Here is a 288,358-nt window from a genome sequence, read left to right on the forward strand (position 1 = left end):
TTCCGCATTAACTTCTATTGCGTTGCAATACCGCAATGTGGCCAGAGGTGGGGGGGGGGGCACCGGAGAGCCTCGGAAATACTCAGGGACAGCTCGGCTGAACTCTGAAACCCTCAGGAACTGAGTATTTGAGTGATTCTAAGTATTTCCGAACGGCTCAGAAACATTCCGAGAGTCACTGGCACCCCCGCACCTCTGGCCAAATGCGGTACTGCACACCCCATTAGCTTGAATTCTGCTCGTTTTGCGAGACAACACTCACAGTCAGGATTTTTTTCAAAAAAAAGTTGCTACTCTTTCAAAACGCTTGTTAACTGCGTTACTCGTTGACCATGGTTCCACTGTATCTAGAGAATTTTTAATACTTGGGGTACCTTGACTGAATAATAAAAGCACAATTAACCCAAGGCCAATAGGTTAAAATCACCACACGAAGTTTAATGCTAGGATTTATTTTTTTAAGCTTGCTAGGAGTGTAAGGTACAAGTGTATGTGTCGGCAGGGAAAAAAAAAATCTTTCCTGATGTTTGAATCTATTAGAAAGGCTAGTAGAGAAAAATACCCACTGATCTGCCAGAAATCCAATGTGTTCCAAAATTCCTGTTTGGTGCTCTAAAATCTAGAGCAGCATTGTCAGCACTGGCTGTTGAACAAAACTTCATCATCTTTCACCCCTCTGTCCCTCTCATGCATATATGGATTTCTTTCTCAACAAAACAAGGCTGTTGCTTTGACTCCCAAGAGCCTGTACACACTGTAGGAAATGGGTCCTTGGAAGATGTAGTTCTGGGGTGTGCCTGTTAATAAGAACCAATCTCCTAGAAAGCCTTGTGATGACATTACAGGGAGTAGTGAAGGAAGTTTCTTGCTCCAGATCAAAAAAAGGAAAAAAAAAAAAAAAAAAAAAAATCACACACACGTGTGTGTGTGTGTGTGGATATGCTTTTGTGAAAGGTTAGGTGAGCAAATATGGGTAATGCCTGAAACAATTTAAATACATGTGACTAAATAAGAGACACCATGACAAGGAGTAAACTCATGTCAAACTGCTTTATTACATCTTAAATAACAGTACATTTTAATATAGTATCTATCTTGCATCCAGCGTTCTTGTAGTACACTGACTTTAAAATTAAATACAAAAGGTGAAAGGGAGTAGGGGGTGCAGAGAGCTCTACGGAGTAATTTATGCAAGAAGTGGGCGGGGCATCTCGTTCTCTGCCAGTTCCCGGCCTAACGCACAATTACAGCACTTTTTGTACAGAAAAAAAAAAAAATTAAAAAAATTAAAAAAAAAAAAAAAAAAAAGCATCTACGTCTAAGGTTGAGTAACGTTCATATACAATTAGGAAGAAGCTAATAAAATTAATAGTCCGCTTCTCTCAAAACAAAGACCTGCGGAACAGAGGGGTCAGTTCCTGTGTATCATTGTACAGGTCTCTGCAGAAAAGTCAAGAGGCAATGCTTAATTCAAAGAGAAAAAAAACCTGGGGGAAAAAAAAAAAAAAAAAAAAAAAAATTAGCAAGGGGAAGCTATTCCTGGAAGAACAAAAATCAGATGCAAGATCCTCTTTCTACAAGAACAGGCTGAGAAGCATCAACTTAAACCAGGGTAAAAGTTTAATTTCACATTTCCCAACCCTTCCTGAAAAATCGATTTTTTAGTTTTTGTATGCAATCGTTTGAACAGGATGTTTTTTTTTGTTAAAAAAAGTGAAATTGAGCTACTCTTCAAAGTGCTCATTTTTTGCACTGAACTTTTTTTTTCGAAAACGTATACAGAGAGTAGCTGTGATTATAAAAAAAAATTGAGCACAACCGCAATTGTCATTTCATTTTTTTCTGTTTAAACAGGTTATTTTTCATTAAAAGGAAAAAAAAATAAACAAAAACATCTAATGACTCTCTATTTGCACATTATTAAGCAACTCTACAGCATGCAATCTTAAGAGGAAAACCCATCCCTATGGCAAACACCCCCCCCCCCCACCTCCCCGCCGCCAACATAAGAATAAAAGCTTTCATTAAGTTTTAACTTAGAAAGTTCAAGATCATTATTTTCAAAAACATTAATTTGTACATCATTTCATACACATCTGACCGTATATCCAAAGAGTACAGACATGTACTTCTGTCCACGGCTGCTCCTAATCTATCTATATGGGACCAGGGTAGTGTTCTTGCAAGATACCCTTTTTTGTTTTTCTTAAATTGTTAATAGTTTCCCAGTGTTAACTGAACTTACAAGGGGATTTGAGTTTGAATGGTTCAGGCCTACATGAATAAAGGATGACATGGGTTGAACAATGAAGGACAAAAAAAAAAAAAAAATTATATATATATATAAAATCTTAACTGGCAACAGTATACAGCACCAACAAGTAAACTAGATCCCTATCTAGCAGTACATAGCACTCAAATAGGAGCTTGCTGTACCAACCGGTATAGGTGTGTATAGGATAATTATGAATGTCGCCAGTTTTGCCCTGGAAAAAAAAACTGTCTCAGTCCCAACAAAGAAACAAGTTCTCTGGGTTACCCTCAATAGCAAATGCTGAACTGGACATTGCTCTACAATCTAGCATGCTCTTGATCCCTGAAGGAGTTCTAATATTGTGGTGTATATTTGTTGTGTGTGCAGGAAGAGAAGGTGGCGTGGTGTAGATGCATTCATAGAGATCAGAAGACAGTTCACTGGCATCGGTGGTATAAAGAACTGTACATGGTTTAACAAAGTCCTTCCAACGCTCCCAAGTGGCATCTGTTGCATTGCTTCCCCAACAGCCATAACTCTCAGATGACAGGTAACCGAAAGGCACTCCAGGCATTGGGTTACTACATTTCCCCCGAGCAGTTGGTGCTCAAAAGTAACTCAATCACTGGAGAAACCTGTGAGGCATTGACTTATTCCTCATACTATAGGATGGCCATTACATGGAGGGCTTGTGGATGGTGAATATGCTTCTTTAATGTTCATATGGTTCTGTATCTGCAACAGATTCACAAGACAAGGACAGTTTATAGCATTAAAAGGCCCTGAAACACAGGTCTATCACATCCCACCTTCATTTAATGGACCATAGAGGGGGGTAAAGGAAAAAAAAAAAAAAAAAAAAAAAAAAAAAAAAGTTAACTGTTCTGATTTTTTTTTTTTTACAATCTGTTCTGCTGCAGTTTTTACAGCAACTACCATCAACATCCAACTTAAAAAAAGAAAAAAAACCAGACACTGTTCTAGAACCTTCAGGCAACAATCATGAAATGGACTTTATCAATACAGCTATTTCTTGGTTATAACGTACTGCGCATAGTGTTTTGTATCATTACTTCAAGACAAATGAAGGTGACGAAAGGGTTGAAGAAACAGAACAAAAAAAAGAAAAAAAAAAACGAAATGGTCCCAAAAGGAATGCACAATTCTTGGTTTCAGAACCACAAATCAATTCTTCCTATAGCAAATAATTGTGCTCTTGGTTTCAGAAAAAAAAAATATGAGAGGAGAGGTTCTGCCCTTTGATGTATGGGAGTAGGGATAAGTGGGTGTCCACGTTAGTATGGTTGGATCGGATATGCTATGATTTAATTTCGAAGGTTGGAATGCTCTTCCAGTCATGGAGAAGTCCGCTGGGTATCTAGATGAAGGGAAAAAAAAACATTCTTAAAAAATGGAAGACAAAATAGCTTCTAGTTTTATTTACAAGTTTAAAAAAGTTTTATATCCAAGTACAATCTTTAACATTTGTGTACAAAAAGTCTGTTGGGAGTTCTAATCAAGCACTTTTTTTGGGCTTTTGCAGAACAAAGCCAGAAGGGAGAAGGACCGATCCTACCTCTTTACTTGTAAGACAACAGCTGTAAGAAAACCACATTTTATTTAATTATAATATATACTTTACTAAAAAAAAAAAAAAAAAAAAATTTAAATATTGTTAACAATCCTCTGTTACCAAAGTGCTGGGAATATGATTTCCTTCAATATACTGCTTATGTAGAGTTACTAAATTTATTTATTTTGTTTATTTCAGGTATTTATATAGCGCCATCAATTTACGCAGCGCTTTACATATACATTGTATATTCACATCAGTGCCTACCCTCAAGGAGCTTACACTCTAAGGTCTCCAACTCACATTCCTACATACAGATACTAGGGTCAATTTGGACAGGATCCAATTAACCTACCAGCATGTCTTTGGAGTGTGGGAGGAAACCGGAGAAAACCCACGCAGGCACAGGGAGAACATGCAAACTCCAGGAAGGTAGTGTCGTGGTTGGGATGGCTTGCTCTGCCAATGCCCTCTGGCAGAGACCAAGAAATGATTGGAAATGGTTTAATAAATGTTATGCAATTTTTATCCTTAGGTGAAATTTACAGGGTGTAACAAAATTGAACTCAACTTCATACTTTGGAAAAAAGCTTCATGGGATATAAACACGGGGGCTGCTACTACTAAACTTGTTTTGGAAGATGTTCCAGGGATATCCTACCCTTACTACATGGGGAATAAACAACCAGGAAAAGACAAAAAACCCCCCAAAAAACACATGGATAAGGTGTCAGAGTAATATATGTGAATGATACACGCCTTGACAAAGCATGACATATGAAATGCAAAGTGCGCATTGGCCAAAGATTTTAGTACCGTTGGATCTCTTCTGAACGGTTTCCAACGTCTACATCAGATTTGTATAATAAACTGCCCTAGCTCTGCGAATTACTAAGTATTGAAGCAAGAAGGACTGGAGCACCAGACCATGCTCTCTCAAAATACAAACATGCATTAGGCAGCTTGCAGGTTTCCATCATGGCTGCTTCTTTTTAGACGGAAACCACTAAGTATTTTAAAGGTAAGGATTTCCAAGTTGCAACCAAACCATAAACCTGCTAGTTCAGACCGTCAAAATAAGAAAAAAAATTGTTTTACTTAACTTCATTTGAGTCCCATTGAGGTCTTCTTTTACTTTCTGTCCTTAATACAACAGGAAGTCTCCCCAAAGTGAGCAGAGAACCCCCATTAGACAACTGCTACTAGAATAGGCATCCATTGTTAGGATTTCCCCCACCTCCTGTATCAGTGACAGATACACGTTGAGCAGTGCAATTTTACACCATAGGTCAGGGAACCTAAATAAAGAGCTTTTGGCAGAATAAGTGTTACAGAGCTGACCTGCAATCCATAAATTCCCTACGTTTTCTCCTCTTTCTTTTCTAATTGTATTAGCTTGCATATTTATGGATATCGTTGTACAATACAATATCCTGTTTATGATATATGACACTTAATATATACGTATAGATTACGGATTCTTTTTACTAAACGTGCAATAGGATTGTGTTCGTATAGAAACATTTTTGAACAATAAAGTGTCTATTAAAAAAAAATTCCCTTCCTACAAAGTGGGGTTAAAAAGTAATAGTGAAAAGGGATTGTCCTGGGTAGAAGGATACAGCTCAGGCACATACAGGCTTGTAATGGTCTCAACTCATTTGTGTTCTAGTGGAACTTAGGCCAGCAGTCATGGCTTCCGTCACTATGTTTGTGCTTTAAATATACTGTATGCATTGTGAAATCATAAGCAAATCTATTCTGGATTAACATTTGTTAAATGCTGGCACTTCTCCATAGCCTACACTATTTATAAAAGGCTGACAATGAAGGGTTTCATGATAAACTACATTTGCCAGGAATCAGAAGTTTAAAGAAATGTGTGCTGTTTACTAAACATTCAACTCCACTTGTTGGAAGGAAGTAAACATGTCATGGCAGATTAATACTACGAAGCAGTGGAAGGCCGTAGCAGATACTCACAGACTTTAGTTCCAGATCTTGAGGAAGCTGTCCCATGACCCTGTCGCCACAGCCATCCCATCATCTGTCACTCCCAAGCAACTTACACGGTTATCGTGACCAGCAAGGACACCTTGAAAGAAAACAAGATAGTAAATTAGCTTTGGTAAGGCCTGAAAAGGTTAAGACATTAACACACTCGTTATTTAAGAAAGGCAAATCCATTTTGCACTACAAGTGCAAACTACAAGTGCAAAGTGCGCTTGAAATTGCACTGAAAGTGCACTTGGAATTGCAGTCACTGTAAATCTGAGGGGTAAATCTGAAATAAGGGGAAGCTCTGCTGATTTTATCATCCAATCATGTGCAAGATAAAATGATGTTTTTTTTATTTTCCTTGCATGTCCCCCTCGGATCTACAGGGACTGCATTTCGAAGAGCACTTTCAGTGCAATTTCAAGTTAAGTTTGCACTTGTAGTACAAAGTGGATTTGCCTTTCGTAAATAACCCCCTGTGTCTGCTGAGCTCTACAGTAGATGGTATTAGAAATGCATGAGTAGTCTTGATGGACTAAATACCATATTTATCGGTGTATAACAAGCACAGGCGTATAATACGCACCTTAAACTTTAAGAGGGAAGTTTCAGCAAAAAAACTGTACACTGCCCCCCTGCACAACACAACTCCCTTCATTATAAAGACTCCCCCCCCCCCCTCTGCACTCCCAGCATACTCTAAGGTTGAGAAAACTTCACACGGTCAGCCCTTTTCATACACCACTCCTCCTGTGTCACTCATTGTAAATCAAAGCTTCTAAATACCTCCATAAACGCTGGACACGATCATGTGACTGCTCGCCTCTCTTTCATTGACTGTCACGTGACCGCTCTCATAGTTACATAGTTAGTAAGGTTGAATAAAGACATCAGTCCATCCTGTTCAACCTGAGTGATTGTGGGTGCGTATCTACAATTATCCCCATTTATTTAAGGTACCCATATAGCGCTGCCAATTCACGCAGCACTCCACACATACATCGCACACCCACAATGGTTTCTACTTTCAAGGAGCCCACAATCTAAGGTCCCCAACTCACATTCATATACTAGGGCTAATTTTTGAACAGAAGCCAATTAACCTACCAGCATGTCTTTGGAGTGTGGGAGGAAACCGGAGTACCCGGAGGAAACCCATGCAGGCACAGGGAGAACATGCAAACTCCAGGTAGTGTCGTGGTTGGGATTTGAACCAGCGACCCTTTTAACTGCTAGGTGGGGGTGCTACCCACTACACCACTGTGCTCCTCCAATCAAAAGCTACACACGAGGAGGCGGCTGAACGGAGGAGAGCAGCCACAACGAGCAGCATTAATTGAGGGATTCAGAGGCTTAGCTTTAGATTGAGAGTGACACAGGAGGAGCGGTATATGACAAAGGGCAGTAATGTTTTCTGAACTTCAAAGTTTACTGGCAGCGCTGTCCCAGGGCCAGGAGAGGCGGGGCGGCAGGTTTGACACCCTCCCAATGAGTGGCACCCGGGGTGGCCCGCCCGATCTCCGCCCCGTTGGTAAAAAAAAAACAAAAACAGATATTGGCGTATGTATAACATGCAGGCACGGTTTACCCTCTATTTTCAGGGTAAAAAAGTGCCTGTTATACGGCGATAAATATGGTAATTCACAATGCCATCACAAGGCTTACTGCACATACTGCTGGAAGTTATTCCAGACCACATTTAAGTAGACAAAAAGCCACACACTCCAGGCACCCTACCCCGTTTTATCACTTTGAGAACACACGCAAAACGCATCTACGCCTTCACTCCACTGACAGATTCTAATAAAACCTTCTAGAACTCTGAGAGGGACGCCCACCTTACTTACGTAAAAAGGAAAAATCTAAGTGACAAGGTGGCCATACATAGAAAGGTTGGCATATCCAAAAAGGACTGTGCAACAGCCCCACAATGTACAGTTTGCAATCACAACATGAAGTGGCTGGTGTCTCATAGGTGGATGAAATACTATCCAATCTATACATTTCTGTGATGAGAGCTATGATCGACCCCCCAATCAGTATTGGCCCTAAAGCAGAAATGGAAAGAATAAGATGCATTTCAGGTAAACATTACACTGCACAAGCTTACTGCCTGTGAACAATCCATTCCCTATGAGTATGCCATGCTTTAAGTGAACACGTCATTTAAAAAAAATAAATAAATCTCTCCCTACGGTATTAGAACATGTTGTCAGGTGTGTTAAAGTAAAATTCCTTTAAAATCTCTTAAAACAGTTTGCTGGGCAAAGCGCACCCAAATTAAGGTGGTTGTTAACCCACTTGTTGTTCCTACAAACCCCTCTGTTATAATAAATGCTGTGTCCCACTGTATGTTTTCTAAAAAAATCCGCCAATACCTTATTTTACAGCGCCAATCAGCAGTCAGGTGACCGGCCATCTCTCTCCTCTCCAGGTGTAACAGCAAAGTAGGCGGAGCCGAGAAACCCCTGCTGACGTCAGCTGGGAGGAGGAGAGAGACGACTGGCCACGTGGCCGCCGAGTGGCGCAATATAAGGTATTTAAATTGGCAGATTTTTTTCTTAGAACACACATACAGTGGGGCACAGCATTTATTATAACAGAGGGGATTGTAGTAACAATAAATTATACCAGCAAGAGGGAGGGGGGCACTGGTACGAGCTGACAGGCGGGGAGGGGGAGGAGGACACAGGAGCACAGAGGACAGCAGTGCACAGGGCTACGGATAACAGAGGCAAGTAAACTGACCACAGTGTCAGGGCTCAGCAGCCATGATAAACCGTGGTCAGTTTACAGAGGGGAAGGTAGGATCATCCAGGTATTTCAGGTGATACAGGGGGCCAAATGACAGCATAAGCACTGTGCTGTATAAAATGATTTCATTTTTATTCTTTTAGGGTAACACTATTTACATTACAGAACGATGCAGCCGCTGTAATATACTGTAGTAGCATTAATTACCGTTAGCGGCACGCTGTTCTGACAGCAGAATGGGCAACTTCCCATCTGCTTCAAGAATGAAAGAAAGCTTCTCCGCCATCAATACAAGATTTCCTCTGATTGGAGGAGGTGGAAATTGTGACATCTGCCCATTTCTCCACCTTGACCAACCAAGGTGTTTTGTGAAGCGATATTGAAGCCGCAATTCTACTATACTACTGGCACATCCTCAACAGTAAAGCTGGGAGACCTCAATTTTCTGTAGTTCCAGGACCAGCCATGGTTTCTTCTGTCTCTTGCCTGATGAAACGAAATGGCAAAAGTGCAGTTAACTTGTTGAGCAGAAAGCATGGGTCAGATTTTGTGGTCCTCGTTTTTGCTGCCTAAAGCGTGGTTCCCCTATTGCTGGGCTGCAGCTTTGTCTGCCGGAATGTGAAAAACGACAGCTGAAATGAATTGAAACAGCCACAGCCTCTAGAGTTTAGTGTTCAAACAACCTTTTACCAGACACTTTGAAGCTGCAGCCAATAGTTCCACAATTGTCACATGACAGTATCAGATCTTCCCGATTGGCTGCAGTTTCAGGTTATCTTGTAACAGGCTGTGAGTACATGTTACACTTTGTGAACTGCATGACTTTGTCCATTTCAGAAATGAATGAAACAGCCACAGTCCACCAAGTATTCACAAACTGTAATCAGACACTATAACTGAAGCCTATGAGCAAAGTAATGACATTATCACATGACAACATCATATCTTCCCACCTGTCTGCTGTGCTAGGGTGCCTGAAGTCAGTTAAGCTATAATTTCATATAGCAAGTGCTTAGTGTGAATGGACACAAGTATTTAACACAGACAACCATGACCCATAGAATGGAAACCCTATTTTCAACAAAAATAAAAGAAATTAATCAGCGCGAAGTGGTATATAACTTAGAACAGCAGCTGGACACTAGGGCCAATAATCAAATTCCTCAATAAACATCAACAGACAGACAGTGCAGCGCTAAATGAATGGAAAAAGGAAAATAAAATTGAGGTAGAGCACAATACAATCCACCACGGTGTATAGATAAAACAGTCCATATAATCAGGTCCAAACAGATCTTCAAGGTAGAAAGGACTGTGTGTTTGCAAATGGTGATTCCAGGAGCCCACCACCACGGAAACAAATGGCCTCTCACCTGGTGTTGTAGACCCTTTAATTATAGAGGGTCAGAAGCGGTTTTGGCATATAATATGCAAATATTGTGCGGCTAAGCAAATCTTCATCAAAGGACCCAATACAGGACACTCCAATAGGGACATGTAGGAAATAAAAGTGGCGAAAATAGTGCTCTCCGTATACGATGATCTTTATTTCAATATAAGAAATCATAAAACACTCACAAGTGAAGTACTTGGTAATAGCAGGCAAGCAGTAATGGCGATCTCCTGTTCCTCCGAACAGCAGAGCAGATGCACAGTGGCCGCGGGTGACGTCACGACGCTACCTCGTATTGGACGCGTTGCGTCCCAGTGGGCGGGGACTTCATCAGCAGATGAGGAACGTCGTGGGCACCCGCGCTAAATACCAGGTAAGTAACCATGGCTACAGTACACCAAACGAAATTGACCTGAGGATCACCCGGAAATCAATCCGGACATGACCCCTTATACAGAAATACAAAACAAACGAAAATGACTCTCCCAAAGGCAATAGGGAAAGACATGGCTATGACAATAAAAACGCATCACTCCTGAAAGGACAAGTGCATAATTCCTGAAATGGAATATTACCATACCAAGGGGAAAATAAGATATTAAAAATGTGTATAAAAAAACATATGTATATAAAAAATATTTTAATTGTAAAAATAAATTTTCAGAACACTGTAAAATTTAAAAAGCGAGTCATCCGCGGCCACTGTCATCAAATATAAATAAAATAAAATTCAGCGATCTGATATAAAGCAATTTGTGTCAAAATCCACGTTTAACCCCTCAGGGCAGAGAACCCTGGTTTTGAAGATCCAATAAGATTCTCTCTTACTCAGTTGCCTTATGAAATTGCCCCCCCTCCAGTGTCTCATGACCCTCTCTATACCCCAAAACCTCAAACTTTTGGGGTTCTGATGATGATGGAGTTTGACGTGTCTAGAGACATTGTGGGTTTTCAGGCCTTTCTTAATGTTGTTAACATGCTCAGCAAGTCTCACATGTAGGGGTCTGGATGTTCTCCCTATATACTGGAGCCCGCATCCGCACTCCAGCATATACACGACCCCTACCGTGTCGCAGGTAATTAACTGTTTAATGTCATACTCCTTACCAGTAGCTGAGGCTAGGAATTTTTTTCTTTTTTTCTTTATGTTCCCCTTTGCATGCTTACATGGAATGCATTTGCCGCATGCGTAGAAACCACTCAGAAAAAGAAAATAACCTATCGGAAGAGGGAACAGGAGGGTTCAGAACGCTAGGAGCCAGACGGTCCCTTAATGATGGAGCCTTCCTATAAATAAACTGAGGACGGTCAGGGAGCACAGGGCCTATTTTCTTTTCTGAGTGGTTTCTACGCATGCGGCAAATGCATTCCATGTAAGCATGCAAAGGGGAACATAAAGAAAAGGAAAAAATTCCTAGCCTCAGCTACTGGTAAGGAGTATGACATTAAACAGTTAATTACCTGCGACACGGTAGGGGTCGTGTATATGCTGGAGTGCGGATGCGGGCTCCAGTATATAGGGAGAACATCCAGACCCCTACATGTGAGACTTGCTGAGCATGTTAACAACATTAAGAAAGGCCTGAAAACCCACAATGTCTCTAGACACGTCAAACTCCATCATCATCAGAACCCCAAAAGTTTGAGGTATAGAGAGGGTCACGAGACACTGGAGGGGGGGCAATTTCATAAGGCAACTGAGTAAGAGAGAATCTTATTGGATCTTCAAAACCAGGGTTCTCTGCCCTGAGGGGTTAAACGTGGATTTTGACACAAATTGCTTTATATCAGATCGCTGAATTTTATTTTATTTATATTTGACAGTGGCCGCGGATGACTCGCTTTTTAAATTTTACAGTGTTCTGAAAATTTATTTTTACAATTAAAATATTTTTTATATACATATGTTTTTTTATACACATATTTTTAATATCTTATTTTCCCCTTGGTATGGTAATATTCCATTTCAGGAATTATGCACTTGTCCTTTCAGGATTGATGCGTTTTTATTGTCATAGCCATGTCTTTCCCTATTGCCTTTGGGAGAGTCATTTTCGTTTGTTTTGTATTTCTGTATAAGGGGTCATGTCCGGATTGATTTCCGGGTGATCCTCAGGTTAATTTCGTTTGGTGTACTGTAGCCATGGTTACTTACCTGGTATTTAGCGCGGGTGCCCACGACGTTCCTCATCTGCTGATGAAGTCCCCGCCCACTGGGACGCAACGCGTCCAGAACGAGGTAGCGTCGTGACGTCACCCACGGCCACTGCGCATCTGCTCTGCTGTTCGGAGGAACAGGAGATCGCCATTACTGCTTGCCTGCTATTACCAAGTACTTCACTTGTGAGTGTTTTATGATTTCTTATATTGAAATAAAGATCATCGTATACGGAGAGCACTATTTTCGCCACTTTTATTTCCTACATGTCCCTATTGGAGTGTCCTGTATTGGGTCCTTGATCAAGATTTGCTTAGCCGCACAATATTTGCATATTATATGCCAAAACCGCTTCTGACCCTCTATAATTAAAGGGTCTACAACACCAGGTGAGAGGCCATTTGTTTCCGTGGTGGTGGGCTCCTGGAATCACCATTTGCAAACACAGTCCTTTCTACCTTGAAGATCTGTTTGGACCTGATTATATGGACTGTTTTATCTATACACCGTGGTGGATTGTATTGTGCTCTACCTCAATTTTATTTTCCTTTTTCCATTCATTTAGCGCTGCACTGTCTGTTTGTTGATTCCTATTTTCAACAAACTTTTGTTTTAAACATTTCTATGGTTGAGAATCATTTGCGGTATTTTGTGCTATCACTAAAGCCCCGCAACACACAGTAAAACACCACTCTGCATTGTGGTGCACTGCACTGGCAAAATAAATGCTCCGTATCCAATTTTTAGGTCTGTTCTGTTGCACTGGCACCCAATTGAAACAAATGGGTTGCCTTAAAGGGGTTGTAAAGGTTCAGGGTTTAAAAAAAGAAAGAAAAAAAAAAAAAAAAGTCATACTTACCTCCTCTGTGCAGTTAGTTTTGCACAGTGTGGCCCTGATCCTCTTCTTCCGAGGTCCCTCTGCGGCGCTCCTCTCCTTCTTGAGTGCCCTGGAGAAGCGCTCTACTTTGAGACACCCATGCGGGGCGCACTCCCGTGTCCTGCTTCTGCATCTATGGACACAGAAAGCAGGACTCGCCCCCGGATCATTGGATTTGATTGACAGCAGAGGGCGCCAATGGTTGCTCTGCTATTAATCTATCCAATCAGGACATGAGACAGCGGCCGAAGCTGGTGTTCTCCTTCCCATCGTGGGAACCACAGGGCTCTGGTATGTATAACGGGGGCTCGGGGTGGCTGCTGAGTGACGAAAAGTTTTTCACCTTAATGCATAGAATGCATTAAGGTGAAAAACCTTGAGGGTTTATAACACGTTCCTCTTAACCACTTGCTGACCGCCCTATAGCAGTTTTACTGCTACAGGGTGTCAGCTGTGCACCGGATCACGTATACACACACACACGTGATCCTGCACTTCCGCCTGCAGGGGGCGCCGACGCATTGCTTCTGCTGTGATTATTCACAGCAGAAGGCGATCTACGGGTGCTGGGCACACGATGTCCACCGGCACCTGCCAATCATCAAGCAGACACTCAGAACGGAGCTCTGCCTATGTAAACGAGGCAGGGTTCCGTTCTGACGTGGGGGCACATGGATCCGGTCTTTAAATTCATTTCTTCGCCCAGTAAAAGCAGCACACATAGTAAACACAAACACCGGCTAGGTACACAGTTAACCCTTTGAATGCCCTAGATGTTTAACCACTTCCCAGCCAGTGTCATTAAGAAGTATGAGAATCCTGTTTTTTGCAGATTCATACTTACCTAGGTGGATGCAGCATTGGTCCGATGCCGCATCTGTCTCACGGCGCCTCTTCACTGAGAAACGAGCCACAGAACACAGTCGATGGCTCGATTCTCACTGCTTTCAGTCAATCAGCAACTCTCCTGCTCTGCTCCTCCATGCTCATTGGAGCGCTGAGCTGTGGAGGGGCGGGGAGCGGCCGTCTCAGTGGCTCGCTGAGAGGCTGAGACTGCAATTAGTCCAGGCCCCTTGCGGATCCAGACTTCCAGAGTCGGGATGACGCGGTGCCTGGACTGATCTTGGTGACGTCAGCAGAGAGCAGACTTCAGACCGTTCTCTGCTAAAAATGGGTCACAGGAGTGCAAAATGAATTGCACTCCTGTGACCTATAGGAGAAGCCCAGCCGAATGAACTCTCCTTTAGTACTGTGAATGCTTTTTTTTTTTTACTACCAAAAACATGTAGCAGAATACATATTGGCCTAAATTTATGAAGAATTGCAATATTTTTCAATTTTTTATTGGATGTGTTTTATAGCACAAAGTAAAAAAATCGTTTTTTTTTCAAAATTGTCAGTCTTTTTTGTTTTATAGCGCAAAAAAAAAAAAAGTGGTGATCAAATACCAAAAGAAAGCCATTTGTGGTGGAAGAAAATGGCATACATTTTATTTGGGTACAGCGGTGCAGGACTGCGCAGTTAAAGAAACCATGCTAAATCGCAAAAAGTGGCCTAGTCAGGAAAGGGGGTGTGCGTGTGTAAATCTTCCAAGGGTCAAGTGGTTAAAGACCAACTCAGGGCTGAGTAAATATCTTCTAAATACATTAGTCGTGTGTATGCTTACATGAATCTGTGTGCTTTGTGCATATCTTCCAGAGCTATACAGTAATTTAGTGTGAAAGTTTGCTTCCTGTAATAAAAAAACGGTTGTTGCTGCGCTCTCCTGTGCAGGGTGTTGGTCTCATCTCTGCCTCCTCCAGAAGTTTCCTGCAAGTGGCCTGTAGTGGGTGGAGCTCGCTCTCCAATAATAAAAATGTAAAATATATAGCAGCTTATTAGTCCTTCAAAGTGGCTGTGATAGTAATCCTGGGAACAACGCTTCCTGTTGTCGGGTGGCAACATTTAATCATCTTCAGGGCAGGAGACAGAACATGACAATGGCACATTTCTGACAAGAATGGGTATTTTCTATAGCTGTTGCAAATGTTTATAGCCTAAGGGAAAACAAATGCAGCCAACCACATCTAAAGAATTGGTGACCTATACTAGATTTGATTTTTGTTCCTGCGTTTAGGTATTCTTTTAAGTGTTTAAAAAGGCAGAAAAAAAGTGCATGCAGCGTTTTCAGCTGTACATGGCAACGCACATTAATAGCAACACAAGGTTGGTGTGCCATTCAGTATAAATGGCACCGTATAACAATGTGCGTTATCGCAGTGCAATACTGTGAATTGGCCCCCCTAATGAGATATGGCCTCCAGTGCAATACTCCCAACGCACACGTTCCTGCACAAACGGCTGTATTTCGAATTGGGTGCTGAAGTGACCATCGGCTGGAACCGAATAAAATCATAAAGAGGAAATGTCATCATCTCCAAAAATGGGTCCAAAAATTTTAATCACATAGTATCAAAAAGCGACGTTTTGGAGCCACGCAGGAACCCCTTCATCAAGCATGTGACCGAGAGATCCTGGTGTGCTGGTGACACTTCCTCTTTCTAATCAGATATGGGACACTAAAATATCAGCGTATACACTGACTGACTAATGTATATGTACAGACTTCAGAAATTTTAAGTGACCACGTCACCGGGGGCCTTTGTTATAAACAATTTTTAACTTACGATTCCTAATCCCTAGCACAGTGACAAGCCTGCTTTCTTCAAGCCCTCTTCCTCTACTGGAAGTGACCAATTACAGCATTTGCTGGCCAAGGTCCTTTGCCCCTCCCCTCATCACACAACATTTTATGTAGCTACTACTGGGGAGAGAGCGAAGAGGAATACTATAAAGTTTAGCGATTCTGCTAATCCATCCAAGATGGGGGTATCCAGCCTTTGGATGTTTAGCGCTGGCACTATGACAAGTATACAACATGCATAAACTGTGAATGCCCATAGAATTTTATGAAAGATTGTTGGTGAAATAAATGTTCAGGTGAATGGGTCTCTAAACCAGGCTTGTCCCCTTCTCTAATCGTTAAGTTTACCCATCACAGTGATGAATGTTAAGAGGCATGGTCAATTACATTTCTTAAAGCCTCTAATTTCATAATATAGCCTCTGGGTGTTCTTGCTCTACCTTACCCACACTTGTGTTTATCTTCCAGGTGACTATAAGGAGCAGCTTTAACCACTTTGCCTCCAGAAAATTTTCCCCCCTTCATGACTAGGCTGTTACTTTAACTGACAATTGCACAGTCGTGCGACACTGTACCCAAATAAAACCTATGTCCTTTTTTCCCCATAAATAAAGCCTTCGTTTGGTGGTATTTGATCACCTCTGCAGTTATTTTTTGCGCTATAAAATAAAAAAAGCCTGACAATTTTGAAAAAAAATATTTACTTTCCTATAAAACATATCTAATTAAAAAATTGAAAAAAAAAACCAAAAAACAAAAAAAGCAAAAAAAGAAATTTCTTCATAAATTTAGGCCAATATGTATTCTGCTACATATTTTTGGTAAAAAAAAAAAAATCCCAATAAGCGTTTATTAATTGGTTTGCACAAAAGTTATAACGCCTACAAACTATGGGATATATTTATTTTTTTATAGTAGTAATGGCAGAAAACAGCAACTTCTAGCTGGACTACGAGGTGGACATTCTGGCACAGACACTTTTGGGGACCAGTGACACTAAGTGTACAGTGCTAAAAAATATGCACGACTAATGTACTGACACTGGCTGTGAAGGGGTTAACAGGGGCAGTCAAAGGGTTAACTATTTTCTAAAAAAACTGCTGAAGATTGTCTTTTTGGCACATTGTCGAATGGAAAATATTGTCGATAATGGAGCCGAAAATGGGGCGGGGCCCCGCCCCTTGTGTCGCCCATTGCAGGGGTGTCATCCTGGCTCGCCCCAGTCCTCTCTCCTCTACTCCCTCCCACAGAGCAATAATCTCCGCGTGTCACGGAGCTGAATTGCCTAGGCCACAGTAACAGTGTCCCCCGCCTCCTGTGACAGACAGCACACCGATCCAATAGTGGGACATTGAATCAGCGTGACATTATCACAGGAGGCGGGACACTGTTACGGCAGCCTCTGACACACGGAGATTGCGGCTCCGATCTGGGCACAGGCAGGCTGCATCTGACGGGCACTGGTGAAGCTGCATTAATCTCCTGTACTATGTCCGCAGTCTCTGACCATCTCTTGTATCAGATGGCTAGAGACTGTGGACATGATACAAGAGACTGCATACTGCATTTTTCTTGAGCTTTTTTTGCAAAGGTGCCAATAATGGCCAACAATGAATTCATATTAATTTAAAATTGATATTAAATTAAAAAGTCGAATACAATTGTATATAAAGATTTTTAAAAAAAACTGTCGGTGAACCCCTACTTTAAACAGAGAGGAAGTGTATAGATCACGTACAGGAAGTGCATCATTGCACTTCTGGTCCAGCACCATCTTGGAACACCTCTGGGACAGATTGCACCCACAAGTGCTCTGTCCTACCTGCGCCATATTGGTACACCTGGCCTGCAGGAAACAGCACTGCCCCCCAATAGGAAATTATGTGGCCGCAGCAATCAGTCCACCCAACCATGCCCCCGATTCTTTTCTCCACAGCTGCTCAAGCCACAGGAGGCGCCTTACCTACAAGAGGCATGACCTGCACATACGGGGGGAAAAAAAAAAAAAAAAAAGGACGGGGCTACTTTGTGGCACAACAGCTCCTTGAACACAGGCACACCCATTCTTAAGCCACCAGAGGGGGACTATTTAATCTTTGTGGTTTGTGTTTCCTATTGAAGGCAGAGCGGATAATCTCTCAAATGAGCTGTCCTGGAAGAGGATTGGGGAAAAAAAAAAGCCTACAAGTAACCGTTAGCTTTCAAATGCTTGAGGGGCATTTAGTTTCCCAGGCACAGTCCTCTGACTACTCTACAAGTAGAGATGAAGTGGCATTAAACCTGAAAGCAAAAAGGTAATATATTGGAGTTTACCAATCATTAGATGTGGTGGCTGCATTAGTTTTATTTTTGGGGGGGTTGAGTGTTAGATGTACTAACAGATTTAGACACACTAACAATTTGAAGCCAAACTCCAGCTAACATAGGCAGTTACAGTAAACTCTTATTTTTCCTTATGGGATAAAGGTTTTACATAAATAGAAGCTAATCAGTAAGCGCCTGTCAGTAGTAAATGGTTTGTCTCAACCCTCTAACTCCTACATCTGCAAGAGAGCTTGCTCTGTTGATAGACTAACTGGCCAGATCACCGGGTGAAAAGAAAGCCTAAAAAAGAAGAACGAATGCAGCCATCGCATCCAAGAATAGGTAAGCTGCATAATAAAAGCTTGCTTTTGGGTTTAATGCCGCTTTAAGGTCTGGCCCATTCCATCTCGATCTCCCCCACACCATTAAGGCTCGGTTCACATAGGGGCGACTTGTCAGGCGACCTAGTCGCCTCCCGTTCTGTGCTACGGAACCGTTCTAATAGGAGCGACGCAAGTCGCTCCGACTTAGAAAAAGGTTCCTGTACTACTTTGGGGGCGACTTGGGGCGACTTGCATAGACTTCTATACAGAAGTCGTTTTGCAAGTCGCCTCGCTGAGGCGACCTGCAAGTCGTGCCGCCCCTGTGTGAACCGGCACTTACTCTACCATCAAATGCAAGAGCCTCTACTGCCCTCCAAAGTATCTGACAGCTGATTGTCAGAGGAAGTGGTTAAGTGCAAAAAGGGGCAGATCCTAAATTAAACCTGGAGAGATTTCAAGCCCCTACCAAAAGCCTGGGCTCCACTCAAAGAGACCTAAGGCCTTGGTCACATCATAAGTACATAAAAAACAAAAAATGGCCAAAACCATGCACATATCACTTGCAGACACACAAGTTTACATCCATTTTCATGCTCGTCTTTTATGTGCCCTAATCACACCACAATGTTGATGTCCCAACAGTTTTCCGCACAGAAAACTGCATACATACACATTCTGTGTAGAAAAAAATCTGGACGAGATACTGCTGTTGGGGTGTGAACAGGGTATATGGAGAACAATTGTTTTCTTTGAGCCCTTGCAGAACGCATGCAGAAAAACTGACGTCTCTGCACCATGGTGTGAATGAGGCCTAACTTATTCAGATACAATAAAATGCCTGAACTTCAGCACTGCAGATATTGTAGTTTTAGACACAGGGCATAATGGGCACTTTTTTACAAAATCAGTCAAGAATACTGTATACAATCACACGGTCCTGCCTCAATGTAAAAAGGTGTCAAACATGTCTAAAATCGGATAACAACCTACACAGTAAGGCCCGTGGGTCAGCTGTCACATTTATTATCTGCAAAAGTCTCATCTCGTCATGTACAGGAGATAACATTATGCTCTTTGTTCACTGAAAACACATTGTCATTAACCAATCTACACTTCCTGAGAGCAAACACCTTTCAGCTCCACTACATGAGTATACAAGTCATCTCTCGGCAACAGAGTTACGTCAGGATTACAGTCCAACTAACACCCAGCTCCAGATTAAAAAGCCCCAGTAACAGCCCAAGTAAACCAACAATCACATGCTAGTCATGCAAGCTGTGCTTACTCTCCTCCACTTCACCTCTGAGATATTGATTCCTCTAGCTTTTAGAAAAAGCTTTATTACAGTTTTGAGGAAAAACTGCTTATATTAATGGTTGTATGGTTTAAAAAAAACAAAAAAAAAACAAAACAAAAAAAAAAAAAAAACCACACACATGGGGATTACTCATTAAAAAGTAAAGAAGAGGAAACCTGATGATGCCTCAGTTTTATTTAATCTATAAAATAATCTGATTACTATGGGCAACAGGCTTACATCTTGGCCAGGGTTGGATACGTCCCAGACACCATTGCATCTGACATATACTTTAGAGCAGGGGTCTCAAACTGGCGGCCATCCAGCTGTTGCGAAACTACAAGTCCCACGAGGCACTGCAAGGATGACAGTTACAAGCATGACGGGACTTAGTTCCACAACAGCTGGAGGGCCACCAGTTTAAGACCCCCTGCTCTAGAGACTGGGTCAGTAGCGCTACTAGCCTGTGCCTTTCATTGATTTACATTCTACAGCGTGTCACTAGGTGCTGCAGTGACCTCCATTCGCTCCCAGTTAAGTTCCATTGCACATAACAATGACTCTTGCATGGGCCTGGGCCTCTTGTGTGGGGGCCAAGGTTTCATCTATCCAGCCTCTCTTTCCAGGGAAGTAGTGACAACTAAAGGTCTGCACCCAATGTACCAATCTGCAGGGGGCATCTCAGCACTCAGACAGTTCATCTACACCGCCCGACTCCCTCATCACACCTTCTGTGTGCCATTGAGGTGCACATCTGATAAATAACATAAGGAGGTGGTTAATCGCTTCACTGTTAGCAAAAGGCTGCATACAAAAATAAACCTTTATCATAGCTACCTGCTCTGTCAGCCTTAAGTGTGTCCCAGACGTTGCAGTTAAAATCATCGTATCCGGCTAAGAGGAGGCGTCCACTCTTGGAGAATGCTACTGAAGTGATGCCACAGATGATGTTGTCATGGGAATAGACCATCAGTTCTTGGTCTGCACGGAGGTCAAATAGCCTGCAAGTGGCATCATCTGAGCCAGTGGCAAAAGCATTACCATTGGGGAAGAACTGGATAGGAGGAAAGAAAAAAAAAAGTCACATTGCTGTTAATATATTTATAAAATAGGCAAAGATAGTGAACTCATAAGATTTGGGCAGATCTCTAGTAAATACTTAAAGTATGCAACCACCTCCAAAAATGCAGTGCCAGGCCTAGCAGTCAATCTCAACTGTCATTCACCAACCTTGAACATAACTGACAGCAAATTCCTCCAAAAGTTATCCTCCGATACCCATCAGTGTCTATATAGCGGGTGCTAAAAGATATTCCTATATCATTTCAACGGGACGTATTCTGAAAGGTTTGGAGGTACAAAACTTACACAGATAGCATTTATGTCAGACTCGTGTCCGGTGAAAGTCTGTCGGCACATTCCTTCTCGGATGTCCCAAAGTTTGGCTGAGGCATCACAAGCCCCAGACACAAAGCACCGGGAATCTGGAGCAAGGGACAAGCTCATGACATCCCCAGTGTGTCCAGTGAAGGTGGTTGTCTGCTGGCCAGTTTCAATGTCCCACAGAGCGCTGCAAGCAGAAAGAAAAAACACGTGTAACTAGAGTGCTAAACTACATGTACACTAAGTGCAGACACAGCGGGTGATCTTTTCAGTTTGGACATCGGTCTCTATATTAATCTACCTGCAATATATTTTATTCTTTGAAAACTTTGTTCTTGATCTATTCGAACTAGATAATTACGAGGGATACAAAAATTTCTCAGCATGCACTGCATCTCATGAGGTAGTCGTAAGCTGCACTGTGCATGAGTGCACGATAGTAAAGGTTAGGGGCGATTCCAGCAGCTATTATAACTGTGCACAAGAGCTACTTGTGTGAAGTAAGCCAAACATTTAAAAAAATAAGTGGGTCCAGGGGGATACAGCAGAGTGGCAAGTCATAAAAAGGAAAGGCCTGATCAAAAATAATGTTCTGGTGCATGTACAAGCAGCAGGTAGGCCCCTTTCACACTGATGTGCTTTTGCTGTGCTTTTCCAGGGTGACAAAAGAGCATGAAAACTATTCCCCATTAAATCCTATATTACTGTTCACACTACAGGTATGCTATTTCTTATGTGCAGTTTTAAAATGCGTGAAAGGGCCCCTAAAGAATATTTAGTGGAAATTAGCTAATATGCAGCCACGTATCTGATACATTAGAAACAAACGTTGGACCTACAAGGCAAAAGCCCTGAAAGCTTGCAAAGCAACCCTGGAGCTGGGTTCTTTCCAGCCATCATATGCTGTGGCAACACATAGAAAAACTCAGAAACCTTCTGTATTTTAGATCCAAACATGAATAGTGAAAAATTCCATAGCCCATTCAAAGAGAAAGAAAAAATCTACTTACCAAGTGGTGTCTCCAGAGCTGGTAATAATTTGATTATCATCCAAGAAGCGACAGCAGGACAGATAGCCTTGAAAAAGAGGAAAAAAAAAAAAAAAAAAAAGTCAAAATACAGCATAGACATTTTTCATTTAAACTCACATTTTGTAACACCCCCCCCCCCCCAATCCCACCCCGAATTTGGTAAAAACTGTTGTATTTAGAATGCAGGTCATAGCCTGACTGGTTGCAGAGCATTTATACCAGTGTTCTAGATATTCAAAATGAGCACAGGTAAACAGCCTGTAAACATTAACCAGATTTGACTGACGTGGAGAGCCGTCAGGTACAAAGGAGCAGCATCCCGGCTTTCTGCCAAGACATAAGACAGAGCAACAAATACACTTCCTGTCTGGGTTTCAAAGATTCCTGTGCTTTTAAAGCTGACCAGCTTTAATATGCTCAGGGATGTCAAGCAAAGTTGCTAATATAAGAAACTTAGGAGATGAAATGGTATAAGGTAGGTGCTGCCAATCAACAGTGTCACACCAGCGAAAAAAAAGTAGACGCTGACCACCAGCAGATTGACGGCCTCAACTCTGTTCCTAGGTGTTGTGGGGGGGGGGGGGGGGTTGTGTGGAAAAGGGGGGGGGGGGGGGTGTTGTGTGGAAAAGGGGGGGGGGTTGTGTGGAAAAGGAGGGGGGGTTGTGTGGAAAAGGAGGGGGGGTTGTGTGGAAAAGGAGGGGGGGTGTTGTGTGGAAAAGGGGGGGTTGTGTGTGGAAAGGGGGGGGGGTGTTGTGTGGAAAGGGGGGGGGGGGGGGGGTTGTGTGAAGGGGGGTGTCCCATTTACCCTCCCCCCATTAGTTCTCAGAGCTCTCCTTATTGAAGAAGAAAAGGCGGCAGAGAGCTGAACGCTCGGACAAGCTTTAAAAAATTCTGGACTTTGAACAGCTGTAGAGAATAGAAGACTGCAGGTACAACGTATGTAGGATTTGTTTCATTTCTGTATATCACCGGGAGGTCAGTCACATCACTCGGTACAGTGCCTTGAAAAAGTATTCACCCCCCCCCCCCCCCCCCCCCCCTTGGCTTTTTACCCATTTTGTTACATTACAGTCTTTAGTACAATGTTTTTTTTTAATCTGAATTATATGTGATGCATCAGAACACAATAGTCTAAGCTGGCTAAGTACAATTAGAAAAATATATAATAAAACTTTAGCAATAAAAACTGATAATTGGCATGTGCGTATCTAGTCACCCCATGTTATAAAGCCCATAAAAAGCTCTGGTGCAACCAATTACCTTCAGAATTCACAGATTAAGTGAAATGAGACGGCCACACACCAAAATTCACGGACTGGGCAAGGAGGGCATTAAATCAGAGAGGCAGTACAGAGACCTAAAGTAACCCTGGAGGAGCTGCAGAGTTCCATAGCAGAGACTGGAGTATCTGTACATAGAACGACAATAAGCCGCACGCTCCACAGAGTTGGGCTTTATGGCAGAGTGGCCAGAATAAAACTATTACTTCAGCAAAAAACAAAATGGCACGTTTTGCGTTTGCGAAAAGGCATGTGGGAGACTCCCAAAATGTATGGAGGAAGGTGCTCTGGACTGAGGAGACTATAATTGAACTTTTTGGCTATCAAAGAAAACGCTATATCTGGTGCAAACCCAACACATCACCCAAAGAACACCATCCCCACAGTGAAACATGGTGGTATGGTGGTGGCAGCATCATGCTGTGGGGATGTTTTTCCGCAGTCAGGACTGGGAAACTGGTCAAAGTTGAAGGAAAGATAGATGGTGCTAAATACAGGGACCCCAATCCAATAGAAAATCTGAGGTCAGACTTAAAGATTGCTGTTCACAAGTGCAAACCAGCCAACTTGAAGGCGCTGCAGCAGTTTTGCAAGGAGGAATGGGCAAAAATCCCCGTGGCAAGATGTGGCAAGCTCAGAGACTTATCCAAAGCGACTTGGAGCTGCGATAGCCACAAAAGGTGGCTCTACAAAGTATTGACTTTAGGGGGGTGAAGAGTTATGCACATTGACCTTTTATCCTATTTGTGGTTTGACAGAAAAACATTCCAAGGTGGTTAGCTGTTCCCTGTCATTTAAAACCTGCACCAGGAATATTTAAATGCAATTATTCAATGAATACATTTATGTATTACAGGTACTTGTATGTCGACTGTAATTTAAACAGCACTTTACATTAATCGCACATTCAATTAACCTAACGTGCTTCTACAGGCATTAAAGTGGAGTTCCACCCAAAAATGGATCTTCCACTTTTTGGATTCCTCCCCCCCCCCGGTGTCACATTTGGCACCTTTCAGGGAGGAGGAGGGAGCAGATACCTGTCTAACCAGCAGTTGGGTGTCAAGTAGGGTGTACGTTTTACTGCAATAGTCCTCAAATGTTGTCAGGTTGCGATTGAATTGCCCTGGGTCTGGTATTGAGTGAATTAAGTGATATAGTCTGACTGCTTTCCAAAACGAAAGCTGGAAGCCCCCGGTGTCGCTCAGCAACGATTGGATCGAGGTCCAGTGTTTTCAGTCTAGATAATGTAAAGCACATTCTTTACCTGCTGTTCGTAGTGTCTCGTATTCTGATCGGTCTAGTCCAGGTGTGAACGCCGGGTTGCCTAGAATTGGGAATAGTGGTGAGTGTCTTGATGTCAGGGATGTTGTCTGTATTATAACAGAGCCCACGTATAATGTGGGGCCTATTATAGGATGTCATGTCTGGAGGTAGTCGGTCATAGCACCAGATCGCTCCCTTCAGTGGGACACTCACCTGGTTACGTTCTACCTGTGTCCAGTTTAGTTTGGTCATGCCTGTTCCAGTCAATGATTCTCTCTAGATGAACCGCTTGGTAATAATTTTTTTATGTCTGGAAGGGCCAATCCTCCGTAGTTTTTCGGTAGTGTCAGATATCGTTTGTGTAGTCATGGTTTTGTATGTGACCATATAAATTTGGTAAACATCCAGAGTATGTTTAAAGTATAAGGGTGGAATTTTGATTGGCAGTGCTTGAAACAGGTACAGAAATTTCGGGAGAATGCACATTTTAATAAGATTGCATCTGCCGAACCAGGAGTGGAGTCCTTTGTTCCACTCCTCGAGCAGCTCTCTTGCTTTGGTTAACATTGGGGGGAAATGGAGTTCAAATGTGCGTGTCAGTTCGCTGGGGATACTTGTTCCTAGGTAACTAAGATGGCTGTCTGACCATTTAAAATTTAAAATTTGGATTTCAGGGGAGTCATATTAATGCCCATAGCTGTTTATTTGTCTAAATTTTTAGATTCAATATGTTCCCATATCTCTCAAATTCTTTAATTAGGTTTGGGAGGGACACAACCAGGTTAGTAAGAGAAAATAAAAGATATGCATAGGCTGAGATCTTATATTGGGCCTGATCTAAAGTGATTCCTGATATATCGGGGTTCCGACATATCGTACATAGAAAGGGCTCTAGCATTAGGGCGAAGAGAAAAGGTGACATAGGACATCCCTGTCTGGTACCATTGGATATGGTGAAGGGGTCAGAGAGGATTCCGTAAGCTTTGGCCTGGGCCGTCGGTGTAGAGTATATATTGGAGATCCAGTGTAACATATTCTTATCGAGTCCGATGTGTTTAAGTACGGAGGACATAAATTACCAACTCACTCGATCAAAAGCTTTCTCAGCATCCGTGCTGAGAAAGACACAAGGCGTTTTTGTCACTGAGGCCCTATGTACCAGATCAAGTACCTTGGTAGTGTTGTCCCTAGCTTCTCGAGGGGACCAAACCTACTTGGTCCAAGTGAATCAGGTCAGTCATATGCTGGGATAATCTGTTGGCCAGTATTTTGGTAAAGAGTTTAAGATTTATATTCAGGCGAGATATAGGCCTGTAACTGCTACATGCAGCTGGGTCTTTTCCCTCCTGAGGTATGAGAGATATGTGGGCTTTTAAGGTATCCCTTTGTAGGTGGCCTCCCTCCGTAAGATTGCTGAATAGTTTGATCATGTATGGGCCTAGAATTGGTAAGAAGGTTTGATAGTATTGGAGGGTGAACCCGTCTGGGCCTGGTGCTTTGCCTGGTTTCATGCCATTGATGGCGCATTGTAGTTCCATCAACATGATGGGTTCTTCCAATGCAGTCGCTGTTTCTTCGGAGAGTTTACAGATGCCTGACAAGGTGAGATAGTCCCCGATTTCAGTGTCACTAGTATGTTGTGCCAGGAGATTGTAAAGAGCGGAATAGTAGGTCTGGAATTCTCGGGCAATTTGGGTGGACAAGGCTTTTTTGTCCTGAGGGCGAGATGATTTGGGGTATGTATGCGTGCAGTCTGTTGTCTGTTTTGGCCAGTAGTTTCCCGCACTTGTTTCCTGATTCGTAGGAGAGTTTCCTACAGAATTGTAAGGCTGCTTTGGCTTCATATTGTAGTATATCTACCGTTTGTCTGCGGAGTTAACAATTCTGTTTCTATTGAGGGTATTGGGTTGGTCTTGTGTTTAGTTTCTAATTCCCGTATCTTATGAAGAAGTAGCAAGAGTTGTTTTTCCTGTTCTCGTTTGATACGCGCCCCGTGCTTGATCAGGACCGCCCTCAGTGCGGATTTGTGAGCTTCCGATAGTATCCCTGGGTCTCAACTGTCAATGTCGATGGTTTGAAAATATTGTTTTAGTTCTTTTGTAACGTCTGTCAGTACTATAGGAATTTGTAGCAAGCTTTCGTTTAGTCTCCAGAACTTAGCTCTAGTTACCGAGGTCCGTGAGAGTGTGTAGCACATGGTGATGGGTGCATGGTCCGACCAGGTTATGTTACCTATCGCTGGGTCTTGTGCTGCCTCTAATTGACCATGTGGTATCAGGAAATAATCAATCCGTGAGTATATTTTATGGGGGGACGAGAAGAACGTGTAGTCCCTTTCCCCTGTGTGAAGTCTCCATATGTCTATCAGCTGGGCATCATGGAGCTCTCGAGTGATGTGTTTGTGTACACTAGTTCGTAGGGATGAGGTGCCGGAGGATGTGTCCACTTTAAAGCTCAGGGGTACATTAAAATCTCCTCGTAAAATCAGATGGCCTTCAGTGAAGTCCATCAGGAGGGTCAGTGTACTGTGTATAAAGGCATCCTGTCTACCGTTTGGTGCATAGTCAGTGGCTAGTGTCACCAGCACTTCCCCCTATTAGCCCCTTAATGAACACAGACCACCCCTCTGGGTCTTTTAGTGTCACGGCATGTCCAAGGTACTTTTCCTGCCAGAAGTATAGACACTCCTTTAGATTTGGCCGTTGGATTTGTGGCATGGTAAGTACCTATTATTCAGGCATGGCGGTGTACCTGTTTTGAAGTGGGTTTCCTGTATGAACGCTATATCTGCTCTAGCTCTTTTAAGACCATTCAAGAGCATACAGCGTTTCTCAGGTACATTCAACCCTTTGGTGTTCAGTGAAAAGTTGTTAACGTGATCCATTACACCCGTGCTAATGAGGGGTTAGGAGTGGAGTAGGGGGGTGGGGTGTTAGAAAGGAAAGAGCTAGGATAGCTCAAGAGAGCTAAGCGGACAACAAGTGCAATAGATCCTTTTTTTTTTTTTAAAAACGGTAAATGGAACAACTGGTGCCTAACACGGGTTGTGCCCCTTTTTCCCTTGTCTGAGGTACCCTACTTGGTCAGGAGCTCCCCGAGTCTCTGGCCACTGCCTTCGGCATATTGCTGTGTGGTGGTCAGGCCCGGAATATGTCCACAGTCAGTGTGGACGTGCTCCCCTGTATAGGGGGAGCATGTCCAGCCCCACCAGGGCACACCCACGCCCCCTCCCAAGGAGGACTGGGGGGAGTGCATTAAAGATTGTGTCACTTTACAGTCTCCTGGATCCCACCCACCTCCTCGCTGAGGGAGTCACCCCTTTGCAGAATTCTGAACAAGATGATCTCCCGGAGCTGTCAGTGGCTGCTGACCTCCACTAACACAGTCTAGCAGTTCACCCCTAATCTACATAGTATAGTTACTGTTCTATCGACTGATAATAAAGATCACATTACAGATTCAGCAGGTTGGCACGCCGCGGGGAGGGGGGCTTGTGGGCGGACTAAGCGCACCACTGAACCGCAGATGAATGACAACAGCCGCCACCAAATAAAGGATTAATGCCTTACCACCTTCGCTGAACAAGTTTAGCAGTTTATAGTGCCCCATGTGAGACCATATTGCAGTTCCTTGGCAAAAGAGTGTCCCTCAACGCTGACCCACCTGTTAACCCCCATCTCCCCACAGGGTGCGTCTCTCATGAGCACATGCGGCTTCCGTATATATTTGGTAAGTGTGTAGTGTGGTCTCATGAGAGCGTTTAGTTCAGGAGTTCCATCGTGTGTCATTTAGCGTTCATGGGGGGGGTGAGATTATCCTTTGTGTCAAAGGGGCCGATGCCAGAAGTTCGTTGCACCAGGTGGAGGCACAGGTGGGGGGTGTTAATAACCGTTACCCCTTCTTGCCTCCATCACTATTCCCCAGAGGCCCACCACCTCCCATAGTCCATTACCCACCCCCATTGTCCAAGCAGTGACCCGAGTGTAAACTATGGGGTCAAGGTTACGATGGGGTTTTGTCTGGGGAGTGTTTCAATCTAACATATGTGACCTCAAGTTATGAGAGGGCGCCAGAAGGCACAATCAACAGGAGAATACAACCAGGGGATACAACAAAAAGCGCACTAATGATGAGGTATTAGTGACAGTATGTGGATGTATATAGTCTCACCGCTGCCACTAGGTTTCCCTCTTTTCGTCTGCCGAAGTGAAGCAGGATCTACGCCTGCTCCTCTGTGGTATCGGCGAGCGGGCTCTCCTCTGGTTTGTCCTACCCAAGCGGGGAGTGAAACGTGGGATCACCTGGAGCCAATCTGGTACTTCTACCGGGTCAGTTTCAAGAAAATCGAACAGTGCAGGGAGTTCTGAAGGTGAGCGTAAGGTGAAGGACTGAGACTGCTTTTTAAAAGTCACTGCTATGGGGAAACCCCATCTATAAGTAATGCCAGAGTGCTGGGCAATTTCCAGCATCGCCCTTCTTTGCAAGGTGGCTCTTGAAATATCCGGCAGGATCTGGATGACAGACCCATCAAATTCAGTGTCTCTTACCTCCCATGCCTTTCGCAGGAGGATTTCCTTATGTGCATATTGATGGACCCGGCAGTTCACATCCCTCGGGCGATTTGGGTCTACAGATCGTGGCCCCAGAGCTCTGTGGATGCGATCGAAAGACATGGTGGCTGGGAAGTTGTCTCCTGCTACATTCCTGAAGATGGCTAGTGTGGTGGCTGCCAGGTCCTCTGCCCCAGTGGCTTCAGGTAAGCCCCTGAGTCGCAGGTTGTTTCTCCTGCTGCGATCCTCAATTTCTTCCAGGTGCAGCTGCTGATTGAGCACAGATGCTGCTTGTGCGGCCTGAGTGTCTTCTACTTGTTTTAATCTCCTCCCCAGGGCCGTCACTGTGGCTTCTCCTGCACCCATTCGTTCCGTCAGAGAGGTAATGTCCGTGCGTACTGCTGCAATGTCTTTGCGATGGGAAACCTCTAATCGGCTGGCCAGCGATTCTATGTCTGCTCTTGTCGGCAGGGCTTGCAGTAGCGCCCTCAGCTCCGCATCTGCCCGTAGGGTGAGCGGCGTGGGATGCGGGTATACAGATCCCTGGGAATCCAGCTGATATACCGCCGGTGTATCGGGCTCTCCCTCCAGAGCGTGTGAAGCCATGAGCGGTGTCTGAGTTGCTTAGTAGTGAACTCACATGTCCGCCGTGCCTCGTGGTGTCCGCCATCTTAGGGCCCAGAGATGACTCCCTTGAGCTGGGGAAATATCTGTGGATTTCTCCGCTTACTTGAGTCCTTGGAAGTGGCTTCTTTTGTTTTTTTCCCTCTCCGCTTCCCAGCATGTACATGCCATTTTTTTCTCATAGAATTATATATAGCAGATGGTGCAGCGCTAAAAAAAAATATTAAAATGATGAAAGAAATAGTCCATAAACTTCAAGCATTCACTTCGTGGGTAAAAGTGATCCCTCCACCAACATATGAAATGGCCTCTCACCTCACCAACCGGACCCTTTTGTTATAGAGGGTCAGATGCGCTTTACCTTATGGGTCATATGAAGCAGGTAAGCAGCCGATCCAAATCAGTCAGCAGCGGTAATGGATAAGCAATATGCAGAGTCAATCAATCCCCAAACGTATATGCCATGTAAATATAAAAGGGTAGACCATAGTGCTCTCCGTAAAAAACTTTAATGAGGTAAGATACAAGATAAAAAAAAAAAAACTTACAAGGCACTCATCCAGTGCCAGATGTATGAGCATGGGTAGGGTAAACATACGAGATCATAACAAAAGGGTCCGGTTGGTGAGGTGAGAGGCCATTTCATATGTTGGTGGAGGGATCACTTTTACCCACGATGTTTTCAGCATGATGTCACAACACTTATGAATGCTTGAAGTTTATGGACTATTTCTTTAATCATTTAATATTTTTTAGCGCTGCACCATCTGCTATATATTACTCTCAGGGATTTGATTTTTGACCCGAGTGTTCAGCCGCTTCCAGCGATTTTTTACATATATTTGCACCGATTTGTTCCTCTTTTTTCCTATTCATTTTCTGATAGAATTGACTGAAATTAGGGCTGGAAAGGCCAGGACGGACCGGGAGCTCCACAGAATCACGTCCTTACTCGGCGATGTCCAGACCATGCCCCTCATAAGAGGTGGTTCGTACTCTCCATGTGTATGCAAGCCTAAGGGCTTGTTCACACTTTACTAAATTTCTATAGCTTAAGAAACGCTCCTATAGCGTTAGTATAGGCATTAGGACTCGCATCAACGAGCTTTAGAGTGGGCATTAGACTGGCAATTTACAAGCCTTAAAAAAAGCTCCCCAAATGCTCTATTTGCAGTTTTGAAGCATTTGATGAGCATTAAGGCACGTTAAAACCTCTCCGCAAATGTGACATTATAGCAAAAAAACTAATTTTAACGTCCTGAAACTGCCTGCCAGGGCATTTGCAAAGCGTTACCATAGACTTGAATAGGAGGCATTGAAAGGCTTCAAACGCCTCCTGACTTGACATAAGGCTTCAATTTTGAAGTGAAACGATGCCAAAGCTTCAGGTTTTGATAATGTGAACAGCACTATGTGCTGTCCATTGTATCATTTGCATAGGCGTTTGAGGGGCGTTTCTAATGCCAGTGTGAACTTAGCCTTAAACCAATGCCAATCACAAAACAAGCCCACTGTTCAGCTACACACACACCCCCTATCAAGCAAATTCAGAGTATGTTTGCAAATATTTTTAAAATGCCACATCTGTATAGAAAACATAGAATTATCTAGAGAAATATTAAGTCAGCTTTACTAGCATATCAAGGGACACAGGTCATACAATAAAAAGCACAATAATGGCAATCATAATACATAAAAGCACTAAGGTTTATATAGGTCATTAATACCAATTTGTGCTTATGATACAACTGTGGAACTGCAATATAAATTCGTGGATTATCTAAATACATGGCAAACAGCTTTATTGGTGTGTGAATTAGTCCTCATGGGTCAACATCTTTCACATTTCTGCTTCCTCAGGACACATGAAGAAAGCAGCAGTACCTAAGCAGATAAAATATGTAAATTACATATATTGTACCTATCTCACAGATGTTTTAAACCAATCATGTATTTGCACCTTGTATATCTGAACAGCAAATGCATATGAAACTCCCTGGGTTGCCACTGGGATATCAAGACAAGCAGAAGAAGGGCTCATGGGAGGTCTCTAACTGAAATGTGTATGTAGAAATAAGTACAGTTTATAACACATCTTATTACATCTGTATCAGTCGTTCTACCTCATTTGTTACTGGGCAAAATGGCAATATAGAATAAGGGCCATTAGGCACTCAATAAGGGGAAGTAGTAGCTTTGCAATTATTCCCAATTAGGGGTATTTGTACCAAAACCATCAAAATAAAATGATTTAGGCATAAAAAGAAAGATATGCCAACCTCTAGAGATTAGTGTACCAAATGTAGCTCAAAATTAGCCCAGATAAGATGAATCTCAAACGGGGACTTCATAACATAGCAATTAACATAGGGCCAGCTGTGTTCCTGTAAAAACATGCAACTATAAAGTCCTCCATCAGCTGTAGATAACATGCACTATAAAAAGGGAGCCTGCCCAGGGAGAAATATCCGCCACTCACCTCCTCCACAGCCCCTCTTAAATACCCCTACCGCCCGACGTCAAGTTGTGCCAAAACTGGCTGATTACATTATCAGGCCACCCAGCTGCTACCACTGGGCCTGAGCAAGGAGGAGGTGGTGACTGGCAGCAATTTCTCCCTGGGCAAGCTCCCCTTATAGTGTGTGACTGGGGAGAATTTTCAATGACCATTATCATGGGAACTGGCTTAGCTTTCTCTGTGGGTTTAGTTTTACATCTCCTTTGTTGTCATCTACAGCTGATGGAGGACGTATAAGCTGCACGAGTTTACTGGGACAGCACAGCTCCTTTGTGTTCCTCGATAGATGGCAGGTATGCTTAGATGTGTCATGTTACAGCCAGCACACCTAGCAGCATCTTGTGGTGAATCTTAATGATATCTTTAATTATATTTTATTTAGTGGCAGCTTATACCTATACCTCGGAATTGTAAAGCCCTCGTTTGAGATTCATCTTGTTACTTTGTGCTAATTTTGAGCTATACCTGCTAATCTAGAGGTTGGCTTATCTTTGATATCTGAATCATTTTATTTTGATGAATTTGGTACAGATCTTATGGGAATATATTTTCCTCCTCGGAAACCAATTCTGATGGAGAAAGTGGTGCAAGGCTCCCATTTCCCCTTATTGAGGCCTATTAGCCCTTATTCTATGTTCCCATTCTGCCCAGTAACAAATGAAGTAGAATGACAGTGACATGTAATAAGTACAGATACTCTTTAAAGGCAACTGCTATAAAAAAAAAAAAAAAAAAAAAAAAAAAAAGGTGAACAAATGTCAGAGGCTAGACATATTACAACACCAAATGGAATTTCTCAGTTTCCATGATGTATAGCAAGACATGAATCTCAGGATGGTTGTATTAGAGGAGCTGTTGAAAAATGCACATCTGTCCCCACAGTCAAATCACCATTCTCTGGCTATGCTTTATAATTCAAACTCACCTGTGTGCCCAGCCAACTCACGGCTCACTCGCACATTTCCTTCACGAGTTTTCAGGTTGTAAATTGAACAAATGTTATCAAGACCACCGCAAGCCACATAGTTTCCAGATGGGGCATATGCACAGGTCATCACCCAAGAAGAGCGCAGGGGAATTGCATGAACCTAAGAAAAGAAGAAATAGATTGTCACAGATAAGAGGCTTGACCGTTAGATGTGTCTTGTTTCCTATAGTGAACAAAACGGTGTGGTTCTTCAGATTTTTTTGGCAGCCATGCTTCAGGCCTCTCCTCCCCAAGAAATGGATTGGTTGCACACTGCACTAAAATCTACATACGCAAATCTTTAAAGGGGTTGTAAACCCTCGCTTTTTTCACCTTAATGCATCTTATGCATTAAGGTGAAAATACCTGGCAGTGGCTGGTCCCCCAGCCCCTGTTTTACTTACCTGAGCCCCGTATTTGTCGAAGACGCGCTCTCCCTCTCTCCACAGGGTCCCGGCTCTTGATTGGATTGATAGCAGTGCAGCCATTAGCTCCTGCTGCTGTCAATCAAATCCAATGACATGAGCACAGGGGGGGGGCAGAGTCGAGCATTCGTGTCTATAGACGCAAATGCTGGACTCGGGATTGTGTCCGCAAGATAACACCCCGGGAGAGTGCTTCTCCTAGGGGGTTATCTGGTGTGGGGAGGAGCCGCCAGGGGACCCCCGAAAACGAGGTTCGGGGCTACTCTGCAAAATGAGCTACACAGTGGAAGTATGCCATGTTTGTAATTTTAAAAAAACAAACCCTTACAATCACTTTAATTTCAGTTCCAATAAGATAAGAGTTAAGGTAGACTGGACTATCATCTTCCTAAGCTGGACTTTGGTTGGAGGAATATGGGGATGCCACTGTCAATCATTCGATCCTGGACAAGTATGCAGATTAGGAAAGTTACATTTTCATTAACATGCTTGTTTTGGCTTGTGACTGTTTTACGGCAAGAGGGTCACAGTATGACCACCAGGCACTTTAAGAAAATGGTAGGAGTAGCAGAGGTTTCTCCAATCGCAGGTTTACTTTTAAGTTGTATGGTTGATTCTATAGCATCAGGTATGATTTTGTAACTAGCTGGAATATTTTACAAAACTGGTCAAGGAGTTGGTGTCTTACAACCAAATTTCATTTTTCAAGAGGCTTGAAAATAAAGCACTTGTGACAATGCAATGACTCCATTTATCTTATGAAGGCTTGGATCACACTGTTGAAATGTCATTTTGACGCGATTTTCAGTGCAATTATGTAGTGTGACTTTGCAAATTTTATGTGGCCAAATCACACTGTAAAAAATGCACCAATGTAGCACAGGAACCTTTTGCAAATTTGCCCCATACTGAATCACATTGATATGAAAGGACACCATTGAATATAATGTGTTTTACGACTGTATGCACTAGTGTTAACCAGCACTTACAAAGCATGATTAAATTGTTTAAGTCAGTCTAATCTCAGTCTAAATGTTGTAGTTGAAACCTTTTACAGTGAAAATAGAGAAACATAACCTTTAAACCCATTTATGAAATGCAACACTTTGGACATGGTACATTGCCAAGGAAACCAACCTCTTACTGTAATGGGACAACTGCATGAAATTTTAGTAACTGAACTATTACTCTGTTACAGGTTTAAAATCAAAGCTGTAACAGAAGCTTTTTACAATACTAATTTGCAACATAGAAGTTTCAAAATGGGAAAAAAAAAAACAAAAACTGAATATATACTATACATACAAAAGAAGGGGTTGCAGCTGAGAGATCTTATTGCTCATTCAATAAATCAATCCACAGACACACAAAAATAACAAATATTGTGCATGTATGCATCAGTAGCTGATAAAAAGGCAGGGAAACGTTGCTGCGATCTGAATTAGCAATAAAGAAAGCTCTGCTTTTTTGATAATGGTAACCTGGCACACATCAGGCCGCATAAAAAAAAATATATTTTTTTTTCCTTCTCCAAAATAGCATGTATTTCCAGGAATATTCCGCTTTACAGTTTGATGTGAAACTTAACTGCATCTGGGGACAATTATCTGAAAACACTATTCCAATCATTTTTAATATTCAAAGCAAACTCACCCATTCATGTCTCCATGCTTTATTTTGTTGAGATCACTTTGAAAGACACCCCCTAGCATTTCTACCCCTCTTGCGTAAGGGCAGATGATTCATTTAGCATTTACTTCCTGGAATAAATCTGCACTTAGCTCAGGCATGCAGACAGGAGGGCGTGCTTAGCCGAGACAGCCCCTCCAGAATAAAAAAAAAAAAAAAAAATGTCCATGAAGACTCATGGGATGTATGACATTTTGACCCAAGCCAGAAACCAGTAATGTGAAAAAAAAAAAAAAATTAACGCAAGTATATTATACCTTCCTATCCATTTCTGAATTCTAGCAACTTAAGGAATAAAATAGTTACTGTTGACAGTGTCTAGTTGCTCTAACAATATCTTTACAGAATTAAAAGATTAAATGTACTTTAGTCTTATTTTTGCCGATTTATACATTATTCAAATGACTGTATACTCCCTGACACTGCCTTTCCTACGAGAAGGCCAATTCCATCTTTGCTCAGGTATCCAATGTCAAATCTAATGCCTGGACCAAGATGCTAGACCAATCATGTGAATAGCACTTCCTGTGTAGTAACCCATGTTCTTGGGGGTTTATTTTTTCCCTCAACTCAAACTCTTGCTGCAGCTTTGCATTCTGTTACAATGTACAATTATACTTCACGTACACTAGCAGCTAATAAACTTGAGTTTAGGAGCTTTTGGCTTTTTTTTGGCTAAAGCTCCTAAAATCAACTCCATAAAAGCCTGTGTGTCAATGTACACATAGGCTTTTAGCAGCATTTAGGAGCTAATGCATTTAAGTTCAGCCTCCCTCAACAACAGTCTCCCGAATGCAGAAGGATCGCGTTCAGGATAGGAATGTTTTGATCACCAGCCACAGGAAACTGCCTAACGTGGCAAAACCACGCCAAAATCGCCTTTTCCCATGGCTGCAGTAAATGATGGCCAAGTGTACATGTAGCCTTAGAAATTGCATCCTTCAGGCTACAGCAGCAATTTTTCCAATATGCTTCCCTAAGCACAGTTCTAGGATTGGAGCTTAAAAGCAGTTGTAAAAGGCTTTTACTTCCTAAAACAACAAACATGTTATAGTTACCTGTTCCGTGCAATGGTATTGCATAGAGCAGCCCTGAACCTCCTGTTCTGAGGTCCCCCCGCTGGCACTTTTGACTCTTCCTACTCCGAGTGCCCCCATAGTAAGCAGCTTGTTATGGGGGCACTTGTGCGGGTTCGCCCCAAGCCGCACCGTGTTTATCTACTGATACAGTGTGGCTTGTTTTGGGGTTTACCACCACTTTAAGGATTGCTTTTTAATGAAAAAAAGCTATGTGAAAAGCCATCATGCAGCCTTGTGAAATTACTGAGAAATAGGCCAAAGACTACACAGCAGATTCAGTTTATAAAAGGTACACAAATGGTCATTAGGAACAGCTCAAACCCTAAGGCTTCATGTACACGGGACGTTTTAAAACCTCCCTTGAACGATCTAACTTGACAGATAGTAAACATTTAAAAACGTCAATTTTGCCATGTTTACATGCAAAAAATTTTTTCTTCAAATAGTCAAAAACGTATCTCCATTAAAAACACCTGTAAACGAAAAGCAGCCAAACGCGAGTTACCACATTAACAAGCTGTTAGACCTCATGTACACGGAACGTTTTTACAACCTCTCCTGAACGATTTAACTTGACAGATAGTAACCCATGTTTAAAACGTCCTTTTTGCCACGTTTGCGTTTAGAAGAGTTTTAAAAAAAAATATATTTTTTTTTTTTTTTAAATGCCCAAAAACGAAAAACTCCTATAAACAAAAACGCGGCTAAACGCAGGTTACCACGTTTAGCATCAGAAACTTTGGCGTCTGGCCTATAAACTCAACTGCCTAAAAACGACAGTAAACGAACCTGTGTACATGTACACATAAGAAAACATTGGATGAGTTCAGGGGCAGCTGAAAAAAGCATCCAACAGCCTCTGAACGTCCGTTTAGCAGCAGCAGTGTACCTTACAGGCATTTGGCGTTTCAAATGCCTCTAAACATCCGTCCTAAAGGCATTTTTTTGCTTTCCAAAAAATGCTTCTAAACTCAAATGCCTAGAAACTACCCTGTGTACATGTAATAAGATATAAAAAGATAAAAAAAGAGCTCCACCCAAAAAGGAAAGATCTTCTGGGTAAGATCGCCAATCATATTTCCAGCCCTTCCTCCTTCCCCTGCTGTCTTCTGGGACACACACAGATCCTAGAAGACGGCAGGGCCTTTCAGAAAGCGCAGCGCAACTCGTGCATACACAGTAGGAAACCAGCTGTGAAGCCTGAAGGCTTTACTACCCATTTCCCTTACTTACAATGCGAGCACTCGCATCCCAAGCCAATTAAAGAATCGACTCAGGGTGACAACATCGCAGGATCCCTGGACAGGCAAGTGTCCTTATAATTATTATTACAGTATTTGCAGCTGTTGACATAATAAATACATTATTTTTATACAGCTCGAAGCTCCTCTAAGTACATACAGCCGAGATTTTGGCTGTTGGTGTTTCACCCACTTTTAGCATTTGGTTCATCAGGGTGGAGAGATATATATACACACACACATACACACACACACACACACACACACATAGAATCAGCTAATATTTATTGCATTTTTTTTTGTAAAACATGGTTTACATAATAGCGAGCAAAGGAAAAAAAACAAAAAAAACAAAAAGAAAAAACCAAAACACACAGCCAGGGCAGCGTTAGATGTATTGACTCTTGCACATATCAGAAGTGTGCATGATCATCGACACTCCCAAATAGCACACCTTATAGTAACCAGAGCAAGAATACACAATAGAGTAAAGCTTCGAGTGACATTACAAGATGGCCCCCTAGAGGGCACGTAAAGTGATAAATATTTACAATCAATATGGGTTGATATCCAGTGTCTGCAGAGACAAGTGTGGTAGCACATATGGCAGGTAAGCTGACTAATTATAGAAGGGATGGAGGAGGATAACCAGGGAGACCATACTTTGTGAACATTTTTTGCACAGCCCCTATGCTGATAAGTCAAATTTTCTCTCTAAAATACAGCGTTAACAGCAGCTCTATGGTAGAAGGGCTGGAAGACAACCACATCTGTGCTATAAGGTTATAGGCTTGGAAATATAGATGAGTCAGCAATAGCTTGGAGGACGGTGGTATAATGTCCTCAGATATGATGCTCAATATTGCCACTTTAGCATCTGAGGGTAATGACCAAATCTTGTGCCAGAGGAAAAATGCTAGACCACTATCAAAACAGTGCTGAAGCACCTAGGACAACATCCAGTTCTACTCCAGGAATATAATTTTTGGGTGGTACAGTAGACCCAGTGTAATATGTAAAACTGTCAATTTCTGAGAAGGAGAGATGGAGACGGCTTGTACTGCTTCCAATACAGCCGTCCATTGGTCTTCATCCATATTGCCAACATCTTGCCTCCAAGTCTACTCTTTATGGCTATAAGCATGTCCCACTGCCTGTGTTTTCAAAGGTTAAAGTATTACTGAACAAGGCAGACTCATATTTGGCTTCAATTAAAAGCTTTAATAGGCCCCTTTACTAGCTAGCAAAGCGGAGGCCTGGAACATATTTTATTAATACATTTGTCAAATTTGTTTAGATGCTCTTTAACCACTTGCCTACTGGGCACGTTTACATCCTTCCTGCCCAGACCAATTTTCAGCTTTCAGCGCTGTCACACTTTGTGAAAAGCTTGTTTGAAGCCCCACGCAAAAGCAGGTGTAAACAAGACTGTAAACTAACCATTTTATTTAATGTCAGGAGCTTTGACTGGCGTTCAGAGAGCTTTAACAAAGCATGCCCAAAGCCATGTTTTGAAGAGAGTGTAAACTAGCCCTTAGAGCTTTGGGGAGAGAAAAGAAAACACACAGGTATGTAATGCTTTGTTCAGATTTCATGACAGGTTTACAACCACTTTAAGCAAACATTTACCCCCTTCCCAACCAGTGTCATTAGTACCGTGACGGTGTTTAGTGTTGACACTTATCACGGTCAACGACAGTTAGGGCTCATTTACACTTGCTTCAGCTTCAACACACATTAACGGCTAATTTTCACTTGCTTCAAAACGAGGCTTCGGACAGGCTTTGTTAAAGCTCTCTGAACGATAGTCAAAGCTCATGTCACTAAAGAAAATGTTTGCTTATGGTCCTGTTTACACCTTGCTTTGCTTCAAAAATTACACCCCGTGTAGCTTTAGTGGTGCTTCAAAGCGTCTTGAAAGCCTCCATAGAAGTCTATGGGCAAAGCTCGCTTGAAGCCCCATTGAAGTCCCAAAGCCTCATCAAAGCTCCACCGAAGGACCAAGGCAAAAGCAAGGTGTAAACAGGACTGAATGCTAACCATTTTATTTAGTGATAGGAGCTTCGACTGGCGTTCAGAGAGCTTTAACAAAGTGTGTCCGAAGGCATGTTTTGAAGCAAGCGTAAACTAGCCCTTAGTGTCAGATTGCCGACTGCACAATCGTAGTCATATTATAAGTAGAGGTCGACCGATATATCGGCCGATTTTTGGAATTTAATTAATCGGCCGATTGTGCTGATAAAAAAGGCCGATTTAAAACTTCAGTGCAACTTGCAAATAACTTCTGTAACAGAAGTCAATGCAAGTTGCCTATCTGGGCAGCCTGCCAAGTCTGAGAAAAGAAGCAAAGAGATACAATGTTTATACTTATCAATGGACTGAACTCTGTGTGTAGAAGTTCTCAGTTTAACCATTTAAATCTTTTCTGACACTTATTGCTTACAAGTAAAAATCCTGTATTTTCTGCTACAAAATCACTTAGAAATCCTAAACATATATTTAGCAGAGACCCTAGGGAATAAAATAGCAGTCGTTGCAATATTTTATGTCACACAGTATTTGCGCAGCGGTCTTTCTAACGCAATGTTTTTGGAAAAAATACACTTTAATGAATTTAAAAAAAACTAAACAGTAAAGTTAGTCCAGTTTTTTTCATCCAAATTTCTGATTACCTGTTTTTGTGAATTTAATATTTAAAGTGGAGTTCCACCCAAAAGTGGAACTTCCACTCATCAGATTCCTCCCCCCCTCCGGTGACACAGTTGGCACCTTTCAGGGGGGAGGGGGGTACAGATACCTGTATATTACAGGTATCTGTACCCACTTCCGGCGTAGATAGCCACAGAATCTGCGGTTATTTACGCCACTTCCTGCTCCCTCCCCGCTGCCTGCTGGGAAACACACGGGTCCCAGAGGCAGCAGGGAGCATTCGTATTGCGCGGCGCGACTCGCGCATGTGCAGTAGGGAACCGGGAAGTGAAGCCGCACGGCTTCACTTCCTGATTCCCTTACCGAAGATGGAGGCGGCAGCACCCGAGGACGGAGAGACGCTTCGGCCTCGGGTGCCGACATCGCGGGCGCCCTGGACAGGTAAGTGTCCATGTTTTAAAAGTCAGCAGCTGCAGTATTTGTAGCTGCTGACTTTAAAAAAAAATTTTTTCGGCGGCGCTCCGCTTTAAGATAATTTTTTTAATCTAAAATTATACATGAACTGATTGGAGATTTGTTTTGTTTAATAAATGTTTAAATGTAAGACATTTTCTGTATCACTTATTACTTAAGGCTGCTCCCACACTGGAGCGGGCAGGCATTGACGGTAAACGCTGCTAGTTTTAGCGGCGCTTTACCGCTATTTTAGCGTCACTATTCGCCCGCTAGCAGGGCGCTTATAACCCAGCTATCGGCCGATGAAGGGGTCAAATGTGCCTGTGTAGCGCCGCTGCCAAAGTGCTTTGCAGGTGCTTCGGCAGCGGTGTCCATTCATTTCAATGGGCAGGAGTGGTGAAAGATCGGTATACACCACCCCAAAGATGCTGCTTGTAGGACTTTTTTTTTTTTTTTTTTTTTTTTTAACATCCTGCCAGCACATCGCCTCAGTGTGAAAGCACTCGGGCTTTCACACAGACTGCAGGGGAGGCGTTTTGCAGGCACTTTACAGGCGCTTTTTTTAGCCCAAAAGCCCCTGAAAAACACCCCATTGTGAAAGGGGTCTAACTGTTAGGTTGATTTTTTTTTCCCTTCATCTCATAAAATCTAACATATGGGCCACCCAAAAAAAAAAAAAAAAAAGAAAAAAAAATCGGCATCACATCGGCCGCCGTGATTTCTAAATATTGGCATCGGCCAGAGAAAAACCTATATCGGTCGACCTCTAATTATAAGTCGCTGATTACCGGCATTAGTAGTATTTAAAAAAAAAAAATTCCAGTATATACACCATAGTTGGTAGACGCTATAACGTTCATGCAAAGCAATTAATATACACAAATTGGGATTATGTTTTTCCAAAGACATGTAGTAGAATACATTTGATTTTTTTTAATGGATAGGTTTTAAAGCCCAAATTTTTTTTATTAAAACGAGAAATTAAAACCCAGTTGTGATCAAATACCAAAAAGAAAGCGATTTGTGTGAAAAAGATTATGAAATGAAATTTTGACCACGCAATTATAGCGCAGTGCTTAAATAGCAAACAATGCTTCCTGAGCTGAGGTGATTAAAATGAATAAATCCTTTTATGACTTGCAAAAACCTTCAGATTTTTTTTTTTCAAATCATTGCTGTTCAGCTTTTTCAGGAGGACTTTTTTTTGGGCCACCTCACGGTCCTCACCATAACCTTAATGGTCCTATAGAAGGACTGCAAACATGAAATTCGAGCCAAGTACTTCAAGCCCAAGACGGCTCTTAAAGGCTTGAATGTGTCGAATGATGCAGGAAGAAGCTGCAAACCACAAGTAAAGGAGGTCAGGAACTCTGTTACATCAAGTAACCCAATCACCGATGCCAGGAAGGAGAGAAAAGTTGCTCATCTAGAAATACCACATTAGAGCTGCTGTAGTACAGGCTTCAGATTACAGCAGGAACAATTTTCTGCAGCAAGCTCTTTATCAGTCTATAGATTGTGAACCAACACTGCTGAAAAGCACTTTACAGAACATTTAATCCACATCCTAATGAACAAGGATTTGTCTCAAAGATGGGCAGTCTAGTCCTTGCAGAACAGGCAATGCTTTTCTTAATCTGTGTAACTCAGGTATATGAACTTTGTTCCCACAGGAGACAAAGCATACTTTTAACCTTTAACACCAGAGTTTACATAATAAAAGGTTTACTTTACAGCGCCCTTTGCTTCCTGTATCCATCAGCCATTAATCACAGGAGCTGTGCTGCAGGAAGAACGGATTAAAGCCAGGCTGCCTTGAATCCTGTCAGAAAGCTACACATGACATCAGCATCCATTTCATAATTTCTCAAACAAAGTATGCAGATGTATGGACTTCACATTTAAAAACTCCACTGGAGGCATTTTCATTAGAGTGTCTGGTCCACCCACTGCCCCAGAGTAGTTTGCTCTGCGATTTTGACAGCTTCATCATTCAAGAGAACAGCGGGCAGTAGTATGATTGAGCAGAACTCTGCAGGTCTTTCCTAATCCCTGGCTAGCTCTGCCCACTCCTAAAGAGGCACGCCCTCTTTGCATAATATAATTCTGTCATTAGCACTTCATGTGGAGTATTCATTGTACAATAATCAATATAAAATATTAGTGCCAGGCCTAGATGTCGTGACTATTAATCTTTATCTGCATTCTGCAGGTGTGCCGAAACCAAACCCAGCCGACATTACTTCTGGGCTACAATATCCTTGGCACCCTTCACTACACTTGAGCTGTGGGAGATGCGCATGGGGGATAATGGTGACAGGAGTTATCCATAAGGCTTTAGAAACACTTTAATCCTGTCCCTATTATAAAAAGGAAAACTGTCCAAATTAGCAACCAAAAAAAAAAAAAAAAAAGTTAGGCACTTCCCGTCCTTAGGCTGTGCATAAACCGTCTCGGTTTAAAGTGGTTTTACCAGGATCATGACTGCAGTTACAGTCACATGATCTTTGGTATTGTTCTTTTTAGCTAGCGATTCTTTTAGGTAAAAGTGATCCGAGCAGGTATACAGGCAGTGGAAGGGAGTCCTCCCCTTTACCAGGTGCTTCCATCTCATCAGGGAGCCTGGCAAGGATGAAAGTGGTGGCATAAGTTTCCCCAGACACAGTGAGAAAAATTGAGGTTGTTCCTCCCACTGCTTGATGTCAGAAACCGGAAGTGAAAAGAATTTAGCCTTTTCTGGTTTCAGCCTGATTACCAACAACCCATTACCAGCAATCTCAGTTTGATTAGATGCTTTGGAGGCCAGAGGAGAGATATGGGGTCCAGCAGACCCTAGATTCCTCCGTAAAGAGGAACTGTCATGCCCCATGCCATCACAACTAAGGTTGTTTATCCCTTCTGATGGCAAAAAAAGTTGATAGAATAAAATTAAAGCCCTGTACACACAGGCCAAATGTCAGGAGACAACGTGACGTAAAAAAAAAAAAAAAAAAAAAAAAAAAAAAAAAAAAAAACACAGCTGACAGTCGGCCCGAGGAGCGACCGACTCCTGATCAGCACTCTCAGCCAATGGCAGATTGCGGTTATAGGAGCGTTCTGGTGGGGGGCGACCCCCCTGTCAGAACACAACAGCTCAGCTGGGGAGATCACTGGACTAACCTCACATGGTTAGTACAGCTGCTCCGACCAGAGCAGTCAGTTTTTTTGTGCAACCCAGCGGGCTGTGTGTACCCGGCTTAAAAGAACAGTTTAGGCTTGGTTCACGTTGCCACGACCTGAAAGTCACGCAACGTTTTTCAGACGCTTTTGGGCTAAAAATGGCGACTGTAAAACGGCTCCCCTGCATTCTCAGTGTGAAAGCCACACTGAGGCGATGCGCTGCAAGCAGCATTTTTGGAGCAGTGAAGGATCGCTGTATACACCGCTCCTCCCCACTGAAATGGATGGGCAGCACCACCAAATCGGCGGCAAAGCACTGCTGCAGCAGTGCTTTGTGGGTCGTTTTAACCCTTTTTCGCCCGCTAGCGGGGGTTAAACGCGCCCCGCTAGCGGCCGAAAACCTCTGCAAAAACTCCGCTAAAAATAGCAGCATTTTACCGTCAACGCCCACTCCAGTGTGAAGGCAGCCTTACGGTGAGACTTCCTGGCAATTTGCTAGCGATACGAGTGCAACTTTCAGGGAATGCCAGGTAATCTCCCAGTAATGTCGGCTCAAAATCACATCAATATAGAGGGGGATCTGACTTGGAGGCGACTTCCATTAAAGTCTATGGTCGGATAGAAGTCGCCTTGATGTAGTACAAGAACCATTCCAGTAGTGCCAATTAAGACAGCTCTCATTGATTAACATGGGGTGTCACGTGACTCAAGTTGGAGCTCAAGTTTCGGCAGTGTAAACTGTGCCTTAAAGTTTAAAAAACAAACGTTAAAGTGACCTGCCCCCTGTGATCGCAACACACACAAGGTATTTCTGCTAATGTCAGAGCAAGAGAAATAATTCTATATCTCAATGCTTAAGGAGATTTTCAGGTACCGCAGTTTGTCACCTTTCCACAGGCATTTGGAATTTTAAAGCGAGACATGTTATCCATTTACTCAGCCAACTGTTTTAGGCACTGTGGCCAACTTGGCACCACGTGCCACATTTGGTGGCAATGCCCCAAAGTACTCAGGTTTTGGATCAGAATTTTCACTCATCCGTTCAGTAACAGGGGGTACATATCTCCTGAATTAGCTTTATTCCAAAAATTAACCACTGAGGTCCCAAAGAACTCGCGGTTGATTTTGTATATGACTTTAGCAACCAGGATAAAGATAGCGAAACATTGAAAGCAGCCTATGGTACATCTTGAATACGTCAAACGCAAGCTTAACTGGATTATGGTTAATAAGCTCACCTGTACCCTCCATAGACACGTGAAATATGGCAAGACATGGGTATTAATAGGTCAGCTATATATCTATTGACGAGAGTCCTGAGGCCCTCCTCACCAGTTAACAATATGGGCAATTTCTTTTCTAATTTCCCACCTTTTACCTGCGCTATGCTTTTTTATCCCGCATGGCCTGATAAAAGTTCCCCCCTTCTTTGTTTTTTACTTTTACTTCTTCAATGGGTACTTTTTTTTTTTAAGTCTTTATTATATTGGTAAAAAAAAAAATAAATATACAAAAGTTACAGACATCGACTTTATAAACCGTTAACATTCCAAAACCCCCAAAACCCACCCCCATATTCCCCCCTCCCATGCCTCAGGTACACTCCATCTAATAATCTTATAACTTAACACATCATTATTTCGGTGAATCTCTGATTTTTTTTTTAAAGGCTTCCCACTTGACCCATTTAGATTCGTTAACCTCACCTTCCCCTAATGATGAGTCTGCTGCTTCAGTCTTGTCTAAGCTAAAAGTTTAATTAACTCTTGTTATCCATTCCTGGATCCTAGGTCCTTCTACCTCCTGCCATTTTTTTGGAATTAGGCTTTTCGCTGAATTCCAAAGCACAGGAATTATAGAGCATTTGTACCCTCTGTTTAAGCCCTCTGACCCCCAAGGAACAAACAGACCCATGGGTCTTCCAGGATAGCTTTGCCCGCAATCTCCTCAATCAGCTGAATTACTCCCTGCCAGTATCTTTTAATGATTGGGCAATCCCAGAGATGTGCCATCGTTCCCAGTGCCCTACATCCTCTCCAACAGTTTGAGGATTTGTCCGGTTGGAATCTACTGATTTTATCAGGTGTAGCATACCACCTAGCCAGACACTTATAATTAGCCTCTATCATTTTCATATCTACTGCCGAGCTATGTGTTGCCCCTAATATGTTTTCTACCGAGCTTTTGCTACAGACTGATCCCAATTCAATTTACCACTTTTTAATGAATGGCGGTGCTTCCAGCCCTACTCCACTCAACAAAATTTTATACAGTGCTGAAATATTCCTCCTTGGCATTGCTCTTAAAAATAGCTTCTCTATCAGCCTAGAGTTTTTTCGTCCCTTATAGGCCCAGGAAGACTTGACAAAATGTGAGAGCTGACCGTACCGCCACCCATTTACTTTCAATAAGTCCGTGTGTGAAGCTAGTTCCTGAAAAGTGATAATTTTGCCTCTCTTTGTGATGTCTTAATTGTGCTTCCCTATTTTTTATCCAGTTTCCACCCAATGCCTCCATCCCAGGGGGAAAAAAACTCATTGTCTTTTAAATAAATGAATGGTGAATTGTACTCCCATTTATTTTTAGAGGGAATCTGGTCTCAAATTTTAAATGTGTGATGTGTAGGACCAAGGTTCCTATAATGAGGAGGATTCCAAATCAAGTGATTTAAACATGCATTACTTAAACCCATTTCCAAATTAACCCATCTTTTAATACCCCCCCTTTACCCAATCTATTGCCCGTGACAAAACTATTGCATTATAGTATTTTTTTTAAGTCTGGGGATAGCCAACCCGTGTGCTTTCTCCCTGCTCAACACCGTGTAAGCTATCCGTGGTTTCTTATTATTCCATACAAATTTACTTATTAATCCCATTAGTGTTCTAAAGTAGGTTGGTGCCAGTGGGATTGGGAGCATCTGCATTTTGTAAAAAATTTTTGGTGCTAAAACCATTTTTTACTGTGTTTCTTCTCCCAATCCAAGAGATCGGGCGAAACGACATTCTTTTTATTTCAAGTTTAATTTTATCAAGTAATGGAATAAAATTTAACAAAAAGATCTTCTTGAGTGAATTGGCTAATTTTACCCCTAAATATTTGATATTTTCCCTCCAAGGGAAATGGAACGCCTTCCTAAGTCTAGCGACTTCCTGTCTATGTTAATATTTAGGGCTTTCGATTTACTGATGTTGATTTTGTAGTTTGAAAGCTCTCCATACTTCTTCAGGGTGGACAGTAAGTTCGGGATCCTTGGTTTAGTGATAAAGAACAGCACATCATCGGCGAATGCCAATTTGTGCTCCTCTTTACCCACCATACAGCCACTAATATCAGATTTCTTACGGATCTAGGCCAATAACGGCTCTAATGTCAAGACAAATAGAGGAGACAACGGGCAGCCCTGTCTAGTCCCGTTCTCCATTGTGAACTGAGCTGAGGGTATACTGTTTAGTTTAACCAAAGCTGCGGGATGATTGTACAAAACTTTAATCCATTTCAGCATAATAGGGCCGACTCCCATGACTTCCAGCATTTTAATCATAAATCCCCAGTCTACTCTGTCAAATGCCTTCTCAGCAGTTATTGACAGAAATAGACCTGGGGATTCGCCAATTTTAATAGCCTCCGAAATAAGGAGAGACCGCACCCCATTATCCCTCCCCTCTCTCCCTGGAATAAAGCCCACCTGGTCCGGATGGACCAAGTAGGACATTTTTTTTCCTTTAGCCGTGACGCCAATACCATGGCATAAAGTTTAGTATCTGCGTTTAAGAGGGCAATCGGCCTATACCTGAAACATAGCGTGCGGTCTTTGCCTTCTTTTAGTATTAAAGTCACCGATGCTGTTAATGTTCCCTCGCAAAATTCCCCATGCGTCCCCAGCCCATTCCACACCTGACAGAGCCCCGGGACCAATGAGTCTTTACATTTTTTGTAAAAATAAGATGTAAAACCATCTGGTCCGGGACTTTTACCCGGAGATGATTTCAAAGCTAGGCAGAGTAGTTCTTCGGTTATAGGTCTATCTAATTCTAAAGTATCTAATTCTGATAGACTAGGTAGCTCCTTGTTTTTTTAGAAAATCACTCATCTTTTCCTCACTTTCCCAGCAGCTATTTTCGCTCTGACAGAATAAAGGGCTGAGAAGTACTGCCGGAATTCTTCACCCATTTCATTGGATGTGTGCCTGCATTCACCTTTTTTATTTTGAATTTTATCAATGAGATTTATATCCCTTTTTTCTTCAGAATTGATGCCAAATGTTTGCCCACTTTATTTCCCCACCGAAATCTCTCTTTTAAATATTTATTCGTAGTCCTATTTGATTCGGTCTCCATTAAATCTTTGAGTTCTTCTCTTTTAATTATTAATTGCTGCAAAAGGGGTTTATGATTCCCTTTACTGGCTTTATGGGCTTGTTGAAGTTTATAGATTTGACGTAAGATTCTCCTTCCTTTTTACGCTTTTTCACACCGGCCCCAATAGAAATCAAACCCCCCCTTATATATGCCTTAAAGGTCTCCCACAGGACTGTTCCTGAAGTCTCTCCAGTATCATTGGTCTTGGTCTTGAAGAACGAGTCAATTTCCTGTTTTTCGGCAACCTTGTCATCACTAATTAAGTTTTCATTGAGGCGCCATGTGTACGGGGGCTTTTGGAGCCCCTTTATGCTCACTTTCATCATGACAGGGGCATGATCTGATAGCGTTATTCCAATCTTTGTATCCCTCACTGACTCCAACAGACTGTGATCCACCATCAAATAATCCAATCTTGAATAAGTCCCGTGCACAGGAGAGAAGAAGGTGTAATCCCTAGACTTCGCATGTTGCGCCCTCCATGCGTCTATCATTTGACAATTGTGTAGTTTACGCCTTGTATTGTTTAAGAGGTTTTTACTTACTCCCTGTGCATTAGACGTATTATCCAAGACTGGATTTAAACAGAAATTAAAATCGCCCGCTAATATCACTTCCCCCTCAAACTCCATCAACTTATTAAGGATCTGAGAGAGAAATTTGATTGGGTTTCTATTCGGACAATAAAACATGGCCAAGGTCAAAATCCTTTCACCCAGCCTTACCTTCAAAAAAAGGAAACGGCCCTCAGGATCTGTTTTCCTTTCTATCAAAACATAATTGATCCGTTTAGAAAACCCGATTGCCACTTCCTTCGCCCGTTTAATAGGTGAATCACAGTAGCTCCAGCTCGGAAAATTTCTAGCGTACAATTTAGTGCCCAATTCGATGGCCAGATGGGTCTCCTGCAAGAAAACCACATCTGCACTGTACTCCTGTACTTCTGAGCACTTTGTGCCTCTTACTAGGAGAATTGAGCCCTTTTACATTATAAGTCAAACAGTTAAATTCCATCACACTAGGTATTCCAAAAACAGGCCTCGTTCTCAACGCATGGTCAAACCATTTTCATTCCCCTTGAAGTACCTCTGCGGGATGGGGTCACCCCCCCTCCTCCCTCTCCCCCAACCATTGCCTCCCCTTTCCCCTCCCCCATCCTCCCACCCCCCCCCCCCACACCCACCAGCCAATACCTGACCTCCGGAACGCAGTCTCGAGATCGTCCTCATCTCAACCTGCGTTCTTTCATAGAGTGGGGTGAGACTGCAGCGGCAGCTGCCGAGGTCCACCCCCCCCTTAATGGGGGGGGGGGGAGGGCGGAAATGAACACGGAGGTCCTAATTCTTTTCCCCCTCCACAGTCCCCCCCAACCCCTTCCCTCCTCCCCAGCCCACAGACTCTCTCTTCCAACATCGCCAAGACGCCCCTCAAAGCCCCAGTCTCGGCACTCCTGGTGACCTCTATAACCCCTCTCAAAAACGAATCTAATTAACCCTTTTTAGGCATTTTTATACTTCTCCCAAGCTCCTAATCCAACCTTTATTTAAATAAACGCCCCACTTGAGATAATTGGAACTGTAATGTCTAAATTCCTACAAAAGTCCTGTAAGTCCTCTAGATGTTTCAGTCTATAGTTTCTACCCTCCTTCATAACGTTTAAGGATCCTGGGAAACCCCAACTACACTTTAAATTTGCCCCCCTCAGTGTCTCCAATAGGGGTTTCAGTTGGCCTCTCCTAGACAAAGTCCCAGCTGAAAGATCGGAGAATATTTGAATTTCCATATTGCTAAATTTCTCCGGTTGAGTTCCTCCCAGTTTGCTCCAGATCCTCGCCTTGTCCTCGTATTGATGAAACTTAATAATATCCCTGGGGATGTCTTCTCTCACACTTGGGGGTTTTCTTATCCTATGAACCCGATCAATTTCTCCTCAAGACTTCTGCCCAAGAGGGGGTTAAAAATTTCTTTCATCTTGGTGTTCAGGTAAAGATCTGATCCTTAAATTTTGCCGCCAATTTTGATTCTCCTGTTCTTCCAGCTTGTACAGCATCTCACGTTGGTCTAACTGAAGCTTTTTTATTTGGGTTTTTAAGACTAATTTCTTGCGCTCCCTCCATCACTTCCACCCGTTTCAACAGGTGACCCATGTCAGACCTTACATTGAGGATCTCAGATTTTATTGAGTTTTCTAATTTACCCAACATATCCTGCATCTCTATTTTAGCTGAGAGTCCATGACCAGCTCTTCCTCCGTACTAGGGTCCGGATCCCCATCAGGGGGTGACCCCCCCCCCTCTGGGGCCCCCCCCTTGAGCCCCTTTATTCTTGGCTAGCTCTTCTTCTCCTTTGCCCCTTGTTGTCTGTTATCCATTACCGGGCTTTTCAAGTGTGCTTCTTTAAGGTATTTTTGAATCGAGCTTGAATTTAGACTCTCTGGGTTTTTTGGGTTCCGCCGCTTTGAGCGACCTCTCATGATCCACTCCTCCCGGCTCTGCGTCTGGCTCTCAGTTGCTCCTAGCACCTGTTGCCCCTCTTTGCGTCCCCCACGCTAGACTTTTCCAGCTAAACGCTAGATTTTTCTTTGCGTGTATAGTTGCTTTTTGGTTATATTCTCAGGGCACCTCTTAAGTAAATTATAATAACCAACAGGCTATAAGCTGTTTAGTCCCTCTGTTAACTATTTAATGCCAAGCCTTCAAGAAACATTAAAAGCCAGAAATGGGGAAATGCTCTCCACAGCGAACACTTAATAAACTTTTCGCCCCGAGATTCAGGCACAGTTTGATGCTGCACCCCTGCACTCAATGTCCTCCTTGGCAAATATTCCTTAATTCAAACCCTTCACTTTCGGCCAACCGAGTCTTATCAGCATCCAATCGGCAGATTTGGGTAGGTAATAATACGGGACCGCACCACAATATATTATTTGCTCAGAAATTGTACACAGGCTATACAGCTATACCATCCGTATAATAGGTATCAGCGTCCGCTGATCCTACCTTGAGCCTGCCGCTGCTTTCAAAGGGGACTTCCGAGGGAGGCGCAGATCCCGATCACCAGGGAGCTCTTGATACACATTTCCAAGAGTCACTTTAGGGCTTCAATCGCTTCGGGGCTTAGGATGCCTTAGAGCGTCTCAAATGGTGGGGATCTATGGTAATGGTGCTTCTGTGAGTCCTCCAAGAAAGAATGCAGGCTGTCGTGGGGAGTTCCCGAGCTGAGAGCAGGACCAGGGCGCCGGGTGCATGGAAGGCTCGGCGGTGGGCTGGACGCTCCACAGGACGCTCCAAGTGCGCTCACTTCGCACCAATCCGATGTTGCAGCCACTATCCTCGAACTCCGGCCGCCTCTTCCTGAGCGTCTCCTCCCGCAGATCAGAGGTGGACATTTACTGGGTCAGCCACAGGCTCTCACCCCGTGCTGCACCCGCCGCCATCGTGGTTCAAACCTCTGTCCAACTCCGCAGCGCCGCCGTCAGGCCCCTCCCCCTGTCCTAATCTGTCACATCCCAGACGAATGGGTACTTATTTAACCTATTTGGAACCACGATAGGAGGCCAGGCCAACCTATTTTCACCAGAATGATGGTTATTGCCTCCTGTACCCTTTACTTCACCTACAAATCGCTACGATGAGGAGACTCACAGCTGGAGGAACATTGGTTCTATGTCATCATTACTGTTGATTTACCTTGTTTAGAATGGTTTTAAAATAGGTTTTCAACTATTTTTTGAAAGATTGTTTCTACTTGAATTGTCGATTACAGAACTACTTTTTTTACATGTATGAGAGAAATATCAAAATGACTAACAGGTTAAAAAGATTTAGCCTTATATTTTTTAAGTTACTTTGATTCACCACCACCAAAAAAACCCTGCAAAATAAATTCTCCTACTCATGAAATAGTATATATATTTTTTTTCCGGTCCTACCTTAAGAAACTAAATATAAAATGTTCATACCTAAGACACTGACCTTAACACTGCCAATAATTGACAATTACACTGCCACTGGCTCTGGGCTCCTTTTCCCCTGCCAAGTGTCCACCATAGCAAACCACTTGCTATGAGGGCACTTCTGTGGGCTCGCTTCCGAGCCTGTTCTGTAGGTCCATAGACACACAAAGCATTTTTTTAAATTCGTATCCGTGTCTGTTCTAAGTAGGATAAAAAATCAAAATGTGCACTATTGTTTCTGGACTGTAGCAGGAGAATTTAGTTTGGGTTGTTTTTTGGTGGTAGGTTATGATAGTAGCAAGAAACACAGGTAAAGTTTAAAAAAAAAAAAAAAAAAGATTTTTTAAAATTCTATGCCAGTTCTGATTTTTTTTTTTTTTTTAAATCGCGAGATCTCCATTACAATATACCACCAAATGAAAGCCCAATTTGTCCTGAAAAAAAAAAGGTATATTCCACCTGGATGCAAAGTAGTTTTGATGACATGTACAGTTTTACCAACATGTCAAAGTTGCAAATTTTGCTTAGGCATTAACATTTGTTTTACCCTTAGGCGGGAAGGGGTGAATCCAAACAGGCTGGTTATAAAAATGCTAGTCACATTACTTTTTTTAACCATTTAGGCTGGCTCACTAAGGCAATTCCCAATTAATTTAATTTTCCACCGATTTGCATTCATTAGACTGAAACATTGGTTGCTGTAACCTGCCAAACATTATTGCTCTTCTGAGCTGGTTCACACCACTGAAATGCTGGGTAAACTTGTACAAAGATGTTGAATAGGCTCCCTCTGGTGTCATTTTATTTGGTTGCTATGCCAGTTTAAAGGCTTCCAAATTTGAGTAAGCAAATACTTTCTTATTTGACTGGCTACCTGCTTGTTCTTGGTTACAGAGTACTGGGGCTATAGACAGCCAAGTCATTAGCAAGTTTAGGTCAGCAATGGCAGCCTCCCGATCGCTCTCATTGCAAGCTTTTAATCCCATAAAATTCTCAAATTGGACACTGAACTAAAAACGGGAGCATCATTTACTTCAAACTTCGCTAAACAATTACCAAGAGATCATAACCTGAACATCTGTGTAACTCAGCCTTAAACCGTTATCACTGTGTTTCTATTGTAAACCAGAGTTCATGTTGTATCACTCACCTTGTTTGTGGTATAGCTGTCCCAGATGATAAGCTTGCCATCCTGGGAGGCACTAACTAGCAGCCTGTAGAGAAAACAAGAAGTTAGGAAAACATCAGTTGAACACCACTTTGTGGGGGAATAAAAAAAAAAAAAGGGGGGGGGGGGGATTTTAATGCCAATGATTATAAAACATGGAGCAGCTGATCACTAATCAGATCAAATGTCTGGCTCCCGATGGTGAAGCTACACGTAACACTCCCAGTAGTGACTCATCACAAGTGCAGCATAGTTCCAACAGGAGCAAGTTGTTGCCATTATAAGCCATAAGGAATTACTTGTTCTGTGATCTGATCACTAAACAAAAATGACCGAAAATATAGGAATTTAGTTTCCACTGATACTCAGAACAATTGTGCAAAGAATGCCTGTGTCATACACAAAAATTTTAATCAGCCTTCAAAGGATAAAAACTGGTGGAGGCAAGACTGAAAAACACTTGAGTGGTACTGATGCGGTTTCGTTAGACTGCCAACCCTATATTTTGACCTGCTGTTCTTTGGAAATTAAGAAAAGTATTGTGAATGAAATATCTGAAAGCCATATTGCCACAAAATGGTAGATGTGCAGAATATGTGCTGCTTAAAGAAAACATGCTGCTAACTTTTCTAGTGCCTACAACTTGCTACATACTAGAATATTGACAAGCAAACTATTTAAAAATAATTCCCCAGCCAAGGTTGAAAAACATTTTTGGGATTTTGCAGGGCGTTCAAAACGCAAAAGCTGTGGCAGGATGACAGCAAAGCTTAGAGTGAACTCTGCTGCTTGCTTTGCCTACTTCCAGGAGGACAAAGGCATTGCTTAATTCTGAGCATGTATGAATGCATGTACATTCATGTAGGTGAGAATTACTGAGTACGAGAGCATGCATGTGTATATGCAAGTGTGTTAGAGTATACATACTTTAGAGCAAATATGCATGCAACTGTGCAAATTGTTCACTTGAGTCCCACATATAAAAGTATTTAGATTAGGGGTTCTGTGTCTGACATCACCACTGTCAGAGTAGTGTTTCCCAACTTTAACACCACACTCAGTAAAAGTACTTTCCCAACCATTTTATTACATCTCAATCCCCAAACCTTGTGTAAACACCAACATGGAGCTTACATAGGGGCAACTTCATCCTGCTCAGGTGACAGTGCTCAGATCTGGCATTGGCCTGGGAGGTGGTTGCCTGTATCCCTAAACCAGGAAAAACAAACCTGAAAAAGTGTGAATTCCTACATGACAACCTGACCCTTTGTTATCCAAGTATGTGTGCACAAACACTTGTTACCGTTTCACCTCCATCAATCCCAGGACCCTCAGAGCACCTTCAACTTCCTTTTGGGCAAGAGGGTGTATTCACTCAGGTCAAAAGGGAACAGCACAAGGGCCAACACCCTGTCAGCTTGCATGAGCTGTGCGTTTGAATGGACACATCCTTTCAGCACTAGTCTTGGCTGGGAGCCCCCCTTTCAAGGGCATCTCCATAGAATCCTTCAGAGGATAGGAGACACCTTTTGAATGTGGATACAGCTGGGGGACTGGCTGAAGTAGCAGGAAAGAAGAATGTTCAAACAGGGGAAGCACGTCAGGCAAATCTTTACACCTTAGGTACAATTTACACTTTAGTATCACCAAGTGCCTCTTGATTTGTGCATTATCTGTTCTTGACCTATTTGCATGCCTGTATAAGTAGGTATGGAACCCCAGAAATTTGTAAGACGACAGCCAACAGCTAGTTTTGAAAAGTATGCTTCAACAATGGCTGTTGTCACATGCAGGTACAGAAATTCTATAGCCGCACTCACCTGGAATCTGTGCCCCAGTGCATAGCATAGATTTTAGCAAGGTGTCCCCTCAGGGTACGTCTAGTGCGCATCTGAATTCGACCTACTGGATCAATATTGGCTGTGATCTAGAATAAAAGAAAAACAAAACCGTTGAATATACCAAAACGAATGCTTTTTTACACTACCTTTGTTATAAGAGTAATGTAAAGCATGGTGAAATGTTTACCTGAGCCAGAGTGGCATCTGCACATGCTTTCCTGGCATCCTGTAAAATAAGGACATACAATTAGGGATCAGTAAATTTAAATTCAAGACAATTAGATTACAGAAAATCTGGTTCCTCTGTAAAAAACTAAAAACAGCATCCAATAACACTGCAAGATATTACCAAGATTCAAGTATTTTCAAAGGGGCGGAGACCAATTTTGCCATTTAAAAAGTGTTTTTTCTTTAAAGAATCATACTTAAGTGGATGCAGTATCGGTCCAAATGCTGCCGATTGCTTGGTTCTCACAGCTCCCCGAGCAGAGAGCTGGTGAGACTCAGTCACTCTCTGCTCTGCCACCTCCTCGCTTACTGGAGCAATGGGCTGTGGAGTGGCTGTACTTTTTTTTTTCAAAAAGAAATTTTTATTGAACACAAACAAAGGGCAAGATCCCATCATTACATGCAAAACAAAAGACACAAGCCAGGGCATGGGCATAGGTAATGAAGTAACTAGGGTTCCAAAACTATATCGTTGTCTACAGACAAACTATGACCCCCAAGAGGGTTGTCCCCTCATCAGAGTAAATGAATATGTTCCAGAGACACCAGATTTTTGAGTATTTCTCACGGTTACGTTGCGTGGTAAGGACTGAGTCCTCCATCTTGTTCACATCCTCCACCTTTCGCAGCCAACACGCGGTGGTCGGTGGACTCTGCTGTTGCCAGTAAAGAGGTATACAAGCCTTAGCGACATTTAGCATTTGTCGTACTAAGGAATTTTTGTAGAGTTTAGTCGGGATTTTTGAAAGATGCAGTAGAAAGAATGCTGCATTGTTTGGGATGTCGTACTCTCTAAATTTCTGTGTTATACGGCGAACCTCTCCCCAGAAATTCTTCAAGCTTGGGCAGGACCAGAAGATGTGTAGTAATGAACCCTCTTCTCCCCCGCAGCGCCAACAGCGGTTCGAAGCAGCAGGGAAGCACTTGTGTAGCCTAGACAGAGTGAAGTACCATCTGGATAATATTTAATTTGTCTCCTGTATTTTGGTGCACAAAGAGGATTTGATGGCACAGCTGATGTGTTGTTTTTGCGTCACTGAAAATTTGTGGTTAAGGTCCGTCTCCCACCTAAAAAGGGTAGGTGGGGTTGCGTGGGGGGCATGTTAAGCAGGGAGTACATTTTGGAGAGTGGCGGAGAAAGCGGCCCAGTCCCAGAGCAGTAGTCATCAAAGGTCGTCAATTGGCGGAAAAAGTTCTGAGGATCGGGAATGGATTGTAAGAAGTGGTGCAAATGGTGCAATTGCGCCGCTTTCCAGAAGGTTGTCCTAGAAATCGGGTACAGTGGTGAATCGTCCTAGGTGAGGGAAGTTTGCATGACGACTTGCGTGCTGTGTCGTAGTGTGGTCGATATCAGCGGATGGGAATTATAACACCAAAGCGCACACTTCAAAAAGGTATGAGAGTTTGAGCTTTTTCTATTTGCACCCAGAGTTTAGTTGTCGTATTCCGTCTCCAGTCTAGTACTCGACTCAGGTGAGTAGCTTGATAATATCGTCTGATGTCTGGCAATGCCAGTCCACCATTTTGTTTGGGCAGTGACAATAGAGTTCGCTGCAGGCGGGGTTTTTTGTGGGCCCAAACAAAATGGGTGAAGAGGGCCTGCACTCGCTTGAAGAATGGAGTGTGGGATTTGTATAGGCAGAGCTTGGAAGAGAGTGGCTTTAAGCAGGACCCACATGTTAGGTCAACAACTGCTGGAAGGCCCTGTGTCAAAACAGAAATGCTCTTACCCTCCAAAAGCAGCTTAGACAATTTCTTTTTCTAAAATGAGGTTATACTAAATTGCTCTGTGAAAGTTGTATTGCACATAGTAGCCCAGAATCTCATCTTCTGTGGTCCCCTGCCGGTGTTCTAGGCTCCTATTCTCACTGCACCGCCATAGGAAGCCGCTATCTATGGGGGCACACCTGTGGGCTCGCTCCCGAGTCAGGTTGTGTGCGTCTACAGAGGCACAGAGCGTGGCTCAGCCCTTCCCCTGCTACCTCATCACAGGATTTGATTAGCAGCAGGAGCCAATGGCTCCCGCTGCTCTCACGAGTCCTGTAAAGAGAGACCAGCAGCACTGCAGAGCACTGGATCGAGAGAGTGGCAAGTATAATGGGGAGACGCAACATCAGGGACATTTTTTACCTTAATGTAGGAGATGCTTTAAAGGTAAAATGTTGTGCCTTTAGAACCACTTTAATGCTACATTAGACCTAATCAGCAATAAACATCTATGCCAATTTAAACGTAATCTGTAATACAAAAGCTGCCAGTTTAGGATTCCTGGGCTATATAGTAGTAGTAAAAAGCCTGTTTTTTTCCCTTCCACATGTATTTGGCTTCAGACATTTTCTTTACAACATGGTGTCAAAGGTTTGACATCAGAAACTGACAGGGGACATATTACACACCGAATTAAGATGTTTTTTGCACAACAATGACAGAAAGCACAGCATACAGCTGCATTTTACAGCTTTAAATGGCAAATTCAAGGCTTGGGACCAGCCCTGCGCAGAAATATGATGTCTGATACCAAAGGAACAATGGAATTTCACAGAGGTGAACTTTAAAACCCACTAGCAAGCTTGAAAGCGATTGGTGACACAGCAAGCGCAGAGAAAGTTACACAGCTCAGGCTTCAGGAGGAACACTCCTACTGGCCTTTTATGGACTGCTGTGTGTGCTCAGAGGAAAGGCAATGCAAGAATTTAAAAAGGTACCCCAAGTAAGATTTCTGACTTTGGCCCAGCTGCTGGATAGCTTTAAAGTTATTGTAAAGGCCAATTTTAAATAAACAGGTTTATATTTACCTGCTCTGTGCAGTAGTTTTGCACAGAGCAGCCCTGATCCTCCTCACATAGTCAAATGTTCAACTGCCAGCCACACGGTGCAAAGCAATGGACAGCCTTCTATACTGAAAATAGTGTATGCAGTACTCTTTTCAGCGCACTACACCCACACACACCGACACAGTAGCATGAACTGGGCCCTTAGGAGTCAAGACATTTTTGTCTTGTCCATGCAGTGTGACTGCACTGGAATAGCCATGCAATGCAGTCCCACCACATCAGGTGTGAATATACCCTCAAGTGGTTGTAAACCCTTACAGACCACTTTTTGCTACAGGTAAACCTATAATCAGGCTTACCTGTAGCTACCCCAGATAAATACGGTTTAGGAAATATCCCCTGTATTTGCATGTGCCGACATCGGCACATGCGCACTGAAGCAATGGCACGTACGTGCCATTGCTTCAGTTAGACTGTGCCGTTACCAGTGGCTCCCACACGGGAGTGACGTCATCACGGATCGGGCCAATCACAGTGCCGGAGCCGCGATACCCGGAAGTAACCCCAGGTGACTGATGTCGCCGGCTGGTGCTGTGTACGGGCACCACAGCGAGGGCTTCGATCTCAGGTGAGTATTACATAATGAGCTAGTATGCTATGCATACTAGCTCATAATGCCTTTGTCTTGCAGGTTTTTTTTGTGGTTTTGAAAAAAAAAAAAAAATACGAACACCTTTACAACCACTTTAAGGAACTGATCACACCTACTGCAATGACCTGCATTTTAATGCACTAAATACAGGTCACAAGGACACATAGAAAACAATTTTTGTCTAGTTGCCCCATTTACAAAACGCTGTTATGTGCAGTTCGGTGCATTATATGCTATGGTAAAATATATATTTTACCATTGAAAGAAAAAGAAAAAAAAAAATTTGTCTCTTACAAGGACCCATAAAACAGCCATCTTAGAGGGGAGATAGAGTGTGCAGTGCCTCAATGTAGAAGACCATGTAGAAATTGATGAGTGACATCGTAAATCCTGGTATAAGGGGTCCAAAGCTGCCCTTTACTTTCATGTTGTGTCAGCAATGGATGCACTCAACAGTGCCTTTTGGCTTGCCCTTATTTCCTTAACCTCCCATCCTCCACCTATTCCTTCTCAATATAGCTAGCACAATCACAATGATCCAGGCAGTTGGACTACACAGCAGTTTGCCAATGCCTCTCCAAAACAAGAACGTGTTAGGCTCGGTTCACACAGGGACGACTTGTCAGGCGACCTAGTCGCCTGATAAGTCGCCTCCCATTCTGTGCTATGGAACCGTTCTAAGGGGAGCGACGCAAGTCGCTCAGACTTAGAAAAAGGTTCCTGTACGACTTTGGGGGCGACTTGCATAGACTTCTATACAGAAGTCGTTTTGCAAGTCGCCCGGGCAGTCGTGTGCAGGTCTCCTCGGTGAGGCGACCTGCAAGTCGTGCCGCCTCTGGTGTGAACCGAGGCTTAGTCTTTCTCCCTCGCTCCTTCTCTCAAACAGGAAAGAATGTGATGTTAGAGCAAATGACCTGCGTAATGAATAGCAATTTAAGGTACATAAAAAAAAAAATTTGCACGTCCATTGTGAGCATTTTTGTGCATGTTTATGTGTGAACACGCCCTAAATGTCTGGTAAGATTTTCACAGCCAAGGCTATAAATATTTATCCCCGAACATTATAAGCAAACTTGCACACTAGTATGAGAAGAGAAGAGAAGAGAAGAGAGAAGAGAGAAGAGAAGAGAGAAGAGAAGAGAAGAGAGAAGAGAAGAGGAGAAGAGAAGAGAAGAGAAGAGAAGAGAAGAGAAGAGAAGAGAAGAGAAGAGAAGAGAAGAGAAGAGAAGAGAAGAGAAGAGAAGAGAAGAGAAGAGAAGAGAAGAGAAGAGAAGAGAAGAGAAGAGAAGAGAAGAGAAGAGAAGAGAAGAGAAGAGAAGAGAAGAGAAGAGAGAAGAGAAGAGAAGAGAAGAGAAGAGAAGAGAAGAGAAGAGAAGAGAAGAGAAGAAAAGAGGAGAGAAGAGGAGAGAAGAGGAGAGAAGAGGAGAGAAGAGGAGAGAGGTTCCATGTAAGAATTTAGGGCCAAGAGAAACATTAATAGAGGACTTTGGACATTTTGATCTTGGCCATGTGTATATACACAAACACACACACATACATATATACATATATACATATATATATATATATATATATATATATATATATATATATATATATATAAATATAAAAAACTAACAGACATGTCAGCCAGCAAAAAAAAAAAAAAAAAAAAAAAAAAAAAAAAAAAAAAAAAGGTAGAATAGTAAGACTAATTTCAGCATGTCAACCCTCTACAAAAACAGGCCTCCTAACGGATACACTAAGCTAAAGACATCCAGGAAGTCTGGTCCGGTCTGGAGCCAAGCTTTTAATAACTGTTTAGAAGAGAGAAGAATTAATGAAGACATGGAGAACTGTTCGCTTGTAGAAAGGCTGATGTGTACCAAGATAAAGCAAACAGCCAAGGATTTATTTCTAGAGAGGTATTTGACCATGTACAGAAGTAACACTGCTCTAGTAGTAGTAAGAAGCTTGTTTACCAACTTAGTGTTGGACCTGGTGCCACCAGCATTAAAGAGAAAAAATAAAAATGTAATAGATAGATATAGATATATATCTATATCTATAAAATCTGATTTTTATTGTGACTGCGATATTGCGGCGGACATATCGGACACTTTTGACACATTTTTGGGACCATTCACATTTATACAGCGATCTGTGCTATAAAAATGCATTGATTACTGTATAAATGTGTCTGACAGGGAAGGGGTTAACACTAGGGGGTGATCGAGGGGTTAATGTGTCTCCTAGGGGAGTGATTCTAACTGTGGGGGGAGGGGACCGATCGGTGTCCCTATGTACAAGGGACACACCATCGGTCTCCTCTGACAGGACGTGGATCTGTGCATTTACATACACAGATCCACGGTCCTGCTCTGTTACCCGGCAATCACGGGTGCCCGGCGGACATCGCGGCCGCCGGGCGCGCACCCCTAGTGGCTCGGGAGGGCGATCACGTCATATGATGTCCACCCAGAACAACAGCTGCCTCGTCCCGTCATCATATGACAGTGGGCGGGCAGCTAGTAGATATATACACACACACACACACACACACACACACCACTATCTATCGTTTAAATTTGGCTGCCGCTCATTTAAACAGATTTTAAAAAATATACCCTTATCAAAAAATGTAAACATGCACTGAGAGCTATACCCTTCAACACTGTTATAATCACAAAGAAAAGTGCTAAAACTGTGGTTTTCAGATGTAGCTAAAGTGGTTCTAAAGGCTGAAGGTTTTTTTACTTTTCATACTAAAAAGGTAAAAAAACCTTTAGTATGAAGCTCTCACCAATACTTACCCAAGCCAGATCACAATCCAGGAATGTGCAGGACAGCAGCTGCTCTCCTGGGTCTCTTCCTAAATTAATGACACAGCAGTTCCCGCTGCTGTCAATCACAACCAGTGGGGAGGGAGGGGTGCCAGAGCCCCATTCTATATGCCTTATGGACACAGCTGGGTTCGGGAGCGAGTACATATAACAAGCAGATTGGTATGAGGGCACTCGGAGAAGAGAAGAAACCAGGAATGCCGGCTGGGGATCTAAGAGGGGGATCAGGGCTGCTCTGTGCAAAACCATTGCACAGAAAGATAAGTAGAACAATGTTTTTTTTTTTAAAGTAACACACACCTTTAATATCACATCATTTCAAAAGACAGCCAAAACTTAGAGTGGGCAACTTTTGCTCAGGGTATGTTCCATGATGCAATGGGGGCAGTCCCCCTCTATTATCCAAGCTACCCCCTCATTTTACAAAGGACTGAAGAAAATAGGATTTTTATGTCATACTTACCTGTAAAATCCTTTTCTTTCTGTACATCATGGGACACAGAGTCAGGCTAATGTTCATTACCTGCTGGGTTATACTTAATCATTAGGTGAATGGACACTGGTAGACCAAAGGTCTTCAGACAGGAAGTGAACTCCTATATAAACCCTCCTATATAGGAAGCACTTCAGTTTTGTAGCAAGCACTGAATTCTCAAAAAAGAGGGGAGGGATTTCTGTGTCCCATTATGTACTCAAAGAAAAGGAATTTACAGGCAAGTATGATGTAAAAATCCTATTTTCTTTTCCATACATCATGGGACAGAGTCAGGCTAGTATTCATTACCTGCTGGGACATCCCAGAGCAATAGCCTTGACGGGAGGGAGACACCCTGCCAAACAATAGCCATCAGAACCTTTACGGCAGCCCACAGTACACTGCGGCCGAAAGCCAAATCCTTGGCTGCTAGACCATCCACTTGATAAAATTTTGCGAACATATGCACTGAAGACCAGGTAGCAGCCTTACAAATCTGAGTCACAGATACCTGATGGCGAAAAGCCCAGAAGGTTCCTACACTCCTGGTAGAATGAGCTCTCACCCTAAAAGCGATGCGCTTTATGTTTCACAGACCGTAGGCCTGAATGATCAATTGATGGACCCAATTGGCAATGGAAGCTTAGGAAGCTGCCTGCCCCTTCTTGGGTCTTTTTTTTTTTTTTTTTTTTACTAAAAGTCTGATCCTTGGATCTCTGCAGATTTAGACAAATAAACCTTGACTGCCCAGACAACATCCAAAGAATGCAGTAGTCTCTCTTCCGCCGAACAAGGCGGAGAGAAAAAAGGCGGCAAAATAATGTCTTGATTTAAATGAAAGGCCGACACCACCTTTGGCAAAAAGGATGGAACAGGTCGTAACACAACTGTCATGGTGAAGGATCAAGTACAGTTCCCTGCATGAAAGGGCCAACTCCGACACCCTTCTAGCCGAGGTGATAGCCATCAGGAAGGCTAGCTTGCGTGACAGCAAGTCTAATGGAATTTCCTTAATAGGTTCAAATGGTTGTTTCTGTAACAGACAGCACCAAGTTTAAGTCCCAAGGACACATAGGTGACCTAATGGGGGGGAAGCAAGCGAGTTGCCCCCTGCATAAAAGGTTCGGGATCAGTGAATGGGAGGCTAAAAGGCCTTTGGAAGAATACTGATAGGGCCCAAACTTGAACTCTGATTGTACTCAAAGCCAATTTGATTTCCACAGCTGACTGTAGGGGGAAAAAAAAAAAAAAGAATTCTCCCAATCACCTATTTCAGAGGATACCATTTTCTGGCTTCACACCAATATAATAGTCTTGCAGACCTTATAATAAATCTTCCTAGTGATAGCTTTTCTAGCATTCACTAAAGTAGACACCATTTGGTCCCCGAGATGCCACGGACCTTTAACACCCTGGCTTCAATAGCCAAGCCATCAAATTTAGAGTCTGTAAATTGGGGTGGAGTATAGGACCTTGAGACAGTAGATCAGGGCGATGTGGAAGCGTCCATGGCCCGTCTGTCAGTCTCACAATCTCTGGGAACCAGGGCCTTCTGGGCCAGGCTGGTGCCACCAGAATGACTGGAATACCCTCTCTGAATCCTACGCAACAAATGTGGAAGGAGAGGGATCGGAGTGAAAGCATAAACCGGGGAGTACCGGCTCCATGGAACTATCAGAGCATCCGCTCCAATCGCCAGATCTCTTGTTCTAGACAAACTGCTGTAGCTTGTTGTTGAACCTTGATGCCAGTAGGTCGACCTCTGGCCACCCCCAATGTTGGCAAATTTCCTGGACTACCTCTGGGTGTAGGGACCATTCCCCCGGTCAGATCTGCTGGCAGCTGAGATAATCTGCCTTCCTTTTCCTCTTCCCGGGATAAAGACTGCCGATATTATTGCCACATGTCCCTCTGCCCAGCCTAGTATGTAGGTCACCTCTTTCAGAGCTGAACTACTCCTGGTACTGCCTTGGTGGTTTATATAAGCCACTGCCATGGCATTGTCGGACTGATCCCTGATGGGGCAGCATTGAAGCTCCACCGTGAAGGAACGTAGGGCCAGATGTACTGCTCGTAATTCTAGGACGCTCATGGGCAGGGTCTGCTCTATCCCTGACCATTTCCCCAGGGTTGTGAGCCCGTCTAGGGTCGCTCCCCAGCCTGAGAGACTGGCATTTGTAGTCAGTACTCTCCAAGTTACCAGGAGAAAGGATTTTCCCTTTTGCAGGTTCTGATCCTGCAACCACCAGTTTAGGCTTAAGCATGCCTGAGGAGATGAGCACATTGGATTTTCATAATCGATTAATCGGCCAGTAACATAATGGGGTTAAAAAAATATGAGCCCTTTATAGTACAAAAAGAGCAATCGCTACTGTAATTACTTTCCCATTTCTACAGTAAAAAAATGAACCCCTTACAGTAGCGATTATTTGCTTTTTTTGTACTATAAAGGGCTCATTTTATTTTTTTTTAACCCCATTATGTTACTAAACGTCTTAGACCTGGTTCACATCTGTGTTTTTTGGTGCTTTTTGCAGAAACACACTACAGTTCACTTAAAATGGTTTCCTATGGGACAAGTTCACATCTATGTTTTTTTTTTAGCCGCTTCGTATTTGGAAAGGGTCAGGGACTTTTTTTTTTTTTTTAACGCAAAACGGTGCTTTTTAGGTTCAATCTACTTCAATGGAGAAGCTGCAGAAAAGCATGTAATGCCTTTTTGCAGCAATTTGTATTTTTTAATCTGCCCAACAACAAATTGGCCAACAAACAGTATTTCTCTTCTAATAGTGTATACAGTATATCTCTTCTGTCTGTTATTCTCAGAGTGGATTAGATATTTTCTCCCTAACCATATAGTTGGTTGTTTATATTTACCACTGCATAGAGATATTTAAGAATAAATTGCCTTTTTTTTAAACTTTACATATTAACTAAATTATACACCACACTTTTTTTTAAGGTTATTAACGGATTAATCAAAACCATAAATCGGCCAACTAATCGATTATGAAAATGATAGTTGCAGCCCTACTTTGTTATATATCCTTTGTTGGCAATGACAGAGGTCAAACGTTTTCTGTAAGTCTTCACAAGGTTGGCACACACTGTGGCTGGTATGTTGGCCCATTCCTCCATGCAGATCTCCTCTAGAGCAGTGATGTTTATGGGCTGTCGCTGGGCAACACAGACTTTCAACTCCCTCCACAGGTTTTCTATGGGGTTGAGATCTGGAGACTGGCTAGGCCACTCCAGGATCTTGAAATGCTTCTTACGAAGCCACTCCTTTGTTGCCCGGGCAGTGTGTTTGGAATCATTGTCATGCTGAAAGACCCAGCCACGTTTCATCTTCAATGCCCTTGCTGATGGGAGGTTTGCACTCAAAATCTCACGATACATGGCCCCATTTATTCTTTCATGTACACAGATCAGACGTCCTGCTCCCTTTGCAGAGAAACAGCCCCAAAGCATGATTTTGCCACCCCCATGCTTCACAGTAGGTGTGGTGTTCTTTGGTTGCAACTCAGCATTCTCTCTCCTCCAAACACGACGAGTTGTGTTTCTACCAAACAGTTATGGTTTGGTTTCATCTGATCATATGACATTCTCTCAATCCTCCTCTGGATCATCCAAATGCTCTTTAGCAAACCTCAGACGGGCCCGGACATGTACTAGTTTAAGCAGGGGGGGACACCTCTGGCACTGCAGGATCTGAGTCCCTGGTGGCGTAGTGTGTTACGTTGGTCCCAGCTCTCTGCAGGTCATTCACTAGGTCCCCCCCATGTGGTTCTGGGATTTTTGCTCACCGTTCTTGTGATCATTTTGACCCCACGGGGTGAGATCTTGCGTGGAGCCCCAGATCGAGGGAGATTATCAGTGGTCTTGAATGTCTTCCATTTTCTAATTATTGCTCCCACAGTTGATTTCTTCACACCAAGCTGCTTGCCTATTGCAGATTCAGCCTGCCCAGCCTGGTGCAGGTCTACAATTTTGTTTCTGGTGTCCTTCGACAGCTCTTTGGTATTCACCATAGTGGAGTTTGGAGTGTGACTGTTTGAGATTGTGGACAGGTGAACTTGATAAGTTCAAACAGGTGCCATTAATACAGGTAATGAGTGGAGGGCAGAGGAGCCTCATAAAGATACAGGTCTGTGAGAGCCAAAAATCTTGCTTGTTTGTAGGTGACCAAATACTTATTTTCCACAATAATTTGCAAATAAATTCTTTCAAAAATCAGACAATGTGATTGTCTGGATTTGTTTCCACATTTTGTCTCTCATAGTTGAGGTATACCTATGATGACAATTACAGGCCTCTCATCCTTTTAAATGGGAGAACTTATACAATTGGTGGCTTACTAAATAATTTTTTGCCTCACTGTATTTTAGACTGAACTGGTCTCAAGGCAGACTTTTTGGTATTTATGATCCAGCCTAAGCTTTTCAAATACCTCACTGTGTACATTATGCTCTGTTCTAGAGCCTGTACTAAGTGATCTCTGAGCAGGTCGTCCAGATACCCGAGCACCAGGATCCCTTGGGCCCTTAAAAGACCCAGTACTGGTGCTAGGACCTTTGTGAACACCCAGGCAGCTGTAGCAAGCCCGAAGGGTAGAGCCACAAACTGAAAATGACGTTCCTCTCCTGCAAAACGTTAAATGAGGGACGTTTGGTGCTTCCCTCCGGAAATCTTTTGGATACATTTGTCCAAGTGATCACTGAATAAACGTTCCCCCTAAAACGGGAAACCTGTCAACTCTTTACAAGGAAGCTCGAGTGACCAGTTCTTAAGCCATAAAAGTCTGCGCATATGTACAGACAAGAGAGCCAGACGAGAAACCTGCTGTATTGAATCCTTTAAAGCATCAACAGCAAAACAGCACTCAATATCTGTCTTATGCCGCGTACACACGGTCGGACTTTTCGTCTACAAAAGTCCAACGGACGCTGACGGACTAAAGCTGGCTGGTAATCCGATCGTGTGTGGGCTTCTCCGGACTTTCAGCAGACTTTTTCAGCCTCAAATCCGACGGACTTTAGATTTGAAACATGCTTCAAATCTTTACGTCGTAACTACGACGGACCCCGAAATCCGCTCGTCTGTGTGCTAGTCCGACGGACAAAAACCCATGCTAGGGCAGCTATTGGCTACTGGCTATGAACTTCCTTATTTTAGTCCGGTGTACGTCATCACGTACGAATCCGTCGGACTTTTGTGTGGTCGTGTGTAGGCAAGTCCGTTCGTTAGAAAGTCTGCTGCAAGTCCGCCGAAAGTCCGCCGGAAGTCCGCCGGAAGTCTGTCGGACAGGCTGTCGGACTTTTGTAGACGAAAAGTCCGACCGTGTGTACGCGGCATTACTTTCAGGCAGATCCTCCTCCTGGTTAGGCCTATCAGGCCGTTTGACTTGATCCTTTACGGACTGGCAAATACCAATTGCTGCAACAGCTGGCTGAATAGCTGAACTGGCCAAAGAAAAAAGGAAGCTTTTAATAATTCCAATTTCTTGTCAACAGGGTCTTTCAAGCCCTGTGCATTATCTACCGAACAAGTTAAGTTCTAGTTTAAGGAAAAGACTGCTGCATCTATGGCTGGGTTGCTACATTTTTTAACAAACTTTTCATCCATGGGATATAAAAAGGGAAAGCCTTTTAGGAGGCAAAAAAAAGTCCTGTAAGGATGTTCCCAATCAGCATACACCGCCTGTTCCAACAGGGGAAAGTATGTACGACCTGAAAAGGTCTTAGAGGTCCCAAAGAGGACAAGGGAGGCTCAGTCACCTCTGCAAGAGGAAACTTAAAGGCAGAACGAACCATTTCGGTCAGAGTCAGGATCAAAAGCCTCTGCGACTGAGAGGCAGATATCAACTGGATATCTTCTTGTCCAGATTGCTCAGAAGGAGACTCAACTGCCGGGAACTCCACCGAATCCTGAGCTTTCAGCTCTTCCCCATTCTCAACCCATTCCTGCTCCAGACTAGGAGACTCCGGGGAAGGCAATCTGTCACGCTTCCTGCCACCCTGCGGGATGGAGGCAATCGTGCCGGCAATCCTGTGCTCTAACCCGGCTAGGGCTGAGGACAGTTCATGTTTAGTAATAAAGGGTGACGCAGCAGCGTTGACTGTAGGCACAATACCAGATAAGCGCAGCAGCTCAGATTGCCCAGGAGCCTCTGGTCTTTCAGGGGTTAGGGATAAGACTAGGTTCATCAGGAACTACTGATGACATTGGTGTGCCCTTCCCTATGGTGTTAGTCCCACTCCTCTTTTTGGAAGACATTCAATGTCTGCAAAGAGTATTTGGGTGTAGTTAAAACACCTCAGAAGGGAGACCCTTTAATATAGGGCTTACCAAGCCCTTATGCAACAATCCTGCTAAGCACCTTTAGCCTGCCAAACACCCGATGACTCACGTGACCCAAGTAAGGAAAAATGAACCACTGCAAGTGTGTGTGTTCAGAGCCTGCTCTGTGTCCCACAGCTGCCTTCTGGAAGCACCACATGCTTGGCATACACAGCTTAAGTAAACGTTCCATGCGTGTGTGCACACCCATGTACGCAGTCCCAGTGAGCGGGCGTGACTGTATTCGTGTACAACGCGAATCTTAGTGCGCCCAGATAAAGGCTACGGCGCATGTGTGGGCAAAGCCACGTGCGCCATGGCCACTAAACTGCTGAGCCCTGCAAACGTACGTGCACCATGGCGAACCAAGGCGAAATGGCGCACCGTGGTGCGCCATCATACAGGTAAAACACAGCCAGACAAGCAAAAAAAAGGTACACTTTGCAAACACCCACAGCTAGCCCAGAACTCCCCCGTATGGCCACCACACACAGGTGTCCAGCTGCTAGCTTGACTGATTGTTACCATCACTGGGACACCCCACAATAATAAAATAAAGGGGTTTCACTTACCTGTCCAGGTGCAGGGACACTTAGAAGCTAAGGGCCCAATCTTCACCCTTCACGACGGGTTTCTGTTACTTGGACCTTCAAGGACTGGGTACCCTTTCATGTTTAGGGTCCACTCCCTTGGACCTGTACAGCACCCTGCAGGAAATGCCTTAGCACTGTAGTGTCCAGGATTTCCACTCCGTAGGGTCCAGCGCCCGGAGGCCACGTTACAGGCAAACCTTGCAGGATCTTGAGTCTTCTTTGTGAGAATCCGGTACGATTTATCTAAACATAAAAGCCTGTGTCAAATGGATCCGATCGGTCAATCCCTTGATTCATTTTTGGAACCGTTTGTGGGACTAGAGACCTGGAGCTCAGAGAGCTCAAACAAACCGTGCCATCCACCTTGTAGACACTGGTAAAAAAACTGAAGTGCTTCCTGTATGGGAGGGGTTATATAGGGGATCACTTCCTGTCTGAAGACCTTTGGTCTACCAGTGTCCATTCACCTAATGATGAAGTATAACCCAGCAGGTAATGAGTATTAGCCTGACTGTGTCCCATGATGTATGAAAAAGAAATCTGTTTATATTTTAGACCACCAATTTTATGTCCATTTTTTTTTAAAGATTTGGTCATTGCCATCTTCAACCTACCGTCTAACATTAACATTTTCAAAGCATAAAAACAAAAAAAGCGGCAGAAATATTGAAAAGCAGGTTAGAAGCAAAGAGAGTACTGAAACCAGCATGTTTCAATTTACATTGTCTATGGCTTTTCTTTTAGTTCTGTATTCAATGCGTCGTTCATTGGGACCTCTGTGGTCGGTCCTATAGAGGGGTAAAATCCCTGAAAAACTGGCAGGCATTTCAGCAGCAAAGATTGAAGTCATTGGAAATAGGTCCAGAGAATACAGGAAACTGCAGGAGGCAGCTAAATGTGCTCTAATAGCAAAAAAAAAAAAAAAAATTTTTTTCACATACTAGAACTTGTGCTTACCACTAATATTCTGTACGTTATGTATAACATACTGTACGCACTGAGTGAACTCTAAAAGAACTTGCCTGAACCAGTAAGGCGGCAAAACCAAAAAATAAAAATGACAGGTGGATCATCTTAAAAAGGAGTTGTAAACCCTCAAGGTTTTTCACCTTAATGCATTAGGGTGAAAAACCTTCTGTGCTGCAGCCCCCCTTTACCTGAAACCGATCGCTCGGGTACGACGAGCACAGCAGCACCAGCTGCTGTCTCAGGTCCTCACTGGATAGATAGCAGGAGCCATTGACTCCTGCTGCTGTCAATCAAACCCAGTGACAGGGGAGATGAGGGACGCAGCAGCAGGACTCAGGAGCGTGCCCACACGAGTGCACCCATGGAAAGCGGCTCTGCGTGGGGGCACTCGAAGAGGATAAACCAGGAGTGCAGCCAGGGGACCCCAGAAAAAGGAGGATCGGGGCTGTGCAAAACTCTTGCACATTGGAGGGAAGCATGACTTTTTTTTTTAAAATGACAAACAAACCTTTACAATCACTTTAACTACCTCATTATGAAAGACTCCCAACATACGGTCAACTGGAGGAAAAAAAAAAAAAAAAAACCAACTAGGGCAACCCTCAAGAGAAACAAGTCCCCATGGAAAACCTCGGACAAAACCAGACCTGCAACAAAAGGCCAGCCGGTCTGCACAGCAAGGCCCAAGCCCTACACTTGCATCGATTCGGATTCAGGGAAGAACATTTCCATGATATGCAGTAGGCCGCCTAGCCAGACAACCATTTTCACCAAGTGGGATATCCTAAGAATGTTTAGAATAATCACAATAGCTCATAGAGCAGGGTTACCTTGGCACTCCAGCTGTGGAGCAACTACAAATCCCATCATGCCTCTGCCTCTAGGAGTCATACCTGCGATTGTCGGGGTCTTGCAATGTCTCATGGGACTTGTAGTTTCAACACAGCTGGAGGGCCGAGGTTGCCTACCCCTGCCATAGAGCATGTGAAGTCACCCCAAAGACCAGGAGAGAACTAAAAGGGTACAATCTCACAAATTCAGCCTAACTGAAGGGGATAGGCTGCTCAAGAGGCATTCCTGCAAGGAGGAGGAGAGGGTAGAAATGAATACCGCAATTTCAAACTGGAGAAAGAAGAAAAAAAAAAAAAAAAAAAACACCCGCGGGCCTGACAACACTGCAAGATCCGCTTAACCTCGAGCACAAAACAAAATTTTACAGGGGTCTCCAGACCCACTGCGGTCCACCGGAGCATTCACAGCCATGGAGCAGGGAATAGAAAACCTCCTGCTATACATGTACCTGAATAAGGGAACAAAAGAAAGGCATTCACAGAGAGAGAACATTCCTCAAGAGGCTGTGGATCAGCCACAGGAAAACCTAACCTCAAGGGATAAGGTTCCACAAAGATATTCATACCTCAACAAGTCATACCTTCAGCAGGACCCAGCATGTTCCACCTGGCAATGCCACCAGGGGAGCAACAGAGCCCTCTGTAGATGGTCTGAGCATCTTTGTGTGACCCTCTCATTTTGGTGCAAACTAGAGAAAGTTGGATGCCAACGCATTGTTTTTAAGGAAGTGCAGAGAATAGTCAGAGCAGTCTTTAGTGACCAGCTCTTTTGTCCTCACAGGGATCTCATCACATCTTACCAGCGCCTACGTGATGTCCAAAGAAGTAACCCAAAAAGCAGATTCAACCCTGTGGGGAAGATACTTTTTTTTTTTAGTGAGGATTAAATATAAACACTGTCGCCTACACTTGCAGGTGGTTACCAACAGACACCGGAGAGGCCCTATCCAGTCAGGTCTTGCAGGTTTTAGGCCCTTCTGAAGGGGGTTTAGTACAAGGGTTCAAAAAAAGCCAACTCTTCAGGTAAGGTTGTTTGAGCATCCAACAATGGGGATGCCAGGAAAGGGCACCAAGATGAACTCAGGAGATAATGCCAAGAGGAGTAACACGTCTTAGGACGCTGAGTCAGGTTCTCGTTTTGGCAGGGGGCAAAAAGGACTGGTCCCAGCCAACATTGTAGGTCAGAAAGTTAGCCAGAAAAGCAGGGTGAATATAATTAAAAAAAAAAAAAAAAAAAAAAAGATTTTTTTTATTTAAATTAATTTTTCTTTTTATCAATTTAAAAAAAAAAAATGCTTTTGGAGTAAAAATCAATCTAAAAGATAGTTTTCCATTTAAGATACATTAATAATTTAGTTTATTCAGCATGAAATGGAGCTTAGTTATGTAGCATGAGGATGTATATTCTGCAATATTTACATTTTTGGTAAACTCATTCAATGAATCCAAGCTCTGCAAGATGAGATAACATGCACTGCATTGATGCATTCACACAATATCACAGTAACCAAGAGATAAAACAGTTCAGGAATATTCCTTTATGTTTTTCAAACCTATGTACACTACAATCTGTATGACTGATTCGGTTCTGATATCGCTGTTTTACTAACCTGACAGCTTATTCTAAATAGGAAACCTTAATTTTGTTTGCAAATATTAAAGAGTCTAACAGCAAGAATAAGTCCTTACATTTAAAGAGCACCTGTCATTTCAGATCCATCATGGCAGAGCCTGTTAGCAGGCATCCACTCACCTACTGTCGCCACGTCCCTCAGTGTGTGTGTCACTGCCACATCACCAGTCCTCCCATTAAAGTGAAAGGGACTGTCAGTGAGTCAACAGCGGGTCAGAGATGACAGTTGACCTTTAAAAATTATGATTTAAATCGAGTCGATTTAAATCAAGCCTTTTAACTAGCAATTTAAATCATGATTTAAAATCGACTTGATTTAAAACAACAGAGGATTGTTCTGAGAAAGGGAGTGTCCAGATGGGGTACAACGCTAAGGCTGGGTTCACACTTGTACGACAAATGCTCCGACTCTGGGAGCTCAAGTCGCATGAAGTGTATAAATCAATAGTTTCTTATGAGAGCAGTCTTAACTGGTCCGACACAAGTTGGTACAATTTTGAAAAAGGTTCCTGCACTACTTTGGTCCTACTTCAGCCCATTGGCCATCAACCTATCCATACGACTTGTGACATCCAAAATGGTGATTGCAGCAGCAGTAAAAGGAATTTGTCACACTGGGATTGTTTTAATTGGTCAAAGGACAAAGACTATCACAAAGTTGGATCAAAGTAGTATCCTGTTCATTCAAGTCAGATGGATGTAGAATTGATGTCGCAGAGCAAAGTAGGATGACAGTCGTATGACTGTCGTGTAGTATCAGTGTGAACCCAGCCTCATACAGGTGTCCAATTTGTACAAGTGATCCCAGGATGCAGGAAACCCAATAAGGAAGTTGAAGCACAGTAGAAAACTAAGAGGGCAGGAAAAGTGTTAAACATTGGAAAGATTTATTAAAGCTAAAATACCACACTCACATGAAAGTAGCCCATCTCTGGCCTCGGTGGTAGCCACAGAGGCACGGTATTAAGAATCTCATAAAATTTAGAATGGTTAGGGCTGCAAGCGATACAGGGTGCTGTGAAGAGGCCTTGCAGCTTACACATAAGTTTGCAAATGCGGGCCAACTAAACCCCATTTAAACGCATACTGTTGGACAGGTTAATTTGGTTGGTAAGCAGACTGGTTGGTGAGTTGAGCTGGGAATTTTCTCTGGTTTTGTCTTTGTGTTTGCCCTTCCATGTGTTCCTTGCTGTGAAGTCCATTTATAGGTGGGGGCAGGGGCCATCTGTTACTAGTGCAAATTTTGTCAGGGGACACACTGGGCACCTTTACTGCCATGTTGCTATGCTGGCTGTCCAATGTGCCCCTGTGCCTTCGAGGATTGGGCTACCTCCAGGCCCACCTGCCCCTTATCTATCCATTAGAATGCATGTGCTCCCATTGTGAAGACTCAGAAATTTAGAAGGGTTAGGACCGCAAGTGATACAGGGTGCCTTGAAGAAGCCTTGCAGCTTACACATGCATTTGCAAATGTGTGCCAACTAAACCAGTTTTTAACGTATACTGTTGGACAGGTTATTTTTGGTTGGTTAGGAGTCTGGTTGGTGAGTTGAGCCGGGAATTTTTCTAGGTTTTGTCTTGCACGGTATAAAGAATGCCAGGATTTCTTTAACAGTGTGGGGTTGTTACTGCTAAGGCCTGGTTGTTGGTGCAAGAGTGCAGGAGTTTAATCTCCTGCGCTTGTGCAGTGCATGTAATGGTGAACTGTTTATTCTAACACTTTAAATTGGATAATGCACCGCTCGCTGCCCTCCCCAGACTGGGGAATCTGAAGCACTGGAACATGTAAAAGACTGGAGCGTGGACCTAGCGCATTATCAACAAAAGGTTTTATTCATAGACTTGAATAAAAGCAAATCTCTGTATTCCTCCACATAAGTCCACGAAATTGTCCCCATCACATGGGACTGTTCTGTAGAGGCATGGGCCAAGACGTTTCGAGGGGTTCCTCTTCCTTTGAGTCTCTGGGGAAGAACAACCCCTCAAAACGTGTTAGCCCATTCCCAAGTCAGTTTGTGAGTATACTACTTGTCTTTGTACATGAATAAAACCTTCGGGGATAATGTGCTAGGTCTACGTGCCTTTTGGTTGTTGGTGCGCTGGGCCCACTTGAAGAGTTGTCAAGCAGCATCTATGGCCGGTCTGTAGACTTGTGACAGACTACTATGCGTTCGGGCAGACTATCAATTTCGGGGTAATGCCCCCTTTGTCAAGCCTGATGCAATCAAACTGCACAGTTTACAAACATGGCCAGTTTCACCAGTGACTTCTGGCACACATATGGATGCATACCATTTTGTGGCTTGTAATTGGTCTAGCCCGACTTGGCACCTCTGCATGAAAGCAAGGCCCAGAGAACCTATCTCCTACTAAAGTCGGGTCAAGGACATTCCCTAAAATGAGACTACCATTTACAGTAGGTCTAAAATCAAAACATTTAACCATAATGCATTCCCTGCCATTAAAAGAGAAGTATGGGTTTTTTTTGTTTTTTTTCTAATCATACTTACCTCGGTGAATGGAGCATCAGACCGATGCTGCAGCTGTCCCCCGCCAACTCTGCACTAAGAACCGAGCCACCGAAAACCGCCGGTTCGGTTCTCACTCCTCCCTGGGCAGAGCGATGCTGACTTTCAGTCAGCATCGCTCCTGGTCTGCTTCTCCACGCTCATTGGAGAGATGAGCTGTGGAGGGGCAGGGAGAGGCTGTCTCAGCGGCTCGCTGAGACTGCCATCAAGGCAGCTGGGAAGTCTAGATGATGCGGTGCCTCAACTGATGGCAGTGACGTCATCGGAGAGTGGACTTTAGACAACTCTCTTCGCTGAAAACAGGTCACAGGAGTGCAAAATGAATTGCACTCCTGTGACCCTTAGGAGAAGCCCAGCCTAAAAAGCTCAGGCTGGACTTCTCCTTTAAGGTAAAAAAAAATGTCCAACTACTTTTTCTGGTTTTTTTTTTACCTCTGCTCTCAGCTGCAAAAGGGGCTTAGAGAGGTGGGGGTCTTCCCAGTAAAGCGAAGTGCAGGGGGAAGCATATCCGCATAAGTCTGACCACTGGAGTATAATAGGCAGAAAATATATATATATATATATATATATATATATATATATATACACACACACACACATATATATATATATATATATATATATATATATATATATATATACACACACACATATACACACACACACACACACACACTCAGTGCTGCTTCCTTATAGTATTTACACTGAGCGCAAACCGGCTGAAGTCAAGACAAGAATAATATCAAGTGAATATACATACACAAAAGTTAATGTTAACATATGACTTGTGCACTTAATAAGTGTGCTTGATTAAATCACAAAATCTGCGAACATAGTCCATGGCCATTTGTGAAGGGACATAAATGCACTTTAATCCAGTGACCACTTCAGTGTTCCAACGCCAAGTGCACAGGCTTCTTACGGATAGCAAGGATCTCTAAGCTATAGGTCGTCAGCATTTGCAGTTGTAAATATCACAGCTCCTCATCATACTGCATCTTCACCATTCCAGTAGAAAGCTCACAGTGATCCATAAAGCCAACCACAGTTAAACCAAGCATAGGGATGGGAACATGGGTCTCCCGACGATGTCCCCTTGTGACGAAACAAGTCGGATAGAGCCTAGCTACGACATCATGCTGGCTAGCTTCAGTGTGGCAAAGCTCAGGTTTGTCTCCTATACTTGATATTGTAAGGGCCTTATTACTGGGAATTCACCAAAACTGTTTTTTTCATCGGCGAGTACCGATACCCTGCGGTGCTATTTGCATCAATACAAAAAAATCCTGTCCAAATTGCATACGATTTCCCCCACCACGCGTGTAGAAAGGGACTAGAGTGCCATCTAGTGGGCAGTTTAAAAAATGTTGTTATAACTCACAGTACATATCTGGTAGCAAGTTATGGCCGCTGGAGGTTCTCACAGGGCTGGAGAAGTTTTGTGATCCTATGGGTATAGGGAGGAAGTGATGTCAGCTTGGGGGCGGACCGCCTCTACATCTCCAGCGGCCCCGATTTGCTACTAGATATGTACTACGAGTTTTAACTTTATTAAACTGGCCATTAGATGGCGCTTTAATCCCTTTTTATACACACACAGGAGTGGTGAGGGCAATTGCACCGCATTCCTGTTCAAATCGCATGTGATTCTTGCAGTGCAATTTGCACCCATTCTTTTTGTATTAACGCAAATTTGCTCCACAAAAGAATCGGTTTCAGCATCGGGGGCATTTTGGCGAGGACCGATACTCTCTCAATTGCTTGGTATAGGCATCCTTACTTAAATACACAGAGTGGCCTATGTTTGTTCCCCTTCCTACGATTAAAGTGGTTGTAAAGATTTTTTTTTTTTTTAACAAACATCTACCTGCTCTATGCATTGGAATTGGAGAGCGGCCCTGAACCCCCTTTTCTCGTGTCCCCTTCTGGCACTCCTGGCTTCTCCTCTGTTCAGTGCCCCCACGGGAAGTCGCTTCCCATGGGGGAACTTGTGCATGCTCGCTCCCGAACCCCACTGCTGCATCTATTGACACAGAGGGATTCGGCCATGCCCCCTCCACACTGGCGTTGATTGACAGCACTGGCTCCTGGAGGCCCATCAAAGCCAGTGAGACATCGAAGGGAAGAGCTGCAGTTGCTGTACAGATGGGAGATGTGATATTTACAACTACAAACATTGAAGACCTCCCAGAGCTTAGAAGTCATTCCCATTTGGAAAAATGTTTGTCTATTTGGTGGTGTGGTAGACTGAAGTGGTCACTGGAAGTACATTTAGGTCACATTTTTATATGGGATCTATATAGCACCAGCAGTTTGCACAGCACACAACATGAAGACAGACAAAGTTGCAATACAACTCAATACAAGAGGAATCAGAGGGCCCTGCACAATGGAGCTTACAATCTAAAAGGGAGTGACAAATGATATAAAAAAGGTAATAACTGTAGAGTACAGTTAGGTGGAGGCAGGAAGGGTTTCTCTAAAGAGAAGGGTTTTTAGGGATTGCCTAAAAGTGAACAGAGTAGGAGATAGTTGGACAGCTTGGGGTAGGGGGTTCCAGGAGGACACTAAATGAAGTTGACCAATTGTTTCACTAAACTCTTGTGATATAAATCAAGCACATTTAGAGTGCAAGTCATGTGCGTTATAATATTTATAAATAGTGCTTCACTTTATGATTAATAGGTACAGCGCACCTATTTTCACTCCCAAGTAGACTGCAAAGAAGATTGATAATGCCAGGATGGATGTGCTTCCATGCCCTTGTGTTGTCAGTTTGAAATAGAAAAGCAGAGGGACTGGCAGGATCACCAAGTACTTCACAGAAAGGAAGCAATGCAAGGAGAACAGGATACTTTAATAAAATGACAAAATGCAGTCTCGACGTCAAACCTAACATCATTGGATTCTACAGAGTGCCCAACTAGAAATGTCAACATTTAAGATGGCTGCTTAGACCTGTAAGGTATTCGGTTACAAAGTTCACATACTAGAGTTGTGAACAGTAAGGGTCACTGCAGCTACAATGCATACAAGAACACATGAAGCTGCTGTCCGTGGTGAGAGTCAACATTATGCCTACTGATTTAGGAAGAGAAGCTTCTAATAGCAGTGGCAACCGTGATAAATGTCAAGAGATGAGAAGTGGGCATTGGGTTTACTAATATTTTCAGTGTTTTAGAACCTCAACCTTTTTAGTCATGGCACCATAAAATTCTACACAAGGCAGCAATATCCGCACATATAGGACTTCCAAGTTTTGTTGTCAAAGCTTAAAACAAGCTGAAGTTAGAAGCGGATTTGCTACCATGCACAGCTACACCAGGATTCTGAGTGCTCCAGCTTTAGTAAATCTCCCCTAATATGTGCTTTCATTACATTGTATGTTACCAATCTGTTTGGCCTCAAACTATTCAGTGTCAAGACTACCATAGTAACAGAACTTTATGAATTGAATTTGCAAATGTAGTTTTCATTGAGCAACCACCAAGTACTAGCCACAATAACATGGCACAACCTTAATTATTTTTAATGCATCAAAGATAACATTTGCCATCAGTCTGTTAAACCCAGCTTGATCATCCTATAATAAGCTTGCACACAAGTAGTCTATTGTGTAGACTGTTTAAATTATAGACTATATCAGAAAATTCAGTCTTGTATCTGTTGATGATCAGGCGTTTACATAAAACTTACTGGGATTTGTATTTACAATTCAGTTGCAAATTGAGGATTCGAAACGTAAGTGGTATTCAAAATTATAATTTAAAATGGGAAAATCAAACTAACCTAAAATTACTGACACTGGACCAGCCGTACACAAAGGCTTTTTATTGATCAGTCTCTTTGTAAGTAGTTACACAGGTTTTAATTAATAATTATTATTCAGGATTTTTATAGCAACATTATCCTAATCAAAAAAAAAAAAAAACACGGCCAACATCCTATAGATAAAAACCTAAACCAGAAATTTGCAAAAAAGGCAGCTCTACAAAAACAATGCGACAAGTTTACATTACAGCAGCCACGCAGTCTGCAGAAGCACTGCACGACTAAGTCACACAGAGCAGGCATCTTGTATAATCTTAAAAATGAAAACTGCAGGCAAGTGTAAAGGTAAAATGGTATTTATGGAACATTAAACATCCACAGACATGAATTTTCCTTTTCTTCAAAATAAACAGCTTTAAACAGGAATGGATGCTCTGTGCCAACTACAGTTATGCTTACAAGAGATGGGTAAATGTACAGTGCATTTTAAATTGGGAAAGCGAGTTTACTTTAGATGGCTCTAAGGGGACTGATAGGTTAAAAGTAACCATGAAACACTGAACATTTACAAGGATGAGACATTGTTTTACTTACTCTGATTTGGTTCTTGAGTTGCTCAGCCTCCTGGCGTAGCTGATCGAGTTCACTCATTTTTCTTCACTAAAATGAAGCTTCTCTACCACCAACACTCAATTCTGTAAAAAGGAAAAAAAAAAAGTTCAAACTTAGTTCTGGAGTCACAAATTTCACACAAAAGGGAGCAGATTTACTTTACAATAAATCTTTAATACTAGTAAACACCAAACATTAAAGTTACAGCAAAAAAGGCAAAACAGTATTAGGCTCTATGAAAATTACCCATCAAGCTCAACATAGGTTTTAAACTACAAAATGTGTCACATAACCACAGCAGAAAAAAAAAAAAAAAAATTGTCCCCGGTAGACAGCAAGTTCACCTATAGATCGAGTAAATGAAACATTAACGGAGGAGACATTCTGAAGAAGAGGTGTAAGATTTACTGATAAGTCTTATTACCTCACCAATAAGGTGTATAACAGCAGAGAACTATTCTTCAGATTCTCCTTAAAATTCAGCACTGATGGTAGTCTTGGCAAGTTCTGGTAGAAGGCGCAAATGTGTGTTCTTCAGCTACATTCCTTTCACCTGTCCTCCATACAATGTCATCTTTAAGCCCGAATAGAGCTCAGTTACTCATTCAAATCCGGTTAACACAAAACCGGCTGAGAGTCTTAAACTGTCCGCTATCCTTCTGACCCTAATCCATTGGTGGTTGTCATGTTAACTGCACTGCCCTTGGTGTAGCGCAACAAGTTTTCCCAAAGCAAAGCGTTCTTGACCTGGTAGGTTTCAGCTTTATCATATTCATAAAATTGGATGTAAATTAGTGGATTTTAAGCACTTTTAACAACAGAAGTAAAAAACGACGTCTACAGGTGGCTACATATTTAGTGCTATGTACTTACATGCAAATTTTAAATGCTTCTAGATTTGAAAGGACGCATGTTGAAACATTTCCAGAGACAAAAGGAAATGTAGCTTGTCCAAATGGGAAATGTGTGAGAAATTGCCAGATGTCTGTATTTGATTTCAGGCTAATACACTTAGCAGCTTGTTAAAACCAGCCAGATAAGTGTCCGAACAGAGTAAACACCAACTAAATCTCTTCTACTGGGTAGGTCTGAATTATTTAAAGCTTACCTCTCTTTTGCCTCAAATTCACTTCAACTTAATACCCAACTGAAAAACAGCTTAGGGCAAATCAGAACAGACAATACACAAATTCAGTTTTGTACATATAGGTCCTACCAAAAATATAAATCTCAAGACCCTTTCAATCTCAGGCTGACATTGGAGGACAGCATCAATACTAAAACCAGTACTGAATTTACTTCTAATGCTAGTCTTTAAGGCCATTTGCATATCAATAACATGCTCACCTCTGTGCTTCTTTCCCACCACGTTCAGTTACCTTCACTCATGTCAAATGCAGACCCAATTAGTAAAATGCACCTGAGAGCAAATCCCCTTAATCTTGTTGACGAAAATATTCCTCTGTTAATGCTTCGTTTGGCAGAGCAGCAGTTTACTTAAAGAAGCATTTACAAGCTGTACATTTAACAATGTATTTTTGCACTAACAATATTGCTTATGTAAATAAAAAAAAAAATAGAAACACTGAACAGAAATAGAGTATATACAAGCTTCAGAAAGTAGGCAATGTACTTTAAAAAAAATTTATTGCACTTTTAAAGCTTGGAAAACCAATTCTAGGAAAAAAAGTAATAAATGTTCGAGTTTGCATTGTAACCGAAGGATCACTGTAGTTAGATCTTTTTCTAGCCAAGATCTGTAATGTAAGGCAGTGAAAAGCATAAGCGAATTTAGTGTAGACTATGGTATATAAAAGAACATGAAGATGGACAAACAGGAGCAATAAGCAAGGAAAAATATACTGATACCAAGGCCAGTCTCACATGCGGCTGGGATGGAGATAAAACAGACGGCCGAGCTGAGGATTTACTGCCCACCCACCTAAAGTAAAAGAACAAAGCTGTTGGAGGCCGTTCACATGCCGCAGCAAATTTAATGCAGCAGTAGCGCCATCTGTATAACTTGAATAAGGTCACACCGTAACCAGAAGCAAAATGCTTGCCTTGCATTTGCAGCTTATTTGCTCCATAATAAATGGAAGCAAAAGCACAAAGCAAAACAAAAACACAACATTAAGGAGGCTGAAGTATCATATCCTGAACACCTACCTGCAGCTGCTCTCTAACAAGTGATCCACTGCCTTTCAAAGCACAGGCTAGTGCGAGCCTATGATTAGAGGGGGAAATACACGCTTGACAACCAACATGTTCATTAAAACTTGCAGGTAGCTATAGGATGACACATTTATGTCAACTAAAGCTCAACATTTATGTCAACTAAAGCTCTAAATTTTTAGTTTAAGTGTTACTAAACCCAGGACCCTGAATTCACTATATTGGTCTTCCACAGAACATGGAAATGCAATTATTTAATATAAACTGCCAAATACCTTTTCTTATGAGCAATTAGAAGAGTCTTGTAACTTCTATCAGTGTTTGGTTAAAGCTTGTAGGAGTTTTCATTCTCCCATGATTATCATATGAGAATGCAGGACCCCTGACCCTCTGTCTGGACAGTGCCGATTGGCCCTGTGCTGATCACACGCACTCTACCAAAAAAAAAAAAAAAAACTCTAGCAATATACACCAAACTGAGCATGTGCAGCTTGTCCCCTGGCTCTGTAAATATCAGGAAATATATTGGAGTCAGTGGAAGGAGATGATCAGAAAAGACCGGATCGAACAGCCTTTTTACACAATGCAGAGAATTAACCCCTTAGGTTCCACAGTGAGTATATCAAGCATGCTTTACTGCATATACAGACTGATTTTACTGTTGTGGGTTTACTAACACTTTAAATGGAAAATGCTCGTCTTCAAGCAGTAGCATGGGCCTGATGGCACCGATCCATTTGACAAGTCAAACAAGCCTGTAGATTAACAATTCAAAAGCAGTGGAGGTGAGAATTCATCCATTAGTATGGATGAAGGAATTGCTTCCATTTTTCATTCATCACAGCAGGCTAAATGAATGAAACCAATACATGAACTGCCAGGTTTAGTATTATTGCCCGTGTCCCATTATAACAACTTCCCCTCCCTATGATGGGTGTCAGACAGAACAGGAGTGAGGGCAAATCATCATTCATTTGTAGAGCAGAAATTGTTTTTAGGACTCCCGTCAGGTTTTGACGGTAATATTTTCATTGAGGAGGTTCCGCTCACTTCCTGCCCCAGTGTGACAGTTATCAGGCAGAACATTAAAGCATATGTAAACAAATATTTTTATTTGCTTGCTTAGCTAAATAGAACACTGAAAGTTTTATTAGTGCAAAACCAAAAAACTTGGTGATCCTGTCAAAACCCCCTGTGAACTGATAGTGGTTAGCATAGGAAGCCAAAAAGAACAGTTCTCAGCTGTGGAATGGTTCTACAGGACACCTCCCACCATGCCATGGAGAAGATATGGGGAGGTTCTGTAGTTCTTTCCTAGGTAAGAAAAAAAATAATGTAACCACCACATCCAAGGACTAGTAAGCTGCAATATTACATATTTTTGTTCTTGGGTTTAGGAGAAATTCAGTGTATTGTGTGAGTGTTGCAAACTGTAGAACAGAGAGATGAATAAGCCTCATAGGAAAAAATAAAATTCCTGCTTGAAATGCATTTTCATGCAGTGAAATTCAAATCAGATGGCAATACAAAGTGACAAATTTTAACCCTTCCCTAGTCAACCCAAGACAATTTTAACTTTTTTCTGCAGCAGAAAACTTAACACAAAATGTAGACTCTAGTCTGGGGAACATGGGCCTCAACAGAACAGGCTATAAAATGTTAAGCACCTACTTTTAGGAGAGCTGGATACCTAGCTTCTGGATATGTGAAATGTTAATTCCATCTTTTTCAAAAAGCTAAACCCATATTTATATTAAGGCCTCATACACACAGGATGTAAAAAAAAAAAAAAGCCACTTTTACAGGCATTTGACTTTTTTCAGTCTCTAAATGCACCTTTTCATTAGTCTGTATAGCCATGCACACGGTATGATATGAGTAAGGCTATATTGTCAAAACACGTTAGGTTGTTTATTGCTGTATTTTACCATGTACCAATAAAGACTCATATCTACAGATGACAGTTGCTGGCCTGATTACATTCTTTGCTCACTAGGAGTGCAGAGGCACTGGAGCCAGAGCAGTTGTAGTTGCACACTGCTATTTTGTTTCTGTGGATAAGCAAAGGCATCCAAGGGAGGAAGAAAAAAAAAAAAAAAAAAAAAAAACACAACAACATTCTCCTGTGTATGAGGCCTTAGGGTGTAACATGTTTGCAAGCCAACCCCTGAAACAAATGAACTACAAGCTCAATCTCCATCAGAGATTACCATACACTGTCTACTGATCTTTCCTCCGGCTCAGTACCTGAAAGACAATACCCCGGTACAAACCTGAGCTATAGTCTCCAAGAACCTGTGCATTGCAACCGTGATCCAATTCACTTAAAACATTAAATGCATGCACTGTTTTGGCTGCAAGAATGGATGATATATATATATATATATATATATATATATATATATATATATATATATATATATATATATATATATATATATATATATATATATATTTTTTTTTTTTAAGGAAAATTGTTGTCCATACTTACCGTAACTTTCCTTTCATGGATCCTCCCCATGTCAGCCTACTATGGGTCAGCTCCGCCCCCTCTGACCCCTCCAGGACCACCTCTTTTCTAGCCTTTAAAAGGGTGGCTGTCTGCCCACACCAGTGTTAAAAAAAAAAAAAAAAAAAAAACCCTGCCTCGCGACGGATAAACTGGGTGGGAATCCTCCGGCTGACATGGGGAGGATCCAGGAAAGGAAAATTATGTATGGACAACAATTTTCCTTACTCCTGGATCTCCTCATGTCAGCCTACTATGGGATGTACCAAGCAATATTAAGAAGGGAGGGAAGACAAAAAAAAAAATAAGCCAAGCCCTCAATGCTACTCAAAATTTTTAATGAGCAACAGCAGCTGTAATACTGTAGAGCCAAATGTTTCCTCAGGCGGACAAGCCATATTAAGCTTGTAATGCCTAATAAAAAAAAAAAAAAATTAAATATATATATATATATATATATATATATATATATATATATATATATATATATATATATATATATATATATATACACACACACACACACACACACACTTTTTTTGCAAAAGGTGAACTTAGCCTTTAAATGTGTGTGCTAATACTACTGCAGGCCTCTGCACTTTAGTTTTCGCTCCCAGTATCACTCTGGATAAGCATTCCATAAAGACAAGGACACCTTACGGGAGAAATTCATTAAATAGAAACAAAGTTCTATTGTTTGAGATCACAGCATAGTTATTGGTATCAAAACCAGCATCACACCAATAATCCTCTGCAGAGCAGGGTACAATGCACCTGTAGAACTTTTTTTTTAACCGCAGTGCACCACAACATACAGATGCTTAATAGAAGCACATCAAGGTATACTAAGATGTGTGCTGTGCTGGCTAGGTGCATTTAGACGCTGTTTCTAGATACATACTGAACTGCAATGCAGTGTTGTGAATGGAGACTCAAAGGACAGGTTCCTATACAAGGAATAAATTCAACCCAAGATTAACCATAGAAAGCCATTTGCCATTTCTGTACTTTTATATATCAGATTCTTACACAGCATGACTCCTATCTGTGAAGTCAAATGTTAACTTGCTTTATTTCTAGGATTTACTAATAACAGGTAAGCAGCTAAAACATTTCAGGCCAAAACATTTAACAGGTCCCAGACACCCAATTGGAGAACAGAAGCGCCACTAGTAGCACCACAGAAAGCTGGAGCATAGATTCATAAGAATATCATGCATGAGGATTACTGTGTACTAAAGAGGATCTTCAAAGAAACGCTGTGTTGGCACAATGTGAGATTATACTTTCCGTGAACCTAGTAGCAGAATACAGTACTACCATGTGTAGGCTTAAAAGCAAGGAGCCAACCTTTTCTACTCCTTCTTGGAAACAAAATTTCCCAATTGCTACTGATTAAGAGAGTTGACTAACTGGCTCTTCATTTCTGTATTAGACATCCCTTGCCATACGCTTTCTATGGGACACTACAATATTGTGACGACAACCTGTAAGGCCTCATGTATACTGCTGCTGGTAAACGGATGCTTTTTTCAGCTGCCCCTGAACTCATCCAATGTTAGCTTATGTGTACATGTACACAGGGTCATTTAATGTCGTTTCTAGGCAGTTGCGTTTAGAGGCTTTTCGTCTGGTTTCAGACGCCGATGTTTGACGTTTCAGACACGCCTAAAAGCAATACCGGCATTTAGGCGTGTTTTAGTTTATAAGCGTTTTTAAAGGTGCCCTATTTTATTTGAGGGTCTAATGAGGTTATCTTAAATAAACGATCCTAGACATGAACGCGGTAAAAGGCCGCTAAATGGACATTTTTAAACGCCGGTTTCAAGCTGTCAAGAAAAAACAAACATTCAGAAGAGGTTGCCTGAGCGTCCCCTGTACATTAGGCCTAAATCTTCCCAAGAAAATAACTTCTAGTCGGACCTTTGAAATCCTATAAATTATAGGACTAGGAGCGGAAGTGCACCTTGCTAGAAAAGCTATTACTTTAAATGTATCCTGTAGCTTTGTGGGGCCATTTGTTGCCCTGTACATGCAGCCTGTAGTAGCGCAAGGCTGGCCATACACTATAAAATATTAATCAATTTCCTTTAGATTTACCTTCAACTGTGTAGTGCAAGGGCCTGCCTGATTGCATACAAACTGAAAGGGTTTAGGTTTCATCTTTATATATGGTTTTGTTAAATCTAAAGAAAACTTGAAGAAAATTGTATAATGCATAGCCAGCATCAGAAGTTTCTGCTTGTGTAAAAACAGAGGGCATCCCCCGCATGGCACTACCCAGCTTAATGTATGACCTCTGTAGTGTGTGAACCGACAGTGAAAAACTACATATCCCACAATCCCTGGGTCTCAAGTCTAATACTCTGCAGGCGAGGACCACACAGTAATCTGAAATGGACAGAGGAGTTAAAGGGAGCCCACTATGGAGAGCTTTATCACATTAGCGCTCCCATATTTATAATGCAACACAGAGGAAATGGTGAGGCATGCATTGGACGCTGTTTGACCTGAAACAAGTTGCCTGTGTCTTTAGCAGACAGAGAAAGGGAAGCTGAAATAATAAACCTAAAAGGAATTGATCAGCCATGACACTACCAACAGTAGCCGCAACATGAAAGCCCATCATTACAAGGTAAGGTAAATAAATTATACAGGGAATATAACCACACTAATACCTAGTTAAAACGAAAACATTTAATAGTGTGAAATGCCTTTAGGTAACAAGCTGGTGTAATAAAACTGGCTAGAAAGCGGTACTGTCCCTTAATGCATCTCGTTTCAGCTTACCATCAGGGAGGTGAAAAAACCTCGGGCACTAGTGTTGCCTCTACTCACAGACTGATACATGCAGAAAAATGCTAAGACCAGAACCTTTATTTGTTTTTAAGACACCAGTTTGCAAACTGTATTTTACTTTGTAGTTCCCAGTGGTTCTATATCCTACAATAATGGCAACAGCACAGGAAACTCGAGTGACTTTCTTGTATGAATTTGCCTCTGATATTCTGTTAAGATTAGTCTTACAGCAGTTGAAAGAGGAAAAGGTGTGGTAAAATCAGACTTGGGTGTGGGTTCCTCATGTAATCACAATTACTGCAGTATCAAGGCAAATGGCAAAACGTTACCAAGCAAAAACCCATCAAAAGAAATACATACAGAGCCTGGCTCCTTTGCCAAAAAAGTGTCAAAGAGGGGCTTGGTGAGCATTTCCGATTCCTGCAAGGAGGACAGATGAACTGGTAAAGGTGAAGTAGGACCAAAGATATTTTGGTCATACTTCTATGGATCACGAGTGCATGTCGTTCTGCACTTCTGTGACGTGTTTTTAGCTGAAGCCCGCTGTCGGCTAACGTCACAGAGCCGGCCTAGGCTGGGAAAAGATCCCAACCATATGGTATACCACAGCTCTCTGCTTAGAGTGGAGGGGGAGAACTGAGCGATCAGCTGTGTTTTATCTTCTCACTGCAGAGCAGACAAGGGACAGATGCAACATTGGATCAAAGCTGTATTCACCTAGGTGAATATAACGTTTTGTATTCGTTTGTTTTTTCAAATCCTGAACTTTAAGTGTAAAGGCTTGTGTATACGTGCATTTGTCATTGCTGAACCTCTGAAAAGCAATCTGCAGTGGATTGCTTCTCAGAAACATGACAGGATGATTGGAGGCGATATGTTGCCTCTAGGACGCCTGTTCTAATCCTCAAAAGCCTGAGGCACCATTACACAGGGTAGCAGCACAGCCCCATTTCCCTTGAATGGTACTGCCTGCTGAATGCAACAGGTAGCATAAATATTGCTGCAAGGCTGAAGGCACTTTTTTTTTTATTAATCAATATCAATTAGATTATACTATACACAAAAAAAATGTGTGTATCATCGTTTGATTGTTTTAAGCACAGTAGAACATGCTGCATTTTCCCTGCACCGGAACGCAGTAAAATGCATCACACAGATTGGAGAGCATCAGACCCCAGCACAGTTAAAAAAAAAAAAAAAAAAAAGCACATGAATGCATCAAGAAACGCATCAAAAACACACTGGAAGGCATCAAAAACGCATCTAGAACAGATCTGGAGTACATTTTCGTGGTGCGGACCAGTCCTAAATTAGCCTTTTTATCTGACTGAACAGCTGTTTTTATCATGATGCACTGATTGTTGCAATAGCACCTGTGGTACAGCAATTAGGTTGGTAGCTCATTTGAACTTTCTAGTACCACTAGTATTTATTCTTTCATTAGGTAGCCACCTTCACTGCACATGCTTCAAGGAGTGATAGGGCCAGGCTCCGGGAAAAGATCAATTCCAACAAGGTTTATGAATCGCAGAGCATAGCCTGTCAGTGCAGGCTTCCCAGGTTACATCCATGCCCTCAGCCAGGGCTTGTATATGCTCTTCCTATCCCCTGCTAGGCAATCCCCATGTGTGTTGTGTCACATACCCTGTGAATAGGTATTTGTCCTATTAGAGAACTTTTATTAATACTACACTATGGTGGTTTATGCTTAGTTATGCTCTTCACTTGTTTTACACAGATTGTGTTCCCTCCCTGCCGTACAAATCAGCATGCTTAGCCTTAGGCTACTTTCACACTGTGGAGTTGGGGGGCGTCGGTAGTAAAGCGCCGCTATTTTTAGCGGCGCTTTACCGTCATTTTAGCGGCACTATTAACCCCACTAGTGGCCGAAAAAAGGTTAAAACCGCCCGCAAAGCGCTGCTACAGCGGCGCTTTGCCCGGCAGTGCTGCCCATTGATTTCAACGGACAGGGGCGCTGTAGGAGCAGTGTGTATACATCGCTCCTACAGAGCTGCAAAGATGCTGCTTGCAGGACTTTTTTACTGTCCTGCAAGCGCACCACTCCAGTGTGAAAGCACTCGGGCTTACACACTGGAGTGAGGAGAGGCTCTTTACAGGAGCTATTTTTAGCGCTATAGCGCCTGTAAAGCTGCTCAGTGTGAAAGCAGCCTTAGCGCCGGTTCACACTGGGACGACTTGTCAGGTGACTTAGCAGCCTGACAAGTCGCTTTCCGTTCTGTACAATGGAACCGTTCTAATCGGAGCGACGCAAGTCGCTCTGACTTAGCAAAAAGGCTCTTGTACGACTTTGGGGGCGACTTGAGGCGTCTTGCATTAACTTCTATATAGAAGTCGTTTTGCAAGTCGTGCTGCCTCAGTGTGAACCGACTCTTAGTGTCCCATTTCTAGTTTTGGCCTACCCACATTTATAATGGGACGCCTGTTCAATTGCTTGGGTAACGCACATTTCTAATCAGCCAATCACATGGCAGCAACGCAATCCATTTAGGCATCTAGATTTGGGGAAGACAACTTGCTGAAGTTCAAACCGAGCATCAGAATGGGGAAGAAAGGGAATCTAAGTGACTTTGAACGTGGCATGGTTGTTGGTGCCAGATGGGCCGGTCTGAGTATTTCTACTGGGATTTTCACACACAACCATCTCTAGGGTTTACAGAGAATGGTCCAAAAAGAAAATTTCCAGTGAGCAGCTGTTGTGTGTACGAAAATACCTTGTTGATGTCAGAAGAGAATGGGCAGATTGGTTCAAGATGATAGAAAGGCAACAGTAACAAATAACCACTTGTTACAACCAAGGTATGCAGAATACAATCGGTGTCCAATCGGCTGCCTCTGGGGGCGGGCTGGAACGAAGCCATGAATGGCTTCGTTCCAGCCTTCTAATTGTAAACGCGGAAACGAAATGACGTCACTTCCCGTTTACTCGGCTGCCAATGGCGCCGAATTAAAAAAAATACACAGTATTCAGAATCGTCGTTTTCGGCGATCTGAATACTTTGAAGTGCAGAGGAGGGATCGGGGGTCTTTTAGACCCCCGATCCCTCCATAAAGAGTACCTGTCACCACCTATTACTGTCACAAGGGATGTTTACATTCCTTGTGACAACAATAAAAGTAAAAAAAAAAAAACCACACACTTTTTTTTTTTTTAAACACAATTTAGAAGTATAAAAATAAATAAAAAATAATTTTTCTAAAGCTCCCCCGTCCCCGCGAGCTCGCGCAGCGAAGAAAACGCATACAGAAGTCGCGCCCGTATATGTAAACGGTGTTCAAATCACACGTGAGGTATTGCCACGATCGTCAGAGCGAGAGCAATAATTCTAGCCCTAGACCTCCTCTGTAACTCTAACCTGGTAACCGTAAAAAAAATTTAAAGGGTCGCCTATGGAAATTCATAGCTACCATAGTTTGTCGCCATTCCACAAGTGCGTGCAATTATAAAGCGTGACATGTTTGGTATCTATTTACTCGGCGCAACATCATCTTTCACATTATAGAAAAAAATTGGGGTAACTTTACTGTTTGGATTTTTTAAAATTCATAAAAGTGTCCCTTTTCCAAAAATTTGCGTTTAAAACACCGCTGCACAAATACCGTGTGATATAAAATATTGCAACAATCTCCATTTTATTCTCTAGATTCTCTGCTAAAAAATATATATATAATGTTTGGGGGTTCTAAGTAATTTTCTACAAATATGGATTTTAACTTGTAAACACCAAATTTCAAAAATAGGCTTAGTCATGAAAGGGTTAACAAATATTGATTTAGACCAAATGCGATCTGTTTTGGGCATTTTTAGAAGCTCAGATTTTTTTCTGTGTATAATTTTTACTGTGGCATGTGTACCACCTTCTCCGGCCGCCATGATTGGTTAAGGGGGTGACGAAAACATGGATAAACTGCTTTTTTGACATCTCCCAGATCACCCTCCCCTCATTTTGGATAGTGCGTGGAAGGGTTAAGCCTTTCTGCCAAGCTTTTATTGTGGTCTGTGTCACCGCTGGAGAGAATCACCAGTTTGTCCTGGTGACCAGTGTCACAGACAGGTAAGAGAAAAATCCTACATTATAGAGTTTTCACAAGAGCAAGGGATGAGGGGACATCTTATAATGGGGACAAAAGTTCCAGTGAAAACTAAGACCGGAGGTCGCCACACTTTGAATGTCTTGCTGTGTCTCTATGATCAGAAGTAAAAGGAAACCTTCCCAGCAGAATTTAGGGGTTTAAAGTTTTGGCTATACACTGTGGTTTGCCAATTTGCTTGCAGCACTGGGGTCCCCTGTTTAAATCCCAGCCATGGCACGATCTACATGGAAGTTTGCATGTCTTCTGACTGCAGAGGTACTGCACTGGTACTCCTGTTTGCTCATGCTGGTAGGTCAATTTGTTACTGAATGTATTGTAAAATCACCTATGCAATACTTGCACATTTTTCTATAAAATGATGCTCCCTAAAAATGCAGCAAGTATAGGAAAATATAGCATGCCCCTAACTTTGGTACCCGCTCCCACTTCGATTGCCTTAGGCAATTGGAAGTGGACACGTTATTGGGATCTGAGCACAGGTATATCTAGTTTCTATTCCACTGGAGTAAATAACACATTTGAGAAGCTCACTAAGATCAGTTTTTGACTTTTAGGAAACTAGCTTGCATCAAATTAAAAAAGCTTTTTCATAGGCTTATACTGCGATCATACTTCTGTATCACTTTATATTAAAGGTTATAATCTTGTTAGAAAATGACCATTGCAGTTATAGAATACCCAGGAGCTGCACCAGTTGCTGCATTGCTACACAAATGCAGCAGCTGGTGTGTGCTGCGGTGAAGGCAATGCTGACACTCCAATCCTCCTGGTGCATCGCACTATTCATTTTTTTGACATTTCAGTAAAAGTTCTATCAGCCAGCGTGCAGTAACAAAGCTGGAAAAAGATACTGCACACAGTACTTTTCTTCAAGCACACACTGCCACAACAAAGTGGTATGAACCAGCCACATAAACCTTTCATACATAAAATCATGATGGATAGGAGGTAATAGGATGTAAATGGATGCAGTTTTTACAGTCCCGGCCTTCCAAAACCAAGGTAGTATGAAATTGACATTAAAAAATACTGTACATGTGTAAGAAATAAAAACATACAACACTAAAATACTTTCCTATTATAAACAATAAAAAAAAAAATGAAAACGTTAATCCTGGTTCTGCAGGGTTCATGCTGCAAGATCAGTAAGTCCCGGTTCACATTGGTGCGATGCGAGAAACCATGCGATTCAGTGCCGTTCCCACATCGCACCTGAATGTTCGCAGATCGCAATGCGTACTGTCAAATGGTGCAGGAATCGGATCGCATAGGTGTGAACTGTCAGACTTTGGGCTGCAGGAGAACCATTGCCCAGAGAACTCTGTTTTAATGTGTTCCTAAGTTATCCAGCGCTGGTCACTAATTGCTTTTGGCTTCTTATGCAGAAGTTAGTCCTATGGGGGATCCGGACTGTCTGGGGTGGTCATTGTCATGATAGGATTAGCTGAAGTGACCATTGTGTGAGATAATGGGAGTAGCCTTATCTGATGGTTTTCTGTAAAAATTCAGTGTGTGTTTCTCTAAGAAGTTCTTATTCTAGTTCACTCAAAGACTGGTGTTGTCTGGTTCTTGGGGTTACTATAGCCAGATCCATTGGTCTCGTGTTTCAGGATTTGGGAAGCAGCTTCTTAAATCCAGGTACCCTGTTGGGTATTTCCGCCAAGAAGCTGCTTCCCAAGTCCTGTAACACAAGACTAGAATAATTACTGCTTTGAGAAACACACAGTTCTCCGGGCAATGGTTCTCCTGCAGCCCAAAGTCTGTGAGATGAACACCCAAGTGATCCGATTCCAATGCGGACCAAAAAAAGGGTCCAGCACCATTTTGGTGCAAATGCGATTTCAGCCAGTTTGTATGGCTAATTTTGCACACAGACATTGCATGTGATCTGCACAGCAATGCGGTGTGAATCACATGTGATGTCTCATCACACAAGTGTGAACCCAGCCTAAAAGGCAGCTAGATAAGCAATCCTAAAGCACAAACACTGGAGTTCCAAGTCAAGTACCCTGCTTTAAGTGAAACTTCACCTTACACAGCAAATGTGTTTATCTTAGCACTTCTACTGTGAATGGTTTAAGCATTTAGTAAAGAGAAGTGGAGGCTGGAATCTTCTAAACACACCCATGCACACCTTAGAACAAAAGTGGGTGCTAAGGGTCCAATAGGGATGTAATCAAAACTTAAGGAACCTTAAAGTGGAAGTAAAGTCCCCATGGTTCACTTCTAACAGGTAAGCTTATAATAAAGCTTACCTGTAGGTACAAGGAATATCTCCTAAACTTGCACTGTTTAGGAGATATTCAGTGTCCCTATACCAGTGCCGTTCCTTCAGAGCCCTGTGCTGTAAAACCATGATGCGCGTGGGGAGTGATGACATCGCTGTTTGGCCACTCAAAGGACCGCAACCCACGAACCCAGAAGGAAGACCGGGTGAAGATAGAAGTCCTGTCATCGTTGACACTGCGCCGCTGGAGTACTTGATTTCAAGTAAGCTTTTCATAATGTGCCAATATGCGTTGAATACTAGCACATTTAACCTTGCAGGGAGATTTTTCTTTTCAACTTTACTTCTGATTTATAAGGACAAGTTCCTCAAAAAAAAAAAAAAAAAAAAAGCACATCTTTTTTGCAGGTAAAAAAAAAAACTGAGCACACCTCACCAGAGCTCTTATAGTTCATTGAGAACTACAAGTCATCTGCCGCAGTGCCTGATGATACTTGTACTTCATTCATCCCCAGAACTCTGAATGATGCGGCTGTATGGGCAAATCCCCGCAAGGCCACATATGGTTTCCGCTTGCTGTAATGGTGAGAGGGGCAGCGAATCGGGAAGTGTGGGCTGGTGCTGTTTTGTAACATGCTACAAAGGTGACCTTATCCTTTAAAATCCTCTGCAGCTTTGTGATGACAACCACATCTCATCGTCACCAACCTCTTCCAGCCACTTCTGTCTTTTCTATATGCATTTACTCCAGCAGTGGTTGCATGCCACTGCTCATGGAGGTTTTCCCAAGCACTACAATGGTGGCTGACGCCTGCAAAATATAGCCTACACTGGAAGCACATGTGACAGTGTGACAACACATGAGTAACAAGGGTGATGACACTCCCTCTTCCAACAACAAGAAATGCCTTCTTGGAAAAAAATCAGAAATCTGGAGACAGTTAGATTTAAAAGTTTTTGAAATTACACTCATGTTAAAGATGTGATTTTATAGATTACAAAATACAATTTAGAAATTCTACTAGTTGCACAAGAAAGTGGTTATAGCAAGATAGTGTGCTGCAAACGAGTTCCCTTGCTTGGTAACACTGAAGGATCCCACGCAGACACAATTGCCCGATTCTCAAATACCAAATTGAGTCAATGTTATTTGTGTGTAGTACAATAATATATATATATATATATATATACACATATATATATATATACATACACATACATATATATATATATAACACACATATATACACACACACACACACTGCTGGTAACACGGATAAGAGACCAAATGCCTTATGGTCAAAACCCCCCTCAAAAAAAGCTTACAGCATTCTCAGTTCAGGGAATGAGCATAGGTTTGAGTTGTAAGCTTATAAAACTGCAGTACTGACAGACCTATAGACCACAGCATCTCATTATGATCTTCTGATGTTTTCATGAACCTATTCCTAGCCGTCAAATGAATATTCTCAAGAGAAACTCCAAACAAACAAGTTATTCCACAGGGTGAGCTTGCCAATTAGAAAACCAGCACCTGGTTATCAACACAATTCAATTTCAACTCAAACTGAAAGGTACAGCACTTGTACAGTGTTGTGCATAAAGTACAAAAATCCATCCAGTTTTACTATCAAGCTAACCTGACCTAGGACTGTGGCACATCTGAGCTGTAGGTTTACTGAACAGTTTTATTCTATATGCCAGGCGGTAACAATAGCTACATCTGTGAGCAGTGAGGCATTGTGAACAGTGTCAGATTAATCACTATAGCAACTGCATGCACAGAATTTTTTTGAGGTTAGGGACAACACCTCAAGGATGTCATGATGCTTCCACAGCGTGCTGTGCATTCTCACTTGCATCAACGTAAGGGAATAGAAGACACAGGGGCCAGGTCACAGCTCCTTAGTCATCTTTCCTATAGATTGCACGAAAAGTGCCATTTTCCCTGGATATCCAAGGTGCCCAAATTGTAATTACACTAACCCATCTGAATTTTACACATTTACTGCTCCAAGAAGCAAAATTAGATGTAGCCATCGTGCAGCAAGCCCCACATGTGCGTTTATGAGATTGGATTTAGATTGTTCAAAATTGACTGGAGATCTACCTTTCATATAAAATGTGCATTCATTGTGTCAGGAATCCCCTGCAATGCTTTCATTTATATACCTGTCACAACTTTTAAATGGTTGAGCCAAAAAATCTTCCAAAAGTACTACAATTGTTACAGGGGAAAGTGCACTTGTGCATCGGGAAGTTACCTCCAGCATTGGCCTCTCTACTGGAAAGCAGTCACTGAACAGGGAAATCTAAGCCCAGAAATTGATGTCCTTCGGCAATTATTTTTGCCCCAACTGGGTGACAATATCATAGGCTTGTAGGCAGCCAAACACCAGACTAAAGAGCCCATTTCAAATTTGACTTGCCAGTAAAATTCATTTTCTGGAGTACTGTCCACTGGCTTCTTTGAATCACCAGTGGGATGGAAATCTAAGAAACAGATACCTGATGCTAAAAATCACACGGCAGCAATAACTCCAGTAAAATGTGCTTCAACAGGGACTATATTCCTTCAGAATATAGGCCTTAAAAACTTTTTCAGAGACTTAGCAGTAGCTGAGAGGTAAACCCACAGTGTATACCACATCCAGTGTGTGGAACTTTAACTACGATGCTTGGGTGCAGGGCATAAGAATAATCACCTGATAAAAGCGGAGCTTTACTCTATCAACATTGACCATTTTTAATCCTTGTGTTGCTAGCATTAGTAAATAAACCAGTAAAAAACTCTAAAGACATGTTGGTAGGTTAATTGGCTTCTGTCGAAACCGGCCCTAGTATACGAATGAGTTAGGGACCTTAGATGGTAAGCTCCTTGAGGGTAGGGACCAATGTGAATGTACAATGTATATGTAAAGCGCTGTGTAAATTGACAGCGCTATATAAAAGTACCTTTAATAATAATAAAAAAGACATACTTTCAGGTCCTAAACTTTATTTTTGTTTACATTTCTTCAGTTAGTTCCTGGTTTCCAGGTCTAGGCAAATTATGTCATGGAGACATGGATGGATGGGTGAAATTGCTTTCAATATTAAAAATAATTAAAATCACATTTTTGGTTTGTGGTGCTCAGAAGTAGTGTAGCTCCACTTTAGGGTGCAAGGCAAGAGACCACATTCTGAAGTAGGCCCTAGGCCTCAAGACAACCTTGCCCAACACCAATAAAGTCTCCTTACAGGATAAGGCCACTAATTCCATTTCCTCACAAAGGCAATAGCCAAATAAAAGGCCATCTTAATCGCAAGGTCAAACAAGGCACTATTCCTGATAGGATAAGAACAGTGCTTCTGGGGAGCCAAGAGAACCAGATTGAGAGTACAATTGAATACAAAAGGAATGGACAGGGAGATGTGACCTACTCCCTGAACAAAAGGACTAAAGAATGAGAGGCCAAAGGGTCTAAGGCCAAGATTTGTCCCTAAAATGAAACTCTCTAGGCCAATTATTGGTCCAGACCAGAATGGAGGAAGGACAGGATACGCCCCATAGAGTATTTACTAGTATTAAAGCTCAACACGCACCAAGCAAAATAAGCCATCCAGGTGTGATTGTAGACTTTGAGAAGTCACAGCCTTCAAGAGGGTAGGGATGACCGAACCCAAAAGACCCTTGCCCCTCAGTGCAGTGGCCTCATCAGCCATGGCATTAAATCTAGCAACCAAGAAGCAGGAAAGAATACTGGTCCTTGTTACAGGAGCCATGGATGATCCAGTAGAGCCTGTGGAGCATTTGTCAGGAGCTTATGCATGTGTGAATACCTCAACCTTTAGGACCAAATTGGTCCAGAGAATCACCAGGATGCCTCCTTCTTGATTCTGTAAAGTAGGCAAGGGAGATGTGTAGGTGGAGATCTTGAGGTATAGATCCGGTTGAACTAGAGAATCAACTGTGAAGGTTATAGCAATTTTTTTTCCCCCTCTTTTGGGATAAAGGTTTTGCATGAAAAAATGCCGATCATTTTAATTGTCTCTGGCTGTGTTAAGTAGTTTGTCTCTTGCATGTAAACTGGCAGTGTCTGCTGGAGAGTTTGCGCTTGTGAAAAAACCCTTGCTGGCCGAATCACCAGATGAAAATAGAAGAAAGCCTAAAATAGGAAACTAATACAGCCATCACATCTAAGAATTGGTAAGCTGCAATATAATAAAGGTTTGCTTTTGGGTTTAATACTGCTTTAAGGAACCGACTTGCATTGTTTCTCTACAAATGCCAAATTTACTCTTTTGTGAACAAAGCAACATCTATCTATAAAAAAAAAAAACAAAACAAAACAAAACAAAAAAAAACACACAAAAACAACCACATTCTTGAAAGTAGTTCACTGCCTTCCCTTGGGGTGATTAGGACAGAAAGGAATCTAGGACACCAGTAGAAATTACTGAATGAACTTAGTATTTGGGAGGTTTTTTTTTCTGCTGCCCAGCATCCCTAGATATAGTATTTGATCATAAAACAGCCCAGGCAACAATAATACATGTGGAAGGTGTCGATCACCATTAGACTAGTACACAGTCTGCCTGCAAATACATAGTTATTGTCTATTGGGCATTTCTTGAAAGCAAGACAGGCAAGCTTGGCGCCACCTATTTTGTGTCAGAACTTCAGGCAAAAAAAAAAAAAAAACCTATTTGATTACCTAGGTGTTCCTTCAAGCATGACACTTAATTCAGTTAATATAAAAGTTTCAAATTGTTTTTCTTGGTTGACAGAAAGCTGAAATCAGACTTGCATCGAGAGGTCTGTGCTATAAGAAATGTTTAGGGATATGCTTACTCATTTGTCCAGCCCCTACGTACACTGGGCAGGTTTGCACTGCTTCTGCCTTCACGATCACAGCACAAAAGTAGAGCAGAGGACAGAACATATTAGAGGTCATTTTAGTTAAACAGTCAAGCAACAGTAACCAATCGCCCCTCATTTCATTTTCAGACCTCCAGTACCTTGCAATAAAATTGCTAAAATATTCCATAAATGTATGGCATATTATTAGACTATGCAAAATCCCAAGAGACCAGTAGTTTGTATGAATGAAAAATACAGCTGGCGCTCAATTCTGAGCGGCTTCTATTGTAAAAAATGAAAGCATGCATTTTCTTGGTTCTTCAAAAGGTACCTACTGGATCTTATGTCACCATCAGTTGCTACAGAATTCAATACTATTTGTCCATCCCCACAAATTGCAGCTAATGTGCTCTGTGCTTAGATAGAAAATGTCTACAAGAAGTGTGGGATAAAGCAAACATTCATACTCGCCTAGGTGGATGCAGCATTGATCTGATGCTTTATCTGTCCCCAGCCACCTCTACATCAAGAACTGAGTGATCAGAGGGCTGATTGCTCAGTTCTCAGTAAGCTGGTGACAAGTCACTGGCTCTCTGTTCTGCCCCTCCAGCGCTTACTGGAGCACCAGACTATGGAGGGGGAAGGAGTGGCTGACTCAGGCCCTTAACAGCAAGCTGCGCCAGCTGCTGGTCAGGCAGCTGGGTGGATCCTGACATTAAAACTTGAATCTCTCCAGGTCCTGGACTGGCTGAGTATGGGCCACAGGAGTGCAGAACTAAGTGCACCCCTGTGATCCCCAGGAGAAGGTCAAAAGAGCTTTGTCCCTACTTCTTTAAAGAAAACGTCAAGCTAATGAATATAAGAATTGGCCAGCAAAAGAGAGGGTTTCCCGAGGACTCAGGTTTCATCAGTCAACATGACCCACTGGGCATCGGGGGGGGGGGGGGGGGGGGAGAGACTAGAGAGAAGAGTAGATTGCTCTAGCACAAAGTTTACTCAGATTTAATAGATCTGCCCCGATCTGCAAAAGGGTGGGGAAACCCAAAATGTATAAAACGATTGTCAGCTGGAAAGAGGTGTCCCCATGTGCCCTGGTACTACCTTACATGTCCAAGGGCAGTAGTAACTGGGGTGCAAAGTCTGCTGTCTAAAAGGCAGGAAGACTGTGCTGACAAAAGCAACTGAAATCAGAACTTTGTTAGGTCCCAATTTAGTGCGTCACTTTACATCACGTAAACTTGGTAAATGAGCAGGACAGAGGACACAGACAGGAGAGCTGCAGCTGACAGAATCACGCAAATAGACCATGGTATTGGGCTCAGCAGCCATGATTATCATGGTCCATTTGCAGGGGGGAGGGTATAGTCAGGAAGGATCAGCCAGTTTTTTTGGGGTATACAGGGGGCCAAATGACACAGCACAACGTGCTTTAATAACATGCTTTAAAAGAACAGGTTTTTTTTGTGGGGTTAACGCTTTAAAGTTCTCATGTCTATGCACATAAATATCACAAGAGGCAAAACAAATGGCTAAAATACAGGAGAGAAAAAAAAAATAAGTACACAGCAAGTGGCGATGCACTACACCACAAACACAATGAGCTGTGGTGCACACAAAGGAAATGTAATTTTGTATCATGTCAAAGTCAGAAATTTGAACTGATGTGAGTGGCAAAATTCAAGTTAGTGCACCCAAGAAATGCATACAATCCTATTTTCAATGCATTTCAATACATTTGTTCGAAGACTATTACAAACAATGGATTCTTTTACATCCCTGCATTTTTATAAACCGCGAGAATGACAGAATTCACAACTAAACCAGAAAAAAGCAAAGAGAAGAACCTGCCACAGTAACATATTGCACTGTAAGGCTGGCCATACATTATACAATTTTCTTTTAGATTTACCAAAACCATATAATACGAGGTCAAACCTAAGCACTTTCAATGTTTATGCAGTCAGGCAGGCCCTTGCACTACAAAGTTGAAGGTAAATCTAAAGAAAATTGAATAGGAAAATTGTATAGTGTACAGCCAGCCTAAGAACCATCAAAACTACACAGCATCTAGAGGAACCAGAAGTATTTCTGCCGTGGTGTCCCTTATGTTTTGTTACTGCATACAATACATTTGTTACCACACCCAAATGAGTCACATAGCACATGCAAGCCAGTGTGAAATACAATCAAACCGGCAACTACAGGGATAGTCAATGCAACATCTGTCGCACTAATTTCAGCACCACCATGCTACCAAAATATATACAAGAGATTTTAAAGTGGTTTCAAATGCAGGTTTTTTTTTTTTATCTTAATGCATTCAATACATTAAGATAAAAACACCTTCTGTGTGTAGCAGCACCCCTCATTCTTACCTGAGGTCCATCTAAATCCAGCGATGTTGCACTAGACACTCCCCTCCTCATTGGCTGAGACAGCAGTGTGGCGCCAGTGGCTCCCGCTGCTGTCAAAGTCAGTGAGCCAATTAGGAGAGAAAGGGGCAGGACCAGGCCAGGGCTCTGTGTCTGAATGGACATCGGGAGCTGTGACTTGGCTCGGGTGCCCCCATAGAAAGCCACTTGCTGTGGGGGCACTCAACAGGAGGGATGAGGTCAGGAGCACCCAAGAAAAGGAGGACCTGGGCTGCTCTGTGCAAAACCAATGCACAGAGCAGGCAAGTATGACATTTTTTTTTTGTTAAAAACAAACAAGTGACTTTAGTATCACGTGGTATTTTTTTTTTTTAAGAAATGGGTTATATTTACCTGCTCTGTGCAATGGTTTTGTACTGAGCACCCCCGATCCTCCTTTTGGGTCCCTGGCTACTCCCCCTGCTCAGTGCCCCCCCAATAGGAACCTCCTGTAAATGGTCAGCCCTGCCATCTCCTCATTGGCGGTTATTGACAGCAGCGGGAGCCAATGGCTCCCACTGCTGTGTGAGCCAGGAGGGGAGGGAGACCCGGGAAAACCGCTTCTCTCATGCACATGGCTGGATCGAAAAGGGGCTCAGCTAAGTATAAGAGGGGGGTGGAGGTACACCCAGAAGGTATTTTAATTTAATGCATTAAGGCAAAAGATCTTCTGCCTTTAGGTAAAGGATCATGTGTGTGCAGCACCCCCAATCCAGCACTTTGTCCAAGAGCAGGGCCACGTCACACTGCGTGCAAATGGAGCAAGCAGCTTGCTATGAGGGCACGAGCCAGGAGAGCTCCAGATGGGGAGGATTGGGGCTGCTCTATACAAAACCACTGCACAGAGCATGCAAGTATGACATTTAAAAAAAAAAAAAAAAAAAAAGCTAGTTTTACCTTTGTTGATGCAGGCAGCGAGAAAACGATATACAGAAAGGGTGGCTTCACACTGCCCCACTGAGCGTTTGCTAACACGCAACTAAAGTCTCGTACACACAATCAAAAGTTTTGGACAACCGTTCGTCTGTTTTTTGTTGCATGCTAGTCTCATTTCGAATGTGAAGAGGTTACTCACCATGCGAAAATTCTCGTACAACAGAATTCAACTTGAGGAGTGACGTAATGTGTTGAATAGTTAGTTTTGTATGTATTCTTTCATTTCTGAGCAAGTGCAGTCTCGCCGTTACGATTTTACGATCTGCAAATCCAGCTTTTGTCGTACGAAAAATCAGAATCGGCTGTTGAAAGCACCATACCAACGATTTGTAAATCGGCTGATCGTTCGGACGAAATTTTACTTCCAATTCTCATATTGTAGGTATGGGCCTTTACCCACAGTTTACGTGTGGGTCAGCTGCAATTCCCATAGACTTCTATGAAGTCCTGCAGTTTTTGCGCAGTTTCTGAAAGCACATCAAAACCATAGGACATCATAGAAGTTTATGGGAACGCGCAGCTAACCCACACAAAAAACACTGGTTAGCTGCGGATTAGCAAAAATGCAGCAGGGCAGTTTGAACATTATAGCAGAATCCATACCTTTTTGCATGATAAAATTCACATTATGCTACGATGCACAAGGTTGTACACTGCAGAGATGTATGTGTGTGTGTATGCTCATTAAATTCTCATCCAAAGTGATAAAACTGCCTTAAAAATAGTGTTATTAAACCCACAACAGTAAAATCAGTCTGTGTATGCAGCATAGCATGCTTGTTATACTCACTGTGGAACTTAAGGGGTTAATCCTCTGCATTGTGTAAAAAGGCTGTTTTATCCTGTATGCACAGATCCTTCCCTCCTGCACTGTATCTGGGGGAAGGCCAGATAACACAGGCAGGGTAGCCAACCTGCACATGCTCAGTTGTGTCTTATGCTGGAGAGAACATTTACTTGTCAATGTTTGTGACCTGGCTAGCTCTGAGAATGTCACACATGTGGGCGTGTATACAGGCTGTAGTGGAACTGGAAATCTACCCGATCTCTCAGCATTGGAAAAACTGTGCAGTTATTATGCAACAGTGGTTTATAGATCATCCAGAAAGGTATATAGTGGCAGTATTTTAATGTGAAAAGATTTTTAAGCTGTGGGCACTGGGGGGGGGGGGGGGGGGGGATTAAGCCCAGCATTCTTGATAAGTCGGTTTCACTGTTTCCTACATTTGTTTAGAAATATTATAAGCCTTCTTCACACCTGTTGCCCAATTTAGCCCATCTTCGGCACCTAAATGAAGCACAGGTGGCCCCGACACCCCAAAGTGCATGCCCACTCCTAGATTGACCAACTGCCTCCTAAACACTAAACTGATTTATCAACACATTTCACCCATCTAAAAACAGAAAAATTACAAATACAGAATCGATATTTAAACACCCGCAATCAAAGGCTTTCTTTTCCTCCAATGTACTCCGCAAGTTGTATAAATGAAAACACCTTGCATATTTCACATAAGCAGTGTTAATTTTGTCATACAATTTCAATTTAGTTTTAGACACTCTTGACTAAAATGCCACTTTGCTTTGTCATATTTTAGTCATCTGAATTGTTTTAGTTTTATTTTAGTCAACCAAAATCTCCAGTACATTTTAGTCGACTAAAATCGAATGGGTTTAGATAAATAGTAATGCATTATTTAAGCATTTCTCTAGAATTTCCAAACTCATACTCCTGGAGCAAAAATCTAACACGTTATTATGGTATTAGCCTGGGTTCACACATATGCAAACATAGATATGCATTGCTGTGCCGATCACATGCAATGTCTGTCCAATGCGAATTCAGCCAGTTGTATGACTGAACTCGCATTATCACAAAAAAGGTGCAGGAACATTTTTTCCCCGCAATGGAATCGAATGGGTGATTCCTGTCTGAATTCACAGTTCCCACTGCCATCTGATCTGGGGGTGTCATTAACTTTGTATTGACACCCGCAGCGGCTTGCAGAGGGCAGTGTGGACTGCCTGCGGGAGAGATGTGATGCTCAAACTGGCACTGGAATTGCATTGGTTCTCACATCCTTATAGTGTTAACTAGAGCTGCAGGATTAATCGTCAAGAATAATTATCGCAATTTTTTTCCCGTTGCGATCTTGACAAAAGTGTTTCACGATTCTGTCTATGCAAAGAATTCTCTCTGCCCTCAAAAGAAAGAAAAACTGGGCAGTCTGCCAAGAATCACAACATTCTTTAGCAGTGGAACTTAAGTATAAACATTGTAACAATTTGTCAAAGCAATAGACTTCAAGTGTAAATGAGGAAAGTAACCACTTAAACACTAAACCTTTTTCTGACATTTGTTGGTTTCAAGTTAAAGCTGAGTCCCACCCAAAAGTGGAACTTCCGCTTTAAGTATTCTTAGCTCCCTGACCTGCCACAATAGGCATGTCTTTTTTTTTTCTGACCGCCTAGGCGATTCCTGGGCGGACCCTCCCTCCAGGCAATGTTCTGGGACACGTGACAGGTCCCAGAACATTATCTGGCCATTGACGTGGGGGGAGCGCGCGCCCTGCTGTGAAGCCGTAAACTGTCACAGCCCAGCGCCCACACTCAATGTTGGCACTGCTAAGAGGAGGGGGAGAGAACGGAGGCTTTGGCGGCCGCATCGCTGGATCGTGGGACAGGTGAGTGCCTGTTTATTAAAAGTCAGCAGCTGCTGACTTTTAATAAACTCAAAAACCAGTGGAACTCAACTTTAAAATATTTTTTTTTTTGCTAGAAAATTACTTAGAATAAATTATATTTTGTTTTTTAACAGAGACCCTGGAGAATAAAATGGTGGTTGTTGCAATAATTTTATGTCACACTGTATTTGCACAGCAGTCTTTCAAATGCAATTTTTTTTGCAAAAAAAAATGTTTTGTTTTTTTTTTCATTAAAGACACCTAACCAGTAAAGTTTGCCCAATTATTTTTTTGTACAATGTGAAAGATTTTACTTCACGAGAATCGTAATCTTTTTATTCTAAGCAAAAAAAAAAATTGTGATTCTCATTTTGGCCAGAATCGTGCAGCTCTAGTGTTAATACAGGCTTAAGGTTTAAACATGCACTACAGACACAGATTTAGCTGTGTGATATAGAATGTCTTTATAAATAAAACCAAGTTTCAAAAAACAAACATATTGCTTTGACAAGAAGTGCAACTTTAAAAAAAAAAACAAACAAAAAAAAACAACACTTAGGCCCCTTTCACGCGATTGGACCGTTCAGGTCCGCCTGTCAGTTTTGACGGCGGACCTGAACGGGCGCTCCATGTTAGCCTATGGAGCGACGGATGTCAGCGGAGACATGTCTGCTGACATCTGACCCGGTCTGATCTGCTAAAAGCAGACAGATGGCCCTAAGTCCAGGTCCGTCGCTGGTGGATCGGGTGAGATCTGACGAAAACGGACATGCTGTCCGTTTTCGTCCAATCCCTCCGTAGGCGGCAGCGGCGCCTGACAGGCCCCTCCCCGCTCAGTGAGCAGAGAGGGACCTGTCATCCGCCAACAGACTGATCTCCCGCTGAGCCGGCGTCCGCCTCGTGTGAAAGGGGCCTTAGTTTTAGGCTGGGTTCACACTTATGCGAATTGGATGCAGGTTTCCAATTCACATAACAGGAGAATGTGACCAGCTCTATGGAACCGGTTCACATATCTCCGGGGCAGCTCAGAGCGCACTGCACAGAAACGCTGTGCATCTTTGGCTTAGTTTCAGGCAAAGATTCTGCCCTGAAACAAGCGTTCCTGTGAGATCCACAGCCGGTTTAGGTGTGAACTGAGCCTTAGTCATTTGACTAAAATGCCATTTTAGTTGTGGTCATATTTTAGTCGACAAAACTGACGATGCACATAACAAAAATGTAAGCAAACCCTTACAGTGCAGCTCAGCGGTGAACATCAGTGCGGCGTCACCAGTGCAGCTCAGCGGTGAACATCAGTGCGGCGTCACCAGTGCAGCTCAGCGGTGAACATCAGTGCGGCGTCACCAGTGCAGCTCAGCGGTGAACATCAGTGCGGCGTCACCAGTGCAGCTCAGCGGTGAACATCAGTGCGGCGTCACCAGTGCAGCTCAGCGGTGAACATCAGTGCGGCGTCACCAGTGCAGCTCAGCGGTGAACATCAGTGCGGCGTCACCAGTGCAGCTCAGCGGTGAACATCAGTGCGGCGTCACCAGTGCAGCTCAGCGGTGAACATCAGTGCAGTGCAGGGAGAGTTACAGATAATCCGGATACAGAGCGGATCTCAGGCTGACAGGTCTGTATGTGAAAGCACAGCTTGTTGTGAAGCCACTCCTTAGTTATTTTAGCTGTGTGCTTAGGGTCATTGTCTTGTTGGAAGGTAAACCTTCGGCCCAGTCTGAGGTCCTGAGCACTCTGGAGAAGGTTTTCGTCCAGGATATCCCTGTGCTTGGCCGCATTCATCTTTCCCTCGATTGCAACCAGTCGTCCTGTCCCTGCAGCTGAAAAACACCCCCACAGCATGATGCTGCCACCGCCATGAGATTATATATATATATATACACACACACACACACACATATACATATAGGTGATACGCGAAAAATTAGAAACTCGTGCAAAAGTTTATTTATTTCACTAATGCAACTTAAAAGGTGAAATATACAAGAAAGACTCATTACATGCAAAGCAAGATAGTTCAAGCCGTGATTTGTCATAATTGTGATGATTATGGCTTACAGCTCATGAAAACCCCAAATCCACAATCTCAGAAAATTATATTACATGCAATCAATAAAACAAAGATTACACAACAATATTGGACTTCTGAAAAGTATAAGCATGCGTACTTGGTTTGGGCCGCTTTTGCAGCAATTACTGCCTCAATGCGGCGTGGCATGGAAGCTATCAGCCTGTGGCACTGCTGAGGTGTTATGGAAGACCAGGATGCTTCAATAGCGGCCTTCAGCTCTTCTGCATAGTTCGGTCTCATGTCTCTTTCTCTTGGCAATGCCCCCCAGGTCAGGCGAGTTTGCTGGCCAATTAAGCACAGTAATCCCACGGTCATTGAAGCAGGTTTTGGTGCTTTTGGCAGTGTGGGCAGGTGCGAAGTCCTGCTGGAAAATGAAGTCAGCATCCCTATAGAGCTTGTCTGTGGAAGAGAGCATGCATTGCTAAAAAAATCTCCTGGTAGACGGCTGCGTTGACCCTGGACTTAATGAAGCACAGTGGACCAACACCAGTAGATAACATGGCTCCCCAAATCAACACAGACTGTGGAAACTTCACACTGGACTTCAAGCATCTTGCAGTGTGTGCCTCTCCATTCTTCCTCCATACTCTGGATTAGGACTGGGAGATTTTCCCCCCAAAAAAAGTCTGCGATTTTTTAATAAAAAACTCGATCCACGGTTCGAATCTGATTTTTTTTTTATTATATTAAAGTGCATCAACAAACAAAATTTCAAAAAAAAATTAAGTGCATTTTAAACATTCTTTGCAAGGAAAATGTACCTATCAACAACAGCAGGTTGAGGCAAGCTCGATGGTGACAGGTGACAATATGATATCCCCACAAAACAAAAAATCCTGAGGTAACTGACTCTAAGTCAAGACTGGCCATACTTAGTTACCTATAGATTATCTGCAGATTTCTATGGTCAGGTCAGATGGAAAAAGTGGAACAGATTCCTCCATCTATGCTGAACTGTGTGGATGGAAGAATCTATCTCCCACTGGCCCAAGCTTCCATATCTTGCGCTCGTCGGCCCCGCTGGCTCTCACAATACCTGAACATTCTGATCGGGTGCAGGCATTGTTTAGGTAGAGAATCCAACGGGGCTGACTAGCAAGATACTGAAGCTTGGCCCAGTGAGTTTCCTCCATCCACACAGTGTAGCGTACAATACATGAAGAAATCTGTTGCACTTTTTCCATCTAACCATAGAAAATCTGCAGATAATCTATAGGTGTATGGCCAGCTTTAGTTGAGTTGAACACGTAAAGTTACTTGTTCAATTCAACTATTGTATAGAGGGAAATTGGGGAGGGAATGACCAGGACTTCTCCAATGAAGTCCTACCTCACCATGAAAGAGAACAATGGGGACTATCGCGGTACCTCATGAAAACATGCAGAGTATAAAAAATTTCAATTTATTCAAAAATAGACATTTTTAAAAGAATCTATATATACACAATATAGATTGACAATGGTGTAGTAAAGACACATTACAGTACAAAATTTGTTGAGCTAACAATTTAAAGCGCCCGCATAGGTGAATGAAGGCTGGTTTTGAATACTTAAAGCGGGGGTCCACCTATCTTTTTTTTTTTTTTGAGTTCATTCACAAACTTTTCTTCTCAGCATTACATACTCACATATTGTGTGTAATATGTCCGCCTGTGTCAGATTTCGTCAAAAAGAATAACTTATATTATTCACTGCAGGCGGTTTCCATCTTCATTGTGGGCATTTGAAGCCCACAAGCATTTATTTCCTGGATGTGGTGAATGCTGTGCTCCCAGCATTCACCGCTCATTCCCGCACATGCTAAGTGGCATCCTGGGAAGCCTGAGACTAGCTCCCAGGAGTCTGGGAGAGGCTAGAAACACGCCTACTCCCACGGGAGGAGAACCAGGAAGTGCAAAGAAGAATAGAAAAATAAAAGGTAATTACGGCGATTTAAATTTTTTTAAACGGCATGTCAGCATCTAGGCAAGGAAGAGAATACATACAGATATTGTTCAAAATTTGGGTGGAACCCCGCTTTAAGGACGTGAGCCTCAACAGTTTCACGGTCAAGCCGCTTCCTCAGGACTGACACACTACATCACCGTATACTGACACACTACATCACCGTATACTGACACACTACATCACCGTATACTGACACACTACATCACCGTATACTGACACACTACATCACCGTATACTGACACACTACATCACCGTATACTGACACACTACATCACCGTATACTGACACACTACATCACCGTATACTGACACACTACATCACCGTATACTGACACACTACATCACCGTATACTGACACACTACATCACCGTATACTGACACACTACATCACCGTATACTGACACACTACATCACCGTATACTGACACACTACATCACCGTATACTGACACACTACATCACCGTATACTGACACACTACATCACCGTATACTGACACACTACATCACTCAGTGATGTAGTGTTTCAGTATTCAGTGATGTAGCATGTCAGTATACAGTGATGAGCACATTGCCGTGTGATTGCATATGGGGGTATTGTCATATATTGAGCACAGTGCTGTGTAATGAAATTTAAGAAGGGTGAATATATGGAATGGGATGTGATGTGACTTCTCTCCTCTGAGGTATTATTCTTTCTGGCAGTGATCACATGGTTATCAGACAGTATCTCATGAAATACACCAAACAGGCAGCTCTGACTCACCCTCCCTTCTCTCTCTCTGCAGCCCGGGAATGTCCCTGTGATCCCCCCACCCTCCTCCTCCTCCTGATATCACAGCCCTCCAATACACAGCGGCGTTCCACCAACAGCCTCGCCCACTACCCCGCCTACACACCCACCCACAGCGTCGGGCCTCGCGGACTAGGCCGAAGCCTCGCCTGAAAAATCGTGCCCGCAGCTCCTCAGGCCCGGCGCGGTGCTGTTAAAAAAAAAAAAAAAATCGATTTGAAGAAGATTTGAATCGATTTGACCTCTCAACTCGATTCAAGATTCAAATCGATTTTTTTCCCAGCCCTACTCTGGATCCTTGGTTTCCAAATGAGATGCAAAATTTGCTCTCATCAGAAAAGGACTTTGGACCACTGAGCAACAGACCAGGTCGGTTTTCATTTAGCCCAGGTAAGACGCTTCTGACGTTTGTTGTTCAGGAGAGGCTTGACAAGAGGAATACGACATTTGAAGTCCATGTCCAGGATCTGTCTGTGTGTGGTGGCTCTTGATGCACTGACTCCAGCCTGTGAAAGTCCAACACTTGAATGGTCTTTTCCTGACAATTCTCTCCAGGCTGCTTGTGCACTTTTTTCTACCACATAACTTTCTATTAATGTGCTTTGATACAGCACTTTGGGAACATCCAACTTCTTTTGAAATTACCTTTTGAGGCTTTCCCTCCTTATGGAGGGTGTCAATGGTGGTTTTCTGCACAACTGTCAGGTCAGCAGTCTCCTGATTGTGATTCCTACTGAACCAGACAGAGACCATTTAAAGGCTCAGGAACCCTTTGCAGGTGTTATGGCTTAATTAGCTGATTAGAATGGGACACTTTGAGCCTAGAATATTGCACCTTTTCACAATATTCGAATTCTGAGATTGTGGATTTGGGGTTTTCACGAGTTGTAAGCCATAATCATCACAATGACAAATCACAGCTTGAACTATCTTGCTTTGCATGTAATGAGTATATCTCATATTAGTGAAATAAATGAGATTTTGCACGATATTCTAATATTTTGAGTATCTCACATATATACAAACACACACGTGTTAGATATAGAGATAGATAGATCTATCTATCTATCTATACACACACACACTTTTTTAATTACGAGCTGCACGATTCAGGCCAAAATGAGAATCAATTTTTTTTTTTTTGCTTAGAATAAAGATTACGATTCTCAACATAACATCTTTCACATTATATAAAAAAATTGGGCTAACTTTACGGTTTAGTTTTATTTTTATCAATTCATTGAAGTGCATTTTTTCCCAAAACAATTGCATTTGAAAGACCACTACGCAAATACAGCGTGACATAAAATATTGCAACAATCGCCATTTTATTCCCTAGGGTCTCTGCTAAATATAATATAATATATATTGTGGGTTCCAAGTAATTTTCTAGCAAAAAAATACTGATTTCAACTTTGTAAGAGACAAGTGTCAGAAAAAAGGTTTAGTCTTTAACTGGTTAAACTGACCTGTGCTACAGAGTAAGTTCCTTCCTTTGATCTAAGAACAAAAAGTTACAATGTTTATGACAATGTTGTGAAAAACTTGGCAGGCTCCTGTTTATTTTGACAGCTGAGTGAGCAGAGAACCCTCTACGCTTGTTACATGAATGAATCTGGAAATTCTGCACAGAGATCGTTTTAACGATAGATTTAACGATTAATCTTGCAGAGATATTAGCTATAGAGAGAGAGACACACACACACACAGACATACATATATACACACACATTTTTTGCATTTCAGCCTAAAGTGTGACTCCATTGGTATAAAAATTCTGACAATAAGGCTGGCCATAGACTGTTCGAATCTCAGTTGGTTCAACAGGAACGGCTGAGATTCAAACCGTGTGTGGGTAGGCTGAATGTACCAAGTTGATTGATCAACTTGGGTACAAGCAGCCTGCCGGATTCACTTGTAGTTATCGCTAGCGGCTGCTATAGCCGCTAGAAATAATCATGGTCTTCTCCCGGCGGGGATGATTTCCCCCGCTCGCCTTCCCAATGGGAGTAGGCAATTGCTCGGCAGGAGGGATTCCTGTCTGCAATGAGGGGGGAATAGTCCAAATGTTTGTTTCCTGCAACCAAAGAAATTTGCACCATCTATGGCCTACCTTAAAGGATAAGCCCACATTTTGGAACATGTTACACCCATATTTAGGAGGTAACATATTACAAAGTGGCTGGGGGATACTCACCCCGAACCCATCGCACACAAAAAAATAAATAAAAAAAAAACACGTGGCTGTGTGGAGCTCCAAACACACAGCCACGTCATTCACAGAGTTCCGTGAATAAATTACAAGTCCCATCTACCATGGAGGCAGACACTGGTGAGCATCCTCGTATTTCATTCTTCTTGCACTTTAACTGTCTGCCCATATGGAGGTACGGGCACACAGCTGTACTAAGCATTTGCAGGAGCCTGGCATTGTACCCAAGGCAAACTGATCGCAGGTGCAAAGTTTTGCAGGCTGCAGTGTACAAAAAGTAACTGCTCTTTTACCCTACAAAATCATAAGTTTTTTTTTTTTTTTTTTTTAACCAAACTTGAACTTAGCTTTTAGCGAATGCATATAACCAATTGGGAGGTTTCACTCTACATTTAAATGTGTTGCCTTATGCGCCAAAAGACCTTACCAGGTTGTTGAGCTAATTTTTTTGCGGATCTGCTAGTCATGTTTGGGGTGCCATTAATCATTGGCACCGCAAGTGTAAGGCACATTTTTCACATGTTCCAAAAGTGCGCTGTTTGCACAGATGTGAATGCAGCCTAAGGCATGGGGCGTTCATACGCCTTTGTGGACATTAGTACACGTTATATCATGATAAACGAGGGGAAAAAAGACTTTTGTTCACCTTTTGCATTGAGAAAAGGGAACCACAGGTGGTTTGTCATAGATCTTCCAACAGGTCATTTGTATGAACTCACTAGGGATATACTGTATACATGGTCTGTGTTTTACAAGTGAGCTCATATTGGCAACAGCCTTTGTTTTGGGATCCAAGAATATCTGTAGGTAAACATTTGCCCACAAGGAATGGCAGACTTCAAAATCACAGAATATAAAATGCACAAATGCACTAGTGACTTTACAGCCATTCAGCTCACTAAACAGTGTTATACTATGCACTGTACTCTGTCTATAGCATTTCCATGGAAACTATTTAAAAATGAACGGATGTAAAATGGGTAGAAGGGCCATTTCATTAACTTATACACATACAGGAATAAGGAAATCAAACTGGTAGCCAGAACCATTTACTAGGATGATAACATTTTACTACTCCCAAACTCTGCATGCGTGGCAACAAACTACTGCAAAACAGGCTGAGAAAGAAAAATGAACACTTAGGGCCCTTTCACACTGGGGCGGTTTGCAGGCGCTATTGCGTCAATAATAGCGCCTGCAAAACGACGCAAAGGTGCCGCTGCTTTGTCTCCAATGTGAAAGCCCCGAGGGTTTTCACACTGGAGCGATGCGCTAGCAGGACGGGAAAAAAAGTCCTGCTAGCAGCATCTCCGGAGCAGTGAAGGAGCGGAGTTTATACCGCTCCTGCCCATTGAAATCAATGGGACAGCGCGGCTTTACCGCCGGCAAAGTGCCTCTGCAGAGGCGCTTTGCGGTGGTTTTTAACCATTTCTCGGCCGCTAGCGGGGGTAAAACCGCCCCGCTAGCGGGCGAATACCGACGGTAAAGCGCCGCTTACAATAGCGGCGCTTTACCGCCGACGCCGCCCCAGTGTGAAAGGGCCCTTATGGCAACATATACACACCACCAATTACAGATCACAAAACATGCAAAAATAAATTGGTAGCAAAAAATTCCTTGGTTTTTCTCTTTTGAGCAAGGTGGTGTTTGCAGTGCTACCCATGGCTCAAGTTTTGGCCAATTCAGCAGGAATCAGTCAAAATGCAAATTGTCTATGGTCAGCTTTGCTGCCTGTCATTCTGCTAATAAAGAGGGGGTCCACCTAAAAAAAAAAAAAATATTAAAAGCCAGCAGCTACAAATACTGCAGCTGCTGACTTTTAATACACGGCCACTTACCTGTCCCAGGGTCCAGCGATGTCGGCAGCCGACGCCGATAAATCGCTCGACTCTCGGCAGCTGCCGCCGCCATCCTAGGTGAGGGAATCAGGAAGTGAAGCATTGCGGCTTCAATTCCCGGTTCTCTACTGCGCATGCGCGAGTCGCGTTGCGCGTCGTAACTGGTCCCCGCTATCTCCTGGGAGCTGTGTGTTTCCCAGGAGACAGCGCGGAGGGACAGGAAGAGGCATAGACTCCCGTGGGAGTCTATGCCGGAAGTGGGTGCAAATACCTGTCTTAAACAGGTATCTGCACCCCCCCCCCCCCCGAAAGATGGCAAATGTGACACCGGAGGGGGGGAGGGTTCCGAAAAGCGGAAGTTCCATTTTTGTGTGGAACTCCGCTTTAAGGTTTTAAACTTTCTTGACTCAATGACTGAAAAAAAAACATGCAAATATGGATTACCGAATTAACTGCATGCACGTTTCAGGTTAAAGGACTTAAGTGATACTTATGTCTTTCTATAAAAACAATATGTTATACTTACCTGCTCTGTGAAATGGTCTTGCACAGGGTAGCCCAGATCCTCCTCTTCTGGGGTCCCTCTTCAGTGCTCCTGGCCCCTCCCTCCTGTCGAGTGCCCCCAACAGCAAGCAGCCCAAACACATGTTCACGAAATGCTAGGTGGGAACCTAGCCTAAGTGTTATGCCCCGTACACACGAGCGGAAATTCCGCCAGCAAAAGTCCAACGAGAGCTTTTGGTCCAAAAATGCGACCGTGTGTATGCTCCATCGGACTTTTGCTGGCGGAATTCCAGCCAGGAAAAGATTGAAAGCATGTTCTCAATTTTTCGGTCGGAAAAAGTTACGATCTGAAATTCCGATCGTCTGTACCAATTCCGTCGCGCAAAAGAAAAAAAAAAAAAAATTTGACGCATGCTCGGAAGCAATGAACTTCATTTTCTCTGCTCGTCGTAGTGTTGTACGTCACCGCGTTCTTGACGGTCGAAAGTTAAGTGAACTTTTGTGTGACCGTGTGAATGCAAGGCAGCTTAAGCGGAATTCCGTCGTGTGTACACGGCATTAGAGAATTTGTTAAAAACCAGAACCAATACTACTTACTTTACAAGCTATGTTAACCTAAAGGAACAAATCATTTGAACTTACCCTGTGCAGATCTTTTAAGACGCTTTAGACTGTTTGCTACAGGTTGTTGCTCATTGAACACGAAAACTGCTCTTTTTCCTGCATTACTGAATAAGCCCGTTTATGTTAGCCAACTGTCCACTAAGCATTACCCTTTCTGTACGCTGACATCCTGGAATTGCGTATCAACAACACAGCTTGCCATATGGTTTTAAGGGGATAGTACAACTGAGAATATTAATTACCAAGATTGTACTTTGACAAGCCAAAATCCAAGGGTGGTAAGAATATAATCCAATTCAGTAACTGATCACTAGCCAGGATACATATTTCAGAGTGACCTTTGTTATTTTCAGCAAAGCTTAGCGATTACATTAGCAATAAGCACCGACAATACAGCCAGATTTCAAATCTATGCAACAGCTGCTTGTTTTGAACCATTTCAATACAACCTAAAAATGGTGTGAATACTAAACACTAGAATTGCAAGAAACATAAATAGCTTAAATAAATAAATCGCTGTCCAATCAATTTGAAGACCATGATTTCATAATGTTTGCATTATAATTACACAGCAGACATTTAAAACTACAGACGCCATTACATAAGTGGACAACACAATTTTATATAAAGCCATACAGCTCTTACCCCCAAAAGCTCTGCACACGAACAAGCCCTGCAGAAAATTGTGATCTATAAAAGAAAGGCTTTAATACATAAAAGCTTTAATAAACAAAGACATACAGTCTTCAAAAGACGGATATGAGAAAATAAAAGCATGCTCATAAAAACATAAGCCCTAGGCGATTTGTTGCATTGTACCAGGACTCCAAAGCATAGGACATTAGTTCTTTACCAGGGGTATTAGAACACTAAAGCAAACATGGAAAATCAAGACAGGGAGGGAGGTGGCTACAACCAGACAACACCTTCAGTGGGTTTCATTGGTACCCGGCTATATTTGGTTTCATCTGAGTCTATTTTGGGGAACTACGAAAATATACCACATTGCCCTTACTGGAAACACCAAGAAAAAACATTTACTGAAGACCAACCAATATAATATGCAGTGACTACCTGAATAAAGATTACAAAGTCATTTAACCGCTTCAGCCCTGGAAAAATTTACCCCCTTCCTGACCAGAGCACTTTGTGATTCGGCACTGCGTCGCTTTAACTGACAATTGCGCGGTCGTGCGACGTTGTACCCAAACAAAATTGACGTCTTTTTATCCCACAAATAGAGTATTTGATCGCTTCTGCGGTTTATTTTTTGCGCTATTAAAAAAAAAAAAAAAAGCGACAATTTTGAAAACAAACATTTTTTACTATAATGAATATCCCCCAAAAATATATAAAAAAAAAATTTCCTCAGTTTAGGCCGATATGTATTCTTCTACATATTTTTGGTAAAAAAAAAATAAAATAAATATTAAAAATCACAATAAGCGTAGTGATCGGTTTGCGCAAAAGTTATAGCGTCTACAAAATAGGGGATAGAAGTAAAGCATTTTTATTTATTTTTTTTTTACTAGTAATGGTGGCGATCTGCGATTTTTATCATGACTGCGACATTATGGCAGACACATTGGACAATTTGACACATTTTTGGAACCACTGGCATTAATACAGCGATTAAAAATGCATCGATTACTGTAAAAATGTCACTGGCAGTGAAAGGGTTAACACTAGGGGGAGGTGAAGGGGTTAACTATGTTCCCTGGGAGATATTCTAACTGAAGAGGGAGGGACTAACTACAGGAAGTGACAGATCGTGGTTCCTAGCTAATCTGAACACACGATCTGTCACTCCTGTCAGAACAGGGAAGTGAGTGTTTACACACACTCGTCCCTCTTCTGTGTCTCCTGGTCACGATTGCTGTGCAGCGGGGGCACGGCACGCGCCTGCTATCCGGACCCCGCGAGATCACGTACAGTAACGTGATTTCGCACAGGGGAGCCAGCCTTCCACAGTAAAACTGCGGCGGCTGGCCCAGAAGCGATTGAAAAAAAAAAAAAAAAACAAACACAACCATAACCACTGAATCAGGCAGTACTAGTTAAAGTGGTTGTAAAGGCAGAAGGTTTTTTTATCTTAATACATTCTATGCATGAAGATAAAAAGCCTTCTGTGTGCAGCAGCCCCCTCAGCCCCCCTAATACCGGAGGTCCCTCTGTCCATGAGTGTCTAAGCCGCCTGAGATTCCCCTCCTCCTGATTGGCTGAGACATAGCAGCGACGTCGTTGGCTGCTGTCAAAGTCAGCTAGCGAATCAGGGGGAGAGGGGGCGGGGTTGGGTGGGTACTCCATATCTGAATGGAAACAGAGCTGTGACTCGGCTCGGGTGCCCCTATAGCAAGCTGCTTGCTGTGGGGGCACTGAACAGGTAGGGAGGGGCCAGAAGAGGAGGATCCAGGCTGCCTTGTGCAAATCCACTGCAACAGAGCAGGTAAGTAAAAAAGGTTTATTATTTTTATAGTAAAAAATAAGCCTTTAAAAAAAAGGCAGTTACAACCCCATAAAAGCTTTAACAAAAAAAATATTTTATTATCATACCCACTAAAGCCCCATACACACTATTAGATTTTCTGCAGATTTATCAAAACCATAGAGTGCAAGGGCCTGACTGGTTGCATACAAATTGAAACTCTTAAAGGTTTGACTTCATATTATATGGTTTTGGTAAATCTGATGACAAAAATCTGCAGAAAATTTAATAGTGTGTATAGGTTCTTACACAGAACAGTTTTTGATGACATTTTCCACTAGTGAAAAAACATTTTTTTTCACAAAGGAATCTGACACAAATTTAAGAAAAAACAGATATGAGGAGCGCATGCAAAATAAATTGGTCTAAAACGTAGCTGTGATTTAGCCTTTTCATCACATAATATTCACAGACTGGAACCACACATTGTCCAGGGCTTGCTCAAACTTACATCAACATTCTTATATGTCAAACTTCTCAGCTCTGGATGTTTTCCATTTAACACTGGATTATCCTGCGGTGCAAAATCCTCCACACAGATAACCGTGTTCTGGGAACCGCTCATCTTGATCATGTGATTTAACAGGCCAGGAATTGCCCAAATTCTCCCAAAATTTCCATGTAGTCAAGTCATACACAACCTACTCCAAGAGAAAATCTCAGACTTTTAGCTATGGAATATATGCATTACAGGAAACTATTCAGGAGAAAAATATCGCCAGCTTGCTTTGAAAACTATGCACTATTCTCCAGAACACAGCAATAAAGTCATTACAGCACAATGCGCTCTCATCCCAGGAGAAAAACGTCCAAAGATACATTTTAGAGCACCTCCGAGTAGAAGACTACTCGTGATTGCTTCAAGACGGTCTACGCATCGCAAAATCTCAAAAGGAGATGATTAACCGCTAGAGCTGAGCGATTTTCTCAAAAAAAAAAACACACTCGATTCGAGATTCGAATTGAGTTTTTTTTTTTTTTTTTGATGGACAGTTTTTAGGCGAGGCCGTGGCTTTGGCCTAGTCCGCGGCGTCCAGCCTCGGCCGAAGCCTAAAAACTACTGCCCGCAGCTCCTCAGGACCGGCACGGTGTCAGTGCCGGTCCTGGTGGAAAAAAAAAAAAAAAAAAATCGATTTGCTGAAAATTTTTATCGATTTGACCTCTCAACTCGATTCAAATACATTTTTACCCCAGCCCTATTAACCGCTTCAGCTCCAGAAGATTTTACCCCCTTCCTGACCAGAGCACTTTTTGCGATTCAGCACTGCGACGTTTTAACTGACAATTACGTGGTCGTGTGACGTTGCACCCAAACAAAATTGATGTCCTTTTTCCCCACAAATCGAGCTTTCTTTTGGTGGTATTTGATCACCTCTCCGGTTTTTATTTTTTGCGCTATAAACAAAAAAACAGACAATTTTGAAAAAAAAAAAAAAAAAAAAGGCAATAATTTTTACTTTTTGTTATAATAAATATCCCCCAAAAATACATAATTTTCTTTTCCCTTTTTTTAGGCCGATATGTATTTTACATATTTTTGGTAAAAAAAAAAAAAACAAAAACCCAAAAACAAAAAAAACGCAATAAGCATATATTGAGTGGTTTGCGCAAAAGTTATAGCAGCTACAAAATAGGGGATAGTTTGATGGCATTTTTATTAATTTTTTTTTTTTTTTTTTACTAGTAATGGCAGCAATCTGCGAATTTTACCGGGACTGCTACATTATGGTGGACACATCGACAATTTTGACACATTTTGAGGACCACTGGGCACTCGCATCGGCTCGGGGGTGAGCGCACCCCCTAGTGGCCACGGGGCGAAGCAACATTACATAACATCGTTTTGCCCAGTTGTGCCATTCTGCCGCAGTACAACTGCGGCGGCTGGTCGGCAAGTGGTTAAGACAGCCGTGGAAAAACAACAAAAAAAACATTGGTTAGGCTTGCCATTCTGTGCAGCAGCCTATCAGATGTAAGGGACGGGGTCACACCTGAATTACACAGGAACGTGCTTCCTGTTCCTGTGCAAATCAGTGCAGTAAATGGGCTGAAATCACACCAAAAGTAGTGCATGCACTAGTTTTAACCACTTGACAATCTGCAAATTCTGGGAGGCCATCATATGACGGGCTCCCGCAGGCATCCGGAAGTGTCCGCGGGACCCAGTGCATCATTGGGGTAAAGGGCCAAACACAGTGGCCCTTTACCAAATGATCGCTCCCATCCAATGATGGAGCGAGCACTTTGTAAACAAACCAAAATCATGCCCGTTGCAGCTCTTTCTTCCACTATACAGCGCGACAGGAGAGACACATTGCAGTGCGAGTTTGAATTTTTTTTTCTGTGCCATCAGTACCACTATAGTGCTCATTAGTGCACTACAGTAGAGCTGCACGATTCTGGATAAAAGCATCACAATTTCTTTGCTTAGAATAAAGATCACGATTCTCGGCGTAACTTCACCTTTCACACTATACAAAAAATTGGGCTAACTTTACTGTTTTTTTTTTTTTTTAATTGAAGTGTATTTTGCGTGAATTGCTTTTGAAAGTCCACTGCGCAAATACAGTGCGACATAAAATATTGCAACAACCGCCATTTTGTTCGAGGGTCTCTGCTAAATAAATATGTATAATGTTTTGTTTTATAAGTAGTTGTTTTCTAGCAAAAAATACTGATTTTAACTTGTAAGCAAAAAATGCCAGAAAAAGGCTTAGTCTTTAAGTGGTTAAAGTGCCCTCATTTACAGACCAAAGTTCATCCCTTTAATCTGAAAGAACCAAATGATACAGTGTTTATCTCAGCACTGAGCAAAGTTGTGAAAAAAAAAAAAAAGCCAGCCAGCAAAGTTTATGACAGCTGTCAGCAGAGAACGGCTCTGCACCGAATTGTGGAAATGCCAGATTAAGATAGTGAGGGGGGTTGAATCGAGATCTTGATTTTTTTTTTTAATGATTAATCTTGCAGCTCTACCCTACGGTGCCACTACAGTGCCCTATTAGTGCTCAGTGTCCAATAGCGCACAGCGCACAGTGCTCTCTCCCCCCCCCAAATTACAAATTGTATAAAATTTGGCCACTTAACTTTTTTTTCTCTTATTTTACCTTTTTTTATTTTACACTGTTCCTTTTTTAAAAAAGTCACTTTTATTCCTATTACAAGGAATGTAAATAGAAAAAAAAAAACATGACAGGACCTCTTAATGAGATCTGGGGTCAAAAAGACCTCAGGTATCATATTTACACTAAAATGCAATAAAAACGTCCCTTTAGGAGCTATGGGTGGAAGTGACGTTTTGACGTCGCTTCCGCCCTGCAATGGTATGGAGCTGGATGGGGGCCATCTTCCCCTCACTCAGTTCCATGCCAAGCAGGGGACAGGATCAGATTGCCTCCGCCGGGCCCTCTCCCGCCACCGATAAAAGTGATCTTGTGGAGAATCCCTCGCTGAGACCACTTATCTGAAAGCGGACCGCCCGCTGAAGAAGTAGATACCAGGGTTAATGGCAGCTAGCTGCTGCAATAATAACGATATTCCACTTCAAAGAGCCGCCGTATGACAGCGAGCGGTCCGTAAGTGGTTAATAAGTAGAGGGAACGCCTAACAATTGCAATGTTGCTCAAATGTTGTAATGCATAGGCTGCATTAAGGTGAAAAAAAACTAGAGTATCTACAACCCCTTTAAACACTTCAGCCCCGGAAGATTTGGCTGCTCAATGAACAGGCCATTTTTTGCGATACGGCACTGCGTCGCATTAACTGACAATAGAGGTCATGCAATGCTGAACCCCAAACAAAATGTACGTCCTCCTGTCCCCCCCAAAATAGAGCTTTCTTTTGGTGGTAGTTGATAACCTCTGCGGTTTTCATTTTTTGCGCTATAAACAAAAGAGCGACAGTTTTGAAGAAAAAAAAAATTGAACAATTTTTTGTACTTTTTGCTATAATATCTATCCAAATTTTTTTTTTCCGAAAAAACACATTTTTTCCTCAGTTTAGGTCGATATGTATTCTACTTTTTTTTTTTTAAATCAAAAATATTGCAATATGCGTATATATTTATTGGTTTGCGCAAAAGTTATAGCATCTACAAAATAGGGTATAGATTTATGGTATTTTTATTATTTATTTATTCACCAGGTATGGCGGTTATCTGCAATTTTTTATCAGGACTGCGATATTGCTGCGGACAAATTGGACACTTGACACATTTTTGGGACCATTGACAATTATACAGCGATCAGTGCTATAAAAATGCACCGATTACTGTATAAATCTCACTGGCGGGAGAGGGATTAACATTAGGGGGCGATCAAGGGGTTAGATTGTAAGGCTTCCTTTTTTTTTTTTTAAACAAACATGTCATACTTGCTTCCACTGTGCACTTCGTTTTGCACAGAGTGGCCCTGAAACTACTCTTCTGGGGACCACCGGCGGCTCCTTCCCACATCGTATAACCCCCTAGGAGAAGCTCTCTCCGGGGTGGATTACCTTGCGGGCGTGCTCACGAGTCCAGCATTCGGCATCCATAGACGCCGAATGTAGGATTCAGCCCCGGCGCCCCATCATTGGATTTGATTGACAGCAGCGGGAGCCAATGGCTGTGCTGCTATCAACCTATCCAATCAGGACGCGAGACACCAGCTAGAGCTGGTGTGCTCCTTCCGGTCATGCGAATTTCGGGGCTCAGGTAAGTATAAGGGGGGCGCTGCTGCAGCAAAGGTTTTTCACCTTAATGCATACAATGCATTAAGGTGAAAAACGGCAAATGTGTTTACAACCCCTTCAATTGTGCTCCCTAGGTGTGTCGAGACCGACTAGGGGAGGAGAGAGATCAGTGTTCACACATAGTAGGAACACTGATCTCTCTCCTCTCCACCAAGAGAACCCGGGGATGTGCGTTTACACACACAGATCCCGTTTCTAGCTCTGTCACGAGCGATCACGGGTGCCCAGTGGTCATCGCGCCGCCAGGCACTCGCATCGGGCGCGCGCCTCCTACAGCTACGGTTAGGTATATCTGAACCCAAAACAAAAAAATTTAATAGATTACTGCTTAGTAGTCCTCAGTGTGGTGGCTGCAATTCATTTTAATTTTTCAAGCTTTTTGCTTTTTTTTACCTGATGAGCCATCCAATAACACACTACATGTAAACTGGGTGGCTAAGTCACAACTTGAGCACAGGTTCAGATTGAGCGCGGGTTTGAAGTCGTGCAAGTTCAGCTGAACTCAGGCCAACTTCGGGGGCGATTTGAGAGAAAATCTGTGCAGGAACAGATGTCTATTCAAATAGTCCCCAAATTCGCCAAAAGTAGTACAGGCACTACTTTTGGGAATAGGTGCGGAGCTGCAAAGTCGGCGTGACGCACCGATTCGAACTGTGACGTTGCTGGCAATAGCCGACAATTTGACATGTCAAAACGGCCCGATGTGAACGTGGGCTTACTGTAACTATGGAGGGAGCCATGGTTTTCACCATAGGCTGCTCTCCTGATATGAACTACAAACATGTCCATCTCTTCCTCTGCATTACATAGAAACATAGAAAAGTTATGGCACAAAGACAGTAGTCCATCGAAAGTGCCCTTTTTTTTGGTCCGAGTACGGATCTAGGTTTGCCCCAAGCATGTATGAAGCCATTTACTGTTGACTGTCTAACTACCTCTGTGGGTAGTTTATTCCAAAACTAATACTTTCTAAGATTAGTTTTGAACTTTCCCCCAGTTAGTTTGAGATCATGTCCCCGTGTTCTTGAGTTTGGTTTCATATTGAATATACTGCCCTCCTGACCCCCTTGATGCATTTAAAGATTTCAATCATGTCTCCCCTTTCCCTTCTTTCCTCCAGACTGTACAGGTTAGTTCCAGTGCGTATTTTTTTTTTTTTTTTTTTTTTTTTTTTTTTTTTTTTTTTAGCATTAATCACTGTATTAGTGTCACTGGTCCCCAAAGTGTCCAATTTTCCCTCGTCAACATCGGAGTCCCGCTATAAGTTGCTGATCGCCACCATTACTAGTAAAAAAAAAAAAAAAAAAAAGATATAATACATTTCTCCGCCCCTCAACAGCTCAGCGCTCCAGTGAGCACAGTGAGCATGGAGGAGCAGAGGTACTGATTGACAGGCAGCTGCTCAATGCTTGGGGAGTCGAGAGAACTGAACCATCGGCAGTGTTCGGTTCTCAGTGAAGACGCCGGACAGATGCAGCATTGGACCGATGCTGCATCCACCCAACTGAGGGGAAAAAAAAGCAAAACCCATACTTTTTTTTTAAATACTTCTCCCCTCTGTCACATTTGAGAAGTCATTTTTGACCGGTACCCACTCCCACTTGGATAGCCTCTCCCCTTCTCTCCCTTTACAGATGACAGCTAGAAGTAGAAGGAAGATATTTTCTGTAGAGCCCACAGGAAGTGACAAGGACACTGAGTTTTCTGGCAAGATCAACAGGTATTTCCTGTGCATGCTCAAAATCCTTTCATCTTTAAAATTTAGGGATATACAAGGGAACTGCAATATATTCAATATTAATTCTTGGGTTTACATATCCTTTAGCAGTGATGCCGCTAAATGCTTGTCACACAAGAATTGGAATGAAAATTGGTAATGTCACCAACTATGCTGCTCGATGTTCTCCTTGCTGGAGAGGAAGTTGTACCCAAGGAATTCTCTGCTTTACACAATCTATGTGTGTTCCCCCATCTCTTCTCCAATATTCCCGTTGCAGCTTTGACATGAGACGCAAACAGATGGCCAACTGGAGAAAGAAGGCATAGTAAAAACATAATACCTTTTTCTTGCTCCTCTTTTCTGTTTTGGAGGACTTGTGAAATGGCTATAACCTGTTAGGTTTTTTTTTTTTGGTTGCCAATTGTGTTCCACTGAGGAGACTTCTCTTCACTTCCTGTTTCCGATACAGCAGAAAGTAACAGATTCCCCAAGAGGAAAGAGGAAATGCCCTTGAAAAACAGCCGTCACTAGAACAAGTTTAAACCATTGAAAATGTCCACCTTGTAATTCTGTGCGACTTGTGTGTGTAATTCTGTGCGATTCCCCAGCTGGGACAGGTACAGCAATAAAAGCCTGACAGGGGTTCTAACCCATTTCACATCCAATCCCAATGAAAAACTGTTCTTGCTTCATACACACTTTCAAAGGGGTTGTAAATCCTCGCCATTTTCACCTTAATGCATTCTATGCATTAAGGTGAAAAACATTTTTTAATGCAGCAGCGCCCCCGAGCTCCCCTTATACTTACCTGAGCCCTGAAATTTGCACGATGGGAACGAGCACACCAGCTCCAGCCGGTGTCTCGTGTCCTGATTGGATAGACTGATAGCAGCGCGGCCATTGGCTCCCGCTGCTGTCAATCAAATCCAATGACGCGGGGCCGAGTTCGGCATTCGTGTCTATGGACGCAAATGCTGGACTCGGGAGCGCGCCCGCAAGGTAACCCCCTCGGGAGAGCTCTTTTCCAAGGGGGTTATATTATGTGGATGCTTTACATACCAGGGAGTCATCCAGTTCTGAAGTTTACACAGCTCTGCCACACAGCACAGACATGTCTGACAGTTAAGACCTACAGGTCCTTTCCTTACACTTAAGATGGCCATACTCTAGCAGATTTTTCGAACGAACAATCATACAAAAATTCTTAGCACATTTGATGACTTGACAACTGCCATTCAAAAGTTGACTTTTAACATTCTGGCTGCCATCGCCATTAACAGAAAGCTGTCAGAGGTAAATCGCAGCGGTTTCCACTGGCAACCGTATGATCCGGCAGCAGAAGATTCAGCACATCACACAGCTTTTATTCCCCCTCCCACACAGAACTTTATTTGAAGTGTACAAATACAATTATTCATGTCACTGTACAGCAGCGCAGTTACATGCAATCCTGTATGGTGTGCTGTAATAAAATGTATATCTGCATTTTATCACAGCTCCGGGCTGCGCTGCAGTGTGAATGGGACACAAAGCACAAGATTGTTTTCTGTGCCCCCTTGTAGTGACCAGCATTTTACAATTTGGTCTCAATTTTGGAGCAAATGGACTTTTCTGAGCAAAAAAAACACATAGAAATTAGTTTGAGAAAAATATTCTTCTGCTCAAATTTTCTCGTCACTGCCGCCAAAAAGAAACATCGCTTTCACCCCATTAACAAGAAAATCAAACATTCTTAAAACGAAAAACTTTCAAACGAAATTCTAAGCTTTTCCCTGTTTCAGCCTGAGCTCTGCTGTACGGAGAAAGCAAAAGGATGATACGAAGTCAGATTCAGGCACTTCCCCTGTTGACATGTAAAATATTTCATGATTCAATAAATGCAGATCTACATTAATGTGTGTCTTTTACAGGGCCTGACCCTGCCTGGAATTCGGCTTTAAAAGAAAACTTTTGACAGAATTAAATTGCCAGTGCTGACCTCTTGAAAATGCTCAATGTCTGGCTTTAATACTCAAGTCACTGTCTCAGAATAAGCAATGCAGCAATTAAAGTAGAAGTCTATGCTAAACCTAAAATCCCTACATCTATAGACACCCACGATCTAATACTAACCAATCTAGCCCTGTAAAGAAGAAATCAGTATACTTACATTTTTAAGCTGATCCGACCCGATCCCATGCTGAGCTGTCAGCCACAGCTTTGCTTTGGAGGCAGGAGCAGAGGACACGTCCAACAACAGCCCCATAGTAACTCTATGGGTGACATCACTTCCCATTCATTTCACAGACGCTGTCGGCCGTGTCCTCTGCAGAGCTTCCACCGATGGAGATCGGGTCGGATCGCCTTAAAAAAAAAAAAAAGTATGTATACTCATTTTTCCTTTACAGGGCTAGATAGGTTAGCGTTAGATCGTGGGTGTCTATAGTTGCAGGGATTTTAGTATTGACTTCCACTTTAAGTCCCAGAGATGTCAAAACGCCTGATCTGCAAATTTGTTTAGGTCAGCATCTCAGGATAGGGCACACTACAGCCTGAGCATCAAGCATCTTGAAGCATGTTTCAGGCTGGAGTGGTTTTGCTTTAGCCAATGGAGTACTATAAAAGGGAATCAGTCAAAACAAAATGATGGATGATGCATGTATTGGAACATAACGTCTCACAGTTGAATGCTTTTCCATATCAACACCTCAAATAGCAAAGAAAAGCCAAAGGGCAACAAAATGAATAAAGGGTCTGGAGGATCTTAGTTATGAGGAAAGGTTGCGAGCACTGAACTTATTCTCTCTGGAGAAGGGACGCTGGAGAGGGGATATAATTTCAATTTACAAATACCATACTGGTGACCCCACAATAGGGATAAAACTTTTTTGCAGAAGGGAGTTTAATAAGACACGTGGCCACTCATTAAAATTAGAAGAAAAGAGGTTTAACCTTAAACTACCTAGAGGGATCTTTACTATAAGAGCAGAATTTCCTTCCACAGGCAGTGGTCTCAGCTGGGAGCATTGATAGTTTCAAAATACTATTAGGCCTAGTTTCCACTGAGCGGATCGGGTCAGTACAGTTTGGAAGGCCTAGAATGATCCGGCCTATTCAGCTGAGCGTTTCCACTGCAAGTGGGACCACCAGGGGCCATACGTGGGTTTAGAAAAAATGCCTAACATGGCGTCACACGTCCGCCAATCAGTGGAATGTATCATAGCTCTGCACTAACTGAACCGTTCCATTTTCTACGGCCCCACATCTGAAGCAGGACCCAGAATGGTTCGGTTGTATAGGCCGCTTTCATAATGGAAACACTCAAAACAGCGTACCGAACGCTCAGTGGAAATGAGGCATTAGATAAGCACCTGAACAACCGCAACATACAGGGATATACAATGTAATACTGACATATAATCACACACATAGGTTGGACTTGGTGGACTTGTGTCTTTTTTTCAACCTCACCTACTATTTAACTATGTATGACTGCCTGTGTTTATCCAAGGTGTAAATGAGGGCTGTATACAACATTGGGTTGCACCAAGTAACAAATGTTTGATGAAGCTCAATATATCCAAATGCAAGGTTTTCAGAAACAGCACCAACAGTGAGGGAAAAAGGTCCTAAATAGGCAACTAAAAAAAAAAAAAATTACATACATAAACATTCAAGGCACTCTGTATATATTGCCACATACAGCATTACAAAGTTATATTAAAAAAAAAAAAAAAAATTCACAAAATAAACCACTCATTATACAAAAAGCTTAAGCTCAAATAAAATTTAACAAATCTATTTGATATTTTGCAGCACATTTTCTGATAAAAGCCTCTACTCAAATGCCAGAAACCAAGACGAGGGACGCCATGCTAGTGTTTGACCACTTCAATACCAGACACTTTTGCCCCTTCCTGCCCAGGACAATTTTCAGCTTTCAGCGCTGTTTCACTTTAAATAACAATTGCGCGGTCATGCAATACTGTACCCAAACAAAATTATTTTACATTTTCTTCCCACAAATAGAGCTTTCTTTTGGTGGTATTTGATCACCACCGGGGTTTTTATTTTTTGCTAAACTAAAAAAACACCGAAAATTTTTGAAAAAAACAAAAAAACAAAACTGATGGCCACTAATAGATAGCACTGGATAGGCAGCACTGATGAGGAGCTACTGACAGGCATCTGAAGGGCAATGACAGGCATTACTGATGGGGCACATGCTGGCAGCTGATGAGCACTACACTGATAATCAATGTGCTGATTATCAGCACAGCTCCCCCCTCTGGCAGGGAGAGCCGCCAGCTCTCCCTGTCAGTGTGAACCGAGAAAAGCCGCTTACCGGCACTTCCTGGTTCACACGATGATCAGCTGTGATTGGTCACAGCTGATCACGTGGTAAGAAGCCTCTGTCAGAGGCTCCATACCACAATCGGAGATGAGGGTGTCAGACTGCCACACAGCACCTCAGATCGCCGTGCTCTGTGCCCCCGAAGGCGCGCGCCAGCTTGTTATCCTGATCACGTCATATGACATCCAGTCAAGATAACAGAACCACTTTGACCGACGTCATATTGCTATATGGCAGGCGGCAAGTGGTTAAAGTATATCTATGCACTAGAATACAAATATATACTTTAGCTTACCAATCTTTAAGGCTCCATGCACACTGGGCTTAAAAAGAAAACAAAAAAAAACGCTCAGAGTTTTTGTACAACGTTTAGATGAGTTTAGGAGGGTTTTGTTTTTTCTGCCCCTAAGCTCCAATCAAACACAAACCAGAAGGGTTTTTTTTCTGCCTCTAAATGTTAAACTCAAAATATGCCTCTTAACATTCTAAAGTGCAGGGACACATAATATTGAGCTGCTTCTACAGGCGGAACACAATTTCCTGTAGAAGCAAAGTTTTTTTTAAGCCAGTGTGCATGGAGCCTAAAGGATGAGGCTGCATTTGTTTTCTTTTTTTCAGGCCAAGTACACTTTTTGAATCTGCAGAAAAACACCTTTTGATTTTGCCAGAATCCCTTGTGACTTCCTGAACTGAGTATCTCACACAAAGCTGCTTTGCTTATCTATAATCTCTGAACTACAAGACACCTCTTTGCTATATAATAGAAATGGGGAGGAGGTGTATTTGTCCAAATCAGGAGAGAAGCCTGTGGTGACAACATTGCTCATTAACATATACAGTGCAGTAATTATGTTGCCACTAAGACAGGAAGTGTGTTACTGGAAGGGTTAACAGGGGAAAATAAACTTGTAACTATTAAAAAATGGTTTGATCACACAATTGGTAAATGGACATCATGTAGGTCTGTTTACACAAGTACACAAGAGGCTGGACTGCATCACCTAAAATGTTTCTCAAATAGATCACTAAACCAATGCTGGATGGATCAAAAAAAAAAAAAAAAAAAAAGGAAGAGTAAAACACCACTGCAATCATACTGGTTTTAAATGCATACCCTCAGCTGAAAATGACCAGCCAGGCACAACACTGTCCTAGAGTCAATTGGGAAATTAGAGAGCCATCTTCACTCTGCACATGAAATGCAGAAGTTAGGAACACAAAAATCTACAGACACATGAGCAAGCAGTATTCACTTAACACCCCCTAAAGTTTTTTCTTAAATCATGGATACGCCTGCCACTAGTATTGTGCTGAATAGAGAGGGCAGACTACAGACAAATCAGAAAATGCAGCACACACAGATCAAAAATGCCCGCTGTTGTGCAGAAACTTGCCACTCGGAAAGCAGTAACAAAAGGAGATGCAAGGCCAAGACGGGAAGCAGGGCTGCCTTGTCATACAAGGAAGAGGAGTTTTACATGTAAAAACGAAATGCTGAGACGCCATCTTGTTGCAGTAACTGGGCCTAGATCTGACACTTCCCATTCATTCACCACTTAGAAGCAGCTACCTTCCAGCATTAACATTAACCACTCCCCTTTCCCCTCCAGCTTTCCTTTTCAGCCAGATATGCTGAAAATATGTACAATGTGAGTTATGGTGAATGCACCATCAACATTAGATGTCTTTAAAGGGTTTTTTATTTTAAATCTCTAGTAAATCAGACAGTTCAGTGCCATGTAAAAGCTGTCGATCATATGGGGCTGGATTTGACGGTTAGAAGTCAGCTTCCCCATTTTACCATTTCCTGTCAAAGCTGTACACAGAACAAAAGGGAAGATAAGCAAAAATTAACCTTGGCTGTACATTTACAGAGCTGAAAACCTGGGCTGGCCCATTCCTGCATTCATCTGTCATACTTGGACAGACAAAGGGGTTAATATCCCTTTCCATCTGTCAATACAAATGCCACAGAGCAAGCATAATGTGTCCACACATAAAATGTACTTGGGAAAACATCCTAATCGCAGATGGATCATTATCCTGCTGCAGAATGACAATGGTGTGATACAAATCCCAGGTACAAACTACAAACCAGGCTGCAAGAAACCAGCTTTCTCTCGGTTCCCCCCATCCACCATAATGCACACTCTGACATTCCTGCTTCACAGGTCCCTCCCTTTTCCCTCTGCCTTGGAGGGTAAAATCCACCATTAAAATTGCACCCACCGGCTCCTCCGGCACATAAATTATGCAGCACAACACTCAGACACGCAGGAAACTGGTCGTGCATGTTCCATGCATACACACGCCGAGATTTTATTTTATCAACTGCAGGATGGACTTAGCCAGTTAGATTTCCAATCTGCTCAGTTATCTAGTTAAAAAAAAAAAAAAGACGCAGCTCTACCCTAGCAATGTCACTACAGTGCAAACGCCTGGTTACTGTAGCGTTCTAACAAAATGTCTCCACTAAGACACTCCTTCCAGCTTGTGTGTCCTCCACGGTAAACCCCCACCTTGAAGGATTACTAAATTATGTGCCCACAAGCCAGAGGTAGAGGTTTCCTCCGTGATGCATCCACCCCATGCTTCACAGACAAGCCCCCACCCCCAACATTGCCTCCACCTCACCCCCCCCCCCCCCAATTCCTACCATTTACTGCATTGTTTATGAAAGCTGCCAGCTCTCCCCATAGGAAGCAGATGACAGTCTTCCCACAAGCCCCGGTACAGCAAGGGTTATATGTGACATGAAAATTTAAACCACCATAACAACAAGAGGGAAGAAATATCCGCGGCCCTTCGTTCCCCCACCCCTAAACAGCTGGCTTCCTCTCCGTGCGGTCTACTAAGGAAGGGGGGAGGGGAGGTCGGTGTAGGAAGAATTAAAAAAAAAAAAATCTTTCATAAAAGGATTAACCAGCTGATGGGGAACTACAAGTCCCAGTCTGACCTGGATATGATGAGCCTTGTAGTACCACAACAGCTGGCAGCAACCATCCTGACCATCTGTGACATGAAGGAAGAGGGTGACACTGTGCAAAATGTAATACATGGAGACATACATGTGTGATAGGGAAGGGGGCCTGTGCAGAATATAGGGGGGGTGGCAGCATAAAGAAAATGTCTGATTATGCACCCATCACCAGGAGTGCCAAAGAAGGGGAAAAAAGGGGTGCTGTGTGCAGAGGGCAGCACTATGGGAGGCTGATCTAGAGATTGGGGGGGCGTCATGAGTTGGGTGATGTGCCAAAGAGGAAAAAATAGGGGCAGCATGTGGGATAGAGGTGCTATAGCAGAGGAAGAGGTACAAGGAAGAGGGGGCGCAGGGTCTGATTAACCCCTGATCTCCAGATTTTGGGGGGGGGGGGGGGGGCTGGGTTACAGGAATGGTGTGCTGTGCCAGAGGGTGCCTGGGAGGGACAAAAAAAAAAAAAAGAGGGACTGCATGGGGGCAGAAATAAGGGGTGTCCGATGTAAGGAGTGGGGTGCTGTGCCAGAGAGTGCCTGGAAAGGACAAAACCAGGGGCCTGAAATAAAGGGGAGTGATGTAGTCCTGATCTGGTGACAGGAGAGTGACAGGAGAGTGGGGTGCTGTGCCTGAAGAGAGCAGCATGTAGGATGGGGACACCAGGAAGAGGGGTGTCTGATGAATCCCTGATGTCCAGATTGGGGGGCAGAGTGAGAGAAGTGGGATGCAGTATGTGGGTTGAGGGGACACCATGGTAGAAGTGGGGGTGATGTAGCTCCGATCTGGTGACAGGAGTGTGGGGTGCTATGCCTGAAGAGAGCAGCATGTAGTATGGGGGCACCCTGGGAGAGAAAGGGGTATCAGGAAGAGGGATGTCTGATGAATCCTGATGTCCACATTGGGGGGGGTGTGCTGTAGGTGGGTTGAGGGGTCACCATGGTAGAAGGGGGGAGGGGGTGCTATGACCGAGGGTTGCCATGACAGGGGGAGGGATGCCTGCTGAATCCCTGTTGTCCAGATTTGGGGGGGGTGGGGTGCTGTATGTGGGGTCACTATGGTAGAAGGGGGTGCTATGCCCAAAGGTTGCCATAACAGGGGGAGGGGTGTTTGCTGAATCCCTGATGTCCAGATTTGGGGGGGTGGGGTGCTGTATGTGGGGTCACTATGGTAGAAGGGGGTGCTATGCCCAAGGGTTGCCATGACAGGGGGAGGGGTGTTTGCTGAATCCCTGATGTCCAGATTTGGGGGGGGGGGTGCTGTATGTGGGGTCACCATGGTAGAAGGGGGGTGCTCTGACTGAAGGTTGCCATGACAGGGGGAGGGGTGTCTACTGAATCCCTGATGTCCAGATTTGGGGTCACCATGGTAGAAGGGGGGTGCTCTGACCGAGGGTTGCCATGACAGGGGGAGGGGTGTCTACTGAATCCCTGATGTCCAGATTTGGGGTCACTATGGTAGAAGGGGGGTGCTCTGACCGAGGGTTGCCATGACAGGGGGAGGGGGCGCTCTTAGGCCGTGTCGTTCGTTGTTACCTGCTGTCCGCCCAATGTGTGACCATCCACGGCTGTCCAGGCTCTGCCCTCCTCGGCCCTGCTCTTCAGTCCGGCCCCAGGGGCTGCGATCCGCCGGCAGGGAGGCCCGCGGCGTGGACGGAGGAGGTGAAGGGCGGATGGACCGGGGTGGGTGGGGGGGGACGGGGAGGATGAGGGGAGAGCAGGAGGAGACGTGCTGCTGGGCGGTGACGGGGAGGGCGGCGGCCGCTTCCTTTTCTTTTTTTTTTCGCTCTCTCTTCTTTTTTTCTCTTCTTGGTCGGCTCCCCTCCTCGGTGTGTCCCGTCCGCTCCCCGCACTGCCGCCTCTGCGTCCTACACTGGAGCGAGCCAAACACACGGCGCACCTCACACACAGCGTCCCCCTCAGATCCCTTCAGCCATCGAGCAGAGATGGGCGCGGTAACCCTGCGGACAGCGCCGGGAAACCCCACGCACGGGCGGGCGGGGCTTAGGGTAAGTGGGGGGCGGGGCCCGGGGGACGACGTCAGCGCGCCGCAGCACGCACAGTGCCAGTGCTACCCAGGGAGACGGAGAGCAGAGACTGGCCTAGTGCTGATTCCTGAGGGGGACGGAGCCTGAGTGCCTCTGTGTGCGTCTGGACAGGCCGCTGTGTGCGCTCACACGACTCTATTCACCGTGAAAAGAAGTCATTTCCACTTTTATAAATATCTACTGCTTATGGGGGATGCTGAGCTCATATATAGTGTAGCTGTGGTGGAAAGAGAAACTGCTAAAGAGAACCTGTCACGTTTGTAGTAATTCTCTAACTCGGGCTCTGTTCACACCTGAGGCCCTATTCACATCGGCACGTCACTCTGTACTTTTATTGTTTTTCGTGCCATGGCATAGGGCTGCCCTATGTGCCACCTTTATTGGGAGCAGAGCGAGAATTGTCACCAGCACACCATGGAGCTCCAAAATGGGCTCTGAAGCTTTATTCAGCCATCACATCCATAGTTGCCAATATTCTCAAAAAAAAAAAAAAATGATGTAGGCGGAGTATTATTTTAAATTGGGGCAGGAAAGGGAGAAAGAGGGAAGGAGACAGAAACAGGGATCCATACCTCCCAATTTTTCTGAGCTGGGAATAAGGGACACATCTATCAGCAAAAATATGCAGGCATAGGACACACCCCTTACCACGCCCCCGTAAAGGAGAAGTGTACAAAAAAGCAAGATTGGTTAAACCCACAAGTGCTTTTTTTACCACTACTATTCCTTTATATTGGCTTTTGGAATTTACAAATGCAGAAATTTAGAAATCACATGAAAGGTTTGGCGCTGGAAAACACGCTTTGATCGATAAAAAGTGCATTTTCTATACATCTATAGAGCTCAGACCAAAATGAGGAGGTACAGAGGGACATTGCTCCAAATCAGGGACAGTCCTTCGAAATCAGGGACAGTTGGGAGCTATGGGGATGGAGGGAGAGAGAGAGAAAGAAAGAGGGATGGAAGGAGAGAGAAAGAAAACAAGAGAAAGAGGGATGGAGTGAGAAAGAAAGTGGGAGAGAGAAAGATGGATAGAGGGAGAGAGAAAGAACAAGAGAAAGAGGGATGGAGAGAGGGAGAAAGAGGGATAAAGACCAAGAGAAATATGGGTGGAGGGAGAGGGAGAGAGAAAAAAAGAAAGCGGGATGGAGGGAGAGAGAGAAAGAAAAAGGGAGAGAGAGGGAGAAAGAAAAAGGGAGAGAGACACTTTCAATTACCGTCCAGGCATAAGAGAGTTTCTTCTTCCCTACCTCATGCAGCTTGCCACAACACTGGAAGCCCGGACAGTGCAGACATTGGGTGGGACGTGGTGCAGCCTGCCTCCTGTTACCTTCCCTACAATAGGTAGCTGCACTTTTCTTTTGGATCCGTCCCAGAATCTCCAGTCTCCCAGCCCACCCATCTTAATATGTGGGCAGGTCGGGATGGTACGGCAACCTTCCGCACGCTGTACCTGGTGATGGCAGAGCAGTACAGCTTTTTTATGGTGCAGACCCCCAGCTCAGTCCGCCCCTGTCCGGGACAAAGCCTTATTTTCCGGGATTCTGCCGGCACATGGGTCTGAATTCTGTGAATGTCCTGGGCAAATCAGGACTGTTGGCAACTATGCACATTGTTACAGCAAACAAAAACGTTTCAGAGGCATGTAAGATCTCTTAATCAGGCACGTGTGTCACATGCCTGATGAAGGGGTCCTGCATGGCTCCAAAGTGCTGCTGTTTGCTGTAACAATGTGATTGCTGAATAAAACTTTGAACCCAATTTTGGAGATCCATGGTGTGCTGGTGACATTTCTTGCTCTGTTTGTTCACAGTTCCAGCTGGTGGTCACTTCAGCACCCACTTATACATACAGCCACTTTTACAGGAACGTGTGCGTTGGGAATAGTGCCTTGGAATTTATTGGGAGCAGAGCTTGTCGCGTATTTTGGCCACTTGTGGGATTCCTTTAACAATGGCATTGCAAGGACGATGTGCATTTTTCACGCTCTTCAGGAACCCACCTTTCTCTACGTTTTCCCCGGACGCACAGGTGGGAATGGAGCCTGAGTGATTTGTCCCTCAGAAGCGATCAACAATAAGATTTCCATTATATTCTATGGAGCCTGTTCACATCTGAGCAATGTGGTGTCACTTGTCGCACCATAGACTTACAGACGCTGCTTTGGGGGAGGAGCAGGTGTTTTTGGTCCTATAGATTTCAATGGGAGTGCCTGAATAACATGCAGCTTACATGCCTAACAGCCAGTCTCCTCCTAGTAACCTGCTTTACATTGACTTAAACAAAATACTCACATCTGAAAAGCAGGCATAAAAGATGCTAAATCCTGAAAAAAACGTGTAGGAGGGCAGTAAAAGTAGGCAGTTGAGCTGTGGTTTTACCAACACCACCTCCCACTATGACAGCCCACCTAAACTAGGGCATGCAGCCGCTTAGTGCTGGGTTTTTTATTTTTTGCTAAACAAACAAAAAATTTCCAAACATTTTGAAAAGAAAAAAAATTTTCTTAGTTTCTGTTATAAAATTTTGCAAACAGGTAATTTTTCCCCTTCACTGATGGACACTGATAGGCTGAGGCAGCACCGATGAGGCTGCACTGATATGCGACACTGATAGGTGGCACTGATGGGCACTAATAGGCAGTACTGATAAGCAGCAGTGATGGGCACTGATAAGGAGGCACTAATTGGCACTGATTGACAGCAAAGATTGGCACTGATGAAAGGAATGCCAATAACCGTCAAACGTGTTTACATCGTGATCAGCTGTGATTGGCTCTTTACCCCAACCTGTAATCAACTGTGTCATGTGAATTGGAAAGCAGTAGCTGCAAGCACACAGTTGCTGCCCCCAATTTGAAAGCTTTGTGGGTGCAATGAGTTCAGGGACACACATCCTCACGGATTTAAAATTGGGAGCAGAGGCTGTGCCCGTACAGCCGCTGCATCCCAATTCACATGAATGAGACTGCCTGCATGAGGATGCATTCCATGCAGACAAAATGCCCTCACACAGGTGTACACTTAAGTATGTGTAGCACTAACTCTCGGTGGAGCTGCTGGTTTAAGCGGGCTTGTTACCTTCACTCTCGATACCTCTGTTTCCCGGCACCGGGTCTAGGGTTCCGTTGAGTTTACCTCTGGACGATATAAGCACCAAACACTTGAGTAGGTTTACCAATGCTTTAATAAATGAACAAGGGAAGTAGCAGGAAAGAGGCAGAAGGAAAGCTGCAGGAAAGCTCAAATAGTATTCTTTGGAACATTTCTCTGATATTAATCACTTGTGGTTGAAAGCGCTCCCCTTGTGGGATTCAATCTTTGTCCGCCTGGATAGACCCCTCTCACTGGTCTAGCAGCCAGTACGTAGCACAAACTAAAGTCTCTGCCACAGACTTGTTTGGAATAAAACCCGTACGATCCTCTGCCACAGGATGTATTGGTTTGTGGTAAAAGTCAGATATAGTACTTGAACCTTTAAGCCAACCCGGCAGTACTATACTGTAAGATTACTTCGGAATGCGTCCTCCAACCGAGTCACCAGGCCCCTCTTCAGACCAGCACTCTGCATGATCCTTCCATGACGGGTCCTCCCCTGGGATCTTCTCGGTTGTCCAGCTTCTCCACTCTGGATAGACAGCTCAGGACCATTCCTCTGCTGCTGTGGTAGGCCCCAGACAGGCTTCTGGGCCCACCCACACGCCGCAGCGACGTGGGCCTCCGGAACGGAGGACCACGAGGTGGTATTCTTAGTGCATACCTGTCGGCCAGGAGGGCCAGCAGGTGGCTGAAAACGAACCCTAAAACATGGCGTCTGTCCCATAAATACCCTCTCCCAGAATGCAACTCGGAGGACCACCTCCACCGAGTTATCTCCGGGAAAGAGGAGCACTCATCCGCTTCAACACATTGCTTTTCCAACACCAGCCGATGGTGACAACGACACCCACCGGCTCAATGTGGAATTACACGCAACGCCAGCCAAGCTGGAACAGAGGCAAATCTAACTTCCTCTAATAAGCGACCCACTAAATTTACCTATCAGTGGTAGATAAAAATCTACCAGCGCTGCATATGCATGTGTAAACGAGACCTTACTGCAATGCAGATGTGTGAACTTAAAGTGTCACTAAACCCACATTGTAGAAAACTATCAATAAATGTTGTTACATGCTGTTCATACTCACTTGTCACTATGAGATGGTCAGCTGGTCAGAATTGATGGGAAGATGGATGGATCCAATTACAGGGCAATCTTAGTATAAAACCTGTTAGAATCTGCAAAAGACTTGAGACTGAGGTTCACCTTCCAGCCGGACAACGACCCTAAACATACAGTTATAGGGCGTACACACGGTCGGACTTTGTTCGGACATTCCGACAACAAAATCCTAGGATTTTTTCAGACGGATGTTGGCTCAAACTTGTCTTGCATACACACGGTCACACAAAGTTGTCGGAAAATCCGATCGTTCTAAACGTGGTGACGTAAAACACGTACGTCGGGACTATAAACGGGGCAGTGGCCAATAGCTTTCATCTCTTTATTTATTCTGAGCATGCGTGGCACTTTGTCCGTCGGATTTGTGTACACACGATCGGAATTTCCGACAACGGATTTTGTTGTCGGAAAATTTTATCTCCTGCTGTCCAACTTTGTGTGTCGGAAAATCCGATGGAAAATGTCTGATGGAGCCCACACACGGTCGGAATTTCCGACAACATGCTCCGATCGGACATTTTCCATCGGAAAATCCGACCGTGTGTACGGGGCATTAGAGTTACAATGGAATCAAAGCATATTCATGTGTTAGAATGGCTCAGTCAAAGTCCAGACATGAATCCAATTGAGAATCTGTGGCAAGACTTGAAAACTGCTGTTCAAAGATGCTCTTCATCCAATCTGACAAAGCTTGAGCTATTTTGCAATGAAGAATGGGCAAAAATGTCACGCTCTAGATGTGCAAAGCTGGTAAAGAAAGGTGGTTTTACAAAGTATTGACTCAGGAGGGCTGAATACAAATGCACGCCACACTTTTCACGAATTTACTTGTAAAGAACGTTGAAAACCATTTATCATTTCCCTTCCACTTCACAATTATGTGCCACTTTGTGTTGGTCTATCACATAAAATCCCAATAAAATACATTTACGTTTTTGGTTGTAACATGACAAAATGTGGAAAATTTCAAGGGGTATAAACACAATGGGGACGGGATATTACATGTGGATTGATGAAGGCTTCACCTCCCTCCTATTTGAAGACACAGGCTGGAGGTGTGTGACACAGCCTGTGGCTGGCAAAAATCCACCCACACCATGTTATTGCAAAAAAACAATAAAGATTTGATTTAAAATATATATTTGTATGATAATTTAAACCAGTTTATTGATATTGTTTTTTTATTTTTACTCTGTATTCCAAAGGTTGTTGTTTTTTTTTTCTTTTTTAACATTTGACCAGCAGCAGAGGGTTAGAAGCTCCTCCTGCTTATGTTTCTCTGCAGACAGGCTGGGAAATATATGGGTCATGTGACAGCTGTATGTTGATTAGGAAAAAGGTACTTAGATTTTTTTTTATTAAAATAATTACAGTGCCGACATCCATATACAGAAATAGAAGGGCAATGTAAATTTAACGGCATGTGTTTAGTATCACTTTAATGGCACTGCAGCGTGATGAATCGGAAACTATAGCCTGGGCAGGTCTTGGTCAACCATGACTGAGTTGCACTGAGCTTTGCACATCACAAGCCACATGTAGCCTAAAGTAACTGTTCTTCTTGCATTACTACTTAGTAGTTCTATGTAATACAACAGCCGGAATCCTAAACAAAATAAGGATAACATTTATTTCCATGTAAATTTACATAGGAAGCAATGTAACTTAAGCTGTATCCAAGATTTACATTTTGAAGAGTATGCAAATTATAAAAAATACATTTTCAGTGGCTAAAAAAGACAGCTGTAACAGGTTCTTGGAAATTCTGCACAGCTAGGTTTTAAGTGACAGCACAGATTTGAATTTAACCTCTTGCATTGGTAAACACAGGATAGAATGCAGACTGGCTAAAGGAAATAAACAAGGAGAGAAAGAACAGAGCTGGCCATACACATAGATGTTAAAGAAATCTAACAAATTCCTTTAATCATGCTAAACAGCATAAATGGACAAATATCCCACTGCGGCCACTATATTCTGACAGCCTACAGTAGCGGCTGTCAGAATGCCCAAACAGTGCCTGCATCTGATTGCATGCAGGTGCTGTTCGTCTGACAGTTTTCCACCTGGCAGCTTCAGATTTTCAATTGGAGGATGTTGAGTGGAGTAGTGCTAAAAGTGTCACCTACCGATCAAAATCCTGAAGAACCAGCTGAAATTTGATCAATGTATGGTCAGTTTTAGGCCTCATGCAACCTGGACATTTTTAATATGGCTGTTAGGCGTGTCTGGCATTTCTTTTTCTGTCTCTAAACGCCCCTTCATGTTAGCCTATGTGTCCATGCACACATAAACATTTAGAGGAGTTTAAGAGCAGGAACGTTTAGAGGCAGAAAAGAACCCCACAGCCAGTGCATCTAGGAACTATTACATTTCGGCAGAAAGAGTGTTAACACTAGGCACGTTTAGCTCTTGAGCGTTACTTCATTTCGTTAGCCAGAGTAAATGATTATTCTGGCCAATTAAATGAATTAACACCCAAGTGATTGACTTGCCTAAATGTGCCTAAACGTGTTACATGCATTGACATGCGTCAAACGCTTTTTTTGCCAACACGATGCTGCCAGGAGGAAAGGCATCTAGAAGAGATAGCAAAACGTCCAATGTGCATGAGGCCTTAGAGGAGTGCAGGTTGGTCCTGCTTTAGTTAGGTTTACCTTATGGTCCAATTCATTACTTTTAAAAGATCAGTCCACTCAAAAGCAACAGAGTTTCAGTCTGATAAGATAAGTCGCCAGATTTTCACATGTCTGCAGTATTGAAAATTAACCTATATTTTGTCTACTTTGGCTATGCAATGCATACAGCATATGCATCTGTGCATTGTATTATAACACAGGTGTATTATAGTGCATTAGGATATCATTATCTTTGCATTGAGTGGTTACTGTGTATTACTCTGCATTGTGGTGATACACATTTTAAAGTGGGCACAACGCATTATAAATGGTTTTATGAACAAGCCCGCATATCACAGACCATACCTTCCACACAACTGTTCACTAACGGTAAGAAAAAAGGAACAGCTGCTTGGGAGTGAAGTGTTGGGATGCCTTATGCCACGTACACACGACCGGACTTTCCGGCAGATAAGGTCCGACGGAATCATTCCGTCGGACATTCCGATCATGTGTGGGCTTCATCGGACTTTTTCTTTCTAAAATTCTGACGGACCTAGAAATAGAACATGTTTCAAATCTTTTTGACGGAATCAGTTCCTGTTGGGAAAACCGCTCATCTGTATGCTATTCCAATGGACCAAAAACGACGCAAGGGCAGCTATTGGCAACTGGCTATTGAACTTCCTTTTTCTAGTCCCGTTGTACGTCATCGCGTTCTAAACGATCGGACTTTGGTGTGATCGTGTGTAGGCAAGTCATTTTCAGCGGAACTCTGTCGGAAAGACCGTCGGAGTCTATTCTGAAGGAAAGTCCGGTCGTGTGTACGCGGCATTAGGCAGGCCACCACTCAACTGGCATTCATTCTGTTTCAGGCATGGTCCAATGTCCACAATAAAACATTAATTTGTGTAGTGTATGGCCACCTTAAAACTTACCCTAAAGCAGTCCCTTTGAGCCATGCCCCGGGCTTCTCTCTTATTCTGGAATGTGGGCAGGCTCTCCATTTACATCACGCAAAATGCAAGACCAGTGTTGACCCCTGGTCCTGATTGTATGTGACCACATTGGCACGAGGGGTGACAACACAACCACAAAAGAAAAGTGGCCCCAAGGCATCAATCATCACTACTGGAACTGGTGGGGAGGAAGACAATACGGCTGTGGAGTGGATTAAAAGAGAAGTATGGGATTCATGAAATATATATATGTATATATATATATCTCCCAAAAGTGAGTACACCCATCACATTTTTGTAAATATTTTATTATATCTTTTCATGTGACAATACTGAAGAAATTACACTTTGCTACAATGTAAAGTAGTGAGTGTACAGCTTGTATAACAGTGTAAATTTCTCAAAATAACTCAACACACAGCCAGTAATGTCTAAACTGCTGGCAACAAAAATTAGTACACCCCTAAGTGAAAATGTCCATATTGGGCCCAATTGGCCATTTTCCTTCCCCGGTGTCATGTGACTCGTTAGTGTTACAAGGTCTTAGGTGTGAATGGGGAGCAGGTGTGTTAAATTTGGTGTTATCACTCTCACTCATATTGGTCACTGGAAGTTCAACATTGCACCTCATGGCAAAGAACTCTCTGAGGATCTGAAAAAAAGAATTGTTGCTCTACATAATGAAGAGTGAAAAAACAAGTAAATATCTGCGCTAACTGAAAAGAACACAAAAAGCAGCTAGCATAGTTTGTAGATTGCATCAAACATAAGTATAAAAGTCCAAATGCAGCGCTAAAATAAAATAAATGTCCAAATAATGATAATAGTCCATAGAACTCAATCAGCAATAAAAGATGATGTGAAACCTCCACCAAGCTTCAGTGTGTAAAAGGAAAGCACACCACACCCACGTGCTATCAGTCTGCTTACCAGAAAGATATAAAAAATAGGCGATGTACTCATATATTGCAGAGGGTCAGCAGCAAATCCAAATGGCACACTCCATCATGGGCAGGCACAGCATGGAAACAATCAGGTCACCACATTTCAGAAAGCTCAGGACTCGTATTAACGATGGACAGGTTGGTGCAGTCATCAGCAGGAACAAACCAGCAAACAGAAAGCAACAAATAGTGAAGCCCGTAAGGTAAAACAGTAGTAGTTTATTGTAGTCTACTTACAGGTATGAAGTAAAAATCATCACAGAAAACAGGAACAATCCGCGGTTCTCAGCGTACTTGCATTGACCAGCCTGACATGTTTCATCCTATGTGGATATCATCAGAGGCGTGGCCAATGATGCAAGCACGCTCAAATATATAGTGCACTTCTTAAGTCATGCTGACCCCTGATAGGACAGCATGACACATACAACAGCTGTTTTTAATAGCACATTCCGGCAGCACCTGCGCACTACGGCCGTGCTGTCTTTAAACTAGGAAGTGCCAGGACAGTCACGATCGGCAGCACCTGCGCACTACGGCCGTGCTGTCTTTAAACTAGGAAGTGCCAGGACAGTCACGATCGGCTGCACATGCGCAGTACGGCCGTGCGTTCCAGCGTGGCAGGAAAACAAAACCAGCCAGCCGCACATGCGCAGTACGGCCGCGTGTCCCAGCGCAACAGGAAGACAAAACCAGCCAGCACATCCATTCATTATAAAGGATGGGAAGACCTGATTAATGCCGTCCTTGCTGGTTGGTATGAACGACTCGACCGCGCATGCGCGGTACGATCTTACTAACCAGGAGTTATTTCATGCATGGAACAATAGAACCAGGGGGAAAAAAAAAAAAAAAAAAAAGGAAGGGGAAGGAGAAAATAAAACATGAACCATATATGTGAAATTAAGCTGTGCAAGGCAAAAAACAACAGCCTAAACCAGCCCAAATGTGTTCTCCCCATGATGGGCGGAACAAAGTCACCGCCAGCCAAAAGGGGAAAAAACAATAAGGGACTGCACATGTGCCGTAACAGCATCCGGAAGGTGAGTGACACCCGAACCGGAAATAGCAATCAAGGCACATACGTGTAACACATCAGCAGCTACATAACTATAAAATGATTAATCAAATGTTATTATACATCAACAATATAAAAACCTTCATAGACCAATACAAAATATAAAATTTAAAAAGAATATATCGGATATTACAGAGAAAAAAGGAGGAAGTTCTCAGTCTAATATAGCGATAATATAAACCCTGAAAAATATGTGCATATAACCAGGGTGAAATAATGAATAAAAATAATAATAAAATGAATGAAAAATAATAAAAAATAATAAAAAATATAAAAAATAATAGCAATATAAATATAGACACTGCCCCCAAGTGTCAAAACATATACATGTATAAACAAAAATACATGTACTAAAAAAAAGTATATATTAGCTATTATTAATAAAACAATTTACATCCCAGTCGACGTTCATGCCGAAAGGGGTATAGCATTTTAAGTCGTATATCCAGCGGGTCTCTAATTTGGAAATTTCCCGTTTGGACGAACTCCCACGCCAGTGAGGGTTAAACCTATCGATGGCCACAAAGGTCGTTCCCATAGGGTTCTTATTGTGGTATTCCAAGTAGTGCCGGGAGACAGTGTGTTTCGGGAATCCCTTCTTAATATTGGCGATGTGCTCATTTACCCTAACATGCATAGCCCGTGTTGTACGGCCCACATATTGTATACCGCAGGGGCAAATCAATAAGTATACCACGTTAAGCGAGGTGCAAGTAATGAAGGTGTTAACATCAAAGACTCTACCCGTGGCATGAGATTTAAACTGGCATATTTTCCTGCTCTTGTTCTTATTGATAGCACAAACGTTACAACAGCGGCAAGGATGATAGCCTTTAGATTTTTGAAAAAAGGACACTCTATTAGGGGCGTCTAAAATGTTGGGTGCTACTTGGAGTTTAAGAGGGGGAACACCTTTAAATATGACTTGTGGCCGATCAGGAAGTACCGGACCCAACACCTTATCATTTTTGAGGACTCCCCAATGTTTAGTTAGAATCTTTTTAATCTCAGAGTGTTGCTGAGAATAGGTCGTGACCATTGAAAAATTATAATCAATCTCACTTGACGAGGATTTTTCTTTGATCTGTAAGATCGAAGCTCGATCTGTAGCGCCCACCTCATTGATAACTGTACTCAACTCATCAGGTGAATACCCCTTTTCAATGAACCTTTCTTTCAAAGTGGCAGCCTGTATAAAAAAGTCTTCTTTAAGGGTACAGTTCCGCCGTAGACGGAGGAATTGACTCCTAGGTACCGATTTGAGCCACGAAGGGTGATGACAGCTACCCTGCCCAATATATCCGTTCCTATCGGTACTCTTAAAAAAGGTAGACATGTTAAATGCACCATCTTTGACTTGTATAGTTAGGTCCAAGAAATTAATTCTGCTGGTGCTGCTCTCAAACTGTAAAACAATACCCAATGGATTATCATTGAGTTGATGCATGAAGGTAGTAAGCGACGTCATGTCGCCATCCCACAGGAGGAGGATGTCGTCTATATATCTCCCCCAGAAGATCAATTCCGATCGTCTGTTGGAATAGACGACATCCTCCTCCCATTTAGCCATGAACAGATTGGCCATGCTTGGTGCAAATTTTGCACCCATGGCAACACCTCTGTTCTGGAGGTAGTGAACTCCTCCAAACCAGAAATAGTTATGAGTCATGGCGTATCTCAGTAAATCCAGGATAAAATCCCGTTGGGCAGGGATCAATTCAGCATCTCTATTCAAAAACTGTTCCACCGCTTCTAGCCCGTCTAGATGGGAGATAATGGTGTAGAGGGATGCCACATCAGCAGTGGAATGGAAAGAGGGATACATCATGGCCACTGCTGATGTGGCATCCCTCTACACCATTATCTCCCATCTAGACGGGCTAGAAGCGGTGGAACAGTTTTTGAATAGAGATGCTGAATTGATCCCTGCCCAACGGGATTTTATCCTGGATTTACTGAGATACGCCATGACTCATAACTATTTCTGGTTTGGAGGAGTTCACTACCTCCAGAACAGAGGTGTTGCCATGGGTGCAAAATTTGCACCAAGCATGGCCAATCTGTTCATGGCTAAATGGGAGGAGGATGTCGTCTATTCCAACAGACGATCGGAATTGATCTTCTGGGGGAGATATATAGACGACATCCTCCTCCTGTGGGATGGCGACATGACGTCGCTTACTACCTTCATGCATCAACTCAATGATAATCCATTGGGTATTGTTTTACAGTTTGAGAGCAGCACCAGCAGAATTAATTTCTTGGACCTAACTATACAAGTCAAAGATGGTGCATTTAACATGTCTACCTTTTTTAAGAGTACCGATAGGAACGGATATATTGGGCAGGGTAGCTGTCATCACCCTTCGTGGCTCAAATCGGTACCTAGGAGTCAATTCCTCCGTCTACGGCGGAACTGTACCCTTAAAGAAGACTTTTTTATACAGGCTGCCACTTTGAAAGAAAGGTTCATTGAAAAGGGGTATTCACCTGATGAGTTGAGTACAGTTATCAATGAGGTGGGCGCTACAGATCGAGCTTCGATCTTACAGATCAAAGAAAAATCCTCGTCAAGTGAGATTGATTATAATTTTTCAATGGTCACGACCTATTCTCAGCAACACTCTGAGATTAAAAAGATTCTAACTAAACATTGGGGAGTCCTCAAAAATGATAAGGTGTTGGGTCCGGTACTTCCTGATCGGCCACAAGTCATATTTAAAGGTGTTCCCCCTCTTAAACTCCAAGTAGCACCCAACATTTTAGACGCCCCTAATAGAGTGTCCTTTTTTCAAAAATCTAAAGGCTATCATCCTTGCCGCTGTTGTAACGTTTGTGCTATCAATAAGAACAAGAGCAGGAAAATATGCCAGTTTAAATCTCATGCCACGGGTAGAGTCTTTGATGTTAACACCTTCATTACTTGCACCTCGCTTAACGTGGTATACTTATTGATTTGCCCCTGCGGTATACAATATGTGGGCCGTACAACACGGGCTATGCATGTTAGGGTAAATGAGCACATCGCCAATATTAAGAAGGGATTCCCGAAACACACTGTCTCCCGGCACTACTTGGAATACCACAATAAGAACCCTATGGGAACGACCTTTGTGGCCATCGATAGGTTTAACCCTCACTGGCGTGGGAGTTCGTCCAAACGGGAAATTTCCAAATTAGAGACCCGCTGGATATACGACTTAAAATGCTATACCCCTTTCGGCATGAACGTCGACTGGGATGTAAATTGTTTTATTAATAATAGCTAATATATACTTTTTTTTAGTACATGTATTTTTGTTTATACATGTATATGTTTTGACACTTGGGGGCAGTGTCTATATTTATATTGCTATTATTTTTTATATTTTTTATTATTTTTTATTATTTTTCATTCATTTTATTATTATTTTTATTCATTATTTCACCCTGGTTATATGCACATATTTTTCAGGGTTTATATTATCGCTATATTAGACTGAGAACTTCCTCCTTTTTTCTCTGTAATATCCGATATATTCTTTTTAAATTTTATATTTTGTATTGGTCTATGAAGGTTTTTATATTGTTGATGTATAATAACATTTGATTAATCATTTTATAGTTATGTAGCTGCTGATGTGTTACACGTATGTGCCTTGATTGCTATTTCCGGTTCGGGTGTCACTCACCTTCCGGATGCTGTTACGGCACATGTGCAGTCCCTTATTGTTTTTTCCCCTTTTGGCTGGCGGTGACTTTGTTCCGCCCATCATGGGGAGAACACATTTGGGCTGGTTTAGGCTGTTGTTTTTTGCCTTGCACAGCTTAATTTCACATATATGGTTCATGTTTTATTTTCTCCTTCCCCTTCCTTTTTTTTTTTTTTTTTTTTTTTTTTTTTTTTTTCCCCCTGGTTCTATTGTTCCATGCATGAAATAACTCCTGGTTAGTAAGATCGTACCGCGCATGCGCGGTCGAGTCGTTCATACCAACCAGCAAGGACGGCATTAATCAGGTCTTCCCATCCTTTATAATGAATGGATGTGCTGGCTGGTTTTGTCTTCCTGTTGCGCTGGGACACGCGGCCGTACTGCGCATGTGCGGCTGGCTGGTTTTGTTTTCCTGCCACGCTGGAACGCACGGCCGTACTGCGCATGTGCAGCCGATCGTGACTGTCCTGGCACTTCCTAGTTTAAAGACAGCACGGCCGTAGTGCGCAGGTGCTGCCGATCGTGACTGTCCTGGCACTTCCTAGTTTAAAGACAGCACGGCCGTAGTGCGCAGGTGCTGCCGGAATGTGCTATTAAAAACAGCTGTTGTATGTGTCATGCTGTCCTATCAGGGGTCAGCATGACTTAAGAAGTGCACTATATATTTGAGCGTGCTTGCATCATTGGCCACGCCTCTGATGATATCCACATAGGATGAAACATGTCAGGCTGGTCAATGCAAGTACGCTGAGAACCGCGGATTGTTCCTGTTTTCTGTGATGATTTTTACTTCATACCTGTAAGTAGACTACAATAAACTACTACTGTTTTACCTTACGGGCTTCACTATTTGTTGCTTTCTGTTTGCTGGTTTGTTCCTGCTGATGACTGCACCAACCTGTCCATCGTTAATACGAGTCCTGAGCTTTCTGAAATGTGGTGACCTGATTGTTTCCATGCTGTGCCTGCCCATGATGGAGTGTGCCATTTGGATTTGCTGCTGACCCTCTGCAATATATGAGTACATCGCCTATTTTTTATATCTTTCTGGTAAGCAGACTGATAGCACGTGGGTGTGGTGTGCTTTCCTTTTACACACTGAAGCTTGGTGGAGGTTTCACATCATCTTTTATTGCTGATTGAGTTCTATGGACTATTATCATTATTTGGACATTTATTTTATTTTAGCGCTGCATTTGGACTTTTCTACATAATGAAGGCCTAGGCTATAAGAAGATTGCCAACACCCTGAAACTGAGCTGCAGCACGGTGGCCAAGACCATACAGCGGTTTAACAGGACAGGTTCTACTCAACAGGCCTCGCCATGGTCGACCAGAAGTTGAGTGCACGTGCTCAGCGTCATATCCAGAGGTTGTCTTTGGGAAATAGACGTATGCTACCAGCTGCCAGTGCTGCCAGCATTGCTGCAGAGGTTGAAGGGGTGGGGGTTCAGCCTGTCAGTGCCCAGACCATATGCTGCACAGTGCATCAAATTGGTCTGCATGGCTGTCATCTCAGAAGGAAGCCTCTTCTAAAGATGATGCACAAGTAAGCCCGTAGTTTGCTTAAAACAAGCAGACTAAGGACATGGATTACTGGAACCACGTCCTGTGGTCTGATGAGACCAAGATAAACTTATTTGGTTCAGATGGTGTCAAGCGTGTGTGGTGGCAACCAGGTGAGGAGTACAAAGACAAGTGTTTCTTGCCTACAGTCAAGCATGGTGGTGGGAGTGTCATAGTCTGGGGCTGCATGAGTGCTGCCAGCACTGGGGAGCTACAGTTCATTGACAGAACCATGAATGCCAACATGTACTGTGACATACTAAAGCAGAACATTGCATATAATGCATATAAAAGCAAAGGAGAAGGCCTTCAAAAAATACAAGGTTGAGGGATCATCCTCAGCATTCAGACTTTATAAAGAATGCAACAAGAAATGTAAGGGTACAATTAGGACGGCTAAGATAGAACATGAAAGACACATAGCGGAGGAGAGCAATAAAAATCCCAAGAAATTCTTTAAGTATGTAAACAGTAAAAAAGGGAGGACAGACCATATTGGCCCTATAAAGAATGAGGAAGGACATCTGGTTACAAAGGATGGGGAGATGGCGAAGGTATTGAATTTATTCTTCTCCTCAGTCTTCACGAATGAATCGGGGGGCTTCAGTAACCAAACCTGCAGTGTTTATCCTCATGACACAACACAGGAAGCACCTCCATGGTTAACAGAGGACAGAATTAGAATTAGACTTGAGAAACTTAACATTAATAAATCACCGGGACCAGATGGCTTGCATCCGAGGGTACTTAGGGAACTCAGTCAACTGATTGCCAGACCGTTGTTCCTAATTTTTACAGACAGTCTACTGACTGGAATGGTACCAGCTGATTGGAAAAAAGCCAATGTAGCACCAATATTTAAAAAGGGCCCAAAATACATCCCTGGGAATTACAGACCAGTTAGCCTAACATCAATAGTATGTAAACTCTTGGAGGGGATGATAAGGGACTATATACTTGATTTTAGTAATGAGAACGGTATCATTAGCAGTAATCAGCATGGATTCATGAAGGATCGTTCTTCCCAAATCTACTAACCTTCTATGAGGAGGTGAGTTGCCATCTAGATAAAGGAAGGCCCGTAGACGTGGTGTATCTGGATTTTGCAAAAGCATTTGACACAGTTCCCCATAAACGTTTACTGTACAAAATAAGGTCCGTTGGCATGGACCATAGGGTGAGTACATGGATTGAAAACTGGCTACAAGGGCGAGTTCAGAGGGTGGTGATAAATGGGGAGTGCTCAGAATGGTCAGGGGTGGGTAGTGGGGTTCCCCAGGGTTCTGTGCTGGGACCAATCCTATTTAATTTGTACGACCTGGAGGATGGGATAAACAGTTCAATCTCTGTATTTGCAGATGATACTAAGCTAAGCAGGGCAATAACTTCTCCGCAGGATGTGGAAACCTTGCAAAAAGATCCGAACAAATTAATGGGGTGGGCAACTACATGGCAAATGAGGTTCAATGTAGAAAAGTGTAAAATAATGCATTTGGGTGGCAATTTATACACTGGGGGGGAGAACCTCTGGGGGAATTTAGGATGGAAAAGGACCTGGGGGTCCTACCCTGTTACTCTGAAAATAATACCTAGCGTGATCGTCGGTGATGGCTGCAATATAAGCCCTACCCCCCATATAAGCCCTACCCTGTTTCCCCGAAATTAAGCCCTACCCTGAAAATAAGACCTACAAGGACTTTAACTAGGGCTTATTTGGGGGGTAGGGCTTATATTGCAGCCATCACCGACAATCACGCTAGGTCTTATTTTCGGGAAACAGGGTAGTAGATGATAGGCTCAGCAATGGCATGCAATGCCAAGCTGCTGCTAACAAAGCAAACAGAATATTGGCATGCATTAAAAAAGGGGTCAACTCCAGAGATAAAACGATAATTCTCCTACTCTACAAGACTCTGGCCGCACCTAGAGTATGCTGTCCAGTTCTGGACACCAGTCCTCAGGAAGGATGTACTGGAAATGGAGCGAGTACAAAGAAGGACAACAAACCTAATAAAGGGTCTGGAGGATCTTAGTTATGAGGAAAGGTTGCGAGCACTGAACTTATTCTCTCTGGAGAAGAGACGCTTGAGAGGGGATATGATTTAAATATACAAATACCGTACTGGTGACCCTACAATAGAAATAAAACTTTTTCGCAGAAGAAGGCCACTCATTAAAATTAGAAGAAAAGAGGTTTAACCTTAAACTACGTAGAGGGTTCTTTACTGTAAGAGCGGCAAGGATGTGGAATTCCTTTCCAAAGGCGGTGGTCTCAGCGGGGAGCATCGATAGCTTCAAGAAACTAGATAAGCACCTGAATGACCACAACATACAGGGATATACAATGTAATACTGACACATACTCACACAAAGGTTGGACTTGATGGACTTGTTGTCTTTTTTCAAACTCACCTACTATGTAACTAGATGTAACTATGTAAGAACATGATCCCCTTCCTTCGAAGAGACTGGGCCGCAGGGCAGTATTCCAATATGATAACGACCCCAAACACACCTCCAAGACGACCACTGCCTTGCTAAAGAAGCTGAGCTGCTGAGGGTAAAGGTGATGGACTAGCCAAACATGTCTCCAGACCTAAACTCTATTGAGCATCTGTGGGGCATCCTTAAACGGAAGGTGGAGGAGCGCAAGGTCTCTAACATCCACCAGCTCCGTGATGTCGTCATGGAGTAGTGGAAGAGGACACCAGTGGCAACCTGTGAAGCTCTGGTGAACTCCATTGCCCACGAGGGTTAAGGCAGTGCTGGAAAATAATGGTGGCCACACAAAATATTGCCACTTTGGGCCCAATTTGGACATTTTCAATTAGGGGTGTACTCACTTTTGTTGCCAGCGGTTTAGACATTAATGGCTGTGTGTTGAGTTTTTTTGAGGTGACAGCAAATTTACACTGTTATACAAGCTGTACATTCATTACTTTACATTGTAGCAAATTGTATATAAAAATAGAGCCTGTATAGCACCTGTAAAAAACCGCTCCTGTCTCTCCAGTGTGAAAGCCGGAGGGCTTTCACACTGGAGCGGTACGCTTGCAGGACGCTAAAAAAACTCCTGCAAGCAGCATCTTTGGAGCGGTGAAGGAGTGGTGTATACACCGCTCCTTCAGCGCTCCTGCCCATTGATCTGAATGGGCACCGCCCTCCTGCCTGCATGCTGGGATTGAAGTAGTATTAGACTCTATATATAAGGCTTCTTTGTAAAATAGCTGACGGGGAGGGCATTTATGACAGAAGATACCCTATCGATCTCTTCTATCATAAATGCTTCCCCTGGCATCCCCGTTCCCCGTTTCAGGTCTGATTTCAGCCCGAATTTATGTCTGAATTCGGACCTGAAACAGACCAAAAGACGCACAGGGCTCCAGTGCGAATTCGCACCAGAGCAGGAACGGAAATATGTGAACATAGGGAGCCGGTCAAAATCTCTTGCTATTGCAAATTGGATACGGGGAATCCAATTCGCAATAGTGTGAACCCAGCCTTAGCCATGCATTTGCAGCTCAGCATGCAGTAACAGCCCCCAATCTGTGCCACAATGAAGTCACTCCTGTGTCCATGCTTTGTGGCCTGGCCATTCAAGAGGCCAAAGGGACAGAATTCGGTAGGAAGACTGGGTGAGGATGGAAGCGCCCGGGACCTGTTGGATTGGTGACAGCACAGTGCTGAAGGGCACATTATGACTGGTAAATCTGTCATAATGTACTTGTAGCCATGGTGATAAGCACTACTGACAAACAGTGCTAATATAATGAAATGATAAATAAATTGACCAAAAAGGATTAATGGTGAAAAAAGGTCAACGAATGCAAGTACCACACACAAAAAATGAACTAGCAGTGATGCACAAATAATGAATAGATAGAATATAAATTATCCAATGAAATCCAGTACTGGTGAAAAAAACTCTCACACTAGATAAAACTAAGGCAGGTACCATAGAAAATGATAAAAATGATACGTGATAAAGTATAAACACATAATTGATAGTACAACATATATATAAAAAAAGATAAATAAATCGCTATTGAAAAAAAGGATAAGTGAATCGCTATGTGAAAAACGGTCCCAAATCCAATAAACACAGTGTGAATAAATAAATTAGAAAAAGTCCATAAATAATGTGAAGATAAAATTCCAAAGAAAAGGATCCAGTCTCCAAGGTAATTCACACCCAAGTGAGTATTAGCACTCCTTACCAACCATAGATGACCACCATAGGTAGTCTCACCAGGCACAGGGAATTTCAGGTCTCCCGGGAACCTATTCCACCATCAGCAATATATAACTAAATTCTTGTCACTCAAAAGATAAAAACAAAGAATGCTCCCATAGTGCAGTATTCCATAAGAAATATTTGAATATGCCAAATGAATTGCACTTACAAGATTATTCATCCTTAAAAGCGTGATCTGTTTGCAAATCAAAGATGGAGATCGCGGCAACTCCACAGGCTTCCGTCTGCTTGCTGCGTTGTTTCCTATCAATCTCCTAAGAGAAAATGTAATGACGTCACCGTCACAGGCTCCACCCTACGCGTTTCATCACGACTTGGCCAATCCCCAGACGCTCCAGACGTCAATAGCGATTTATTTATCTTTTTTTATATATATGTTATGATATCAATTATGTGTTTATACCTTACCATGTATCATTTTTATAATTTTCTATGGTACCTGCCTTAGTTCTATCTAGTGTGAGAGTTTTTTCACCAGTACTGGATTTCATTGGATAATTTATATTCTATCTATTCATTATTTGTGCATCACTGCTAGTTCATTTTTTGTGTGTGGTACTTGCATTAGTTTTCCTTTTTTCACCATTAATCCTTTTTGATCAATTTATTTATCATTTCATTATATCAGCACTGCATCTTGATTTATCGCATTGTTTTTGAGTTTAGTATTAGACTTTTTGATGCTGGCTGCTTTTATTTATCTTTTTCCATTTCGAGCGAAGCGTTAACCCTAGGGTTCTGTTTACAAACTACTGACAAACAATCCGCCAAATCACCCCACTGCCAGTAGGGGTGCAACAGATCAAAAAACTCACGGATCGGATCGATCCTCGGATCAGAGTCACGGATCGGATTATTTTTCGGATCAGAAAAAACAACAAAAAAAAACAAAACAAAAAAACACACAAATCTTGTTACACCCACCAGAGTTTTAGATTTAAAAGCTATTTTCAACACAAAACATTTAACATTAAATCAGAGGTGTTCTGTCATATTAGCAACCATGTAAGGTCAGCAGGTTTGCTGTTGCTTTTAAAATCTAACATCTAAACAGTCCGTCCGATCTACAAATACAGTATTTATGCATATAAGCTCCGTTTTGTGTTGAAAATAGCTTTTAAATCTAAAACTCTGGTGGGTGTAACAAGATGTCCACTTGCCCCCTTCTTACTCTCTCATTACAGTACTGCGAAGCTGCGGCCTTTCCTATGGCCGAGGCCGCAGAGCGCCCTGCGGATCGCAGGTGTGCCGATCCGCGGAGGTTGACTTGTACGGATCACGGATCGGTGACGATCCGTTGCACCCCTAACTGCCAGACTTCATGCATCCTTTCCAGAGACAATGAACAGTCATTTGCGAGCTTTGTTTTTGTTGTTTTATTGGGGGGTACAACTTGAATAGGGATTGGGATATAGGATGCCTATAGAATTATTATTGCTATCATATTTAGTTTCAGTATACTTTGATGATAATTAGAGCCTGAAGATAGAATGTGAACACTTGACTAAGTAGAATTTCTCTCCTGCAGCACCCTACAGACTGTTACTCCATCTGCATCTCCTATGCAGACTATTGCTCCCTCTGCATCTCCATGCAGACTGCTGTTACTAAGAGTTCTCCATCAATCACCATGTGAGGGACAGAAACATCACTTTTGACCGTGTAAAAGTAATGGTTTTAGTTATCTTCACCACCTGCCCAAACTTGCTTCTCCTTGCACACTTGGTTTCCTCCTGCACAACTTGTAGTCACATTAGGGTATAACACATCCTCTTCTAATGGGTATGAAGAACTCACTCTGAATAAGCCCCTCTACTGGCTCTGGTGACTCACTGCTACTAGGCCTGAGGCCTGCAGAACCTCTCCCCGGAGACCTACTAGGTTAAAGTCTATGTTCCAGGAAATGGACTACTGCTCCCAGCCAGTCCAACTTGCAAATCATGTGTTCCCCGGCCACACTGATTTGACACACACAACCCCACAGTCTCTTCTCTGATGCAGGATTCTCCATCATCCGCCGTGTGTATTGATGAAGAATCCACTAGTGACCGTGTACTAGCAGAGTTCTCTTCACTGACTCCTTGGCACATCCTCCAGCCATCCACTGTGGTAACACTCACCAGCCTTACAACCCTCCAGCCCTGAGTCCTTGATGAGGAACTTTCCCCTCTCTGCTCCAGCAGTTCCCTGCCACCGACCGTGTGGTGACAGAGACATTGCCAATGACCGTGTAAAGGCAATGTTCCCTCACAGTTCTCCCCGGGCCTCCTCCTGCGATCCCACACCCCAACCAGATGGGGGTGTGTTCCTGCGGCTGTCTAGCACTCCATTCCTCACATCACTCAGTCGACTACTCCTCCCAAGCAGCATGTGACCTCAGCATATATAGGAGGCCCGCCCCCTGCTAATGCCAGTTAGGGATTGGTCAGAGCTCTCTTGTGCTGCCTGCCACTCCAGCTCTAGACCCAGCCTCCTCTTCCAGAACATTCTCCCAGAAAGCAAGGGAGGCGTCTCAGAACTGGAGCCAGGTGGTCACACCCACTGCTACTCTAAACACTCTCAGCCCCAGGATCAAAACAGACAGGCCTAGTACGCAGCATAAGCCTGCCTAAATTTGCCTGTGCTGAATAAACCTAGTAAAATAACCCTTACTAGCACCTACCTTCTGGTAGAGGGTGCTACATACTAGTTTGCTTTGAATATTAAAAATGAATTAAATAGCTGTGGGTGTATGTTTGTGTATATGGGATTGTATTTTTTATTTTTGTTTGGTTGAACTTGATGGACTTGGGCCCCATGAGATTTTGCATACTTTAAGACCTTGTTTACACTTGTGGTTGGGGGGTTGTAAAACCGCAGTTGAGCTGCAAGTTTATTGACCCTAGCCAACTGCTCCCACTTAAGCTGCCAAGGCAGTGGAGGGGGTGTACATATTCGGCCAGCCATTCTTCGAATCAGCTTGGCAAAAATGAATCCTGCTGTCATGTTTGGTGGGCAGTACTGCTATGATTTCTATGACTATCTGATTTATAACTGTCCCTCAATCTGTGCTTTAATCAGTGGCCTGAGATTGGGTTTTAAAGGCATAAAAGTATGATATACACTCATCGGCCACTTTATTAGGTATACCTGTTCAATTGCTTGGTAACACAAATTTCTAATCAGCCAATCACATGGCAGTAACCCAGTGCATTTCGGCATCTAGATGTGATGAAAACGACTTGATGAAGTTCAAACTGAGAATGGGGAAGAAAGGCGATCTAAGTGACTTTGAACATTGCATGGTCTTTGGTGCCAGACGGGCTGGTCTGAGTATTTCAAAAACTGCTGATCTAGTGGGATTTTTTTATGCACAGCCATCTCTAGGGTTTCCAAAGAATGGTCTGAAAAATAGAAAATATCCAGTGAGAAGCATTTGTGTGGATGAAAATGTCTTGTTGATGTCAGAGGAGAATGGGCAGACTGGTTTGAGATGATAGAAAGGCAACAGTAACTCAAATAACCACTCATTACAACCAAGGTATGCAGAATACCATCTCTGAATGCACAACACATCAAACCTTGAAGCAGATGGGCTACAGCAGCAGAAGACCACAACGGGTGCCACTCCTGTCAGATAAGAACAGGAAACTGAGGCTACATTTCGCACAGGCTCACCAAAATGGAACAATCGAAGATTGGGAAAACGTTGCCTGGTCTGATGAGTCTCAATTTCAGCTGCGACATTCAGACGGTAGGGTCAGAATTTGGCGTAAACAACATGAAAGCATGGATACATTCTGCCTTGCATCAATAGTTCAGGCTGGTGGTGGTGGTGTAATGGTGTGGGGGATATTTTCTTGGCACAATTTGGGCCCCTTAGATCCGATTAAGCATGGTTTAAATGCCACGGCCTACCTGAGTATTTTTGCTGACCATATCCATCCCTTTATGACTATAGTGTACCCATCTTCTAATACTTCCAGCAGCATAATGCACCATGTCACAAAGCTCAAATCATCTCACCACTGGTTTCTTGAACATAACAATGAGTTCTTTGCACTCCAAAGGCCTCCACAGTCCCTAGATCTCAATCCAATAGAGCACCTTTGGGATGAGGTGGAAAAGGAGATTTGCATCATGGATGTGCAACCAACAAATCTGCAGCAACTGCGTGATGCTCTCATGTCAATGTGGACCAAAATCTCTGAGGAATGTTTCCAACACCTTGTTGAATCTATGCCACAAAGAATTAAGGCAGATCTGAAGGCAAAAGGGGGTCCAACCCGGTACTAGCAAGGTTTACTTAATAAAGTGGCCAGTGAGTGTAATTGTCTCCATAGAAAGAGTTTGCTTTACCTTTTGCATGGATCTAGGTGTCCCAAAACCATGAAACATCAGGTGATCTTCTGATTGACCTTGACAAATTGAACCGGCAGAACAAACCTGTGATGGGGTTCTCTGCAAGCTATAAAGGACCTTGCTGAATAATCTCTGTAATTTGTTTGTCACTGAACAAGAATTCTACCTTTTTTGTTGCTGCCAAGCTTTTGTAGCTGGACTTTGAACTGAACTGTAAGCTTCAGTAAATGCAATTTATTTAGTCGCAAACTGCCTTTGGTGTCCGCTACTGAGTAACGTCTTTCATTTATAACTACCTGTTAGCATGGGAGTTCCCCTCGCAATGACAGCGAGTTTGTAATATACACTTTCATGGTTCCAGTGTAGTACAGGAGGATAAAAGCAGAATCTTGATTGGTCTATAATGTACCAGAGGTGGCACTGCTAACACATACCTCCTGTTTTAAATTACACAAGCACAACAAAATGTACTTGCTTCAAAAAAATACAATTATTTGCAGTAAGTCATGTCCCTTGGGGTATTCACTATGCCTGGGATTAAGGGTCTATTCACACCAGGTGTGGAAGAACTACCTTGACTCCTACCTAGCCAGTTTACACCACCGCGTTGCAGTGGTGTGTGCTGAAAAAAAGTATGGCATGCAGAACTTTTTTTTCAGTGCAATGCAGTATGATGCAGTCCATTGCCTTGCACAGCACTGCGGCCAACAGAACCTAAGGAAATGTCACTGAGTGACATTTCAATAAAGTTCTTTAAAAAAAATTGTAAACAGTGCAATGCACTGCGATCAGCATTTTGGCACTGCTGTCATCCCACCAGCAGCTGCATTCTGCATTCTCTGTACGCTGGAATGAAACCTTCTGGTTTTCATGGGCTAATAAAAGAGCAAACATTACTTAAAGTATATCTAAAGCGATTTTATTTATTTTAGATAGAGAACCTTTGGCGTGTTTTTGTTGCTATCTATGTCCCTACTAGAGAGGTCACCCTCTTTATTTATCCTAGTGATCATTTTCCCCTGATTTGTCTATAGGGCTGAAGGTAAAGGGTGATCTTTTTTAATGGGATTAAAAAAAATAATTAGAAATGTTAGTATAAAAGCCAGGCAACTAGTATTTTCACTGCTTGCCGGCCAGCTGCCGCCATTTTACTGCGGCAGATCGGCATAATCCCGCGAACCGTCGTAGCTATACGTCGGCTCGCGGGATCGGGATAGCAGGTGCACGCGCGCCGCCGGAAGTGCCGATGCTCATGGCCGAAGGTCGCGATGACCGACGGCCACGAGCGATCGTGAGCACGAGCGACAGAAGACGGAAATGTGTGTGTAAACACACAAATTTCTGTTCTGAGAGGAGTGACAGATCGTGTGTTCCTATTAGCTAGGAACCACGATCCGTCACTTCCTCTAGTCAGTCCCCTCCCCCTTCAGTTAGAATCACCTCCCAGGGCACACAGTTAACCCATTGATCGCCCCCGAGTGTTAACCCCTTCCCTGCCAGTGACATTTTTACAGTAATCAATGCATTTTTATAGCACTGATCGCTGTATAAATGCCAATGGTCCCAAAAGTGTGTCAAAATTGTCCGATGTGTCCGCCATAATGTCGCAGTCACGCTAAAAATCACAGATCTCCACCATTACTAGTAAAATAAATAAATAAAAATTCTATAAATCTATCCCCTATTTTGTAGACGCTATAACTTTTGCACAAACCAATCAATATACGCTTATTGTGATTTTTTTTTACCAAAAATATGTAGAAGAATACAGCCTAAACCGAGAAAAAATTAGCTTTTTTTAAAAAAAATGGGGATATTTATTATAGCAAAAATTACAAAATACTGTGTTTTTTTCAAAATTGTCGCTCTTTTTTTGTTTATAGTGCAAAAAAATAAAAATCGCAGAGGCGATCAAATACCACCAAAAGAAAGCTCTATTTGTGGGAAAAAAAGAACGTCAATTTTGTTTGGGTGCAGGGTCGCACAACCGTGCAATTGTCAGTTAAAGCGATGCAGTGCCGAATCGCAAAAAATGGCCCGGTCATTCACCAGCCAAATCTTCCAGGGCTGAAGTGTTTAAGGAGAGGTCAGTAATAACAGCGCTCATGTTTCTCTCTTAATAGGTTGTCTTTAAATCAGGTGTAAATCCTAACTATGTGACATTTCATTTGCTAAAGCCCTGTGTACCATAAACAACTGCTATGTGAAAATACTTGCTTTAACTTTTTTTTTTCATACTTTGTTGCATCTCAGTGCTGCTGATCTTCTGCAGCCTCTTTGGAGAAACTCCCTGTCTATATGCACTCCAGTGATGGCTGCAATTAAATTTCTCGGGTGGGTTTGCTGATGGTGACTACCGTGGACCATGCCTGTGAAATATGTGCTGAAGTTACTACTCATAGTCTCCATTAGAAGCCCATGTGACAGGATGACAATGTAGAAGCACAATTCAACAAAAAGGGACAAAGCGCTGTCATTTCGTAACAGAAGGACTGTCAGCGCAGGATCACCAGATATTATTTTATGAAGGCTGCAGATTTGAAAATATTCATAAAACATTTAAAATTTAGTTAATGATCTTGTTAAAATGTTAGTGACTGTGCTTACATCTACCTTAATTTATTAATTGCAGGTTGATAAGGATAAAAAAATACAACATTTCTAAAAATATTTAAAAATATTTAAAAATATATTTTATATATATATATATATATATATATATATATATATATATATATATATATATATATATATATATATATATATATATATATATATATTACATTATATTTTTAAAATACACATACAGCAAGTGATCCGCATGTTTTGTTGTTGTTCTGAGTGCTCTAAACTGATAAAAGGTAAAATCAGATGCTAACAGTTGCTATGGGATACTGCATTTTTCACGTCATTATTGTTATTTTCGCTGCCTTATTAAAGCGAACTGAAATGAATGATTAACCTATTAGTTAAATGGCCGCTTAACAGAGGGAAGTGAGACATGATACTCCGGCTCTTCGTGCCAAAGTGGTGGATTACGGGAGTTCAGGATCAGGCTTCTGTGCCGAAACATGAAAATCTGATGAAAATCCAATTAAATGTAGATCGGATTGCATTATGTCTTTGCCAGCTTGCTATAAATTGTGTAAAAGGCCCATATGTTTGCTAATATGCTTTGATGACCCGCCACATGAGGTTCAAGTAGTTTGATTGCACAGATTGTCTATATTTTTACGCCGGATATCCCCCCAAGAATAATTTCTAGTTAATCTCTATGGATGGCGGTGACTACTCATGTTTGATTCAATTAACGTTGTTATGGGGGCCTGATTTTTCCTGACTTAGTGGCTAAGTCCTGACAATTGCCATTCCATAGTCCGATGTGATGTGTATTCTGCTACTCCTGAATTTTTAATCTGAAAATGCTAGTTGCCATACCTTTGGTTTCAATATTTTCAGCCACTGTCCTGAAATAATTAGTGGTTGAGTTCTGATTTTGACTTTTTTAATCCACATTTATCTGCGTAAGTATATTCCAAAACTTTTTTGTTTAGACTGTTTTTTGATGTTCAGGTGGATTTTTTCAGTCTGTGCCTTGCTGGGGATATTTCACTTTCACTTTCTGTCTTGCAGACACGACAGCAAGTGAGTAGAAATCTTCCTAAAGTAAGGGAAATTCCATCTTAGACAACTGCCTACACTGAAAGACTTCACCTCACATCTGGCTAAATAACAATGATTACCAGGACAAATAGAGAGAGAAATCTTACCAATGGGGACACAACTCGCTACAGGGTCTTACTCTTCCCTACTTTATTCAAAACTAAAAAAAGCCTTTACATACATTTTAAAGAAACCTAGTGGATAAAAAAGTATTTTTTTAAAATAAACACTGGTTAAAAATAGGTTAAAACCTCTTATTAATCTTTAATTAACATATTCTTATCCTTCTCCTCTTGGCTATTTTTCCTGCCTCTTTTTTACTTTTTATTTTTAACCATTCACATTTAGAAAACATGCAGTTTTATTAAAATCAATAACTTTACAATATTCTATACTGAAATTAATAATATTGTCATTATAAATTTTATGGTAGAAAATGTGCATTTATTATCTGCAGCATTTTAATTGTTTTAAAGTCAAGGTCGGTCAAATTAGAGAAAAGTTTTTGTTATGTCTTTTTAAATTGAATACAATGAAAATATTCTTGTTAGCCTGTCCACCCAAAAAATATTATCTTAATTATTGACAAAGTTGTTGCTAAAATGTAGCTTAAAAGTAAAAATTGCTCTATTCAGTAAGCACTGTATACAGACGCGGCAACTGAAGTGCTGAAATTTGTCTGTAGCTTCAACCCAGGGTACCTCCAGACCATTTGTTGCATTCAAATGCCCAGTTTTTAAATGTTCACTGTGTAGCATTAATTCAGAAAAGAATCGAAAGAGGTGTGATTTGGGGTTGTGCCTGTTTATATTTTAAGTGAACCCTTATGCCCCGTACACACGGTCGGATTTTCCGATGGAAAATGTCCGGTCGAAGCGTGTTGTCGGAAATTCCGACCTTGTGTGGGCTCCATCAGACATTTTCCATCGGATTTTCTGACACACAAAGTTGGACAGCAGGAGATAAAATTTTCCGACAACAAAATCCGATCGCGTCAATTCCGACCGTGTGTGGCCTGTTCCGACGCACAAAGTGCCACGCATGCTCAGAAGAAATTCCGAGACGGGACAGCTCATTCTGGTAAACTTAGCTTTCGCAATGGATACAGCACTTTCGTCACGCTGCAATGTTAAAAATGGTTTAATACAGCGCACTCTCTTCTTCTTTATAATGTGACAAGAATTAAGTAGTTTTGCTGCTCATATTCACACACACTTCTCACAAAGTTTTATTTGTGTTTTTTTAGTGGGATTCCCTGAATATATTGTTATTAGTTGTCACATCTGACAGTTTTATATTATTTTTTTTTTTTGGATTTTCAGCCTTTTTTTTTCTTTAATGTTTGTATTTTTTCCAAGGCTGATCTTTGTTCAATGTTATTTTTATTTTTACTCCAGAATATTTTTGTGTGTGTTTTGTGTGTCAAGATACCCCAACACCATTGATATCTTGTATTATTTAATCTCCAGGAGATTGTTTGTTGTTGGTGTCCCTTGTTCATTTCACATTGTATATTTGAAATGTACCTGAATCCTCACAAACAAACTGTCCTTTTTGAAGTAAAACACATAGGAGAGTAGAATTCAAAACAAAAATCCTTTATTAAGGGATCAAAACCAAACAAAGAGGAAGGCAACACTGGATCAACAGGAGAAATTAGCAAAGCCTGGGACCCCCACGGCAGACATCAATTCTTCAACATCAAAATTGGTGGCCTGAGGAGTCCATATGTAAGGGAGGGCAGTCTGGTCCAGAATTCGCAGAGATCCGGATAGCAGCAGATGACATCTGTGTCCCCAGGCTGTGGTACCACAAGAGGCTGCATCTTTTGGCCGACCAGACTGAACCCAGGGCAATCACTGTCTGGTCTTCCTTCCACGCTTCCTTCCGGGCTGTGCAGTTGGAGATGTGGCAGGAGGAGGAGTAGGACCTGGAGGAGGAGGAGGACTGGGAGGACCTGGAGGAGGACTGGGAGGACCTGGAGGAGAGGGAGGAGGAGGAGGAGGACCTGCAGGAGGAGGAGGAGGACCATTCCAAAGGTGTGTCTGAGGTGTCATTTGGCCCCTCATACCTTTCTCAAGAGCCTCCAATATGAGGGCCTCACACATGACTTGTTGGCCCTCCTCCATCCTCTGCATTTTATATGCAGTGAAGGCAGCAATGTTCTCCTCCATGGTGTGGGGTGCTCCCAGGACCTCTGTAGCCCTCCAAAAGAATCCTATAGCAGCCTCCTCTAGGGCACTCCTCCTACTGCCACTTTCTCTTTTCTCTGGAGGGACCTGTAGATCAGCCAGCCGGCTCGGCCCGGCCACCTCCTGGCTGAGACTTCCCTGTGTATGAAAAAGGGACATGGTTGTAATGTTTTGCATCATCAATCCCAATCCTAAATTAGTACTCCCAACTAACATCTAGTTAACATCATTGATTGGACAAGCAGAAATATTTAGAGGAATGCTATACCTGGCCCAATCTGGGCTCCTCCACATGTGGCCTGGAAGGCCCAGGTTGGGCGTCAGAAGCCTCAGCCGGGGGGGAAGGAAGCGTGGAAGGAAGACTGGAGAGGGATGACCTGGGTTCAGTCTGGCCTGCCAGAAAATGTAGCCTGTCGTAGTACAACATCCTGGGGACATAGATGTCATCTGCTGCTCCGGATCTCTGTGAATCCAGGACCTTCTTGTGCTCCCTTAGATATGTGCTCCTCAGGCAACCAATTAATATCTTTAAATAGGTGATGTCTGCCGTGGGGATCACCTGCTTCACAATTTCACACAATTGCTCCAGTGCTGCCTTCCTCTTTGCTTGGTTCTTGAAATGGGGGTGTTTAATCTCCCACAGACAGGGCAGCTCCCTTAGCATCTCTAGGAATACTGACATGAAGTCATTATCTTTGAGTAGCATATCCATGTTCACTGCAAGACACAACACAAGACAAAGCCTAATGTCAGACAAAACTCTCCTAATCTTGTTACAATATAGGCCTCAATCTAGAAGCAGTATAGGCACAAGTTTGTCTCTTACCTTCGTTCTTACGATCGGCGCGTCCAATGCTCCTTCCTCCGCTCACAGATCGTACGTAATACGCACGCGTGTTACGCTTTATACACACTGCGCATGCGTGTAACTCCGCCCGCCCCTGACGTTCTTTCTAGTCTATTCCCCGCCCCTTTTCGTTCGGCGCAGTGGGTGAAGAGCATGATGGCGGAGTTAGAGCAGGTGCATGCTAATTATAGCAACGAGGAGGAGGAGGAGGAAAGCCCGGATCCGGATACGTCCCGATCCAGAAGGAGACGTTTTAAGGCCACTAATATGTCCTTTGGGGAGATGTTGGAGATGGTCGACATCATGAGGAAGTCCGACTATGACGGGAAGTATGGGCCTTACCCCAACCCCAACATCAGAAAGGCCAAGATCATGGCGAAAGTGATCAAAAGCCTTCACAGGAATTTCGGGGTACGAAGATCGAAAGATCAGCTCAGGAAGCGGTGGTCGGACCTGAAGTTGAGAGAGCCAGAGCAGTACCGAAAGATCCGGAGAGTGCTGCAAAAAAGTAAGTAGTTGTGCTGTGTTCCTATTCTTTCTGTCTTTATTACGTTCGTGCTGCTCCATGTGCTTTTATTAATTGTAACGTTTAAAAGGGCAACTTTAATGTTCATGGGCCCATTATTCGTTCGTATCAAACATTTTTCTTTCAGCCTCTAGAACACCATTGTTTAGGCCATATGCATTTTCCTACATTTTTTTTGGGCCTACTTGGATGCCAAATATTTGTTTGTGTAGATGGGTTTGTTACTAGAATGAAATGCCAACTAGATTGTGTGTAAGGAGAGGACACTGAGCAGCTGTTTTCACATCTGGACACTGGAGCACTAGTGTGGGACCCCAGAACACCATTTTTATTAGGGGGCCACACAGGTGCTCCAGTGTATACTATAGGGGGGTCTCCATCTGTGAAGCTTGTACTAAACAGGTAAAGTATTGCAGCTTGACAAAGGGCAATAAAAAAAAAGACATCTTTGAACTCGGCTAAAATAGACAATTGTACCCCACTTCTAAGCAATGTTTCCTATTTCTAGTTCGGCCATCAAATATCTGTGTGCTAATTATACCATTTTTGTTTTACATAGGGGAGAAAAGACTCAGAGGACAGCCCTCATCCGAGGAGACCACAGACCCCCCACCTCTGGAAGAAGGTGAAATACCCCAAACCCAAGCTGAGCAGGAGGAAGAAGAAGACGTGCTGGAGATTGGCACCACAACAGGTGAGTGTCTGCGACCACAGGCTCAGGTAAAAGAGATGGATGGTGGCAGATTTTTGAGACCTGTTTTTTTTTTCTTTCTTTCTTTTTAGGTGATCATGATGTGAGGGATAGAGAACGCTTTACTTCAGAGAGTGCCCAGATCCTGATCGGGGAGATCATGGGGTGTAATGCCGAACTGCAAAACATCCAGCAAAAAATCAATGATGTTATTAAAAAAAATAATAATATCATTGATGTTTTGGGGCGAATTTAAAACCCCACAAAATCACTTTTTGGATTGTGGTCCAATCTTTTAAATTTTTTTGCAATGTTTTGAAAAGCCAAATTTGGAGGATGCACACAGTGTGCCAACATGTGCTATCTGCCATCACGGGAGATCAATGGACGCGTTTTGGGGGTGCAACCCCTTCCTCAATTATAAAGTCGCGTTGAGGAAGGGCTTGCTCCCCCAAAACACGTCCCTTGATCCCCCCTGATGGCAGATAGCACATGTTGACATTCGTAAATTGGTGTGCATCTTCCAAATTTGGCTTTTCCAGGGGTGATTTCCCCCCATCTGAACGCTATATCAAACCCAGTTCCTAAATACTGATGTCTGATATAGCCTTCAGGTTTTACCTAATGTGAACTTTGTAAGTTCAAGTTTTTTGGCTTTCTTGTTGGTTTTACACAGGCCTGTTTTATCTGAAATGGACATTTCGATTTTGCTAATGCTACTGCAAAAATTGTTATACAACAAACATGTTGGTTTGTTTTAAAAACATTTGGTAAATGCACATGTGATTGTGCAGGTATAAAAAAGTGGCTTACTCAAGAATGTGTGGATTATTGTCTCAACACTACAACACTTTTGGGGTGATGTAATAGCTGTTTTATGCAAAAATGGGGGTTATTTCCTAAGGGCAAATCCTCTTTGCACTACAAGTGCAGTTTCAGTGCAGTTGCAAGTGCACTTGTAGTGAAATGTGTTTTTGCATTTAGGAAATACCAGCCAACAGTGCTTTGTATATGGTTACCCAATCACGACATTTTCTGCACTCAAAACATTTATGTCAGGGTCAGCTAAAACAAACACAAGCAGTAAATGTCCACAAAGAATTTCTTTTTTTTTAAATTATAAAAAGGCTTCACATATTGTCTGGCATATTGATAGCCCCCCTACCCGCAAAGAACTCCAGGTAGCGTAACCGGACATCACGGGCACTCAGGGAGGGCAAGCCAGGACGGCCACTTTCAAGCGCCGTCAGTGTGGTTTGATGTAGGATTCCGGCCTCAGGCCCAACTGAGCCAGCATAGTTGGCCGAATGTTTCCATAAAAAGTTATGGAGAAAACAGCACGCAAGTATTATATGGTTCAGTTTATACTCCGCCATATGGATAGGTGTCAGAAATAGGCGGAACCGGCTGGCCAGGATTCCAAATGTGTTCTCCACCACTCTTCGGGCTCTGGCCAGCCGGTAATTAAAAACCCTCTGTTCCGGGGTGAGGGTCCTCATTGGGAATGGCCGCATCAGGTGGTCCCCCAGCGCAAATGCTTCATCAGCAACGAACACAAATGGGAGTCCTTCCACATTGTCCTCTGGAGCTGGCAAGTCCAAGCTGCCATTCTGGGGACGCCTGTAGAACTCCGTCTGGGCGATGACTCCACCATCGGACATCCGGCCATTCTTCCCCACGTCCACATACAAGAAGTCGTAATTAGCCGACACCACCGCCAACATCACTATACTATTAAACCCCTTGTAATTATAATAGTACGACCCCGAGTTGGGTGGTGGGACGATGTGGACGTGTTTCCCATCAATTGCCCCTCCGCAGTTAGGAAAATCCCACCGCTCGGCAAAGTGGGAGGCCACAGTCTGCCATTCCTGTGGCGTGGAAGGAAACTGTTGAGGAAAAAACAATAAACATTACTATTTTTACTCTGAAACATGGCAAGCAGATTAGACACAAACATTATGGGGCAACCTCCAGATAGCATTTATTAAGGGGAATTTAGCAACACCAAAGTATAAGGTACACCTATCATATTCCCCCTCCCCCCCCTCTCATGGGCCATTTCTAACATTATAGGGGGTGTGTGGAAAGCTTGGACAGGTAACCCTCTTCACTTCATTGAGAGATGAATGCCTAAATAATGGGTATTACTTGGAACAGCCCCTCCTTAGTTACACTATTAGCAGACCACTGGACAGGTAAGAAGTGTCTGAATACAAAGATATAAATACACACTTTACACATTTGAGGACATTTGGACATTCTGCTATTACCTATCAAGATAATAATAGGATACAAAAACTTTAAACAGTACCATTGGAAAGTATACAGGCAGGCCCTTGCATTACATGCTTTGGGTAATTCATCCATAAATCTGACCAGTAAAGAGGTGAGTATAGTGTGTATGGGTTTGGCAAAGTCAGCAGATAGATGATTGAGGATAGATAGAGAATTGGGATCAGCTGACTTAGCAGTTGGGGGAGGGAGGGTTACTAAAAATTATTTGGGGACACCACAAAAAAAGCTTCTGGCACTCTGCCTGAATTTAAAGAAAAAATAACATTTCCAAACATTTTAGGGGGTGTTTGGGGTAAAGCACTACTATGGAGCTGATAAAATACATTGTTAAGTGACTACATGAGGTGAATATAGGGCAGGAGACACCATGCTGGGGAGGTTATTGAAGGGCAAATATGTATGAAGGACCTAAAATAATAATTACATAAAAATCCAGCATGCATGAGAACAAAGGGGACATTCACAGCATATTACAATCATCTTAATTAGGGAATGAGGAAAGAAATACAAGATATTATCAAACATTCAATACAATAAAATGTGATATTAAAGGATAAAAATCTTACCTTCATATACTCCTTCTGCAGGACCTGGATGATGGCAGAACAGGTCTCTGGGATAATGATACCCAGAGCCTGGGGGGAGATGCCTGTCGAGAACTTTAAGTCCTGCTGGCTTCTCCCTGTGGCCAAATACCGCAAGGTAGCGACCAACCTCTGCTCCGAAGTGATGGCTTGCCTCATGCAGGTATCCTGCCTGCTGATATAGGGGGTCAGCGAAGCCAACAAACGGTGAAACACGGGGTCCGTCATCCGGAGAAAGTTCCTGAAATCATCAGGATTATTCTCACGGATCTCACGGAGCAAAGGCATATGAGAGAACTGGTCACGCTGAAGCAACCAATTCTTGGTCCATGAACTCCTCCCCACCTTGTTCATGGACTGGACTTGTGTCAAGTAGGGATGAGCTTCGTGTTCGAGTCGAACCCATGATCGACTCGAACATCGGCTGTTCGATCGTTCGTCGAATTGCGAACGATATGGGCCGTTCGCGCCAAATTCGTGTGGCGCGTCACGGCCCATAATTCACTGCGGCATCAAAGTGCATTGCTTGCTGATGATTGGCCAAGCATGCACTATGACCCGCATGCTTGGCCAATCACAGCGCCGCCTTAACAGAGAGCCGTAATTGGCCAAAGCCAAGGAGGCTTTGGCCAATTATGGCTCAGGGGATTTAGTACACGCCCCACACTATATAAGGCCGCCTGCACGGCGGCCCTGTGCAGTGTGTTCCGGTGTGCTGAGAAATAGAGAGAGAGAGAGAGACAGTGTCATTTCATTTGAGTTAGCTAGATTAGGCAGGACAGTCAGTCAGTTAGCTGCACTTAAAGTGTATTGTCTATATATATGCATCCCAGGTGTTGCATATATATATATATACACTGTATTCAGTTTAGCTAGATCCGTTCCTGTTATCTTCTAGACTATTTACATTTAGTGCAGTGCGTCCTGCTCACAGTGTTCAGCTAGATCCGTTCCTGTTATCTTCTTACTGACAGGCAGGCTTGTCTTGTTACAGTATTTTGAAGAAAATTACTGGTGTTCTTTTGATCCTATTAGTACCACAGTCAGGCAGCTAGACTATTTACATTTAGTGCAGTGCGTCCTGCTCACAGTGTTCAGCTAGATCCGTTCCTGTTATCTTCTTACTGACAGGCAGGCTTGTCTTGTTACAGTATTTTGAAGAAAATTACTGGTGTTCTTTTGATCCTATTAGTACCACAGTCAGGCAGCTAGACTATTTACATTTAGTGCAGTGCGTCCTGCTCACAGTGTTCAGCTAGATCCGTTCCTGTTCTCTTCTTACTGACAGGCAGGCTTGTCTTGTTACAGTATATAAAGCTACCTGAAGAAAATTACTGGTGTTCTTTTGATCCTATTAGTACCACAGTCAGGCAGCTAGACTATTTACATTTAGTGCAGAGCGTCCTGCTCACAGTGTTCTGCTAAACCTACAAGTTAGTGGGGTGCGTCCTGCTCACAGTGTTCAGCTAGATCCGTTTCTGTTATCTTCTTACTGACAGGCAGGCTTGTCTTGTTACAGTAAATACAGCTACCTGAAGAAAATTGCTTGTGTTCTTTTGATCCTATTAGTACCACAGTCAGGCAGCTAGACTATTTACAGTTAGTGCAGTGCGTCCTGCTCACAGTGTTCTGCTAAACCTACAAGTTAGTGGGGTGCGTCCTGCTCACAGTGTTCAGCTAAACCTACAAGTTAGTGGGGTGCGTCCACCTCACAGTGTTCAGCTAAACCTACAAGCTAGTGGGGTGCGTCCTGCTCACAGTGTTCAGCTAGATCCGTTTCTGTTATCTTCTTACTGACAGGCAGGCTTGTCTTGTTACAGTAAATACAGCTACCTGAAGAAAATTGCTGGTGTTCTTTTGATCCTATTAGTACCACAGTCAGGCAGCTAGACTATTTACAGTTAGTGCAGTGCGTCCTGCTCACAGTGTTCAGCTAAACCTACAAGTTAGTGGGGTGCATCCACCTCACAGTGTTCAGCTAAACCTACAAGCTAGTGGGGTGCGTCCTGCTCACAGTGTTCAGCTAGATCCGTTTCTGTTATCTTCTTACTGACAGGCAGGCTTGTCTTGTTACAGTAAATACAGCTACCTGAAGAAAATTGCTGGTGTTCTTTTGATCCTATTAGTACCACAGTCAGGCAGCTAGACTGTTTACAGTTAGTGCAGTGCGTCCTGCTCACAGTGTTCTGCTAAACCTACAAGTTAGTGGGGTGCGTCCTGCTCACAGTGTTCAGCTAAACCTACAAGTTAGTGGGGTGCGTCCACCTCACAGTGTTCAGCTAAACCTACAAGCTAGTGGGGTGCGTCCTGCTCACAGTGTTCAGCTAGATCCGTTTCTGTTATCTTCTTACTGACAGGCAGGCTTGTCTTGTTACAGTAAATACAGCTACCTGAAGAAAATTGCTGGTGTTCTTTTGATCCTATTAGTACCACAGTCAGGCAGCTAGACTATTTACAGTTAGTGCAGTGCGTCCTGCTCACAGTGTTCTGCTAAACCTACAAGTTAGTGGGGTGCGTCCTGCTCACAGTGTTCAGCTAAACCTACAAGTTAGTGGGGTGCGTCCACCTCACAGTGTTCAGCTAAACCTACAAGCTAGTGGGGTGCGTCCTGCTCACAGTGTTCAGCTAGATCCGTTTCTGTTATCTTCTTACTGACAGGCAGGCTTGTCTTGTTACAGTAAATACAGCTACCTGAAGAAAATTGCTTGTGTTCTTTTGATCCTATTAGTACCACAGTCAGGCAGCTAGACTATTTACAGTTAGTGCAGTGCGTCCTGCTCACAGTGTTCTGCTAAACCTACAAGTTAGTGGGGTGCGTCCTGCTCACAGTGTTCAGCTAAACCTACAAGCTAGTGGGGTGCGTCCACCTCACAGTGTTCAGCTAAATCTACAAGCTAGTGGGGTGCGTCCTGCTCACAGTGTTCAGCTAGATCCGTTTCTGTTATCTTCTTACTGACAGGCAGGCTTGTCTTGTTACAGTAAATACAGCTACCTAAAGAAAATTGCTGGTGTTCTTTTGATCCTATTAGTACCACAGTCAGGCAGCTAGACTATTTACAGTTAGTGCAGTGCGTCCTGCTCACAGTGTTCTGCTAAACCTACAAGTTAGTGGGGTGCATCCTGCTCACAGTGTTCAGCTAAACCTACAAGTTAGTGGGGTGCGTCCACCTCACAGTGTTCAGCTAAACCTACAAGCTAGTGGGGTGCGTCCTGCTCACAGTGTTCAGCTAGATCCGTCTCTGTTATCTTCTTACTGACAGGCAGGCTTGTCTTGTTACAGTAAATACAGCTACCTGAAGAAAATTGCTGGTGTTCTTTTGATCCTATTAGTACCACAGTCAGGCAGCTAGACTATTTACAGTTAGTGCAGTGCGTCCTGCTCACAGTGTTCTGCTAAACCTACAAGTTAGTGGGGTGCGTCCTGCTCACAGTGTTCAGCTAAACCTACAAGTTAGTGGGGTGCGTCCACCTCACAGTGTTCAGCTAAACCTACAAGCTAGTGGGGTGCGTCCTGCTCACAGTGTTCAGCCAGATCCGTTTCTGTTATCTTCTTACTGACAGGCAGGCTTGTCTTGTTACAGTACATACAGCTACCTGAAGAAAATTGCTGGTGTTCTTTTGATCCTATTAGTACCACAGTCAGGCAGCTAGACTATTTACAGTTAGTGCAGTGCGTCCTGCTCACAGTGTTCAGCTAAACCTACAAGTTAGTGGGGTGCGTCCTGCTCACAGTGTTCAGCTAAACCTACAAGTTAGTGGGGTGCGTCCACCTCACAGTGTTCAGCTAAACCTACAAGCTAGTGGGGTGCGTCCTGCTCACAGTATTCAGCTAGATCCGTTTCTGTTATCTTCTTACTGACAGGCAGGCTTGTCTTGTTACAGTAAATACAGCTACCTGAAGAAAATTGCTGGTGTTCTTTTGATCCTATTAGTACCACAGTCAGGCAGCTAGACTATTTACAGTTAGTGCAGTGCGTCCTGCTCACAGTGTTCAGCTAAAACTACAAGTTAGTGGGGTGCGTCCACCTCACAGTGTTCAGCTAAAGCTACCTGTAGAAGGTTGGTGGTGTTCTCATACTACAGGCAGGCAGTTGATTTTGCTAGCTGCAGTATCAGTACATATATATATATATATATATATATATATCCCAGCTTAGTGCAGCTACAGGCCATTAGTATATCTGGAAGGCCAAGAAGGAGAGGCAGACAGTCACAAGCCAATAAGAGAGGGCAAGCAGGCTCTGTGTCTAGTGCTGGTCGTGGAGACGGTGCATCCTCATCAGCACGTGGCTATGGGACACGCTTGGCCTTTTTTTCGGCAGCTGGCCATGTTGAGCCGCAACATGCGGAAGACTTGGTCGAGTGGATGACCAAGCCGTCCTCATCCTCCTCATCCTCTCTCACCCATGCCCAGGGTACTTTGTCTGGCAAAGCAGCGGCCTCTTCCCTCGGCTCAATGTCATCAGTGACTCCTTCCCTAGCCCCACCATGTCCTCCTGAGGAGTCCCTCGAACTGTTTGACCACAGTGTTGGGTACATGCTCCAGGAGGATGCCCAGCGTTTGGAAGGCTCTGATGATGATACTGAGCTCGATGAAGGCAGTAACATGAGCACGGACAGAGGGGGTGCCCAAGAAGGACAGCAATCTGGCAGTCATGCTCCCCCTGCTGCAGCATACTGCCAGGTTTGCTCCAGTGATGAGGAGGGAGGGGATGATGAGGTCACTGACTCAACGTGGGTGCCTGATAGGAGAGAGGAGGACGAGGAGGAGGCGGCACATCACCAACGAGGCAGGATGCCCTCCAGGGGCCAGCCTAAGGGCAGCACATTGACTGCATCACACCCCAAAGCTCCACATGTGCAGGGCGCTGCTGTCTCTGCGCGTTATTCAAAAAGTTCTTTGGTGTGGGCCTTTTTTGAGACGAGTGCATCAGATCGCACCGCTGCTATTTGCAACATATGTCTCAAGTGTATCTCGCGTGGCCAAAACATCTCCCGCTTGGGTACCACATGCTTGACCAGACATATGTTGACCTGCCATGCAGTTCGTTGGCAAGCGTATCTAAAAGACCCACACCAAAGAACAAAGAGGACCTCTCCTTGCTCCTCATCAGCTGAGATTTCCAACCCCACTAGACCTTCAGTCCTCTCTGAGACCTGCACTGAGAGGAATGAAGGTGTAGAATTAGGTGTGTCACAGCCAAGTACTTGTGGGCAATCTGATTTTGGTACACCGACGTCAGATTGTACCAGGCAAATTTCCCTGCCCCAGCTGCTGCACCGCCGAAAGAAGTTTGCTCCCAGCCATCCACATGCCCAGCGGTTGAATGCTAGCTTGGCAAAATTGCTAGCACTTCAACTGCTGCCTTTTCAGTTGGTAGACTCTGCCCCCTTCCGTGAGTTTGTGGAATGTGCGGTTCCTCAGTGGCAGGTACCCAAACGCCACTTTTTCTCACGGAAGGCGATTCCGGCTCTCTACCAGCATGTGGAAGGCAATGTCCATGCCTCGCTGGACAGGGCGGTCAGCGGTAAGGTGCATATTACCGCTGACTCATGGTCCAGCAGGCATGGACAGGGACGTTACCTAAGTTTCACGGCGCATTGGGTGACACTGCTGGCAGCTGGGAAGGATGCAGGACAAGGTGCAGTAGTGTTGGAGGTTGTTCCGCCACCACGCCTCCAAAATGCTAATGATTGTGACACACCTCTCTCCTCCACCCCCTCCTCTTCTTCTTCCTCCATGGCCTCTTCCTCGGAACCAGCGGTGCTCCGTAGTCGTTCAAGGGGCTACGCAAGTACGCAGGCCAAAAGATGCCATGCGGTGCTTGAGCTGGTGTGCTTGGGGGACAGGAGCCACACTGGGGCAGAGGTTCTGTCAGCTCTGCAGGGGCAGGTTCAGAGGTGGTTGACGCCACGCCAACTTAAGGCAGGAATGGTGGTTTGCGACAATGGCACCAACCTCCTCTCTGCCCTCCGACAGGGACAAATGACCCATGTGCCCTGTTTGGCTCACGTCCTTAACTTGGTGGTGCAGCGGTTCTTGGGCAGGTACCCGGGCTTACAGGATGTCCTGAGGCAGGCCAGGAAAGTCTGTGTGCATTTCCGCCGGTCATATAATGCCAGTGCTCGGCTGACGGACCTCCAAAAGGAGTTTAACCTGCCCAAGAACCGCCTAATCTGTGACATGCCCACCAGGTGGAACTCAACGTTGGCCATGCTGCAGCGGCTGCACACGCAGCAGAGGGCCATCAATGAGTACCTGTGCGACTATGGCACCAGGACAGGGTCAGGGGAGCTTGGTTTTTTTTCCCCACGCCAGTGGGCCATGATCAGGGATGCATGCACTGTCCTGTCACCATTTGAGGAGGCCACGAGGATGGTGAGCAGTGACAGTGCATGCATCAGTGACACTGTCCCCCTTGTCCACCTGTTGGAGCACACGCTGCGTGGAATAATGGACAGGGCACTTGAGGCAGAACAGAGGCAGGAAGAGGAGGACTTCCTTAGCTCTCAAGGCCCCCTTTATCCAGACAGTGTTCCTGCGTGCCCGCCGATCACACAGGAAGAGGAGGAGGAGGAGGAGGAGGAGGAGGAAGATTGTGTCAGTATGGAGGTGGAGCCTGGCACTCAGCATCAGCAGCAGTCTTTAAGGGATCAGTCCCAAGAAACACATGGACTTGTACGTGGCTGGGAGGAGGTGGCTGCGGACCATGTCGTCCTTAGTGACCCAGAGGACTCCGGACCGAATGCCTCAGCAAACCTACGCTGCATGGCCTCCCTGATCCTGCAAAGCCTGCATAAGGATCCTCGTATTCGTGGTATCAAGGAGAAGGACCAATACTGGCTGGCAACCCTCCTTGATCCACGTTACAAGGGTAAGGTTGCGGACCTTATCTTGCCATCGCAGAGGGAGCAGAGGATGAAACATCTTCGGGAGGCCTTGCAGAAAGGTCTGTGCAACGCGTTCCCAGAGACTGGGAGGTTACAAACTCCTGTTTCTGGACAACGTGTTGCTGAGGCTTCGGTCAGTCAAAGAAGGAGCGGTGGAGAAGGTGGCCGTCTGACCGATGCGTTCAGACAATTTTTTGGTCCGCAGCCCCAAGGTATGATCGGTTCCAGCAACCATCGACAGCGTCTGTTTTACATGGTGCAGGAATACCTAGGGGCAAGATCAGACTTGGACACCTTTCCCACCGAAAATCCTCTGGGTTACTGGGTCTTGAGGAAGGATCACTGGCCAGAGCTTGCACAGTATGCAATTGAGCTACTGGCCTGTCCTGCATCCAGCGTTCTTTCGGAATGCACATTCAGTGCTGCTGGAGGCGTGGTAACTGATCACAGGGTGCGTCTGTCCACTGACTCGGTCGATCGACTGACCTTCATAAAAATTAATCAGTCTTGGATCACCACCAGCTACCAAGCACCTGATGCTGATGTAACCGAATAATTTTTTTTGAAATCTCAGATCCCTTCAAAGACTGCCTATGCTGATGCTGAGTGACTATCCCTGAGTAATTATCCTCTTCCTCCTCAATCATCACGCTGATAGCTTGTAAGAACATTTTTGGTTCTGGGCGCCACCACCAGTGCCTAAGGCACAATTTTTCAGCCCCTGTTTAACAGGGGCGTGTAATTACAATTTTTGATGTAATACTTTGCAGCAGGGCTCGTTCCTGCATTCCAACTAGAGTGTCTGTGAGGGGTTGCAGTGTTGTGGCACCAGCACCAGTGCCTAAGGCCCATTTTTTCTGCCCCTGTTTAACAGGGGCGTGTAATTACAATTTTTGATGCAATACTTTGCAGCAGGGCTCGTTCCTGCGTTCCAACTAGAGTGTCTGTGAGGGGTTGCAGTGTTGTGGCACCAGCACCAGTGCCTAAGGCCCATTTTTTCTGCCCCTGTTTAACAGGGGCGTGTAATTACAATTTTTGATGCAATACTTTGCAGCAGGGCTCGTTCCTGCGTTCCAAATAGAGTGTCTGTGAGGGGTTGCAGTGTTGTTGCACCAGCACCAGTGCCTAAGGCCCAATTTTTCAGCCCTTGTTTAACAGGGGCGTGTAATTACAATTTTTGATGCAATACTTTGCAGCAGGGCTCGTTCCTGCGTTCCAACTAGAGTGTCTGTGAGGGGTTGCAGTGTTGTGGCACCAGCACCAGTGCCTAAGGCCTAATTTTTCAGCTCCTGTTCAACAGGGGCATGTAATTACAATTCTTGATCTAATATTTCACAGCAGGGCCCTGTGAGAGCTTACAGTGTTGTGGCCACAGCAACACCTAAGGCCCAAATTTCTGCTGAGTATATAGGGCAGGACCCTACTTTCAAACAACTAACTTACAAACGACTCCTACTTGCAAACGGAAGGAGACAACAGGAAGTGAGATGAAATCTACCCCTAGGAAGGGAAATTCTCTCCTGTAAGAGTTAATATGGGAAAAACATTTCTCCTTTCCACTGATGCTTTCCAATCCATTGGGACAAAAAGTGAGGTGAAATCTTCTGAAGAGGAGGAAAGACAGCAAAACAAATGTCACAGGGGTGATAACCCTTCCCTATGTTTTCCAAAAAGCTGAAAAAAGATTTTTTGGCTGGAGCTAAACACGTTAAAAATGTACCCGTTCAAAATTACAAAGAGATTCTACTTAACAACAAACCTACAGTCCCTGTCTTGTTTGCACCGCCTGTATACTGCTGTTCAGAGTATATAGGGCCTGGTGGCCCCACACCTTTCCTTATTTTAATTTGGGTGTGGGGTTCCCCTTAATATCTATACAAGACCCAAAGGGCCTGGTAATGGACTGGGGGGTACCCATGCCATTTGTCTCACTGATTTTCATCCATATTGCCAGGACCCGACATTACATTAAACCCGCAAGCAGTTTTAAATGAGATTTTTTCCTTTAAAAATGACATTTGGTGCAGGGACTGTTCTAAACACGGGAAACACGCGTCACTTTACAGGCATACTATAGACACCCCTCAGGTACGATATTTAAAGGAATATTTCACTTTTTTTTCTTTTTTACTTTAAGCATCATTAAAATCACTGCTCCCGAAAAAACGGCTGTTTTTAAAAGTTTTTTTTGCATTGATACATGTCCCCTGGGGTAGGACCCGGGTCCCCAAACCCTTTTTAGGACAATACCATGCAAATTAGTTTTTAAAATGAGCACTTTTGATTTCGAACGTTCGAGTCCCATAGACGTCAATGGGGTTCTAACGTTCGTGCGAACTTTCGGTCCGTTCGCAGGTTCTGGTGCGAACCGAACCGGGGGGTGTTCGGCTCATCCCTAGTGTCAAGTAACGAAAAACAGTAACGAACGAACAAGAATACAATGACTACCTAAAGTCACGCGGAACTTGCTGCACGCACTGAAGAGCAGATACAAACCCACAAGCACAAACTGAACGGCAGAAAACGATCTGAAAGCCACGAGTCTGAAAAAGTACGAATCGTCTCTCACCAAACTTTTACTAACACGAGATTAGCAAAAGGAGCCCAAAGAGTGCCGCGCTTGGTTCTGAACCGGCCTTTTCTAGTCTCGTCGTACGTGGTGTACGTGACCGCGTGGTTGGCGATCGGAAATTCCGACAACTTTGTGCGACCGTGTGTAGGCAAAACAAGTTTGAGCCAACATCCGTCGGAAAAAATCCTAGGATTTTGTTGTCGGAATGTCCGAACAAAGTCCGACCGTGTGTACGCCCTATTAGTCACTTACTGTCTCTGAAGCATCATAGACAGTGTGGGGTATGCATGAAGAGACTGTAGCAAGATTCAAATAATTTAGGCTTGTTTTTACCATAATTAGTAAGAGAAAAAATGCAGAAAATTCCTCATGAGAGTACCAATGGCTTTGCAGGATACCTGTCAAAATGCTAATTTTCCTTGTCAAAAGAAGTTTATTGAGTATACAATGTTATAAAGATACATAAAGTAAGTTTACAAGGATCTATAAAGTAAGCTCATTGTTTTACAGTAGGGTTTATATAGGTAAATATCATGAAATTTCAAATATTAAACATTGGGTTCACGTAAACCTAAATTAAAGATATATATCATTTCCTTAGTTACTTTTGTAGGTATTTAAATGATTTATACCTACTATACATATTGTTTACAAGTAGAGTGTATATAGGTCAAATAAATTCTGATAATGAGCTTTAATCGTAAGGTGGAGAAAAGGAAAGAGAAAGAAGAAAAAGGGTTGAAAGGTAGAGGTATGGTCCACAAGGTTGTCCCGCTCGTCAGTTTATTATTCTTTTTAGTTCTCTTTGAAGCCTTAGAATGAGTGTCTCTGTAAGTCATTTAATCTGTTACCATGGCAACAGGACAGAGTCATTGAAGTTTGACAGGAACTGTTGTTTTATCCAAGGATGCCAAAGTTTTTCAAATTTTAGATGCAATCACGAAGACTTTCTTCCAGAAGGTTTGGATTACTGGGCACGTCCACCATATGTGTAAATATGTGCCTATTTCTGGGCATCCTCGAAAACAAAGAGCTGAGGTATTAGGTGAATATTTTGCCACTCTAGCGGGTACAAGGTACCAGCAAGTTAGGACTTTATAATTTATCTCCAGTGCTAAGATGTTGGGTGAAGATGACTTAGATGTGAGCCATATGTTAGACCAGTCCGTGTCTTCTAAAGTTCGTCCCAGGTCCTCCTCCCACCTCTGAACGTAAGAGGGTCTATTAAGATTTGCTACTCCATATAATTGATTATAAAGTGATGAAATTGTACCTTTAGCAAATGGATCTTTTGTACAGATTGATTCAAAAATGGATAATTGGGATAATGGTGTATCCCCCTTTAGGAATGGTGTATAGAAATTTTTGATTTGGAGATATCTAAATATCTCAGAGTTTGGTAGATCATATTTTTCTCTAAGCGATGGGAATGAAAGGAATAATTTAGATGCTATGAAGTCATTTAGTGTCTGAATGCCTGATGTTGTCCAAGCTTTAAAAGAATTTGGGTAGATCCATGCCGGATAAAAGGCCGGATTTCTGATAAAAGAAAGGAGAGGATTGTGTGGAGATTGTAACTGATATTTGGTTTTTAGTTTATCCCAGAGAGATAAGAAGTGTTTAGTTATGGGATTATGAATTTTAAAGCGGTCTTTAGGATCAAGCCATAATAAATTTGATATTAATAGAGGGTCAAAATGCTAATTTTCATCCAATTCACCATTCATCTCTGCTGTATCAGCAGAGATGAATAAAGATATGAATAAGCCACCTGTGTTGAACTGTATGATATGCACTAAATAGTAGATGTGCATGCTGGCTGACCAGAATATGATCCAAGGGTTTAACAATTTGGTTCTGAGTCTGACTGATGAGCTTTATTATGGATATTTCAAGACGAAGCCATTGCCAGTTTGTGAGCCAAATTCAAATACCCAAATGAAGCTTACTGCTGTGAGTGAGGACAAACTTCTAATCCCCAAGAGGAAAATCACTGCAGTTTAAGAATGAGGATTCCATCTGTTTGGGTGAACCTTGTTTTCAAGGGTTCAAAACTAGTTTTTAATTAGAAAAAAAATTTAAAATAAGTTTTTGAACAAAATATGAAGAATAACTGCTTGTATTTGCAACAGAGCGCAGTGTACTGGTGCAGTATAGCAAAAGAAAACGTTGGATAACTCTGCCATTGATTACAAAGCAAAATTTCCAAACTAACCTTTTTTTAGGTGAATTGAGGTTTCCTATTTATGATGCATGGCAAGTAGCTATGAGGGAAAGGCTTTTCAAACACAAGAGAGGTCCTGGTCCACCACTAGGATTTTGGGTGTGGAATGTGATTACTTTAGCTCAGACATTAGGAAGATGGCCAAAGGAAGGAGAGTGTAGGAGCTATGCAAATCACACACTGTAATGACACTGCATAACAGAACCAGTTCTGATTTGATGAAACATCTCATTTCAAAGTGGACTGGTGGTTCAGACTATTGTATGACTGAATTCCTCCCAAGCAGTGCCAGACTTCCCCCCACACCAATGTAGTAGTCATTGCAGAGATATAAGTGCACCAAGCTGTTTACCGGACCATCAAATTTGGTCAAAATTGATGGCAAGATGAATGCAGTATGTTATCAAAAAATACTGGAGGAACATTTGCATTCATCAGCCAGGAAGCTGCGCATGGGACGTACTTGGATCTTCCAACATGACAATGATCCAAAACACAAGGCCAAGTCTACCTGTCATTGGCTACAGCAGAATAAAGTGAAGGTTCTGAAGTGGCCATCTCAGTCTCCTGACCTCAATATCATTGAGCCACTCTGGGGAGATCTCAAATGTGCAGTTCATGCAAGACAGCCCAAGAATTTACAGGAACTGGAGGCTTTTTGCCAAAAGTAATGGGCAGCTTTACCATCTGAGAAGATAAAAGAGCCTCATCCACAAATACCACAAAAGACTTCAAGCTGTCATTGATGTTAAAGGGGGCAATACACAGTATTAAGAACTGTGGTATGTAAACTTTTGATCAGGGTCATTTGGGTAGTTTCTGTTGCCATTATGATTTAAAAAGAGTAAACACAGTTGATTGATAATAAATGGCTTCAGCCAAACAACAACCATGAGTGAAAGAAAAGTTTTTGTGTTATCATTCATATTCTCTGAAAAATGGCCAAGAAATCATACATTTTGCCAGGGTATGTAAACTTACGAGCACAACTGTAAATACTTTATACCACCTGGGCATTATTTTATATCCAGATTGCTGAGTTATGCTGAAAATGGACACTTTATAAGTGTAGCAAAGTCCTGGGGCCCCTGAGGCCTAATGGTGACCTCCAGAGTTAGGGACAGCTGACATCAATCAGTGTAGAGTGGGTTACAAGGCATGATGGGTGTGATGCAAGATGAAACGGTGGGCGCCAGACACTTTTTTGAATGCAAAGAGATTTATTTTTCCCTTAAACAGACCTGTGGGAGAGGGGATTAGGGCCAGGACACCCTTAGGTAGATGCAATGTTGATTGACAGACTCTGAGACTTCTACAGGTATATAGGTGAAGGACTCCAGCTTCTGTATAGGTAGGACCGCTGCCTCCTATTGCAACAATCTTGTAGCTGTTACTAACGGTAAAGGTATTCAACTATCTGCAACACGAACAGTTCTCTTTACCCCACACTCACTCACTGTGGGTCTTCACTTAATGAGCTCCCAGTCTCTCTTACTAGACTTTAGATTCACTAGCCACTGGATCCCCTGAGCTCTTTCACTGTAGCAATCAGTAGCTTCCTCAAGTGTCACCCCTGCTTCACTGCTGGGTCCCTGGCTTGGCACTCACAGATACTCCTCAAACTTCACCCCTGCTGACATGTTAGGTCCCTGGCTTGGCACTCCAAAAGCTTCACCCTGACTTGGCACTTGCTGATGCTTTCCCACTTCTTCACCGTCCCTGGCTGGCGAGAAGTCTGCTCTGGTACTGGCCTCAGCTTACTCACAACGATCTCCGGTAGTAAAGTGGATGGTCCCTTTGTGGCGACAGCTTCCCCTCAACCTCCGACCATGACTGGTTCCCTGGCCGGCGCAACCATTACTTCTGGTTGAACTACAAGGCCGCAGTCCCAACACTGCACTACTTCTAGATAGGCTCTCAGCTAGCCTAGCAGCCAGATGTCCCTGGGAGAGGCCTTTGGTTTCTGGCCTAGCAGCCCGGGGCAATACGACACACGTCCACCCAGACAGCTGTCCAGGTGGCACAGAACCCTGATCACCTGACTCCACCCAAATAAATAGGCTCTCCCAGCAGGCCAAGGGACTCAAGAAAATCCCTGCCCATTGGCTGAGATGCCCCATTCCTTCCTAACCTGTCCTTGCAATGCAATCCTTTTTTAATGTCACCAGATACCCGGCCATCTAGCGACAGAAGAGAGAAGTGCAGCAATTCCAGAATTAGGGCGAAATCAATTGACCAAGGCAACTATCACTTGGTAAATACATTTACTCTCAACCTTGCCTAAATATCAGGGTGCTACATCAGCAAAAAATGGGATATAGTATAATCTTTCTGTTCTAACGTGAAGGCCTGGCCATGTTTTAGTTCCCACTTTTTGGAGAAATGGGGGCATATAGTTTTTCCTTGGATGAGAAAGGAGACTGTAATTAATTTATAATGGGTTCAGATCTGAGCATTGTTTCTCCATTGTAGTGTGGGGCATTGTTGCATTACAGTTGAGGCTTAAAGGTAGAGAGGAAATGCTTGAGTTGAATAGCATGAAAAACTTTATTTTTATCACCTTTGCAGGCAATGTAATTTTTGGGGGTGGGGGGCTTTTACTAGAGTGGACCTTCCATTTTGATGGAAGGTATTATTTAAAAAAAAGGCTTGTAAAAAAATTAAGAAAATGACCTGTGAAAAAACACATGCATTTTGCTACCTACATGACACTCAGTAAGGGTTTACATTACATTACACTACTTTAAAAAACCTGCTAGTGCATACAAGCACCCCATTAATCTCTCTCTATGCACTTTATCAGAACTCTTTGTGCTTTCCACAGTCTCAATATCACTGTTTGTTGGCAATTGCCACTGTTTGCTATGTTCCCATTGTGGTATTGTACGGGAAAGTTGTAGTTGGGTGTTAGGTCCTGTGACAGGAGTCACTTTGGGCGGTTGGGCGGGGGGGCCGTGGAACCAGACAGACACAATAGAACAATGGAATACAGCCACACCCCAAACGACCCAACAGAGAGCACACCATAGATTGAGACAATATACTATATATATATATATATATATATATACACACACACACACACAACATTCCAGTGTGGTTGTACAGTGATTAGTACAGATCAGACTGGGGTTTTCGGTCACCTTGTGCCCCTAATAGACACAGGGTGATTTAGACATAGGAGGTGCATGGGGAGCTGAAGCAAGGGTTTCCCAACCTCTCCAAGGGATTCTGGGTTCCACGGGCCCCCCGCCCAAAGTGACTCCCGTCACAGGTCCCCTTTCAGAAAAGTCCCTCCTCTAGTGAAGTCATGGGTGTAGTCAGCGCCCATATAAAAGTCAGTGTGGAAGGATCCCACGGTAGTTGGGGGTTTGGGAGTCAAAAACTCCCAGAGCTGCTAGGATGTAGTTCCCTATAGAGCTGATTTAAAGGGCCCTTTGCAGGGCTGAAGTCCTAGGCGAGGTGGAACAAGACACAGAAGAAACGACTGTCTCCCCTGACCTTCTTCTGCAGATCCAGCAGCAGGGTGCATATGGCCTTTTAGGCCAGGCCAGAGTCCTCTAATGTGAGTAGTGGTGAGGCCTGGGAATGAATATGCCATCTGGAAGTGTGCCTGGCTGGGAAGAGCTTTGGAAGGGACATAAGATTGTTTCTACTTGGTGATGAATGCTATAAACTTAGTATTCATAGGGAAGTGGTCCCAACAGAGGCCTAACTAGAACCTTCAGGGCCCCAGTGCAAGAAACCATGATGGGCCCCCCTGACCCACCCTTCCATCTGAGCCCCATGCTTCCAATTTTGGGAGGGCTTCCATGGACATCCCCCCAGAACCCTGCTTCCCGCGTGCCCCCTGGGACATGCATCCAGCGCAATCACAGCGGCCCTTTACCATGTGATCAGTTGATCATATGTAAACAGACTTGCTGGTTATCAGCAGTGCAGGCTATTAGTGCCACGTATCAGTGCTCATCAATGCTGCCTATTGGTGCCTATCAATGCTGCCTATCAGTGCTCATCAATGCTGCCTATCAGTGCTGCATTTTACTGCCACCTATCAGTGGCCATTAATTCCGCCTATCAGTGCCCATCAATTCTGCCTATCAGTGCCACCTATCAGTACTCATTACCGCTGCCTATCAGCGACCATCAGTGCCCATCAAGGCCACCTATCAATGCTGCCTATCAGTGCCCATCAGTGCCACCCATCAGTGCTCATCAATGCCACCTATCAGCATCTATCAGTGCCCATCAGTGCTGCCTATCAGTGCTCAATGCCCATCAGTTCCACCTATCAGTGCTCATCAATGCTGCCTATCAGTGCTCATCAATGCTGCCTATCAGTGCCCATCAGTGCCACCTATCAGTACTCATCAATGCCACCTATCAGTTCCCATCAATGCTTCCTATCAGCTGCGCTTATCAGTGCTCATCAATGCCGCCTATCAGTGCCCATTAATTCCGCCTATCAGTGCCACCTATCAGTTCTCATCAATGCCGCCTATCAGTGCCCATCAGTGCCACCTATCAGCGCTCATCAATGCCGCCTATCAGTGCCCATCAGTGCCACCTATCAATGCTCATCAATGGAACCTATCAGCATCCATCAGTGCTGCCGATCAGTGCTCAATGCCCATCTGTGCCACCTATCAGTGCTCATCAATGCTGCCTATCAGTGCCACCTATCAATGCTCATCAATGGAACCTATCAGCATCCATCAGTGCTGCCGATCAGTGCTCAATGCCCATCAGTGCCACCTATCAGAGCTTATCAATGCTGCCTATCAGTGTCTATTAGTGCTGCCTATCAGTGCCTAATGCCCATCAGTGCTCATCAATGCCACTTATCAGTGCCCATCAGTGCCACCTATAAGTGCCCATCAATGCTGCCTATCAGTGTCTATGAGTGCTGCCTATCATTGCTCCATGCCCATCAGTAATTGATAATTAATGGCCTGATGCGCAAATCAATCAATCGAATATAAATAAAGCGGCAGCCAACTTAAAATAAAGTGTGTCCCCACAGTACTGAAATATGGTAAATGTATAAACAGCGCTCACTCAAAACCACTAAAAATAAAAATTACAAACATAAAGTGCAAGTTACATGTGCAATAAAAACTAATCCAATAGTGTAACATCCATAGTCCAATAGTACACAAAAACAATGATATATATACTAAAGTGCAAAAAGGTGTCCAAAAAAGAGCAATGTGTTTTAGTAGTTTTGAGTGAGCGCTGCTTATACATTTACCATATTTCAATGCCCATCAGTGCTACCTATCAGTGACACCTATCAGTGCTTATCAGTGCAACCTATCAGTGCCCATCAATGCTGTCTATCAGTGTCACCTATCAGTACTCATTACCGCTGCCTATCAGCGTCCATCAGTGCCACCTATCAGTGCCCATCAAGGCCACCTATCAATGCTGCCTATCAGTGCCCATCAGTGCCACCTATCAGTGCTCATCAATGCCACCTATCAGCATCTATCAGTGCCCATCAGTGCTGCTTATCAGTGCTCAATGCCCATCAGTGCCACCTATCAGTGCTCATCAGTGCAGCCTATCAGTGCTGCCTATCAGTGCACACAAATGTTGCCTATCAATGTCTATTAGTGCTGCTTATCAGTGCTCAATGCCAGTCATTGCCACCCATTAATGCATGCCTATCAGTGCCCATCAATCCCACCTATCAGTGCTCATCAGTGCCACCTATCAGTGCTCATCAATGTAGCCTATCAGTGCCCATCAATCCCACCTATCAGTGCTCATCAGTGCCGCCTATCAGTGCTCATCAGTGCAGCCTATTAGTGCTCATCAGTGCAGCCTATCTGTGCCCATCAATCCCTCCTATCAATACTCATCGATCAATGCCGCCTGCCTCCCCAGCAGGTCTCTGAGCTGAGAGAGTGTCTCTCTCATACAGCTCACAGTCATCATTGACAGTTTTCCCTCTCCTCTCTCGCACGGGATGAGAGAGGGGACAGCTGATCTGCTCCATCTCCAACCCCCCCTTCTCCTGTGTGTGCTCTGCGGGAAGTGTGAGCTTGTTAGCTTCACACTTGACTTCCTACAGAGCACACACAGGAGAGGGGGCTGGAGACGGAGCAGATCAGCTGTTTCCTCTCTCATTCTGTGCGAGAGAGGAGGGAGAACTGTCGATTATGGCTGTGAGTTGTATGAAAGACATGCTCTCAGCTCAGAAACCTGCAATAAGCAACCCAGCTGGGGCCCCCTGACAGTGGCGGAATGCCAGGGCCCGGTCGCAATTGCGACTGCTGCAACCCTGGTAGTTCCGCCACTGGGTCCCAAATCTTTGGTGCTTCCAGGGAGGGGAGGTGAAAAGGGGAGATGGCTTACAAATGATATGCTTGCGTTCTGCACAGAAATTACAACTCAGAATGTCTACTCCTGTGTATGGCATCAAATGTAAAGTCAGATGTCACTGAAACATTTGGGAAGTTACAGTAAGGTTAGGAAAATGCACTTTATGTGTGGACACTCCTTTATTCCTAAATATTAAGGCCTATGGCCAGAGATGTTGAGAGTGGGCCAATGGGCAGAAGTATAAAACAATATGGTGGATGAATCCATCAACAGGTGGGTAACTGTCCTATCCAAGAAGAGGTGGAGCAGGGGGTTGCTCTGTTTGGCCCCAACATCTGCCCAATCCTAGTTCCCCTTACATGTTGGGAACCTACTCTAGTGAGGGGACTGGCATTTCCCAGTGCCCTCTTGTTGGCCCTCCTGGCCAGTTGACCTAACATTAAAGTCCAGGAATTTCATTATGGTTACAGCAAACAAAACAAAATGTATTTTTCAGCATACATATCAGCTAGAAAAAAAATACACTAACAGTTTGTGTTAAAAACAGAGGTTTTAGTTGCACAACATTTACAGTTTCCATGTTGGAGCATACTGTATATTAATAAATTAAAGGCAGAATGTGTCTGCACGTCATATCCAGCAAACTGAACAAGAATGGCAACATCCCCACTTTATAACTAGCTTTTAGAACCAGGTGCACATGGAAGAGCTTTGTACACAGCAAACAAATCAAAATGTATATCCAAACACACTTACCAACTAGCCAGCAAAGAAAATACACTATCTAATAATTTGCTTTTAAAACTGAGATTCCATTGCATTATAGTTACTCTGGTCAATTCCTGCATTCATTTACACTGTCCATGAACCACAAACACATAGAATTTTCCCTGAATCCATGGTAGTGGTAATCCTGAACCTTATCCATAATCAACAGCAATAATTTAAGTGAAAACAGAACTATAGTAAAAGGATTACAGGAACATATAGAACAATATTTGGTTTAAGTGTTCGGCTTTAGATACACCTCAATAGTTTTTCCAACTCACGTAGATGGGAAATTAACATTGTAAGCTGGTGATCTGGGAAGTTAATTATGGATTGTTCAAGTATATGTAAACCCAAGATCTACGTACGTATCATGTCTCCATGCAGTTTTCTTAAGCAAATCCTTTTTTGTGAATATTTTATGAAGTTTCTTACCTGGATATCCTGCCAGTAACAGCACTGACAACACGAAGGAGGGCTGACAAGATATTACCTCGCAATTAGCAGCAGTGTTAGCCTGCCATGTGTGATCTTTCAGTTGGCCGTTGGACTGCCTATCTGATAGACCTAAGAGGCAGCCCAATGGCCAACTGAAAGAGCTCACATGGTAGGCTGACAGCACTGCTACTAATTGATTGGCAATGGCTTAGTGTTGTCAGCCTGCAACAGGTAGTGCTGTTACTGGCAGGATCCCAAGTAAGAACTTTTCTTAAGAAAACAGTGCGTCATGAAGCCAAACATACTGAAAAATGGACTTGGAGTTTACATGCACTTTAAGGAAAAGAGCTCCATATTCTTTTAATTTAGCTAACAGGTTTGGAATGATAATGAAAAAGATGATTTCAAGGCGATAAAATAAATATCAAGGGTGAAAAGGAACACCCATGTCTAATGGTACTGAAAATACAAAAATAGCCAAAGTTGCTGAATGGTGGGAAAATAAAGAGGAGATCACAAGGCTATCAAAGTCGTTGGTCTCAAATGCCACAGACCTGACATTATTAAAAAAATCCACCTTGACACATTTTTTTTTCCTTGTCTTGTGGAAAGTGTAAAAGGGAGAAGGCCCTAGGCTAGGCCAGATGGATCAACTTGATGAAGTTATATGGATTATTCCATGCAGATGTGGAAGTAGTTGGTTGGAAATTATTTTGCTGAAAAGCTTGACACAAAATTGTATAAGATGTAGTATTAGCCGCTGCAAATCGCTAAATACATACTACTTTTCAAGATGTGAGCATGAAAGAAATTTCTAGAAAAGGGGTGAATGGACCTAAAGACCCTAACAAATAACAGAGCTAATGTTAGATTGAAATACTAAAAACTTGTGAAAAAAAATAACTAGTATTTTTTACAGTGAGAGAGGCCCAAGGCTTTAACAAGACACAGAAGTTACACAAGTACAAGCAACATTTGTGAAACCTGATGCAATGCTTTGGCCAGTATTAACACTAAATACAGTCCTGTGTAATCTGATATACTGTAGATAATAAGTAAAAATTAGTCTATCATGCTTCATAACTATTGACACTACTTAAAGCTTCCATTGTGACATACTGTGTCATTGTACCACTACTGAGCAAATACTGCAAAACTGTTTCAGTCTGTAAGATCCAATTTGCTGAATCGTGGTAGGTAAAACAGTGTAAAAATATACATTATCTCCATCCTTGGGGCATGGACATTTATTACACATCTTACAACTCCCACAGGGATGACTCAGCCAGCAAAAAGATGTTATTTGTACCGAAAGAAAGTTTGTTTGGTATACTTCTCATGACTGTAACATATGCTGTGCTTCAGACTTTTTGTCAAAAGGTCCTTGATAGCACGCAAGGAATATTATTCCCTTTACTTAAAAATCCCCATCAACACCTACACCTTTGGCCATGGTTTTATCCTGGTTTTAAGGGTGTCAAATTGAATTTATAACCAAAATTGAAAGTCATCTCTTAAGCAAGTTAATAGTAGTGGAGATCTATAAATCTCTAGAACTCACAATGGTTTTGTGGTTATATTCTATCCTATTTTCAGTTTGACCCATAAATAGTGAAAGGCTAGATAGCAGCCCTTATAGGTAACTATCTTGATTACTATCTTCAATTTCCCTGCCATAATTAGCAGAAGAAAGAAGAGGTTTCTTTACAAAAGCTGTAGGCATTCCAAGGGAGAGGAATTATTTATCCCACCCACAACATAACAGAATAATACTTTATTTTTATCGCTCCTATTCACCTCTTCCCTTACCCTCTGCTGACCTCCCTTTCTTTCCCTTCTTTCATGCTTGTCTTCCATTTTTCCTCACCCTCTGCTCCCATTCTATTCTTCCCTGTTCCTGTTCCCGTTCATCTCTTTTGCCTCTGTTCACCCCTCTTTACTATATATACCCTATTCCCTTTTCCCCCTTCCTCTCGACTGCTTCTCTTTACCCTTCATTCCATTTCCCTTTTCCCTACCATCTGCTATATACCCATCTTCTCCCCCTTTATTGCCCAATTTTCACTTCCTCCATCCTCTCCCTTGCCACTCCTAACCCTCACCAAACTTTCCTCCCATTCCCTTTCCCTTCCTTTTTCCTGTTCTAACCTATCCCCTCCGCTTCTCATCTTGTCTTTATGTGCCATCTTTTATTTAAAAAAGGCAGAGAGCTCCTGGTAATGGCAAACTACAAGGTGTTATCTTGATGGTACCTTGTCCCTACAAGGCTGGTGAAACTATACCCTGGTACCTCGTTCCTCTTCCGGGGATGCGGGAAGGAGGGCGACATGTTCCATGTCTGGTGGACCTGTCGGAAAGTCTGACGTTTCTGCATTAGAATGTTCAAACTTGTCTATTCGGTGATGGAACAGAATATACCCAGAGTGAAGGGATGTCATCAGCACACCAAGGAATCCTCAAAAGGGTTCAAAGCTTTATTTTTGTGGTCACATAATAAACCAACAGTAAAGTTTCGGAGCCCCGCAGGGCCCCTTCATCAGGCAAGTGGCCTTGCCTGACGAAGGGGCCCTGCGGGGCTCCGAAACGTTGCTGTATGTTTCTTATGTGACCACGAAAATAAAGCTTTGGAGGAATCCTTGGTGTACTGATGACATTCCTTCACTTTGATCATCCACGGTTTCCAGCCTTTGGTCAATATAGCACCCAGCACTTCTGAATAGTCAGTTTCTTGAACGTGTGCGTGGGGAATACTGCGTTTGGACAGAATATACCCAGAGATGCCAAGACAACACTGTTTGCTGACTTGTCAGAAGAGATCCCCAAACATCTTTGAACTCTCATATTTTTTATCTACCTAGTAGCTAAAATAACTATAACGCGAGCATGGAAATTGCCTGTGATTAATGTCACGTTGGTGAAACACAAAATATCATGGATTATGATTAATGAAAAACTGACCAGCATCCATAGAGATGAACAAGCCAGGTTTGAAAAAGTGTGGAGCCCCTGGATTGCGTACCATCAAGCTCCCCAGACACTGGGACACCTTGTTGATGGAGACCCGGACCAAAAGGACCAATTCCTGCTTTTTCTCCTACTTTCCTTCTTCCACTTTCTTCCTTTTTATTATTGTTTTTGCTATGCTTTATCAACTTCAATAAGGATGCTGATGGGGGACTACACAGCCTCCCCAATCTTAATGTCTCCCCGGGAACGAGGTATCCTGCTATGAAGCACTGGGATTAATACTTCTCAAACTTCACCTATATCTCAAAGGCACTTGTGCTATGTGTGACCTACAGTTTATTGTAATGTTACTTCATTATTATTTCCATATTTTGACTTTCCACAATAGGTTGTTGACACTCATGGGTTCATTGCCTTAGATGTTGCTCTGTTTGGTAGAGCCTGATCTTTTTTTATTTGTATGTACTCTGGTTATTACGATTTGGTCTCTGATCATATTGGAGGGTGCATCCACTTTTTTACATTTATTTAATTCACATTGTTTACATTCTTTTGTATTATGTTAAAAACTTTGCAATAAAAATTATTGAAAGAGAAAAAAAAAGATAGAGAGCAATAGTACAGCAGGTGGGCCGGCACCCGAACTCATGTGCGGAAATCTAACTATTGAATTTTATGAGAGGTATAATAAGAAGGCATATAGGGTGAATAGTCAGTTTTGTGTGGACTGGACTTTAATTGTTTTCTGGCTAAATGAGCCTTGGCATTGTATGTCTACTAGGCGAATTAGACTGTTTGTCTTTTGGGCAGGAACTGACATGTCTCAAAAAATATATGTGACTGATCAGCTTTCAAAACATGAAGCTCTATAAATACAGGTTAATAATACTATTCAGACAAGTTGCACAGTGAAAGTGTTAAACCTTTATAATGGAAATTGTGATGTATCATGTATGTCTCAGAGTATTCTACCTCTTATTCTTCTCCCTTGTCTCCAATTAAATCAAAACAAGGTAACTCAGGATACAAGCAGGAGGGATCCCGGGAGGATCCATGTCCTTTCGCCTTTAAAAACAAGACAATTGCCAGTTCTACTACTTACAGAGTATCAGGGCAACGGTTTATCTGAATGTAATCAAGTGTTAAAAATGTGAAGCATATATAAGCCATTCTCCTGTTATCCTACTAAATTCTGAGGTTAGATGCAAATGGATGCTTTGTAGGGTGTAACTCTAGTAACTCTAGTAGTACAAGACCTTCTTTTCAGGCTTATATAAAATGGTAGTACACTTACGAACATCTTTTTGTTTGCCATAATGTGCTAGTATGCCTGTCATAATGTGCCCTCCAGTGCTGTGTTGTCACCAAACTGGCGGGTCCCAAGCGCTCCCACCTTTGCTTCTTCAATGGGCATGTGCACGGGAGTCGCAGCATCTTGGCACAGATTGGGTGCTATAAATGTGGTCTAAGCCGTGCATGCGTGATTCTGATCACAGAATGACAGAAGAGATCATTAGGGTCTCTTCTATTATAAAAATCCTGCCTATCAGTAGTTTTTGGAAATGGACTTCAATACCACTTTAAGAAAATTGTACAAAATATAATATCAATGTGTAAAATACAATACAGTAGTATTTTGTAATCTGAACGTAACTATAACTTTGGTTAGTTGTTAAAAACACCACACTAGTCAATAGAAAAAAAAGACTTATCCAGCACATGTACTGGAAATGGAGCGAGTACAATGAAGGGCAACAAAGCTAATAACGGGTCTGGAAGATATTAGTTATGAGGAAAGGTTGCGAGCACTGAACTTATTCTCTCTGGAGAAAAGACGCTTGAGAGGGGATATGATTTCAATTTATAAATACCGTACTGGTGACCCCACAATAGGGATAAAACTTTTTTTGCTGAAGGGAGTTTAACAAGACACGTGGCCACTCACTAAAATTAGAAGAAAAGAGGTTTAGCCTTAAACTACCTAGAGGGTTCTTTACTGTAAGAGCGGCAAGGAAGTGGAATTCCCTTCCACAGGCGGTGGTCTCAGCGGGGAGCATTGATAGTTTCAAAAAACTATTAGATAAGCACCTGAACGACTGCAACATACAGGGATATACAATGTAATACTGACATAAAATCACACACATAGGTTGGACTTGATGGACTTGTGTCTTTTTTCAACCTCACCTACTATTTAACTATGTAACTATGTAACATCTCTGTAACACATGCACATTTGCCCCAGTTTTATCACATGTATATTTAAATTCTCCAAATATAGAAAATACTGTAAATGTTAATCTGACAAAAATCCAGTGTGCTCCTAACATCCAGCTTAAGCTGACAACACATTGCTGTTGCTGTTCTGAATTTTCAGGCAGCTTCTCAGCCATGCTTGCTAGACTACAGTACCCCCTGTGCAAAAAAGTGGAAACCACCCCAACCTATAATTAGCCTTTGCAGTAAGGTGCACATGGAAGGGCAATGCATATCACAAACAAACAACGATTTCCCAGCACACTTACCAGCTAACCTGAAAAATAACCAAATTGACCCTGTATAAAAATTCACATTAAAAATAGAAGGATTTTGTTTCCACACATTTACAAATATATGCATAAGCCGCAGTGCCTATGTCAAGGTTCCTCTGTGTATTGCGGTCCCAAATCTATCATTTTCAGAATCTCACAAGAGTTAGGACTGCAGTACACAGAGGAGCCTTGACACTGTGGCTTACGCATATATTTGCAAATGTGTACAAACAAAACCCACTGTTTTAACGTGAATCGTTAGACAGGGTCACATTGGTTGTTTTTCAGGCTAGATTGTAAGTGCGCTGGGAAATCTTTGTTTTTTTGTGATGTGTGTTGCCCTTTCATGTACACCTTACTGCTAAGGCTAGTTATAGGTTAGGGTGGTTGCCACTTTTTTGGATGCAGGAATGTACTGGATGCCTTTAGCTGCCATTGTGCTTTTGATGGGCTTCCTGTGCATCCCTGTGCCTTTAAGGAGGGGTGGGCTCCCTCCAGGCAAACCTGCCCTTAATCTATCCACTGCTATATGTGCTGCAACTTGGGGGAAAATGAAATGATAAATTATAGAGTTAGGACCACTGTACACAGAGGAGCCTTGACGTAGCCACAGCAGCTTACGCATATATTTTCAAAATGTGCAAACAAACCCTCTGTTTTTAACGTGAATTGTTAGACAGGGTCAATTTGGTTGTTTTGCAGGCTAGCTGGCAAGTGCCCTGGGAAATCTTTGTTTGAGACTACAGAACACTGCCTATCAACACCCACCCCCTCTCTCTGCCCCCTCCACACAGTTCTTTCCCAGTAAAACAATGCTATTGCCTTGACCCCCAAAACCCTGCCCACACTCTCTTCCTCAGTCCTGAGGAAGCCGAGCTTGTGCCTCGTCGAAACGTCAAATAAAACATTCACTGTGCTTTCCCCCTTTAAGACCCATGAGTGCCGCTTTCTTTTAAGCTGTTACTCCTCCACATTTTGGATACCCTGCTTTTCTACTTTTTTATGTTTCTGCCATGTGCAAAACCAAGTAAAAAAGAAAACAACATAGCAATAGCTTTCCTGTTTGGCTTAGTGGTGTATACCCTTATAGAAGAAGTCTCACTTAAATTTGTATTAATGTGTTCTGTTCTCCAGGGGTCAACGTATATGTAGTACTTTGGCCCACCTAGTTATGTGCTATCTAAGGCTTGCTGTGAGGTTGGACAGACCACCCCTCCTCCCTCCATGACAGTCTGACAGCATAGCTAGCAAAGAGATGTCTGCTTTGACAGATGGCACTTTTCTCCATTTGCACTTGCCTGAGACAAATGTCTCACAAAGAAACATGCAGGGTTTGGGAAGGCTTGTCAATGAAAATGTTCCAGGCAAGCAGGCAACTGCTTAGAGATAGTGCTGTCTGTCAAGGTAACCATTTCCTTGATAGCTGCTTTGTCGGATGGCCATGGAGGAAGGAGGCATGCTTTGTCCAATCTCAAAGCTTGCCTTAGACAGCACATACAGTAGGAAGATGGAACAATGTACTACATGTATTTTGCCCCTGAGTAACAGAACTCATTAGTAAAGATTTAAGTGAGTCTTCTTTAACAACATAGTCCTTCATATTTTCACTTTTTTATATAAGTGATCAGATCAAATAGAATTGGACAGGGGCAATTGATTTTATTTTTTTTTTGTCTGGAACGTCTGACCTGCATACTTTTATAGTTTAGTGAGTCATAATATGTTAAAGCCATTGGATTAGCATGACAGCCAGGCAAGTATCGCACCGCATGTTAGCACATTATGAAAGACTTACCTTAAAACGAAGCCCTACAGCAGTGAGCTGTCACCACTGCAGAGGCTTCCATCTTCACCCGGTCTTCCTTCCGAGTTCCCAGACTCTGGCCACTTGACTTGCCGAGCCGTGTTGATGTCACTCCCGCACATACAGTACATGCGGGTGTCTTGGCCGTGGCACACAGCTCTGAAGGAATGACACGGTTATGCTGTTCCATCAGAAAACATGTACCATTGACGTCACCGGCTGCTGCTCACTAGAATATCTCCTAAATGGTGCACGTTTAGGAGATATTAATTTTACCTATATGCAGTGGTGGCCCATCCATACGTGATGCAGAGGCGCCACCCCTCTAATCCATGCACCCAGCCCCTAATCTACATGAAGGCACCGGACGCATGGATTCCAACATGATTTTCTTTTTTTTTCGAAGCACATTTTGTTTGCTGTCCCCCCAAAAATGGAGCACCAGCCGCCACTGCCACTGCCTACAGGTAAGTTTTATTAAGCTTATCTGTAGATTAAAAAAAAAAGAGTTTTCTAACACTTTAATAAATTAGAATGTGTTTATTTCTTATCAAAGAACTTAGGCTGAAGTCTTAGATTCAAAGTAGGCTGGATCTACTTTGTAGTTTCTTTAGCTAACCCATAGTGCTCTGTCCTTTGTCATGCATTAAATATTTTTTTGTTAAGCATTATCTCCATTGACTTCATATTTCAGCATGGCCTTCTCCTTTCTACTGTATATGTGCAGCTGTGGAGCAAAAAATCTTCTGCTGGCAGCTCATTAGCCCAGCAATGACAGCTGGGTTCCGGGTTTAGACTAAACCTGAGCCAGTCACTAGTGGTCACTAGTGACTGTCTGCAAAAATACTCCCCCAGCATTGGTGGTCAGTAATCACCAATGCCCGGGAGGAGGTATTTCACCAGTGACCATTATGGACGAGATTCTCTGCCTTGCAGCTGCACATATATAAAAGAGACGGGGATGCTCATGACACCGTTGATCTAATGTGGCCACATGTCACAAGCATCCCTGCCCCTTTGAGTCCCCCCCGCAGCTCATTGGCCCAGTAATGAGAGCTAACTTCCTGGATTTGCACAAACTTAGGTTCAGACCAGACCCAAACCTGAACCTCATATCGTGCCTAGTGACCATAGCTCCCAACTGTTCCAGATTTCAAGGGACTGTCCCTGATTTGGAGCAGAGTCCCTCTGTCCCTCTTTCCTCCTCATTTGTCCCTCATTTTGGTCTGATCTATATAGTTGCATATAAAATGCACTTTTTATCTTTCAAAAAGTGTTTCCTAGTGCTAAACCTTTCATCCAATTTCTAAATTGTTGCATTTGTAAATTTTAAGAGCCAGTATAAAGAAATAGTAGTGGTAAAAAAAAACACTTTTGGGTTTAACTAATAATTTTTTTGTATAATTCTTCTTTAAGGGTGTCAGAAACCATAAAATCAGACCCAGACAGAAGTACAGTTAAATCACACTTGTTTAATAATAAAAGAAAAAAAGAACAAACGTAGTCAAAACATAGCCAAAGTTCAGTAATCGGAATGGATAGTCAGCCAAGCCAGAAGTCAAGGATCAAAGTAGTGGAACAGCAAGCAGGATCCGGAGCCAGAAGGGATGTCAGCAAAGCCAGTCTTTAAACAGGCAAGCAGGAGATGTTTCTTGTGATGTTGACCAAGGCGAAGCAGAGCTCCTCTGGACTGGATGGCTTAAGTAGGCAGGACTGACGAGCAGGATATCAACAACAGCTGAGTAACTGTGGAGAGATAGGAGCTGGCAATTATCCGACAGCTGAGCGGCCAGCTCAGGGAAGGAAGGGCTGAGCCCAGCCCTGACAAAGGGGGCATGGCAGGGGGGGTGTCTTTGCCTATGTACTATTGCTAATAGGTGTCCCTCAGTGCCATCTCAAAAAGTTGGGAGGTATGCTAGTAACCACCAATATTTCTGACCAAAATGTTTTTTGTCACAGTTGCAAACTGCTAATCCCTGTCCCTGACTATTTTAGGAAACTCTCCTTTAACCTGATGCGGACCATCCCACGCACATTTACTGCGGCACGGAGGCCGCTCTGTGCAGAATCATGTACAGGTACATGTACACGCGCCACCAGCGACTCACTCCCGCTCTGATACATTACTAGTAAAAAATAAAAATAAATTAAAATTCCAAAAATATATCCCATGGTTTGTAGACACTATAACTTTTTGCGCAAACCAATCAATATATGCTTATTGGAATTTTTTTTACCAAAAATATGTAGCAGAATATTGGCCTAAATTGGCCTAAATTTGATTTTTTACATTTTTTTACTGGGTATGTTTTATAGCAGAAAGTAAAAAATATTGTTTTTTTGTTTATAGCACAAAAAAAAAAACTGCAGAGGTGATCTAATACCACCAAAAGAAAGCTATATTTATGGAAAAAAGGATATGTATTTTATTTGGGTACATTGTCACAGGACCGCGCAAGTGTCAGGTAAAGTAACGCAGTGTCGTATTGCAAAAAATGGCCTGGTCACGAAGGGGGGTAAACCTTCTGGAGCTAAAGTGGGTAAACTGCTTAGATTCAAGTTTTTTCTTTAGCCATGTCTATTTAAAGTGGTTCTAAATTCAAAATGTTTTTTACCTTAATGCATTATACTACTGCTTCATTATTCGAAAAACATTTTTGTATGGGGAGGGTAAAAAAATGTACACATGTAGGTTGCTGCAGTGTGTAGCATGGCTCTCCCTTATTGCATTCTCACAGGTGCCCAGCTTATGATCTTGCCCCCCCAGGCCCACTGCATTCAGAAAATTCCCCTGGGCACATTAAAATGTCTGCTACGGAAGTGTACATACAGGTTGTCATTACAACCCAGGCCCATGCTCCAGGGGGCCCGTGCAGCCCCCCTGTATGCCTGGATAGGAGGGTGGCGGGGGCGGCAGTATGTTGAGGAACATATCCCGCTGTGTAGCTGCTGAATGCCCACTTCGCCTCCCTCCCACAGACATTCAGCGGTTTGCAAGAGGGATAAAGAGGGCATAGGCTCCTTCACATGCCGCTCCCGCCATCTCCCTGTCCTTGTCCCTGTCCTGCTACCCCAGGCCTCTGTGTACTTCCCTGGACTCCCCCTTAACACCCCGCAGCACTGCCGGGTTTTCCCCTCCTATCTGTCATTTACCCATTCCTTGTCTCAATGAATAGAGTCAGTGATCAATTTTTTTTAATTCATTCATAGCTGGGGCATAGTAAATTGTGTTTACTATGCCTCAGTTTATAAATGAATGGGAAGCTCTGTGCAGAGCTATTCCTTTCCATTCATTCTGTGCAGATGAGGCTGCAGAGAAAGGGGGTGATGAATCTTTCCTCAGTCCCCTTCTCTGTCTCAAAAGTGAGACATCAGGGCATCAGGGATTTAAACCGCTGATATTTCTCCAAAGCCCCCCACTGGGGCTCCTAAAAAAATATGTAAAAAATAATAAAAAATAACATTGTAAAAATGAAAAAAATGAAATAAAATGGTAAAAAAAATAATAAAAATCTAAAACAACAAAAACAACAAAAATAAAAAGTACTGACAACAGTGGTGGTGGTGGTGGGGGCCCAAGACGACAGGAAGGTGCGGGAGTAAAGGGCCCCCCGGGGTCAGTCGGGGGTTAGGGGCACCCTTCATGGTTTTTTGCACAGGGGCCCTGAAGGTTCTAGTTATGCCTCTGGGCTGCTACATGCATACAAACAGTAAAATGCAAGTACAAAACACATGTGCATTTACAAAACATCTATGGAAAAAATATCTACACAGTTTACCGGCCCTTTCCAGTGTTTTAGAATTGAAGAAACAACTTTTAATTCTTCTTACTTTGCCTCATTATAATTTTTTTCGGAAAATCAAATCAGCCACGAAATCAGACAGGATGGGTTTTGCATATGTATGTTTCATTGGCTGTTAATCAGACTGAGAAGCTTGTAGTCATTAAATCAACTCAATAAATGAGATACCAGAAAGTACAACATTTTTATACAAATTGTTTGTAAAGAACAGGTTCAGATGACATAAAAACCCAATCATTGATCAGCCAATGCGTCCAAAAAATATTGTAGCTAAATCCGGGGAGTCCACATAAAGTGGAATTCCAGACTCTAACTAATTAAGTCTTAAACTGCTCCCACCTCCCTTCTTACTCCTATACTAACTATCCTGTAGAAGGAAGATGCTTATACTTGCCTATTCTCAGGGTGCTTCAGGGGAGGGAAGATAACGCCATCAACGGATGGAATGCCAGGGCGGTGCCATTACCCATAAGTTTACTATTGGGAATCCCCTGAAACTATAGATAGGTAAGTATAAGCATCCGTCTACAAGGTAGTTAGTACAGCAGTTAGATGGGGAGTGAGAGCAGTTTAACCTTAGTTATTTAAAGCCTGAAATTCAACCTTAAGGTGGTTCCAAACTCTAAAAGTTTCCTACCTTATTACATTCCCTGCATTAAGGTACAAAATGCTCCAATACTAGTGTAGCAAGGTCAACAGGTCCCCTTAATGCCCTGTACACATGGTCGGATTTTCCGATGGAAAATGTGTGATAGGACCTTGTTGTCGGAAATTCCGACCGTGTGTAGGCTCCATCACACATTTTCCATCGGATTTTCCGACACACAAAGTTTGAGAGCAGGATATAAAATTTTCCGACAACAAAATCCGTTGTCGGAAATTCCGATCGTGTGTACACAAATTCGACGGACAAAGTGCCACGCATGCTCAGAATAAATAAAGAGATGAAAGCTATTGGCCACTGCCCCGTTTATAGTCCCGACGTACGTGTTTTACGTCACCGCGTTTAGAATGATCGGATTTTCCGACAACTTTGTGTGACCGTGTGTATGCAAGACAAGTTTGAGCCAACATCCGTCGGAAAAAATCCTAGGATTTTGTTGTCGGAATGTCCGAACAAAGTCCGACCGTGTATACGGGGCATTAGTCTAATGAGAACCTCCAAAGCCAAGGACAGCTGACATCCCTCTATATAGAGTGGGTTGCAAGGCATAGTGGGTGCAATGCAAGGTAGATTCATGGGCGCCAGACACTTCCTGAATGCAAAGAGATTTATTTTCTCTTGAACAGAACAGTGGGAGAGAGGGTTAGGGCCAGGACACCCTTAGGTAGTTGCAATGTCAGTTAGCAGACTCCAAGACTTCTACAGGTAGACAGCCATTCAGGGAAAGGCATCCAGCAAGACACCACATCTGCATGTGTAGGAGCGCTGTCTCCTATGGTAACAGTCTTAGAACACAAATTGTAACGAAATCCTTTACTTTTTATACAGTCACTTCTTGTAGACTCTCAGCCCACGAGCTCCCGGTCTCTCTCACTAGACTTGCTGATTTACTGCCACTGAATCTCGTGAGCTCTTCTAATCTTCTTACTTTAGTATCTTCCTCAAGAATCACCCCCACTTCCCTGCTTGGTCCCTGGCTTGCCACTTTCAGATACTCCTCAAGCGTCACCCCACTGGCTGGTTCCCCGGCTTGGCACCTGCTGAAGTTTCCCAATTCTTCACCATCCCTGGTTGGTGAGAATACTGCTCTGGTACTTGCGTCAGCTGCTCACTGTGGTCCCTGGTAACAAGGTGGTTGGACCCTTAGTGGACCCTTAGTGGCAACAGCTTCCCCTCTACCTCCGACCACGACAGGTTCCCCGGCCAGCAGAACCGTCACTACTGGTTCAAGCCGCAATTCCAACCCTACGCTGCTCTCTTGTTTCTGGATAGGCCCATAGACAGCCTAGCAGCCAGATGTGCCCGGGATAGGCCTAAACTTCAGCCTAGCAGCCCGAGCAGCACAACACAGGTCCACCCAGACAGCCGTCCAGATGGCACAGAACCCCGATCACCTGATCTTACCCAAATAAATAGGCTCTCCCAGCAGGCCAAGTGACCCAAGAAAATCCCTGCCCATTGGCTGAGATACCCTATCTATTCCTAATCTGTCCTTACAATGCCCTTGTCTTATCTAATGTCACCAGATACCCGGCCATCTAGTGACAGAAGAGAGAAGTGCAGCCATTCCAGACTTAAGGTGAAATCAATTGATCCCTCACAATTGGCCAAGGCAAGGATACCTGGTAGGTAAATTTAGGAGCAACCCTGCCTAGCCATCAGAGTGCTACACTAGTTTCCTCCCTCCCTATCCCAAAACATTTACCCAAGTCCTCAATCTATCTAGCACTGTCCATAGCACTCCACTGACTTGCTGGTCTCACAGTTTACACAAGCAGCACAGGGACCCATAGTCTGCTGCTGCTGCTGCTGCTACCAGTCAAATCCTGTGAGGAAGGAGGGTACATGGTTGAGCTACACTGTGTGTATCTATGGACGCACACAGCCCGGCTCAGAAAATCGCCCACACGGGTGCTATGGGGGCACTCGCAGGAAAGGTGCTGGTGGGGGATTCCAGAAAAGCAGGTAAGGGACCACTCTGTGCAATACATTACACAGAGCAGGTAAGTATCACATTTTTTTTTTATTTTAATGACTAAAAATTAAGCTTTACAATCACTTTAAAGGAAACCTGTACTGTGGTGAGCTCAGGTGTTGGGATCCTAGTTTGAACTCACCTGAGCGAGCCCACTAGGAAGCTGCCACTGTACAGGCCAGTCATATTGGACTAGGATATTCCCTGCCTTGCAGCCGTACATATACTTGCTCATTGTATACATGTGGGGAATGACGCAGAGGATAGGCCCAGTAAAGGTAACAGCTTCTTGGCGGTTCGCACATGTGGGTTTGAACTAGGATCTGAGATCATCCCTACCAAAGAAGTTTGGATCCTATCATTTCAGACCTCTCCTTCTAAGAAATGCTAGTGTCTTGTTGAATCAATAGTTTCAGTACTTTTTTAATCAGAGACCGAGAACAGGTATGTAGAGTAGGAGTTCTAACTTCACTCTGACTGCCTGTTTCACATGGCAATTCTGAGTTGGTGACAGTGTAAGTGAATAGGCCGATGTGACAGCTAGAAAAAAAAACATTTTCAGAAGCAGATTACCACCACAGTCAAATTCATAATGCTTTTAGATGAAACTGCCAACAAAATTTTAGGCTGGTCAGCAGTGTTGGCTGGTGCCTAAACTAACTGAAAAATTAAACTGTTAGTAAGTGCCGGTTCACACTAGACGCGGCACGACTTGCAGGTCGCCTCACCGAGGCGACCTGCACACGACTGCCGGGGCGACTTGCAAGACGACTTCTGAATAGAAGTCTATGCAAGTCGCCCCCAAAGTAGTACAGGAACCTTTCTTCTAAGTCGGAGCGACTTGCGTCGCTCCGATTAGAACGGTTCCATTGTACAGAACGGGAGGCGACTTGTCAGGCGGCTAGGTCGCCTGACAAGTCGCCCCCGTGTGAACCGAGCCTAATGCAGGACTGTAAATAGCCATTTATCAGTTGATCATGTATAATTACTGCTAGATAAAATTGTGCCCATCATATGCAGCCTTAGTGTGCCTATCAAACGCAGCCTCACTGTGCCTATCAAACGCAGCCTCACTGCGCCCATCAATTTTAAGTCTCACTGTGCCCATCAAAATGCAGCCTCACTGTGCCCATTAATTGCAGCCTCACTGTGCCAACCAATTTCAGCCTCGCTATGCCAATCAATTTCAGCCTCACTGTGCCCATCATATGCAACCTCACTGTGCCCATCAAATGCAGCCTCACTGTGCCCATCAAATGCAGCCTCACTGTGCCCATCAAATGCATCCTCACTGTGCCCATCAAATGCAGCCTCACTATGCCCATCATATAGCCTCACTGTGTCGGTCAATTGCAGCCTCACTGTGCCCATCACAGTAGACCAATCACACCCACGAGTAAAAAAGAATAAAACCCACTTAACTAAACTAAAACCCACATAAAGGTGTCCTCATTAGAGTGCCTGTTTACATCAGGTGTCCCAATCAGAGTCCCCCTTTACAACAGGTATCCCCATCAGCATCCCCCTTTACATCAGATGTCCCCATCAGAGCCCCCTATACATCAGGTGTCCTCATCAGAGTCCCCCGTTACAGCAGGTGCCCCCCTTTACATCAGCTGTCCCAATCAGAGTCCCCCTTTACAACAGGTGTCCCCCCTCAGCATCCCCATTTACATCAGATGTCCCAATCAGAGTCCCCCTTTACATCAGGTGTCCTCATTAGTGTCCCACTTTACATCAAATGTCCCAATCAGTGTTCCCCTTTACATCAGGTGTCCCAATCAAAGTCCCCCTTTACATCAGGTGTCTCCAGAGTCCCCCTTTACATCAGGTGTCCCCATCAGAGTCCCCCTTTACATCAGGTGTCCCCAACAGAGTCCTCCCTTTACATCAGGTGTCCCAATCAGAGCCCCCCTTTACATCAGGTGTCCCCATCAAAGTCCCCCTTTACATCAGGCATCCATATTAAAGTTCTCCTTTAAATCAGGGGCCCCCTTTACATCCGGTGTCCCCATCAAAGTCCTCACTTTACATCAGGTGTCCCAATCAGAGTCCCCCTTTACATCAGGTGTCCCCATCAGAGTCCCCCTTTACATCAGAAGTCCCAATCAGAGTCCCCCTTTACATCAGGTCTCCCTATCAAAGTCCCCCTTAGAGTCCTCCTTTTACATCAGATGTCCCAATCATTGTCCCCCTTTAAATCAGGTGTCCCCCTTTACATCAGGCATCCCCATCAGAGTCCCCCTTTACATCAGGCGTCCCCATCAGAGTCCCCTTTTACATCAGGTGTCCCCATCAGAGTCCTCCCTTTACATTAGGTGTCCCAATCAGAGTCCCCATTTACATCAGGTGTCCCAATACGACTCCCCATTTACATCAGGTGTCCCCATCAGAGTCCCCCTTTACATCAGGCGTCCCCATAAGAGTTCCCCTTTACATCAGGCATTCTCATTAGCATCCCCCTTTACATCAGGTGTCCCCATCAGAGTCCCCCTTTACATCAGGCGTCCCCATCAGAGTCCCCCATTACATCAGGCGTCCCAATCAGTGTCCCCCTTTATATCAGGCATTCCCATCAGCATCCCCCTTTACATCAGGTGCCCGCATCAGAGTCCCCCTTTACATCAGGCATCCCTATCAGTGTCCACCTTTACATCAGGGGTCCCAATCAGAGTCCCCCTTTAAATCAGTTGTCCCCATCAGTGTCCCCCTTTACATCAGGCGCCCGCATCAGAGTCCCCCTTTACATCAGGTGTCCCCATCAGAGTCCCCCTTTACATCAGGTGTCCCCATCAGATTCCTCCCTTTACATCTGGTGTCCCAATCAGAGTCCCCATTTACATCAGGTGTCCCAATCAGACTCCCCCTTTACATCAGGTGTCCCCATCAGAGTCCCCCTTTACATCAGGCGTCCCCATAAGAGTTCCCCTTTACATCAGGCATTCCCATTAGCATCCCCCTTTACATCAGGTGTCCCCATCAGAGTCCCCCTTTACATCAGGAGTCCCAATCAGTGTCCTCCTTTACATCAGGCATTCCCATCAGCATCCCCCTTTACATCAGGCACCCACATCAGAGTCCCCCTTTACATCAGGCGTCCCCATCAGAGTCCCCCTTTACATCAGGCGCCTGCATCAGAGTCCCCCTTTGTATTAGGCGTCCCCATCAGAGTCCCCCTTTACATAAGGTGTCCCTATCAGAGTCCTCCTTTAAATCGGGTGCCCCCTTTACATTAAGTGTCCCCATCAGAGTCCTCCCTTTAAATCAGGTGTTCCAATCAGCATCCCCTTTACATCAGGCATCCCTATCAGAGTCCTCCTTTACATCAGGTGTCCCCATCAGAGTCCTTCTTTACATCAGGCATTCCCATCAGCGTCCCCCTTCACATCAGCCATCCCCATCAGAATCCCCCTTTACATTAGGCGTCCCCATCAGAGTCCCCCTTTACATCAGGCGTCCCCATCAGAGTCCCCCTTTACATCAGGTGTACCCATCAGAGTCCCCCTTTACATCAGGCTTCCCCATCAGAGTCCCCCATTACATCAGGCGCCCCCTTCAGAGTCCCCTATTACATCAGGGGTCCCCATCAGAGTCCCCCTTTACATCAGGTGTCCCAATGAGAGTCCCCCTTTATATCAAGCGTCCCCATCAGAGTCTCCCTTTACATCAGGTGTCTCCATCAGAGTCCCCCTTTAGATCAGGCATCCCCATCAGAGTCCCCCTTTACATCAGGCGTCCCCATCAGAGTCTCCCTTTACACCAGGTGTCCCCATCAGAGTCCTCCCTTTACATCAGGTGTCCCAATCAGAGTCCCTATTTACATCAGGTATCCCAATCAGACTCCCCATTTACATCAGGCGTCCCCATCAGAGTCTCCCTTTAGATCAGGTGTCCCCATCAGAGTCCCCCTTTACATTAGGCGTCCTCATCCAATTCCCCCTTTACATCAAGCATCCCCATCAGAGTCCCCTTTTACATCAGGTGTCCCAATCAATGTCCCCCTTCATCAGGCATCCCCATCAGAGTCCCCCTTTACATCGGGTGTCCCCATCAGAGTCCCCCTTTACATCAGGTGTCCCCATCAGAGTCCTCCCTTTACATCAGGTGTCCCCATCAGAGTCCTCCCTTTACATCAGGTGTCCCCATCAGAGTCCTCCCATTTACATCAGGCGTCCCCATCAGAGTCTCCCTTTACATCAGGCGTACCAATCAGTGTCCCCCTTTACATCAGGCATCCCCATCAGAGTCCCCCTTTACATCACGTGTCCCCCTTTACATCAGGCGTCCCCATCAGAGTTCCCCTTTACCTAAGGCGTCCCTATCAGAGTCCTCCTTTACATCAGGTGTCTCCATCAGAGTCCTCCCTTTACATCAGGTGTCCCAATCAGAGTCCCCCTTTACATCAGGTGTACCCATCAGAAACCCCCTTTACAACAGGCTTCCCCATCAGAGTCCCCCATTACATCAGGCATTCCCATCAGAGTCCCCTATTACATCAGGGGTCCCCATCAGAGTCCCCCTTTACATCAGGTGTACCCATCAGAGTCCCCCTTTACATCAGGCTTCCCCATCAGAGTCCCCCATTACATCAGGCGCCCCCTTCAGAGTCCCCTATTACATCAGGGGTCCCCATCAGAGTCCCCCTTTACATCAGGTGTCCCAATGAGAGTCCCCCTTTATATCAAGCGTCCCCATCAGAGTCTCCCTTTACATCAGGTGTCTCCATCAGAGTCCCCCTTTAGATCAGGCATCCCCATCAGAGTCCCCCTTTACATCAGGCGTCCCCATCAGAGTCTCCCTTTACACCAGGTGTCCCCATCAGAGTCCTCCCTTTACATCAGGTGTCCCAATCAGAGTCCCTATTTACATCAGGTATCCCAATCAGACTCCCCATTTACATCAGGCGTCCCCATCAGAGTCTCCCTTTAGATCAGGTGTCCCCATCAGAGTCCCCCTTTACATTAGGCGTCCTCATCCAATTCCCCCTTTACATCAGGCATCCCCATCAGAGTCCCCTTTTACATCAGGTGTCCCAATCAATGTCCCCCTTCATCAGGCATCCCCATCAGAGTCCCCCTTTACATCGGGTGTCCCCATCAGAGTCCCCCTTTACATCAGGTGTCCCCATCAGAGTCCTCCCTTTACATCAGGTGTCCCCATCAGAGTCCTCCCTTTACATCAGGTGTCCCAATCAGACTCCCATTTACATCAGGCGTCCCCATCAGAGTCTCCCTTTACATCAGGCGTACCAATCAGTGTCCCCCTTTACATCAGGCATCCCCATCAGAGTCCCCCTTTACATCACGTGTCCCCCTTTACATCAGGCGTCCCCATCAGAGTTCCCCTTTACCTAAGGCGTCCCTATCAGAGTCCTCCTTTACATCAGGTGTCTCCATCAGAGTCCTCCCTTTACATCAGGTGTCCCAATCAGAGTCCCCCTTTACATCAGGTGTACCCATCAGAAACCCCCTTTACAACAGGCTTCCCCATCAGAGTCCCCCATTACATCAGGCATTCCCATCAGAGTCCCCTATTACATCAGGGGTCCCCATCAGAGTCCCCCTTTACATCAGGTGTACCCATCAGAGCCCCCCTTTACATCAGGCTTCCCCATCAGAGTCCCCCATTACATCAGGCGCCCCCTTCAGAGTCCCCTATTACATCAGGGGTCCCCATCAGAGTCCCCCTTTACATCAGGTGTCCCAATGAGAGTCCCCCTTTATATCAAGCGTCCCCATCAGAGTCTCCCTTTACATCAGGTGTCTCCATCAGAGTCCCCCTTTAGATCAGGCATCCCCATCAGAGTCCGTCTTTACATCAGGCGTCCCCAGAGTCCCCCTTTACATCAGGCATCCCCATCAGAGTCCCCCTTTACATCTGGCGTCCCCATCAGAGTCTCCCTTTACATCAGGCGTCTCCTTCAGAGTCCCCCTTTACATCAGGTGTCCCCATTAGCATCCCCCTTTACATCAGGCATCCCCATCAGCGTCCCCCTTTACATCAGGTGTTCTCACCCCCCATACTCACAGCAATGTCGCCTTCCATCCACCTTCGGACCGGCCAGGATGAGTCACTTGAGAAACCACAACAGGAAACAATGCCACAGTGATAGTATTCAGGGAGCAGAGCTCTGCGCTCCGAGGAAATTCTAAGGGAAGCCAATAGAGCTTTCTGTTTGTAATCATGTGATTGCAAACACGTCATGCTTCCCATAACACCTGTGTGTTCGGCGTCCCGCACACACTTAAAGGGCCATTATGGGGGGGGGGTTTATGTAGGGGGCGGCACCCCTGGGCCCCCTATTGATAGCCCGCAGCTGCTGGTCAGCCTACCTGTCATGTTATAGGGACCGTGTATGAGGCTGCAGTGGACAATTAGGCTCAGTTCACACCTATGCAGTTTGCTTTTGATCCGTTTCTGCAGTGCATTTTGCATTTTTGCACATGCGTTTTTGACACATTTTTCACGTTTTTTGATGCGTTTTTCATTTTTTATGCTTTTTTTTCTTTGGTAAATTTATTGTTGGGTGTATTCAAAATCGCACCAAAAACACACTACAGGCGGTCCTCTACTTACAAACATCTAACAGGAAGTGAGAGGAAATCTACCCATAGGAAGGGAAATTCACTCCTGTAACAATTAATATGGGAAAACTTGTCTCCACTGATGCTTTATCACCAGTCCACGTTTCCCTAACAACCAAAAATGTTCAAAATTTAATTGTCATTGGGACAGAAAGTGAGGTGAAATCTTCTGAACAGGGGCACAGACAGCAAGACAAATGTTACAGAGGTGATAACCCTTCTCTTTGCTATCCAAAAAGCTTAAAAATAGATTTTTTGGCTGGAGCTACATTTAAAAAATGAAAAAATGTACCTGTTCTGACTTTTAAACAGATTCAACTTAAGAACAAACCTACGGTCCCTATCTTGTTTGTAAACCGAGGACTGCCTGTACATGTTTTTCTGCAGCTGCTCCACTGAAGTCTATTGAATCACAAATGCACCATTTTGCTTTTAAAAAAGTCCCTGACCTTTTCCAAAAATGCAGCGGCTGAAATTAGGAAAATGTTATACTTGCCTAATGGTAATTTTCCTTTCCTGATGCAAGCATGACAGCATATACGTATGGGTAGGCTCCGCCCCCTGTCCTATCTCAGGACCGGTTATACTATAAGAGTAGGTCTCCTCCCTCCCCGCAGCATTCTCCTAACTTAGTATCACTGCAAAGCCTTTCTTTCATTTCTTTTTTTATTTTCGGGAGGGACCTATATGCTGTCATGCTTGCATCAGGAAAGGAAAATTACCGTTAGGTAAATATAACATTTTCCTCATTCCTGACACAGCATGACAGCATATACGTATGGGATGTACCAACTCACTAGATGACAAGGGTGGGTACTGCTGAAGTGTTTAAGTTGAGGATTAGATCTATCCCCACCAACGACTAAGATGTATTGTAGTTAAGGCTGCTGGGTTCACAAGAATGGACCCCCAGCGTGTTGAATGTAGACCAGGTCGTAGTTTACATATTAACTCTGGAGGGACTCCTTTGGAGTTCCCCCCATGGATGCGCAATCAGTTTGGAAGAGCGGTCTCAGCCCTTATGTGATAGATTTGTCCTAGCCATCTAGGCCCTTTGACTGACTTGATCCGCACCCCTGTGATTGTCTTCATTGGACAGTGCTTGTCTTCTGATGTCGTTAGGCCTGACGAGCCTATCGTTTTTCTCCTTGAAGAAGGAGAATTGTATGTCTCTCTTCAACCTTGAATCTATTTTCAATGCTGGTTATGCCAGAAGGATGATGTTCTAACCTAGGTTGCAAAGATACCAACCTTTGTATAGTGTTGGAAGAGACTAGAGCCATTTTGCCTGATAATTTCAGCAACAAGGTAGTTTATGGCTTGAACTTAGATGTCTGAAATCCTTCTAGACCTATTTGCCATACAGAATACTTATTCCGTGTTACTGGCCATATTAAGGATGTCTTATCTCTCTGAATGGAGAGTGAGACAATGTGTCCCACACTATTTGGAAGACCCCATGGGGTAAAGAATAATCTGCCCAGGTCTTTTGGAATTGGTTGCCAAGATATGCAACCGTTACTGGATCCCAGAGAGTGGGGAAATGACTGAGTTTTATGTATCCTTTAATGCCGTCTCTAAGCTTACTTGTATACAATTCAATCCTTACAGCAAGGAACAGAGAATTCCATCCTTTAAATTCTGTAGGTTTTTCTCGTATCTAATGTACTTGATGTCTGGAGTAGGCGCTTTGACCTCCATAGGATTTCAAACACTAAAGGTGAGACCTCCACTTCTTGGTCTCCAGCATCTAGAAATAACTTGTATGGATTTGGAAGATACCGTTGGCCATGCTGTATGAGGTGTTGGACCTCAGGAAGGAGAATAGGATGAGATTGCACTCGTGTATATCATGTCCTGCAAGCCACAGGGCCATTATTGTTACCACCACCAAACGGTTAAGATAAGGGTCCTGGAGACTATTAGGTTCGTTCAATATACTTATTGGCTAATCTGCAGACCCAGCTTGCTGTCATTAGTTTCTCTGCTTCCACCTCTGCAAAGCCACCCAGGTTACTGTCAGACCAATATCTTGATAGCCTTACTTGTTGCCGATCCCTTGACCGGCTTGTTGGTTTGGAGACTGTCCCTTGTCATCCAACGGCTTTTGTACCTTACGCCGTCTTGCCGTAAGTTCTAGAAAACCCTAACCTAATGGGCTGGTAGACCTGACTGGGAGATACCTCTGACAGAAGTTGACTAGTTTTGCATTGCTTCTTGACAGCGAAGATAGGCCTTCCCCATTTTGCAATTTTTTGAGTCTTTGCAGCATAGTTGAGGCTCTTTTTGTTGCGTTTCGGAAAGACTTCAGTCTGCGACCACTGCAACTCTGACTTTTGGACACCTTGTCCTCCATCGGCATGAATACCCGACGAGTAACTTGTGATGGATTGGTATGCCTAATAGCTGATACACTAAAAAATTAGTTTGCTTAGCTACCTCCCCAAAAGGGGACTTGTCTCCTCTGTGGAGTCACTATTCCTGGTGCAGGAAGCAAGTCTTTCCTTACTACAAAACCAGTTAATACAGTTGTCAACCTTCCCTTGAGCCCCTGGGACCACATGGGTTACTACAGGCTACTTACTGCTCTTGCAACCGTGGGATGCAACCAATGGAAAAGAGCTATTTGTTCAACTAAAATACTTATACCGTTGCTCTCTCTGAGGCTAACTTTATTGTATTTTTTTTTTTTTAGAGATTCAGAACTGCTTCATTGTTGTAATGAGACTAGTTGGTCTCTAGATGATGGCTCCTCCCGACTAGATCAGAGTCTGTACTAGGACTCTTTTCCCAGAACGTGGAAGTCATTGCGCCAATCTGTTGCCCAAACAAGGCTCACCAGAAGTCCTTGCTCCCGCAAGTCGGCCCCTACTGGACCCAATATCCCGGGAAATGCCCGGAGTTTGTGGAAAGGTCACAGTCTGCCAGATGAACTCGTAGTGAACTCCAACAGCCAAGCGAAGGTACTTGCCAAAACATGGGCATCTCAAAGTGTGTATACAGTATACACACACACACACTCAAAACACACTTGTGAACAACCACAACATACAGGATATACAGGGTAATACCAACATATATTCACACACATAGGTTGGACTTGATGGACCTGTGTCCATCCTCAACCTCACCCAGTATGCAACCATGGGATTATGCAACTTGCTAGGTCTAAAGACCGTCTACAGTCTTAGCCTAGGTTTCCACTATTGCGACCTAATATAATGCGATTTTACTGTGATTTCTATGTGACTTGAATCAATGCCTGTGTATTCTTGATGTGCATGGCCCCAAGTTAGATCACAGTGGGATCAAAAGTAATGTAGGTACTACTTTGAAGTCGCTGCGACTTGGAGTTGCACCGCTATGAACGATACTCCTTGAAATCATGGGGTATGATTTGTGGAGATCAAGCCTTACTGACGGCTAGAGAGATTAATTGCAAGGATGGCCTATGCAATTTTGGATCCTCATCCTTCCGCTTGTTATTCAAGTCTTACTTTTGACTAACGACCATGTAGCCACAACCCTTGTGCTCTAATGCGTCATGGAGGGAATGCAATGAATTGGTCGAGAGGAATGAAAATTCCATTGGCTTCCTTAATGCACAGGACCCACGGATCCTAAGCTCAAATTTACATATAACTGTCAGCTGACCCTACTGGGCGGCATGGGTTTAGGCAAATAAAGATGATTTTTTATTCTTTATTCTCCGCTATAGTTCTCCCAGGTTTAACCTGTCATTCACTCTTCGTTACTTTGCCTTTTGGCTATCCACTGGTCATTGGCTATTAACATAAGGGATTAATCCTCCTTCTAGATATCACCAGATCCGACTTGAACAGTCACCACTCTGACTTAAAGCGGCATGTGTTTACTTGTGGGATGAGTCATAAGGGTTCACTGACCACAATGATTACTGGAGAAACAGCATACAGTCTTGTATCCGCAGTGGCTGAACTGCATCATTGGCTACTTCATTTTCAATCTAGGATCCGCCATCATAGAGAGCTTATCACTGACCAGAACTCTGCTTTCATCCTGTCTGGGGTCCTGACAGTCTAGCTACCGAAGTGAGCTCAATCGCAGGTCACAAAACACTACTTAACAGCAGTATGAACCTTCTTCACCTCCTGATCTACAGGGTCTCTGTAAAGGATATTGTTTCTTCTGTTGGAAGAATGGCACCCTTGGTTAATCTGATGAAGCCTGTTTGGCTGGCTGCTTTTGAGGCAGAGTTACCCTTTAGATGACTTTGTTTGAATAGCTTAGTACCTGAGCTCCACACAGTCCGTTTGGATTAAAGTATCCACCTTTTGCTTCTGATATGTCAACTTGCTATAGTAATTTCCCAGAAGCAAGCACTGAGGTAGGGGTTGACTTTAAATAAACACAGCTGTTTGATTAGACTTGGCATGGAACCATTAGTGACTGTAGGCTTTCTCAGTCCCTGCCCATTTGTCACTGCCTCTGGCCTGCAACTTTGTTTTGCATTTTGGCCGACACACCAGTTACCACCAGACCACTATGATCACTGTAGAGATCTCTTGATCTGCCTCTTCTGGCAGTTAACTACATAGTGGTTCCTTCAGGGCTGAAGAGGATCTGTCCCCTGTTGCAGAAACAGGTTGACTAGTGTTGGTGTTGAGGGCTGGGGAGATTTACACTCATTATGCCCATAATGTGCACTCTTTTAGGATATAGCATATACCTACCTGCCCTCACATTAGTTAAAGTTGCTGGTCTCTAGGAAGGCTGATTCCTACTGGTTCACAGATGAGCTGAAAGCCTGGAGCCATGCCTGGGAGTATTTGCCATAAGTAGTAACCACTACAAACCACATCTCTCTGTGGGGTACCCAAAATAACACAAGCAATTACATATTGCTAACAGGTAAGTACTAAGGAATGTGACTAAACAGATCCTGACTTTATTTTAGCACCAAGGTCAACATGTAAATGCATAGAAGTAAACACATAACAGTCATTCATACTGTAGAGTTAATGTAATCACAGGCAAGCAGCGCAAGTTAATGGTCATCTGATAATTAGCATTAGCAGGTTAAACCTACCTTAGACACATGTACCGCCAAGGATCATACCACAACCAAGCATCAATACACAGTGAGCCCAGTGTGCAGGGCCAGGCCCTGTGTTAATAGGAAAGGGCTCAGTATCATCTGTTATCAGTCCAAGCATTAGTAATACTGCAGACACAGACTTCAACCTGTGAAACATTAGTAACAGAGTGGCACTATGGACAGCCAGTAAGATTCGAATGTGTGATATATGCTTTTCAGAAATGCAAACTAACAGCATACCTGAAGAAAATAAGTCAAGACTGTAGGGTCAGGCTTGCTCAGTTAAGGAAGGCTTCAGCCCAGCACAGCACACCTGCTATCAGCATTAGCAGTTTTGCAGACAAAACCACAACCCTTCAGAAATGCAAGCTTAACCACATACTTGCAGCAGTAACTGAATAATATGAATTTGTGCACCATGTGGTGCCTTATCCACCTGCATGCTTCAAGTCCAAACAGAAAGTCCAATGAATGTCCATCCATGGCGTCATGATAAAGGAGCAATCACTAGAGACCAGATGCCCTCACCCCCCTTTCTTCCTGGATCCTGAGGGGGGGGAAGTCTCCCCCATTTAGGCGTTCATGTCTGCCTGTACAGTGGGGAGCTTCGACACAGGAGAGACTTGAACCTGTGTGGCTTGGCCAGAAGCGTCCGGCAAAGGTGAGGGAAAAATAAAAATTCTGCTTTCAGCAGTAGCATAACCAGCTGTAGCAGTGAGGAAAAGAAAGAGAATGCTGCGGGTAGGGAGGAGACCTACTCTTATAGTGTAACCGGTCCTGAGATAGGGCAGGGGGCGGAGCCTACCCATACGTATATGCTGTCATGTTGTGTCAGGAAAGCATAGATGTGTACACGTCCCATTGGAAACCATGTTAAATGGACCGTAGTGCGTTTCTGCTAAAAGCATTAAAAAACATGTTTGCTTCCTCCTCCTTTCGCTGCCATATTTGGCACCTTTCAGGGGAGAGGGGGGAGTGGGCACCGGTTTTTGACAAGTACCCGTCCCCACTTCCGGGAGACCTCGCCACGGCGAGGTCCATTAGAAGTTCAGCCCCCCTCCTCATTTCACCGCCACCAGGCCATTCAGAAAGGGCAGCACACTTCGAGCATGTGCAGTAGGGAACTGGCTATGAAGCCGCTAGGCTTCACTGCCGGCAGTTTCCCTTACGAGGAATGGCGGCTGCACCCGAGAGCCGAAAGAAAAATTGTCTGGGGTGCCGACATTGCCGGATCTCTGGACAGGTAAGTGTCCTAATATTAAAAGTCAGCAGCTACAGTATTTGTAGCTGCTGACTTTTAATTTTTGAAGGGGGGGGGGGGGGGTATTGGAGCTCCGCTTTAAAGCCTAAATTTTTTTTTCTTTCAGCTTTGCTGTGTCATTATTAAAGAAATGTTTTCTCACTTTCTAGCAGTGAGAGGAATCATACACAATGGAGACACAGCAATAAAAAAAATGGACAAAGCTTCTAACCCTCTTCTACTATAAACACAATTTTGTCTGGAGCTGGACTTTAGCTTTACTTCCATATTTGGAACTATGATATTATCATGATGCTGAGTACAAACAGGCAGTGAATGGAGATGTGCCTCTGGTAACTACAGCGTTCCTGCCTACGTGTAAAGATTTTTTTGGATGGGGGGGACCCAGAGATGAATTAATGGGGCCCTAGCCAGAGTGGCAGGTTTGACTGTCCCATCATTTTACTTGACATTAATGGCAGTAGGCACAGAGAAGGTGCCATTCCCCACCCCTGTAGAGCAGGTAGCTTACGATGTCCCTGTAGCTAACTCCAGAATATCAATTGCATGCAGCATAATTTTGTCTGCTATCAGTCAAAAGGCTGTCATTATGCATTACATGTCCTGGTAACAAATCTAGAAAACACTGCATTTCTAAGCAGTATACTGTATATTCAAGCACCTGCTGCCTTAACTAGTTTTATTTTCATTTTGTGCTCTGCAAGCAATATGCATATATTTTCTCCTGCTCAGGTTTTTTAACATTGATTATATCTATTTTACTGATTGGTTAAAAATGCAGCTAGAATTTGTAAACACTCAAAAATCTGAGTGACAAAGGAAGGCTGGGTATTTATGGCATGCAGGGAAATTAGCCATAGTGACTCCTTTGGGTTATATAATTAGAATTATATGCAGAGATGTCAACCTAGGGAGAAGCTTACCAGAGTGATGACCAGAGTGATGGCTAATTGAAATAAGGGGTGTAAGAAGCTCACCTTCTGTATGAATGCTCCAAACCCCATAAATAATAAATGTTCCTGACTCACCTTACAGCTGCACAGAGACACAATCAGTACCAAACTGACTCCAAGAAAAGCACACTTGCAGAGACACAATCAGTTATGCAGTGACACCTCCATAAACACGCCTGCAAAAATACAATATGTTTAGCAGTGACACCACAAGAAACATGTCTACATAGACCGCAAATGCCCCCCATATCCCAGGGAAGGCGACCTGACGCAGCTGGAACCCCAACCAATAATCTGGGGCCGGTGACCACAAACCGGTAACCCACAAATGAGGGAGCGAGCATGGCAAATGAGTACACATTCACAGAAGTAGAATCAAATAAAAATTAAGAATAAAGAATAAGAACACATCTATTCAAAATTCCGCACATTGTGTATACTATCACAAAAGAGACAGATATAAGTAAATAGTCTAGTCTACACTGCCCCCCTCTTGCATGCAGTGGATTATGCTCCAAGGCCATGAATTTTATCATATTAGGGTTAAAGTGATGGTAAGTTCCTACATGCCTACCGATGGCTGTTTCCATTTTGCATTTCAAAATGGGTTTAGTATGATCTCTGATATGTTTGAAAAATGGGCGTTTGGTTTTCCCTATATAGAACCCCCCACACAAATATTTGGCCAGGTAGACTACCCCTGGTGTTTGACAGGTAACTCTGTATTTGACAGAGTGGATACGACCATCGGGAAGCATTGTGAAGTTGCCAAAGATTCCCCTTTATCAGCGGGTTTAATGATTATTTCAGGGTTGGTTTGTAATGATTTAATGGACTGTTTTTGTGTCTGTGAAAGATTAGAATGTCCTTGAGGTTTCAAATTTAAATCTTCAATGGTGTTGAGCCCTGGTGTTGTCCGTCGCCTGTGTATCCTTCCCTCCACTCTATCCTTCAGGCCCAAATCTAAAATCTTCCCCTTACTAAACACTAACCCCAATATCTGGGCATTTGTCCAGCAAACTACTAAAGCCATTGAAGATTTAAATTTCAAACCTCAAGGACATTCTAATCTTTCAGAGACACAAAAACAGGCCATTAAATCATTACAGACCAACCCTGAAGTAATCATTAAATCCGCTGATAAATGGGGAAATTTGGCGATTATGAACACTACACAATATAAAACTATGTGTAAGAATATAATAACAAATAAAGGGTACCAACCCATCTCCAAAACAGTATTAGAGAACTTTTGTATTGAATACCGCACTATTATCTTTAAAGCATACCAACAAGGGACTATCGACAAAAATACCTGGAGTTTTCTAAATACTAAAGATCCTAAAATACTAAAATTTTATGCCCTACCGAAAATACACAAGTCTGCAACTCAGACACCTGGCCACCCTATAATATCTGGCTGTGCCAGTTTAACTGAAAATGCGAGTTCCTTAGTTGACAACTATTTGTACCCCTACCTTACGTCCCTTTTCTCATACATCAAAAACACTATAGACTTGTTGAAAACAATTGAAGGTATTTGCCTCCCCAATAATACATGGCTTGTCGCCTTGGACATAGAAAGTTTATATAATGCCATCCCTCATGATAAGGGAGTGGATGTTGTTGAAAGTCACCTACGTGAAAGAGGGCCTTCCTCCCACAAGTACAATCTATTTGTCATTGAACTGCTTAGCTTCATTCTTAAGCATAATGTATTTTCGTTTGGCTCTTCCCATTACCTCCAGGTGCAGGGGGTTGCGATGGGGACCAAGTGTGCCCCATCATATGCCAACCTGTACCTGGGGGGATGGGAAAGGGACATTTTTACCCATGATGATCTCACTGGTCAACTGGTTCATATTATATCATTGTATCGCTGTATCGATGATGTACTCATTTTTTGGTCTGGTACTGAGGCTGAACTTGGGCAATTTTTACAAGTAATCTCCATAAATGATTTCAACCTCAACTTCACAATGAACTGTAGTCAGATGAAAATCAATTTCTTAGACTTAGAAATATCTTTGGACGAAGACGGCAGGATAAATTCTTCCCTTTATAGGAAGCCCTTAGCTGGCAACACAATTTTGCACGCTGGGAGCTCTCATCCTGAACCACCACTCAAAAGCATCCCATACAGTCAATATTTAAGAATAAAATGTAACTGTAGCAAGGAAGAAGATTTTAAAAAAGCTGCTAAAGATCTATACCTTAGACTTAAAAATTGAGGATACGGTCATGCTTGCCTAAAAAGAGCATATAATACGGTAACTCAAAAGGACAGAAACTCCTTAATATTTTCCTCCAAATGCCATAAAGAATCTGAAATGGTCAGTCATTACTCTAATCAACATCTACATGTCAGACAAATCTTTGGAAAATTCTGGCCTCTCCTATCTGCTGATCCTACAATCAGGAAATATGTAAGCAATTACCCTGAAATTGCCGAGCACCATCCCTGAAAGATCGCCTTGTCCACAGTCATTTTGACATTTCTAATCCAGTTGAGATTAAAAATCTGGGTACATTTTCATATGGACACTGTGATATTTGCTCATTTGTACTTAATAGCACCGAGGTTATGTTTCCCGATGGTCGTATCCACTCTGTCAAATACAGAGTTACCTGGCCAATTGTTTGTGTGGGGGGTTCTATATAGGGAAAACCAAACGCCCATTTTTCAAACATATCAGAGATCATATTAAACCCATTTTGAAATGCAAGATGGAAACAGCCATCAGTAGGCATGTAGGAACTTACCATCACTTTAACCCTAATATGATAAAATTCATGGCCTTGGAGCATTTTCCACTGCATGCGAGAGGGGGCAGTGTAGACAAAACATTGCTGCAACTTGAGGCTCGGTGGATTTACACCTTGAACGCCACTGAAATCCCTGGCTTTAATGAAAATCTGAGTTTTAAGCCTTTTCTATGATGACCTATTTACGCATTCCCCTCCACTTCCCCATATATGGGGTGCCATAATCTAGCTTCCCCCCCTTTTTCCCTCCCAATTTGTCCCCTCTATTCCTCCCTCTTTTGTTTCCCCCCCTTTCCCCTTTTTCCCCCTCCCCCCATATTTTTTTCCTCCCCCTCCTTTCCTGTGGTTTCCCTCCCTTTCCCCTATATATATGTTTTTTGTATTACACATTGTATATATGTGTTGCTATGCTATTTACTTATATCTGTCTCTTTTGTGATAGTATACACAATGTGCGAAATTTTGAATAAATGTGTTCTTATTCTTTATTCTTAATTTTTATTAGATTCTACTTTTGAGAATGTGTACTCATTTGCCATGCTCGCTTCCTCATTTGTGGGTTATCGATTTGTGGTCACTGGCCCCAAACTATTGGTTGGGGTTTCCTGCTGCGTCAGGTCCCGCCCCTGCCTGTTGTGTGCAATCCGCCTTCCCTGGGATCTGGGGCACATTTGCGGTCATATGGAAGCCCAGGGCACCAAGGGGTGCCCTCCCCAATTGGTGCCCGTCTCACGCTGTTGTCCTGTGCGTGTGGTCCCGCCCCCTAGGGATTTGCCACCCTTGGCATTTATCTCTCCCCTTCACTTTTTTCTAGCCTTATGTGGAGCTCATCTCTCCTCCTTCGTCTGCCCCTCTGTCTAAGTGCGTGGTGGGGAGGGCTGCCGGGTAGGCGCGCCGCTTGTTTGGTTCTCCTTCCTCGCGTCCGTGCCCCCGGTCACGCCCTCGATCGCCGCCTGGCATTGTGTTTGCTGTAGTATGAGAGACCAGACAGGACTCTCGCTCATGCGCATAGGTGTTATCACGTCCGCATCTGGTCGGTGACGTCACACGCAGGCCAGATGGAAGGCGCACATAAGGCGGCCTCTCAGGCAGTACCAACGACAGAGACGGAGGGCAACTGCTGCACTCTCCTTGTTGAAGATAACACCATTATACACTGCATACTTACCTCCCTGTTTAGATAATTTAAACTCTGCTGAACCAAATCCGGTTCTAATACTGGTGTCTTCTCTATTTGGTTTACCATCTCACCACTTTATTAATTCTATTTATGCTTTTCATTCAGTACAGGTTATTTCTTATGCCACTATGCTAACTCGCATTAACAGACATTAGATACCCCTCTTGTTCCCTGTTTCTTATTATTCCCAAATAACTATTTTATTTTTATGTTGATCATTTTGAGACAATTGTCCAGTGCATCCCTTTATGTTTGGATGCATCTTTGATTTTGTTACTGATATATTGGTCCCTCTTGGCAGTGGTTACTCTCGGGAAGTTTGGCGCGGTAGGTTCTCCTCCCTTAGGGGCAGGCTTTGGCAAGTGATGTATACGTGTATATCTAATGATACATATATGTCTTTAATATTTTGTACTTACTTCATTCCTGTTTGTATTTCTGTACAGTCTTACGCATTTCCTGACTGATTTGTATAATCCCTGATGAAGCTAGTAGGCGAAACATGTCGGGCTAATATTCAAATATGAATCTTCTGTTTAAGCTGAACATTTGCCATATGACCACCTTCATCATGAAATGTTGAATACTCTTGAACGAATTGGCTCTGTTTTGTTTTAACTGTATTTTCATTAAAATGATATACTTTTTAAAAAAATATACGGTTTCCATTATTATCTGTAAGCACCGCGACAATCCCCCTTCTTCTTTCCCATTTCACATATTTGACTATTTGGGATGTGGTGCTAAATACTTGGGTGTTCTACCTTTAGCCGGACATATTCAATATAAATGTCTACATAGACACAATCAGTTCTTCAGTGACATCGCAAGTAAAAAGTAACACATTTGCAGAAATACAACCAATATGCATGTCTGACCCTGAATTCCCAGTATAGCAAGTTTTACATGGATACATTGCTCCAACTGGGACCAAAGATAGTATGTAGGTGTTATCAGTGGCGGCCGCCCCATACAGGGCGCAGGGCCCCCCCCCCCAATCCAAGCTCCCGGCCCCTACTTTACATGCAGGGCACCGGATGCCTGGATTCCAATTTTTTTTTTCTTTTGAAGCACGTGATTAGAGCCAGAAGCTCTAATTGGCTTCAAAAAAGGGTGGACTTGGGGCGCAGAGCACTGTGCCCCAAGCCCACCCACTTGTGTGACAATAGCAAATTAATATTTACTATTGTCTTCCTGCTTCTTCTCCTTCAATCAGGAAGCGGGTCTTAAGACCTGATTTGCCAAGAAGAAGCGATTGTATTGGCCGGTACTGGGGGGGAGGAGATGGCAGCTGTGATTGGAACATCGGAGTGATCTCTCTGCTCTGCATTGCCGCCAATAGCCCGACCGTGTAATGGTCTGTTTGCCGCTGGAGGGCCAGCTGCCACTGGGTGTCATACCTGACTGGAAGCTGGAAATCAATGTCGTGGGCACCACTACTGCACTGGTTGTTGATGTCTTCTGGGTTCTGTACCAAGCAGCTGTCCTGCTGCTTACTGAACATAGGAGGTCACCTGCTCTGCACAATGGTCATTTAGGGAACACTTAGCCTTTTCTCAATGAATGCAAATTGTTCTCTGGAGGAGCTGGACATTGTGATGTCATTGCCCCATCTCTCTGCCTTGTGCAATCAGAAAACACTGTACATTCAATAAAAAAAAATGCAAAGTGCTCCTTGACTGGCTCCCATACAGAGCAAGCAACCTTCTGTGTTCACAATGCAGCAGGGCAGCTGCTCAGCATAGGGAACTAATGGGGGCCACTGAAGTAGTGATAGCTACTACAGTGAGTTATGGCTTTCACAGGGATCCCAAAAGTAAGGCACATCCAAGCTGAACGAACATAAAAATTTAGAAAAGTGCCATAACTGGAATTCAGCTTTTACTCATTTACTCAATCATTTAGTCATCTACTCATTACAAACGAATTGTATAAATTACCAGTTAAAATCCAGCATACCTGCTGTGATGGGTGCTGGAATGCAAACAGCCATAACATTAATGTATCAAAGAAATTAATATGCATTATCATCAGATGTATTGTTTTTGAGCTGGAGATTAGAAAGACAGGGCAACCCACTATGGGGGCTCATTACACATAGTTACAGCCCTGTGTACAGTAAGGGAAAAAAGTATTTGATCCCCTGCTGATTTTGTACCTTTGCTTACTGACAAAGAAATGATCAGTCTATAATTTTAATGGTAGGTTTATTTTAACAGTGAGAGACAGAATAACAAAAATATCCAGAAAAAAAAATTTCAAAAAAGTTATAAATTGATTTGCATTTGATGAGTAAAATATTATTAGTATTTGACCCCTTCGCAAAACACGACTTAGTACTTGGTGGCAAAACCCTTGTTGGCAATCACAGAGGTCAGACGTTTCTTGTAGCTGACCACCAGGTTTGAACACATCTCTGGAGGGATTTTGTTCCACTCCTCTTTTCAGATCCTCTCCAAGTCATTAAGGTTTTTGAGGTTGACGTTTGGTAACTCGAACCTTCAGCTCCCTCCACATAATTTCTATGGGATTAAGGTCTGGAGACTGGCTAGGCCACTCCAGGACCTTAATGTGCTTCTTCTTGAGCCACTCCTTTGTTGCCTTGGCGGTGTGTTTTGGGTCATTGTCATGCTGGAATACCCATCCATGACCCATTTTCAATGCCATGGCTGAGGGAAGGAGGTTCTCACCCAAGATTTGACAGTACATGGTCCCGTCCATCGACACTTTGATGCAGTGAAGTTGTCCTGTCCCCTTAGCAGAATACCGCCCCCAAAGCATAATGTTTCCACCTCCATGTCTGACGGTGGGGATGGTGTTTTTGGGGTTATAGGCAGCGTTCCTCCTTCTCCAAACACTGCAAGTTGAGTTGATGCCAAAGAGCTTGGTTTTGGTCTCATCTGACCACAACACTTTCACCCAGTTCTCTTCTGAATCATTCAGATGTTTCATTAGCAAACTTCAGACGGGCCTGTACATATGCTTTCTTGAGCAGGGGGACCTTGTGGGTGCTGCAGGATTTCAGTCCTTCACAGCATAGTGTGTTACCAATTGTTTTCTTGGTGACTATGATCTCAGCTGCATTGAGATCATTGACAAGATTCTCCCATGTAGTTCTTGGCTGATTCCTCAGCGTTCCCATGGTCATTGAAACTCCGCGAGGTAAGATCTTGCATGGAACACCAAACCGAGGGAGATTGACAGTTATTTTGTGTTTCTTACATTTGCAAATAATCCCACCAACTGTTGTCACCCTCTCACCAAGCTGCTTGGCATTTGTTTTGTAGCCCATTCCAGCCTTGTGTAGATCTACAATCTTTTCCCTGATATCCTTGGACTGCTTTTTGGTCTTGGCCATGGTGGAGAGATTGGAATCTGATTTATTGCTTCTGTGAACAGGTGTCTTTTATACAGGTAAAAAGCTGAGATTAGGAGCACTCCCTTTAAGAGAGTAATCCTAATCTCAGTTTGTTACCTGTATAGAAGACACCTGGGAGCCAGAAATCTTGCTGATTGATAGGGGATCAAAAACTTATTTTACGCATTAAAATGCAAATCAATTTATAACTTTTTTGAAATGCGTTTTTTCTGAATATTATTGTTGTTGTTCTGTCTCTCACTGTTAGAATAAACCTATCATTAAAATTATAGACTTACTTGATTTAAAAAAAAATACAATTATAAACTGATCATTTCTTTGTCAGTGGGCAAATGTACAAAATCAGCAGGGGATCAAATACTTTTTCCCTCACTGTAGATGTTAGGCTGGGCCGGACAATCATTGCCTTCTGGAAGTGTTGGGATGTCCAAATTAAAACCTGAGTTGTTGGGTTGAAAATTATTTACAAAGGGCAATTTTATCACATGACCCAATGTGGCAGCTAGGCCCGTGATCTTCGATAAAGGGGTTTAGCAGATTGATTTTTAGGAAGACTCATCTAATGAGCTGCTCTGCCTGAGCACTGGTAGTCCGAAAAAATGGAGATCAGTCATCAGAGCTATTGAGGAATAAATTATGTTCTTTGGGGTTTCAGCTATTTTGGTGGACTTACAGCACTTTTCCTTTTGTTTTTATTTATTTGGCATCATCATGTCTGCAGTGTGTTTTCAGAACCTCTATTTCACTAGAGATTGTGGGGAAAAAAAAAAAAGAATGGCTAACAACCCATTTAAGAATTGTGTGATCCTGTAACCAAGAGCTGCTATCACAGGAAAGCTCTCTGAGGATGTATTGCCTCATCACAGCACATGTAAAAAAAACAAACAAACAGGCACCTTAGCGATAAAGGAAACATGAGACTCACAGGATTATTATGTAAATTGGATACAAATAAAACAGCTATAGAAGGCCTTCTTGAAGCAAACCGACAACAAATATGAAAATACTAAAGCCCCTTTCACATCTACGCACATGCAGAAATGTCCCTTTGGGGTTTATTTACTAAAGCTAGAGAGGGCAAAATTAGTCACAATTCTGCAGAGAAACCAATCAGCTTCCAGGTTTTATTGCTAAAGCTTAATTAAACAAGCTGAGTTTAGAAGCTGATTGGTTTCTCTCCAGAATTGTGACTCATTTTGCACTCTCTAGCTTTAGTATATAAACCTCTTTGTGAGCACCATACTGTATGTATTTTCACATGTATGTTTTGGGTTTTAAAGCAACTACTGTATGTCAGGTTACAAATATTCCAGACAAAAGGTTCTTGTAGAAGAGCTTTTATACTCTTCTTTTCAGTGGCCTGTATCTCCTACCTACCTCTCAGGTGGCCCGTATCTCCTACCTCCTCTTTATTCTAGTGCTGCAACCTTTGTAAGACTTTTCAACAGTTTTGGGAGTGCTGGATGTCTGTGTTCAATGGCACTCAGTGAAGGATACAGGCTTTTGACACAAGTAGTGAGTACCAAAGAGTTTTATGGAGGCTGCAGGCACAGGAACGGTGGGAAGGTAAACAAACAGAGGATAGGTGTCACGGCCTGGAGTCAGGCTCATAGGCCAGTAGCTATAGCAGTGGAGCAGCACCCACCGATAAGCGGTACAGGAACACAAGCAGGTTACCCTGGCTGATGACACGGGTTCACCTGAGGTGTGGGATCTAAGTACTAACCGGTATTCACCAGAGCTCCTGATGGTGGAGATGGGCTTTGCTGTATGTTAGTACCAGGTAACAGTCCTCAGGGTCGCCCCACCAGGAGGTGAGCAAGCCGTGGGTCCAGTAGCAGATATGGCAGGTAGGGATCAAGCAGAAGTGTAGTCAGTAAACAAGCTAAAGGTCTGTAACAAGTAGTTGCAGGTTGGGATTATAAAGAAGTGTAGCCGAGGAACAAGCCAAAGGTTGGTAATGAATGGCGGTGAAGATATGGAAGGCATAAAAAGAGACAAAAGCGAGATATTGGCTGGAGAGAGCACAATAATCTGGCAAACAGGAAGTGCAGAGACATGGCTATAATCAGGATGTTCATGGGAGGAGCAAAGAGTTCAGGGTTCAAGACACACAAGATTTAAGACAGGATCATTCAAAGAAATTTCCAGCATTCTAGGTGACTCGGGAAGCAGCATCATTGCCAGACACAGCAGAGGTCACAGGTTCAAGTCCAGACCCTGACAATAGGTAAGTATAAAACCTCTTCTCTTGAGGGGACCTTTCATCTAAATTTTTTTCAACCTGATCAGATTGCAACATATAACCCACCCTGCCTCCAACACTCCAGTGGTCATTGTGTGGCCCAGGTGCCACATGCAGCTCTTTGGCATTTTCTGTCTGGCCCTTAGGGCCCCTGCAAATAGTAGACAGTGTTTCCCTATTGTTCCTACAGTGTACTGTGACGTCTTAATTCCCTGTAATACCGGTGATTTCTAACAATTGCATGTCAACAGTCCATATCTCCTAAAGCATGTCCCCAGTCTCCAACAATTACTATAGTATGCTCTCAGTCTTTGACCATCTCCTGCAGCATGTCTTCATTCTCTGATCATCTCTTGTAGCATGTCCATAGTCTCTGACTATCTCCTGTTGCAGTTTAATAGCCACAGGACTGCCAAAGGCACTAACATCCTGGTAATTTAGTCAAATGTTAAAAGAAAACAAGGTGGACTTTTAAATGATGAATGGGAAGTCGGATGGCTGCACTCCCACAGCACATACAAATGAGCATTTATCAAATATCCATAAAAGCATAACAATGAGCTTATAGACAGGGGATGAAAAAGGTTGATGCATTTCACACAATAAACGTGCTTTCTCAAAACCACAAAGGCACAACCACCAAACACCTTAATATGTAAAAGCACATGATACTTCAGGTGTGTTAAATTAGGTAGTCAAAAGTTCACAGATCTATTTCCATTTAAAGGTGGACTTTTAAAGAGGAAGTAAAGTCTTCCTTTTTAATTGTACCTACAGGTAAGCCTATAATGAGCCCTTACCTGTAGGTACTGTAAATATCTCCTAAACTTGCACCGTTAGGACATATTTACTATATACGCCACTGCCGCCACCATCGGCGCATGCGCTCTGAAGCAACTGCGCCCGTGCCGTTTCTTTAAGGCCCCGTAGCATAACCGGCGTGCGTGGGAGTGACATCATCGCGGCTTCAACCAATCACAGCGTCTGAGCCCACGAACCCGGAAGAAACACCGGGCAGGATGTCAACCCGCTGTGTCAGCGGTGTGCGGGCGCCGCTGCAAGGCTTCGTTCTAAGGTAAGTATTTCATAATGAACTAGTATACGATGCATACTAGCTCATTATGCCTTTGTCTTACAGGTTTTTTATGTTTTTTTTAAATCAGGTTTACAACCTCTTTAACCACTTCAGCCCTGGAGGATTTGACAGCTCAATGACCTGAGGTCTTTTTACAATTTGGAACTGCGCTGCTTTAACTGGTAATTGCGTGGTCATGCAATGTTGTACCCAAACGAAATTTGCGTCCTTTTTTTCCCCACAAATAGAGATTTCTTTTGATGGTATTTGATTGCCTCTGCTATAAAAATTATATTTTCTACTTTTTGTTATAAAAAAAAATGTAATAAACTCAATTTTAGTCATACATTTAGGCCAAAATGTATTCAGCCACATATCTTTGGTAAAAAAAAATGTCAATAAGGGTATATTTATTGGTTTGCGCAAAAGTTATAGCGTCTACAAACTAGGGTACATTTTCTGGAATTTACACAGCTTTTAGTTTATGACTACCTATCTCATTTCTTGAGGTGAATATTTTATTTTTTTGTCACAGGTGATTGAAAAATGACAAAAAAAAAAAATTAAATTTACACAAAGTTGTCACTAAATGATATATTGCTCACATATGCCATGGTTATATGTGGAATTACACACCAAAATGCATTCTGCTGCTTCTCCTTAGTATGGGGATACCACATGTGTGAGACTTTTTGGGAGCCTAGCCGCGTGCAAGACCCTGAAAACTAAGCACCGCCTTCAGGCTTTCTAAGGGCGTAATTTTTGATTTCACTCCTCACTATCACAGTTTCGAAGGCCATAAAATGCCAAGATAGCACACCCCCCCAAATGACCCCATTTTGGAAAGTAGACACCCCAAGATATTTGCTGATAGGCATGTTGAGTCCATGGAATATTTTATATTTTGCCACAAGTTGTGGGAAAATGAAAACATTTTTTTTTTTTTTTTGCACAAAGTTGTCACTAAATGATATATTGCTCAAACATGCCATGGGCATATGTGGAATGACACCCCAAAATACATTCTGCTGCTTCTCCTGAGTATGTGGATACCACATGTGTGAGACTTTTTGGGAGCCTAGCCAGGTACATGACCCCGAAAACCAATTACCGCCTTCAAGCTTTCTAAGGGCGTAAAATGGTGATTTCACTTCCTCACTGCCTATCACAGTTTCGGAGGCCATGAAATACCCAGATAGCACAACCCCCCTGCCCCCAAATTACTCCATTTTGGAAAGGACACCTCAAGCTATCTGCTGAGAGGCATGTTGAGTATTTTGCAGATCTCGCTTTTTGTCACAAAGTTTTGACAATTTGAATACATTTTTCTTTTCTTTCTTCATTTTCACAAATAAATGAGATCTGCATTTTGGGGGGGGGGGGGGGGGGTTGTGCTATCTTGGCATTTTATGGCCTTCAAAACTGTGATAGGTAGTGAGGAGTGAAATCAAAAATTTACACCCTTAGAAATCCTGAAGGCGGTGATTGGTTTTCGGGGTCCTGTACGCGGCTAGGCTCCCAAAAAGTCTCACACATGAGGTATCCCCGTACTCAGGAGAAGCAGCAGAATGCATTTTTGGGTGTAATTCCATATATAACCATGCCATGTTTGTGAGTAATTTTCCCTAAACTTGTGACAAAATATATAATATTCCATGGACTCAACATGCCTATCAGCAAATAGCTTGGGGTGTCTACTTTCCAAAAAGAGGCCATTTGGGGGGGGGGTTTGAACTGCCCTGGCATTTTATGCACGCCATTTAGAAGCATATGTTACACATCCCTCACTCTTCTAACCACTTAAAGACAAAGCCCTTTCTGACACTTTTTATTTACATGAAAAAAAATATTTTTTTTTTGCAAGAAAATTATTTGAACCCCTAAACATGATATATTTTTTTTAAAGCAAAGGCCCTACAGATTAAAATGGTGGGTATTGCAATTTTTATTTTCACACAGTATTTGCACAGCGATTTTTTTTCTGGAAAAAACACACTTTTTTTAATTTTAATGCACTAAAACACACTATATTGCCCAAATGTTTGATGGAATAAAAAAGATGCCTCACATGCATGGTGCAATTGCTGTTCACATATGACACCAGACCAACGCTTGCATTCGCCTTTGAGCGTAAGCACGGGGGGACAGGGGTGCTTTTTTTTAAAATTATTTATTTTGCTTTTTTATTATATTTTTAAACTGTTCCTTTCATTTTTTTTTTTTTATCATTTTTATCTCAGGGAATGTAAATACCCCCTATGATAGTAATAGGTAGTATGAACTGCTCGTAGCTTCCGGTTTCTTAGTCCATAGAGATGATTGGAGCTGTTCTGGTCTCTGATCAGCTCTATGGTCAGCTGGCGGAAACACCGGCTGCATTCTCGGGTTCCCTGTTGGGACAGGAGAGCCTGAGAAAACCATGGAAGACGGAGGGAGGGGGGGTGCGTTCCCTCCCACTGCTTATAAAAGCAGTATAGAGGCTAATTAGCCGCTAGGATTGCTTTTGCATGAATGCCGACTGCTGGCTGAAAAGAATGATACCAAGATGATACCTAAACCTGCAGGCATCATTCTGGTATAACCACTCAAAGTCCAGCAACATACCAGTACGTTGCTGGTCCTTGTTAGGCATACATTGTTCTTTTTTTCATGCAACAAAAAAAAGAGACTGATCAGTGGGTATGCCCACCATTGGAATACCGCCCTTCATCCACCCACTTCTAATGATGGGCATACATGCACCATTTTCTTTTAACTGTGGTGGTGAAATCACCTCCTACAGCGCTGGATTTTAGATTTACATGGGAGCAAACGCTGTTGCTGTCAAGATAAATAAATCAGTGCTGCAGCTGAATGGCGTACCTGCTAAGCAAATGATGGTTAACAATAAAACAGAGTAACATTACAGTATAACAGTAAGACTTACTATACCTGCAAAGCAAATACAATAAAACATAGTAAAAATAAAACATTTTTTAACGCAATCTGTGCCTAAAAATATATGCTGAAGCATGGGGGCATCCGCCCCTAATGTTAGAAGCAAATCGCTTCTCCACCCCTCCCCTCATGCTTCGGCATATATGCTCTTTTTTTTAACTTTGGTGGTGAAATCACCTCCAACAGCGCTGGAGTCACGGCTTTAGGTATCGTGGGAGCAAACGCTGTTGCTGTCAAAATAAATAAACCCGTGCTGCAGCTGAATGGCAGACCTGCTAAGCAAATGATGGTTAACAATAAAACAAACATTACAGTATAACATACCATACCTGCAAAGCAAATACAATAAAACAGTAAAAATAAAACAGAGAGAGAACGACAGATATAGAACAATAGTGAGCGAACAGTAGAGCGGACAGTAGAGAGTGAACATAAGAGAGAGAACAATAGAGAGAGAGAGAAGAAAAATACAAGCACAACTATTTTTGTCTTTTTTATTTTTTATATTTTTTGTGTGTGTTTTTTTTTTCACTTTTTTCACTTTTATAAAAACTGTAAAAAAAATATAAACTGAACGTTGCAGATTAGGGTCTCACAAAATGTGATGGCCATCACATCTTTTGAGACCCCAAGACCCTGTGTACATGTGCCTATGACTGTGTGGTGCTGTACCCTACGCTATTACTAAACTAGTGTGTGATAGCGTTTGAAACAGTCACCAATGCAAAGACCAGGTTGGTCAGGACAGGAGGGACAATAAAAGTGAGTGTCACGCCTAAATCTGCACTTTCTACAGACACAACATCTTCTTTGGGGGTTTCTTTGGGTAGGGGTACCAGAGAGGACATGCGGAAAATGCCTCTCATGCAGCCGGCTTACTGCATTTGGATTGGGAAGTTGGGCCAGAGCACCGTCTGGAAACAGAAAGGCTCTGATGATCCCTTCCTGGAATTTAAGGAAGGATCCAGTTCCTCCTGAAGCTTTGTATAGCACAAAAGCATTCAGCAAAGCCAATTGAAATAAACAGACACTTTTTTGTACTAGCGTCTGGCCTTACGGGCAATTAAGTATGGCGCCAACAACTGGTCGTTGAGGTCCACCCCTCCCATATTAAGGTTATATTCGTGGACACAGAGGGGTTTCTCCACAACACCAGTCACCGTCGGAATTTGGACCGGCGTGTCTGCATGAAGGGAGGACAGAATGAAAACAACTTCACAGCGAGCAAATTATTACATCTCAAGCAGGCTCTCTCCCCCAGGCTATGACGGGAATCTACAAGGCACTGGGGTAAGCCCCAGCAATTAGATTGCACGGTGCCACATGCGCCAATTTGATGATCAAACAAGTGACTAAAAAGTTGTCCACATACAAGTGGTACCGCTTTCCGAATAAGGGTGACACCAAGTCCCACACAATCTTACCAGCGCTCCCTATGTAGTCAGGGCGGTTCTCTGGCTCTACATAACTCTCTCTTCCCTCATAAACCATAAAACTATATGTATACCCTATGGCCCTGTCACAGAGCTTATACATCTTGACCCCGTATCTGGCACACTTGCTGGGAAGATACGGTTTGAATGACAAGCGGCCAAAAAACCTAATCAGGGACTCATCAACGCAGACAACTTGATGGGGAGTAAACAAGGCTGCAAAACGTTGGTTGAAGTGGTTTACGAGGGGCCGAATTTTATAGAGCCGATTAAATTCAGGGTCACCCCGAGGACGACAGAGTTCATTATCGTTGAAATGCATGAACCGCAGGATCTGCTCGTATCGTGTCCTGGTCATGGAGGCAGAGAGCACGGGCATATGGTGAATTGGGTCAGTGGACCAAAATGACCACAACTCACTCTTTTTAGTTACGCCCATGAGGAGGGATAGGCCCGGGAAGGTCTTAAATTCAAAGACCGTAATTGGTCTCCAATCTCTGGAAAGGGTCAGCTGGGTATTAGCGGCGATGAATTGACCAGCATATAAATTGCTTTGGTCCACAATAGATCTATAGAGATCTTCGGTGAAAAACAGCGAATAAAAATCAAGTGACTTAAATCAACTGTTTCCACCTGAATTCTGGGTTGACCAGTGAATGGGGGAAGTACGGGTGCTGCAGAAGTGGTGGGCTCCTAATTAGGATTGGCGAATGCAGCAGGAAGGGCACTATGGGCTCGACGGGCCTGTCTTTGTCTTCTTCTTGGTGGCAGCGGGACACTACTCGTGCTTGCCACCTCGCCAGCTTGAACTGCACTTATGGGACTCGCCACGTCACCAAGTTTTACTGCAGTGCTGGATGTACGACTAGGGTGTACTAGGCCGCTGGTGCTTGCCAGTTCACCAGAAGGAATAGTGGCGCTAGTACTGGCTCTCTGCTCCATAAGAGGGACCTGCAGTTCTTGTACCTCAACGACAGCAGAAAAAGATCGGGGTCTGGTACGCCTGACCTTGGCAAGGACCACAACTCTGTCGTCAGAGCTATCTGTCAGGGTGCCGCTGCTGTCTACAGGTTCGTATTCTGAGCCTGAATCTGACAGATGAGTGACTTCCTCTTCACTATCCTTCAGGCTCAGAAACGTGTAGGCCATCTTCACTACTGTACCTTCGATTTTACATTTTGGTCTCTAAATTTACTAGTACAGTAGTGAGACTCACAGGTAAAAAAGCACCTGACTGTCAGCGACTGAGTCAAGCACTACCAAAAAAACTGTTAGCGTTCGCAGGGATCAGGCCCGACTCTGTGAACGCTGCAGTTATGTGTTTTGTAAGTGACAGTGATCGATTGATACTGCACTTGGGTGGGCTGGGCGGAGGGGCTAAACGCAGGTGCTAGCAGGTATCTGGGTTGATGCCGCTAACACTGTCTTTTTGGGAACCCTTAACTGCTGGGGATGCTAGTATAGATCTGATCAGATCAGATATTGATCTGTTCAGACACTATACTACTAAGGGAGGCGTATGGTGCGTGCGTGGTTGTTAGTGTTACTAGCACTGATCTAACGCTGCCTGGGGTGACGCAGACCCTATCTGATGCTAAAACCTAACTTTGATCACCCGCCAGGTGATCAGGGGGTTAAACCTTTATTGGGTAAAATACAGCGGGTGCCCTGACGCTATAAAAAAAAATCTAGCTAAACTGTGTCACCCGTGACACTTATACGGTGATCACAGGTGACAGGGGTAATCAAGGGGTTAAACCTTTATTGGGGGGGTTGGGGGGGTCCCTGGGCCTATCTGGGCCTAATACTAATTACCCTAATGCCGCGTACACACGGTCAGACTTTTCAGCTACAAAAGTCCAACAGCCCGTCCGACAGACTTTTGATAGACTTTCGACGGACTTTTGGCTGACTTTCAACAGACTTTGAAATGACCAGACTTGCCTACACACGATCACACCAAAGTCCGGCGGATTCGTACGTGATGATGTACACCAGACTAAAATAAGGAAGTTGATAGCCAATAGCTGCCCTAGCGTGGGTTTTTGTCCGTCGGACTAGCATACAGACAAGCGGATTTCTGGGTCCGGCGGAGTTACGACGTAAAGATTTGAAGCATGTTCCAAATCTAAAGTCCGTCAGATTTGCGACTGGAAAAGTCTGCTGAAGGTCTGGTGAAGCCCACACACGATAGGATTGTCTGCCGGATTTGGTCCGTCGGCGTCCGTTGGACAATTCCGGTCGAAAAGTCCGACCGTGTGTACGCGGCATAACACTGATTAGTGTCACTAATGACACCAGTACAGCGATCAAAAAAAAATCTGAACGCTGCACTGGGTGACACAGTGACAGGTGGTGAAGGGGTTAACTGGGGGGTGATCGGGGGGTGAATTGTATGCCTACGTGACCTGGTGTCAGTGTAGTGTTGTGCAACTCACTTTTAGATGTTATCTCTCCTCGGTCTGGAACAGAAAAGACCAACACGAGGAGAGATTACATTAATTCTCTTGTCAGTGTTTACAGTTACACGACAGGGGAAAGATCTCATTGGTCAGTTCCAATCAACAGGTCCAGGCCAGATATCATTGGCCTGGGCCTGGGGATTGATCGGTTCCTGATCGAATCCGATCGTTGCGGACGGCGGGGGGGCCCCTGCCGGTTGCGCGCCCGACGTAACATGACGTCGATTTGCCTGCCTGTGCCATTCTGCCGCAGTACAACTGTGGCGGATGGTCGGCAAGCAGTTAAGGTGCCAACAATGAACAACAATTGTAAAAAATATATTATTTTTTTATTGTTACAACATCTATAAAATCACATAATTAAAAACATACAACAGGCATTTCCTCCATTTCTTCACATTTTTCAAGGGAACACATAAGTATAATGAGTCTAGTGATATTTTTGTACTTTGGATTGACTAATTTTCTGTCTCTGTAATACCCCTCACTCCTGAAGAAGCGGGGTGTTACCACGAAACGTGTTGAGGAATTGCCTACCTATGGAAGACACCTACCTACTAATTCTCTCGGAGATTTTAATTTAGTGTAGTGGCATCACTTATTCTTTGGGAGGCATTCATGGGAGGTTTTTGTGTACAAATTGTATATGTTCATGTTTTAAATTATTGTGATTTTATAGAAGTTGTAACAATAAAAAAGGTATATTTGTTTAGAATTGTTCATTTTTGGCATTGCTGTTCATTGTTTTCTTCCAACCTTTGACGATCTCCTGTTGCATGTCTGCAGTCTCTGACAGCTTTCTGTAGCATACATTTACTATATATTTTGTGCTGCCCTTTGGTGATGTCAATGTTCTAGTACTTAAATTCTCTTAAAAGCTCAATTGTTATGTTTTAGGTTAGATATATATAAAAACAATCCTGGAATATGGAATAGCAAAAATGTAAAAATGCACATAAAACAATTGAAGAGAATTTAATTTAAGAAAAATAAAACCCATAAGAAGACATGTGCATTTAACATAATTTATGCATGTTATCTACCTGTAAAAGCCTCCCTTGTGTAGCCACAAAAAACCCAGGGACTACAGCTGGGCACCACCATCTTGGATGTGATGTCAGCATCCACAGCAGACTCAAATCTGTCACTCAAATGATACTCTATAGCAGGAGTCTCCAAATTATGGCCCTCCAGTTGTTCAGGAACTACAATTCCCATCATGCCTAGTCATATCTGTGAATGTCAGAGTTTTACAATGCCTCATGGGACGTGTAGTTCCGCAACAGCTAGGGGGCCCTAGTTTGGCGATCCCTGCTCTATAGTATTCACCTATGCTCCTCCCCCAACATATACATAAATGGTATGTACAACGGTCAGGGGTGGGGAAGCTGGGCCAGCACAGAGAATAATTAGGCGCTCCTGGTTCCACTTTTTAAGGGACCAAAAGTAATGGGACAGTTGGCTGCTCAGCTGTTCCATGGCCAGGTGTGTTATTCCCTCATTATCCCATTTACAAGGAGCAGATAGAAGGTCTAGAGTTCATTTCAAGTGTGCTATTTGCATTTGGAATCTGTTGCTGTCAACTCTCAATATGAGATCCAAAGAGCTGTCACTATCAGTGAAGCAAGCCATCATTAGGCTGAGAAAACAAAACAAACCCATCAGAGAGATAGCAAAAACATTAGGTGTGGCCAAATCAACTGTTTGGAACATCCTTAAAAAGAAAGAACGCACCGGTGAGCTCAGCAACACCAAAAGACCCGGAAGACCACGGAAAACAACTGTGGTGGATGACCGAAGAATTCTTTCCCTGGTGAAGAAAACACTGTTCACAACAGTTGGCCAGATCAATAACGCTCTCCAGGAGGTAGGTGTATGTGTGTCAAAGTCAACAATCAAGAGAAGACTTCACCAGAGTGAATACAGAGGGTTCACCACAAGATGTAAACCATTGGTGAGCCGCAAAAACAGGAAGGCCAGATTAGAGTTTGCCAAATAATATCTAAAAAAGCCTTCACAGTTCTAGAACAACATCCTATGGACAGATGAGACCAAGATCAACTTGTACCAGAGTGATGTGAAGAGAAGAGTATGGAGAAGGAAAGGAACTGCTCATGATCCAAAGCATACCACCTCATCGGTGAAGCACGGTGGTGGTAGTGTCATGGCATGGGCATGTATGGCTGCCAATGGAACTGGTTCTCTTATATTTATTGATGATGTGACTGCTGACAAAAGCAGCAGGATGAATTCTGAAGTGTTTCGGGCAATATTATCAAGAGAAGACTCATATTCAGCAAAATGGTTCAGAACTCATTGGACGGCGCTTCACAGTGCAGATGGACAATGACCCGAAGCATACTGTGAAAGCAACCAAAGAGTTTTTTAAGGGAAAGAAGTGGAATGTTATGCATGATTGAGCATGCATTTCACTTGCTGAAGACAAAACTGAAGGGAAAATGCCCCAAGAACAAGCAGGAACTGAAGACAGTTGCAGTAGAGGCCTGGCAGAGCATCACCAGGGATGAAACCCAGCGTCTGGTGATGTCTATGCGTTCCAGACTTCAGGCTGTAATTGACTGCAAAGGATTTGAAACCAAGTATTAAAAAGTGAAAGTTTGATGGATGAATGTTAATCTGTCCCATTACTTTTGGTCCCTTAAAAAGTGGGAGGCACATATACAAACTGTTGTAATTCCTACACCGTTCACCTGGTTTAGATGTAAATACCCTCAAATTAAAGCTGAAAGTCTGCAGTTAAAGCACATCTTGTTCGTTTCATTTCAAATCTATTGTGGTGGTGTATAGAGCCAAAAAGATTAGAATTGTGTCGATGTCCCAATATTTATGGACCTGACTGTATAAGGGGGGACGGAACTACGCTGGAGAACTGTCAAACATACATTGCAAATGAATAAAAAATAATTAATGAAAAGGAAAATAAAATAATTGATTTTCCTGTGCTTTTATGTGCAATTTTTATTAAATTGGTGACAGGGTCTCTTCAAAGATATACACTGCAAAAATAACTTTATTTCCACTTTACTGTCAAGTATACATAACCAACAAAGTGGTCATATTATACATCATAATTGAAAGACGTGCTGTGTTGTGTGTGAAAAGTGAAAGTGAGTAAATGGCATACTCAGGAATGGAAACTGGTGCAGGAATTTTATCATTGTTTTTTATAGCTTGTTTTAGGATTGGAGAGTAGTCAGAATAGAGAAGTCTATTATTTTGAGAAGAATACCAGTCGAAATGTAAACATCTTCACTTTCACTATGAACATTCATTTGTACATATAGCTGCAGCTTCTGAAAAACAAAAAAAAAATGTGAAAAAAAATTAGATTACTTTGACTAATGATAAATGTGTGTTTACAGCGGAGCTCCAGGCTTCCTCAGAAAAAAATAAAAGTCAGCAGCTAAAAATACTGTAGCTGCTGATTTTTATTATTAGGGCACTTACCTGTCCAGGAATCCAGCGGTGTCCGCCATCTCGGCTAAGGAAAACCGGCAGTGAAAGGAGTTGTAAAGGCAGAAGGTTTTTTACATTAATGCATATGCATTAAGATGAAAAACCTTCTGTGTGTAAAAGCCTTCCTCAGCCCCCCTAATACTTACCTGAGATCCCTCTCTGTCCAGCGATGTCCACCAGTCCCTCGGCCATCTGGAAATCTCCCTCCTGATTGGCTGAGACACAGTAGCGGGGCCATTGGCTCCCGCGGCTGTCAATCAAAGTTAGTTAGCAGGGTAGAGAGGGGGCGGGGCAGAACAGCAGCTCCATGTCTGAATGGACACACGGACCTTCAGCTCGTCACGGGTGTACCCATAGCAAGCTGCTTGCTGTGGGGGCACTCCACAGGAGGGTGGGGCCAGGAGCAGCAAAGAGGCACCCTAGAAGAGGAAGATCCAGGCTGCTGGATGGAGGAGGTACATATAATATGTTTGTTATTTTTTTAAAAAAACAAAAATGAGACTTTACAATCACTTGAAGCCATGTGGCTCCACAGCCGGTTCCATACATGCGCAGACCGTGCTGCAGTTTGTGAACGGCTGAACTTCTGGCTGAGTTTATCTGTCAAATCCAGGTACTCGCTCCCCCCCGCCCCCCCCCCCGAAAAGTGACAATGGAGGGATAGAGAACAGATAGGTGGAGCTTCCCCTTTTGGGTTGAGCTCCGCTTTAAGCAGCCTGACCTGCAGTTTCCAGAATTGTATTTACATACTATTCTAAGAATAAATTGCTCCACAGTGCCTGCAGGTACAGCGGCTTGTTTTAAAGCCATTTTACTACTTTTTAGACATATACAGATACTTGAATGTCCTGAGCCTGACCACAGGTTCAACCAACAAGTGATTGTAAAGCTACGTTTTTTAATTAAAATAACAAACAGGTTTATACTTATGTCATGTACCTGATGGAGACTGTGGGGGTTTCTCTTGCACCTCCTGCCCAATACTTCTGAAGGTGGAGACAGAAAGTGCGAAGGCATGGCGTGGCACAAGTGCCACTGTAGCTGGCTGATGGTATCACACCACAGGTGAGTAGAATTGGAATCCACAGTCCTCAGGACACAGGAACAGCTTCTCACCAGAGCAAAGGAAATCAGAGAGCAGGTCGGAGTCAGTAACAGCCAGGCAACATGGGACTGATTCAGTAGACAGGGAATGTCCAGGAAGCAGGTCGAGGTCGGTAACAGCTGGGCAAAGTAGTACAGAATCAGTGGGCAGAGACCAATCCAGTAATCAAGCTGAGGTTGAAGGTAGCCAGATGAGCAGAGTTGAGGCAGGAAGCAAGGCAAAGTTCAGAGGAAGCAGGTTCATACACAGATGGGCGGATGCAGTAGATCAAATCTCGGGACACATGGAAACAAGCTGAAGACCATTCAGCAACTTCACTCAGCGACATGTCAGTTTAAATAAGCTGCTGGGCACCAAGTGTGCACTTCAGTTGCTACGTGCACACACCGAACTGTTACAGAAAGTCTGGTACTGCCCTTTCTTTCACCTAGAAGTATGATCAGTGCAATGCAGATGAGCATAAGTATAAGTCTGCACTGTTTTTCTGATCCTGGGAATCTGGTTTACCTTGTAACTTACCTGCTCTGAGTGGCCCGAAACCTCCTCTTCTGGGGTACCCCGCCAACACGCTTTGCTCCTCCTCTTCTTGGTGTGCCACCATAGCAAGTTGCTTCTTATGGGGACACACCTACGGGCTCACTCCTGAGCTGGGCTCTGTGGGTCCATTGACACACAGTGTGGCTCTGCCCCACTCCCGCATCACATTTTACATACGTTATAAATGTGCATTTTTATGCAGTGCTATTATCATCAATAGGCTATCTAACCCCTTGGCGACGCGCACATGCATATATCCTGACACAGTTACCTCTGCTTGCAATCGGGAGTTTTCAGATCACGTGACTGCCATGACAGCCAAACATGGCGGTCACGTGCTCTTAAGCCCCGCCTCCCACCATCATCAACCTTTTAAAGGAGGTTAAAGTGCTTCAACGCACCAAAATAAAGACACATCTTTTTTTAGCTAAAGAATACCACACAGAAATTAACTAGCACCTGTTCACTTTCTTTTTTTCAAATATAATTTTTATTAACACCCACAACAGGCGAAATCAGGTCAATGCAGCAAAAAGAAGATATAACATATAAATTACAGCTGGAATATAACCTCATTCATCTAATATATATCGGAACCGATCAGTAGAGTCGCCTATGAAGCCAATCCCTGACCAGCTCCACTACATGTTGTCTTCTAGAGGGGGTACATAAAAGAAATTCAAATAGCAGACCTGACATCACTCGTTCCTTTTTTCCTATTTCCAAAATAGAACTAAAAAAAAAGTGTGGAACAGAAAAGGAAGAGAGGGGAGAAAAGAGGGGTAGGGGGAGGGAAAAAGTGAAGGGAATAAGCAGCGGGAGGGGGTGTAGAAGGGAAGAGATGGGGACTGGGTTTCATTGGTTCTGGATAGCCAAGGCATATAGGGGATGTTATTCATATATGGCTCTACTGTCCAAGGAGGGCCAACCCCTCCGCAGACAAGATGAACTGCTTCCAGGCACTCCAAGTCGTGAAATATTTATCTTGTTTTTGTTGATCAACTGCTAACATGTCCTCCATTCCACTAATGTCTAGCACTTTACGCAGCCAGTCAGCCACTGTTGGCGGTGATTGTTTTTTCCAAAAGAGTGGAATGCAGGACTTTGCAGCGTTAAGGAGGTGCCTTAAAATTGATTTTTGATAACATTTGACAGGGATATCGGAAACATGCAATAAGAAAAATGCCGGATCACCAGGAATCTTATATTCTGTACATTTTTGGGTCACTTCCCGGACTGTCGTCCAGAAGTTAGTCAATTTAGGGCATGACCAAAATATGTGAAGTAACGTACCTTTGTCTCCCTGACACCTCCAGCAACGGTCAGAAGTGTCCGGATAATATTGGTGCAAGAGGCGGGGGGTAAGGTACCATCTCGTCATTAATTTATAATTGAATTCTTGAGTTTTCGTACAAACTGAAGACTTCAAAGGGAGTCTAAGTATATCCTGAATTTGAGCCGGTGTAAATTTTCGTTGTAGGTCCTGTTCCCATTTATCCAAGAATGGCAGATGTGGTGGAACTGCTGGGCAGTTCAGCATGGAGTGTGTTTTGGATAGAACCTGTGTTATATTGCCTTCATCTGAACAGTATTCTTCAAGCATCATCAGAGGACGAGCAAAGTTCCGAGGGTTAGATATGGTATCCAAAAAAAGGCCGTAACTGGAGTGCTGGCCAGAAGGTCAATCTAAAGGGGCCCTCTTCCATCATTAATTTCTCAATGGAGGGCCATCTGCCATTCATTAGAAAGTGGGATGCCTGGGTTATGCCCGACCAACGTAGGTTACCGAACGTGTGAGGGCAGAGGCCCGGAGAAAATTGTGGGTTCCCCAAAATGGGGAACAACGGGGAGTCCAATGAGGAAAGGGAATGTCGTTTACTAGCTACATAACCTATACAAAGCGTCGTCCCCATTATGGGGTGGCTTTTCAATAGTGGTTGGAGATTATCATAGCACCACAAGGCCCTTGAGAGTGAAGTGTGTGTTTGGGCTTGTTCTATCTGAGCCCATAATTTGGATCTGCCATGACAGCACCAGTCGATAATTCTGCCTAAGCGGATCGCCTGATAGTATGCTCGGATATCCGGAAGAGCTTAGGTAGGGTCATTAAGTGAAAAGATAGTCGCGGTTTCTTGTGCGCCCACACAAACTTAATAAAAAGCGAGTTAACTTGTTTAAAGTAAGGTATAGGGATCCTAATTGGTAAGGCTTGGAGTAAATAAAAAAATTTCGGTAGAATACACGAATATATAGAAATTGGACTTAAGTGTAGACAACACGGGAGGGGATATCCCTATCCCCATAGCTTCTGACTTATGAAAGTAAATTTTCAAGTCAGAGAGGGATCCGTAAATCTCAAACTCGCTTAATAGATTAGGGAGCGAGATAGCGGGGTTTGTCAGGAAAAAGAGCATATCATCCGCATAAGCCGATATTTTGTACTGGTCCCCTCCAACACTTATGCCCTGAATGTCCGGGTTCAGACGGATTCTATTTAAGAATGATTCTAAAGACAGGGTGAATAGCAGTGGGGAAAGCGGACATCCTTGTCTGGTTCCGTTCTGTATAAAGAAAGAATCAGAGAGGACCCCGTTGGCTTTAACCTGAGCCGTAGGTTGAGAGTAGATTGTAGAGATCCATTGAATAATGGTATCTCCTAGGCGTAGGTGTCGCAGGACCGTAAACATATATTGCCAGTTCACCCAATCGAACGCTTTCTCAGCGTCCGTACTGAGAAAAACGCAGGGTGTGAGGGAAGTTCTGGCTATGTGAAGCAAGTTTAAAACGTTGGTCGTGTTATCCCTCGCTTCCCTAGTGGGGACAAAGCCTACTTGGTCCAAATGTACCAGATCTGGTAGGTAACTTGCTAGGTGAGTCGCCAGAATTTTAGTGAACAGTTTGAGGTCAGCATTCAAAAGAGAAATCGGCTGGTAACTGCCACATAAGGTCAGGTCTTTGCCTTCCTTCGGGATGACGGATATATGTGCTTTTAACTAGGTAGAGCCTCATCTTTACCCAACTCATCAAACAAGTCTACCATATAGGGGCCTAGGGTAGGAAGCAGAGTTCTATAGTACTGCAGAGTGAGGCCATCCGGGCCAGGGGCCTTTCCTGGTTTAGTAGAGTTCACCGCTAGTGTCAGTTCCTCTAAACTTATCGGCTCGTCTTTGATTTCAGGTGTAATAGTGGGCATCTGAGCTGATTGCACGTATTCGTCCATTAGCGATTGGGAGTTTGTAGCAGGTGGTATGTTATAAAGTGACATATAGGGGATACTTTCGGCCCTTCATGCCGCACAGCTGATAGACATTTGGCGTCTCCTTCACCCGGGTGAGCGAGTTTACACCTTTTTTTCTCGCCCCCATCAAGTATACTCGCGTATCGATCTCTTTTTAATTCCACACAACCAACTTCAGGCAGTTAAAGGTTCTGCTATCTGTTCTATTACTTGGTCAGACCACGCCCCGGTTACAATGCAATACGCCCTTACTGACTTCTTTATGGGACAAAGGAGACCATGGCGACTGAACGAAAGTCTCCTACAAGACCCAGAAATAGTTGCAGATGTCACGAAAGAAATTTCACATTACTTTCAGTCTAATAATACAGTGGAAGGAGAGGGAGGGCTAATATGGGAAGCACACAAAGCAGTGATCCGTGGGGTCCTTATAAAACACGGGGCAAGACTTAAAAAACATAGGTCTACACAACTATCGGCACTACTCGACAAACTCCACAAATTGGAATCTAAACACAAACGGACACTGACCAGTTCCCTGGGTAGCGAATTAGATACGATACGTACGCAGATAACAGACCTTCTCCACTTTAAGGCTAAGGCGGCTCTCCAAATCTCACGGAAAAAGATCTATGAATCGGGGCAATAAATGCGGTAGACTACTTGCACAATCTTTAAAATCGCAGAAGATGGCATCATACATTCCACACATCTACGCATCAATGGGACAGAAAGCAACCTTTAAAAAAAAAAAAAAAAAAAAAAGGGATGCATAGAAATCTCGAAAAAACCCCGGAATCTGCGAGGGAAGGGCTATCTTCTGGGCATTAGAGGACATTATATGAGGTATATATGATTGGCGTTTTTGTTCCCTAATCGACCTGGCTAATGTTTTCCCGCACTTATCCCCATATGCGTAACTGATTTTCCTGCATTTTTGCAGTGCCACCTTGGCCCTATATTGTAGAAGATCATTAATTTGTATCCAAATTTTAGCTAGTTCCCTTTCTATAGCAGTGGAGGATGCATGTTTATGTTTAGACTCCGTAGCTTGAAGTTTGGTCAGGAGCAGTTTTAGTTGTTGTTCCTTGTCTCTTTTAAGTCTGAAACCATGTTTGATAAAAATGCCTCGTATGACTGTCTTGTGTGCTTCCCATACCATGCCTGGACTACTGTCAGGAGTTCGATTCGTTTGAAAATATAAAGGCAACTCTTTAATTATTTCTGATACTATTTCCGGGACATGTAAGAGACTTTCATTCAGCTTCCAGACACGTGTCGCCTGTGAGGCGGCCTGCGACAGAACATATGTTAATAGTATGGGAGCATGGTCAGACCATGTAATCAAACCAATGAAAGTTTCGCGAACCGCATGCAGCTGGGCATGAGGAATTAGAAAGAAATCAATTCTCGAGTAGACCTTGTGGGGGGAAGAATAGAATGAGTAGTCTCTTTCGCCCGAATGTTGGAAGCGCCACACATCAATCAATTGGGCATTGTGTATAGCTTGATTAATCCGTTTATGGGAGCCTATTGGGACAGATGACTTTCCAGAAGATGTATCTACTTGAGGGGTCAGGGAGACATTGAAGTCCCCTCCCAAAATCAGAGGGCTGTGAAGTCCCTCAGTTTGGCCAAAACTTGATGGATAAAGATATCCTGGTGATCATTAGGCGCATAGATCGTCGCTAAAGTCAGGCGCACCCCACCAAGAAGCTCCTTTATAAACGCAAAGCAACCCCCTTCATCTAGCAAAACTTCACTGCAGACCCATGGGAGCTTGCTAGATAAGAGGATAGATACACCTTTAGATTTTGCCATTTTATTAGTGGTATGATATGTCACAGAAGAAAAATCTGTTCTTGAGCACAGGTAACCTATCCTTTCTAAAGTGGGTCTCTTGTATGAATGCTATATCAGTATGAGTAACCTTCAGATCGTGTAGTAGCATTTTCCATTTCTCAGGGGTGTTTAGTCCCTTGGCATTGAGTGAGAACACTTTAAGGCTATCCATTGCCCTGCCCAAAAAGGGGGGGGGAGAAAAAAGGGGGAGTTAGGGGGAGGAGTGAAGGGCGAAAAAGAGAGAGAGGGAGAAAAAAAAAGGGGGGGGAGGGGGGAGAGAAAAAACACACAAAAAAAAGACAAAAAAACAAAACAATAAAAAACAAAAAAAAAGGCAAAAAAAAAAAAACAAAAACAAAAAAGGGAGTGGGAGGCGGAAACACGATCCGCCCCTCACACCACTTAGAATTAACTAAATTGGTTAACACCAAATAATGTGATCACACCTACCCCCAAAATAGATTGGAGGGTCTGTGTGACGGCCTATGTGGGGAGGTGGGTAGAGCAAGCTCCATAAGAGCGTCCCTAATCCCCCCCACCCCACCCCAGTCATCATAAAATTATATAATCAAACGGTATGTTTAAACTTTAACCAAAAACATTATTCTTATTAGTACCAGTAGTTCAAACAGCAGTAATTTAAATCAGAGGAGTATTGGCCAGTGACGTCCGCGTCCCGTCCCCAGCCCGACACCTCCCAAAAAAAGAGGGAGAGTGTCCGACCGATGGCAGGAGGACGACGCAGCTAGCCCCCCCTCCCCCCACCTGTACATAAATGCCCTCGTCCCGGAGGTCCCCCATATCCTAACCTTTTACATCTCCTGGTAAATTTGGAGTGGGTTGATAACTTCTCTCCCTGATAACTTCTCTCCTGAGCTTTACAGTGGCCTGATCCTCTCATTAATAGTTGAACACCAAGAGTCTACCCATCCGGGGGCATCATTCATAGGGAGCACTATAGCACTCCAGTGTCCTTGCGCCAGTGCTCCATTCCCCAATAGCGCCCCCGTCCAATCCAGGAGAGAATAGGGACTCCTCCCCAAAACCCTAAAAGTTTTTTCTTCTTTTTTTTTTCCCCCTTCACTCCCTTCTTTCCCTGTCTTCCCTTCCTACCCTTCCTTCTCTCTCCTTTCCTCTTCCTTTTTTCCATTGGTCCCCCTGCGTCTCGAGGCTCAGTAATGGGACAGGGTAACTAACCCCCCGGTGCCTACTGCACTGCAGGCGCTAGAGCCCCCCCACTACACAAGAGAACGTGGACAGCTAAGGGGAGCCACGGGGCCATTGGCCTTTGAACATCCCACCTGCCTCACCACACCTGGGCACAATTAGCCCGGTCGCAGCGGAGCGCGTAGGAATAAAAATTAATCGCCACATTGAGCTCTAATAACTGATATGGCCATTGTACAACCCTGGCAACCCTGGCAACCCTGGCAGTGGTTAACAAGCATATTCTCATTACTCCACATTCCCGTTTGGTATGGATACCTTTAGATAGATACAGCATTTTAATAAGAAAACAATAGTAAACAATAGTTATTTTCAGCATTGAAACACTAAAACCTGTGAACCACTCCTCTAGGAGAGAAAAAAAAGAAAAGAAAAGAAAAAAAAAAAAGGAGAAAAAGCTGAGTGAATATTAATTTATATTCATTTATCATTCATATGGGGGTGTCCCCTAGTCAGTTAGGGAAAAAAAAAAAGGAAAAAAAAGGGTTCCAGAAAGTTCCATAAGGTAAGACCCAAGGTCGTGCGGAAGGGGTGGATTACAGTAAGATCTCAGGTAGGGGTTAAGGGTTATGCAGCACCGACCAGGGTGACGTATGTAGATGTCTGGCGTGCGTCCATATGTACATATGTCCAGGGGGCATCACTAGGGGCATCACTAGGGGGTTCTGCAAAAATGGAGATAGTGACTACTAGCCACGGGGGGGGGGGACAAAACAGAAAGCAATAGGAATTCAGGAATTCCTTGGAGAAGGAACAAAAAAAAGAAACACTGAGAAAAAAAAAAAAATAACTCAATGGCATTCAGCAGCAACAAACACTGCAGAACTCACGTGAGTCCACCGTGGACTGCCATCTAGACCCTTGCTGGACTGTTGCTCGATTCTCTGTAGCCATAACTGGAGACTCATTCAGGATGCTGCCAGACCCAACGGCCCCTCAGCTGTGGAATAGGCTGCAGCCAGTCTGGTATCTGGATGGGCTCGTCATCTATAAAGATAAAGAAGGCACCCGGTATACGCAGGGTGAAAGATTTTTAATCTCTCCGGAAGGTGACTGAGAGGGGAAAACCCTATATGTAGGTAGCTCCCTGTCGTTGAGCCATATCCATAACAGTGCTCATCTGTGGAGTGTAGCTCTCGATAAGTCGGGCATGATCTTTACCGAAGCGCCATCAAAGTCAACTGCGCCCGTCTCCCAGGCCCTGCGAGCGATAATCTCCTTCTGGGTAAAGTGGTGGACTCTGCATATCACGTCTCGCGGTCGGTTGGGATCTGATTGTCGGGGTCCCAAGGCTCTGTGTATTCGGTCTAGCTCTATATATATATATATATTTATATATATATATATATATATATATATATATATATATATATATATATATATATATTTATTTATTTTAGCAGAGTTTGTAGAATATAATGGTGGGTGTTGCAATTTCTTTATGTAACATGGTATTTGCGCAGCGGTTTTTAGCCCATTTTTTTGTGTAGTGTAAAAGATGATGTTACACTGAGTAAATAGATACCTAACATGTCATACTTTAAAATTGCGTCTGCCCGTGGAATGGCGGCAAACTACAATGCCTAAAATTCCATAGGTGACAATTTAAACACCTTTACAGGTTACCAGTTTAGAGTTGCACAGAAAGTCTGGTGCTAGAATTATTGCTCTCGTTGCGACGTTCAAGACAATACTTCACATGTGTGTTGCGATCACCGTTTACATATGCGCGTGGGAGTAATGTATCCGTTCGCATTTTGTGTGTATGCATGGTGGGACGGGGGCGCTTTACATTTATTTATTTTTTTAATTTATTTTGTACAACAAAAAAATGTTTTACTGCATGCTTCTGCAGGGTCCAAGGGGTTAAAGCAGGTGGTGAGAAAACGCCACAACGCTGCTTTTCTGCTTTTATGCCCAGTGTATTGCTTCACACTGACCTGAACATCTCTTCTTTCCTGCTGCTGGCACCACTCTGAAGACAGCTAGCTGGGATAATAGGTGGAGTGCAGTTGGTATCACTCCACATGGGACAGGAGCTGGCACTACAGAGGAGGCATCGGCCTATGGGGCTCTTGATCTCTAATACAGCTCCAACTTTACAAGTAGTCCCTCTGCATTGTACTCTCTTTGATGCTCTGGGATGTTGGTTCAGCAAGCCTAGACTGCAATCTACTAATCACCTGTCCGAGATCTACTGGTAGATCGCGATCTACAGGTTGCTGACCCCTGCTGTGTACTTTGTATAAAGAGGAAGATTCTGCCTTGCAGAGCTGCCAAAATGGGCCACCTTCAATGTTAGGGTCCCATGGAGTTGGTGTGCATTGTTTTTTTGGATTAGCTTCATTGCTATCACAAGGGATGAACAACGACAGCATGGGTCATGACTGGTCCTCTTTATGAAGGTATCTGGGGTCTATTAGACCCCAAATCTTTCCCCTAGCCTCCCATTCCTCCGATCAGACAGAGATTTGTCTGATTGGCTGCTTTCTTGGCTGCTGGCAGGCAGGTAAACAAAGAGAAGAGACAAACTACTTATTGCTCCTGGTTTCAGGGGTCACAGAAAAAGAGGGATTACGTCAGTTCCTCTCTCTCTGCTCAGGGCAGACATCGCTGCTGGCTGCATTGTTCTCGGGCACTGCGATTGTACGGTAGAGCCCAGGAGAGGCAGCTGCGGGAGTGATTAGCCACTCGGATCACTTCTGCCTGTTAGGGTCTGTAGGTGCAGGCATCATTCCGGTATAACCACTGAGACTGGAGGATGTCCATGGATGTCCTCCCAGCAGGAAGTGCTTAATGAGTTTACAGGGTACAGTTTTCACAAAACATTAGCATCAACAATAATGTAAAGAAGCAGAGTAATATAACTATTGTGTAAGTACATGTCAAGGACTGATAACATTGAATATTTTAGGCCTAGGACATTTTGGAAACTCTTCTTTTTTTTTTTAATCAGATTTTATTTTCATTGTTTCATACCAGAAAAACATGTACACAAAAAAAATAAAATAAAAAATAACATTGAAATCAAAACACAAATATTCATGACATCACAAAAGCATATACAAAGCCCCAGCAATTTTTTTTTTTAACCCACCCCTTTTGCCACTCATTCCATTGTCAAATCAGTACACAGTCCTTTTATCCTATAAATACAAACAATTTTCTTCCCATATGTCTATATTCTGGCAAACATCTCCTAATTCAGTCCTGTATCCGTATGGTCAAGCCACGGCTTCCAGATAGTATCAAACCTCTTAGATGAATTCCTCATAAAGAAAACATGCCTCTCATAGGAAAGGCATCTATCCAGATCAAATATCCAATCAGATATAGTCGGAGGGTGAAGGGAGGTTCACCTAATGGCAATTTGTCTCCAAGCCACAAAAAGCGCTCGTGTAACAGTAAACCACCTTGGTGGCTTAAGGACTGAGCTATCAAGATAGCCCAGTAGAAATATTAAAGGATCCACTGAAAGATTCAACTCTAAAATCTCATTAGGTATACCCACAACCTCTGCCCAGTGCCTCTGGAGTTTCGAGCCATAGTAAATGTATCAATGACTCCGGTTTTCCACATCTGGAGTAAGCCGAGTCAGTTGTTAAGCCAATATTAAACATAAATTCTGGGGTCCTTTACACCCTATGCAATATATAAAATTGTGTTAATCTAAATGAGGGTGAAAGAGATGCAAGGGCAAGAGCCAGAAGAATCCTATCCCAGACATGATCAGAGATAGGACCAATATCGCGCTCCCATTTCTCTCTAGATGAACAATGAAACTTATTAGAAGTACGTTGTAATAGAGACTTATACGTAACGGATATTAGGCCTTTAGTAGTGGTTGCCTGAACCACCCTTTCCAAGACTGGGACTGGGGAAAACGACACAGAAGAAGAAGAAAATTTGGCATATAAGCCATGTCGCACAACCATCTAGGGTTCAAAGAGAATTCTCTTACCAACTGATCAAAGGATTTAAGTACACCCCTCTCATAAAGTTGAGAGAGGGTAAAAACCCCCACTCATTCCCATCGCTGAAAGCCCTGGAGGGTCAATATCTCAGGGAGCCTTTCATTGCCCTGTATAGGGGTATTTTTAGTTAGGGAGGAAATCCCTATTATCCTCTTAACAGATTCACACCTTATATAGAAATACCAGGGTGGGTATATTAGAGAAAGAAGAGCACACCGATGCCCCCTCCAGGGCTAGTAGTGGCTGGCGTACCTGGAAACCAAAAGAGACTAAGAGAAATGAGGGAGCAGCTGAGGCGTCCGATTCCCACTGTACTACATGCTGCAATTGAGCAGCAAGAAAATAACTCTTTGGGTTTGGGGCCTCTAACCCCCCAGCCTCTTTGGATATTGTAGGAGATCTAGTTTGATACGGGGGTCTTATTTCCCCAAATCAAATGTCTAAATATCCTTTTAATCTTAATACAGTTCTTCAAAAGGATCCAAACTGGGGAATTATGAAAAAAGTATAATGCCCCGTACACACAGTCGGATTTTCTGACGGAAAATGTGTGATAGGACCTTGTTGTCGGAAATTCCGACCGTGTGTAGGCTCCATCACACATTTTCCATCGGATTTTCCGACACACAAAGTTTGAGAGCAGGATATAAAATTTTCCGACGACAAAATCCGTTGTCGGAAATTCCGATCGTGTGTACACAAAGTGCCACGCATGCTCAGAATAAATAAAGAGATGAAAGCTATTGGCCACTGCCCCGTTTATAGTCCCGACGTACGTGTTTTACGTCACCACGTTCAGAACGATCGGATTTTCTTACAACTTTGTGTGACCGTGTGTATGCAAGACAAGTTTGAGCCAACATCCGTCGGAAAAAATCCTAGGATTTTGTTGTCGGAATGTCCGATCAATGTCCGATCGTGTGTATTGGGCATAAGAGTTGCAGCATCCAGACCATCTTAGTTAAATTTATGTGGCCTATAACTGAAAGGGGAAGTTTACACAAAACCCTACTTTGAATTTGAAATCTTGTCAGTAATGGAGCAATATTATCCGCTATATATGACAGAGGGGATGCGGTCATGATGACTCCCAGATATTTGAAAGAGGAAGCAATTACATGTTGTGGGCATATTGATGGCAGATCCTTCGGGAGTGGATCCAGCGGCAGAAGGACGGTTAATAGCAAGCCCTGAGAACTTTGCAAACTCATCCATATAGCTCATAATTGCTGGCACGGAGGACCGAAGATTAGATAGAAATAGAATAACATCATCAGCATATAATGCTAACTTTTCTTCCATAGTTCCTCTTACTAAACCTGTTACGTCCGAAGCCACCCGGAGAAGGGATGACAATGGTTCAATAGCAATGGCAAAAAAGAGGGGTGACAAAGGACACCCCTGCCTTGTGCCACGAAATAACATAAAGGAGGAAGACTGTGCGCCATTAACCCTAATCAAAGCCCTAGTGCTAGATTATAATAGTTGAACCCATTGACAGAATGTGCCCCCAGACCAAATTTCTCCAGAACAGCCCAAAGAAAGGGCCATTCTACACTGTCAAATGCCTTAATGACATCCAATGCCAGGAAGGCCCGATCCGTATGGTTAATCGCTGGGATCTTCATATTAAGATAAGCTTGCTTAATATTAACAGATGTTGACATGTTAGGGATAAAGCCAGCTTTATCAGGGTGAATAATATGTGTTATCATCTTTTTCAATCTATTGGCTAAGACCTTAGCTAGTATATTCACATCTGTTGATAATAAGGAGATGGGCTGGTATTATTCTGAATATAATGGATCTTTTTTCAGAATAACCATAATCACGGCTTTGGACATTGAGTCCGGGAGATGCCCCTCCACCAAAGCTGAATTAAATGTTTTAAGTAGGGTAGGTAACAGCACTTCACCATATTTTTTATAAAGTTCAATTGGAATACCGTCTGCCCCTGGTGCTTTGTTATTCGCAAAGCTAGCCAGTGCAGCTTCCACTTCCAATTGAGTCAAGGGGGCATTGAAGATCTCCTGATCTTCCTGTGATACTCTTGGGAAAGTAATCCTATCAAGGTAAGCAGTCAACTCAGCAGAGGTGTAGTTCAGCCATGATGTATATAGATCTGGATAAAAGGAAGAGAAGATAGACAAGATATCTCCTGTGGTGGTATACACCCGCCCTCCGTGATCCCTAACGCCGTTACAGATGCAATGCCTGATTGCGCGCAAACGACCTGAGACAATATTTTACCTGCTGCCTCCCCTTCAGCTTAGTTCAGCTGTTTCTGGAAGAATTGTTTGTTTAGGCCCTATCTACCAGCAGCAAGCTTAGCTTAGTCTGCAAAGTTTCCCCAGGCTATTTTATATGTTGTACTAAGATCTAAAATAAATCCTCAGCCGCTAGCGCCTCCCCCTTAATCTGTTCAAGCTCTCTACGCAAGGTTGTTTTAAAGCTACTCACCTGTTTAATCAAAAGTCCTCTCCTTGATCCTTGAGAGCATCCCATACTATCCTAGTAGGTGCTGATCCTTCATTCTGAGCGATAAACACCCCCAGGTGGTCCAGCAGGACTCCCTCCTGAGGAAATAAATCCAACCAGAATGGATTTAGACGCCAAGGAATATTAGACCTGAACGCCCGAAGGCCATAGTAAATATCACAGGTGAATGGTCAGAAATACCTCTTGGCTCTATTACCACATCCTTAAAAGCCATGACGAGCACAACACCAGATCGATTATTGATAGCGAACCAAATGTTTTAGAGTGACAAGTATATGAATTTTCAGTAGGATGTAACCTCCGCCACTTATTATGCAACCCTAATTCCCTACAGAGCCTCCCTATAGAAGAGAGGCCATCTATAGGTAAGGAGCGAGGAGATGGAAATCTATCCTGTTCTGGGCTGATTATATTATCAAGGTCACCAGTCCATATTGGAAGTGGGGGAGAGGCCTTTACAAATGACATAAGCTGAAGAAGAATCTCAGGGTTATTTGGAGGGGGAATATAAATGGCAGCAATGATCAATTCAAAGTCACATATCTGACACTGAAAGAAAATAAACCAGGCATTCACGTCCACTAGTGTCCTAGTGCACGATATATCATTATAAATTAATATAGAGACCCCCCGGGAGTGAGAAAAAAAAAGAATGGTATCCCTCCCTAACCCCCCTTCGTTGAAACCATCTGATGGTATTACCGGTGGCATGAATCCCCTGCAGACAGACAACCGATGAACGGAATAGGGTTATATAATCAAAACCGGCATTTCTTTTTAGAGAGGAATTCATGCCACAAATGTTCCAAGAAAGATAACGTATATACCGCCTAGCCATATTCAATTAAAAAACAAACCAAAAAAAAAACAAGAGTATTCACCAGACCCTTTATTATATTGCTCAGTGAACATAATAAACAGTCCAGGCAACTGATAAAGGAGTGAAACAAACCAAAATAGAAGGAGAAGGGGAAAAAAAAAACAACACACAAAAAAAAAGGAAACAAAAAACACCATTGGGGGTTCCTATACTAGCAGTCAGTAAAGTAAGCAATGAGTGAAAAGTGATAGGGGGCCCGGCCAGCCCATTTCCAGGAGATGAGAAGGGAGAAGAAAAAAAAAAGCGTTTCCTTCCCCTCAATTTAGTCCTGTCACCAAGTAGAAAAATGTTGGTCAAGCCTTTCCTGGGCAACGCAAGGTAAATCCAAAAATTTTACTTGATCATCATGAACCACACGAAGACGAGCTGGATACATCATAGAGTATCGAAGGTTCAGTTTCTGCATCTTTTTTTTAACTTCCTGAAAGAAGACCCGTTGTTTTTGGAGAGCAGGGGAAAAATCCGGGAAGCACATGATTTTAGAGCAATTTGTAACGAATTTCCTTCATAGCTCTAGCCCTACGCAACATATTTTCTTTATCTCTAAAAATCAAAAACCAGATAAGAAAGGATCTAGGGGCACTTCACACTGGAAGTTGGTGGGTAGAAACCCAGTGGACACGCTCTACAGCAAAAAGCCTTTTTTCCTAGCAGCAGTGTTTTGGCAGAAAAAATGCCTGACGCTTGTAAAAGTGTGTAATGTGTTAAGGTGCATTTAGGTGCTTTTACAGGCGCCAAGAGACTGGGCATTAATTAATTTAATTGGCCAGAATAATGAATTAAAAATGGCTAGGATTAACATGTGTTAGGACGCACCAAGTGCTCTTTCTGGCAAAATGCTCCTGGACGCACTGGCAGTGGGTTTTTTTCCTGCCTCTAAAAGCTCCTGGAAAGTGCATGGATGGACACATAGGCTAACATGAAGGGGAATTTAGAGGCAGGAAACATAAACCTCTGACGCCCCTAGGAGCAGCTGCAAAAAAACATCTAGTGTGCATGTGACCTAGGAAATGTGTGTTCAGCTCAGGCTTGATGGTATGTATTCACTGCTTCCACAGCTGCTGCTAGAGTGCGGACAAGGGATGGAACCTGTTCTGGATCCTGTGGAGCTTCAAAGAACAATGGGGTAGCCCCTAGAAGTTGCAATCTAGATGTCCTGGAGTGATGGATAGAGTGGTAACCTCAGCCTGGACTCCAACCAGGCCACACCCCCAATGCGTTTCACTCCGCCCCCCCGGAGCTTAATAATGGGGATCTAGTGTGCATGTGGGCAGGTTGAAATAGTTTGTTAGTGCTGTCCCGGCCAGGAAGGTAGAAGTTAATGCCTTTCACAGCTCTTTGGTTGTTTTGGTGGGTTCTTCTCTGGGTCCAGCCCACTGGTCCTGTGTGACATAAAAATGGAACGTGGTCTGGTATAAGGAGAGTTTGGGGCTTCCCCCTAACGAGAGCCCCAGAGAGGTTTCCCCTTGTTGAAAAGAGAGATTGTGCACCCATAAGGGAGGAAGATGATGCATGACACCCACGAGGAGCAAAAGGAGGCTATCTATCAGCATCGGAATGTAAAGCTATCTGAACCTTGGGTTCGCTCTGAAGACACCAGCACTAGTCTGTGCCCCGGATGGACTTGTATCTACATGGAGATGCCTATGAAGGACTGTAATTGCTTAGACTACACCGTAGCAGGTATGCCGGGGCAGCACACAAGCCTGTAGTTAGTGTTAGGGGACTAGGTAAGAATAATGTCTAGGTCTTTTGGACTGTGAGATGTCTATTTTGTACTTTCTTAAGTAAAACGTTGTCGTTTGCCTGGTCTGAAGTTACTAAAAGGGATGTAGTGTAAGTAACCGGCACACACATAGTCCACCGTGTGGGTTTTATACACATTGGGGTATTAAGACATCAGTGTGGAGTGGAATAGTGTGAAGACACAAGTGGTTACCTAGAGTAACGGAAGTTTAAAAAGCAGCCTGTCGATAGTGTGTACCTGCAGTGACGTATCAAGGGTATGGCAAGTGCCATGGGCGCCATATGAAAGGGGCGCTCGTGAGTGGCTCTTCTTCCCAGGGCTGGATTATAGATTCTACACACAATTACCGGCTGACTGAATTATAGGCCAGTGAGCTGGCAGCTGCTACATACATTGCCTTGCAGAGCACACTGCACTGCTTAACCTAGTGCGCTGAGGCTGAGCACGCTCCTCTCCTTGACGTCCCGGGCGGCATGACGTCATCCAGAGACCGGCCCGAGAGGCTGGTGGGAAAGGAGTGTGGGTAGCGGCGGCGCCACTTCAAGCAAGGAGGAGGAAGCGCCGTACAAGTACAAGAACAAGTAAGCTCTCCCTCTGCATGGGGTTGGGGAAGTCGGGCAGATAAGTGCAGCTCAGTGTACTGGCTCTGGCTGAAGTGGGTTAACTTTTAGGGAGAAAGGGCGGGCGGGGGGTCTGTCAGTGCCTCCTAGGCCTATCACTACCTTTGCTCATTAGTGCAACTCATCAGTGCCAGTGCCACCTATCAGTACCAGTGTCACCTATTAGTGCAATCTACAGTATCTCACAAAAGTGAGTACATCCCTCACATTTTTGTAAATATTTTATTATATCTTTTCATGTGACAACACTGAAGAAATGACACTTTGCTATCATGTAAAGTAGTGAGTGTACAGCTTGTATAACAGTGTACATTTGCTGTCCCCTCAAAATAACTCAACACACAGCCATTAATGTCTAAAAAGCTGGCAACAAAAGTGAGTACACCGCTAAGTGAAAATGTCCAAATTGAGCCCAATTAGCCATTTTCCCTCCCCGGTGTCATGTGACTCGTTTGTGTTACAAGGTCCCAGGTGTGAATGGGGAGCAGGTGTGTTAAATTTGGTGTTATCGCTCTCTCTCTCATATTGGTCATATTGGAAGTTCAACATGGCACCTCATGGCAAAGAACTCTCTGAGGATCTGAAAAAAAGAATTGTTGCTCTACATAAAGATGACCTAGGCTATAAGAAGATTGCCAAGACTCTGAAACTGAGCTGCAGTACAGTGGCCAAGACCATACAGCGGTTTAACAGGACAGGTTCCACTCAGAACAGGCCACGCCACGGTTGACCAAAGAAGTTGAGTGCACATGCTCAGCGTCATATCCAGAGGTTGTCTTTGGCAAATAGACGTATGAGTGCTGCCAGCCTTGCTGCAGAGGTTGAAGGGGTGGGGAGTCAGCCTGTCAGTGCTTAGACCATATGCTGCACACTGCATCAAATTGGTCTGTATGACTGTCGTCTCAGAAGGAAGCCTCTTCTAAAGATGATGCAAAATAAAGCCCACAAATAGTTTGCTGAAGACAAGCAGACTAAAGACATGGATTACTGGAACCATGTCCTGTGGTCTGATGAGACCAAGATAAACGTATTTGGTTCAGATGGTGTCAAGCGTGTGTGGCAGCAACCAGGTGAGGAGTACAAAGACAGGTGTGTCTTGCTTACAGTCAAGCTTGGTGGTGGGAGTGTCATGGTCTGAGGCTGCATGAGTGCTGCCCGCACTGGGGAGCTACAGTTCATTGAGGGAACCATGAATGCCAACATGTACTGTGACATACTGACGCAGAGCATGATCCCGGAGACTGGGCCTCAGGTCATTATTCCAACATGATAAGGACCCCAAACACACTCCAAGACGACCACTGCCTTGCTAAAGAAGCTGAGGGTAAAGGTGATGGACTGGCCAAGCATGTCTCCAGACCTAAACCCTATTGAGCATCTGTGGGGCATCCTCAAACGGAAGGTGGAGGAGCACAAGGTCTCTAACATCCACCAGCTGCGTGATGTTGTCATGGAGGAATGGAAGAGGAATTCAGTGTCAACCTGGTGAACTCCATACCCAAGAGGGTTAAGGTAGTGCTGGAAAATAATGGTGGCCACACAAAATATTGACACTTTGGGCCCAATTTGGACATTTTCACTTAGGGGTGTACTCACTTTTGTTGCCAGCGGTTTAGACATTAATGGCTGTGTGTTAATTTGAGGAGACAGCAAATTTACACCGTTTTACAAGCTGTACACTCACTACTTTACATTGTAGCAAAGTATAATTTCTTCAGTGTCGTCACATGAAAAGATATAATAAAATATTTACAAAAATGTGAGGGGTGTACTCACTTTTGTGAGATACTGTATCAGTGCAGCTCATCAGTGCAGCTCATCAGTGCTGCCTATCAGTGCCCATTAGTGCAGCTCATCAGTGCCAAATCATAATTTGTTAATTGAAAGATTAAAGAGCTAGACTTGTAGTTTTGTTAGCTGTTTTTTTTTTTTTTTTGTTAAGGTTATCTGAAAGATGGGTTTCAAATGTTTTGACAGCGGCGCAGTTTCAGTGCTTGCCATAGGCGCCATTTTCACTAGATACGCCTCTGTGTACCTGTTATAACTAGAATGTATTCTAGCAGCGAGGGAGATGTTATCGGCCCTCCTTCCATCCGGTGTCTGTCTCCCATAGCAATGGGAGCAGATTGCACCACAGAGGTTCCCATCCTGTACAGAGGTACAGAAGTTAAAGAATTAAGTTAAGTGCACGTGTAGAGCCCTAGCAGAGAGCACGATGGGGCCCACTACTGGGGAGTAATAGTGGAAAATACTAGACAAGTGGATGTGGAGAGAGCTCAGCATGTCCCCGCTAAATGCGCATTACAGAGAAGATGTACATTGTCACAGGGGACTGAGAAACAACTGGAGAACAGTTGCGGTGTCAGTGTACATGGTGTTCGTTCATCTCTAAGAGTAGAGGCCCGCCTTAAGGTTGAGTATTCCCCCTCCACGGCAGCCTCAGCCTTGTACCAGGACATTGATGAAGAGCACACAAAACAAGGGTACCCGATGTGTGCAGTAAAGTGACAAAATGTCTAATGTTGCCCAGAAGAAAACTTGGTGTATATTGCGCTGACATGCAAACGTATATCAGATAGCAGCCAGCACAAAACTAAGACAAGTGTAAATCAAGGGATATGCGAAAGGTAACATTTTGCGCAGCGCTCAAAAATTCATATATATATATTTATGGTTGGAGCCCTATGTCCGGTATGGACATAGATAACATTTGTAGTTAACATAAGACTTACCATTGGAAATAGACCTGGAAGTGTGGACTTACCATATGAAATGGACCTGAAAGTGTGCCTTGGTCTGCTGGTCGGTATGCCAAAATAAGGGGGCAAAAACATTCAGGTAGGGGTGTAGTTTTATTAGTTTTAGCTTTATTTATTGAGCAAGTTTGGTGAATGCTTGTGCCATTTCCACCTAAGGTGTGGGGACGTACCGGGCGAGGTAGGCAGAGTTTCACCTGCTAAGTCTCTTAATGACATGGTCTGGGACCCATGCCGAAATGCTGCCAAGGCTGCCCCAATACTAAAGAGTGACCGGAGTACTGACTGGGGTCGAGGTGTAGGCAGCGTAGAAGAACCCCCAGGTGTTTGATGAACTGGCAGGCATTCGAGGGTTGCCCGAAAAGGCAATAGGGGACTAGAGTTTGAGTGTTCCGGTAGGAGTGACAGTAGGCGGTCGAGTATGGTTACTGGACATCGGACGTTGTTTATTTTATAGAGATGGATGTCTATCCTGGAGCTTGATTGCTGGGTTTTAGACACTGCAAGGTGGAGGATGAAATGGTGTTGGCTTCATCAAGAGGCTCGCCTCGGACTGGATGTCGGTGGCAAAGCCACGGCCTGTCCTGTCCAGATAAGACGTTAGAGTTGAGCGGCTGCCATGACCGGGTGTAGCTTGAAGAGGGAGGAAGTCCGGGTAAACCCGGGGTTTAGGAATGTCTCTGGAGGCCATGTACTTGTAAACCAATGGTGGCCAAAAATTGCAGCGATGCCTGTGGCGGCTGTGGCATCTGTCACTACCTGTGGTGACAAGGGCGACGTAGATGGTATAATCATTGATAGTATCACGTAGTACGGGACCTTCCGACATTGATAGGTCCGCATTCTCAGGAAAGACTGCAGCTACTTCTTAGTACACACCCGAGTATGGGTGAAGTCTTGGGGAACTGGCCTGCTGCGGGTCAGCTTGTCAAGGGGGAGGCTGGCCTGCGTGGAGTTTGTTAATTCGGAGAGGTTATTGTAGACCTCGGTTCCGGATTGTTGAGTTTTAGAGACTACAAGCTGAAGGACATAATGGTATTACCAGCGAGTCAAGTGGTGTCTACATAGTACCTGGCTGCCTGTGCCAGTAAAAATGAATTTGTTAGGCCGTAGAAAACCACAGATGGCTGCTTGTATGACTAGACTGGGGAATGTCTGAGGTTTTTGACATGTCCCTAAAGATGGCAGTTGTGATGGGCAAGCGTTTGCCGTTAGCTATGGGCTGATGCTTCTGGACGCCACGTAGAAAGGATCCTACTGTATGAGCCGTAAACACGGATGACTCTCTGGGGTCCTGTAAGGACAAGAAATGCTGGATGCTGGCTAGGTATAGCCTGATAGTGTTATGAGGAGCCAGTTGTGTGTGGCAATACGATACCTGGTGCGGGATGGAACCTGAACTCAACTGACCTAAGCGAGAAATGATACAGAAATTGATGAGTGGCTCGTATGAAGATGCCACTGGAGACAACTGGCCGATTAAGTGCCACTGAAGAATGATGTGTGACTGATTGTGTGCCACTGGAAATGTGTTTGTACTGATTGCAAGAAGTCATGCTAAGATGCCAGTCCTGCAATGATTGCAAGAGTTGTGCTTAAATACGTGCTTGCAACAATTGCCAGGGAGTTTGTGTCAATGGGGATGTGTTTGCAGTGACTGCGAGAAGTCCGTATTACTGCATGTGCTTGCACGGACTGCAAGGAGTTATACTTGGATGCGTGTTTGCAACGATTACAAAAAGTTATGTTTTGGATGCGTGCTTGCAATTATAGCAAGAAGTTATGCTTGGATGTGTCCCTGCAACAATTGCAAAAAGTTGTGACTGGATGAGTGCTTGCAATGATTGCAAGAAGTTATGCTTGGATGCATGCTTGCAATGTTTGCAAGAAGTTATGCTAAGATGCGTGTCTTGTAATGATTGTAATGCCCCGTACACACGGTCGGATTTTCCGATGGACAATGTCCGATCGGAGCGTGTTGTCGGAAATTCCGACCGTGTGTGGGCGCCATCAGACATTTTCCATCGGATTTTCCGACACACAAAGTTGGAGAGCAGGAGATAAAATTTTCCGACAACAAAATCCGATCGCGTCAATTCCGACCGTGTGTGGCCTGTTCCGACGCACAAAGTGCCACGCATGCTCAGAAGAAATTCCGACACGGGACAGCTCGTTCTGGTAAACTTAGCGTTCGCAATGGATACAGCACTTTCGTCACGCTGCAATGTTAAAAATGGTTTAATACAGCGCACTCTCTTCTTCTTTATAATGTGACAAGAATTAAGTATTAAGAATTTTGCTGCTCATATTCACACACACTTCTCACAAACTTTTATTTGTGTTATTTTAGTGGGATTCCCTGAATATATTGTTATTAGTTGTCACATCTGACAGTTTTATATTTTTTTTTTTTTTTTTTTTTTGGATTTTCAGCCTTTTTTTTTCTTTAATGTTTGGATTTTTTCCAAGGCTGATCTTTGTTCAATGTTATTTTTATTTTTACTCCAGAATATTTTTGTCTGTGTTTTGTGTGTCAAGTTACCCCAACACCATTGATATCTTGTATTATTTAATCTCAAGGAGATTGTTTGTTGTTGGTGTCCCTTGTTCATTTCACATTGTATATTTGAAATGTACCTGAATCCTCACAAACAAGCTGTCATTTTTGAAGTAAAACACATAGGAGAGTATAATTCAAAACAAAAATCCTTTATTAAGGGCTCAGAACCAAACAAAGAGGAAGGCAACACTGGATCAACAGGAGAAATTAGCGAAGCCTGGGACCCCCACGGCAGACATCAATTCTTCAACATCAAAATTGGTGGCCTGAGGAGTCCATATGTAAGGGAGGGCAGTCTGGTCCAGAATTCGCAGAGATCCAGATAGCAGCAGATGACATCTGTGTCCCCAGGCTGTGGTACCACAAGAGGCTGCATCTTTTGGCTGACCAGACTGGATCCAGGGCAATCACTGTCTGGTCTTCCTTCCACGCTTCCTTCCGGGCTGTGGCTGTGCAGTTGGAGATGTGGCAGGAGGAGGAGTAGGACCTGGAGGAGGACTGGGGGGACCTGGAGGAGGACTGGGAGGACCTGGAGGAGAGGGAGGAGGAGGAGGAGGACCTGCAGGAGGAGGAGGAGGACCATCCCAAAGATGTGTGTGAGGTGTAATTTGGTCCCTCATACCTTTCTCCAGAGCCTCCGATATGAGGGCCTCACACAAGACTTTTTGGCCCTCCTCCATCCTCTGCATTTTATAGGCTATGAAGGCAGCAATGTTCTCCTCCATGGTGTGGGGTGCTCCCAGGACCTCTGTAGCCCTCCAAACGAATGCTATAGCAGCCTCCTCTAGGGTACTCCTCCTACTGCCACTTTCTATTTTCAGGGGGGGTGGAGGGACCTTGATATCAGCCAGCCGGCTCGGCCCGGCCACCTCCTGGCTGAGACTTCCCTGTGTATGAAAAAGGGACATAGTTGTAATGTTTTGCATCATCAATCACAATCCTAAATTAGTACTCCCAACTAACATCTAGTTAACATCATTGATTGGACAAGCAGAAATATTTAGAGGAATGCTATACCTGGCTCAATCTGGGCTCCTCCACATATCGCCTGGAAGGCCCAGGTTGGGCGTCAGAAGCCTCAGCCGGGGGGGAAGGAAGTGTGGAAGGAAGACTGGAGAGGGATGGCCTGGGTTCAGTCTGGCCTGCCAGAAAGTGCAGCCTGTCGTAGTACAACATCCTGGGGACATAGATGTCATCTGCTGCTCCAGATCTCTGTGAATCCAGGACTTTCTTGCGCTCCCTCAGATATGTGCTCCTCAGGCCACCAATGAAAATCTTTAAATAAGTGATGTCTGCCGTGGGGATCACCTGCTTCACAATTTCACACAATTGCTCCAGTGCTGCCTTCCTCTTTGCTTGGTTCTTGAAATGGGGGTGGGTAATCTCCCACAGACAGGGCAGCTCACTTAGCATCTCTACGAATACTGACATGAAGTCATTGTCTTTCATTAAGATATCCATGTTCACTGCAAGACACAACACAAGACAAAGCCTAATGTCAGACAAAACTCTCCTAATCTTGTTACAATATAGGCCTCAATCTAGAAGCAGTATAGGCACAAGTTTGTCTCTTACCTTCGTTCTTACGATCGGCGCGTCCAATGCTCCTTCCTCCGCTCACAGATCGTACGTAATACGCACGCGTGTTACGCTTTATACACACTGCGCATGCGTGTAACTCCGCCCGCCCCTGACGTTCTTTCTAGTCTATTCCCCGCCCCTTTTCGTTCGGCGCAGTGGGTGAAGAGCATGATGGCGGAGTTACAGCAGGTGCATGCTAATTCTAGCAACGAGGAGGAGGAGGAGGAGGAGGAGGAAAGGCCGGATCCAGGCACGTCCCGATCCAGAAGGAGACGTTTTAAGGCCACAAATATGTCGTTTGGGGAGTTGTTGGAGATGGTCGACATCATGAGGAAGTCTGACTATGACGGAAAATATGGGCCTTACCCCCACCCCAACATCCGAAAGGCCAAGATCATGGCGAGAGTGGTCAGGAGTCTTGAGAGGAATTTCGGGGTACGAAGATCTAAAGATCAGCTCAGGAAGCGGTGGTCGGACCTGAAGTTGAGAGAGCCAGAGCAGTACCGAAAGATCCGGAGAGTGCTGCAAAAAAGTAAGTAGTTGTGCTGTGTTCCTATTCTTTCTGTCTTTATTCCGTTCGTTCTGCTCCATATGCTTTTATTAATTGTAACGTTTAAAAGGGCAACTTTAATGTTCATGGGCCCATTATTCGTTCGTATCAAACATTTTTCTTTCGGCCTCTAGAACACCATTGTTTAGGCCATATGCATTTTCCCACATTTTTTGGGGCCTATTTGGATGCCAAATATTTGTTTGTGTAGATGGGTTTGTTACTAGAATGAAATGCCAACTAGATTGTGTGTAAGGAGTGGACACTGAGCAGCTGTTTTCACATCTGGACACTGGAGCACTAGTGTGGGACCCCAGAACACCATTTTTATTAGGGGGGGCACACAGGTGCTCCAGTGTATACTATAGGGGGGCTACATCTGTGAAGCTTGTACCAAACAGGTAAAGTATTGCAGCTTGACAAAGGGCAATAAAAAATATACATCTTAGAACTCGGCTAAAATAGACAATTGTACCCCACTTCCAAGTAATGTTTCCTAGTTCTAGTTCTGCCATCAAATATCTGTGTGCTAAGTATACCATTTTTGTTTTACATAGGGGAGAAAAGACTCGGAGGACACCCCTCATCCCAGGAGAACACAGACCCCCCACCTCTGGAAGAAGGGGAAATACCGCAAACCCAAGAAGCTGAGCAGGAGGAAGAAGAAGATGTGGTGGAGATTGGCACCACAACAGGTGAGTGTCTGCGACCACAGGCTCAGGTAAAAGAGATGGATGGTGGCAGATTTTTGAGACCTTTTTTTTTGTTCTTTATCTCTTTTTAGGTGATCGTGATGTGAGGGAGAGAGAACGTTTCACATCTGAAAGTGCCCAGATACTGATCGGGGAGATCATGGGGTGTAATCTCGAATTGCACAACATACAGCAACAAATCAGTGATGTTATTAAAAAAAATAATAACATCATTGATGTTTTGGGGCGAATTTAAACCCCACAAAATCACCTGTTTTATTGTGGTCCAATCTTGCAAAAATGTTTTCAATGTTTAGAAAAGCCAAATTTGGAGGATGCACACAGTGTGCCAACATGTGCTATCTGCCATCACGGGAGATCAATGGACACGTTTTGGGGGTGCAACCCCTTCCTCAATTATAAAGTCACGCTGAGGAAGGGCTTGCTCCCCCAAAACACGTCCCTTGATCCCCCCTGATGGCAGATAGCACATGTTGACATTCGTAAATTGGTGTGCATCTTCCAAATTTGGCTTTTCCAGGGGTGATTTCCCCCCATCTGAACGCTATATCAAACCCAGTTCCTAAATACTGATGTCTGATATAGCCTTCAGGTTTTACCATATGTGAACTTTGTAAGTTCAAGTTTTTTGGCTTTCTTGTTGGTTTTACACAGGCCTGTTTTATCTGAAATGGATATTTCGATTTTTGATAATGCTACTGCAAAAATTGTTATACAACAAACATGTTGGTTTGTTTTAAAAACCTTTCGTAAATGCACATGTGATTGTGCAGGTATAAAAAAGTGCCTTACTCAAGAATGTGTGGATTATTGTCTCAACACTACAACACTTTTGGGGTGATGTAATTGCTGTTTTATGCAAAAATGGGGGTTATTTCCTAAGGGCAAATACACTTTGCACTACAAGTGCAGGTTCAATGCAGTTGCAAGTGCACTTGTAGTGAAATGTGTTTTTGCATTTAGGAAGTACCAGCCAACACTGTTTTTTATAAGGTTACCCAATCACGACATTTTCTGCACTCAACACATTTCTGTCAGGGTCAGCTAAAACAAACACAAGCAGTAAATGTCCACAAAGAATTTCTTTTGGTTGTTTTTTATTTGAAAAAGGTTTCATAGATTGTCTGGCATATTGATAGCCCCCCTACCCGCAAAGAACTTCAGGTAGCGTAACCGGACATCACGGGCACTCAGGGAGGGCAAGCCAGGATGGCCACTTTCAAGCGCCGTCAGTGTTGATGGATTTGGGATTCCGGCCTCAGGCCCAACTGAGCCAGCATAGTTGGCTGAATGTTTTCTTAAAAAATTATGGAGAACACAGCAGGCAAGTATTATATGGTTCAGTTTATACTCCGCCATATGGATGGGTGTCAGAAATAATCGGAACCGGCTGGCCAGGATTCCAAATGTGTTCTCCACCACTCTTCGGGCTCTGGCCAGCCGGTAATTAAAAACCCTCTGTTCCGGGGTGAGGGTCCTCATCGGGAATGGCCGCATCAGGTGGTCCCCCAGCGCAAATGCTTCATCAGCAACGAACACAAATGGGAGACCTTCAACATTGTCCTCTGGAGGTGGCAAGTCCAAGCTGCCATTCTGGAGACGCCTGTAGAACTCCGTCTGGGCGATCACTCCACCATCGGACATCCGGCCATTCTTCCCCACGTCCACATACAAGAACTCGTAATTAGCCGACACCACCGCCAACATCACTATACTATTAAACCCCTTGTAATTATAATAGTACGACCCCGAGTTGGGTGGTGGGATGATGTGGACGTGTTTCCCATCAATTGCCCCTCCGCAGTTAGGAAAGTCCCACCGCTGGGCAAAGTGGGAGGCCACAGTCTGCCATTCCTGTGGCGTTGAAGGAAACTGTTGAGGAAAAAACAATAAACATTACTATTTTTTCACAGAAACATGGCAAGCAGATTAGACACAAACATTATGGGGCAACCTCCAGATAGCATTTATTAAGTGGAATTTAACAACAACAAAGTATAAGTGTCACGGACAAATACTCACCGAGGCCGAGATGCCGAGAGCGGCTCGCCCTTACGACCACGCGCACCCAGACCCCCGAAATGGGTACGGAAGGCTGAGGGCACGCGGAGGCACGGGCTTCTGGTAGGATAGTGGGTACCAAGGCTGGAAGCGGGTGTCTTGGGATCCGCAGAAGCAGAGCTGAAAATACAAGCAGAGGTTAGGGAACAAGCAGGTAGAAATCAGGGTATCACAAGATCCAGCAGAGCGGTGGTTAAGCAGGCCAGGGTTCGGTGCACAGATCAGGCAGGTATAATCAAGATAGTCCAGCAAAGTGGTAGTTAAACAGTCCGGGGTTCGGTACACAGATCAGGCAGTAAGTACAGGGACAATCCAGGAGAGAAGTGGTTAACAGTCCAGGGTTCGGTACACAGATCAGGCAGTAAGTACAGGGACAATCCAGGAGAGAAGTGGTTAACAGTCCAGGGTTCGGTACACAGATCAGGCAATAAGTACAGGGGCAATCCGGGAGAGTAGTGGTTAACAGTCCAGCTGAGGGTTCGGTACACAGAGACAGGCAGATCACAGGGTAACACAGGCTCAGGGAACAGGGAGAGCTGATGACAAACCAGCAACCCGACTGGGCACTGGAGCCGTCAGATATAGTTTCCCTGCCCGGCGAGCGCGTCAGTGTAACGTGCTACCGGGCACCCGCACGGGCGACGGCGCGCACAGGAGGACCGCCGTGCACCCGCGCGCGCCGCACCATCAGGCCGCGGACGGGTGTGCGGCGAAGCGCCCGTCCCGTGCGCATGCGCACCGGAGCCCGGCGAGCGGAGACGCTCCCTGGCTCCTGACAGTGCCCCCCTCCTAAGGGCGGACACTGGACGCCAAGGCTGGCCATCAATTCCGGATGATCTTGATGAAACGTTTGAATTAACTGTGGGGCGTGCAGATTCCTGGCGGGCTCCCAAGAATTATCTTCGGGGGGATACCCCTTCCATTGAATCAGGTACTGTAGCTGCCTGCCCCTCTTTCTACAACCCAGAATGGATTCCACTTCGAATTCATTCTCGCCATCGATTCTGACTGGCGGAGGAGGGGGTTCTCTTCTTCCCGGAAAAGGGCTGGGCACCACAGGCTTCAATAGTGACACATGGAAAACAGGGTGAATCCGATATGTTTTGGGAAGTGCCAACTCAACAGCCACAGGGTTGATGATCCTCCTGACTTGAAAAGGCCCAATAAATTTAGGCCCGAGCTTTCGAGATGGCAGTGGTAATCTCAGATTAACGGTGGACAGCCAGACCTCGTCTCCTACGTCAAATCTTGGGTTTGCCTTTCTGCCCCGGTCGTACTGTTTCTTGTAGTCCTCCTGGGTTTTGCGTAGTGTGTCTTGAATTCTCTGAAAGTTAGATTGTAACGAAATTATCCTATCCTGGACTGCAGGGACTGCTGTTTCGGGGATATTGTTAGCAAAGGACGTGGGATGGAACCCGCAATTGGTCCAGAAGGGAGTCTGGTTGGTAGAGGCACGGATTGAGTTATTGTACGCAAATTCAGCGTAGGAGAGGAGGCTCGCCCAATCATCCTGAGAACCCGAGCAGAAGCAGCGGAGGTATTGCTCTAGCGTCTGGTTGGTCCTCTCCGTCTGGCCTTTGCTTTGGGGATGATAAGCTGAAGAAAGACAAATGTTGATACCCAGTGCCTTGCAGAGTTCCTTCCAGAATTTGGACGTGAATTGGACGCCTCTGTCCGACACGATGCTCCTTGGTATCCCATGGAGCCTAACAACCTCCTTTAGAAAGATGTTGGCCGTGTCTACGGCAGAGGGAGTACCCCTCATGGGCAGGAAATGGGCCATTTTGGAAAGGCGGTCGACAACGACAAGGATGGTGGAAAAATTCTCTGAGATGGGTAGGTCAACAATGAAGTCCATGGACACATCAACCCATGGTCGTTCCGGAATGGGCAAAGGTCTGAGCAGACCCCAGGATTTGGTGTTTTGGCCCTTGTTTCGCTGGCACAGGGAACAGGACGCCACATATTCTTTACAATCCCTTCTCCATCCTGGCCACCAAAAAGAACGAGAAAGGAGTTCAGCCGTCTTCTTATTCCCAAAATGTCCTGCCATCTTGTGATCATGACACATCTGAAGGGCTAAAGGCCGAGTCACTTGTGGTACAAATATTTTTCCTTTAATCCAGAAGAGATCTTTGTATCTTTACAAGGAATGCACAGCTGGTTCTGTGCATGCGCCTGATGAAGATTTGATGGATGATATTAAGTCTGCCTGAGTTAGTCCGAGGAAATTTTGAGGAGAGAGGATCGTGCTGGGTGTTGGTATTTGAGAGTCTGCGGAAAACATCCGTGAAAGGGCATCGGCCTTCCCGTTCTTTGCCCCAGGTCTGTATGCTATATGGAAATTGAAGCGAGAAAAGAAGAGGGCCCAACGGGCTTGGCGGGGTTTTAACCGTCTTGCTGTTCTGAGGTACTCGAGATTCTTGTGATCCGTAAAGATCATCACCGGGTGAACGGCCCCCTCCAGCAGATACCTCCATTCCTCTAAAGCGAACTTTATAGCCAGCAGCTCTCTGTCACCCACATCGTAATTGAGTTCCGGTGGACTGAGTTTCCGAGAAGCGAAAGCTACTGGGTGCAGGATGGCCTTTGGTCCCTGTCTCTGGGAGAGAATTGCTCCAGTTGCGATTTCCGATGCGTCCACCTCCAGTACGAAGGGTTGAGTCGGGTCAGGATGGCAGAGGATTGGAGCGGAACTGAACAATTTTTTTAACTTAAGGAAAGCCTCTTGAGCAGCTACGGACCACTGAAAAGAACTGTGTTGCCGGGTTAATTGGGTAATAGGTGCCACGATGGCCGAGAATCCAACAATAAATTTCCGATAGAAATTGGCGAATCCTATAAACCTCTGTACTCCTTTTTTGTTAGATGGGGCCGGCCACTCCTGATTTGCCTGAATCTTCTGTGGGTCAATTGCGACCCCATTGGTTGAAAGTATGAATCCCAGGAACTGTATGGTTGATTTCTCAAACTCGCACTTTTCGGCTTTCAGGTATAGCTTGTGTTGTTGAAGAATGGCAAGAACCGTTTTAACATGCCTCTTGTGCATCTCTAGCGTAGGGGAGAAGATAAGGATATCGTCCAGATATACCACAAGGAAGTCATCTAAATATTGTCGAAATATGTCATTCACTAGATGTTGGAAGGTGGCTGGAGCGTTGCAGAGTCCGAATGGCATTACTAAATACTCGAAGTGCCCGAATCTGGATCTAAAAGCCGTCTTCCATTCGTCTCCAGCCCTGATCCTGACGAGATTGTAGGCCCCTCGGAGATCAAGTTTAGAGAACACCTTAGCTGATCGGAACCTCTGGAATAACTCGGGAATGAGCGGTAACGGGTACCGGTTCTTAATTGTGATGTTGTTAAGCTGTCGATAATCTACGCAGGGTCTTAAGGTACCGTCTTTTTTCCCAACAAAAAAGATACCCGCTCTGGCGGGTGAAGATGAAGGGCGGATGAAACCTTTCTCAAGGTTTTCGTCTATATACTGCTTTAGAGCCTCCAGCTCGGTTTCCGAAAGAGGGAATATCCGGCCAAATGGAATCTCGGATCCAGGAAGAAGGTCAATTGGACAGTCGTAGGCCCGGTGAGGTGGTAGGCGGTCAGCCATTTGTTTACTGAAAACCTCTTGAAACTCAAGGTACTCGGAGGGGACGTGTTGGAGATTTCCTGGTGGTGCCACCATTGTGGCGCAAACTTTGGAATCCGGGAGCAGGCAGTGCTGAGAGCAATACTGCGAAGAGAAGGATACTGTCTTGGTACTCCATTTGATTAGTGGATCGTGAGCTTGTAACCATGGTAGGCCAAGTATGAAGGGAAAGATTGGTGAATGAATTAAGTCAAGCCGTAAGAACTCCCGGTGGCCGGAATCTGTGATTACTGAAATAGGTTGGGTCTCCTGGGTGATGGGACCTGAGCGAGGAAGGGACCCGTCGGCCAAATGTATTTGTAGATCCTGCTCTTTGGTTTGTAAAGGGATCTTCAACCTGCGTGCCAGGGCAGAATCTATGAAACAACTGCAGGCTCCGGAATCAACGATGGCCTGCAAGCGAGTCTCCCTTTCCGGAAGCTGTAGGGAAATAAACAACATCACATAAGCCTTGGGAATGTTATTGTTTGGAAAGTTCAATACGTTTGACTGAGGGAACTTACTGGGCCTGATCGGACAGCTGCGTAGGAAGTGTCCGGTTCCTCCGCAATAGAGGCATAGGTTAGACTGCCGCCTGCGCTGCTTCTCTTCGGAGGTTAACGGACCTCGGACCAAGCCGAGCTGCATTGGTTCGACCTCAGGGACCGATGTAGCGGTAACTGAAGATGAGGTTGAGGATACTGTGGAGTGAGGCCTTGGCGACGCCCAGGTGGGGCGAGGCAACTGAAACCGTTCTGAGCGCCGCTCCCGAAGACGCCGATCGAGCTTCGTAGCTGCTTGAATGAGTTCCTCTAGTGAAGCAGGGGTCTCCATCCTAGCTAACTCGTCTTTGAGTAATTCGGACAAGCCTTGACGGTATTGATAACGTAGGGCCGGCTCGTTCCAGTTTGTATCGGCCGCCCACTTACGGAATTCCACAGTATAGTCCTCAATAGGTCTTCTTCCTTGAGACAGATGGTGCAAGATAGCTTCAGCTGTAGCCATACGTTGCGGATCATTGTAGAGCTGGGTCATGCTCTCAAAGAAGGCCTCGATAGTGTTCAGGGCAGGACTGCTCTGTTCCATTAAGCTGTGGGCCCAAGCCTGGGGTTCTTCGGATAGCAAGGAAATCACAAACCCCACCTTGACGATTTCCGAGGAGAAGGTTCTCGGCTGTAGAGCGAAGTAGAGGGAACATGCGTTTTTAAAAGCCCTAAACTTCTTGCGGTCCCCCGAGAACCGTTCAGTTGTAGGGACCCTGGGCTCAGGAAGGGATATGACCACAGTGGGGTTGGCCGGAGCTTGGGGAAGTGAACCCCCACTGCTGGGTGCAGGAGCTGCGGCTGCGGAGGGTAGTGACCCGGTGATCTGCTGCAGACGGTTATCAATTTGTGTATAACCTTCTTGTAACTTCTGTACGGAGTCAGCGAGGGTTGATACTTGTTGGCACAGGATCTCCAGAGGAGAGCGCGCTCTGTCGGCCTCGGACATCTGGCTGGTTTGTACTGTCACGGACAAATACTCACCGAGGCCGAGATGCCGAGAGCGGCTCGCCCTTACGACCACGCGCACCCAGACCCCCGAAATGGGTACGGAAGGCTGAGGGAACGCGGAGGCACGGGCTTCCGGTAGGATAGTGGGTACCAAGGCTGGAAGCGGGTGTCTTGGGATCCGCAGAAGCAGAGCTGAAAATACAAGCAGAGGTTAGGGAACAAGCAGGTAGAAATCAGGGTATCACAAGATCCAGCAGAGCGGTGGTTAAGCAGGCCAGGGTTCGGTGCACAGATCAGGCAGGTATAATCAAGATAGTCCAGCAAAGTGGTAGTTAAACAGTCCGGGGTTCGGTACACAGATCAGGCAGTAAGTACAGGGACAATCCAGGAGAGAAGTGGTTAACAGTCCAGGGTTCGGTACACAGATCAGGCAGTAAGTACAGGGAAAGTAAAAAGATAAATACTGCGCTTACACTGATTAGAAAAAAGCTGCGACTAGAAAGTAGTAAGCTGAAAATAGTGTAGATCTCAAAAAGTCGCGCTAAAGGCTAAAAGTGACAACAGGCGAATGCCTAAAAAAAGACTAATGTGAATATGAAAATTGGATGGTGATCATTGAGTGAAAGTGTCAAGCACTATAAAAAGAAAAATTATAAAATGCTAATAAATGGATAAGACATAGATAATAATAGCTATGCCTGTAGCAAAAAACAAATATTGCATAGCACAATCAATGAACAGTGAGTTCCTCTAATGTCAATAGATACAATAATATACCTTAACTGTGACTGCAAAGCTAAATCGTAATTGATAAAGAAAAATGATGTACCAACATAAGGAAAATAAAACCAAAAAAGAGTCCGTAGTTCAAAAAGGACAATATTGAATAAAGTCCATCCGTATTAAATTGACATGCATAAATTAAAACTGTTCTCCAGGTGCTCTGTGAAGTATTGTAACAGGATCTCGCTGTGGTGAGAAATAGAGTGCGTAGGTAAACCTCCACCTCTAAGAAAAATTGCTGCCCCTTACCAGATGTGAGTGGTCTCTTAATTATAGGAGACCCAGGAGGCGGATGGCTGCAACCCCAGCCAGGGATCTTTGAAGCAGGTACTCAACGTCCAGGTCCAGGGACTCACTCCAAACAGCCTCAGCAATTATGTGAATATTACCATGTAAAAAATAAATAGCTCCACATAGCATAAAATCCAGCGATTTATTAAATAAAAAGTAAAAATTGCACTTACAGAGACATGGTAGATTACAAGCGTGACCACGTCCTGTTGTGACGAAACGGCGTAGGGAGGAGGAGCTACGTCCCGACGACACCGCGATACACAGACCCGGAGGACACGGGTTATCTTGGAGCCGGCCGGCTTTCTATATACACGCTTGTAATCTACCATGTCTCTGTAAGTGCAATTTTTACTTTTTATTTAATAAATCGCTGGATTTTATGCTATGTGGAGCTATTTATTTTTTACATGGTAATATTCACATAATTGCTGAGGCTGTTTGGAGTGAGTCCCTGGACCTGGACGTTGAGTACCTGCTTCAAAGATCCCTGGCTGGGGTTGCAGCCATCCGCCTCCTGGGTCTCCTATAATTAAGAGACCACTCACATCTGGTAAGGGGCAGCAATTTTTCTTAGAGGTGGAGGTTTACCTACGCACTCTATTTCTCACCACAGCGAGATCCTGTTACAATACTTCACAGAGCACCTGGAGAACAGTTTTAATTTATGCATGTCAATTTAATACGGATGGACTTTATTCAATATTGTCCTTTTTGAACTACGGACTCTTTTTTGGTTTTATTTTCCTTATGTTGGTACATCATTTTTCTTTATCAATTACGATTTAGCTTTGCAGTCACAGTTAAGGTATATTATTGTATCTATTGACATTAGAGGAACTCACTGTTCATTGATTGTGCTATGCAATATTTGTTTTTTGCTACAGGCATAGCTATTATTATCTATGTCTTATCCATTTATTAGCATTTTATAATTTTTCTTTTTATAGTGCTTGACACTTTCACTCAATGATCACCATCCAATTTTCATATTCACATTAGTCTTTTTTTAGGCATTCGCCTGTTGTCACTTTTAGCCTTTAGCGCGACTTTTTGAGATCTACAGTAAGTACAGGGACAATCCAGGAGAGAAGTGGTTAACAGTCCAGGGTTCGGTACACAGATCAGGCAATAAGTACAGGGGCAATCCGGGAGAGTAGTGGTTAACAGTCCAGCTGAGGGTTCGGTACACAGAGACAGGCAGATCACAGGGTAACACAGGCTCAGGGAACAGGGAGAGCTGACGACAAACCAGCAACCCGACTGGGCGCTGGAGCCGTCAGATATAGTTTCCCTGCCCGGCGAGCGCGTCAGTGTGACGCGCTACCGGGCACCCGCACGGGCGACGGCGCGCACAGGAGGACCGCCGTGCACCCGCGCGCGCCGCACCATCAGGCCGCGGACGGGTGTGCGGCGAAGCGCCCGTCCCGTGCGCATGCGCACCGGAGCCCGGCGAGCGGAGACGCTCCCTGGCTCCTGACAATAAGGTACACCTATCATATCCCCCCCCCTCATGGGCCATTTCTAACATTATGGGGTGTGTGGAAATCTTGGACAGGTAACCCTCTTCACTTCATTGAGAGATGAATGCCTAAATACAGGGTATTACTTGGAACAGACCCTCCTTAGTTACACTATTGGCAGACCACTGGACAGGTAAGAAGTGTCATAATACAAAGATATAAATACACACTGTACACATTTGAGCACATTTGAACATTCTGCTATTACCTATCAAGATAATAATAGGATACAAAAACTTTAAACAGTACCATTGGAAAGTATATAGGCAGGCCCTTGCACTACATGCTTTGGGGAATTCATCCATAAATCTGACCAGTAAAGAGATGGGTGTAGTGTGTATGGGTTTGGCAAAGTCAGCAGATAGATGATTGAGGATAGAGAATTGGGATCAGCTGACTTAGCAGTTGGGGGAGGGAGGGTTACAAAAAATTTGGGGACACCACAAAAAAAAGCCTCTGGCACTCTGCCTGAATTTAAATAAAAAATAACATTTCTAAACATTTTAGGGGGTGTTTGGGGTAAAGCACTACTATAGAGCTGATAAAATACATTGTTAAGTGACTACATGAGGTGAATATAGGGCAGGAGACACCATGCTGGAGAGGTTATTGAAGGGCAAATATGTATGAAGGACCTAAAATAATAATTACATAAAAATCCAGCATGCATGAGGACAAAGGGGACATTCACATCATATTCCAATCATGGTAATTAGGGAATGAGGAAAGAAATACAATATATTATCAAACATTAAATACAATAAAATGTGATGTAAAAGGATAAAAATCTTACCTTCATATACTCCTTCTGCAGGACCTGGATGATGGCAGAACAGGTCTCTGGGATAATGATCCCCAGAGCCTGGGGGGAGATGCCTGTCGAGAACTTGAGGTCCTGCAGGCTTCTCCCTGTGGCCAAATACCGCAAGGTAGCGACCAACCTCTGCTCCGCAGTGATGGCTTGCCTCATGCAGGTATCCTGCCTGCTGATATAGGGGGTCAGCGAAGCCAACAGACGGTGAAACACGGGGTCCGTCATCCTGAGAAAGTTCCTGAAATCATCAGGATTATTCTCACGGATCTCACGGAGCAAAGGCATATGACAGAACTGGTCACGCTGAAGCAACCAATTCTTGGTCCATGAACTCCTCCCCACCCTGTTCATGGACTGGACTTGTGTCAAGGTCAGGACCCCAACACCAAGCCCCCGCACAGCACGAACTCTACGAGGAGTACGCATACGAAACATGGCTAGAAAACGGTCGGCTGCTCAGAACGAAGTAACAGAACGCACTGAAGAACAGCAAGGCCTGTGAAGAGCGACCTGAAAAACAGTAACGAACGAACAAGAATACAATGACTAAGTCACGCGGAACTTGCTTGCACGCACTGAAGAGCAGATACAAACCCACAAGCACAAACTGAACGGCAGAAAACGATCTGAAAGCCACGAGTCTGAAAAAGCGTGAATCGTCTCTCACCAAACTTTTACTAACACGAGATTAGCAAAAGGAGCCCAAAGGGTGCCGCGCTTGGTTCTGAACCGGCCTTTTCTAGTCTCGTCATACGTGGTGTACGTGACCGCGTGGTTGTCGATCGGAAATTCCGACAACTTTGTGCGACCGTGTGTAGGCAAAACAAGTTTGAGCCAACATCCGTCGGAAAAAATTCTAGGATTTTGTTGTCGGAATGTCCGAACAAAGTCCGACCGTGTGTACGCCCTATAAGAGTTGTGCTTGAATGTGTGCTTGCAATGATTGCAAGGGAGTTCCTGTCGCTGGAGATGTGTTTGTAGTGACTGTGAAAAGTTCATATTGCTGCATGTGCTTGCAAGACTGCAAGAGTTAAGCTTGGATGTGTGCTTGCAATGATTGCAAAAAGTTGTAATTGGATTCGTACTTGCAACGATTGCAAGAAGTTATGCTTGAATGCATGCCTGCAACGTTTGCCAGGAGTTTATGATTGGATGCGTGTTTGCAACAATTGCAAGAAATTGTGCTTGGATGTGTGCTTGCAACGATTGCAAGAAGTTATGATGGGATGTGTGCTTGCAACAATTGCAAGAAGATATGTTTCGATGTGTGCTTGCAACGAAATGCAAGAAGTTATGTTTGGATGCGTACTTGCAACGATTGCAAGAAGTTATGCTTGGATGTGTGCTGTGACTATGAGGGGGGATAGTAGTGAGGCGAAGGTTTCAACGAATGAATCGGGACCATGACTGAGCTTCGAAGGAAGACGGGGTGTGGCCCCCCTTTTTTTTTTTATACCTGACTGACCTAGAGGAAAATGACAGATGACAACCGGTGAAGGGTTTGACTACCTGACTTGAAAGGTAACTTGTAACATGTTTAAGCGACAGGTGCATGACATTAAATAAAATGAGTGAAATGTTTATGCCATGACAGAGGCACGAATCGGTGTGCCATGACTGCGCCAATGAGGCCAAGCCAACTGGGGCTTGCCGGGATGAATCGATGCCTGAAGGATGCCCTAAACTTGAATCGGGGCGCGGCATGCGACAACGACATGAATGAAATGTTTGCCTTAGAGTGAAATGAATGAAAAAATTTTGCCATGACAGAGGCACGAATCGGTCGTGCCGCAGCTGCGACTGACAGCGACCCAGACTCTGGAGCATGTACTGAAATGAGGCAAAAGAAAAATGCTAGTGCATGCCGGAACGAATTGGTGCATCACGGATGCGACTGGATTTGAATTGGAGTGCGGTATGTAACAGTGAAATGTTTGTCCTGACAGAGGCACGAATTGGTTATGCCGCGACTGTGACTGATAGCTAACCAAGCTCTGATGCAGGTGTTGGCTGAGGCCGAAACGTTTTATTTATTTATTTATACTACTTTATTTATTATTATTTTTATATATATATATATATATATATATATATATATATATATATATATATTTTATTTTTTTATTTTTTTTCGACTGCGACAAATGACGAGTCGGACTATGGAGCACGAATGAAATGAGGCCAAGACAACTGGGGCGCGCCGGGACGAATCGGTGCATCTCGGATGCTACTGGATTCGAATCGGGGCGCGGTACGTGACAGTGAGTGAAATGATGAAATGAATGAAATGATTTGTCATGGTAGAGGCACGTGCCATGACAGAGGCACGAGTCGATTATGTCACGACTGCGACTGACAACGAACCGGACTCTGGAGCATGTACTGAAATGTGGCCGAAAATACCTGGGGCACGCCGGAACGAATCGTTGCATCATGGATGTGACTGGATTCGAATCGGAACGTGATACGTGACAGTGAAATGATTTCCCATGACAGAGGCTCGAATCGGTGAGCCGCAAACTGTGACTGACAACAAACCGGACTCTGGAGCATGTTCAGAAATGAGGCCGAACCCTGGGGCACGCCGTAACGAATCGGTGCATCGAAGATTCGACTGGATTCGAATCGGAGCGTGATAAGTGCAGGTGTAACAGTTTGTTTGCCATGACAGAGGCGCGAATCGATCATGCCGCTGTTGCGGCTGACTGCGAATGGGACTTTGGAGCATGTACTGAAATGTGGCAAATACCTGGGGCATGCCGAGACAAATCGGTGCATTTCCATGCGACTGAATTCGTATTGGAACGTGATACGTGGCGGTGAAATGATAACCATGACAGATGTACGAATCGGTGAGTCGTGACGAGCGACTGACAATGAACGTGACTCTGGAGCATGTACTGAAATGAGGCCGTAACTACTGGGGCACACCGGAGCGAATCGGTGCATCTTTAGATGCGCCTGGATTCGAATCGGAGCACGGTACGTGACTGAAATGAATGAAATGATTCGAAATGGTTTGAAATGTTAGAAATGTTTAGAAATGTTCTGAAAAGAGAAATGACTTGGTGTCGAACTGACGTCGATAAGAAATTGCGAATTTCGAATCACAACGGTTGTCTACTGACGCGTGGTAACAATTTAGACATGCCTGAAATTAAGCGACGTCTACGTCGCGGTGGTTTATTCAAATAACGAGAAATGGTAACATAACGATGGTGCGAGTGGTATGCATTGCGGTTATGTTGTGAAATTTGCGAGTGATTCGTGAGTTTGATATCACGGTTTAGTGACATGATATCTAACAATGCGTGAAAACAAAAGTCCGACAGGACCCTACCTGCGACAGCCGAGCCAGACGCGTGGTACGAACTACGAATCGGTAACACGGACTTCAAAACTTTCGAGCACGGAAATTGCGAATGCTGGAATTTGCGAGACAAGAACTTTGCGGACGCTGGTATTCGAATCGTCGGCCTAGTGACGTATATCGCGCACAGGAAACTGACAAGCACCGCAGGTGAGCGGGCTGCTTAAATACCCCCCGGGCTCCTCCCATAAATTCAGGCCACCATACTGGCCTTCCTATATATATACAAAATAATGAATACTGTGCAATGACCACAAAAAAACAGTGAAAAGTGATGTGAAATTCACACCCAAACTAAAGTCCATGTGCCATCATATAAAGATTTTTAAACCATAAATATAACAGTCCTTGGATAAACGGTGAAAACAGATTATGTAACCAGAAGTGGAATTCCACGTGACATCGGTGTTGAGGTGAAGACACAGACAATAGAACCACCACCGGTTAGTGAGGAGGCTTACCGGAGTAAGAGGACTCAAATAGGCATATGCTCAGTGAGTCAACAAGGCATATGGTGTAAACACCAAAGTATGGGACCTCCATGTCTGGGCTCCAGATCAAGATGGAAGACAGTCCAATTGCTCAAGAGATGTCACAGAGAAGCAGTCCTCAGAAGCAGCCAACTTGTTAGACCAAATCCTCTCAAATGTTCAAAATAGCATGACCAAAAAAGAAAATACTCCACATAGCGTGAATCCGTATAAACATAGAAATGTATTTAAAAAAAAATTGGAAACACTCACATTTAGAAAGTGGATCAAGAGCTTAAAAGATAGTTTGTGGGTAACCCAATGATCAGCAGGGCTCGACCCAACGCGTATCATCTAAAGAGACATCATCTGGGGTATGAGCCTGCTGTAGTCACTGTGTTTATATATGTTATGAGGCCCAATAATGAGATTACCAACCTGTGATCATAATTGGTGCTTCCTTCGTGTGAACACTGCACTTCCTGGTTTGGACAAAACGACGTGCGTTCCAAGCCTCACTCTGAATAGTTTTAAAATCCATTGACATTTGAGGAGGTGGGCCTTTGTGAGTCAAGCCTCACTGTGATCCGCATGTAAAGTAACTGGGTCAGATGACACACAGAGCATCCTATGAAGATGTTGACATAGACCACGCCCCATATAACTATGGACAGCACACGGTTCAAGCCTCACTATGGGAGGATAAAGTCAGCAGACACATCCATCATGTCATCAACAGGAAATGCAATGATCATCGGCATTAGGCTCGCCACCAACAGGCGTAATGTGGTACAGACCTCAATCTGAAAAAACAGAGAGGTCAGTATATCAACCGCAATCTAAACACGAAGTGTGAACAGCAGTGACACCATCATGTAATTTGAAGAAAAGGGGAAGCAACTAATCATATATTAAACGTAAGAATAAAATTAAACAATTTGATCACAGGACTGATCTATATCAAAAATAAATTAAATAATAGCTAAAATTAGATGTAAATACATTACATGAATTTTTTTTTAAAAGTTAGTATAAAAAATTATTTGTTAAATGAATATTCAGGAAAAATTTATATAAACTACACCTTAGGCTTTATTAATGAATGCATTGATGTCCCATTCAATATTGAGGCCCAAGGGGGAGTGGCATTGGAGCTCGTAAATCCAGTAAGTTTTGAGGCGTGACATGCCCCTGGTCATGGCCCCACCCCTCCAAAGAGCAATGTACCTGTCAATAATTAAAAATTCCGTGTTATGAAACTGTTGATAATATCTTGGGACATTATGTTTAGTGTCACCTTTCTTAATGAGAATTATGTGTTCATTAACTATCACTGGAAAAAGCCCGAATAGTTCTGCCCACATACTGCTTACTGCATGGGCAGGTGAGCAGATATACCACATTTTTTGTGGCACATGTACAGAAATGTTTAATGTCATATAGAAGATTGGTGATAACTGATTTGAATTTTAAGGTCTTACCGTCCTTGTGTGTTATAAATACACACATTGCACTTCTTACATGGAAAATAGCCAACCAGATTATGAAAAAAGGATGTTCTAACTGGGGGGTTGATGATGTTAGTTGCAATTTTGCTCTGTAAAGATGGCACCCCCTATATATCACCTTAGGTTGATCCAGCAGTAGGGGACCCAAAAATTTTATCTTTTTTCAAGACATCCTAGTGCTTACGAATGATTGAGTTAATCTGCACATGTTGAGTAGAAAATCAGGTGATCAATGATCACTTAAAGGTTTAATTAAACTCAGAACGGGATTTGTCCCTCAGCAGAGAGTTTCTCTCCGTCTCTAATGCTCTCTCTAGATTACCCTCAATTTCACTTTGGTTATATCCCTTATCCAGGAATGCTTTAGGACATTAGCCTGAATTTTGAAGATTTCAGTATCAGAACAATTCCGACGCAACCTCAGAAATTGGCTGCACAGAACTGAACTGAACCATGATCTATGGTGGCAACTGTCCACAGGGATGAATCTTTTGAGGTCAGTTGGTTGGAAATGGGTTTTAAATGTGAATTGACCACCAACGATCTCAATCTTCAAATCCAAGACGGATATCTTCTCATGACTAGACTCATGAGTCAGAGAAATCCCCCTAATATCATTGAGGGAGGTGAAAAATGAATCGAGAGAAGCGGAACTGCCATTCCATATGAGGGGGATGTCCTCTATGTATCTTGCCCACACAACCAATTTGCGCCGCTATTGAGCATAGACGACATCCTCCTCCCATTTGGCCATAAAAAGATTGGCAAGGCTGGGGGCAAATTTGGCCCCCATTGCCACGCCTCTCTGCTGCAAAAAAAAACGGTTATCGAACCAAAAGTGATTGTGTTAAGTGGCGAACTCCAACAACTCAATAATATATGCACTTTGAAGTTGAGTAAGGGAAGGGTCTTTGTACAGAAAGTACTGAACTGCCTCAATTCCCAACTTGTGTAGTATGCAAGTATACAGAGAGGCCACATCGGCCGTGGCCATGATATAGCCCCCCTGTACATCAACACGTTCCAACAACCTGATGGTTTCACCCGTGTCCTTCAAATAGGAAGGTGTGCATTTGACCAGTGACTGGAGAAAAAAAATCTATATAAAGCCCCAAACGTGAGGTAATCGAATCAATAAAACTTACGATAGGGCGTCCAGGGGACTTTTGGTAGATTTTTGGTAGATAGTACATGATTGGGATCCTAGGGGCTATTGGAATTAGAAATGGTTTTTCTTTTTGTTTAAAATGTGCAAAGCGAACCCTTTATCCAGCAGGGCCACAAGACTTTTCTTGTAACAACTAATGTAGCCCAGAAGAACCTACATGGGGTAGGCCTTCCATGTGACCCAGTACTTGGCGCCCACTGAGTTAACAGGGAAACATGGAGGACGTGACAAACAACCTAGCTACCCCTGTAGGCCTAACCTTGCCAGCCTGCATGCATGAGGCCTCAATCTTATCAAGAGTCTTTAAGTATATAAGAGGTTAAACTACAATTGCAAAGGGGATCCATAACTTTCTGCAGAGGATTAAGGCAGTTAGCGAGGCATTAGCCAGAATGTGTTGCTAAATCCAGTCGAGCTATCACCTTTTGAAAGTAAGCAAACTCAACTGTGCACAGGCATTAATGTGTGTTTAAATATCTGCATTAAAATGCATAGGTGTTAATGGGCCAACAGAGAATAAACTCCATTATGTGCTGTTTGGAGGGGCCCTGGCTCATGTCATGCGCGGGATCACAAGGAATTTAGTTCCACCTTTGGACTGTACAGACCAATGGCAGCAATCCATATAAAGTTCTCAGCATGTTTTCTCAAATGGCGGTTTTCAATTCCAGGATTTGCAATAATAATTTGACATGGATTGAGACAAATCTACACCAAAAAGAGAAACCAAGGTGAAAAGGCCTCATTATTCATATGTGCCTAGTTCAGTGTTATTTGGTCGCTGGACAAAAAGAGAATATAGAAACTGTATTTCAAATCATTGTCAACCAGTCAGTAGCAGTTTCTTTGTCAATATATAATTAAGTGGCCAGAGTTTATCATAGACAAGTTTGTACAACAAATTACCATGCCACTTGTATTCCTCCCATAAAAAGGATAACTATGCTAATATGTCTTTTAGTGTTATTGTCTATTTGGTATAGTAGGCTATAAATAAACCAGAGTTAGTGTGTTGGGCTGTTTTAACATAAAGAATAAGACTGAGAGCTACAGTTTTTTTTTTTCTTGCAAGTGACAAAGTTCAGTGCACACTGGCTAGTGCGGAAGTATTGCCTGGTGATAGGGACAAAACATAATGACACATTTTATCTCTTCCTGCCCTCCACTGATTAACTCAGGACAAAGCACTTACTTTGTGCTCTCCATCCACTATAGCTTGTTTATGCATCTTTTTAAAGAGATTTATAATTTTAGCTGAAATATGCATTAAAGCAGCAGTAACTGGTTAAAAAGGACCTGTCAAATGGCAGTTAAGCTTTAAACACACGAACATTGTTTTATCTTTACTTGTAAATGCTTGTCTAAGCAGCATCAGCTTTAGGGATTGATGAGCTTTAAACTACTTTTGGAAGCCCTTAAAGCTGAACTCTGGGTATGATCTTTATTGCCGGTTTAAGTATTGTGACAACACCGCCCCTCCTCTCCATCGCATCCAATCTGAGAACCCCTAATGTATCGCTACCCCCGTATGGGCTGCTGAGTGTAGTGGTCCGTCTGTCACCCTGCCCAGCCAGGCACACAATTTCAAGCATCCAGAGACATGAAAGAGTCCTTGCCCTTGTTTTTTTTGTATTTTATTGAGGGGAATTTAAGTTGGTAAGGGATAGGAAAATTATGAGATGCCCAGATAATTGACAGTCAATGTTGGGACCAACTATATACATCCACAGTATATACAGCCTCCTCTCTCTCTCTCCAGCACTTCACTTGCTTGCAGACTATCTTTCCTCAACACCTCCAGCACATCACTTGCTTGCTCTTCCTGGACCAGATAGCACTGATTTGGTAGGCCTGACACTGGCTCAGCCAGGTCTAAAGCAGATGCCCTTTGCAGGCAGGGACCACGGGCCCCTATAGTGTAGCAAAAATATAGATAGTCCCAGTGCTAGCTGTCCCTGTGGCTACTGCTCCCAGCATCACTTGTTTAGGCACTGCTAGCCCTCCTGGCTGCAGCTGGCCCTTTCCTCTACCCGTGCTCCAGACTGGCTCTGCACTCATCCCAGACTGCTCCACCTCTGTCTTCTCAGGTGTGCCTCCCAGTCCTCTCGGCTGTGTGAACACTCACCAGCCCTCTTGGCTGCCTCTGCGGAAATCCTGGAGACTTGCCCGGCAGTGTTCTCCTGGTGTCCTCTCTTGCTCCTCCTGTGCCTCCTGATCAGGACACCTCTGTGGGTTGTAAGAGGGTCCTGTCCACACCCGAGCTCAGGCCCAAGGTCACCCCACCCCCAGACTGGGGAGATCCCTCAAAGGCCCTGACAGCCTAACACTCCATCTCCATCTTCCACCCGGTCAACTTCTCCCCCAGCTGGGCTGATCCTGGGTATTTAAGGAGGCCTGCCCCCTGCCAATCTAGATTGGGGTTTGGTCAGGGCTCCTCAGAACACCACAGGCAGCTCCACCTCCCCTCTCCACCTCTCTTTCCAGAAAACACCAGAACATTCTGGAAAGAAATGGGAGGTCCTGGTGATGCTACCTGTTAGTCACCCAACACTACACTGAGCCACTCCCAGCCCAGATCAAAACACACCCAGGCTTGGCTGCCAGCCAAACCTGCAAATTTTACCCACTCTCGCAAAACTTGTACTAATACTCTAGCACTCTAGAAGGGTGCTACACTCACTCCCCCCCCCCCCCCCCCCCAACATCCAGCTAGTCCCTTAGCTGGGAAATTTACAAAAATAAGCTCCTGGGCCCAGGAGCAAGGGCATCTTATAAAATATACAATTTGGATGGGGAAAAGGGAACAAACTGGAACAGGGCTATTCACAAATAAATTCGTACAAAAATAGAAGATATTCTGTGAGTATTTATACCATGTACATCACACTATACACCTAACTACAGATTCCTGTAGCTAACATCAATGCTTCAAACTTTATGCATTCAGGTCACAGCACTTTCCCCTTGAGAATAATATGCTGACCACAGGATTCTTGACTCCAGGTGGAGATGGATGAACAGCCATCTCATCCAAAAGGGAAACCTGTGAAGACCAAACACAGCAACATCCTGCGCTAGTAACTATCTATACACTTCACAACACTTTCTGTCAGAAGGGGGTTAGCATCCTGCCAACAGAAAGAAATGTATACAACAAAGCACATCATTTTAGTTTCTGTCCGTTATTTCCTGTATCAGGTTCTGTCAACGGGGATTTCTGTCCTGCTGACAGAAAAGCAAAATGAAAGGTGAACAGTTCCCTTTGGAGTTCGTGGGAGGGGCCCCTCACCAGACTGACAGGTTCCCTAAAAGAGGTACAATAGGAATCAGACCTCACCCAGCATCCATTGATGGGAAAAGTCCATCCATCAGGCACAACACAGGGTGGGAGGCCGGTCTGATTCTGCAAAAGTTAGGGAGAAACACATTCTGCAACTCTCCGGCAGTTGGTGGCTATTTCCATGGTGGCTGTACAACTCAACAGTCCTCGCGCATAGAAGTGTGGGTCGGGCAGTCTCCTCCTGCCTCCCCCTTCCTCCCCGATGGAGACAGAGTGACTCCTCGTAGGCCGTCCTGCCTTCACAGCCATCACTATGTCAGTATATATTGCTCTCCCCAGCCTCCATTCCCTCTGAATGTCCTTAAAGCAGGCCCATGTCTCCTCACATTCCGGCACCTGCAGAGGCTTGGGGATAGGCAGATACTTCCAAACCAGGTCATCCGCCCACTCTCAATGATGTCCATGGTCTCGGGAGGGACCAATGTAGGTATGCAATAAAGATAATGCCTGGAGTTCAGCTTAAAAGTGAATGTAGGGCAAAGCAGCAGATTCAGCTTAAAAGAGAAGTAGAAAAGTTTTTGAATTTTTTTTTTTTTTTTTTTAGAAATAATACTTGCCAAATACTTACCTAGGTGGATACAGCATCTAAGACTGAGAACTGAACGGTCAAAGACCACCGATCACTCAGTTCTCGGTGCTGTGTGAGCAGAGAGCTGGTCAGCTATATGGTCGTGATCTTTCTCAGCCTGGACCAGCTCTGTGAAGTCAGCTGACAGTGGGCTTCAGCCCACTGTCTGCTTAAACCAGGTCACAGGAGTGCAGAACCAACTGCACTCCTATGATCCATAGGAGAAATACAGCCAGACGTGCTTTGGCTGTACTTCTCCTTTGTGTGAGTGGGGTGAGGTTACTGCGCTAACCTGAAACATAAATCTAAGCAGCTAACACAAAATTCGAAAAATTAAACGGATGGTAACACATGGTGTAGCGCTAGAACAAAATATTGGCACGTAAATCATGTGCAAAATATGTCATACAATGCAATAATTAAACCACATTGCTTAATTAAAGTGCCAAGTGCAGAAAAAAGTGAAAATGCAAATAATTAGATGGTGAATAAAGTTCATATAATTGTGTATTAATGCCACAATATGCTAGAACAGTCCACTCGGGGAGGAGGGATCCGAGATGTGGTCCAATACAAGGGAGAAGGTGCATGAAGAAACCCAAAAAGCCACAACTGGATCACCCGGGATAGTGCATCGGCCCAATTTAGGGGGTAAATACTCTTACCGGATGGTGTGGACACATACCAGCGGCAGTGGGTCAATCAGGCAGAAAATACCGAATAGGTAGACTCCGAGATGGAACACTAGACCTCTTACACCAGAAGTTGAAGCCAAAGCTCTGGTGGAAATCGTCCAAAATGTGGATGGTAGAAATCGTCCAACGTTATGGATCAGCAAATACCTCCGATGAGCAGTATAAGGATCATGGAAAGAAAAAAGCCTCCATATGGTGTAGGTAAAACAAGTAGAATTTATTTAAAAGTACAAACATCGAAGGAGACGTGTACAAAAAATAGTGATTACAAATTTAAAAGCAATGTGGGGTGCTTGACTAGCAAACCCGACGCGTTTTCGTCCCACTGGACTTCAACTGGGGTATTAGTCAGCTCCCGCCACATTGCTATCTTTTATAATAAAACATAATTACAATGAGATCTCAGAGAACAGCGTGGCCCTGCCCGCGATGCCCAGACCTGGAAGCATGGCCACCAGCGTGAGCTGCACAGCTCGTTCTGAGGGCCGTTGGGCGAAGCATTGCCAATAACATGAATATACATGTGACATCCGAGCCTCGCTATGGTGACCTGCCATGACGTATGACGCATCTCAGTATCAGTATGGACTCAAAAGCCTCAATCTGAGTGAAAAAGTTATAGTAATGAATAGTAAATGACATTATGCGTTCCAAGCTTCAATCGAATACAAGGCAAATACAAGCCTTCTCCTTTAAAGAGTCACTGTCACTATGCCTATTCGGGGAAAAAGGACAGGGTCTGTGAACAGCCCCTCCCCCACAACTCACCTTTCCCTTGATCTCTCTATCTCATCAAGTGCAAAATACATCAAGCATTCAGGTGTGGGGTGGCATGGGACTCCTTCAATGTGACAGTAATCAGGCTTAGAGGCCAGTCACTAGAGTGGACACAGTGATGATATATCTCTGTCACACCTGGACCTAATCACCTTCCATTCCATTTGCTCCTTTACTACTCCATTTAACCAATGGGAGTGAAGAAAAATACCAGGTAACTGCTGGTATAGAAACCCTTGACTCCCCTTCCTTCGACATGACAGTGTTGGTGCTTGGTGGGGAAAGAGTCCTCAGTGACTTTAAGTATGAACAGGGCTTCCTCTTTCATTTCCTGTTAAGTGGACCACCACATCATTTACCCACTTAGGTATCCATCCTAAAAATAAAAAAATATATCAAGAAAAAGACAAAAAAGAACAAGAAAAAACTTCTTGGTTTATATTTATTTCCTATTTTTGGTTATGTTACAGAAATAGTGTCCTTGATCTCCACTAGGGAAAGTCAGTAAGCCTGTATTTTCAGTGTTTGCATTAAGGTAATTTTATGTGGCTTTCACACCTTTACTTGCATATGCTTCTGTCATTTTAAATCAAGCTTATATGTATCTATATAAAATATAAATCCTAAATATACTGTATCTTAAAAAGACTAAACATTCCTTTAAATACAAAAAAGTTTATTGTAAAGAAAATAATTATTACTTACTGGTACCTGTTCAGCCACCTGTTCCTCTGTTTTTCGCTCTAAAGGAGCTGAAGTTCTTTTAGAATTTTTCAGCATCTGACACTTACTGGAGATATGCCTGCTGTGATCCCTTTCCGATGTAGTCCAGAGCACAGTAGTGATGTAAGGACTGTAGGAAATAACCACAGCATACAGTGGGGAACCAGGCACCTGGCACACCCGGAAGTGTTGGATGCTAAAGATCCTGCAGAAAGCATATTAACATTTTTGCTTTAGTTGAATACAATGGATTCTCCAAGATACTAAGACAAGCTAGAAAAGCTGATATTCAATACATACTGATTATGTTTTAGAGCAGATCAGACACAAATACATTTTATTTATTTTTTTATATATTTTATTTAATAAGAACGTGAAGAATATTTTTTTTTACTTAAACATTTTTCTTTTTGTGGTTGCAAAAAAAAATCACCCAAAATGCACTTATGTTACTGAGACTTAACTTAGGCTCTGTAGGACATTTGTATACAGAAAAATATTAGCCATTGGTCAGGTACCAAAACAAAAAAGGGAGACAAATGTTGCTTATCCATTGACCATGAGAATTCAAGACTAAGTTCAAGAACAAGCAACAAATAAATATTGAGATAACGGAAGCTAGACTAGGAAAGCAGCTGATATTTTCAGCAGAATTTTGGAATATGAAAAACGAGTCTGGTTTTCAAATGGGGTATGAATTAGTCACTGTGCCTGCAAGAATTCTCTTAACAATTACCTTGATTGTGTCACACTTCCCAATTATATATGCACAATCCCACTGGTACCAGCTTGGTGTCAGTTTCTTAAACACAATGGTCTCTATGTTCTCATTCATTTTCATAATATGACGTAGAATGTGTAGACACACAACTTCTTTCTCTTAACCTAAGGCCCATACTGGTATCTGCTAAAGAATGAACTGAAAGAGCTGCAAAAAGTTACAGTACAGAAAATGCCTATTTATATTTAGTACTACTCCTGTAGGAGCCGCTGATTAGGATTAGTTCTCTGTTCTTTGCCTCAACCTTTGTCATAAAAACCTCATCCCCTCTAACACACTCCAAAGACATGCTGGTAGGTTAATTGGATCCTGTCTAAATCGGCCCTAGTATAGGTATGAATGTGAGTTAGGGACCTTAGATTGTAAGCTCCTTGAGGGTATAGGGACTGATGTGAATGTATAATATATATATGTAAAGCGCTGCGTAAATTGACGGCGCTATATAAGTACCTGAAATAAATAAATAAATATACACACCAGGTTGACTGTACAAACATACAATATCACAGGAAATCACTGAAAGAAATACTTAGTACCCAGTAGTAGTGCTATATCAAAGAAAACAGGCACCAAACCAGGTAGTAAAGGCAAACATAATACATTGTCACTCAATATGGTTGGTAACTAGGCAAGCATTAAATTGATTAACAGTAACGACTAGGAATAAAATGACATTTGGCATCCAGATCAGCATTAATAGTAGCAGGCCACCTCAAGTGCAATAGAGAGCAGAAGTAAAGTTTAGTATACCAAGTGCTGGAATTATACCGCCAGAGCGGATTTATGGCAGCAATGCTAGTCCTGGACCAACTGGGTATGCACTGTCCAAAAGAAAATGAGGATGGTAAAAGTTGGGGGGGAACAAAGGGGGCTTGCAGAATAAATATTACAGGAGGGGCAGTCCTTTGGGATGTTCTTCTGCCAGCTATTGTTGGAACCCCTTAAGAATGTTGATGCACTTAATGACAGTCCCAGTTAGCCTGCATGCAGTATAGGTAGATGTGGTTCAGATGTGGTAAAGGTTCAGCATAATACGGTATAGGGTTGGTATATGTTCAGTCTAGATTTGTAATAGGTGTGGTATAGCGTACAGTATGGGTGAGGTATGGATTGGGTACACTTGGTGTCCTGCTCTCAGTGGCTCAGCCCCTGCTAACAATATCATAAATGGGCAAATTGCCCTCTCACCAGTCCCAGGGGTGCTGAGGTGCTTCTCGCTGTAGAAGGGGGGTCCCCTCAGTCTCTCCCTGAAAGCCTCCAGTAATCAGTTGCGAGAAGCAGAGGGTGAGTGAATGCTCCAGTCTCCCTGTGGTAGCGGTGCAGGTGCTGTGATGCATACATGCCAACGGTTCCGAATTTCCCAGGACATTCACAGGATTTAGACCCTTGTCCCGTTTTTACATTGTCCTGGGAAAAATCACGGGAAATTGGCCTTCGTCCCGACTCCTGGAGAATCGACAGAGCCGTCGCTATGATCTCCACCTCCATTTTCCAGAAGACCAGCTCTCGTGGAGGCTGACTTGCCGAGGGGAAGAAACAAGAGGCGGAGCCCAGGGGGGCTGCCAATAGAAATGGAGCTGCTGCCAACCCCCCGCCCCGTGGCCTGCTGCCAGTCTGTGACATGTTGTGGGAAAGGTTGAGAGGCGGGGGTTGGCGGAAGCTCCATTTCTATTGGTAGCCACCCGGCCTCACCTCTTGTTTTTTTTTCCTTGGCAAGTCGGGCTTGGCCTCCACAAGACCTGGTCTTCTGTAATGGCAGCGGAGATCAAATCATGCATTATCCGTTAAGAGGCAGAGCCAAGGGACTTTGCTTGGGCCCCTGATGTAAGGAGGGACTCTACTGGGGACACCCGATGTAAGGAGGGGCTCTACTGGGTGCACCTGATGTAAGGAGGGACTCTACTGGGGGCATCTAATGTAAGGAGGGACTCTACTGGGGGCACCTGATGTAAGGAAGGACTCTGCTGGAAATGCCTGATGTAAGGAGGGACTCTACTGGGGGCACCTGATATAAGGAGGGACTCTAATTGGGGCACCTGATGTAAGGAAGGACTCTGCTGGAAATGCTTGATGTAAGGAGGGACTCTGCTGGGAATGCCTGATGTAAGGAGGGACTCTGCTGGGGTCACCTGATTGCAGGCGACAGTGGCAAGTGACACACTCAGGGCTCCCACTGATTCAGCATTATGGTAAGTTGAACTCATTCATTTTATATTACAATGTAATAATACAAAATAATGCACTTCAATCATCCTGACACCATATCAACCATTGTGCCGTGATGCTTAAAGCACTAACACCAGGTGTTTGGAGTATCTTTATCTGCTGATTGTTAAACTTTCTGGAATACACATATTTCCATCCCTAGTTCATCTCAGACTCTAACCACACCCCCTTTGAGCCACGTCCTCTTTAGGCCACACCCAATATTTAGTTTAAACCATGCCCATTTTGCCCTCGGCTACACCAGGTCTACAAATGAATGCCCCACCCCCTAATTATAATAAGACACTGCCTACAGACAAAAAAGTGTCCCTCTAAATTTTTTGACAATATTGGCAACTATGTGTGATGTGGGCGGTGCTCTACTGCCCCTGGGTGTCCTCACTCCCAGTCTCAGGCTCCGATCTCCATTGGTATGGTCTCCTGCCCACCCCCGCCACTTGCCCGCAATGGGGCCTATAGAAAGATAGATAGATAGATAGATAGATAGATAGATAGATAGATAGATAGATAGATAGATAGATAGATAGATAGATAGATAGATAGATAGATAGATAGATAGATAGACAGACAGATATCCACACACTGTAGATACAGACTTCTGGGTGGAGCCTGTGACATCACTTCCCTGTCTCTACAGTGTGTGGAAGTGCGGTGAGGAGGCAATTGGTTCCTTTTCTCATGTCAAGGATTTTTACTGCAATGTAAGCAGATATTATTAAATTTACTACTTGTTATTAGCTTTATTACTCTATGGTGTTTTCTATGCTCTCTCTGAGTACCTGTGATCTGTCAATTGTGGACTAGGCATGTCATAACCCGATATCGTGGAGCTGTTTGTGTGGTGTCCAGCAGTCATTTCTTTGGAGAATTAAAGCTTTGTTTGACCTTTACGGTCAGCCCTTGAGGCAAGCGGCCATTTCATCTATTGGTGGCGGTGGATGAAATACACCTTTCTAATCACTGGATATACCTTGGAATTATATTTTCTTCACTGGTTACATTGGATATCACAATATGGACTTTATTTCATTATTTATTTTGCACCAGTGGAGGATTTTTAGAATTAGTCACAATTTTTATGTTATATATTTTCAGTTTGAGGATTATATATGTTTGATTGATCGCTGTGCATACATTGACACTGAATGTTTATCTGAACAAGCGCACCATTTATATTGCTTTATCCAATTTTTGTTGCTAGTGAGGGAGGTCACTAATTAATGTTAGCATCTGTTTGATCCACTTATGACTAATTGTCACACATAGCAGCACGCAAGTATTCTTTTATGCCGCGTACACACGAGCTGAATTTCTGTCGGAAAAATCTTGGATGGTTTTTCCAACGGACTTCTGCTCAAGCTTGGCTTGCATACACACGGTCACACAAAAGTTCGCTGAACTTTCGACCGCCAAGAACGCGGTGACTTACAACACTACGACGAGCTGAAAAAATTGCTGCTGATTGTTAAACTTTCTGGAATACACATATTTCCATCCCTAGTTCATCTCAGACTCTCACCACACCCCCTTTGAGCCACGTCACCTTTAAGCCACACCCAATATTTAGTTTAAACCATG

The 288,358-nt window shown here is 43.6% G+C and overlaps 1 protein-coding gene across 4 annotated transcripts; it reads right to left on the bottom strand.

Moving 5' to 3' along the window:
- Positions 1-1,031: 1,031 nt before the first annotated feature.
- On the bottom strand, positions 1,032-132,432 carry GNB1 (G protein subunit beta 1). Of its 4 annotated transcripts, none has more exons than XM_073602970.1 (11): positions 131,953-132,432; positions 79,486-79,586; positions 55,444-55,482; positions 55,236-55,342; positions 53,398-53,461; positions 33,192-33,354; positions 22,008-22,074; positions 20,983-21,184; positions 20,452-20,668; positions 5,811-5,922; positions 1,032-3,632 (listed from the first exon to the last, which is right to left on the bottom strand). In XM_073602970.1, the coding sequence occupies exons 2-10, from the start codon at positions 79,540-79,542 to the stop codon at positions 5,816-5,818; spliced, it is 1,023 nt and encodes a 340-aa protein (XP_073459071.1). In that variant the 5' UTR covers positions 79,543-79,586; positions 131,953-132,432; the 3' UTR covers positions 1,032-3,632; positions 5,811-5,815. The 4 variants fall into 4 exon arrangements, with proteins under 4 accessions (XP_073459071.1, XP_073459074.1, XP_073459075.1 ...); XM_073602973.1 differs by lacking the exon at positions 131,953-132,432 and adding an exon at positions 80,851-80,902; XM_073602974.1 differs by lacking the exon at positions 131,953-132,432 and adding an exon at positions 79,933-80,063.
- Between the last annotated feature and the right edge of the window lie 155,926 nt (positions 132,433-288,358).

This window comes from Aquarana catesbeiana, linkage group LG10 (assembly GCF_042186555.1).
Source record: "Aquarana catesbeiana isolate 2022-GZ linkage group LG10, ASM4218655v1, whole genome shotgun sequence".
NCBI lineage: Eukaryota > Metazoa > Chordata > Amphibia > Anura > Ranidae > Aquarana > Aquarana catesbeiana.

Coding starts and splice junctions, on each gene's coding strand:
- GNB1 (XM_073602970.1), bottom strand. CDS start 79,542: ATGAGTGAACTCGATCAGCTACGCCAGGAGGCTGAGCAACTCAAGAAC. Junction 53,462..55,235: donor CACTGGGGCACAGATTCCAG/GTGAGTGCGGCT, acceptor TTTTCTCTACAG/GCTGCTAGTTAGTGCCTCCC. Junction 5,923..20,451: donor ACTTAAGGCTGACAGAGCAG/GTAGCTATGATA, acceptor TTTTCTTTCAAG/GTGTCCTTGCTGGTCACGAT.